General features: G+C 33.4%; 1 protein-coding gene and 1 pseudogene across 1 annotated transcript; one reads left to right on the top strand and one right to left on the bottom strand.

The window, feature by feature from the left end:
* The first annotated feature begins 85,041 nt into the window (after nt 1-85,041).
* Nucleotides 85,042-252,569, top strand: Chm (CHM Rab escort protein). Its single transcript, XM_077106285.1, has 15 exons — nt 85,042-85,106; nt 110,769-110,835; nt 146,161-146,233; nt 149,277-149,401; nt 164,469-164,841; nt 169,321-169,437; nt 169,958-170,078; nt 171,061-171,286; nt 203,558-203,635; nt 213,410-213,514; nt 213,905-213,968; nt 217,195-217,291; nt 238,613-238,711; nt 244,422-244,582; nt 249,289-252,569. Exons 1-15 carry the CDS (start codon nt 85,058-85,060, stop codon nt 249,478-249,480), a joined length of 1,947 nt encoding a protein of 648 aa, XP_076962400.1. The 5' UTR covers nt 85,042-85,057; the 3' UTR covers nt 249,481-252,569.
* LOC143639591 (U6atac minor spliceosomal RNA) lies at nt 121,114-121,220 on the bottom strand (annotated as a pseudogene).
* Nucleotides 252,570-288,358: the final 35,789 nt, after the last annotated feature.

Raw genomic sequence — 288,358 nt, 5'->3', positions numbered from 1 at the left:
CTTTAGAAAAGGTAAGAATTAAATTTTAATTACTACCAGAGATTAAGGTTCAAATTCTAGTAGAAATACTAGGGATTCAAATTGGCCAGTGATCACTGAAGTGTTAAAGTCTCTTAGAAGCTTTCAATACACAAAAGACCCATGGTTTCATTATTTGAATTCCTTTCCATTGCAGTCCCCTAGAAAGTAGACTTAGTAATTTTCTTAAGTGATACTTGTAATTTAAAGATTTAGTCATCTAGATCCAAGACTCCAGGTGTTGTCTCCTTAGGTTTTCTTGATCTTTTGATTACTCAGTTTTATTGCTGCTATTTCTATTATTATTATATATGCTTTGAGACTGAGACAAATTGCACACAGAGTGTTTGTTTCTATCCCTTTCTGACTTTAATGTCTTCGATATGCCAAATATATTTCTAAATAAGGCTAGATTTCTACAAGGCCAGAGGAAGCCTTGCATGTCAACACCCTGTAAGTTTGGAATTGTATGAAGCAATATAAAATCGTAAAGGCTGCAGTAAACAGGGTACCCTTGGGAGATGAGAGGCACTGCATTAAAACTAAGAAGATATTCAAGGTTTGTGAATTAACACCAGAGAGGAGCCAAACACCACAGAAATTATGAATAAAATTGGTACAAGCAGATACCATATCTCATCAGAACAAGAAGTTCTAGATGCCTCTAGATGCCTAATTCCAATGGAATGATTTGAGGCCTAAGAAGCTTATGTAGCTTCTCATACACTGAAATGCTATAAAATTCTTAGCCTTAATTAGAAATTTACATTTTTTCCTAATTTATGCTCAGTTTGGAGGGAAGTATGCTCATCTGTGAATTTAGGCCAAACATTCTACTTCATTTCACACTGTCAGTGAAATGAATATACCAATTTCATTAAATATATATTTAATTATATATATTTAAATACACACACACACACACACACACACACACACAAACTTATGCAGGACTGCAAAATATCCAAAATGTTTGCAGGGGATGGTTTTCAGAACAGGCATTCAAGCAAATCCCAAGGTCATAAATGGAATTATTTGAAACACTCAGCCATCTGAAGTTATGACCTCTACTATGGCCTTTAATCAGAACTTCCCAAGAGCCCTCTAAGCTTCATTTTTAGGCAAACAATAAAAGGAAATTGATTGGGCAAGGCAATAAATGTGAAACAAAAACATTCTTATAACTGAGGACTTAATTGGCTAAAACCTACATGTATCCTACTCATGTATCCTATATGTTTTCCTAGGAAACTGGCTTTGAAATGATCATCTGAAATGTGTTTTATTTATTTTACGTTTTTTGTGTTGCTGAGGATCAAACCCAGGGCCTCATGCATGCTAGGCAAACACACTATCACTGAGCCACAACCTCCAGCCCTACAATGTATCTTTCTCTCTTTCACTTGCAATGTTAAATTCAAGATGAGTTACATGGGAGGCAAAGGTTGAACAAGAGGAGAATTGGTCAAAACATGAGAAGTAAAACAAAATCAGATGCTTAAAGGAAAAAAAAAATGAACATTTTCTAGCTGAAATGAAAAAATAATAATTCTCAAAGTTCTCAGAAAGTCTAAGTACTTACCTACTTTTAACATAAGATACCCCATACTGCACTGTCCCAGGGGGAGGAGATAGGTCCTCTTTAAGTTCTGTGTCTCAACTTATTGTTCCCTTTCAAATCTTAGGCTATTCAAATTCAAGCTATTCTACTTCAGCTGGATTCCCACTGCTAGTAGGTAGCCTTTTATTCATTTTGTTGACTTCCTTTTGAATTCCCAGTAGCTGACATCCGGACTCTTTTCTACTTTTACCAAGCTACCCTCCCCTTAACTCTCATCAGCTGTTGCCTCCCACTTCTCAATGATTTTACCACAAAGTGATTCCATAGAAGTTCTCCCAACCTCCCTTCTTTCCTCATAAGAAGTCCTTTTTGTCTTCTCTCTTTTGCTCTCCTACTTTCCTCATCCCTCAGAAAATAAGAAGTTTCCTCCACTGCCTTTATTTACATAATTGATTCCTTTATCTCCTTTAGTTCATGACTCTTATTAGTTTTATTCTCACTCCTCTCTTTTGCATCTCCTTTCTCCCCATCTCTGCTTGCACTTTCCCTTTTAGACACATTATGTTCATATCCTTGAACATTATAGAAAATGTTCAAGGGTATGAATCAAAACAAATAAATAAAAGCTCTCCTCAATCATCACAAGTCATTCTCAAACTGTGGTCCCTGAACTACCCACAGTAACATATCTGAGTACTTGATAGACACAAAAACTCTTTGGCCCTACCCCAAGACCTACTGAATCAGGAATTCTGGGAGTGAGGTCCAGAAATCTGTGATTTAAAACAAGAACTGTAAAAATGATTCTGATACAGGTTTGAGATTGTTTTGCCCTGAACTTACTGTCTTTTCTTAAACTTTTATTTTTTTTAAAAAAAAAATCTAAAACTGTTTCCCTTCTTTATTACTGCTACTCTTCTGGGTCTTATTGGCAATTTGATTTCTGCTTAACACTTAGCTGAAAATGATCTACCAGAGGTGATCACTGACCTTCTAAATACCAATTCTGACATTGTTTTCTAAATCCTTATCCTTTGATATTCTGCAGCATTTTACACTATCAATATCCTTTTTGAGTCCCATCCCTTGGATTTCTGACTTTTCAACAATTCCAATATTCCCTTTCCCTACATTTTTTTCCCTTTTCATGCCCTTGCTCTTGACACTGGAATTTTACAGCTCTTAATGTCTACACCCTTACTTGTGGCAATTTTATGAGCTCTCTATAGCTTCAACAACCTTCAAATTACAGATTAATCTTATCCCTATCTTTCTTTAACTCTCCTATAGAATGCTTATTCTTATTAGCTTTGTCCACTATGGTTTTGTTAGTTCGTTTTGTTGTTTTGTTTTGGGGGGGTTGTGAAGGTTTGGGGAGGGGCTTTTTGGGGTCTGGAGATTGAACCCAGGGCCTTACAGATGGTTAAAAAAATAAAGAGCACTCTACTACTGAGGTATATCCCCAACCCTTTTTATTATTTGTTTTGAGACAGGTTCTCGTTCAGTGGCTAAGGCTGGTCTCAAACTTTTGATATACCTGCCTCAGCCTCTTGAGCAGCTGAGATATAGGTATGTGCCACCACTCCTGGCATAATACCTCTTAATGTCCCTACTTTAAGGTATTTCCTCTTCCAATCTAGTTAGTATATCAGGTTATTTCTTTCTAAAGTTTAATCTACTCTTTAGAAAATTCATTACTACCCCTCTAGGTACCAATTGAACTTCAGACTTTTTTAGACTGACATTTAACTCTTCTTTGATTTACCTTTTTATCCTGTCCTTCAATACTCCCTGACATGTTGCCAGTACACATATAAATGAATATTACTTTCTACTATTCATAACCTCATTTACCTTCCTACCCTGGTGTTAATTGCTCATGTTATTTTTTCTACATGGCATATGTTGCTGTACATCTCCTCATCTCCACTCACCCAAATCCAAAACACTTTTTAAAACTAATGTCCAATTCTCCTCTATGAAAAATTTCCTCATTTCTTTTCTTTCCAGCCAGAAATGGGCTTTACCTTTTCTGAACTCTCAAAGTACTTTGTGCCTCACTTAAGGCATTTAAAACATGCTTCTGATATACTTTGTACCTCAGTCTTAGGTCATCTCCTAGAATAAGGTTGTCAGATTAGGGAGCACTTGTACCTTAATGTGATATTTCAAGTGCAAACCATTGTGCCTGACTCATAGTGTTTATTAAATGAATGAATACATGGATGTGGTATCTTGTTATATTTTACTTTGACTTGCTGTGTGCTTTTTACAAATTGAAAGATTGTGGCAAGCCTGAATAGAGAAAGTCTATTAATACCATTTTTTCAACAGTATGTGCTTACTATGTCTTTTAATGAAATATTTTTATTAAGGTATGTACATTTTTAGATATAATGTTGATCACACACTTAAGAGACTACATTATTGTGTAAATCTAACTTTCCTATGTACTGGGAAACCAAAAAATTATGTGAGTCTTTATTCCAACATTTGCTTTAATGTGATGATCTGGCATCAAACCTGCAATATCTCCAAGGTAGGCCTATATACCTCGGATACCTTGTTAAGCTATATAAATGTTTGTTATTGCTCATTCTGAAGCAGAGACAAAAAGATTGGTGTGTTTTTTTCTTAAAAGAATGACAGATAGATCTTGGCAGATAGATCTTTTTCATGATGACTGGCTTCTCAGATTACTTAATATTTTAATTTTTATTTATCTAAGCATTAATTCACTCATATATGCTTATTTTAAGTGTAATATATTTATACAGTACTCCTGCCCTTATCCAATTTCATGTTCCACAGTTTCAGTTACCCAGAATCAAAATCCAAAAATGTTAAATGAAAAATTCCAGAAATAAACTATTCATAAGTTTTAAATTGCACTGAGAGGCATAAAGAAGTCTCATATTTTCCTGCTCCATCCTACCCCATCCTGCCCAGGAGGTTGAATCATCCCTTTGAGCCTATCCAAGTTATATTCTACACTATTTGCCCATTAGTCACTTAGTAATCATCTTGGTTTTGATATTGACTGTCCTGGAGGTATCACAGAACTTGAGTTCAAGTAACCCCTACTTTGCTTAATTACTGGCCCCAAAAGCTCAAGAGTAATGTTGGCAATTTGAATATGCCAAAGAGTAGTTGTACAGTGCTTTCTTTAAGTGTAATGTAAAAGTTCCTGGCTTAACAAATAAAAAAAGTGTATGTTGAAAGAGCTAAGATGTATAATATAATGTGATATTTTGAGAGAGACTCCCAATTTCCATAACTTTTATTATAGTATATTGTCATAATTATTCTGTATTTTATTATTGTTGTTAATCCCTTACTGAGCCTGATTTATAAATTCAATTTATGAAAACATAGCATATTATGATATTTGGCACTATCCAGGGTTTCACATATCCGTTGGGACTCTTAGAACAACATATCCTCCATGAATAAAGGGGGCCTACTAAATTGTGTTGTGTTTGTTTCTATGAAACCTAAAGAAATTACTTGTTATACATCTCTAATAAATGTATTAGAAAAATCACAAATAATTTTTTACTTTCTCCAAGTAAAATTATTTATTTGTTTTAATGGAAAATATATAAATCTCTATTTGAATCTTACTAATTTTTTATTTTACATGTTCTAAATAAGAGTATCTTGACTGAGGGAGTATGTCACTCATATAACTATTTCGAATCATTGCTGGAAGATGATAAAGTGGCACAAGGTTAAGGCATAAATTTATTGTTATTTGCAAAATAACCAGTTCTGACATGGAGCTATAAAGGAAATATTATTTCACTTCTTTATGAATAGGAGGGAAATAGGTAGTTTTCTCTGGGAAAATATAAACATGAGGGTATGTATATTCTCAGTAGCAGAGCACTATGAAATAATTGCCTTTTGTTTTTGTTGTATTTTCTTCTGCAAAAAAATGGGTAAAGAAAGCCAGTAAGGGTGTTTTACTGAAAATGTAGCTAAAGCCAGACTGCCTGCATCCAAAACCTACCTTTCAGTTTACTAGCTAAGTAATAGTTCTTCCCCACACTTTTAAATTTGTGCATTATGGTTGTACCTAATGATGGGATTTGTTGTTACATATTCATACATGTACACAATATAAGAATACAAATTGTCCAGTATTACTCCACAGTATTTACCCCATCCCTTCCCTCCTCCCACTTCTTGTACCCTTTCCTCTATTTGATCCCACTTTGATTTTCATAAGATTCCCTTCACCTTTATTTTCCCGTTTCCTCTCTAGTTTCCACATAGGAGAGAAAACATGCATCCCTTGACCTTCTCAGTTTGACTTAATTCGCTTTATAAGTGTTTTAAAGTTCCATCCATTTGCCTACATAATTTCCTTTTTTCTGTATGGCTGAATAAAATTACATTGTGTATATATGCCATGTTTTCTTCTTCCATTCATTCACTGATGGACACCTAGGCTGGTTCCATAGTTAAGTTATTGTGAATTGTGCTGCTATAAACATGGATATAATGTATCACTGTAGTAAGATTACTTTAATTCTTCAGGATAAATACCAAGAAGTGGTATTCTTATATTATGTGAATGTATGACTATGTAACAACAAATCCCATGAGTCATAAGATGGTTCCACTCCTAGTCTTTTGAGGATGCTCCATACTGATTTCTATAATGGTTGTACCAATGTACAAGCCCACCAAGATTGTAAAAGTGTTTCTTTTTCTCCACATCTTCATTGGCATTTATTATTGTTTGTACTCTTGATGACTGCCACTCTGACTGATATGAAATAGAATCGTATTACTTCATATATTTGTTGACTATTTGTATTTCTTCTTTTGAGAAATGTCTACTTGATTCATTTGCCCATTTATAAATTGGGCTATTTTATTTTGGGTGTACTTTTTAGTTCTTTATATATTCTAGATATTAATCCTCTGTCAGAAGTGTAGGTAGCAAAGATTTTCTCCCATTCTGTAGGCTCTGTCTTCCAATCCTGGTTGTTTCATTTGTCTATCTGGGTAATCTTGAGCAAAATACTTAATCACTCTTTGCCTTAATTTCCTGATGGATAAAATTGTAACAACAATAATAATAATAGTAATAATAATAATAGTAATAATAATCATCTTCATAGGGCTCTGTGAAATTGCAAAAGTTAACATGTACAACATGCCATTTATAAATTGCTTGGAATAATTCCTGTCACAGGATAAGTGCATTCACTATTAACTGCTTTCATATTTCTTTGATTTTTGTCAAAAGTTCAATTTCAATATATAAAAAATGTAACTCCTCTAGTTAGAAATAATTATAAAATTATAGGAAGGGGGATGCTGATAAGTGGTAATAGAAAAGGGAATTGAAGAGGAGACAAAGTCAAAATACACATTTGGATATTCAAGATGGAGGCAAGGATTCAAAAAGCAGAGGGAAAGTAACCCAAGCTTTTGATTGTTTTCAGGACTCTAGGAAGAAGGAAGGAGAAGAAATGAAGACAAGAGGATCTGACAGTATGTTTTAGAACTCAGCTAAACTGGGTTGCTTTTCAAAGATAGCACAATTTTTTTTTCATCTCTAACTTCCAGGGTTCTATGCTTCTCCGAGATTTTGGCTTAAGAAAATGACTCTTTGTCATAGCACCTGAAAGGCCTTGAGCATTTGAAGAGTACACTAGACACAGAGGAACACTGTTACCACCTACTGACATACAAATGACCATTATTAAAGTGAAACAAGATGATAAATTTCTCCTTGAAACCAAAAGAGGAGAGGGCAAGAAGACAGAAGTCCTGAGCAGTTTCTTATGAACAAAGTATGATAAATGAACACTGATCACACTGTCCTCAGTATCAGTCATTTGTCATGGGTGGAAAAAAGCTACAGTAAATCTGACTCTTGATATGCTAGAGTCATAAGAGCTTTGTAGGTGCACTTATGGGTTTGATCATTTTAAATTTGAGTGTCTAAATGTTCAAGTTCCTCAAACATGATTTCTCCTATTAGAGAGACTTTTAGGAACTGGCTTTATGATTGGAAAAGGACCCACTTACTTTACTTCTTACTTATTTCAACTGCCTATTAATGTTTTCCAGTGATGTAAGAAGATAAAATGGAAACATTTCAAATGGATTCAGAATAAAATACACATATTTGTTGAGTTTTAATTTTTGATAAAGAATTTTAAAAATCGTAAGTCACTAATAGCATATTCTATCAAAATGAGGGCTGGCCTAGATCCTTCATCTGAACACTTGAATATCAACTGGGTCTCATTTTGTCCATTTTTCATTCATCTACTTAGTGTTTTTCTTCTTTTCCTCCAGTTCTTGGGATGGAACCCAAGATAGCCCACATGCCAGGCAATTTGGAGAAGGGAAGTAGGAAAAGGAAATTAAAGCTCTGCCCCTGCCAGCACCCAGCTGGCCATTATAGCACCCAGGGAGTTCCTTCTTGAAGTCAGACAGCTCTCTATCAGTCTGGAGGAAAGGGATACAGCCCACGTTGGAAATTGGTGCAGACACACTAAGATGGTGGGAAACTGCATTAACTACCCAAATACATAATACAGGAGAAAGATGTTCCCAGGTCAAATATAAAAACTCTCCCTGGAGGAGACACCAGACCATTTCCTTTCTTGGAGGTGATCTGCTTCATGTAGAGGCATTAATAAACCCTTTATGTATTTTCTAACTGTGTCTCTTGACTGAAGTCTTTCTTTTCAGAGGACAAAAAACAAAGAAATTCTCCACCTGGTAATTCTACCACTGAGTAACATACTCAGCCCAACCATTTAGCTTCAATTGAACTTATATACAAAAATAAACAGGAAGCCTTGGCTGGTACTGTACTCTTTCATGCTGTCTGGATTCCAGAATAGTACAGATTGCATAAACATATCAAAAAAAAGTTCCACCTAAACATTAGTTTTCACCAGTTCCTATCCACTATTTCTTCTCACAGACATACTTAACCCAAGAGCTACTTGAGACCCCTCCAGATGCAGGCATCAGAGTTAGCAGACATATTTGTCAGAGACAGCTTTTATCTAAAATCCTGCCTCCGGTCATCTCCATCAAGTGTATAAATCCATTTGTAGAAATAAACAATCCATACATATGCCTGGTCCATAAAAGAACTCAATTCTCAGTTTATATCCAAGTTAAACATAGCACATGAAATATTGTTTAACATCTTAACTGACCAGGCACTGAAATAGAACTGTTAATATTGACAATGGACCAGAAAGCCAAAAGGAGTCTGCTATATATAAATTATATATTTTACTATAATTTTCTATAAATGCATATATAATCCATGTTTCTCTGGATTGTAAATTATAGTGGGTTATAAGAGACACAGAAAAACTAACAGAAAATATGCTTTCAGAAAGAATATTGTTTAAATAATAGAAACCTGATCACTACATCCTTAGAGTTAGGTGACAGTTATACCCACAAAAACAAATGCAGAAAAAGATAGCCAAGTGAGAGTTTAATTTTCCCCCCATTTACCAATTAGGATGTTGATTTCTTCTTTGCTTTCACTTACAGCCTATCCATTATCTGTTTCTAAAAGCAATTATGGGAATAATATCCTCTCAGAAGTAAAAAAAAAAAAAAAGAAAGAAAGAAACCATAGTTTGTGGTGTGATATTGGAAGCAGTTGAGATTTTAGCTCTAGTAATATTATTGAAATCAAGCCCAGGTTAATGGAAGCCTTCAGGACAGAAGAAACAGTCTTACATTGTAAGAAATAAATGAATTTTTTGCTGCATCTAGTGACCTACACTACATAGAATTGTTTTTTAGTTTATTGGTTCTTTTTAGTTACATATGACATTAGAATCCATTTTGATATAATTATACAAGTATGGAATATATCTTATTGTAGTTAGGACTCCATTCTTAAAAATTCATTCATATATACAATACATACTAAGTTTAACTATACTAAGTTGGGGCCCATAGGAAGGTAGGAAAAAGTTATTATCTAGTAGAGTGATGCTAATGGATTTTTTTCCTTTCTGGACTCCCTTCTTCTAGACATTCTTCTTATTCCAGTCTGTACCCCATCCAGGCTTCAATGAATCATTATATTTCTTTTCACCATTCTGCTACAAATTGCCTCCACTGCAGACAGTTAGTTATACATGATATTTTGGAAACCTACATTTCCAAATCACAGTGTATACTGTTCCTCTGCTTAGGGTACCCTTTTTCTAAAAATCTCTCTTAGAAAAAGTAACATTTTACACTGTTAGTGACATAGGAAATTAGTAAATCACTTATGGAAGTCAGTATGGAGGTTTCTCAAAAGACCAGGAATGGAACCATCATATGACCCAGCTATTCCACTCCTCAGTGTATGTCTAAAATAACTAAAATCAGCATATTATAGTGATTCGGGCATACCTATGTTTATGGCAGCACAATTCACAATAGCCAAATTATGCCACTTGCCTAGGTGTCCATCAGTAAATGAATGGAAAAAGAAACTGTGGTATATATACACAATGCATTTTATTTAGCAATAAAGAAAAATGAAATTATGTCATTTTACTGGTAAATGGATAGAACTTGAGAACACTATGTTAAGTGAAATAAAACAGATTCAAAAGATCAAGGATCATATTTTTCTCTTATATGTTAACAATAGAGAGAAAAAAGGGAAAAGAAAAGTGGAGGGAATTTATGAAAATCAAAGGGAGATCAGTAGAATAGAGGGGAAAGACCAGCAAGAGAAAAGAGGGAAGGGAAAGGGCAAATACTGAAGAATCATATTGATCAAATTACTATGTTATATTGTGTACATTTATAACTATGTAACAACAAACCCCTCCACTATGTACAATTAAAATTCACCAATAAAAATGTGGAAAATTCTCTTTGCTTATGAAAAGCTATCCTCCAAAATATTTAGTTTGCCTTAAAGTTTTGCTCACTACTACAGATAGAGGTGAAACTACGTTCTTCAGAAACCTAAAAAATACATTTGCATCATAAAATTGTCTTCTGTTTTCTTCAAGATCAACATTTGGCACATATTTGTTTCATTTGTACTATGAACAATATTTTCTTAGACATTGTGCAGGTTGTGCAATTAAGATCTAAAAGCTGCATAGTTCTAGAAAATAAAGAGTCACTGCCCATCTCAGAAATATATAATTAAATGGCATATTTAAATAAATAAATCTTGATCTAATGCTTTTATATCTTGGACAGTCTCTTAAAGGAGACTTCTAATCAGTTTAGTACTAATATATTCAAGCACATTCTATTTCAGTTTGGATCAACACTTATTACCCAAACTTAATTTTTCTGTTTTTAAATAAAACTGATGAATTCAAATGTCTGCATATTAACAGAAAAACGATCTCCTCTTCTGCATAATGAAGTGTATAGTATTAATGTGTGCATAATGTAAAATCAATAAATAATTAATTACCACTGATTGTAATTGAATGTTTTCATAATTTTATTGTCAGCCATGATAAATAATTAGTACATTTATACTGCACTAAATTAATTAGTGTGTCATTTCTATTACATACATCAGCAGTGAAGTAATGCAGTGTCATCTGTTTCTAATGTTTGAAAGACACAATATCACTTATTAAGTAAAAGCAGGAGTTACTATTGGTATTTTCAGTGATTAGCAATCATAGTGGTATCCTGAAGGAGACCTAATAAAAGCATTTATATTTCTCACAAAAACTAAATTTAATTCACTGGTAATGATAAGTAATGATATTCAGGCATAAATCCTTTCTTTCTCGGGAAATAATTTGAGGAATTCTTTTGTTACATTGCTGTATCATGCTGAATGCTTTTCAGTTAGCAATGATAGGCTATTCCTCTGCCACACTTACAAGATGAAGACAGTAAAGATGCAAACGTAGTGTTATCAGGCCATAAAAGAACAATGTAGAATTTTCTGTTGAAGTCCAATTTGTATTAATCTAACTACATGTTGTAATTAGTCATTTCATAAAAGCCATACTCATTTCTTTTTCTTTTGTTTTTTAATACTGAGGATTGAACCTAGAGTCTCTTTACCACTTAGATAAACCTCCAGCCCTTTTTATTTTTTATTTATTTATTTTTTTTTCAGACAGGGTCTTGCTAAGTTGCTTAGAGCCTCACTAAATTGCTGAGGCTTTCCTCAAACTTGTAATCGTCCTGTCTCAACCTCCACAGCTGCGAGGATTATAGGTGTACCACCCTGCCTGGCACCATACTCATTTCTCCAGTACACAGAACAAGCAAAGATGAAGACATTCTCCAATGGAATTATTCGATGTGTTCCGTAAAACATTGCATTTTGGAAGATACTTAAAAAGCTCTAAACTAAGATATTGTCAGGTTTAGCAAGTAAATATCCACAACCCAATATTTGGGACATAACTTACACACACAAAAAAAATTGTTCATTGCTGATCTGAAATTCTGATTTAACTGGACTTCTTGTATCTTTATTTGTTAATTCTGGTAACATTTGCATAGCAGGTATCAGGGACAATTTCTGAAGAGATATGACACTTGCTTGAGCCACCATGAAGGATCAGTTGAAATTAGCTAGTTGAAAGTCCGTGGAAGGTTGGCGCAAGGATGGCCTTTGACACTGAGGCATGAAGTAATAGTAAATGTGGCTGGTGGATAGTGTGAAAGAGTCATAAGAAATATAGGTGAGCCTTTCAGTTTTTCTAAATTATCTTCCTGATAGTAAGAACAGATAGAAGAGATGTGACTTTCCTTGAACTTCCAATCCTTCTAAATTCAGGGAGAAGTCTAGCAGGTGTAAAGAACAGCATGGGTTGTGCAAAACAGCTGCTTAAAAGGACACAAAGCTCCACTCTCTCCAAAATTCTCTTTTTTCAGAACCTTCGACAGGTTTCACCTTACTTAATGATAGCTGATAGGCCTTTGATTTTCTCCCCTATAAAATCTGATTACATCAATTTTCTTAGAACATGTTACATTCTTCATTATATGCAACTATTTCAACCCATCAGGATGTCAGATCTCAATGTAATTTTTGTTAGAGTGGGAAATCTAATATACCAAGAAATTTTTCACTGGTAACTGATGGATAATGAACAATGTAATGCTCTTTAATGTAATGTGGTCATGTGTTCATTGTTTGGATGCTGACTTGTGAAAAGTTTTGTTCTAATCATGAACTATTCATCATATTACTCACTAAAATTTCTCATTATGTGGCCTTTACTACAGCAACTCACACTTATCTCTATTGCCCTGGGTGGGTTTTCCATACAATATATAATTTCCACTGATATCTCTCATTATCATTAAAGATTCTCAAGCACCGTGGCACATGCCTGTAGTCCCAGTGGCCAAGAGGCTAAGACAGGAGGATCACAAGTTCAAAGCTAACCTCAGCAAAAGCAAGGTACTAAGCAACTCAGTGAGACCCTTTCTCTAAATAAAATTACAAAATAGGCCTGGGGATTGGGCTCAGTGGTGAGCATCCCTGAGTTCAATCCCTGGTACACCGCCTCCCCTCCCACAAAAAAAAAAAAAAAAAAAAAAAAAAAAAAAAAAAATCTCAAGAATTCATTTCAAACTCAATAAGAATATATTTCTTCAAAAACTTATCCAATTTCTTAAACTACAGAATCAAATGATACATTTTCTGTTCAAAATAGCTGAACAGAAAGAAAACAAGTGGAACTTGTGACCTGTTCTTATATTAAAATTATGTGTCTGGGTTCTCTATTAATAAGAGGTGCTATGACCATCATAAACAATGATTCTCAAATCATTCTTTTTTTTTTGAAATACAAATACCAAATGTCTCCAAATAAGGGCAATATGTGAAATGAAAATGTTCTTTGCTTGATCACATGGCAAATTTACCTTTTTCTACTTCTTAATTTGGGTTCTTAAGTTTATTTCAGTTCTCATATAAGCAATTGACCATGTCCTCAACACAAATTTACAAATTCATACACACACATATAGTCACACACGCATTCCTCCATCTTACCTTCCACCCCCATCCCCCAACACACTAATTATGCTACCATCACCACTAAAATCTCAATGGAGGTTACTACAATGTCTATCTTTGGTGCAAAACAATACCTCTGTAAGCATGTGGAAGGCACTGAATTCGATCCTCAGCACCACATAAAAAATATAAGATAAAAATAAAAAAACAAAGGTATTGTGTCCATCTACAGCTAAAAAAAAAAAAAGTATTAAAAAAAACAATACATAAAAAAATAGCCATTTTACTTCTTTTCTACATAAGACCCACCCTGGAATTACCGCCATCTAGTGACAGATAGGAGTACTCAATCCTTTTGGTTTTCAAACCTAAATTGCTTAAAATTAGGAAAATGAAAAATGTGCAAAGAATAGAAATATTAGAAGATTAAAGAACTGTCAGTTCACAATATATATTACATGCCATTGTTTGACTATAAGTGAAGGTAATTAATGTTTTCAAATAAATTGAACTCCTTCCAAAGTTCAGCAGGTTAATGTTTTACTTTGTAATGAAAATATAAACTATATAGATTATGTACTGCTTTGCATCTTAAACATATTGAAAATTCAATTCTGAATTAATATTTTTATTGACTTACCAATTGTTTTCAATAATAATAATTTGTTATTTTTATAGAATGTGCTTACATCTGCAGTTCTTATCTTGAGAAGTTTCTGTGTGTGCAGGTTCCTGAGATGTTCTCACAAATGATTTCCTTGCATTCATAACTACATAAATATTGCCTTGAAGGAAAAAATTTTAACGTTTGGTCAAAATATTTTAGAATTCTTTCAGGAATAAGTTATTAAATAAGTTATACAGAATATATCTGTATAAACCAGATCTTTCAAGGTCACACATACACAAACACACATAGTAACCTCAGTCTGGAAAGTGACCTTTTGTTTAAGCTAGGAAACACATAAATATTGCAGAATTTCAGTTGAGTTTTCTCAAGAATTGAATACAGTCTTGTTGACCACAAATAAGAAATTCCATGTCAATATGCAAATGTTACAAAGACTATTATTTAGTGTCAAATAGTGCATATTTAAAAATCATCTGTTCTTTTAAAAATAGAATGAGTTACATATAATATTTTCTTTAAAGATAGAGAGAGGAGAGATAGAGAATTTTTTAATATTTGTTTTTTAGTTTTTGGCAGACACAACATCTTTGTATGTGGTGCTGAGGATCGAACCCGGGCCGCACGCATGCCAGGGGAGCACGCTACCGCTTGAGCCACATGCCCAGCCCAATGTATAATATTTTGAATTCACTTTTCCCTTAGATGCAGGGTGAATATACCTACAATGGACACTAAACACTCCAAACAGGCAATTTAATCACTTCATTCAGTTGAAGAACTGTTTGGGTGCCTATGTCAATTCTTTTGTCTCTGCCAGTAAGGGAAACCCTTAAATACGGATGGGTAGATTCTGGGTCCCTAGGTTAGCTATCACTTTTCATTTCTCAGTCACTGAAACCAAATCTCATTAATCTGTGTCTTGCAAAATGTTATAGAGGTCACATTAAAATGTGTGCTATTCAACAGTTTCTCCATCTGGCCTGGAAAGGAAAACAAAAGTAACAGATAAATATTACTTAGATCTCTCATAATTTAAAATCAGAGTAGAATTCAAGAGGTGTCACAGTGATATTACTGAGCCATATTAATAAAAATGTAATAATTAAATTTAGCTGAATCCTTTCAAATAGATGTGTATTAATTGATTGAAATATTGGTCTGTGGCTGGAGTGTTTGAAATAGTTTCTAATTAAATACACATACTGTTGATTCAATTATGTTGTTATTGAAGATTTATAAAGGCAATCTATTTGTACTATGCAAGATATTCAAAGTAATTTAAATTAGTCTTTGTTCCTGATTGTATTTCTCTGTCCTCTTATTCATGATTTTACCATAGAAATAAAATGTCATTTGAAAACATAGTTCATGAGTGCTCACAGTGTACAGTGGATATGATACTAATTTAATGTATTCAAATGAAAAATGTGAAAGAAATTACATAACTGTCTCAATGTAAGAAATTGCAAAATTATGTTTAATTTGAAAATAAAAGGATCATTAAAAATTATTAATTCAAGCAAAGATACCTCAAACGTCAGAAGTACATTACCTCAGCTTGATTTCTTGTTTAACCCATTCCTTCATGTGCATTATGGAATATTACATGTAAAAAAACAGTATAATTTTTCACTGGGCTCAGTGATAGTGGTACCAGGCCTGCCTAGCATACATGAGGACTTAGCTTTGATCCCCAACACCACACACATGGGTACACACACACACACACACAGAGTAAAACTTACTAACCAAGGAAGATACAAGTATAACTAAAGTATTAATTAGAAGTAGTATTTTTTTTTGTTAAATTTCTTTTTGGGTGTTTAATAATCATCAATGAGAATTTTATACTAAAAATTTAAAGAATATTCATTAAATAAAAGATTTATTTCTCCAAATTCTCAGTTAGGATTTTCAATTCTTAGCTGGGTATTTAGCTTCTAATTTAAAATGCATGTTTTGGATTTATTCAGCATTTCTCATTTAAAATCAGCATGTAGGTCAGGGGTTAGGTTATGATAATCCATCAGAGGGAAATATCCCATGTGTAAATTTTGCAGTGGAAGATTTTGATGTGATGTCCTAAAGAAACAGTGAAACCATATATTATTCTGTCCTGTAGCATCATAAGGGAAGAATTAAACTGAGATGTAATTCTTAAATTTAAAGTAAAGAAGACATTTAAAAAAATCAAGCAAATTCTGAATGTCTAAGTAACTTAAGTTCAGGGAAAGTTTATGGACCCATGGACTGAGATCCTAAGAGGGAAACTATATTAAAACGTTTGGAAATTCTCAAGAATGGAATTCTCACTATACAACTAAAAACAATCTCTATGAAAAAGAAAAAAAAATGGATCTAAAGATAATGTGACTTTATAGGGAGTTCTCAGATGAGCTTAAATTATACAAGGAGGTACATGACAGATTGAAAATAAACACCTTAAGGACAGATGTTTTTTAAATGGCTGATATATAACTATACTAACAGGAAAATTGAGGCCAAGGGAGGGATAAAGACTGGGAAAGTAGAGGAAAAACTTAAAACCACTAAAAGTTCCTTTGAAAAGTTATACTTGCAGTAAGTATATAAAATGAGCTGTAGTAATATTAATCAAAGTTGAGGTGTTTATTTAAAATACAGATTGTAGGGGCTGGGATTGTGGCTCAGAGGTAGAGAGCTCATCTAGCACGTGCAGGGCCCTGGGTTCGATCCTCAGCACCACATAAAACTAAATGAACAGAATAAAGGTATTATGTCCAACTACAACTAAAAAAGTAAACATTTTTAAAAAGTAATAAAAAATAAAATACAGATTATAAAGTGAGCACAGTGTCATCTCCAGTGACTTGGGAGGCTCATACAGTAGGGTCACAAGTTCAAAGCCAGCCTCATCAACTTAGCAAGGCCTAAGCAACATAGTGAGACCCTGTCTCAATAAAAAAATAAAAAGGGTTGGGAATGTGGCTTAGTGATAAAGTGGCCTGGGTTAGACCCCCAGTACCTACATAAATAAATAAATATAAAATAAAATATAGATTCTTTCCCCCAAACAAAATAAACAGGAATTTTCTAGGATGTGGCCAGGACTATGAATTTTAAAACCTCAAATGAATTTGTTTGATTTCTGTTTAAGTGAATATAGTTTAAAAAGCAAAATTCTACAATACATACAGTAAATTATGATTCCCTTGGCCACTCCACTCCCAAACCAAAAACAAATATTGCTTAAAGTAAATGACTTTTAAATATTTTGGTTATGTCTGTGGGATTTATCTGCACATTGGCAAATAGTATGCTTACATTGTTTTTTGTTTGTTTGTTTTTTACCAGGAAGTGACCCCAGGGGCACTTAACCACTGAGCCACATCCTCAGCCCTTTTATTTTTTATTTTGAGACAGGGTCTTGCTAAGTTGTTTATGACCTTGCTAAGGTCCTGGGGCTGGCGTTGAGCTTGGATCTTATTACCTCAGCCTCCAAGGCTGTTGGGATTACAGGAGTGTGCCACCGTGCTCAGCCCATTGCTATTGCTCTTTTTCCTTTTAATTGCTTTTAATTTTAAATACATGGCAGTGGAATGCATCACAATTCTTATTACACATACAGAACACAATTTTTCATATCTCTGGTTGTATATAAAGTATGTTGACACCAGTTCATGTCTTCATACATTTACTTTGGATAATGATGTCCATTACATTCCACCATCCTTGTTAACCCCCTGCACCCTCCCTTTCCCTCCCACCCTTCTGCCCTATCTAGAGTTCATCTATTCCTCCCATGCTCCCCCTCCCTTCCCCACTATGAGTCAGTCACCTTATATCAGAGAAAACTTTAGCCATTTGTTTTGGGGGGATTGGCTAACTTCATTTAGCATTATCTTCTCCAACTCCATCCATTTACCTGCAAATGCCATGATTTTGTTCTCTTTTATTGCTGAGTAATGTTCCATTGTGTATATATGCCACATTTTTTAATCCATTTATCTACTGAAGGGAATCTAGGTTGGCTCCACAGTTTAGCTATTGTGAACTGTGCAGCTATAAATATTGATGTGGCTGTGTTCCTTTAGTATGATGTTTTTAAGACCTTTGAGTATAGAATGAAGAAAGGGAAAGCTGGGTCAAATGGTGGTTCCATTCTCAGTTTTCCAAGGAATCTCCATACTGCTTTCCATATTGGCTGCACCAATTTGCAGTTCCACCAGCAGTGTATGAGTGTGAGTTTTCCCCACTTTCTTGCCAACACTTGTTGTTGTTTGTCTTCATAATAGCTGCCATTCTGACTGGAGTGAGATGTTTATATCTTAGAGTAGTTCTGATTTGCATTTCTCTAATTGCTAGAGATGATGAACATTTTTCATATATTTATTGATTGATTGAATATCCTCTTCTGAGAAATGTCTGTTCATGACCTTGACCCATTTATTGATTGGGTTATTGTGTGTGTGTGTGTGTGTGTGTGTGTGTGTGTGTGTGTGTTTAGCTTTTTGAGTTCTTTATATACCCTAGAGATTAGTGCTCTATCTGATGTGTAAGGGGTAAAAAATTGCTCTCAAGATGTAGGCTCTCTGTTCACCTCACAGATTATTTCTTCTGCTGAGAAGAAACTTTTTAGTTTGAGTCCATCCCATTTATTGATCCTTGGTTTTAATTCTTGCACTACAGGAGTCTTATTAAGGAAGTTGGGGCCTAATCCCACATGAGGAAGATTAGGGCCTACTGTTTCTTCCATTAGAGAGTCTCTGCTTTAATTCCTACATCCTTGATCCACTTTCAGTTGAGTTTTGTGCTTGGTGAGAGATAGGGGTTTAACTTCATTTTGTTGCATACGGATTTCCAATTTTCCCAGCACCATTTGTTGAAGAGGCTATCTTTCCTCCAATGCATATTTTTGGTGCCTTTGTCTAATATAAGATAATTGTAATTTTGTGGGTTAGTGTCTGCATCCTCTATTCTGTACCATTGTTCTACCAGTCTGTTTTGGTGCCAATACCATGCTGTTTTTGTTACTATTGTTCTGTAGCATAGTTTAAGGTCTGGTATAGTGACACCACCTATTTCACTCTTCCTACTAAGGATTGCTTTAGCTATTCTGGGTCTCTTATTTTTCCAGATGAATTTCATGAGAGAACTCAAATTACCAGCATATGTGATGAAAAGGTAATATCACAACAGACATTACAGAAATACAGAGGATAATTAGAAATTATTTTGAAAATTTATACTCCAATAAAATAGAAAATATTGAAGGCATTGATGAATTTCTTAAGTCATACGAGTTGCCCAGATTGAATCAGGAAGATATACACAATTTAAATAGACCAATATCAAGTGATGAAATAGAAGATGCCATCAGAAGCCTACCAACAAAGAAAAGCCCAGGACCGGACGGTTACACAGCCAAGTTCTACAAGACCTTTAAAGAAGAACTAATACCAATACTCTTCAATTTATTTCAGGAAATAGAAAAAGAGGCAGCACTTCCAAACTCATTCTATGAGGCCAATATCACCCTGATTCCAAAACTAGGCAAAGACACAACAAAGAAAAAAAACTTTAGACCAATATCTCTACTGAACATAGATGCAAAAATTCTCAATAAAATTCTGACAAATCGAATACAAAACATATCAAAAAGATTGTGCACCACGGTCAAGTGGGATTCATCCCAGGGATGCAAGGTTGGTTCAACATAAGGAAATCAATAAACATAATTCATCACATCAATAGACTCAAAGATAAGAATCATATGATCATCTCAATAGATGCAGAAAAAGCATTTCACAAAATACAGCACCCTTTCATGCTCAAAACACTAGAAAAACTAGGGAAAATAGGAACATATCTCAACATCATACAGGCTATCTATGCTAAGCCCCAGGCTAACATCATTCTAAATGGAGAAAAATTGAAGGCATTCCCTCTAAAAACTGGAACAAGACAGGGATGTCCTCTTTCACCACTTCTATTCAACATAGTCCTTGAAACACTGGCCAGAGCAATTAGACAGATGAAAGAAATTAAAGGGTTACGTATAAGAAAAGAAGAACTTAAATTAGCACTATTTGCTGATGATATGATTCTATACCAAGAAGACCCAAAAAACTCCACCAGAACACTTCTAGAACTAGTAAATAAATTCAGCAAAGTAGCAGGTTATAAAATCAACACCCATAAATCAAAGGCATTTCTGTATACCAATAACAAATCCTCTGAGAGAGAAATGAGGAAAACTACCCCATTTACAATAGCCTCAAAACAAAAATAAAATACTTGGGAATCAACTTAGTAAAAGAGGTGAAAGATCTATACATGAAAACTACAGAACCTTAAAGAAAGAAATCAAAGAAGACCTTAGAAGATGGAAAGATCTACCTTGCTCTTGGATAGGCAGAATTAATATTATCAGAATGACCATTGATATTTCTTGATTAACAATTTTTAAATTTACCTTTTGACTTCCTATTGTGGTAGATGAGTATTTTGGTCTCTTTTACTTTCAGTCTCAACACATCCCATCCAACACATATTCTCAATATAGTTATATCATGAATTAGGAAAAAATCAGATTCACCTTATTCAAATAGTTGAGCCAATTAATATGCCATGATTACATTTTCTTTGTCTTACAGTTTCTTATTTTCCTACAAGTTAACAATTGCCTTATTTTTTTATATACTTATATTTTTATGTACCTATTTTCTAAATCTAGTTAGACACACACTCCATCATTGTCTTAATACTATTTGCTGCATAAACAAACACATACAATTCTTCAATTTCTATTTATCCTGAAGTCTTCCCTCCTGGAGTCCTTTACCTTCCTTGCTCTGCTTTCTGCTTACTTCTCTCCAGGCCTATTGTATGTTTACTGTTCAGGAAATTCCCTTTAGACCACCTTGTTTGGAATTCCTTGTACCTTTCTTTTTTTTTTTTTTCTTTTTTGTTTCTAGATATACATGACAGTAGAGTATATTTTGTTATATTTTACACACATGGGGTGTAACCCCCCATTCCAATTTTGATCTCATTCTTGTGGTTGAACATGATGCGGAATTACACTGGTCATGTATTCATATACGAACTTAGGAAAGTTGTCTAATTCATTCTACTATCTTTCCTGTTTCCATTCCCCCTTCCCTGTTTAATCCAGTGAACTCCTATACCCACCCTTGTTATGGGTCGCATTCACATATCAGAGAGAACTTTTGGTCTTTGGATTTTGGAGTCTGACCCATTTCACTTAGCATGATTTTCTCCAGTTCCATACATTTACTGGCAAATGCCACAAACTCATTCTTTATAGCTGAGTAATATTCCATCGTGAATATGTACCAGATTTTCTTTATTTATTCATCGGTTGAAGGGCACCTAGGTTGGTTTAATAGCTTATCTATTGTGAATTTAGCTGCTATATACATTAATGTGTCTGTGTGACTATGGTATGCTGATTTTATATCCTTTGGGTATACTCTGAGAAGTGGGATAACTGGATTAACTGGTGGTTCCATTCCAAGTTTTCTAATGAATCTCCACACTGCTTCCCAGAGGGGTGGCACCAGTTGGCCATCCCACCAGCAATTATGAGCAAAACTTTTCCCCCACATCATCACCAACATTTATTGTTACTTTTTTTCTTGATAATTGCCTTTCTGACTGGAGTGAGATAAAATCTCAATGGAGTTTTCATTTTTCTAATTGCTAGAAATGTTGAATATTCTTTCATATGTTTTTTGACAATTTGTAGTTCTTCTGTGAAGTGCCTGTTCAGTTCCTTTGTCCATTTGTTGATTTGGCATTTGTTTGTTTATTTATTGATGATGTAAAGGTGGGTTTTTTGTTGTTTTTTTTGTTTTGTTTTGTTTTAAGTTCTTTGTATATCCTGGAGATTAAGGCTCTATCTCATGTGCAGGTGGTAAAGATTTTCTCCCATTCTATAGACTCTCTGCTCATTTTCTCAATTGTTTCCTTTTCTTTGAAGAAGCTTTTTTATTTTAATGCTATCCCATTTATTGATTTTTTTTTAATTTTACTTCTTGTGCTTGAGAAGTTTTATTTTAGTGGTATTGGGGATTGAACCAAGGGCCCCACACATGATAGGCAAATGCTCTACCATGGAGCTATTTGTACAGCCATCCCCTGTTCCCTTAACCTTCCTTTTTCCTGATTCATTCCCTAGTTTTGGTATACCATATCATCCACTCACTTTCTGAGTGCATCATAGAAGGCACTTTATTTTATTAGTTTCTTTTAGTTTATACATGGTATTAAGGTTCTTTTAGACATAAAGAAGGTGATTTTTGAGTTCCAACAGGTCTGTAAAAAAATCTTTAAAGCTACAAATAAGTTTAGCAATGTCTCATTTAATTTTTTTTGTTTGATTGTTTGTTTGTTTAGTGAATGGAAAGACAAATATTAATATACATTTGAGGAAGGACCCTGATGTATAAAAAAGGCAGGTAAAAATAAATGGAAGACGTTGTGATGCATATCTGTAATCCTGGCTATTTGGGAGGCTGAGACAGGAAAGCCAGCCTCAGCAATTTAGCAAGGTGCTAAGCAACTCAGAAAGACCCTATCTCTAAATAAAATACAAAATAGGGCTGGGAATGTGGCTCAATGGTTACTTGCCCTGTATTCAATCCCTGGTGCCAAAAAAAAAGACACAGCTGAAAATAAAATTAATCTTTGAATATAAAAAATATGCTCAGACAAATAATAAATTTGCATCTGTGAAACAAGAACAAGATGCCATAAAAATAACCATGAGAACACAAGACAGATACAATAATTTTAAATATAACATAAAATAGAATCAGGACCATATCCTCCTATTGGTTAATATCAAATTGATGGACATAATCTCGTATTCTTAAGGTTCAATATATCTCATTACGTATTCTGGAAATTATAGGATGATGGAATATTCTCAGGCATTTATCTGTGCAGTTTATCCAATATCCATTAAAATAATAGTAAGGATAAATTTTAAAGCCTTCTTTATAACAGAGACCAAGATAAATGGAGAATGGGAAATATCCTTAGGGAGATAAGAGAAGATGGATGTGCATAGATTTGTGGCCAACTGACTTAGCTTATGGCAGAGAATGATGCACCATAGACTTACTTCTCACTGATGTACTCATGCATAGACATGTTCTCTCAATGTTCATTTATGTTATTATCAGTTCTTTCTGATCCCTGAGTAGAGAGTATGGACCCATAAACTTCAATGCTATTAGATTGAGCAATAAGGCAACCAGAGCTCCAAATGTTAGCATTTACAGTTCTAGAAAAAGAGACATCTCAAATTTGATGAAGTCTAATTTATTAACCTATTCTTTATGGTTAGTGTTTTTGTGTTTTCCATACAAACATCTTTGCCTATTCCAAGTGATTATAAAAGATATTTTCCCATGCTATATGCTATGAGGGTTTTTTTTTGTTTTATTTTCATGCACATTTAGATTTTCAATATACTAAGAATTGATGTGTTTTCAGCCACATCCATGTTTATAGCAGCACCATTCACAATAGCTAAACTGTGGAACCAACCTAGATGCCCTTCAGTGGATGAATAGATAAAAACAAATGTGGCATACACAATGGAATTTTACTCAGCAATAAAAGAGAATAAAATCATGGCATTATGCAGGTAAATGGATGGCACTAGAAAAAATAATGCTAAGTGAAGTTAGCCAATTCCCAAAAAAACAAATGGAGAATGTTTTCTCTAATATAAGGTGATTGACTCATAATGGAGTAGGGAGAGGGAGCATGGGAGGAATAGACAAACTCTAGATAGGGCAGAGGGGTGGGAGGGAAAGGGAGGGGGCAGGGGGTTAGCAATGATGGTGGAATGTGATGGACATTATTATCCAAAGTACATGTATGAAGACACGAATTGGTGTCAACATACTTTGTATACAACCAGAGATATAAAAAAATTGTGTAATAAGAATTGTAATGCATTCTGCTGTCATTTATTTTTTTAAAAAAATCAATAATAAATAGTTAAAAAGATAATTGATGTGTTTTTATGGCATGGGGTAAAGGTCTTTTTCAGATATATATCAAAATGGCCCATTTATTTAAGCAAAACATTTCTTTCCCATTATATTGCATTATGTCATAAATCATGTGACCATATATATATGGATTGGTTTCTGGATTCTCTATGCCAATTCACTACTCTATTTGTCTGTACATGCACCAAAAATAAAACATGTTATCCTATATATTATATATTAACGTTAGGCCTTGATGTCTGGCAGTTTAGTTTTTGTTTTTATTGGGGTTTTTTTTTGGGGGGGGGAGTTCAGTTGTGGAGGGATTGTACCTAAGGGTGTTTAACCACTCAGCCATATCCCCAGCCCTTTTTTATATTTTATTTTGAGACAGGGTCTCACTAAGTTGCTTAGGGCCTTGCTAAATTGCTGAAGCTGGCTTTTAACTCACTAACCCACAATCCTCCTGACTCAGCATCCCTGGCAGTTTAATTTTATTATTCATCCCTGAAATTTCTTTGGCTATATTTGGACTTTTGTATTTCCAATATAATTTTTTAGAACCAACTTATCAATCTGTACACAAAACCTGCTGGGGTTTTCACAGGGGTCAAAATATGTTAATTTGTAACTAATTAACACCTTTACAATGTTGACTCTTTTAATTCATGAATAAGGCATATCCCTCCATTTATTTAAGATTTTTTTCTCAGTAATGTTTTATAGTTTTCTGTTTAAGTTTCTCACATTTCATTTGTTATATTTTTAAGTATTTTATGCTAATATAAAAGGCATCCTTTTTTCAAATTCTAATATTGATTGATTTTGGTATATTAAACTTTTATCTAGCAAACACACTGAATACACTTATGATTTCTAATGTGGTGTTTTGGGATTGTCTCTACACATAATTACATATGCAGCTGTGATTTACATATGGTTTGTCCCAGAACAGTTTATATAATTGAGGCTTTGTCTCCAATGTATGATCACAAGAAATAGTACAACCCTTAAGAGGTGGGGCCTAGTACAAGGTAAATAGGTCATGGGTGGCATACTCTTAATAGGATTTAATGTATTTCTCACATGATCCTAGATTCTGAGAGTGAGTTGTCATCAAAAACTTTTCCTGCTTCTGTCTTATTTTCTGATATTTCCCTCTCACATGCAGTCTCGGCACAATACCATCCATCATGTTATGATAAAGTTAAGAGGCATCTCACCAGATGCTAAACAAATGAAGTTTCCTAGGCAATTTAGACTTTTAGTCACCAAAACTGTGAGCTAAATAAAAATATTTTATTTGTAAAACACCTAGCCTCAGGTATTTTGTTAGAGCAACAGAAAAAGATCAATACATATGCAAATAATAATGTCCTTATTTTCCCCTTCAAACCCTTTTACCTTATTTATATTTCACTGGTTAAGATCTCCAAAACAATGTAAAATATAATCAATAAATGTAAGCAATGTTAACATATATCTTTTTTTCCTGACATTCTCAAAGGAAAGTTTTCAATGTTTCATCATTAAATATGATGTTTGGTCTAAGATCTTATTTTATATACTATTATTCACAGCAAGAAGTATTCTTCTATTCCTGGTTCATTAAAAGTTTTTTAAAATTTTTAAACAGTCATAAAATTTTAATCTTAATTCTAATCCATCCATTAGATTATCCTAGGGTTTTTCTATTTTTTCCTCTTTTCACATTTCTCCTTCATTGAGTTTTGTTGCTTTAATTCATTGATTAAAAAACAAATTGATTTTTATTCACTGCCACAGTCCGGCTGCAGCAAAATAACTGGGGGGGGGGGGGGTGATGAACAACTTGTGTACATTGATACAGCAGGAGTGGGAGCCATTTATTGTAGGACAGGAGGGGTATATATACATTCCACACAGCTTATCTTAATTAACATAAACTAGATACAGCAGTCAACCAATAAGGAATCTCCACACTTAATGGCTTGATGGCGTTACTTCACAAACCACTCCCCCTGGCAAAATGCCAGGCGCCATCTTGACTTGTTTACAGACCCTAACAATTCACTAAAAGTTTTTTTTTTTTTCTTTGTTATACTTGTGTGCAGTAGCACACGCCTATAATCCCAGTAGTTCAGGAAGGTGAGGCAGGAGGAATAGGAGTTGAAATCCAGTCTCAGCAATTTAGTGAGGCCCTAAGAAACTTAAGGAGAACCTATCTCAAAATAAAATATAAAAGGGGCTCAGGATGTGGCTCAGTTGTTAAGTGCTCCTGAGTTCAATCCCCAGCACCCTCCAAAAAAGTTTTATTATTTATAATCAGCATAACATTCAATAACCTCATATTAAGGTATTTTGAAAAAAGTTAAATATACCAAAGGAAAAGAAAGTAATCTTAAAACTAGACCTATGGAAACTTTTGATATATTAAATTTTTAATATCATAGTATCTTTGCATTCTTAGAATAAACCCAATTTGTTCATAATAATCATTAATTTTATCACTGAAATAATTTGATAACATTTAAAATAATTTTATTTATGTTCATCAAAGGGATTGACCTTTAATTTCTCTTTCTTATAATGTTCTTGTGAGCTGGTTTCCCACAAAAAAAAATAATAATGTTCTTGTCAGATGTTGCTATTATTTTGACCACACAAACTGAGTTGGAAGACATTCCCTTGTTTTCTACCCTCTGGAAGATTTTGTGACATTTGTATTCTTTCTTCCTTAAACGTTTTGAAAAATATGGGGCTAGATTTTTGTTTGCAGAAGTTTTTAACCATAAATTCAATTTTTAATTAATGTTAAATTATTCTAATTTTGTATTTTTTCTGTCAATTTCAGTTGGTAATATTTTTCAAGTAAGTTTTCTATTTTATTCAACATTTTAATTTATTATCATAGGTTACAAACATTTTAATATATGTAGGAACTTCAGTAATATCCCTGTTTTCAGTGCAGATATTGGCAATGTGTGTTATCTATTTTTATTTTGATCAGTTTTTCCAGGAGCTAAACTATTTCATTAGTCTTGAAAAGAACTAACTTTGGGCATTTGATTTCACTCTATTATATATTTTCTTTCTATTAAGTTAATTTCTGCTTTTTTCTGTTATTTTCCATCTATTTTCTGTTCTTTTCCTAATTTCTTGAGATAGATACTTATATCATTAATATTATATCATTAGATCTTTCTTCATGCACTCTTCTGGCAGTGTCTTACAATACTGAAAACAGTCAGAAGTCAGCCAAGATATAAGCCTGCAAAACACAACACCACGAAGTTAGTCTCTGTGATTCAGAGCAGAACCAAAAAAAAGGGGGGGGGGGAGCAATTATTAACACAGCAGCCAAGTTACAATCTTCCAATATATGTTTAAAATCTTTTGAAAGGGACTGGGGCTAGAGCTCAGTGGCAGAGTGCTTGCCTAGCATGTATGAGGCACTGGGTTCAATCCTTAGGACCACATGAAAAATAAAATAAAATAAAGTCACACTGTCCATCTATAACCATTAAATTTTTTTTAAAAAAAATCCTGACAAAGTGCATAATGATGCTCTTTAACTTATTAAAGGATTCTCAGTTAAAAGAGGGAAGGTATCTGTTGTGTATAAATCCAGAGGTCAGTACTAGGACAAATGAAGGAGATTGTAGAAAAATACATTGTAGCTCAATGCAAGAAAAAACTTGTACTGATTGGAGCCAAACAGAAACAGAAGTGCTACAGTATAGGGATTCCTGCACTCTCATAAATATTTGGTTGGAAAATATTTTAACAAAATCTATGATAATTTAAAATATTCTTTACAATGGTTTTAATTCATTTTGTTGCCTCCAAAAGTCATGCAAAATTTGCTTGTCATTTTGGTGGTGTTAGGAGGTGTGACTAGGCAGATATTATTTGAATTTCCATGGACCAAATGAATTAGGAAACTTTCCCATTTCTTGTTACATTTTTTAAAAATATATATTTATTTTTTAGTTGTGGATGGACACAATACCTTTATTTTGTTTATTTTTTTTTATTGGTTATTCAAAACATTACAAAGATTGCAGAATCACATCGGTTACACATCCACATTTTTACATAATACCATGGTGCTGAGGATCAAACCCAGGGTCTTGCATGTGCTAAGCGAGCACTCTACCACCTTGCCACAACCCAGCCCTCTTGTTACATTTTTATTCATAAAATAAAGAAGTATTAGCTAGGAAATTGTATAAACACCAAATAGTTCAATATCAAGCAAAATCAAAGTCTCTGCATTTTTTAAAAAAATTTTTAGTGGTAGTTGGACACAATACTTTTATTTTATTTTATTTTATTATTTATATGTGGTGCTGAGGATCGAACCCACACTGCACATGTTAGGCAAGTGCTCTACCTCTGAGCCACAACCACAGCTCCCAATGTCTCTGCATTTTGCCAGAGTCCTCTCCACCCTTCTGTTCACCATTGTCACGAATAATTTGGATGACAACATACATTGTAAATTCAGCAATTTCCATCATATCAGAAAGCCCAATAAATAACAATATGTCACATTGTTGGTCAGTGTTCAGTTTTTTTTTAATCAAAGTTATCTATATTCCTCAAATTAGCACCTAGATGGAAAATGAGCAAAAAAAAAAAAAAAAAAAAAGAGGAACTGCTATTTGTATCAGTCCTTTTTCCCATTGCTACAACAAAAATTTTATGGCTCAGTACTCTATTAAAAAAAAGTTTATTTTTCTCACAGTTTTGGAGTCTCAAGGACAGGGCAGCCTCAACTCAGGTGTGATGAGGACCTCACAGTACATGGAAATACAATGGCAGAAGCAAGTATGAGATTGAGACAATAGCTAGAGTGTGGAAGAGCCTGACTCATTCTTGTATTCTGGCAGGAACTAACTTAGGAACCCATTAGAATTATCCCTACTTCTGGGCTGGGGTTGTGGCTCAGTAGTAGAGCACTCACCTAGCAAGACAAGGCACTGGGTTCAATTCTCAGTATGATATGAAAATAAAATTAAAATATTGTGTTCACCTATAATAAAAAAATATCTTTTTTTAAAAAAGAATTACATTTATTCCTTCAGAGATCAGCAAGCCAAAGACCTTAACCACTTAACCACTGATACACATTCCCAACCCTTCTTCTTCAACTAGGCTCTGCACCTCACCACACTGGGGCCCAAACTTTCAACAGAGGATCTATTAAGAGACAGACCATACAAAACTACAGAAATACCATTGTCTTCAATTTCATATACCATAATAAAAATTTGACTATTTCTATTTTCTTTATACTTGGTAAGAAGAATGAATTTGTTAAATTTCAACTTAAATTTGCAGTATTTTCTTTCAAACTTAATGAGAAAGCTTTTAAAATGTTTATTTTTTATTTTCCCCATTTTTCATTTTAATGTGCTTTTAAAACTTTAATTGACTCATAATAATTTATTGAATTATGACGTATAGTGCAACATTACAATACATATATACAATGTATAACAATCAGATCAAGGTAATTAGCTTATCCATTACCTCAAACAGTCATCATTTGTTGTGTTGGAAACATTCAAAATCCTTTTTGCTAGCTATGTTAAAATATACAACTAATTGTTGTCAACTAAATATTCTTTTTTCATATCTTATTAGCCTATGAGATAATTTTGGAGGTTTTACTTATTTTCACTACAAAAAGTTGAGAAATGAAATGAAAATATTCAAGACTTAGAACTATTGTTCCTTATTAAAGAACATAAATATCCTGAAACCAAAAATATGAAGAGATTCAGTTCACCAGAAAGCAATAAAGATATAAAAAGATAAAGATATGAAGATAAGAAAAACAGTGATTTGTTGCTTGGTTGTTTTTTTATAATTTTTTATTTTATTTATTCTTATGTGGTACTAAAGATTGAACCCAGTGCCTCGCGTATGCTAGGCAAGTGCTCTGCCATTGAGCTACAGCCCAGCCTTCTATTACTATTTATACTAAACAATCTTACAAATATTCACATAAGTCCCTGTTTAAAACCATAAGAAAAATCAGAGTGGGGTGAAGGAAAGTAGGAATAATATCCTCATTTTAAAACTAATGATGCTTTGAACAGCCTTATACATACTCACCATATAGTCATAGTAGAATCTTGCTAGTTGGCAGCCCCTTTTATATTTAACTCTTATAAATAATAGCTGCTCATCAATGCACACTCTTAGTATAGCAGAATCAATAGCCTACTTTCAAGAAAGGGCTATCTATTGTTCCCCTGTGGGAGCATCAAAAGCCATTCAAGTAGAAAATATTTGGAAAAGTAGATTTTGCACAAAATTATTTGTCTCAAAGGTATATCTACATTGAACATTATAGAATTATTTTATTTACATACTGTTTTACATGTCATTTCCCCCCCATCATATATTTTGTGTATATTCTCATAACAAACCTTTCATTTGTTCTATAACCAATAGCACAATATTTTCAATAATGATGTAGAAAAGCACTGAGTGGTGAAATGTCCAAAGTAGTTTCTGTGCCTGGTATAGATAGGGCTTGGCCTATTATCAGAAAAAAATTAAGATATGAAGTAAATTTATAAAATGAAAAGCAATCTCAAACAGAAAATATAATGTTTTAAAAAAATTTAGTAGCAGGGGTTGAACCCAGGGCACTTAACCACTGATACACTTCCCAGCCCTTCTTTTTTTTTTTTTTTTTTTTTTAATTTTGAGACAGGGTCTCACTAAGTTGCTTAGGGCCTTGCCAAGTTGCTGAGTCTGGCTTTGAACTTGCAATCCTCCTGCCTCAGCCTCCTGAGTCACTGGGATTACAGGTGTGCCCTTCGAAGTCCAGTTAATATTTTTTTTTAATAATGTGCCACCCTTTTTATGTATAGCTTGGGAAGCATGAAGATATGTTTGTACATCCCAGATAATATTGTTAAGAATAAATTTCAATAAATGTTTGCGAAGGGATTTGTAATTTTATAAATGGTTTAGCTGTGTAATACCTTATCATTCAGTTCTTTAATATTAATTAAAAGTTATCCTTTAAATTCTCCCAAAGATAAAATACTACCAGCACTGATAACTATGCCCCTGCTACCTAGTTCTAAAGAGAAAAGAGAGTTCTTAATTTGCTTAATATGTTTACTCAGCTCCCACTAACATGAACAGGCAATCCTGAGGGATAAGAAAAATAAATATATAGGTCTGCTATGTGAAACACCATCTCAATACGTTTAATTCTGCAAAGAGATGTGAAATTCCTCCTGCCATTACATGCACAGACTTTAGTAAAATAAATAAATGTTGAAAAGATTACTTGAAATAAAAGTCATCAAGCTTTGGTAATCTGGCTTGAAAAGTTTTGATACCATCATGTACCACAACTTAATCACAATACTAAAGGAAAATAAAAGATTTTATTAAATTTAAAAATTAAAATTATGATGCAATTAGCTAATTGCTAATTGAATCACTTGGTGGAACATTTGTAGAATAGGAAATAATTTTTAAACTCCCATTTTTCCTTACTGATATCAAGTTTTTAAAATAAAGAAAGCCTTCAGGGTGTATTTGAAATTAATTTTCCAAAACTCTAGAAGAGTTGATTTCCAAGATATTCTTTGGAAAGAAGGATTTAACTAGTTGGATAAAATTTCTTGGCAAGTCTGTCTTTACTCACAGAATGAAGGAGTAAATCTGCCTTAACGTGGTCCTGAAGTAGGATGCTGTGTTTTGTCTATGGAGAGGCTGAGGTAGGATATATTCTACTATCAGGCCTTAGAATAGCTACAAATAACTATAGTTGTACTTAACAACTCTGAAAGAGAAAAGAATGAATTTTTTTCCCATTCATGCAACAACTCCTTTCTTTTTCCACATCTGTACAAACTTGGTTTTTTTCCATAAGGAGAAAAAATAGATGTTAATTATACTATTCAGTGCCTATAATATAGGCACTTTTAAAATCTAATTCAAAAAGACAGAATATATGAACTCCTAAGGTTCATTCTCTTTTCACTAATCTCTTTTTCTCCTAAATCATCCAACATTCCCCAATTTCCAGTTCTGTCTAAAGCTTTCTTATTCCTCATAATAAAAATATTAATACTTACAATTTAAGAAATACCCATTTACCTCCTCTCACAGTATATTTTAAATGGAAAAACAATTGCAACATCAAAAGAAACTAAAACAAAATGAAAACACAGCATATGGAATAGGCAAAAATACTTGTAAATCATATATCTGACAAGGGATTAACATGCACAATATACAAGGAATTCACAACTCAATAGCAACAAAATGACAAAAAAACCAATGTGATTTAAAAATGGGTAAAGGACCTGAATAGAGAATTTTCCAAAGAAAATATACAAATAGATAATAGATACATGAAAATGAATTGAACATTATTAATTATAGGGAAATACAAATCAAAATTACAAATAAATATTACCTCACACCTGTTAATATAGCTATTATAAAAAAGATAAGAAAGTGTTGACAAAAGTATGAAGAGATAGGAATACTTGCACATTGTTTATGGGGCTGTTAATTGGTACAATCATTAAGGAAAACATTACAGGAATTCCCCAAAAAAGTTAAAAGTAGAACTACCATAGAACCCAGAATCCCCTCTTCTAGGTATATATCTAAAAAAAGAAAAATCAGTAGCTTAAAGAAATATCTGCATTTCCATATTCATCCCAGCATATTTTGAGTCTTATTCAAAATAGTCTTTCATAATTTTAGTGATGAGGAATGAAGTCATATAGAATTGTATTGCATCAACATTTTCTAATTTCTCATTTTGTGTACAAGTAACAAACCCATATGCTGTGGAATCAACTAATATCTCTCTATATTAGTTTTCTATCTATAAAAAAACTTTGATAAGTTTTTCTCCCAGCAAAAAAGGTTAAATGTATTTCAACACCAAATAACTTTTCTGCTTTTATACTATATTTGAATGGTGAATAATGCAGGCCTATAAACTGAAAAGGATAATAACACTTTTGAATAGTTCAGAGACTAAAGAAAGCAAATTTTAAAAGGGAGAGCATCACAGTAAAGAATTGAGGTGACCAAAAAAATTAAGATGACATGTGAAATAAACTAACACTCTATCCAAATCATTTAAGCCCACAAAAACAATAATAATGATTATTAAATTAATGATTGCATTCAATTAAAATACCAATTTTAAGTTATCTATTTTATTTTACAAAAAGTTATATTTCCTTCTTTTCCTAATGACCACTTCAAAAGTAGTTATTCTTGCCAGTGATGTTCCAATAACCTGCTTCAGAATTAGGAAGTGAACAGTCATTCTTTTAGTGTCAAAGTTTTCACTGGATGCTTTGACTTCTATGGAAGATTAGGAATATTAGCTGCATGACATATTGTCCTTGGAACCTCTGGAGATAGGCTTATGGTGCATTTGAATATATATAGCATGACAAAATTTTTCTTTATTAAGATTTAACCTATCATAAAAACTTTTTTTTTTGGACAGATGCAATTCACTATGGAAGAATAGAGTGGGAAAACAGATGGAATTTTGAATATCTGTTTCAGACAAAACTCTAGCATTTTGGGAAAACCTAACAATAAAATAAAGGCTGCTCCCTGTCTGATCATGGAATCAAAATTTAGTATATAAAATTAAAATAGTACAAATAAATAAAAACTGTAGTGAAATGCTAAATTATGTAATATTTAAAAAGACTGAGAATGTCTCCCTTATCAACTCAAATGATGAGAGTATAGACTTTATGATATACAAAGAAGTGCAAACCAAAATGTGTAGATGATAAAATGATTTTTGAGGAAAATTGCTGTGTCCTCTTAAAGAGTTAAATTTATAGGGCATTTATCCAAACCATGAAATAAAAATCTTGTTTTCATAGCTAAATTGGAAATATTGGGAGAGAGTCCAGAATAGTGAGCTTTGTCTTGCTGTTTATTATGGAAAGCAGACACACAAATGCCTGGCATGAAAGAAAAACTTGTTTCTGTCAAATATATTCTGTTCAGGAAGAGTGCATCCATGTGAAAATATGACCCCTACAATGCTGCCAAGTTTAGCAAAATCTAAGGTGATCTGTTGAGGAAGTGCTAAAAGCAGCTTTAACTTACACACCCAGTTTTTAAAAGCTTTCAAAAACAATCTCAAGGAGAACACTTGTGTTCTTTTAGTTATTCCCCTCTCTTTCTGACTTCCTTTGTCTCAATTTAGATACTAGATAAATATATTGTTCCTGAAAGAATTGGAAACACAATGTTTAATCTGTAACTTATGTACCCTTATCATTTAGCTTTGCATTTCCTGTGTATTAAAGTTGCATATTTGTTTATATCTCTTGTGAACTTAAAATAAGTGTCCTCTTCAACAAATCTGAGTTTGCAAGAGCTTGTTTCATGTGATATTTTTATGGCCTAAGGTTTATAGATTCTTTTTTTAAAATCCAAGTTAAAATGTTGCATATAAAAGATATCAATGGGGGCTGGAGCTGTAGCCCAGTGGTAAAGCATCTGCCTCAAATGTGTGAGGCACTGGGTTCAATCCTCAGCACCACATAAAAATAAATAAAGATATTGTGTGTCCATCTACAACTAAAAATATTTTTTTAAAAGATATCAATGCTTTAGCTGTATGAACCAACTTAAACTTTCAATTTTTATGATGAAACATATGGTAAAATTTCTGATGGAATTTTACCAGTTTCAAAATTTGGGAATGGTCAAGATATTTTGTCATGCATAATTTTATTTTTCAGGATATAGGAAATTACATTTAAGCAAATCTTCAAGAATTTTCTCATTTCTTAAAACAACACATGTAAGCTTCAAACTGCTGTTCAGCTATGCTCTGACAGAACAACAAAATTAGTTGTCTGTGGGTTAAGTAAATGTGAAATGACTACTGAAGGTTTGTTTAACACTAATAATCAGAGTTTGGGTATACTTGCTATGATGGGTTAAGTTATAACTCACATGCTTATAGAGGCCTGGCAGGTATTATAAATGAGTGAAGTTGTCTGGTATAAGAATAAATATCTTAAAACAAGAAATAATTCTGATCTTCCATTTTCTACTTTTGACTGAGATACAGGTTCAGGAAATATTTTTGTTGTTGTTTTCCTTTCAATTGTCAGTGGAAAATCAACCATGTGAGCAAAAACAAAAATAGCAACATGTGGATTCAAATGTGTTTATGTGCACGGCTTGGCTACGTGTTGTCAGTTTGTGACTTCTAGTTTAGAGTGAACTATAAAAATGGTTAGATTATCCAGACATTATAATATCAGGTACAAAGCACCATCTGAGAAAAACTCTTGCCAGGAAGTTGAACTTAAATGTAATTAAGTCTCTAGAATTTGTTTTCATTTACAGAAATATGAAGGATAATGCAACAAGTTAAATGATACTTCAGGAAAGGAATCAGACAAATCAGAATGTAAGCTATTCTATAGGAATAATTTTTTTAATTATTCTTTTTTTAAAATTGATGTGATGTTTCCAACAAGAAAGAAATAAGATACTGCTTTAGTGTGTGTGTGTGTGTGTGTGTGTGTGTGTGTGTGTGTGTGTCCTTTTGGTTCTGTTCCCCTAGAAAACACTGACTACTACATATTTTGTTACCAGGAGTGGTTCTAGAGAAACAGAACTGTAAGCATGAATTTCTTTAATTGGTTTTATGGGTTTTGGAGCTGGCTGTCTAAATGGGTTAGGCCTAAAGTTGCTAAGGTCTCTGCTACTGTTGCTATGGAAAGCACTGATAATCCATGGTGTGAACTGTTTAAAGAGATTCATAAACATATTTGATGCTCTCAATTCGTCACTTGTAAGAAACAAGGAGTTTAGTTATTCTATTCATGATACTTTTGAATCTTTCTGGAAAACTAACAAACATGATGATGTTGGTTTGTTGCTCCTGGCTTCACTAAATGAAGTAACAACGGGAAAGGATGAACTTAGAAATTCAGTTTCTCAACTCCAGATGTGCATAACCAACTAAAAGCTTCTCAGCTCTGAAGAACCTTCCTTCCAATAGTCATAGGACTAAAGTTGCTGAAAAGCAAAATAAGCCCTCATCCTAAAATTGGCTGAATTAAGAAGCAAGTTTAATTCTCAAGATTGAAAGCTGTCTGCAGTTAAAGTGAGGGCCCTGCTTAGAAAAGAATGGAATTCTGTAAATCAGGATGAAGACTTCTGTAAGGACCTTGGGGACACTGAACTCTTACATTCTAATGAGTTTATTTTGTGAGAAGTTGTTGAATCCTCACCCTTAGATGTGTCTGAGGCATCCCTATCCCCACCCTCTGTTGTATTAACTTCTCCACCTCCCCCAAAGGGAACTAATCCTAGTTTGCCTATGGAAACAGTAATGCTCTTTCATGATTCAATTGTTCAGCATGAAAATACTGATACTCCTCAGGACCTACCCTCACCACCCACTTTTGCCTCTAGGCCTATAACTAGATCCAGTTATAAGCAGACTGCTAGAGGTGAGATACATAGTGTGTGACCCACGAAGAGGTGTAACTACACTCCTGAAGAACTTCTAGTATTTTAATTCACACAAGCAGAGATTTGGGGAACATGTGTGGGAATGGATTTGAAGAGTGTGGGATAGCAGTTAAAGGAACATAAAATTAGACCAGGCTGAATTTATTGATATGGGCCCATTAAGCAGAGATTCTAGATTTAATGTAGCAGTCTGTAAAAGTGATCTGCTTTATGCTTTGAATATAGCCCTTGCTGCTTTGCCACTGTAACTTATTATTTAAATGGACATATTTCTTTCTCTTCGTTCTGGCTCCTTTCTAATCTTTCCTCCTCCTTAATCTCAAGAGGGAACAGGATTACATTTCTCCCCATTTTAGGCAGATGTGTCTGTTTTTGAGTACACACCCACCATAAGAATGAAATAATCCAGATTTTGGGGATGGTACCAGAAGATCTCAGAAATGACTATCTCCCAAATTAACAAGTGAATTACAACTCCAATAGAGAACATGTGGAATGTAGCCTTTGAATCATCTCTTTAAAAGCCCCCTGTTCTTGCTGATGGGAAGAATCACAGACTCTGGGACAGAAATCCCATGTTTCTCCTTTGCTAGCAAAGCAATAAACCTTCTTTTTCCTTTTCCTAAAAACTGTGTCATTGTTGTTGGATAGGCAATGAAGACAAAGACTGAGCTTTTGACCACAAATCTGGTGACCCAGATAGGTGCAGAGAGCAGCCCCCTCTCCAGATTTCTTGGGCAGGCCTGGCTATCCAAGGAACCCCCACTTCCATGCTGAGGATGCAAGGTTCAAGGGAGGGACTGATGGACCAACCCAACAGCTGCTAAAGCTCCTTCTGCTATGGGGAACTCTGTCTTCTCCTCCTGAATGCTACAAGTTTGTCCATCATGGTCCATTTTGAGAAAAAGGAAACTGAACTTGTAAAGTTGTGACACACTTAGTCATCTGGTAAGTCCCCCAGTATGTAGGCTGAGATGCTTGATTCCACACATCTGGTTTCACTTTGTGGGAACATCTGTCCCTCTTTGTCCCCACCATCTGTGGCACCACTGATGTAGGAGTGATGGTTAAACAAAACTCAAGAAACTAGGGATATTTCTGTTGTAGGTTGTCATCCGTTTGTTGGCCTGGGGTTTGGGAATTCCCTCTAGTTGTCTGTGTGTGTGTGTGTGTGTTTATTTGTATCTGTTACTGCCCCTTTTAAGATATGGCAAATACTGTATTGATCCTATAGGTAGTTTTATGGTTTAGTTGTGAGGAGTCCCCCCAAAAGTTCACATGTTAGATAATGCAAGAAGGTTCTGAGGAGAAATTATTGGGTTGTAAGAGTCTTAACCCAATCAGTGAGTTAATCCTATGTTAGGAATTAACTGAGTTGTAACTGAAGTGGTAGGGTGTAGCTGGAGGAGGTAGGAATTTGGGTGTGGCTTTGGAATATATATTTGTATCTGGCAAGTGGAGAACTCTCTCTGCTTCTTGATCAATATGATGTGACCTGCTTCTCTCTTCCATGATGTTTAGCCTCACCTCCAGCCCCAAGGAATGGAGCCATCCTTCTATGGACTAAGACCTCTGAAACGGTGAGCCATTTAATTCACTTTTCCTCCTCTACATTTGTTCTGTTCATTTCCTTTAAGGCACAGCAGGGAAAAAAGCTGACTAAAGCAGATAGTCTCTTGGGAAATATCTTGACTAACCAATTTAAAGATTCCTGTTTGCTGGCCATGGTTTTGGGCTCCTCTCTTGTTGTCTCTGTGTGTTTCTTTTTTTACAATCTTGCAATTGGAATTGGTGAGTTAGGAGTAAGTAAGTTGGGAAAAGGGCCACCTATGGCATAAGTTTGTAAAATATAATGTCTTACTGTAATGATCTGGCTTTTGAATATCTTTCTGGATTATTGTACCACCTTGTTGTTGGAGTTGGTTTGTCAAAGGTAAAGTGAGTGTAAGAAATTTGTATGTGCTAGTCTGTCTGTATTAAAAATTCCCTTCTATCAGCCCTAGTGTTGGTGATCCTCTCTTTTCTTCCTTGTTTTATTGTTTGTTTGTTTTTTGTATCTGTTACTGTGTTACTGGCCCTTTAAGACATGTACCATGCTGCATTGATCTTACCAGTCATCTCTTGAGCACAGATGAATGGGCTACTTATAAGTATAAGCCTGTCTATGAGAAAGGCAGTTTACTCTAACAAAGTCTGGCCTTTGGATGATTTTTCTGGATTATCTTAGAATCTCAAAGTTGAAGTTGATCCGACAGGGGTAAAGTATATGAAAGAGATTCTATGTGTACAGGCATTTATTTAGTTGCATGATAAGGAGTTTGAAGGGTCAGCTACTATGTTTAAAGTGCCAAAAAGCAATGTTCTGGTGTGCAAGGATAGCAGGACACCAGAAGAAAGGATTAAACAAGATGCAAATCTTTTAAACCCAGTGCTGGCACTCCTAGTAGTTTTTCAACCCTGGCCCAGGCAGCTGCAGATCATCTCACTGTGGTCAAGGATACTAGCACCAAACTGGAAAAAGAAAATCCCAGAAAAGCTTCTTGGGCTGTAGAAAAATGGCCAAAGAGAACCTGGCCTCTGCTGTACCTTCTAGCCCCTTTTGCACGTGGAAGGTGGAGACTGCTGGCCACAAAGGATGTAGCAGTATTTTCCAGTCCTGTTAGTTTAAAATCTGGGGACAGGAATAGTCTCCCCTTTTAATAGTCTCCCCTGACCATTTGGCCAGGGGATATTCATCACTGGGGCAAAGCAATTCTTGCTATAATAGTATCCCATCAAATTGAATACTTAGGGAGACTGGCAGAATAAATAAATGCACTCAGAAAAGAAAAAAAAAAAAAACAGAAACTAAGGCCAACTCATATTTTGTAGGCAGCCTCTGCAAAAGAATCTTCGAAGAATCCTAAAGAAAAGGATCAAAAGGGCCTCCTCCATTGCATATCAATATGCCTAATATGAGAAAAAGGCCCAAAAGGGTACAATTGACAGTAGGGAACTCACTTAAGGTTGACATCAGCATGATAATGATAAGGCACACAGGTCAGGCTCAAATATATCCTGGAATCCTGCCCTTGAATGCCACCTGGGAGAGAAAAAATTAAGCCACAGTTTCTGTATGTGCCAGGTTGTCCAGTTCCTCCCCTGGGAAGAAATTTATTGTGCAAATTACATGCACAGGTAACATTTATAAGGATTGTTTCAAATATAAATTTCAGAACAAGTCTGAAACAAAAAAAGATAAAATAAAGTTATAGGTATAGAGATATTTTAGTATGGAAAATTAGAAGGAAAAAGAAATGTTTCTGGGTAAGAAAGTGTTTTGTCTGGTGCTAAAGTTCTAGATGAAAGAGGATAAATCTAAGGATGTAAAGAAGATGTGAATGTTTAAGTAAGTTTCAGAAGGTTTGCAGAAGGTAAATCTCAAAATGTTTGTGTTTGTGATTAAATTGGCTATAATTAGCACAAAGTTATTTGAACTTTAAGGTAATGATATGAAGCAGAGTCTGAAACATTGATCTGCTCTTATCCCTCAAGATTTTCTTATGTTTGTTAGGTTTTATTACTTGGGGAACTAAATCTTAAAGGAATTAGGATTTGTACCTATTTGAAAGTCTTAAATGATTACTTTGTAATTGGTTAAACAAAAATTGTTATTTAGGTTATAACAATATAGTTGATGTCGTAAGTATATATATGCCTCTGAGAACTTTGTCTAAGCCTGTTTAAGTGTTATGTAAAAGTTTATAAAATGAAAGTTTATGTAAGTTTACAGGTAAGATAATCAATAAGTGCTCTCTTTTATACATTGTATCTGACATAGAAAGGCCATATTTATGTCTGTCTTATATCTGTTTGTTTTGACTAAGTCCATTTCTGATCATTTGTACTGTTTCCTAAATGTATAATAGATTTAAGGCTATCATTTGATTTTTGCTACTACTGTTAACCTATGCAGACTTGTGATTATTGCTACCAAACACTATGGATTCTAAATTGTACTTTAAAAGTTAAACTTAGTTAGATGTAAAGCTTAAGGGAGAGCACCTTACAAGTTGGTGTTCCACAAACTAAAATTATCTGTAGCAATAGTCTTGGATTTGTACAAAAATAACAAATTTGGTTAGTATATATTCATGCCATCTGATGCTTTAAAGCTGGATAAAGTAACCTGTTGTCACTGTTTTATATACAATTTGCATTACTTTTCACACTGGAATAGGAATTTAAATGTATTTTTGGAATTAATAGGAGAGCCTGATCTGTTTAAAGGTGACATTTTGCTACTTTTTCCACAAAAACAAAGTTAAAAGCTCTCTTGTCCTTTGTTTGATTCATGTTTATTTGTAATGTTGTATTGTGTTATTTGTCAAGAGCTCCACCTTACCTGAGATAAGGCTCTACCTCCGACCTTACTCCTTGTTAGAATGGCTCCAACATAAGCTTCACTTGAGCTCATTTAAAGTTGTATTAAAAAGATCAAATTTGGGTGAAAGATTACTCTGATCTCAAAATAAATGGGAGATATAACCTACCTAAGTAAAGGCTTAAGATTATAAAAATAATTTTACTTGGTTAATAGCTGTTACACAAATTGAACGTTTTTGCTCTGTTAATTTAATTTTGTATTTTCCTTGTAAATTTTGTAACTGTCACCTCTTATGTTTTGCAGCGGTACCACTTTTTTTTTTTTAAAGGAGAGACAGAGAAAGAGAGAGAGAGAGAGAGAGAGAGAGAGAGAGAGAGAGAGAGAAAATCTTTTTCTTTTTTTTTTTTTTGTTGATGGACACAACACAAGGCCTTTATTTTTTTTATGTGGTGCTGAGAATCGAACCTGGGTCCCACCCGTGCTAAGCAAGAGCTCTACTGCTGAGCCACAATCCCAGCCCAGAGAGGTACCGCTTTTAATAAGACAACCTGAGTTAACTGAGATAATAAGCCATCACCTATGGGACAGATAGGATGTAACGCTGACTTACAGTACTAATACTGACCCTAATTAAATGAAAGGGGTAACTATAAACTTATAGATATTGAAGTTATAACCTGTTACTCCCACTTTAAGACTGGCGAAACTGGCCTTTAGGATGTTTAAAACCAAAAACATGGAGACCAAATTCAAGGAAGTAAAAGGGCTAAGCAAAAAGCATCCAACATTTTGAACCTTGCCTTCGAGGGTCAGCCAGGACCCAGAGAACAATGGGTCTCCTCTGTGGGCCCTGCAACCCTGGTGAGTTACCCAATCTGCTGATCAGAGAGATCCAGAAGACCATAGAGAACAAGAAGCCAACCAGTGCACATTCTGCAAAGAGGAGAGGGTCCTCAGAGAGGGAAATGTCCCTGATGCTTCAAAGAGAAGCCACATATGTTCAACAGGTCACTGACACACCCTGGCAGATGGCCAGTGGTAGAAGAAAGCTAAAGGAGCCAAGAGGCTTTACACACATTCACAAGAGTGATCTCTAAGGAATCTCAGCTGACTCTTAACAGTAGATAGGAACAAGGTCAGTTTTGACCACCTTGGTCTTAAACACCTAGCAGGAAAGATTGCCTAAGCACAGTCTAACATGGACATTTAGAAGGAAAAACAAAGTTTTTTTTTTTTTTTAATGAAACTTAAAATGTACACTTGTGTCAGCCCTACCAAAAGTAAGTAAAGCTGGAGGCTATAAAGGAAGGGTTCTTGTGTGGAAATGCCTAATACTAATGATCTCAAAGGACTCTAGAGTTGTGAATTTGTCACAAGTTAACTTGAGCCTGATCTCATAGACTTATAAATATTCCTAATTTCCTACATTGATGAACTTGATCTAGTTTTCACTGATATGATTATGAATTACTATCTTCATGGTTTTCAGAGACTGACTTAATTACTAACTGATTTTGTACTCATTGTTTATAAAAATAATGCTTTGATGTCTTGTTTATTGTTGTCTTAGCATGATCCCTGCCCTATGTATGCCTTGTCCAGTTACTTGCCCTCTGCTGCCATGGACCTCTGGACTGCTTTGCTGTTGAACCCCCTTAACTGTCCATGCCCCACCTGATAGAGAACAAAGACTTTGGGTTACTTCCCCCAACTTCACCCTCTTTCAACAGGAAAAAGCTTGGAAATGTCATTGCCCATTTTTTCATAGAAATGGAAGGTAGAAATTGACAGTGGAGAAACGTAACAGTGGTTCACATTATACTTTGAATATAGCCCTTGCTGCTCTGACACTGCAACTTATGTTTTAAATGGACATTTTTCTTTCTCTTCCTCTCCCTCCTCTCCCTAATCTTAGGGGAAACAGAATTTCCTTCTGTCTTAGGCAGATTTATCTCTCCTTGAGTACACACCCACCATAGGAATGAGGTAATCCAGACTTTGGGGATGGTACCAGAAGATCTCAGAAATTACTATCTCCCAAATTAACAACTGAATTACTACTCTCACAGAGAATGTGTGCTATGTAGCCTTTGAATCACCTCTTTAAAAGCTGCTTATTCCTGCTGATGGGCAGAATCACAGCCTTTGGAACAGGAGTCCCATATGTTCAACAGGACCTTTGCTAGCGAAGCAATAAAATTTTTTTTATTATTTTTCCTTTTTCTCAAAACCATGTCCTCATTATTGGATTGGCATCAGGACAAGGACCAACTTTGGGCAACAAGCTCAGTGTTAAAAAAAAACAGCTACTAGTTATTTGGATGGTTGGCTGAAGTATGGGTCAAAAGATGGTCTACTCTGAGTGAGCTGGAAGTGCCTGACGTCCCTTGATTTACTGTTGACAAAGGAATTCAGAGGCTTAGAGAAATTGGAATTCTGGAGTGGATCTATCATGTATGACTTTTTGCTCCATAATGGGAGGGTCCAGAAGATGTGCCTTCACTTAAACTCTAAGGAACAAATTTGTGAAGGAAACACCAGCATCCTTGAAGAACTTGGCCGCTACTCTTCTCTGTATGCCAGACCTCACTGTGGGAGCTACAGTCAATCACTTGGAAGACTTAAATGCTACGGGAATAATTGGATCTTGAAGAGGAAGGGTCCAAGTGGCAGCACTCAAACACCAAAACAGGATGGTTGTAATTACCATAATGGACAGCACAAGAGAAAAAATGAACAGAATGTCCTGACTTGTGTAGATCTCTGGCATTGGCTAATCAATTATGTTGTTTCTAGAAGCCAAATATACAGGAAATCCACCAAATTCTTACTTGACTTATATAATCTGAAAACTTCCAGGATAAATGTATAAAAGTCTGCCTTTGTTATAAAAGCAAAGAATCATAGCCCCTCAATCAATTCCCAGATTTGAGTCAGTTTACAGACCTAGAACCCCTTGAATGAAGAGGAGGCCTGATCCCCTTGAGGAGGAACAGTACCAAAAAGTACCAAAAAGCTTTACTGTTAATCTTTCTCCCATGCTTCCATAATGGGACCTAAGGCCTTTTACCAGGGTAACTGTGTGGTGGGAAATAAACAATGAACAGACCTTTCTTGGACTACTAGTCACAGATTCTGATTTGGCATTGGTTCCTGGAAATCCAAAATGTCATTGTGGCCCTCCAATAAAAATAGGGACTTATGGAGGTCAGGTGATCAATGGAGTTTTGGCCAAGGTCCGACTCACAGTGGGCCCCTGAACTTATCATATGGTAATTTCCCTTGTCCCAGGATATATAATTGAGATACATATACTTAGCACTTCGCAAAACACACACAGGATAAGATATTTTTAGATAAAAGAAAATGAAGCTAATTCCATCACTAACAAGTTTGTATTATAAGAAATGCAAAAAGAAGTAATTCAAGTTGAAGGGAAGTAATAAAGAGAAACTCAGATCATTAGGAAGGACTAAAGAATATCTGAAATGGTGAATAGCTCTGTAAATGTAAGGACTATTTTTTAAAATTTGCTTTTTTCTTCTTAATTGCTTTATAAACCACATAAGTGCTTTTTAAATGTTTCTATTAGTACATTATAGTTATAAATAATGTTGGTTCATTTTGATATAATTACAGAAGCATAGAATATAATTTGCTCCGTTTAAGTCCCCAGTAATTCCTCTTTGCTGCCCTTTTACCATTCCCTTGTTCCCCTTCCTTTATTGAAATACTGAGTTTCCTTTATTTATTTATTTATTGCTTTTTAATTGGTGTTTTATAGATATAATAAAGGCTAATTTAAAATAATATCTTGTGATTATGAAATGTTTTTTTTTAAAGAGAGAGAGAGAATTTTAATATTTATTTTTTAGTTTTCCGCGGACCCAACATCTTTGTTTGTATGTGGGGCTGAGGATTGAACCCTGGCTGCACGCATGTCAGGGGAGCGCGCTACCGCTTGAGCCACATCCCCAGCCCCTATGAAATGTTTATGTACAATAACATGGCAAAAAAGACATTGTTAACTTTATATGGACTGTAGAAATTAGGGATTATTAAGGTAAACCTTAGGGAAACAATTAAAAATAAAATGTGAAGAATTATAGTAAAGCATTTATCAGAAAGTAATAAATAATTCTTAAAAATTCAAATAGATTGGGCTGAGGATGTGGCTCAAGCAGTAGCGCGCTTGCCTGGCATGCGTGCGGCCCGGGTTTGATCCTCAGTACCACATACAAAGATGTTATGTCCGCCGAGAACTAAAAAATAAAATATTAAAATTTCTCTCTCTCTCTCTCTCTCTCTCTCTCTCTCTCTCTCTCTCTCTCTCTCTTTAAAAAAAACATTCTTTAAAAAAATAAATAAATAAATATTAAAATTCTCTCTCTCTCTCTCTCTCTCTCTCCCCCTCTCTCTCTCCCTCTCACTCAGTCTTTAAAAAAAAATTCAAATAGATCCAAATTAAATGTCAAAATAGTCCCACAATCTTAGTTGGATGATTTAATAATCTTTACTAGTTACTTGTTGCTGCATGAGAAATTAGCTCAAAACATGTTGACTAAAGCAACAAGTATTTATTTCATATTTTCTGTGGTTTATGCATTTGGACACAATTTAGTTTTCTGCTCTGGCTGCACTGAAGGCTGCAAGTGAAGGTACTGTTGGGGCTGCAGCCATCTCAACACTTTGTTGGGGTAGAATTTACTTCTAAGTTTGTGCACATGGTTGATGGTTGTTGACAGGCTTCAGTCCATATACTTCCTAACTTCATTGATGTGTCTATTGGTAGGACTTAGGTCCTCACTGGTTATTGGCTTTTAGGAACATTAGTTCCTTTGCTGTGTGCACCTCTCACATTGTATTAACTTGTTTCCTGGAGACCAAGGTCAGATCAAGAGAGAGAGAGAGGTATTCAGCGAACACATCTCCACATATTGTTCTATAAATAAATTCTTTCCTTTGAAAGATTTCTGAATTTCCAAATTTCTTTTTATATTTAAAATTCCTCAATAGAAAAAGTCATGTATTTTCTTTATTACATCCCTCCCTTGTTGTAACTTTAGTATTAAATCCATGGTACTATAGTGTCACAAAATTTATAGCAGACTTAACATATTTAGTGGTGCTCATGGACCCATGGACATTATTCTGGCATATTCAAAGCCATCTAAATAGAAAACCAATGTGAAACAAAAGACTGTAAACTGCACCTATCTAACCTTTCTATAGTCAGTTCATGCATTTAAAGTTTGGATGATGACAACTTAAACATTCTAGGCTGTATTTCTAAGATTAATAAAGGAAGTAGTACTTGAATTAATGGCTCCAGGAATTTTGATCTCTTGTCTTTGTACATTTGTGTTATGGGACTGAACTAAGAACATCTAGCAAGAGAAAACTGGATAGTGAATTCTCATCCAGCTCTATTAACTACAAGTTACAGTAGAACAATTAAAAAAAACTGAGTTTCAGTTGCTAAGGAAAAATAGATATGCAATATCTGAAGCAAACTTACTCATTCCATTAATGGCTTCTCTATAACAGAGTTTCTTAACCTTGGACTGTTGATAATTGGGACTGGACAGTTTTTTGCTGGGAGGAGGGCATGAATTGTTTAGAGGTTTAACAGCACGCACAGTTTTTGTCCATTAGACAACCAGAAGTTCCCCCTCCCCCAACTGGAAGAACCAAAAATGTATCCAGACATTGCCAAATGTCTAGTGGAGGGTAAACTCACCTGTCTTTTAAGAAACACTTCCTCATACAGTACTCTACAGTGGGCTATACCCACTACTGGGTACTGGGTACTGATATCTATTTAATGGGTACTGAACAATATTTTTATTATTGAACTTACGATCCTCCTGTCTTATCTTACCAAGCCACTGGCATGCACCACCAAGCTCAGCAGAACAGTATATTTTTAATAAGATAAAATTGAATAGAAAATATGAGACCACTTAGACTATAATAAGAGTAAGATAGAAAAATAAATTTTAAAATATCTCATGAAAATAGAAGGGAGATCATTAGAATAGAAACAGAGGACCAAGGGGGTGAGAGAGTTGGGGAGGGAAAGAGGAAGAGCTGAGGAATGAAGTTGACCAAATTATGCTATATGCATGTATAAATATATCACAATACATTCCAATTGTATACATAAGTAAAACTAATTTAAAATAAATAAAAGAAAGAACAATGGAGTAGAGAAAGGGGATGGGGAAGGGAGAATGGGAAGGGAAGAGGAAGTATTAGGAATAAATTGAACAAGCTTTGTTATACCTTTATAAATATGTCAGAATTAACTCCATAATTATCAGTTAATTATAATACACAATAAAAAGAAAGTGGCAGGGCTGGAGTTGTGGCTCAGTTGTAGAGTGCTTTCCTCTCATGTGTGAGGCACTGGGTTCGATTCTCAGCACCATATATAAACAAATAAATAAATAAAGGTCCATCAATAACTAATAAAAATATTTTTAAAAAGTAAATGGCAGAATATGATGTGGAATACAGTATTCTGATGAACTCCCAAGTATTCATTGAAACATGCCCAAAAACTGCAAAAAAAAAAATATTACAAGTACATCTTATGAAATGTATACATAATACATCATGTGTGTGCTGTGTTACTATTTAAAATCTGTTTCTTACTGTGGGTTGCTGCCAAGAAAGTTTAAAAGCAACACTACCTTGAGCACAACTGAGAATATTCAACCTGAATGACTACTCTAAGGTCATAAACTTTATCCTAGCTAATGTAATAGTCTTTAGTTACCAGTAGGAATCTTTCTTCAAACTAGATCAGGCCCCACTATTCTCTCCATAACTATGCTCATGCTTTCCTGGCTTGATACCTTTTGTCCTGCAGTCCTTTATGAATTTGTATGCTTATCAATACCACCCAATTTTTACCACCCAAGAGACAACTTCTCAAGGACCCTCAGGTTCCCTATTATATAATATCTGACATTTCAGTACAAAATGATCCTTCCTTCATTGAACACCTTTTGTGCTTTTTGTCCATATTGTGGAAGCCCTCTTAAAACATATGATTAGGAATCAATGCTTGAGAGACTCCTTTTTATTTTTTTTCATTTGTCCTTTTTAGTCATACATGATAACAGAATGTATATTGACATATTATACATACATGGAATATAACTTCCCCTTCTTGTGGTTGTATATGATGTGGAGTTATACTGGTCATGTATTCATATATGAACATAGGAAAGTTATGTCCGATTCATTCTACTGTCTTTCCTATTCCCATCCCCCCTTCCCTTCAATCCCCTTTGTCTAATCTAATGAACTTCCATACTCTCCCTTGTTATCGGTTAGCATTAATATATCAGAGAGAACTTTTGGCCTTTGGATTTTGGTGACTGGCCCATTTCACTTAGAATGATATTCTCCAGTTCTATCCATTTACTGGAAAATGCCACAAACTCAGTTTTTTTTATAGCTGAGTAATATTCTGTGTATATGTACCAGATTTTTTAAATTCATTCATCTGTTGAAGGCACCTAAGTTGGTTTAATAGCTTAGCTATTGTGAACTGAACTGCTATAAACATTAATGTATCCGTGTGACTATAGTATGCTGATTTTAAGTCCTTTGGGTATATGCTGAGGAGTGGGATAGCTGGGTCAAATGGTGGTTCTATTCCAAGTTTTCTAAGGAATTTTCATACTGATTTCCAGAGTGGTTGCATCAATTTGCAGGCCCACCAGCAGTGTATGAGTATACCTTTTCCCCATATTGGGAGGTTACTTTTAAAAATGAATAAAAGAAGTGACATATCTTAAACATTCTATTGAATTGTAAATAATATAATTTGCATTAATTTGTCATTGTATTGGCATAGGTCAAGGACTTTTTTTCCAGTCATATCTGCCAATTGAATTTCTGTGCAGTTAATATTTCAAAGTGTTTCTTTAAAATAAAGAAACTCTGAAATAATTTGTAAATAAGCCTAAGTACAGAATTTTTTAAATTATGATTTTTTCCCATTCTGCAGCAGTTTTCCCCAAATTCAATGGATGTTTTTTTTAAACAACTCAGTTTTTCAGTTCTTCTGAAGTATTTGTGTTTTCACAGAAACAAGTACTTTTTACACTCATATTCCATCAGTATATAATATTTAATCAAAGTACAAAATCATAAAAACAAGAACAACTGGAAACAAATATAACTGATTCTAATGAAGCACAACTATGTTGGTGTCCCAAAGTATTTTAGCTGTGAATATTCAGTGTTCCATGGTCATCAATCAGTAGTGGATTGAATGAATGGTATGAGGAGAAGTATCTGTAAGAATTGTCATAGTCCTTTTTTTCCCTAGTCTTACCATTGCACTACTACCTCAAAATTGAAGCATGTATAGAAAGGGAACAGAGTGAATGAGCCATTAATGCTTGACACATGTCCTCCATTAGCAGCACCTTTTAAACACATTTAAAGATAATAATTGTGCATTATCCCAAAGATCCCTAGATCAGTGCTTCTCAAGTCATCTGATATGAAGCAACTTTTTATTATTATAATTAGTAACACATATCAGTTATACAAATTAATGGGTTTTACTGTGGCATTTCCATCCATGCATATATGGAGCTTTCATCACGTTCGATCTTGCTTCTTTTACCCACTTTCCCCACCTACTCCCACTTCTTCCATCGCAATCACTAGTAGTTCCATTTCTATTTTTAGATCTTTCTTTCTTTCCTTTTTTGATTCCACATATGAGAGAATGCATGATAGTCGTTTTTCTGTGTCTGACTTGTTTCATTTAACAGAATGTCTTTTGTTCCATCCATTTCCCTGAAAATGACAGGATTTCATTCTTCTTTATGACTGAACAATACTACATTATATATATGTAATTTTCTTTATTTATTCATCTGTTCATGAACATCTAGTTTGATTCTATTTCTTAGCTACTGTGCACATAGCTGTAATAAGCATAGGTGTGCAGGCATTTCTTGTATATGTTGAATTCATTTCCTTTGGATATATACCCAGGAGTAGAATAGCTTGATTCTTTTGTACTTCTATTTCTAGTTTTCTGTGAAATCTCCATACTGTTTTCCATAGTGGCTGTACTAATTTACATTGTCATCAACAGTATATAAAGTTTCCCTTTTATCCACAACCTTGCCAGCATTAGTTATTTCATTTTATTTTTTTAACTGGACACAATATCTTTATTTATTTTATTTATTTTATGTGGTGCTGAGGAATTTCATTTTATCAATTTTTTTTTTATAAATAGCCATTTGGATTTGGGAGAGTAGGAAACTCAGTACTGTTTTTACTTGTATTTTCCTGATAGCTGAGCATTTTTTATATATTTATTTTCTTGAGCATTTTTTATATATTTATTCTCCATTTGTATTTTTCTTTTGAAAAGTGTCCAGATTGCCCATTTTTATTGAATTACTTGTTCTTTATTTTTAGCTTATGTTGATTTCTTTGCATATTCTGTATAATTGATCCTCTGCCTGGTGAATAGCTGGCAAAGATTTTCTCCCATTTTGTAGGCTGTCTCTTCATTCTGTTAATTCTTTCCTTTGCTGTGCCAAAGTTTTTTGAAGAGACTGTCCTTTCTCCAGTGTATGTAAAATCAGTTGGCTGAATATGCACATATGTATTTCTTGGTACTCTATTCTGTTCCATTCATCTAAGGTCTGTTTTTATAGCAATACCATACAGTTTTTGTTACTATGGCTCTTTTGTACGTTTTGAAATCCAGTATTGTGATGCTTCTATTGCTATTGCTTAGATAAGTGGGGTCTTTCAAGTTTCCATATGAATTTTATGATTGTTTTTGTTTTATGATTTTTTTTCCTCACTTCTGTGAGGAATTTCAGTGGTTGCTTCCATGGGGATTACATTAAGTTTGTAGACAACTTTAGGTAGTATGGCCATTTTAACAATATTAGTTCTCCAAATTCTTGAACATGGAAGATATTTTCCCCTTTTCAATTTTTTTTGGGGAGTGCTAGGGGTCGAAACCAGGGACTAATGTGCACTAGGCAAGTAATTTACCAATGAGCTGAATCACCAGCCCTCTTTGAAAATTTATCATTATTATTTGGGTCCTTGGGGTTGAACCTATTGGTGTTTTACCACTAAGCTTTATTCCCAGTTCTTTTAATTTTTAATTAATTAATTAATTAAATTTGGTGCCAGGGTTTGAACCCAGCTTAACCACTGAGCCACATCCTCAGCCCTTTTTAATTTTTTATTTTCCCTAACTTGCTTAGGGCCTCACTAATTTGCTGAGGATGACTTTGAAGTTGCAATCCTCCTGCCTCAGCCTGCCAGGGTGCTGGGAATGCAGGTGTATACCACAGCATCTGGCAGTTTTTGCACTCTCTAATGTCTTCTTCATTTTCTTTCTTGGGTGTTTTGAATTGTAGTGGTCATTCAAACACTTTCATTTCATTAATTAAATTTATTCCAAAGTGTTTTTTCTGATGTATCTATAGAGAATGTGATTCTTTTCTGATTTCTTTCTCAGATAATTCATTATTGGTCTACCCAAAATCTACTAACTTTTGTGCGTTTGTCCATTGTAACCTGTTACTTTACTAAACTTATCAGTTTAAAATATCTCTTGGAGAAGCCAGGTATATTGGCACATCTCTGTAATCCCAGATAATCAATGGGTGAGGCAGGAGGATTGTGCAAGTTCGAGGCCAGCCTCGGCAACATAGTAAGAACCTGTCTCAAAAAAAAAAAAAAAAGAAAGAAAAGAAAAGAAAACAAACAAATAACAACAACAACACTAAAAAAGGACTGGGATTGTAAATTGGTGATAGAACACCCCTGGGTTTAATCCCCATTACTGAAAAACAAAACAACAGTATTTTGGTGGATTCTTTGGAATTTTCTATCTATAGAAATAGGTCATCTGCAAACATGAATAATTTGATTTTCTTTCTTATCTGTATGCCTTTAATTTCTTTTTCTTGCCTAATTGCTCTGGCTAAAATTTCTATTATAGTATTTGAATAAGAGTGGTGAGAGTGGGCACCATTGTCTCATTCCTGATTTTGGAGAAAATACTTTCATTTTTCCCCATTCAGTATGATATTATCTATGGGTTTATCATACATGGCTTTTATTATGTTGATGTTTGATACTTCTATACTTAATTCATTCAGGACCTTAATCATGAACAGATGTTGAATTTCATCAAAGGCCTTTTCTGCATCCATTGGGATGATAATTTGATTTTTATTCTTTATTTAAGTACTATGTTACATTTATTATTCTCCATATGTTGCATCATTCTTGCACCAGTACAATAAAACCAGTTTGATCGTAGCATATGATTTTTTTAGTTTACTGTTGAATTAAGATTGCTAATATATTCTTGAGGATTTTTGCATCTATGTTTATGAGGAATATACTTTTATTTGTTGTGTCCTTGTCAGGATTTGGTAGCAGGGTAATTCTGGTTTTGTAGAATGAGTTTGGAAGGATTCCTTCCCTTTTTATTTATTGAGTAGTTTGAGAAGCATTGGTATTTATTCTTTTAAAAAAATCAGCAGTAAAATTCAGCAGTACAAACATTAATTTCTGAGCTTTTCTTTTTTGGCAGAGATTTTTTTTTTTACTGCTTCAACTTCATTACCTATTATTGATTTGTTAATTTTTTTTCCATTTGGTTAAATTTTAGTAAGTTATATGTTCCCCAAAATACCCCCATTTCTTATGGATTTTTGAATTTATTGGCATATATATATATATATATATATTAATGGACATTTGAATGTCTGTGGTATCTATTGTAATGCATTCTTTTTCTCCTCAAATTTTATTTATTTGAAACGTCTCTCAATTTCAATTAGGCTAGCTAAAGTTTTGTACATTTTATTTATATTTTTAAAGAACCAACAGTTTCTTTGATCCATTGTTTTCTTTTCTTTTTTTTTTTTTGAGACAGGTTCTTACTATTTTTATTTTAGCCTCTATTTCATTTATTTCTACTTTGATCTTTATCATTTCTTTTCTTCTCTTAATTTTTTGTTTGTTTGATTTTGTTTTTCTAAGACCTTGATAAACAACATTATGTTATTTCTTTAAGATCCCCCTATTTTTGATGTAGATTCTCAGTCCACGTACTTTTAGAACTGCTTTCCCTGGCCTGGTGCAGTGGCACACACCTATAATCCCAGTAACTGGGGAGGCTGAAGCAGAAGGATTGCAAGTTTGAGGCCAGCCTCAGCAATTTAGTGACCCCTTCAGTAACATAGTAAGACCCTGTCTCAAAATCAAAAAATTTGAAAAAAAAAAAAAGGCTTTGAGATGTAACTCAGCAGTAAAGTATTCCTAGGATTGGGTTCAATCTTCAATCCAAAAACAAAAAAAAAAAAAAAGGAGAAGGAGTAAGAGGAGGAAGAAGGGAAGGAGAAGGAGGAGGGGAAGGGCAAGGAGGAGGAGGAGGGTGAGAAGGATGGTGAGGGGAGGGGGAGGGGAGGAGGAAAGAATGAAAGAAAAGAACTGCTCTTGCTGTGTCCCACAGGTTTGGGCTCATTGTGTTTCCATTCTTCTTAGATTTAAGTAGTTTTATTTATTTTTCCCTCTGACTTCTTTGGTGACTTCTTGGTCATTGAATAGTATGTTGATCATTTTCCATGTGTTTATATAAATATTCTTTTCTTTTGCTATCGATTTCTAGACAAGATGGAAGAAACTATTTCAATTTTTAAAAATTTGTTAAGGCTTGTTTTGTGGACTACTTGGGATAAGGTTCCATGTGCTCATGAAAATATATTTTGTAGCTATTAGATGGCATATTCTATAGATGTCTGTTAAGTCAATTTATTCTATAGTGTAATTTAATTCTGTGGGTCTGGGGTGTGGCAACTGTCTAGCCTCTTAGGGCATAAAGAGCAATTGAACCACTCAGTTCTGTGCTGGAGGGGAGGTTACAGGAACCCAGTGATCTGCTACCCTTCATCCTAGCATCTTTAGAGAGAACTCCTGAAAAAAAAAAGTACACATGATTATGTTCTTTCCAGGCACATAGGGAAGGTTCACTGAAAACACTGATTCAGAAGGCAATGTGCTCTGCACCCCATCACACCTGTGGTCCCTGCAGCATACACCTTTCAGCAGATTTGTGTCAGAAACACTCTCCCAAGCCAAAATGTCTCTTGTGGCTGCTACCTGCCAATTCAATGCAAATGTAGGCAAGGAGACCCTGAGATGTAATTATGCCAGAATTTTTGATACCCAGAACACTATATTCCCAGTCAATATGATCCTATTCAAAAAGGCTCTTAATCACAGTCCTCAGAGAGTTTGATGAGAGATACAGTGAAACTTCTTTGCTAAAGCTAGCTTATTCTGCAGAGTCCTGATCAATTATTTGTTTAAGCTTTTCTTTCCTTCAGGTTAAATCCTTCTACACCCTTATTTTTCACCTTTACCCCCTCAGAGGGAAGAGTTCCCTTCCCCTGACTGAGGTGCTCAGTGAAAGGCACTGGATATTTCGCTTCTTGTTCTTTGTTATTTGTCACTAGATTTTTATCAGGTTTTGTTTTTCATGCTGCCAATTTCAAGCAGTCACCCATGGCCACTCATCTTCTAAAGCAGTTACATACATATTAATTTGTTTCTTATCACATAGAGGAATAGAAGAAAAGATTAGTGCTGGATACTTCTATTGTGCCATATTTTTGTGAGGCAATTTTTTTTTTCCTGTACTGGGAATTGAACCCAGGGCCTCAGATATGCTAGGCAAGTACTCTACCTGTGAGCTACATCCTCAACTGTGAATTAAATATTTTAAAAATTGCAATCAGTTTGTAAAATACAATTAAGAATGACTGCTGGAAAATAAATTGAAAAAAAGACATAAAATTCAAGCTCCAGGATTTATTTCTATTTGTTTTATTAAGGCATAATTGACAAAGATCTTTGTCAATTATGTTTGTCAATTATGCCTTAATAAAACAAATACACATACACACACACACATTTAAGGTGTGTGACATGATATTTGGATATCTATATGCATTGTGAAATGATCACACAAATCAAGTTAATTAACATAGTCGTCACCTCACATATCAACCAATTTGAGTATTTTTTGTTTTGGTGAGAGCAGTTAGGATCTATTTTCTTAACAAATGTTAAGTATGCTATACAGTATGTTAACTGTAGTCAGCATGTTTTATATTAGATCTCCAGAATTTATTCATTTTGCATAACTGAACCTGGGAAATGAAATGATTATCTCAAAGAGATAATCTACATTCCTTATGTTCATTTCAACATTGTTCACTATAGGTAAAAGATAGAAACAATCTAAATTTCTGTTGGCAGACATATGAAAACAATGTGGCACACACACAGAAATATAGACATACAATAGGGTAGTTTTTGAGCTTAAAAAAGGAGATCCTATGATCTGCAACAACATGGATGAAACTGAAAGACATCATGCTACATGAAATAAATCTGGTACAAAAAGACAAATACTTATGATCTCATGTATGTGTAATATAAAATAGAAGAGCTCAGTGAAGCATAAAGTAGAATGGTGATTGCCAGGGTTTGTGGGTGGTGGTAAAGGAAATGGGGAGATTTGGGTTAAGCTCTGTTTTTTTATTATTATATTCATAATATATAAAATTATTCTGCTAAATTGCTATAAAAGTTTCTAAATGTGTACTATCAATTTCTATTATCTATCTGATTCCAGACAAGTAAAAATAGGGGACTAGTAATGCTCAAAGAACCTCAACTTGAGTAGACTTAGAATATAATGATAAGATCTTAAGAGGAAGTTGAAAAATTGGTAGTTAATATCCTGAGAAGGGTATAAAAATGTAAATTTTTTTTTCATGTCCTCATTCACCCACCAACTAAAAAGCACAGGTTCCGCAACCGTGCTGTAAGCTTGCAAATTCAGAGGGCTGGGGGGGTGGGGTGGGGGTGAACAGGAGGAAATGTAGACAGATTCCTTAGTTTTACCCAAGAGTCAACATTATTGTTTATGTCAAGTCTTCATTAAAATCCTACTCTTATCCTCATGTACATTTCCAGCTTTAGTAAGATTAAATAGTTGCTTCCTTAAAATTTGTTACTTTGACCAGGCATGGAGGTATATGCCTGTAATCCCAGCAATTTGGGAGGTTAAATAAGAAGGCTCTCAGTCGGAGGTCAACTTCAGCAACTTAATGAGACACTCAGCAATTAAGGAGAGCCTGACTCAAAATTAAGGGGGACAAAAAAAAAAAAAAAAACAGAGCAGGAAGTGGGTTGGGTAGGTTGAGCCTAGACTTGTAACTTAGTTGTAAAGTGCCCCAGGTTCAATTCCCAGTACAAAAAAAAAAAAGTTACTCTGAATAAAAGAAACCAGGCTATTGACTAAACTAACATGCAATGACTTGTTCTGAGAAAATGAAAATATTTTAACTATAGTATCTTTCCTTTAACTCTGTATTCTCCCAGAAGGCAAAAGTTTTTCTTCTTTAAAAAGATATATAGGACACACTCTAAATTTGAACACAATATGATATTGGAGAGAACCAGATTGACAATAATTATATCTATACTAAATATTTGTGGCTCAAATATTAACTATTTAGCAGATATCAACAGTCATAACTAATATTCATAATTACAGTATTCCACTGTATTAGGTCTTCTAAGATAATTATTAGAAATTTTCTTCATTATTTGAGTTTTAAAAACAGTTTATGCTTTTTACTGCTAATTCATTTACAGAATCATTAAGTTAAATCACTCACATTTCAGTTATTCATTTTTTTACAATTGTGTAATCTTCAAGAAGGTAAGGACTGTGTTTTTCTGGTTGATAGCTATATCCCCACCATTGGCCACAGTTTATGACACATGGAAAGTGCTCAATATGCTCAATGATTGTTGAATAAATAATACCAAATAATTTTATAGGATAATTAAAAACTGTATATGGAATATAAGTTCTTAAAAGATGGAGCATGCAGGTTTTAGCATATATAGAGCAGCTAACCTTATACATATATCATTATTCAATCTCATTTAGAGGCAGTAGTGTACTGGTGAATTTATGTGATGTAATTGTCTCACCAAGGCCACTTTCAAGCAGCCAACTTGAAGTCATTGAACTTGGAACTTAGAATAAATGTAAACATTGAGTCTTGGGAGCCAGTAGGAGAAGGTCTCAGTGCACTACTGTTCAGATTTCTGCCCTTTCTTACTCTGCCATATCAAACTTTAGATAATGAAACCTTCAAATGTAGATTTTGTATCTTCTCTCTGAAAACAATGATGAGCAGGTCTGGCATTTTTCCAGGAGCTCTATTTCCACTAGAAGATAGGAGTCTGTAATTAGTTGTGTTGCCATAATGTAGTAGCTCTCAAAGTAAAGACCCAAGGACAGAGCATCAGAATTACCTGGGAATTTGTTTTAAAAATCCAGGCAAATTCTCAATGCCTATGAAAAATTCACTAAATCAGGAACTGCAGAAATTCACAGAGGATTTTGAACAAATTTACAAGGTGATTGTGATGCTTAAACTTGAGAAACCTTTCCCTAAACCCAAAGTCATTAGACCCGTGGCAAACTCTACAGGTACCTGTATTTTTTTTTTTTTTTTTTTTTTTTTTTTTTTACCAACTAGTCTTTTCCTCTTACATCTACTTGTAATTTCAGTCAATTTGACTTAGATTCTTCTGCCTTTACTGAATCTTATTCCACTTCTCTGAAGGGACTAAGACCACAATTTTGAAAATTAGGTATAGATATAAGCTGAGATTGAACCAGTAAGCTATAATAAGGACAGCAATAGTAGTCTTCTTAGCCCAGTTGCTACTCTTTTCATGATGGCCCTCCAGTAGACTATCTTCCTAGACCCCAAACATTTTGGCTCTAGACTCAAAGACCTAAAAAACTTAAGTGAAAAGCATGATAGTATTTTCCCTAATGTCTGTCTTTTCTCTTGAGAACTACAAAACATGATTTATGTATGACTTTTGTTTGAGAGCCTCCAAAACAAAATTTATGCTTAAAATGTGTACCTTAAGGCAGTTGTAGAAAGGTTAAAATATAAGATGCCATATCTCCAATGATGATTTTTCTTACTTGTCATGTTTTCTAAGCACTAAATCCTGAATCTTCTTCCAGTGATAGACACTCCTCATGGTCTCCTTTCTTTATCCTGTACAAGTCTATCATAGTTATATAGGATATATATATATATATATATATATATATATATATATATATATATATATTAACAGAATGTATGAATATGAAGCATCAAGATAAAATGAAAGTAAAGCTTATATTTTAAATCATTAGAAACCCTCCAAATAATGTAAATTTGTAATTCTTAGATTCTGAGATGTGAAAAAAAGTTATTAGGGTCTTAAAGAAAATGGACTGTACCTAGTTTAAAATGTCAATAAAAGTTGAAAATGTAGCCCCCAATATTTTCCCACTCTAAAAATTCTGTAATAGACATCTATTATTTTTGTTATGAGAAATTACGCACCAATATGTTTATGACCAAAAGTACTATGATTTTTTCTCAGGTGAAAGCATTTCCTATTCTGTTCTCTGATTGTGTGTTTACGATGAAGTTGAATCTACTCGAAGCTCCAGGGAAATACACTGATGTCATTTAATCCATGCCATTCAGAACTTCACATTTCCATGACCATTGTGAGATGGATTCAGAGGTGGGTACGTAGACTAGCTGGTGCTAGAGAAATTTTTAATGGGTTGATTAGAAGAAAAGCAAGTGATCTTTCCTATTGAATGTTTGTTTACCTGAGAGAATCAAGAGTCTCAATCTGTTGCAACCATCCTGCTAGTAAAAGAGAAGAACCTAGCATCACTGGGGTCTACCACATTCTGCAAAAGAAGTGGACACAGCAGATATAAAGCTAAAAATGGAGTAAAATTGAAAAAAAATGGAGTAGAGTTTAGAATTCTAGACATTGTTTGGGTCATACTTTTTCATTTTCAGCTAAACCAGACAATAAATTCTCCTCTAGACTTCAAGGAGTTTGAGTTTGATTTTCTGTCTGATAGAAATGCATCATCATGAAAAGTCTGTGAGGAATAGTTAGTTGTGAGCTTACATTTTACTCTATTCATTGTAACGTGCTAAAGGAAAGTCCCAGAAAACTTCAAGGGCACTCAATAAAGTATGTAGAACAAAGTAAAATGCCTCAACAGAACAAGCTGAACAAATCAGCTGACAGATTAAGGAGCTGAAAGAAACTGGGGACAGGTGATGAATGACTCTTCTGAGGAAAATTGTTAGGGGGAGTATGTGGACAACCCGTTCTCTGCTTACTTGAAGACTTCTGAAAGCTAAGCCACTTGAGAATTTTTAAAGTGATTAATAAGTCCTATTGGTAAATAATGGAGATTCTTTTGTAGATTTTCAAAACCTTATATGGGAATCTTATTTTTACTTTTGGGAAACAAATTTTATACTTTTAATTTTCAAAATTAATAACAAAAAATTTGATAAAATAAAAATTTGATGATTAACTATTTTTATTCTGTTGAAGAGTAGATAGATATCTCAAAATAAGGTTATTAAATACGTGAGTATGTATGAATTAATGGATTTAAGAGGTGATCATAAACTTATACTACAGAGGTTAAATACAAAATATAAATTAATGAGAATTAGCTATTCTAGACAAAAGATCAGTGGGAACTGTGGTTAACTATAAACCAAATGTGAAACTCAATTTAGTTACCACATGGAAATATGGAGCCAGTGTTACCATATGATAGGAGATGCAAATAAAAACTCATAATAATTGTGTTATTTCACTTGGTGCTGCTAGAACAAAATATCTGAGACTGGGTACATTATAAAGAAAGTAATTTTGCTTAGCTTACAGTTCAGGAGATTCAAGAATGTGGTGTTGGCATCTGCTTGACTCTAGTGAAAGTCTCATGGTGGATGATATCGCAGTGGCAAGAGCATGTGAAAGAGTGGTGAGTGGAACATGCAGAAGAGAGAGTCAGGAGAGGTGCTAGGCTTACTTATAACAATTTGCTCTCAAGGGACTGTCTTAGAGTATGAGAGAATACTCCTGTGAGAAAAACATTAATCTTCCTTAAAGACCTAATCATTTCTCACTAGACCCACATCTTGAAGGCTCTGTTGCCTCTAAATATTGTCACTCTGAGGAGTGACCCAGTGTCCAACACATGAACCTTTGTGGAATACTCAGACCATACCAAACTATAGTAGTAATGCTTCTCATGTGTTTTTTTTTTTCAAAATAATTGACAAATTCAGAGAGATTCAATGGAATACATATGGAAATGTATGTTTCCAAACATATTTTTATTCCTCTTCTCTAGTAAATTAATATTAATTCATCTCATAACCCAATATTATTGTTATACTGTTGTATAAAAGGAACAATTTTATAAATTTTTTTCAGTCTTTTTCTAGAGAGGGTACATTCTGAATTAGGGACCTTTGTTAAGGTCCTGTGTATGTGTATGTCAAATAATATGAACTAATATTTACAACATTTCATGTTTACTGCTCCTCTTCCTTGAATGCATTATCCTTTCCCAATGATTTGATAACAGATTTTTCTATGTGACCTGTCATTTGTTACAGGATGATACTGTCTTCAAAGAAGTAAATCATGCTGCTGAATGGACTTTGAAACATGGAAGACATGATAATCTAAAATCCAAAGCATTTTGATTCAAAAGAACCAAGCGTGGAGCAGGGGTTGTAGCTCCGTGATAAAATGTTTGCCTAGCACATGTAAAACACTGGGTTTGATCTTTAGCACCACAAAAAAAAAAAATTTAAAAATAATAAATAAATATAAATAAAGATAAAGATATTGTGTCCTTCTACAACTAATAATATTCAAAAAATAAAAGGAACAAGTATGGTTGATAGAGAAAAAAATTCTTATAATTCTAATATATGTGCTTGTATGATAGAGAGAGAGAGAGAAAGAGAGAGAGAGAGAGAGAGAGAGAGAGAGAGAGAGAGAGAGAGAGAAAACCAAAGTTAAAAATATAAGTTTGGATCATTTAACATGAAATGCCTTTTCTAAGGGGGGAGTAGGGAAGGAAGGGTGAGAGAATATGAGACTATTATGTAGTTTTCTTAGTTGTACTGTTATGAAAACTCTCAGAGGGATGGACTCTGGTAGTAAATTAGCAATTGTGGTGGGAGTACTCAGGAAAGCCTACATAGCCCATATGTAGCGCAAACATGGTTACGAAAGCAGTTAAGTCTTGCAGAGCCCTCAAAAGGGGGTTGGGAAAATGCTGGTGGAACGAGCTTTAAAGATAAAAGGAAGATGTTATAAATTTGAATTATGCACTAAATACAATTAGAATTAAAGGAATCTTTCTAACTCCTATAATTCCCCCCTTCTCTCATGTGTGCACATGATGATTTTGCAACCAGAAAATCTTGGAAGGAAACATATATCCACTGGGGATTTTTCTCATTAAATGCTATGTATTGTGCAATGTGATCTTTCCTGTTTTTATAAATTATCAGTAAAACTCAAAACAAAAAGATAAATGAAAACAAATAACAACGATATGTCTCATATGATTGGAATTCTTGTGAAAGCCAGTCAAGGTATCAAATTATATGCTTAGTTTTATAGGAGACCAAAATATAGTCACACTGTACAAAGTTCTTCCCTGTCCTATGTAGCCAATAAGTGAAATTTTAAAAGATATATGTGAGAAAATTCAATATAGAAATTGTGCTTCAAATGTCGTTGTACTTCTCTGAATCCTTATCTGTAAAATGAGGGTGAAGATTTCTAACTGTATAGTTGCTTAAATGATTAGAGATAATATATTTAGCATAGCTAACATAATGTCTGGCACAGAAACCCTTTAAAAATAGTGACAAAGTGGGCCAGAGATGTAGCTCAATTGTAGAGCATGTCCTTAGCATGTGTGCAGCTTTGGGTTCTATCCCCAACACCATCACCAAAAAGAGGAGGAGGAGGAGGAGAGAAGTGTTGGCAATTACAATAATATTAATGTCTCATAGCCTTTAGTTTTGAAAATGATATATATTTGAAATTAGACATTGTTCTTCCATTTGAAAATTCGAACCTATATATTATAAAGGAACAAGTTTAAGTCTGCCTTTGTCAGTATCTTCTTTATTTATATGTAATTTTTTTTAAATTTTTATTGTTGGTTGTTCAAAACATTACATAGTTCTTGATATATCATATTTCACACTTTGATTCAAGTGGGATATGAACTCCCATTTTTACCCCATATACAGATTGCAGAATCACATCAGTTACACATCCATTGATTTACCTGTTGCCATACTAGTGTCTGTTGTATTCTGCTGCCTTTCCTATCCTCTACTATCCCCCCTCCCCCCCTCCCCTCCCCTCTTCTCTCTCTACCCCCTCTACTGTAATTCATTTCTCCCCCTTATATTTTTTTCCTTTCCCCTCACTTCCTCTTGTATGTAGTTTTGTATACCCCTGAGGGTCTCCTTCCATTTCCATGCAATTTCCCTTCTCTCTCCCTTTCCCTCCCACCTCTCATCCCTGTTTAACGTTAATCTTCTTCTCATGCTCTTCGTCCCTACTCTGTTCTTAGTTACTCTCCTTATATCAAAGAAGACATTTGGCATTTGTTTTTAAGGGATTGGCTAGCTTCACTTAGCATAATCTGCTCTAATGCCATCCATTTCCCTGCAAATTCTATGATTTTGTCATTTTTTAATGCAGAGTAATACTCCATTGTGTATAAATGCCACATTTTTTTTTATCCATTCGTCTATTGAAGGGCATCTAGGTTGGTTCCACAGTCTTGCTATTGTGAATTGTGCTGCTATGAACATGGATGTAGCAGTGTCCCTGTAGTATGCTCTTTTTAGGTCTTTAGGGAATAGACCGAGAAGGGGAATAGCTGGGTCAAATGGTGGTTCCATTCCCAGCTTTCCAAGAAATCTCCATAATGCTTTCCAAATTGGCCGCACCAATTTGCAGTCCCACCAGCAGTGTACAAGTGAACCCTTTCCCCCACATCCTCGCCAGCACTTGTTGTTGTTTGACTTCCTAATGGCTGCCAATCTTACTGGAGTGAGATGGTATCTTAGGGTGGTTTTGATTTGCATTTCTCTGACTGCTAGAGATGGTGAGCATTTTTTCATGTACTTGTTGATTGATTGTATGTCCTCCTCTGAGAAATGTCTGTTCAGGTCCTTGGCCCATTTGTTGATTGGGTTATTTGTTATCTTATTGTCTAATTTTTTGAGTTCTTTGTATATTCTGGATATTAGGGCTCTGTCTGAAGTGTGAGGAGTGAAGATTTGATCCCAGGATGTAGGCTCCCTATTTACCTCTCTTATTGTTTCTTTGGCTGAGAAAAAACTTTTTAGTTTGAGTAAGTCCCATTTGTTGATTCTAGTTATTAACTCTTGTGCTATGGGTGTCCTATTGAGGAATTTGGAGCCCGACCCCACAATATGTAGATCATAGCCAACTTTTTCTTCTATCAGACGCCGTGTCTCTGATTTGATATCAAGTTCCTTGATCCACTTTGAGTTAACTTTTGTGCATGGCGAGAGAAAGGGATTCAGTTTCATTTTGTTGCATATGGATTTCCAGTTTTCCCAGCACCATTTGTTGAAGATGCTATCCTTCCTCCATTGCATGCTTTTAGCCCCTTTATCAAATATAAGATAGTTGTAGTTTTGTGGATTGGTTTCTGTGTCCTCTATTCTGTACCATTGGTCTACCCGCCTGTTTTGGTACCAGTACCATGCTGTTTTTGTTACTATTGCTCTGTAGTATAGTTTGAAGTCTGGTATCGCTATACCGCCTGATTCACACTTCCTGCTTAGCATTGTTTTTGCTATTCTGGGTCTTTTATTTTTCCATATGAATTTCATGATTGCTTTCTCTATTTCTACAAGAAATGCCGTTGGGATTTTGATTGGCATTGCATTAAACCTATAGAGAACTTTTGGTAATATCGCCATTTTGATGATGTTAGTTCTACCTATCCATGAACAGGGTATATTTTTCCATCTTCTAAGATCTTCTTCTATTTATCTCTTTAGGGTTCTGTAGTTTTCATTGTATAAGTCTTTCACCTCTTTTGTTAGGTTGATTCCCAAGTATTTTATTTTTTTTGAGGATATTGTGAATGGAGTGGTTGTCCTCATTTCCATTTCAGAGGATTTGTCGCTGATATACAGGAATGCCTTTGATTTATGCGTGTTGATTTTATATCCTGCCACTTTGCTGAATTCATTTATTAGCTCTAATAGTTTCTTTGTAGACCCTTTTGGGTCTGCTAGGTATAGAATCATGTCATCTGAAAATAGTGATAATTTGAGTTCTTTTTTTCCTATTTTTATGCCTTTAATTTCTTTCGTCTGTCTAATTGCTCTGGCTATATGTAAATTTTTAATGAACCACATGCTAAGTCACATTATTAACTACATTGAGGAGGGCTAATTTTATCACCTAGCAATTATAAAGATACTCAGAATATATATTTTATTATATAAAATATCTTTTTTTAATTGATTTTATTTTTTTAAATACAAGACAGCGGAATGCATTACAATTCTTATTACACATATAGAGCACAATTTTTCATATATTTGTATATAAAGTATGTTCACACCAATTCATATCTTTCTACATGTACTTTGTTGTTGTTGTTGATGTTTGCATTACAATTCTTATTACACATATATACCACAATTTTTCATATATCTTTAATGAAGAAATCCATTCACACTTGTGTTTATTTAGATACAGCTGCAAACACCTCTTCCCTGTTCTTCAAACATACCCTGACTTTTCTGATTTAATCTCTTTAAAGATTTCTTCAAGCCTACTGAGCAGAAGGAAAAGTTCCTTCCTTTGCATGTTAATAACAATGCATTTATTCATTTTTAATGGCATTTATTATCTAATATCTGGCATTAAAAACATTTGTATAACTCTTCTTTCAAATAATATATCCATATCTTATGCATCTTTCTACAGTCTGGTAGTGTCTTGTACATGATGAATCTACTGGATATTTGTTTTAAATCTGATAAATTTCCATACATTTCTCACTTGCATATTCAAAGAAATAGTGCAAATGTACTTTAAATAAACTGACCTTAAGATTAAAGCAACAAGGCAGACTCTGTTGCCGCTGTCGCAGATGCCACTGCTGTGCCCAGAGGTGTCTTCTCTTGGCACAGTCTCAGGTACCTCGGATGCGAATTCCAACACTACCTCCGTGGTCGCTGCCACAGAACCAGAAGTCTCCTGTCAATCAACCGCCACCTGCATCACTACTGCCATTGCTGCCTCTAATTCTGTTGCTGCCAGCCTGAGATTGTGTCAAGGTCTTCTTTCTGGGTGCTGCTGCAAAAGAAACCACTGCCCTGGATGCAACTGAAGCTGGCACTGCTGCTGACCCCTGGAGATTGCCTTGTGACACTGCCCCCACAGCTGCAGTTGCAGCTACTGCTGCAGCCTTTGATACTGCTAACCTGATGGCTGCCTCCTGCCAACAACCACCGCCACTACCATTGCTACCACAGCATAGAGGACTGCTTGGGAGGAAACTCTAGGTTTGGTAGCACGTGGCTGCACCCATTTTGTGACACCAGCCAGGGCTTGGGGTCTGGGTGCCAGCAGGCTTAACACCACAAGAACCTCTGTCTGGGGACTTCATCTGGGACTGGCAGGTCCAGTGTGGAGGTGCCTTAAGTTTGTAGAAGCCTGGGGTCTTCCTGCTGAGAGTGCTGGTGGCCCTTATCTGCTGCTGCATCTCCGGGTTGCTCCTTTGCATAAGTATATCCCTGGTGGTCTCTCTGCAAGTAGGAGCAGTACTGAGATATTGGAACTGCAGCAAGGCCAAGCCTGAGATATATGAAGCCCAGACTGATGGGATAGAGACTGTGTTTGCGAGGGCTGATCTGGGTTTGGTGATCCTGAGAGATGTCAGAGACAGGACTGAGAAACTGTTGAACACTGACAGAGGTAGTTTGACTTCACAGCAAGATTTATTTTATTTTTTGATTCACTAATCTCTCTACCATATTTGGAACAGCATGTTTTTAATGCATCAGTGTGTGGAGGACAATGATATATGAATGGTGTTTTGCATTTTTGTTGTATTATGTCTTTAATTTTTTCTCTTTGTATCCTTTTATTTATTTATTTTTTTAGTTGTAGTTGGTACAATATCTTTATTTATTTTTATGTGGTGCTGAGGATCAAACCCAGTACCTCACACATGTAAGGCAAGTGCTCTACCACTGAGCTATAGCCCCAACCCCATTGTTTGTATTCTTCCTCTTTTCTATTGTCTTGGATTTTCTTTCTAACTTTTCTCCAGCAGCCAATCTCTGTAGGCTTCTCTTTCACTCTTCCTGTGAATTTTTACTTCTAGCTTCTCTCTTCCTCCCTCACAAATATTGCATATTATACTACCTCTATTGTCTCTTCCACCATTTGAAATTGTAAATCATTTTATCAAATATTCTATTTGTACTGTAGATAGGTATTGAACTCATCATTTTGGTTTAAGGAGAAAAGGCAGTAGACACCTTAGTAGGAACTATTAGGTTTAAGGCTATATATTGTGTACACTGGGTGCTGTTGATATTGGTCTCACCAGTAAAGGCAAAGTGCTGAAAATCTTTAGAGACACTATAGATCTATAGGGTAGAACTTATCCTGCCTTAGATCCATACTTTTAGATGGGAAAACACTCTAACAACATGAAAAAAAAAAAAAAAAAAACAAGGGAATAAAGTGTCCCAAACAAACCAAGATGCTTCAACACCAGAAACCACTGATAACACAATAAAAGAAATGTCAAAGAAGGAGTTCAGATTGTATATAGTTAAATTGATATGTGAAGTAAAGGATAGTATAAAGAGTGAAATCAAAGAAAAAATAAGCAGAAGTCTTTGAAATGACGGAATCATTAAACGAAATTATAAATTCAATAGAAAGCATCACCAACAGACTAGACCACTTGGAAAACAGAACTTCAGACAATGAAGACAAAATAAATAATCTTGAAAGTAGAAATTGACCATGTAGAGAAGATGGTAAAAAAACATGAACAGAGCATTGAAGAATTATGGGATAACATGAAAAGACCAAATTTAAGAGCTATTGGAATAGATGAAGGAGCAGAGAGATACAAACCAAAGGAATGCACAGTCTTGTCAATTATATAATAGCAGAAAATTTCCCAAAACTAAAGAATGGAATGGAAAATCAAATACAAGAGGCATACAGGACCCCAAATGTATAAAATTACAGCAGACCCAAACCAAGACACACCATACTGAGAATGACTAATACAGAGAATAAAGATAAAACCTTAAAGGCTGTGAGAGGCAAAAAAAAAATCAAATTACATATAGGGGGAAACCAATTCGGATCTCAACTAATTTCACAGCACAGACCCTCAAAGCTAGGAGTTTCTCGAATAATATATTTCAAGCTCCGAGAAAATGGATGTCAACCAAGAATTTTATATCCAGCAAAATTAAGTTTTAGATTTTAAGATGAAATTAAAACATTCCATGATAAACAAAAATAAAAAGAATTCACAACTAGAAAGACTATAGTACAGAGCATTCTCAACAAAATATTCCATGAGGATGAAGTGAAAAAAAGGGGGGGAGCAACAAGCAAAGGGAGGATCTACACTAAAAGGACATTCAATCAAATGAGAATCTAAGACAAATAAAAAAACAGAACTAAATCAAAATGATAGTGAATACAAATAATATCTCAATAATAACCTTGAATATTAATGGCCTAAATTCACCAATCAAAAGACATAGACTGGTGGATTGGATTAAAAAGCAAGGCTGAACAATATGCTGTCTTCAAGAGACTCATCTCATGGGCAAAAACATCTACAAGCTGAAGGTGAAAGGTTGGGAAAAAACTTATCACTCATGGATAAACTTGCATAAACAAGCAGGTGTTTCCATCCTCATCTCAGATATAGTAGACTTCAAACCAAAGTTAATCAGAAGAGACAAAGAAGAACATTTCTTACTTCTTAAGGCAACTATATATAAGCAGGACATAACAATTATAAATATTTATGCCCCAAAGAATGGAGCATCTACATACATCAAACAAACCCTTCTCAATTTCAAGAATCAAATAGACAACAGTTCAACAATACTGGGTGACTTTAACACACCTCTCTCACTACTGAACCAATCTTCCAAACAAAAACTAAATAAGGAAACTATAGAAATAAATAATACAATCAATAATTTAGACTTAATAGACATATATAGAATATTACTTTTTTAAAAATATATTTAGTTGTCAATGAGCCTTTATTTATTTATATGTGGTGCTGAGAATTGAACCCAGTGCCTCACACATGCCAGGCAAATGCTCTACCATTGAGCCACAACTCCAGCCCCATATATAGAACATTTCATCCATCAACAAGCAAAAGCTTCTTCTCAGCAGCATATGACTCCTTCTCTAAAATAGACCATATCTTATGCCACAAAGTAACTCTTAATAAATAAAAAAACAGATATAATACACTGCATTCTATGAGACTACGATGGAATGAAATTAGAATTCAATGATAAAATAAAAAATAGAAGCTACTGTAACAAATGGAGACTAAATAATACACAATTGAATGATGAATGGATAGTAGAAGAAATCAAGAATGAAATTAAAAAAATCTTAGAGATAAATGAGAACACTGACACAGCATGTCAAAATCTCTGGGACACTATGAAGGCAGTACTAAGAGGAAAGTTTATTGCAATGAGTGCATTCATTAAAAGAATAAAAAACCAACAAATAAATGACCTAACACTACATCTCAAAGCTAAAGAGAATGAAGAACAAAGCAACACCAAAAGCAGTAGAAGACAGAAAATAATTAAATCAGAGCTGAAATTAATGAAATAGAAACAAAAGAAACAATTGAAAAAAATTGACAAAACAAAGTTGGTTCTTTGAAAAAAAAATTAATAAAAAATAGATAAACCCCTGGCCATGCTAACGAAGAGAAAAAGAGAAAACTCAAATTACTAAAATACAAGATGAAGAAGGAGATATCACAACAGACACGTCTGAAATACAGAAGATAATTAGAAACAATTTTGAAAATTTATACTCTAATAAAATAGAAGATATTGAAGACATTGACAAATTTCTAGAGACATATGACCTACCCAAACTGAATGAGGAGGTCATAAATGCTTTAAACAGGTCAATTTTAAATAATGAAATAGAAAATGCCATCAAAAGCCTACCAACAAAGAAAAGCCTAGGACCAGATGGATTCTCAGTCGAGTTATACAAGACTTTAAAGAATTAACTCCTCAAAGTATTCCATAAAATAGAAAATGAGGGAACTCTTCCAAACTCATTCTGAGGCTAATATCACCTTGATTCCAAAATCAGACAAAGACACATCAAGAACAAAAAACATCAGACCAATATCCCTGATAAACATAGATGCAAAAATTCTCAATAAAATTCTGGCAAATTGCATACAAAAATATTAAAAAGATAGTGCACCACAATCAATTGTGGTTCATCCCACATCCCAGGGATATAGGGAAATCAATAAACATAATTCATCATATTAATAGACTTAAAAACATGAATCATGATCATCTTGATAGATACAGAAAAAAAAAAAACATTTGACAAAATGCAGCACACAATTATGTCTAAAACACTAGGGATAGTAGGAACATACCTCAACATTGTAAAAGCTATATATGCTAACTAAACTCAAGGCCAGCATCATTCTAAATGAAGAAAAATTGAAAGCATTCCCACTAAAAACTGGAACAAGACAAGGATGTCCTCTTTCACCACTCCTATTCAACATCATCCTTGAAACTCTATAGTCAGAGCAATGAGACAAAAGAAAGAAATTAAAGGGATACAAATAGTTAAAGAAGAACTCAAACTATCATTATTTGTGGATGACATGATTCTATATCTAGAAGATCCAAAAAATTCCACCACAAACTTCTAGAACTAATAAATGAATTCAGCAAATTAGCAGGATATAAAATCAACACCCATAAATCAAACACATTCCTATACATCAGTGATGAATCCACAGAAAGAGAAATTCGGAAAACTACTCCGATCACAATAGCCTCAAAAAAAAAAAAAAAAAAAAAAAAAAAAAACCTTGAGAATCAATGTAACAAAAGAGGTGAAAGACCTCTACAATGAATACTATAGAACACTATAAGAAAGAAATTGAAGAAAATCTCAGAAGATGAAAAGATCTCCCATGCTCCTGGATAAGCATAATTAATATTGTCAAAATGGCCATAGTACCAAAAGTATTATACAGATTATATACAATTCCTATTAAAATCCCAATGACATTCTTCATAGAAATAGAAAAATCAATCTTGAAATTTATTTGGAAAAATAAGAGACCAGAATAGCTAAAGCAATCCTTAGCAAGAAAAGTGAAGCAGGAGGCTTTACCAGAACTTAAATTATATTACAGAGCTACAGTAACAAATATGGCATGATATTGGCACCAAAATAGACTTGTAGATGAATGGTACAGAATAGAAGACACAGAGACAAACCCACATAAATACAGTTTTCTCATACTGGACAAGGGTGCCAAAAATATTCACTGGATAAAAGATAGCCTATTCAACAAATGGTGCTGGCAAAACTAGAAATCCATATGTAGCAAAATGAAATTAAATCTCTATCTCTCACCCTGCACAAAAGTCAACTCTAAATGGAGCAAATACTTAGGAACTAGAAAAGAGACCCTGTGACTAATAGAAGAAAAAATAGGCCCAAATCTTCACCACATCGGCCTAGGATCTGACTTCCTTAACAAGACTCCTAACGTGCAAGAACTAAAATCAAGAATCAATAAATGGGATGGATTCAAATTAAAAAGCTTCTTCTCAGCAAAGGAAACAATAACATAAGGAGAGATCCTACAGATTGGGAGAAAATCTTTACCACATGCACCTCTGATAAAGCATTAATCTCTAGGATATATAAAGAACTCAAAAAACTTAATAAATAACAAATAAATAATAAAGAACAAATAAATAACCCAATCAATAAATAGGCTAAGGAACTGAACAGATACTTCACAGATGAAGAAATACAATTGATCAACAAATATATACAAAAGTGTTCAATATCTCTAGGAATTAGAGAAATGCAAATCAAAACTATTTTAAGATTTCATTTCACTTCTGTCAGAATGGCAATCATCAAGAATACAGACAACAATAAATGTTGGCAAGAATGTGGTGAAAAAGGTACAGGCATACTTTGCTGGTGGAACTGCAAATTGGTGCAACAACTATGGAAAGCAGTATGGAGATTCCTCAGAAAATTGGGAATGGAACCATCATTTGACCCAGCTATCCCATTCCTTGGTTTATACCCAAAGGACTTAAAATCAACATACTATAACGACACAGCCACATCAATGTTTATAGCAGCTCAATTCACAATAGCTAGACTATGGAACCAACCTCAGTGTTCCTCAATAGATGATTGGATAAGTAAAATGTGGTGTATATACTGAATGGAATATTATTCAGCTTTAAAGAAGAGTAAAATTATGTCATTTGCCAGTAAATGGTTGGAGTTGGAGAATATCATGCTAAGTGAAATAAGCCAATCCCACAAAATCAAAGGCTGAATGCTTTCTCTAATATGTGGATGCTAATTCACGATAATGCGGGGCACTAAGGAAGAATAGTGTTACCTTAGATTAGGTAGAGGGAAGTGATGGGAGGGGAGGGCATGTGGGGATAGGAAAGATAATAGAATGAAACAGACATTATTACTTTATGTGTATATGTATGTCTACATGACCAATAGTGTTCTGCAACATGTGCACTCAGAAAAATGGGAAATTATATCCCATGTATGTATGATATATCTAAGTGCATAAATGCATTCTACTCTCATGTATAACTAATTACAACAAATTAAAAAATTAAAAAAAGATTAAAGCTACAGCAACAACAAAAATCCTCAAACATTTGTTTTATCCTAAACCTCAGGATATTAGTTTGAAAACCTGCTATTAACTTCAGACACTTAATCACTAGGGGAGTACAAACCAAAACCACAATGAGATACTGTTACATAGCAACCCTGATGGCTAGTATTAAACAGAAATGAACAAATCTGAACTGCCAGTGAGAATGTAAAACAAGGTGCATTTGCTTAGGAAAATATCCTGGCAGCTTCTCAAGCTGTTGAACATAGAGTTTAGTTGCCACATGACCATCAATTCTATTCCCTAATGGAAATAAAAACAAAATGACTACTCAAAATTTTGTACAACAATGTTTACAATGGCACTATTCATCAGAGCCAAAATATCGAAACAACTCAAATGCACACCAGCGGATAAGCAAGATAAGCAAACTGTGGTAAATCCACACAGTGAAATATTTTGCAGCCATAAAAATTATTGACACAGCCATGTATGGTGGCGCACACCATGTAATCCTAGGTGTTTGGGAAGCTGAGGCAGGAGGATTGCAAGTTCAAAACCAGCCTCAGCAAGTTAGTGAGGCCCTAAGCAACTCAGTGATATCTGTCTCTAAATAAAATACAGAAAAGGGCTGAGAATGTGGCTCAGTGGTTAAGTGTCCCCAAGTTCAATCCCCAGTACCAAATATATGTATATACACGCGCGCACACACACACACACACACATACACATTATATATTATTTTGCCAGTGGTAAAAGAGCACATATTGTATTATTCTATTTATATGAAATGTCCAGAATAGGGGAATCTATAGAGACAGAGAATAGACTAGTAGTTACCAGGGCTAGTGGCGGGCACTGAGAGGAGAAATGAGGTGATAGCAAAGGGAATGAAGCTTCCTTCTGGGGTGCAAACATTCTAAAACTGGGTTAATGGCTGCACAAGTTGGAATGTATTAAAAAACATGAATTGTACTCTTAAATAGGTAAATTATATCTCATTAAAGCTAGTAAAACAAACAAATTCTGCTTTATCCTAAACCCTAAGGACATTAGCTTGAAAGCCTGCTATTATTCCTAAACAACTATTGATTCTTATAATAATGCAAATTAAATAGTGTAATAAAGTAATGTGTAAGTAAAATTTAAGTATGCATCCCTAGTCACTTTGCTGAATTTGTTATCCCAATTTACTTGCTTACTTCTTGGTACCCCTTATTTAATTTATTTATTTATTTATTTGGTACTGGGAATTGAACTCAGGGGCACTTAACCACTGAGCCACATCCTCAGCCTGATTTTGTATTTTATTTAGAGACAGGGTCTCACTGAGTTGGCTTAGTGCCACACTAAGTTGCTGAGGCTGGCTTTAAACTCGTGATCCTCCTCCCTCAGCCTCCTGAGCCGCTGGGATTACAGATGTGCCCTACCATGCCCAGTTCCCTTATTTTTTCTATACTATATGGGTTTCTTGTCATCTCAAAACCTGTCACATTAAAATGTCTACTGGTCAGTAATAGGAAATTAGTACTTTATTATCACAGTAAGGAATCAGAAGCCAGGATCCTTGCTTTGTGTTGCATAGGTTGTGTAGCATATATACTGCACAACTCCAGGGGATAGCATTTGCATAGACTATGTGAATGGTGCATCCTACAGCAAGGCAATGTGGTAATCTTGATCACATCTGCTTTGTTGTTATTGCCATTTTCTAACTCTTAGGATCATTCACTGCTCACTTATTCTCCCATCCACCTCTGAATATATTGATTAGCTTGATAGTTGTATTGATGAGTCTCTTGTATTTATTCTCATTCCATTCCCACTCCCATTACAGTAGCTTATTCACTTCGCTTCATCACTTACTTTCCCCAAAAATTATTGTAGTAGCCTCCCAACTGATATTTCTTCCTGCCACATTTTTCTTCTAAAGGTATAATAATGTCTTTCCTGTATAAAACCTCTCAGTGCTTCCACTTGCTTATTCCCAAAATTCTTAGGTTATCATCCAAGACTCCTCATGATCTCCCAGCAACCTACTTGCAAAGCTCATCTTTGAGCAATTCTTTCCCCATGTTCTGTACTGCAACCACATTGTTCTTTCTCTGTTCCTCAAATCCATCAACATACTTTTATAAATCAGATCAAATTTCCCCTCTTGTTTATAATGCCCTTTCTATTAATTTCTGTTTAAATTCTACTCTTTCCTTTTATCCAAACCCAAATGTCTTCATCTCCTAGATGCCTTCTCCTTTATCTTAGCAGAGTGAGTAGATATTTATTCTATAGTATCATACTAATTTCTCTTTATTTTTCTTATCATACTCATTTTATGGATGGAATTATTAAACATCCCAGTGTAGGTGTCCATCTTTTCACCATCAGTTCTCATCTTTTATTCTTCTTCACATATAATGGGTTCTTGAAAATGTTCAGTGAATGATAGGAGAAAGAAATATAGCACATGAGATTGGGAAAAGATGAGGAGCAGAAGAAAAGAAAGAGCTGTATGAAAACACTACAAAATTTGTTTAAAACTATTGCAAAAGAAGCTGATGGTTTACTATAATTTAGACACTTTCTACCAGAAATAAGAAAAGCTATGAGTTTGTATCATAGGAAAAATATGATTGATAATTGAAGGATCACATTAAAATATATATAGTTTGTAGAAGCTGTTTGAAGTTTCTGTATTAGAGTTCTGCACGGAAACCAAACTGATAAGAGATTTCTTAGTTATTAATCTATTATAAGATGGTATTGGATTATACAATTAAGGAAAGTAACTCCCACTATCTGCTGTTTGTAAACTGGAGACCCAGGAAAGTCAGTGGTGTCATTCAAATGTTGTATACAGTAAATCCTAGAAAAAATATTTAATCAGATATCTAGGCATCACACAATCCAGTCAAGTTAACACCTAAGCTCAACCATCACAGTTTCTCAAACAGGAAAAAAGAAGGTTTACAACAAAAAATATAATAGAGGCATATATGCACGTGTGAATTGGGGATACATAAAGAATAATAACTGAAATTCTAAACTAAATATTGTTATTTTCTTTATCCTTTTAGTTGTGGCAAATGCAAAGTTAGGATCATTTTGTATCTGTGTTTGTACTTCTCTCAACTATAATATGTAAGATATTTATAATATTTCCTACATTATTCAGGTCTGAACTAACATAACATTATTTCTTATTCCTAAGTATAATGGAGCCAGGCAGTTTACAAAGGAAAAGTAAAAAACAATTTACAATCTTATTTACAATGGATGTTCTCCCTTGGTGATCTTAAATTATGTTCATTAGATTATATGCAAAATTCCATCAACATTACTTTTTAGCAAGTCAAACCATGCCACCAATCTAAAATCTGCGAAGATCTGTCATTTTATTGAAGTAAAGTTTGCTTCCAGTTTAATTAAATAAAAATATTATTTTAGTTAACTAACAAATACATTTCTACCAAAATCATGTTATATATAATATATATATATATATATATATATATATATATATATATATATGTTGTATATATTTAAGTATTTCAGATTCTTTTAGGAGAAATATTACTTGGTATGTAGGACATCTCATCTCTCTCAATTTCATCACTATTTAACATCAATGGCAAAACTCAAACCAATTATTTAGTAGGTCAGAATGCCTAGAAGCATCCAGGCATAAATATATGGAAAATCATCCGTGTATGTGTGAAAATGTGCTTTGTGGGGGCAGAATTTCCAGCTGAGAAAATCTGACAGATTATTAATCCTAACCTCATGTCATTCTAAAATAAGGGCATCTGTGCCTAAGATGTAAGTTATTGTAAAAGGAAAAACAAACACACAAACTCCCATTTCCAGGGATTTAAAAAAGTCATCTGTGAGCCAAACTGGAACATATGAAATGTCTCAAAATAAGATAAAAATAAGGATTTTACTTTATATATTCATTAACTGGTCTCAAAACCAAAAAAAAAAAAAAATATTTCAACTGAATGTTCATCAATTGTTTGAAAAATGTTATGTTCCTGGAATTGTGATAGATGCTGCAGTATAATTGGTGAGAAAAATATAAGTTATGTTCTCTAGGAGTTTTCAGTCTGGCAAGTGTTATAAGTGAAGTCAGAACCAACTATAATTTAAGCCTGAATTCAGTAAGTGTTCCCGAAAATGGTCTAAAAATGCATTGTGATATCAGGGAGCATATCCTTTTATGCAACATTACTTCTTTTGGGTAATACTTTATGCCAATTGATAGTTCTGAAGCTTCTGTTAATTATGTCATATCATCCCCACTTCAACCCTACCCCCAAGTGATCATGTGACCTGACTTAGCAAATCAGACTTTCCTGTCCTGTGCCACAGTGAGCATATTACCCTAGTAGAATGTCCTGGATATTTTACTTTGTCCTTCCAGATCTACCATGTACCCCTTTTGACTCTGCTCTGATCTCTGGGAGGCTGAACTTGGAGTACTGGGAATATAAACAGGGCCTTCAGAATGCCAGGCAAACCATCTGCCGCTGAGCTGCATCCCTAGACCCAGGAGGTGACATGAATATTTGCATGAGTTTCTTTTTCCTCTTTTTGTTAAATTCAGCAAATGGGGTGCTTTGGAGACAATAAAAGAAGGGAAACAAATAAGACCAGTGTATTTATTCCTCTGGATCTTTCCTTGTGAGTTTGTTGTGAACTACTTAATTCTGTCTACTTAAGTTGTAGACACTGTCAGGTGGCTTTCTCCATATTGTTACCTTCTCTGGGCTCAGATAACTGTAGCTCTTATCCTTTTTGGCCTAGGAATGATAACAACTCTTTTTGTTGTTATTGTTGTTGTTATGGCTTAATTAATCTTTGTTGGTTTCCCTAAATCTTGCCATGGTTGTGTGTCTCTTCAATTCTTTCGGGAACCCTGATGGAAAAAACAATCAGAGTCCTCCCTGGTGCATGGAACTGGAGAAAGAGAAACTTTCTAGTTTTTGAATAGCAACCTGTAAGGATGTCAATGTGCATTTCCAGGAGCTATTTTCCATGTAAATTAGATGGACATTCTAAGAATAAAGCCAATGTCTTCACAAGGAAGCAGGACCATGAGATGGAATAGAGACAGAGTGTAAAAGAGCACAATGATGACATTGTGCTTCATGACCCAGTCATGATTATGTCATCTGTATTCCTGCCTCTCTTAGATATGAGAAGTAATAAATTCCTTTTTTGCTTGAGATACTTTTAGTTTGGATTCTATCATTTGAAACTAGAATAGTCCTGACTAATACAGAATTTAAAAGAAAGAAGAGAAAACTTTCACTTTGGAAAATTAGTAAATATTGCATGAATCAAGCGTCAACTAAGGGGGATTTTGTATGAAGTTTGTGATTTTTACAGCTAAGATAGGAAAAAATACTTTTACTCAGAGGAAACAATTTGAGCAAAAACATGGAGAAAAATTCAAACATTCAGGGTAAAGTGAATAGACCAGTTTTGCTGGACCATATGGTACAAACAGGGGAGTGTGTGAAATTGGGCCTCAACTTGATTTAAAACACTTGGGATGGGTTGAGGCATATATTTCTTCGGTGTAACCATGTCTATTCTCTCCATGAGACAGTAAAATTGAAATGTCATCTTAAGATAGTGCTTTTTTTTGTTACAAATTATTTATTGCTAAATAAAGATATCACCCTAAAATTTAGTGTATTAAAATAATAAATATTTATTATCTCACGTTTCTGTGTGTTAAGAGTTCTGAAATAAATTAGAGTATTTCATGAGTTTCAAGTTTGTTTGAGGCCCTGGGTTCAATACATAGCACTAGAAAAAAACAAACAAAAAATTGTACCAAAGTAATATTGTACTGTACCTTCTAGCTATGTCATTTATTTAGAATTCCCTGGAAAAAAAAAACTTACAGGCAATAGTTACTTTTTAAAAACAGGCCAAAAGTTGAGGCATAAATTTTTAAAAACCATGCCTCTTGAGGTGGCTTCATTCTCTGTCCTCCAATTAGCTGTGGTTAGAAACTTACAGTCATGGGCAACTGAAAAAATGCCTGCTGTCTTTTGTTGGGTCTCTGGGTAGGGTATCTTCCAGGAGAAATTGATTTGGCAATAGTAGACATTGATATTATAAAGATAAAACTTGCTGTTTAATAGGTCTTTCGTTTCTCTTTAAACTCCTACTTTATACCTCTGTATAATATCAAACATGGTTTAAATTACCTCATTATATTCAGATTTATTAGTGTTACTCTGAATATGAAATGATAGCTTCTATTATTACTGGGTTAGGTCATACATAGACTTAATAAAACATTGTGGAGAACTAGAGTGTATATAAAGCTCCTCATCTTGTTTTATTTAGTCATTTCCTGATAACAACTAATTAAAATTTCCATTGAAAATTTCCATGAATGCATTCTAATAATAACTAATAGAATGAATAAAACACAAATAATAGAAGAGACTATACAAAAATAGTAGACTCTTATAAAATTTTAATCTGAATAGCATGTAAAACTGTTTTGAGGTTTTGTCAGCAAATTCTGGGGTGAATAGTTCACTTTTTTGAGATTAAAATACATTTTAAAATAAGAATGTATCTCATCAAAAATGAAAAATCAAATGCAATTAAATGTGAAACCACCTCATATTACAGATTTCATGTATTTGAACTTTTTACTTTGTGCAACCATACAGAAAATTTCCTTGGTTCAAACTTTGGGGATAATAAAAGAGAAGAAAACAAATTAATTTTTTTGAATGATGAAATGCAAATGAATAGTGTTTATACTTAATCTTTTCAATGTGTGTGCTTGAATATATTTAGGCAATTCTAATTAAATGGATGTTAGTTCGATAAAATATTGGGAAACTTTGCAATCAGGCCACTGAATATTCAGTTTAATTATGTTGGTGTGCACTTCTATTTGCTTCTAATGCCAAGGATCCATTGGTAAAATGAATGCCCATTTTGTGGTCTGTTATGCAGAAAATGTTTAATCCAGTGTTTGATTTACTCTGTTAAATCTTCCTTATTGAATGTGCTTATTCATCCATGTAGAATTGGGTATGCTGCTTTCTGTTACTATGACATTACAATTAAACAGCTAAAAGAAGAACAGCAAGACTTTCTGTAAAGGTTCATAAAATTCCCACAAAATTATTCATAGTTTTTTGCTTGTTTTCTTTTGCTTTGCAAGGCCTATGAAAAATGAAAATGTGTTCTGAATATTTCTGTATTGAACAAGCTGACAAATATAATAGTTAGTACAAATAATCATTTTGTTACTAAAACTAGCACTTAAAAAATTCAGCTATGGTGGAAATTATTACTGTCATGACATTGATTATCTTTTAAAGATGGCAATAAAAATGACCTGAAAGAACTGGAATTTCATAAACAGAAAATGGATAATGTCATAGTTTTTATACAAATTTGAAATGGAAAATTTTAAGTTGACTTCATCTGAGTATACTGTAAATTCCTCAAGGAGTTTGTACGCTCACCAAAGAACTACATCATGTAATTTGAGGATATTCTTCAGTAGACTGGATTTGTCCATTTTTAGATATGCTTTATTGCCCAGAGTATTTGTGCTCATGAATTTTTAGCATCACTGCAACCACAGACTTTGAGACAGAGAAACTTTAATTCAAAACAAGCTCAGATACTAGTTTTACATTTAAAAGAACAACTTTCTCTATAACTGGTACTTGTAATAAGGTGTTAATAAGCTACTTCCTGAACTGATATTGATCATATTTCATGGTGTTAAGGGATATGTATTCCTACAAATATAACTGTTTTCTAAGAAGCTTCCTTAAATTTTAAGAACTCAGGTTATCAATGACACATTTGATGCTCTAGCTTTTGTTTATACTGAAAAATCAGTGCTCATTTAATTTGGTTGGTTACAATATGGTGACAATGCTATTCTTTCAGAGCACATTCAATTTGTGTGTGTGTGTGTGTGTGTGTGTGTGTGTGTGTGTAAAATTATGTGAGTGCAGGATCCTAAGATGCAGTACCAACAGTGTTCATTGCAGCATCACTTGTATTTATGAGCATAAGATTTTCAAAATAAAATGGGATAAAAAAGGTATAAAGAAAATAATAATATTTATAGCATACTACCATTTGTGCTACACAAATGCTCTTTATTATTGTATTATCTTTAGCAGGTCATAAGAAACTGCTAATAAATAATGTTTATCTCTAGGGAGAAAATTAGGGGTCAGGCATGATATGGACACTTAGTAGTCTTAGTGGTATTGTCCTTTTTTTGCTGATTTGAATTTGTATTAACTACATATGTAATGAATTACAAACCAAAGACCAGAGGTTAAAATAAATGTTCGGGGCAACTGACTCATATTATTCCCATTATAATAGAATTAATTATTATAACATGTTTTTTCCTCAAGAATTCATATAATTAACATTCATCTATTCATTCAGCAGATATTTTGGAATGCCACTCTGTAACAGGCACTGGATTATGTCCTGGGAATATAGTGATGAACAATACAGGCACTGTCCTTGTCTATATGGAGCTTACCTTCTAGCAAGATGAAACAAATGATTATATGTGATTGGATATTTCCAACAATGATAAGTTCAACAAAGGAGGTGTATAAGGTAATAGGGATAATTAAACTAGAAAGGGGACTCAACAAAGACTCTCAGAGTTCATGACATTTCTAAGTAACAGTAAAGACTGAGTAGGATTAAACTAGGAGAAAGGGGTGTAGAAGGATAAAGGTACACTTCAGACACATGTAAGAGAATGTGAGAAAACCTTGAGCAGGAAGGAGCATAGGCTTTTAGAAGAAAGGAAGAAGAGCTAATGTGGCTGGAGGTTACAGAGTGAAGGGGAAGAGATATGAGACTGGACAGTTAAGCAGGGTCTTTTAGACCACATTTTGTAGACAAATCTGGCATGAGTTGCTGAGGTCTACTCTTGGGTTTTTGACTTGAGTAAATACAGTGTTACTATTTCTAAGGCAGAGAGGAGCCCTGGAGTAAAAGAAGGCTTCAGGATAGGATTGAAATATTCAGAAGTTCAGTATTGATCATGCATAGAAGAATTGTTGAGTGAGGGGTTAGATAGTTAGTTATGAAGCTCAATAGAAAGTCTGAAGGGAGAGAGACCATTTAAATTACTGCTTTGTAAAAAATAATTGTCATTTTACAGTTGAGTAAACTTCTAAATACAAAATACAAGGGCTGGGGATGTGGCTCAAGCAGTAGCGCGCTTGCCTGGAATGTGTGCGAACCCGTGTGGCCAGGGTTCGATCCTCAGCACCATATACAAATAGAGATGTTGTGTCCACTGAAAACTAAAAAATAAATATTAAGAAAATTCTCTCTCTCTCTTAAAAAACAAACAAACAAACAAAAAAACCCAAAATACATATTCGTGGAATGTTATTATTGCAACACAGGAAACCATTATATACAAAATTAGTGTCACAGTGATTTAGTAAGGTGGTCATTTCTTAGTTATCTATTATTCTATTGTACTGTGATTTATCCAAATAAAGTATTTCAGCTTTCAAAATTAGATGTTCTTAGAATGATAGAAAATAATTCAGTTCTTTTTTTTTTTATTCCTTTCTTACTGACACTATCAACTCTTGGTTTCATCTAAGAAAGTATATTTGAAAAAAAAAAGTATTTTGAACTTTTTCTCAATGCAGAGGGTTTAAGTTTTCTCAATGTAATAATTGTTTGTACACCCGGAGAGGATGTGAATGAGTCATATAACTCTGGAGTGAAGATATCTAAATTTGGGTTGGTCATATTATCTTTCTGAGGAGTGAGCTTTCTATCAGCAGGAAAAAAAAGGAGTTTTCAAATTTGAAGCCAGGTTGGAAAGTTAGCTCGACAGAGAAACTATTTATTTATTTTATTTTACTCCACTAGATGCAAATTTCCATTGCTATAGTCCCAACTTATAAACTAGTGGTTTGCACATAGTAGGTGCTTAAGGAATATTTGAGGGACAAATTAATGAGTTCTATCTTCATGGTATAATTGTTAGAGAAATTTATGTAAATTAGAAACTTAGATACCCATATTGAAAAGGTTATATATGATATGTAACACATATACATGCATGTATATAAATAAATCTCCAAAGTAATACTTTGATTTATTATGTTTTTAACCATCCATTTGTGGCATCTCACTTTTTTCCCCTGGCAGAGGGGATCTAACTCAGGGCCTCACTTATGCTAGGCAAGTGCTCTGCCATTGAGTTACAGCCCCAGTCATGGAGTCTCAGTTTTAGAGATTATTTTTGGAAGTTTCTTGTTTACTCTGGGAAATCTATTAATTTTCATCACCACTAGTATATCAAGAATCTCACAGATAAGATCTAGCTCATATCTGATAATACTCAAAACTTTCTTTTCATTCTAAGGCAAATGGCACAGTGATTTATTGAACAATACATTATACTTCTCTGGGGAACCTATTTTGCATGAAATATTCATCAGATGACCATATTGCACGAGAATTAGCACAACAGGATAATCTATAAAGGAAATTAATAAACTTCTATAATATTGCTAATGATTCTGGGAAAATGTGACAGAAATAAAGCCAAAGAAATCCACACCAAAAAAAAATACATTTTAAAGGGATTTCATAGAACATTTCAAAATTAACAAATGTTTGGAGCATCTTAAAAATACAAGACACATGATTGTGTTGAGCAGATATAAAGGAGACGATGACTAAGTCCATGTCCTCATCGGGTTTATAATTTGTTATGATAGTAAGTTCAGTTCAGAAAACATTGATTGAATTCCTAGTATGAAAACAGGGTTTTATACTTTATAGTGTCATATGTCTGTGTTTGTGTTTTTGTACTTTTGGGGATATGTGTAACTTATAGGAATGAAAATGCAAATAATTTCAGCTTAATATGGTAGGTTATGACAAGTAATAGCACCATGTAGGGAAACTTGGCCCAATATAGGGTGGAGACGAAAGGAGGAGGAGCCAGAAGTTGAACCAAAACTTATTTTTAAAAAAATCCCCCCAAATTTCGTTGTTCTCTAAAAAATCTTCTTTGCTTTTATTTATTTTATCATTTTAACCGACACATTAAAATTGAACATATTTATGTGGTATGATATGCTCTTTTGAGACATGTATAAATTGTGTAATGTTTAAATCAAGTTAAATATATCTCCTCCTTAATCTTAGGGATAGACATTTGCTAGATAATTCTATGCTACGGAAACAAGAGTTTGAGTGTGATCACAAAGACCTGCAAGGAAAGAATGGGCCTGGGGGACCACTGGCAGCTCAGAAAACAGGTGGTGTAGGGGAAGGTCCCACTCAAGCCAGAATTAGACAGGCAGTCAGTAGAGATAGGTAAATCAAGTCAGGTCCAATCAAGGAGGCCAATTTTGATTGAGTCTGGGAAGTTGGAGACTCTGCCCTGAGGGATTGAAATGTTAATTCCTTCAGAGCCCTTCCTCCACCCTTACCAAGAACCTGCCCCTTCTCCAACCTGTTGCCAAGGTAACCTGTCCCAGAAACTGCTGCTCCCTACAGGGAGTTATAAGGTTGCTAAAGTGTCCTTGGCTACTGTTTCTTGCCCTTCCCCCTTCAGCTCACCAGTTTCCCACCTTTGGGCCCTCCCACCAAGCATTCCTGAGCCTAGTAGTCACAGTGGCAGGAAGGAGAAAGATAAGGGGGAAAAGGCAGGAAAACAAAGGAAGCCTAGGACATATAAAAAGGACTGAACACCTCACTCTTGGAATACCAATATACCAGCTATGGCCCTCTTCTCTCTCCTGGGAGAAGTCTACGTTATTACTTTTTAAATAAACCCTGCTTTATATGCCTGCCTCTGTGTGCTTCTCTAATGTTCAAACTTCAACATGTGAGGAAGCAGAGCTGGGCACTGATAAATGGCAATATCACCACCACTGAAAAGTCTCCTGGGTTTATTTTGAAAGTAGTGTAAAAGAATCTCAGAAGTAATTTCTGAGATCACAACAGTATCCCCCTCACTTCAATGCACTTTTCCACTTTTTTTTTTTTTTTTTGCTTTGGGGAGTTTGTCAGGTAGAAAAACATTTTAAATAATGGTGAGTAGGAAGTTAAAAAAACTTGAGAATACTCAAGAAAACCATCTTAGCTGCTTGGTATAGAAAACCTAAAGCCCCCCATCAAATGAGTCTTTTAACAGTCATTTTACTTAAATAATTTTTTGCAGTAGCTTAATGGGAGAATCTTGCATGGACTTGTCTTATTTGAGCAGAAAATCAGATTCTGACTTAAACATTTAACATCTACTATGCTTTCACATCCCTTTCCTCCATTCTTGTATAGCAAGGCTAATTTTGCAAATATATATTGCTAGAACACCTGCTTGTATTAACTAGAACATTCGGGCACCATTAGAGTTTGTGGCTAAACTAGGGCAAGGGTTTTTTGTGGGTTTTCATTGGGGAGATATACTGACTACAAAGACACTGACTATATTATGAAAGTTATTGGTGCGAAAAACCATGCCTCAGGGGCCCGAATGAAAAGTACTGACCAGCTGGTTAAAGATTTTCGGGCTGGAATGTAAACCTCCTTTGTTAACAGAGCAAGACCCTTTCATGTTCACCCTGCCATCCAGGCCTCCTAACAATTCTTGCTGTATCTTTGTCGAGAGGTACCCCAAATTTCCCACACTCATCTTAGTCAGTTAGTAAAAATTCTACATTTCTAATTCAAACCTCCGTGTTAAACGAGCTACTGCACTCAGCTTGGAAAGTGAGTCTTAACATTTGCGTAAACACTTCAAATCAAACGCTGGAGTTGTCTACCTGGAGCTTCCATCCAAGAACTACAATACCCAGAAAGCACTATTTTCCCTTCCGCCTCCTACCCAGGGAATACATAACTTGATCTCATTTCCACAAGCAATAGTCACATGACACGTTGCCTCTCAAGATGGCGGATAATCTCCCTTCGGAGTTTGATGTGATCGTAATAGGGACGGGTATGTGTGGCCCTGGTACTTCCCAGACAAAGTGTACGAAGTCTGTCTTGTTTCTACCCTCTCTGTCAGTGGCAAAGGTTGGCGAGGAGTGCCGGGGGTCGCGCATGAGAGGGAGGACGAAAAGGAAGTGAGGTAGTCTGGAATCAGCGCGGGACTTGGCAGCTTCAGGGAGGGGCTTGGACCCGCGGTGTTTAACGCCATTTGAGTAGGGGTCGATCTGGTCGATGCCGTTTGCTGAGGTTGGTTGCTGTGGTGATTCCTGTTCATTTCCTTAGAGAGAGGTGGGTTTGCAGTGTCATGAGAACAGACGGTCGGGATTTTATCAATGGAGACGCCTTTGGCATGACACGGTTTCCTCCTTGTAGATTTCATGGTGATAGTCCCCATCATTTTGTCTCGCCATTTCATAGGATGTTTTCATATATTTGTGTGATCCTATGGTACAGTGCACCTGAAATAGAGCTTAATCTGCAGTTTTACAAGAATGATAATCAGTTGTGACCCGTGTGCATATTTGCTAAGGGAAAGGAAACAGATTCTTTCCTATTTTGTTACGAAACCTAGAGAATTGTATTTTGTTGAAGTAGCCATTATTCGTGCTTTATGATGCTGGAAGAAATCATCTTGCTTTCTCCCGCCCACCTATCCACCCACAACTAAAATGTGCTGAGAACGAGCTCCAGAGTTCTGTGACCTTCTTTTCCCATCGTTTGTTCTCCATGTTTTGGGTGGAGCCATTACCCACCCCCACCACTACAATTTCTAGTTGACAAATTAAACGTACAACATGTAGCAGAAAACGTTTGTCACGATTAGTATTTTTTTCTTAACAGCGTAAAGGGTAAGGGATAAATTTTGGATGGGATGAAATCCGTTGTTGGATGGGGTGGGAGAGATTTTCTCCTGTCAGTATAATGTGGTAGGCCTGAATATGGAGTTTCTCTGAAGGAAACCTCTCCATTGTGTTAGTAAATTCAGTTTGTTGTCCTCCAAAACAGTAAGAGTAGCCATGTTTCCAGGATCAGAGTAAAAGTAATAGCCACCTGACTTCAAATGCTTAATATTTCCTAATTAGTGGGCTAAGCACTTAGCAAGACAGGTGTGATCCTCACAACAATCTGATTAGAATAAGTATTCTCTACATTTTACAGAATGGAAAAAAGGGGCTTGGAAATCCAACTTGACCAAGATCACACAGCTGATAAATTTTCAAAGGCCCTTTTTTATTTTATTTTATTTTTTAGTTAGTTGGTGCTGAGGATCAAACCCAGTGCCTCATATGTGCAAGGCGGGTGCTCTACCACTGAGCTATAGCCCCAGCCCTCAAAGACCCTTTAAATCCCAGAAAGTTAAAAGGTTGTTCTGACTCTCTGAGTTGACCTGTATTAGTAGAAATAATTGGGAACACTTGGTTCAGATCTTGCTTGTCCATTAGTTATGTGAATTGGATAAGCCAGACAATTTCTCAGAGCCTTGGTTTCCTCCTTTTGAATGTAGGGAAGACACATTAGGTAGCATTTAAGGTGTTGTTAACCAAAAATTCTCTTAGTTCCTGAGTAACTGTTCTCAGAACAGCAAGGATATGTTTATTCCCAGCCTGAAAATAACTACATGGCTCCAGAGAGCCTGGCTATAGCTGCTATAAAGAAATGCTGGGTGAGGGCTGGAAAAAGCCAATAGGTATTCTTTTTTTTTCTGTCTAGTCTGCCTTAAAACTGAAAACATCTATCCTACAGTAGTTATTTTATATTGTACTGGAAGTCTATATTCTTGCTTTTCTTTTTTGTTACCTAGGAACATGGGTTTTTTTTTTTTTTTTTAATTTCAAATCAAGAGAATTTTTCTTACTGGCTTCAAATTTTAATTTATGAATGTTAATTTATATTGTTAAGTGCTCTTTATTCTTCTAATAAATGTTTTACTTTCTGGTATAGTTAAAAATATGGAATATGCCTATCTTTTTGTAGTCTGTTCTGAGACTACAGAGGAAGATACTATAAGTGACCCAGGAAACTGCATTAGGAGGCTTCTTTTGTATTTGGAAAAAAGGTTTATTTTAGACCATTCTATGGACTATAATATTAATTCTCAGTGTATGAGAACAACTTATGGGAAACTAATCTTAAAAGTTAAGTTTTTCATATTGCTCAGTAGTGCCTCATAACTATTTTTTCCCCAAGCACATTGCTTAAATTTATGATGGGAGGCCAGCATGGTAGTGTACACCTGAAATCCCAGGAGCTCTTGAGGCTGAGGCAAGAGGATCAAAAGTTAAAAGTCAGCCCCGGCAACTTAGCGAGGCCAAGCAACTTAGGGAGACCCTGCCTCAAAATTAAAAAAAAAAAAAGGGGGGCCAGGGATGTGGCTCAGTGATAAAGTGCCCCTGGGTTCAGTCCCTGACCACCCCCCCCACACACAAAAAAAGGAAACCCTATGGTATGAATTGTTTTTAGGTACATGGAACTCGAAATACTAGATGAAAGTCATTTCCCAAGTAAAACAATTTCAATATCCCTATCATTGCCTTTAATGGGAATTATTTGTAATGCATTTGATTGTTTCTTTTCTAAAATAGAAAAGTAGCCTTGTTGCTTTTTGTTTAATTTATTAAATGAACTATTAGTGTAAATCATAGGAAAAATAGTGTATTGTTATTTTAGTTTTATTAACAAAGGAAAATTTACCATACACATATCAGAAACATGAAGAAATAGGCTATGAGATGTAATTTTTTCTTTTTACAGTTTTAGTTAAAATTCTGCCAAGAGAAAATTGCTTCAAGTAGAATCATCTGAGAATATTTTAAAAATCCCTTTAATCTTGACTAATTTGTATTCTTGTTTTCTTTAAGACAAGGTGTAAGTTTTCCTTAAGATCACATTTTCAAGAGATCATGGGAAAAATATTCTATGTACTTTCTTAGTTAAGCCCATTTCCTTCTACTAAGAAAATACAGAAAGTATCTCTTGAGTAACCAAAGGCAGAAGAATAATATAAAGTACCTGAACTGTGGAAAAATAGAAAGAAACAGAATAAAGGACATTAAAAATAATCCTTATAAGCAGGGTGCGGTTGCCCATGCTTGTAATCCCATTTGACTGCTTGGGAGGCTGAGGCAGGAGGATCTCAGGTTCAAAGCCAGCGTCAGCAAAAAACGAGGCACTAAGCATCTCAGACCCTGCTTCTAAATAAAATACAAAATAGGGCTGGGGGGCTAGGGCTGTTGCTTAGCGGTAGAGCACTGACCTAGCACTCGTGCGGCACTGGGTTTGATCCTCAGCACCACATGAAAATAAAATAAAAGGTATTGTGTCCACCTACAAGTAAAAAAAAAAAAATTGAAAAAAAAAAATAGGGGGCTGCGCATGGCGCTGGGTTCGATCCTTAGCACCACATACAAATAAAGATGTTTTATCCGCTGAAAATTAAAAAAAAATAAATAATAAATTCTCTCTCTCTCTCTCTCTCTCTTTAAAAAAAATAGGGCTGGGGATGTGGCTCAGTAGTTTAGTGCCCCTGGTACACCCCTCCCCCCTCAATATAATGTAACCTCTCATTGGAGGTGACTTATCTGTATACTCTAGCAGAAAGCAGAACTGAACAGAAGAGTAGTCAAGAAAAGAGCTTTGTGATAATATTGACATGCTTCATATATAGGGAAATACTTCAGGTCTTAGAACTTATTCTTATTTTAGAAATACTTCTAGCATGCTCAGCATATTAGAATTATCCCCTTTGAAGATATAGAGAGTGTTACCAATTTCTGCAAAAACTGTGTTGGGGATATTATTAGATATATAAGTGACAGTTTATATCTGTATAGAAAAGGGAAGATGCAACCCTACATGAAGTAGTACAATGGTTTGACCCCATATATTGTAGCAACAAGCACCCATACTTATTGATACCTTGTCCTCTTGAAGTTTATGTATTGATTTTTCTTAAGGAACTTTTTCAACTTCTTGACAGTCACATCCCCAAAGCTATTCTTAAGACAGCATGGGTTTTTCATTTTATCCTTGCTTTCGAAGACCATACAGAGGTTAAATCTGCTTCACTTTCTTTTTTAAAAGTATACCACATTATCTTACAGAGTTCTTTCTCTAAGATGGGCCATGGAGTAAGCTGGCTTATCATTTTCTTGCAGAAGATAAAAATATAGGTACATTTAAAGAACTTTATTGCTAAAGGTTATGGAAAAATAGAAGGGATAAGAAAAATAACAAATATAAGGGGTTCTGTACCCCTGAATCCTTATTTTCTTGCAAGATAGTATTCAACATAGTACAATAATAGATGTGGTAGCCTGGCATGTGGTAATCACATGACCTTCCTATTGTATGATTTCCTACTGTATGACTTTGGGGGAATTGCATAACCTCTTTGTGTATCTGTTTGCTCATCTATAAAGTGAGAGATTTGAGTTAGGTTATATTTAAGATAGGGGTCTACCAGCTCTACAGTTACCATTATATGTGCTTAATCATAACCCTGTGTCCTCGAGAAAAGATAAATTTTGTTCTGTATAGTCCATTTAAGAAGTCAAGTCAGTGGTTAATGTACTTCAGATTCTAATTTTCCACCAAAAGCCATTTTCTTGATATGAGAAGCTATTTTCTCAGGGCAGTTCATGTATAGAGTACAGTTCTATTCCTTGATTTTTTTTTTTAAAAAATATTTTTGGTTTTAGTTGGACACAATACCTTTGTTTTTTTAAAATTTTTATGTAGTGCTGAGGATCAAACCCAGCATACCGCCAGTGCTAGCGCTCACCTAGTGCTGTGCTAGGTGAGCACTCTGCCACTGAGCCACAACCCGGCCCCTCCTTGATGTTTTTGAATTGAAATGTTAAAATAGTTAACCTTGACTGGCAGCTCATTCATTGACCATTCTTATGGTTTAGATATTAGGTGTCCCCCAAAAGCTCATGTGTGAGAGCTTAGAGGTGAGGTGCTTGGGTTATGAGAACCTTAGCCTAATAAATGAATTAATCCACTGATTGGGATTCACTGATTGGTTTCTGAAAGCAGATAGGGTGTTGCTGAAGGAGGTAGACATTGGGGGAGTGCCTTTGGAATACATATTTTGTGTCTGGCAAGATGAGTCTGTCTCTCTCCGCTTCTTGATATGATGTCTTAAGCCAATTCACTCTGCTACACTCTTCCATGATGATGTTGTTTCACTCAAGCCCTGAGGAATGGAGCCTGCTGTCTATGGCCTGAGACCTCTGAAACTGTGAGCTTCCAGATAAACTTCTCCTTCTCTAAATTATTTTTTGTCAGAGCAGTGAAAAAGCTGACTAAAACAACCATAATGGTTATGATGGTATTTGATAGCTTCATTTCTCTAAACCTTGGGGAATGGTAATGTTGCACTAAGTGTTTTGAAAAATGATATTTGCCAAATATCCATTTGTGCCAGTCTTAATATAAGTGATTTCCCATATTTGTATCTCATTTAATCCTCTCGCAGGATGCCTTCATGTGGTTCTAACAGCCCATGATGTATGTGCTCCTTCGCATATATTTCTAAATATCCATATCCTTATTGTCTAGAGTACGTTTTTTTTAAAGATTTATTATTTATTTATTTTTGGTTAGACACAATACCTTTATATTATTTTTTTTAAATTATTTTTTAATATTTATTTATTTTTAGGTGTTAGATGGACATAACACAATGCCTTTATTTTTATGTGGTGCTGAGAATCGAACTTGGGTCCCGCTCGTGCTAGGCGAGCGCTCTACCGCTGAGCCACAATCCCAGCCTATATATATATATATATATATAAATTTATTTTTATGTGGTGCTGAGGATCGAACCCAGGGCCTCGCGCATGCTAGGTGAGCACTCTACCACTGAGCCACAACCCCAGCCTACTTTTTTTTTGAAATTTATTTTTTAGGAGTAGATGGACACAACACAATGCCTTTATTTTTATGTGGTTCTGAGAATTGAACTCCCGTCTCGCCCATGCTAGAGGAGCACTCTACTGCTGAGCCACAATCCCAGCCCGGGTTTTGTTTTTTAAATTGCAAGATGCCACCTATTTGTTGGTTATGAAATGGATTACAGCTTTTAAAAAGGCATGCTATATCAGAATGTAAGTAATAAGGATGATTTTTAATTTATATATATAGTTTTTTTTTGTAGGGCAAAGGGCAAAAACTTCAAAATCTATGGAATATTGGAATAACAGATGGTGCGAGGGAAATAGTATATTATAAGTCATTTAGTTCTACAAATGTTATACCATATATTTTACTTACTTTGGTATGCATATTATCTCATGAGCTGTATAATGTAGCAACTGACAGTGTGGCTCTGGAATCAGACAAACTAAGTTTGAATTCCAGCTATGCCTCTTAGACTATTTTACGTATATACCTTAATTTCTTTTAAGCTTTATCTTTTTTATTTCTCAATACAATAAATTTTACAGAGTGGTGTTAAGGATTGAATGAAATAATTCATATAAAATGCTTAGTGCTCAGAAAATGTAGTTGATTTTTATGGCCCCTAAAGCCATACGGTGGCTTTTAGTTTCATTACTATTGCCTGAATACTTTTCAGGAATGATTCATAATTTCCATGGACAGTAATGAAAGGATTCAAGTGTCTGATTCATCTTCTTGTCTTTCCATTGGCTTCTTGGTGGGAAAGAACTTTGTGTATCTATTGTCACTATTTCAATAAGATTTCTTACCTGTTTTTAAAAATATTTATTTATTTATTTATTTAGTTTTAGGTGGACATGTTATCTTTATTTTATTTTTATGTAGTGCTAGGATTGAACCCAGCACCTCATGCATGCTAGGCAAGCACTCTACCACTCTAGCCACAACCCCAGCCCCTTACCTGGTGTTTTGTAGATTTTCATCTTTTTTGTTCACCACATTGCATTAGTTATTATTTTTTTTCTTTAATTTCTTTTTTACTTATCACTTGTTTTGAACAGATTTAGTGTTCATTTTACTTGGGGTGTTGTATGATGTATTTCCTTTTTGGTATAAGAAATATTGAAGGAGCTAAAGAAAGCCTACAGATTTTGCTGTCCTGAAAAATGCTTAGCATTTCTGCAGGCATCAATAGATGGAAAAGTACACCTTTTCTGCTTTCAATACCTAGAAACGTAAAGGGAGTTATCTAACTCTGGAGAAGACTCTCCGAGTACTGCTTACACTTCTCTGTGAATCATAAATTTGAGGCAGGTCTTTAGAGAGAGCCACATCTGTTACCAGTTCCCTCAGCAGCATCATTTTCATCTCCCATGCCTCTTGTCATTTTCTCATTTTCTCCAGTGTTCTCATGGTGTTTTGGATAACTCAGGCTGCAGCAATTAAAATCAAATGTGGCTGCTCACCTCAGATTCTCATGTTTAACATAAAATCCCAATGCACAGAAACAATTATAATTCCATATAATTGACCTGTTACTCATGCTAAATCATCTGTTATTGCATTTTAGTGTAAAGACTTTTAACTGAAAAGTTAGCCTGTGCCTGTTATATATGTAAATGGATTTAATTGTAAAATAGACTAAATATTACATAGTGCCCAGTTTATGATATTCAGTGTAGAGAGATTGGAGATAATTTGGGAACATTTATTTGTGGCCAACAAGATAGAGATACTTATTGAAGGGTTGATTTTTTGCTTTTCTAATAATTTTATTAAAGGGCAGTGTAAAAAAAGACAATAACTCATCACATATTGATTAATCAGAGCATGATTATGTGGGCTAGCATTTTACCATACAGAGGCTGTCAAAAAAAAAAACTTTATAAATATAAGTGACCAAGGTATCTTGACCAGTGTGTAATGCTTAATGTGTATTGTCCTGTATTGTATGTTACCAAGAGCTTTAAGTTGGAAATATTGAACTACTTGGCCAATTTGGTTTTTATCACATTTAGAAAGGTACTAATGAACTTTTTTCTTAATAGTGTTGTCGCAAACATATTAATATTAACCACCAATAGGATTAATATTAACCACCAATAGGATTACTGAATCTTACAGTAATCCTATTGGTGGTTAATATTATGTCATTTCCTTTTTACAAATATGGAGTCTGAGCCTTAATTAAATGAAGGTTTGGCCTGTATCAGAAAGTTAAGACTAAGTTGCTTCAACCAAAGCTGAAATATTACACTGAGCTTGTTGGATTCTTCCAACTGAAAAAAAAAAAAAAATCAAGATTAGAATCGTTTCCTCTAGGTTTGTGGTTGATAGTTTTATTTTCGAGTGTTATCATTGTTGTCATTAAAATTTGTGACACATTAGTCTCATGTCACCCCTTTTTTGACAGCATTGTAACATCTTTATCAGTTTACAAACCTTTTGATAAAAATGAACAGAATACCCAGGCTGTATTTAACCCTTAAAACTGGAAAAAAAAAAAAAGAATTGCAGCTATTAAATCAAGACAAGACATGGGATCAGAGACTACAGTCATATTTTAAGATATAATTTGTTTCAGTAAGAATTCTTTATTGATTCCAGGGTATGTAATTTCCCACTAAAATACTCCCCCTGCACATGCTAGGATTTGCCATTTTTGTTTTGGTGTTCTGCACTGGCAAATTCAGTTTTCAAGGTCAAGGATTCATTTTTCAGTTTCTAAAGTATTATCTTTTGTTTTTCTTTTTCTTTGTGCTGGGAATTGTTGCCTGGGCCATTTTACCCCTGAACTTCCTCCTTCGCCCTTTTTGTTTTGTTTTGTTTTGAGACAGGGTTTCACTAAGTTGGTTGAAGTCTTTTAAAGTTGCTGAGGCTACCTCCAACCTGCAATCCCCCTGCTTTAGCTAGTTGAGTTGCTGGGATTACAGGCATGTGCCTGCACACCCTGCTGAAACTTTTTTCTCTTTTCTTTGTTAAATTTGATCTGCTTGGGATCAAATCCAGCCCTCGCACATGCTATGCAAGCACTCTACCACAGAGCTAGACCCCAGCCCTGGCTTTTTAAAAAATTGTTCTTTGGTTCTTACCTTTTTCAATAGCTGTTAGCATTTACAATAGGAACATATGTCTTAATTGACAGCCTGTATATGATAATATATTTTTTCTTCCAGGGTCCCTCTCATTAAAAAAGTAAAAGTGTAATGACTGACACTTTCATGCATCAATTTCCAGACCTTTGTTTTGTGTTTGTGTTCTTCTATTTATAAAAAAAAAAATACCTTATTTTGGATTCTATTTTGAAACCTGTTTTTTTTTTTCTTATTCACAATATGTCACGAACATCATTCCAAGTCAACCACATGATCTCTCTCAGTGCTGATTTAAAATAACTTCTCATTTGGAGCCAGGCATGGTGGTGCCTGGCTTGTAAATCCAGTGACTTGGGAGGATCACAAGTTCAAAGCCAGCCTCAGCAATTTAGTGAGACCCTGTCTCTAAATAAATATGTAAGAAGGTCTGGACATGTGGCTCAGTGGTTGAGTGCCTTTGGTTCAATCCTTGATACCCACAATAACAACAAATAAAAACCTTTTCATTTGGAAATAGTGGTAAACTCACATACATTTGTAATAATATAGGAAGACCCTATATAATGATTTTCCCCAATGGTAAGATCTTACATAATTGTATCACAACCAGGAAATTCTTACACAATGATCTTGTTAATAAAATAATATTATTTTCTTGTTTTAATTTTAATTTTAATGTAATAAATGAGGTTGAATGTTTAATATGCATCTTGGTCACCTATAATTCCTTTATACATTATTTTGACCCATTTCCATTGGATCATTATTTTTTTCCTATCAATATGTAATACTTTGTTATATACTAAAAATATCAGTTCCTTCTTGTATATAGTTTCTTTTGTTGATGTTTTGTTTTTTTAAAGATCTTTTAACTCCTTGGTTAAATTTATTGTGAGGATTTGTTGTTGTTATAAATGGGATTGTTTTCCTAACTTGTTTTACAGATAATTTACTATTAGCATATAGGAATACTCTGTTTTTGTGTCTTGGTTTTGTAGCCTGTAATTTTGCTGAATTCTTTTACTCTTTCCAAAAGTGTTTATATATAAAATCATGTGATCTTCAAACAAGGGAAGTTTGGCTTCTTCCTTTCCAATTTGGATGACTTCTATTTATTTTTTCCCTTGCCCAGTTGCTCTGGCTGGCACTTCCCATAATATTCTGAATAATAGTGTTGAAAGTGGACATATTTATCCTTTTCCAAATGTTAGTGGAACAGCTTTCCATTTTTCCCTATTCAATATGATACTACCTGTGGTTTTGTCACATATCACTTTTATTGTTTTGAGGTACATTCCTTCTCTACCTAATTTGTTGAGAGTTTTTATCATGAAGAGATGTTATTTTATCAAGTGCTTTTTATGCATCTATTGAAATGATCATATGATTTTTGTGCTTTATTCTGTTAGTGTGGCATATTGCATTTATTGATTTTTGTATATTGAATCATTCTTGTTATCACTGAAATAAATCCTACTTGATTGTGGTGAATGATCTTTTAAATATGCTGTTGAATTTGGTTTCCTAGCATTTTTTTGAGGACTTTGAATATATGTACATCAAGGATATTTACTTGTAGTTTTCCTTTTTTGTTCTGTCCTTATTGTCATATATATTAGCAAAGTTTGCCTTCTATTCCTATAATACTTTCTAGTATGAAAATTTATAATTTTTATGTTATTAAATACATCGAAGATTTTAAAATGGTTTCTGCATTTGGAGATATTCATGGAAAGCCTTTCCCTCATAGATTGAGGTTAAATATATATTATAACTTATTTTCTTTTTTCAATATTTCTTTTCTTGTTTTCTCCCCCTGCTGTATTGGGAATCATATCCAGGGCCTTACACATGCTCAGTATTTCAACATTTGATTTAAACATTGATTCATCTGATTCTTTTTTTTTTTCATTTTGTTTTAGAGTATGAGTTTTTTCCCCCTTAAATCATTAGTCAGCTATTCCAGCATCATTAAGCTGATAATCTATTCTTATGCCACCAAATTGAAATAGCTACCTTATTTTGTCCTGTATGATCCATTTTTCGACTTTATCTTCTGCCACTAGTCTAGATGTCTCTTTCAGTGTAGTGTGTGTTAAAGTTGAAGAGTAAAGTGGGTTATCAGATCTGTTGGGAAATAGTAACTTGCCCTCTTTGAAGCCATAGAAATCACTCATAAAGGAAAACATCTGAATGTGTGAAACATTATAGCATCTGCTATGAAAAATAGCAAACTAAAATAAAATAAAGCCAGCATGGAATTATTTGACACTTATAAATACATAAAGCCTAATAACACATAAAGAGTTCTTTCAAATTTCTTTGAAAATATTTAGATCTGTAGATAAATGGGTAAATTTAAATAAACTAAGATGAGAAAACAATCAAAATATTGAATAAAATGCTGGTAAAATACCTTAGAGTCAATTGCAAAGTAGCCTAATCATTAAAAATTATACTGAAAATAATAACTAATTGTTTGATGAAGTTGTATTCAGTTGGTATACTGATATTATCATATATTAGGACACTGCAAAGTAATGTAACAGTCAATATGTTCATTGCCTTAGAGTCACTAACTCCAGATCTGAGAGTTTATTCTAAAGAAATTGTTCAGTAGAGATGATGTAAGGATGATGACATCCATTTAAAGCTACTTATTTTACTTAGAGTAAAATTTGAAAATAATAAAATGTTTTATATATTAAAGAATCCATATATTTCTTTCTTTCTTTTTTTTTTGAACCCATATATTTCTAAGGAGGATGAGTGGCTGTGTACCTAGTGGAATATTCAGTCTTAGAGTGAGGCCCAGGATCTGGTCCACAGCTTTCTTGTTTGATTCTGAGTATTGTCCCTTTCAATTAATGCTTAATGCTTATGTGTGTAGGATACAGTCAAAGAAAAACACTATAAGAATTTTACTAACACTTCAAAAGCCCCCTGCTTTTGCTCTATCATTATTTTGTCCCGTCTTCCATTCCTGAAGTTGTAACCATTATGGTAAATTTTGTCAATTTCTAATATCGTAGTTTGTAAAGTGGGTTTATTATATGTTCAAATATCTCTAAACAATATATTCATAGTTTTACTTGTTTGTAACTCCTGCCTGACTTTCAGAATTCTACTGTATGTATTCTTTGCATGACTTGCTTTTGGTGATTTGGTATTATGTTTGTGAGATCCATCCATATAATGCACATGTCTATCATACATATTCTAGGCTATCATACATTCACACTGCTATCATACATATTCTAGGCTTGCAAATCTTCAACCTCACTAGGTTATGCTGGTTTACCAAAGTTTATGTGTTTTCCTGTTGGTTCTCAGTTTGTTTTTTTTTTTTTTTTCATTTTCTAGTTGTTGGTGGACCTTTATTTATTTATTAATTTATATGTGGTGCTGAGAATCGATCCCAGTGCCTCACACATGCTAGGCAAGCACTTTACTGCTGAGCCACAACCTCAGCCTGGGTTCTCAGTTTTTTTAAACCTCTCAGGAAATATATATTGCTAGAAACATACACACTTATGCTAAAATAAGAAAATACTGCGCGTACCCTGTGCAGTGTTTTCAGTTAATAATCCTCATCTTGTGATCCATTCCTACATTTTTTTCTCATCTAGCATACAGATCATATTTAATTTTCTCCAATACCATCCCCATACTATTTTTAGCTGGTATGTATAATGGAGTTAAGTTCAGCATTGTGCATTGGTTCTTTTTTTTTTTTTCTGGGAGGGGGTACTGGGGATTGAACCCAGAGGCACTCAACCACTGAGCTACATCCCCAGCCCTGTTTTGTAATTTATTTAGAGACAGGGTCTCACTGAGATGCTTAGCACCTCACTTTTGCTGAGGCTAGCTTTGAATTTATGATCCTCCTGTCTCAGCCTCCCAAGCCTCTGGGATTACAGGCATGCACCACCGTGACTGGCTGTGCATTGCTTCTAAATTGTTGTCCTGTAAAATGTTTTATTCTAGTGTTGTCCATCTTTTCTTTTAAAAATTATAAATGTTGAAGATAGCAGGTCAGTGGTCCTACAGAATGTCCTGTGTTTGGGATTTGGATGCTGTCTTACTTATAGTATCATTTAACTTATTTCTGGATCCCGTGTTTTCCCTGTAAGCTGGAAGTTAAAGGCTTGATGGACTCAAGGTTAATATTTTTGTTTAGAATATATCTTAGGTCATGTGAATGTCATGTTGGAGCATACCAGAAGAAATGTAATATCTTGTTGATCAACTATGTATGTTGTTAAGATTGACCCTGGAATGGAATGGTGACAGTCTGATACCTCTATGATATGGATATCTTTCTCCCTTTGTATTGAAAATAATCTGTATACTGTAAATTTGTTACTGTACAAATGTTAAAGTTGATGCCAGCCATTCATATAATTGTTTTAGCATTAATTACCAACCCTTATATGAATAAGTATTTTAATTTGGGCCTACAAAATGATTTTTCTAATAATTTAATTCCTTCTACATGTATTAGCTGCCTTTGAATGGTTTCTTACATTTCCAAAGGAAAATGTATCTTTGTAGTATTATTGTTATCCTCCAGACAGAGTATGTACTTCCTAGAATCAGGTTGTTTAGGAAACTGAAATAGTCATAAAATTACTTGAGGGGACAAACAGAGATATAATACTGAAGCGATATAATGCTACAAACTCTTTAAGTTCTGATCTCATAATTGCCATTTACTGAGTATGTGACTTTGGGCAAATTATTTACCGTCTCTGTTTCGGTTTCCTCATCCTCTCCTGCTATGTACATACATGTGGAAAAAACTGGACAATCATGGGAAAATGAAAATATAGGGACCAGGTTATGGGTGATTCACATGTTTTCTTTAGCAATACACCATATTTACAATGTAAGAGAGGAAATGAAAAAAAAAATTAACTGTTGTGCTTCTGTTTAAATATTTCTAATGTACAATTTAAAGTGCAAACTCACCAAAAGTGATTTATGAGTCTTATACATTGATTTTGATTTATCCTTCTTGAAATAGTTCATAAGAAATTCTTAATGCAATAAACTAACTTTAATTAGACAAAATTTTATCATTTTCCTATTTTAAAAAAAACTCAGTTTAATCACTCTTTATCCTTTTAATGTGCAGGATAGAATAATTATCTTCAGTGTTTTCTCAGTGATGTATAGCTGATTTCTTTTAAACACACAATGGAATTGCACTTAATATTCAATTTGAAATGTTTGTACCTTAAGGAATGTGATGTAGTTAAAAAGAACAAATTCATAGGTAGAAGTTGAGTATCCTTAATTCAAAAATTTTAAATCCTAAATGATCCAAATTCCTAAATATTTTGAGAGCCAACACAATATCATAAGTGAAAAATTCCACACCTGGGTTAATGTGATGTGTCAGTCAAAGTGCAGGCTCAGTAAAAATATTGTATAGAATTACCTTTAGTCTATGTGTTTGAAGTGTATACAGAACAAGTGAAATTATTGTTTACACTTGGCTCTCATCCTCAACATATCTCATGTATATGCAGATACTGCACGACTGAAAGCATCAGAAGTCTGAAAGTCTTCTAGAGGGTTCCAAGCATTTTGAATAAGGGATACTAAGTTTGTAAGTTTTTGTCTCTACATTTTAGAAAATGTGTTTCTTGAAAAGATTTTATATTAGGGTGAAGAATGTGTTTTGTGTGATTTTATAACATTATTGGAATGAACACTTGGTCTATTTCATTTATTTTAGACTCATAGTTTTATAAATAATTAAACATCATGTTTCTTCTGTGGAACATAAGTAAAGTGTGTTCTGTACAAAAAAACATTATTTTCCTCATCACAACTTAAATATTGTGTTCAGTTTTAAGAGAGCTGATCTGGGGTACTTTTTGCTTTGAGAAGATAATTTTGATCACATAAATTGATACAACAGAAATATTAGCATTATGAAAACTAAGTAAAATTAATTATAATAGAAACTACTTATTTCATTTACTGTCATGGGTGAAGTCTTAGGAACTATTTACATTGCTTAATATAACTTTTCAGGGAATTTGAGTTGATAGAGTTTGCTCAATTTAGATAAAAACTTGAACACTAAATCTGTTTTTTTCAGAGAATTTCTATTTTGTAGCCCCAATATTTCATTGGCTCTCTAAAATTTAAAAAATAAAATACATTTTATTATTTATTTTCTAAGCCTTGTTTATTTTGTTGATTCTTTTTAGTATACATGATGGTAGAATCCATTTTGACATAATTATACAAGCATGGAATATATCTTATTCTAATCCAGTCCCCAGGACCTCTCCTTCCTACCCCCACCCCTGTTTCCTTCCCTCTGCTGATCTTTCTGCGCTTTACCTGTAGTTATATTTAAAATTAATTTCTTGTGGATATTCATGATGTTGATGTATTTATACTTGCACATATGAAAGTTGTGTCAGATTCATTATACTCTCTTATTACTATTCCCTTCCCTTCAATCCCCTTTGTCTATTCCAATGAACTTGTACCTCACCCTTTTCTTGTGGGTTAGCTTCCACATGTCAGAGAAAACATTCAACCTTTTGTTTTGTTGTGATTGGCTAATTTCAGTTAGCAGGATAATCTCCTGTTCCTTCCATTTACTGGCAAATGCCATAAAGTCATTCTTCTTTAAGAATGAGTAATACTCCATTGTGTATATATACCACATTTTATTCATCCATTCATGTGTTGAAGGGCACCTAGGTTGGTTCCATAGCTAAGCTATTGTGAATTATGTTGCTATAAACATTGATACGGATGTGTCACTATAGTATGCTGATTTTAAATCCTTTGGATATGTATACTGAGGAGTTGGATAACTGTGGCAAATGGTTGTTCCATTTCTAGTTTTTTTTAAATATATTTTTTTAGTTGTAGATGGACACAATACCTTTATTTATTTTCATGTGATGCTGAGGGTCAAACCCATTGCTCCATACATGCTAGGCAAGTGCTCTACCACTGAGCTACAACCCTAGCCCCCATTTCTAGTTTTTGAGGACTCTCCATACTACTTTCTGGAGTGGTTCTTATTATGGAAAATATCAGCCTTTAAAAAATGGAGTAAGATAATCTCTCATGTACCAATCTTGTATTTTCAACAGGTATCAGTTTATAGCTACTCTTCTGTATATTCTTTACCTTCTCCCTCATTTCACCATCCAACCCTGGATTAGTTTGAAGGAAATCCCAGTTATCTTTCTATGTGTAAATATTATGAAATATCTAGAAGACAGAGCATTCTCTGTTTTAAACATAATCACAGTACCTCCATCACCTGTGCTTCGTTCATGCCCAGTGTTTTCATTATGTTTCTTTGCTCTTGTACAGTTTGTAGCTTAGTTTTCATTACTGAATTGATTTAAAAAAGCAATTTCTTAACTTATTTCACTCTTTCAAATGGCTGTTCTCTAATCATCTCACTTTGAGCTTTTCTAATTGTGATTTATGATGTTCTCTCAGTGCTGCTGCCATTTTCTTAATTTTCTTTAGCTCATATTACCACAATTATGTTAAAATGTTTTCATCCAATTCATGAGGATGTCTTTCTGACATGCTTTCAATGTCTGTGGAATGTTATCTTGCTCTTTATTCCCTTTTTTCTGAAAGTACCTTGAATGGAGTTTCAGCAAGATCTTTTTTGTGTTCCTCATTTTTAAGTGAAATGAGCTTTCCCTATGTATTTAATAATGAATATGGGCCAGGGTAGCTTTTCTAACTTCACTGATGTTGATCTTTCTCTTCTGTCTTCACAAAGTAATGAAAACATGTTACCTGGTATCTGAGATCTGTTGGCTGTTAAGCTCTGCAAATTTTGTCTGAGCTTTCTCTTTCCTTTGCCCCCATTTCCCCTGTTCTGTGAGGTTCCCAGTTACTCTATGTATGACTTTGTCTAGGAGTCTCTGGTTTGTCAGTTTTTTGAGTCATCTTGCCCCATCCCTTCTCCCCTCTCCAATCTAGCACTGGTAGAGATTCCTGTTTATTCATCTACAGTTGAAGCCTGCAAAGTTTCCCACTTTTTCGTACTTTTTTTTTGTACTGGGGATTGGACCCTAGGGCACTGGACCACTTAGCCACATCCCCATCCTTTTTTTTTTTTTTTTTTGTATTTGGGGACAGGGTTTCACTGAATTGCTTAGTGCCCCAAATTGCTGAGGCTGGCTTTGAACTAGCAATACTCCTGTCTCAGCCTCCTGAGCCGCTGGGATAACAGGTGTGTGCCACTGCACCTGGTTCATATAGTCTTTTAATGTTCCAGTGAGTACCGGATAACAGTTTTGGGGATTTTCTGGCTCTGAGGGCTATCACAAATTTCTTTATCTTCCCTTCATTTCCTTTTGCACGCTTTCTGATACAATGTGGGCAAAGTTGTTGGTGGTTTATAATAACCGTTTTGTATTTTGGGGTTTATGATATTTTATCACCTAGTTTTGTTGTAGATGTTGTCCTTAGGTGTGTGGATTTGGTATTCTGGTTGTACTCTCTGCTTTTAAAAGTGTTTTTCATGTGTTTCCACAAGACACTGATGAAAAAATAATAAAAGTACATAGCAGAAAGATCAGTAGAGTAGAGGGATGGTAACTGGGGGAGGGAGAAAAGGAAGGGGGAAGTACTGGGGACTGAATTAGAACAAACTTTTATAATGCTTTTATAATTGTGTCAGAATAAACCTATAACATCATATATAATAATGAATAAAAAAGAGTGTAAAAATGTTTTTATTAGTGCCTTATAGTTATAGCTTTTCTAATTTCACTACTGTTGATCTTTCTCTTCTGTCTTCACAAAGTAATGAAACATGTTACCTGGTGGAGTCTGGGTAATAATAGTGGAGTCCATATTGACATATTCATAAATACATATAATGTAGTTTTCTCCATTTTAATCCCCAGCACTTTTCCTTTCCCTCCTCCTTTTTCACTCTGATCCCCTTCTTCTACTCTATTTATTTCTTTTAATTTTTTTCTTTATATTTTGGTTGTTGATGGATCTTTATTTATATGTGGTGCTGAGACTTGAACCCAGTGCCTCACACATGCTAGGAAAGTACTCTGCCACTGAGCTACTACCCCACCCCCATCTATTTATTTTTAATTGATTCGTTACAGTTATATGTAATAGTAGAATGCATTGTGTTATATTCATATGTGTATATAGCATAATTTGGTTAACTTCATCCCCCAATTCTTTTCCTTCTCCCCCACTACTCCTCTTCTTCCTCCCCCCCCCCCTCCTCCTCCTCCTCCTCCTCCTCCTCCTCCCTGGGCCTCCTGCCTCTACTCTACTGATCTCCCTTCTGTTTTCCAAGTTCTTCTTTATTAATTCCTTTTTTTTTCTCTCTACCTTCCACATAGGAGAGAATGAGGGATCTTGGGGGAGATTCAGCCACTCTGTTCCTGGAATCTTGATTGTGTTTTTCAGTTCATATCATTTGCCCAAAAATAGAGTTCAAGATGTTGTTGATCTAATATTAATATTCACCTTTCAGAACCTATAACAAATTTTTGGGCCACTTATTCCAACCCCTTCATTTTATCTAATAAGTGTGTGTGTGTGTATGTGTATGTGTGTATGTATGTATGTATGTATTCATGCTGAATTCCAGAGAGGATAAGTATTATGATTTGGATATGAGGCATCCCCCCAAAGCTCCTATGTTAATTCAGGAATATCTGGAGTTAAAATGATTAGGTTGTGAGAGTTGGAACTTAATCAGACCATCCTAATTGAATGGACTCAGTGGTAACTGCAGTCAGGTGGGATGTGGCTGGAGAAGATGGGTCACTGGGGGCATGCCCTGGAAGAGTTCATCTTGCCTGTGGTCCCTTCCACCTATCCCCTTCTGTTTCCTGGCTGCCATGTATGGAGCAGCACTCCTCCACCACACAGTTCCACCATGTTGTTCTACCTTACTTTGGGACCAAGTAAATGGACCTGGCCAGCTGACTGTTGACTGAACCTCTAGAATCACGAGCCACAATAAATTTTCCCTCCTCTTAGTTGTTCCTGTCATGTATTTTGATCGGAGCAGCACAAAGCTGACTAACACAGTGACTTTTCTGATGTCACAGCTATTTAGTATAAACCTGAAAATGAGAAGCCAATCATCCTCTTAGTTCAGTAGTTGGAATACTAAAACAATGTTCTTCTTGTTCCTAAAAGCTTATGTTATATTGAATTTTTTAAAAGTAACAAATTCTACATAATAGTAATATTTTAATGTTAGTACTTTTTTCTAAAACTATAAAAAATCCACAGATTTAAACATTACTACATTTATTAATGTGCTTGATATTTTGTGAGGCATCAAAGTGAATTGAATTGATTGTTAATTTAAAAATGATGCTTTTTATCTATTTTTAGTGTTTCCCAAGGCTACTTCCCTGGCAGTTTTTTTTTTTCCTTTTTTAATAATGTAGCTACTAAAGTGTAGACTTAATATAAACATTGAATTTAAAATTCAAGTTTGGGGGGCTAGGGTTGTGGCTCAGTGGTAGAGTGCTCGCCTAGCATGCATGAGGCACTGGGTTCAATCCTTAGCACCACATAATTATAAAAGTATTGTGTCCACCTAAAACCTAAAAATAAATATTAAAAAAATTCAAGTTGGGAATCAGCAACACTACTTGAATCTGACTTAAAACTCATTTTTTTTTGCTTCATTTTGTGATGTCATCTTTTTTCAGTGACCTTCAGCATGAGTTAAGTGTGCAGTTTTACATTTGCAATTGCTTTCTAGTCATTTCTGTATCTAATGTTGTTTATGCTTTGTTTACAATAGTGCAGAAGATCTCTATCTAGGGTTCAGTAGTAAAATAAAGGATGTGGTTCACTAAAAGTTTTTTGCATTCACAAGTTTTTCCTTACTGGTAATTCTTTTTTTTTCCCTAAAAAAAAGAAGTTATTCTTTATAAAAGCAGTCACAGTAAATTTTCTAGTTCTATGTAATTTTCTTTCCATTCTGGTCTTCACTAGTTATAAATAACACATGAAATGACTTTCAAGGTAGAAAGCAAGAATCCATTTTGAAATGTTCTATAAAATAAAGAGTGATTTATGGTTTTATATGATTTGGGCTGAAAGCACTCGGGCTTTGCCAGGTCATCAGAGTCCTGTCAGGGCAATCTATTATTTATTGTTCTATATGATGGGAGTGGTGTAAGTACTTTATTTTATGTTTATCTTATGTAATATAGTGTTAGGAAAAATCAATTCCAAATACTAATACAATTTTAAGACTATATCATGGAAAATTAATCTGAATGTTATAGTTGTAAATGATGAGGTTCAACATTAAGAATGTGGATTAAGGGGGAATTTTAAAAAATGAATGAACAATATGCTCATTCCTAGAAAATATTTTAGGTAAGATTCTTGACAGTGTTAATTCCATTTTTTTTTTAAAGAAAGAGTGAGAGAGAGGGAGAGAGAGAGAGAGAGAATCTTTTCAATATCTATTTTTTAGTATTTGGCGGACACATCTTTGTTTGTACGTGGTGCTGAGGATCGAACCCAGGCCGTACGCATGCCAGGCAAGCGCACTACCACTTGGGCCACATCCCCAGCCCCTAATTCCATTTTTTTGACCTTGATTTTAGCCTAGTTCTTTATTTGGTAGTGAAATATCTTTATTTTATCTAGATAGGTTTTAGAAAATGGTAGAAAATTAAGACCAGACTTGATGGTATATGGTCATGCAACATTCCATAAACATCAAATATGTATTTTTTTGCTAGCTGCCAACTTTAAAGCAGAACCTTTACTGAGAAGGATGTGATGAAGCTAATCTCAATTTCCTTCATTATAATTTTTATGAAACGCTAATTTCATATCTTATGTTTACCTATGTTTAATAAAATGATTTATCCACGTTATTGATATTATATCAGAATTACGCAAGTTTTCTGTGATCCTATTGCAAGACCAAGTTCTTTGGTACAGTTTTACTAATGAATTTAATAATATTAAATGTTTAAATGATAACAAATGTTTGATTTTGAACTGTGTACATATATAAAAGGAATTTTTAAAAGAATAATTTTAAGTTAAAGTTTTGAAGATAAATAAATGATAAGCAAGTGATAACCTTTTTTTTTTTTCTTCCTCAAATAACTAATCTTTCTGAAGGATTAGGAGGAAGAGGGAAGAGACTCAACACTTACCAAATTTTAGCAACATGCCAAGAGGCACCGTATAAGGTGTTTCATATCATATTGGACCTTTTTCTCCCATTTTACAGATGAAAACATTGCATTTGTATATTTGTTTTGTGGAGTGTTTCCAGTGAAATGCTGTGATTTCATTCTGATCTGAGATGTTTATAACTCATATTTGACTTTTTTTTGTGGGAGGGATTGTATAATTCATTATAAGCCTATGTATGTTCTATATAAATGCCTCATTAGGACTTTGTGTGAATTTGAGTAGTTATTCAGACATTGTTTACTTTGTAAGCATTAAAAATGATTTTATTTTTAAATTAATTGGGTTTAAATGCTACTAAATTGAAGTTTACAGATATTAATTTAAACAAATCATGCAGACATTTTGCTTATTTCACCAAATTACTAACAAGACAAAAGGTTTAATTGTGTTCTGTTTTCCTAAATAAGAATTTATTTTTAAACTTAAAGCTCCAATTATATGCAGGTTTATTCTCCATACAGTGAGTAGAGTTTCTTTTTCCCTGATACATTGATTTGACCATTCTATTCTGGTTAAAATCCTTTTCAAGATTGCCATGGCTTAGAGGATCAAGTACATAACTACTATTTGGCTTCAGCCACCTTAAAAAACTGTTTTAGTGTAGTAAGAGCATTTAACATGAGATCTACCCTCTGAAATTTTTAAGTGTATAGTACACTGTTAACTATAAGTACAATGTTGTTCAACAGATCTTTTGAACCTATACCTCTTGGGTAATTGTTACTTTTTATATCAATTTATTAACAACTCCCCATTTCCCTCTCCCCAAACCTCTGGCAACCACCATTCTATTCTTTGATTATATAAATTTGCCATTTTGGATATTCCAGGTAGGTAGAACCATGCATTATTTGTCTTCTTTCAATCAGTCTGTTTTCTGCAGTAATGTTCACAATAACTAAGAAGTGAGAATGATATAAATTTTCAACAGTGGAAGAATTGATAAAGTGAATGTGATATAGCCATATATACTCATTAATTAAAAATACTGAAGCTGCAACATAGAGACCCTTGAAAACATTATGCTAAGTGAAATAAGCCTGCCCAACCACATTTTTTTTTAAAGCATTACCTTTGGTTTTTTTCTTCCTTTACTTTTTGCCAAGAATTCTCCTTTGCACTTTCCTTTTTACTTTTATACCCTTCAATTTAGGTGGTTAGACCCTGAAAGATCCAGCTAGTGTCTCTTCTTTGGCGCTTTCCATCTCTCCCTTTTATACTGGGAATGTTTCTTTCCATTGTGTTCCTGTAACAGTCCGAAATAGACTCATTATTTTAATCTCTTTAAATTATTTCTTTAGACTCAGAGCTTTTTCAGGTTAGGAATTATCTTAATGATTTTTCCCCTACCACCTGGGAGTCTGCTCTAGACTTCCTGCCTTCTCCTTTTCTCCCATTTTCTTTTTTCTCCTTTTCTTAAGCAAGTAGTTGAAGATAATCTCCTGCATGCCTTCTTCCTGTGTTCAAGTAACTTCTTCTTTTTTTTGAATAGGTTGGAAGAAATAAAAGAATATGCCTAGAAAGACATTGCTATCTGTATTCTTCACTGTAATTTTAATTATTTTAAGAATGGAGATAATATGCCATTTAACATTGGAACAGCCTATTGATTTGACAAGCTTGTGGGGATGTCTAAATGAAAGAATTAAGGAACAACACAAATGATAGTCATTTTGGTTTTATATAATCTGAACTCAAATCATATTCAGAATTGAAATCCATTTTGGCATTGCTTTATCAGTAGAGACTTGACTTCTGACAGTGTTGATTATAGGCATGAATATAACCACATACATATCTGCCTACCCAAAGTCATAGGTATTTTGAGCCAAATGAAGAAGAGTAATATTATTGTCTGCCACTAGAGCTAGAATCTAAAATATTTTCTGAAGGATAAGAGTAGATAGGCCAGCTGCAGTGGCACATGCTTGTAATTCCAGCTGTTCAGGAGGCAGAGGCAGGAAGATTTTGAGTTCAAAGCTCGCCTCAGCAAGAGAGGTGCCAAGCATCTCAGTGAGCCCCTGTCTCTAAGTAAAATACACAAAAGGGCTGGGGATTTGGCTCAGTGGTTCAGTGCCCCTGGGATTGAGTTCAATCCCAGGTACCAAAAAAAAAAAATGTAGATGGCATTCATTTGGTAACTACCCTTGCTAACAACTGAACAGTACTATAAGGTAGATGGCAATACTCACATTGATGAAGAAACAAAGACAAGTCAATGACTTGTCTGAGGTTGCATAGTAATCTTAAGATTCAAAGCAAGGTCTGTCAGATTGAGACCATGCCCATTTTATTGTGTTGCCAGTACTGCCCTTAAGTAGTTAGTCTCAAACTTCTGTCCACGTCTGAGATAGTGAATTCCCATGGTTTTTAAATTGGCAATATTGTATAAGTTGGTATTTGGCAACACACTCAAACTCATTTCCTCACATGGTCATTACTTCCTGCCTCACATGATTATAATGAGAAATACATGACATGATGTACACTAAAATATGGTGTGAAGTGTAAAACCCTATAATATAAGTGGGTTTGGTAATACTATTATTACATGTAAAAGCATTGATCTTTAACTTGCTAATTCTTTTTCGTAAGTAATTTTTTGCTGTTACCCTTTGAACTAAGCTGTGTATTGGCTTTTAAAGGTTCATAGTGATTAATTTAATTAAAAGAAAATTATTTCTTTAAGCAGAACAAAAATTTCAGATAGTCTTAACACGAAAAATTTCTTTCTACTCAAAATTCTTGTTTTGTAAAAAAATTATATCCAAAGTTAATGTTGGAACTTTATGATGGCTTCTTTCTGATAACTGATGTTTAATGGTTATATTCAGTACATTTGGTCAGAACTTCTTTTTTTGAGCGAAATATTATATGCCCTCAAAGTATTCAACCCTGAAAAACTAGTTCCTAAAGGTAGATTGACCTGTGTTTAATGTGGTTTTAAGTACAGATTGTGACAATTCCTTCCATGTACCTATTACTTTTTACATAAAGAAGAAAACCCCTTTTCCTAAAATCCTTGACACTCAGTATGTAGTTCATACTCTTGCCAAAAAATGGTGGTATCTTTTCTACCATAAAGTAAAAATACAGGAGAGTCAAGATATCTCACGGTAGTGGTAGCTCTATAGAGTTGCACTAAACTTTAAAAACATGATTTATTTGTATGACTGATATAAAAGGTTTTAATAGCCTCCATTTAAATGGCAGATCTTGTGATAAAAGGTTATGGAAGCGTCTTACAGCATAGAATATTTAATGATCTAATATAGCACAAAACCTGAATTTATTTTTATTAGAAAAGCATTATCTTTGGTAGTTTAATTTTTATTCATACTGATAGTCATAATATATATTTCATTATATGATAATCAGCTTTATGGCATTTGACTCCAGAACAGTAATGTTTTCTTTTCATACTGCTGTACTGAACGAAAAGGAAAATAATACATATTTTAAGTGGCTTCATATTTCTTTAATTTTTTGGGGGGGTGGTACCAGGGATTAAACTTTAATTTAAATTTAATTTTACATTTTCTGTTAGATATTAATTGCAATATGTCCCAGAATTCCAGAAAACAAAGCCCTTTTTCTCTTTTTAATTTTGACCACTGAGCCACATCCCTAGCCCTATTTTGTATGTTATTAGAGATAAGGTCTTACAGAGTTGCTTAGCACCTCACTACATTCCTGAAGCTGGCTTTGAACTTGCCATCCTCCTGCTTCCTCCTCCTGAGCCGCTGGGATTATAGGCGTCCGCTACTGCACCTGGCCAAAAAACTAACATATTTCTGTAACTAAAAAATGTGAGCTATTCTGCATTAGAAGCATTGTGGCTTTGGATTTAAATTTGAGTTCAGATTTCAACTCTATAATCTTATTTTTAAGCAGTGCAACAAAGTTAACATATTTGAACCCCGGGTTCTTTTTCCTTTCTAGACTGTATCAGATTCTTATCTCTCAGTGCAGTTGTATCAGATTAACTAGTGTGTTAACATGGTTCCTAATAATAAAACTCTATATGAACATTATGCCTTTAGTTGCTCATTATGATAATTTTCAGCTAAAAATAATCTAAGTTCTTGTTTTTATAGACTATTTCTACCACATAATAAAAATTTCATTGTTAGTATGTTTAAGAAATGTCTAGGGCTGAGGTCATGGCTTAGTTGGTAGCATGCTAGCCTAGCATGTGTAAGGCACTGGGTTCAATTCTTAGCACCACATATAAGTAAATAAATTAAGGTCAGCCAACAACTAAAAAATTAAAAAGGGGAAATATCTAAAAGTGAAATTAATACAGATTTTGCAATTTCAAATACAAGGTTGGGTCTCTTGGTAAACTATTCTATACTGTGATAGCATGAATTGAACATTTTATGTAAAATAAATATATATTTCTACATTCTAAATGATATAGGTGTGTGTTTTTATAGGTTTGCCTGAATCCATCATTGCGGCTGCATGTTCAAGGAGTGGCCAGAGGGTTCTGCATGTTGATTCGTAAGTTTTATCAATGGTAGCATTTAATACTTCCTAAAATTCTCTATACAAAATTGAAATTCAGTAACACACACCTATATGCCTCTAGATTTGTGTATGTGTATATTTATATATTATCTAAACTTCTTAAGATAGAAAATGAGTCAGAGTTAGTTAATTTTTACCAATAACATGTGAAATATATAGCACTTATTTTATAGTAATTATAATATATTAATATATATTAAGAATATATTGTCTGTAACTTTTAATATAAATCTAATGTGAATTTTAGTATAATTATAAGCTTTAAAATAGGTATCCATTTTTTTGAGAGGAAGCCAAATGCATCATTTTATTTTCTTTACAGTGATTTTTTTTGTAAATAATAAATAATTCTCCAAGAGGCTTATAAATCTCACATGTCTTACATATATGAGTGCATGGGTGTATACAACCCATATATGTATTCTTTTTTGTTTTGTTTTGTTTTTTCCTAGTACCAGGGATTGAACCCAGAGTGTTTAACCACTGAAATACATTCCTAGCCCTTTTTCTCTTTTTAATTTTGAGACAGGGTCTTCAGTTTTGCAACAGGGTCTTGCTAAGTTGCTTAGGGCCTTACTAAGTTGATGAGGTTGGCTTTAATATTTTAATCAGGTTAAACGTATCTCTTTTGAACCTCAGCCTCCTATCTGCTGGGATTACGGACATGCAACACCACACTTGGCTGTGTATTGTGTTTGAAGCTTCATATTTGCTTGTAAAATTTGGCCAAGAGATTTGAGTATGTGGTTTTGTACATCAGAATTTAAACTTAGAGAAATTTTAACTAGGAAAAAATGTTTAAGCTGAGTGCCATGGCACATAATTCTGAAGTCCCAATATTTCAGAAAGCTAAGGCAGGATGATTGCAAATTTGAGGCCAGTCTCAGCAATGTAGCATGGCCATAAGCAACTTAGCAAGACCCTGTCTCAAAATTTAAAGAGGCTGGTGATATAATTCAGTGGTTCAATGCCCCTGGCTTCAGTCCTCAGTTAATAAAAAAGCGAAAAATAAAAAAAAAGTCTGGAATTATGTTTTACTTTAAATGTGATGATAAAAAGGATGTTAATGAAAAACTCAGGTTTACGATAAAGCATTTTTAAAATTTCTGTATTCAAACATTCCCCTAAAGTAAACCCCTAATCTTCCATTTGTCTATATGATGTTTTGACTATTATATCTTGACACTTCAATTATTCATCGAATAGGAATAGAATAGCAAGAAATTTAATTTTACATTTTCTGTTAGATATTAATTGCACTATGTTCCAGAATTCCAGAAAACAAAATATCAAAAATTTGTATACTGACTTCCCATATATTATCTCATTGTTAAATATGTAGAAATCTAAAATTAGCATTAGTTAATTTACATTTAACCCTTTCTAAATTTATTTTGAAAGCATGTTAACATCTTGGTTATTATCCAATGGTTAATCTAAATTGGATTTACTTTTCTTCAATTACTACTACTACTATTACTATTACTTCTTTTTATTCAGTTTTCATATGAAGCCTGCCTTTAGAATTCTCTTCTCATTATTGTATGCAGAACTGCTTGTGTTAATATCTCAATTAAGTCTTTTTAAAATTATTATGGATTTACATGCCAAAATATCTTCCACTTTAAAAGCTCAGGTATAGGACCTGTATGAATTGTTTATTGCACACATACACATACAGACAGATTTATTTATGATAGCCTTAGTTAATTTGAAATTAAAATGGTTCCTGTTAATTTCTTGAAGATAGGAGAGTTAGTAAAAGTTATTAATTGATGAGCTCACATTATATGCTCATTACCATATTAGTTTCTTTACATATGTAATTTAATTCCCATCAAAGCCAAGGGAAGGTAGATGGTATCAACCAAATTAAACAAGTGGGGAATGCGAGGCAAGGATAAGTTATTTTGTTGAATTTTGCCAAGCTAGTATATGTTTAACTTTAGATTTAAATTTATTTTCTTTTCTTTTTTCACAAACCTGGAGTCTTCTCTGGATGAAGAATATTTTAGAAAACACATAGGGTTTACTGATATTATAAAAAATAGAGTTTTATTAATAGTATAAGAAGCTAGATCTTACTATAAGAAACAGTGACTCAATTTAAAAAGCTCCATACTGTGGTTGGCTTAAGACCTTAGAACTTAATAAAGATAAAATTTCAAAGTGTCAGAACCTTTTTTTTCTTATCTTGTAAATCTTCAAGCTTGTTGATTTTTAAGAGTTTAGATACATGTAAATACTAGATTCTCCCAGATCTTTTATTTGACATTTAAAAATTTATTTAAATTTATTTTTTAACTGATATGGAAAACATAAAAATTATACACATTTGTGAGATACCATGTGATCGTGAGAGTTGGGGTGCAAGGGATGGAACCCAGGGCCTCATCCATGCAAGGAATGTGATCTTTCACTGAACTCTACATCTAGTCTTCCATCTGAAGTTTTGATACATGTGTACATTGATTAATATATTTTTTTTGAATTTTAATATTTTATTTTTTAGTTTTCGGCGGATACAACATCTTTGTATGTGGTGCTGAGGATCAAACCCGGGCCGCACGCATTCCAGGCGAGCGTGCTACCGCTTGAGCCACATCCCCAGCCCCTTGATTAATATTTTAATCAGGTTAAACATATCTCCTTTATTTTGTTATGTTGAGAACACAAAATCCTTTCTTCTAGCTTTTTGAATTATATCATACTTTGTAACTATCTTTTACCACATCAGAATTTCTTAGCTGCTATTTGACAAAGTATCCTGTGATCAACTTCTCTTCCCTCCTTTTACTGTCTGTGGCCTTAGAGATAACATTTTATTCTCAACTTCAATTTTTTTAATTTCACATGAAGGATATCATGCAGTAGTTTTCTTTCTGTGCCTGGCTTATTTCACTTAACATAATTGATCTTCAGTTCCATCCATGTTGTTGCAAATGAGAGGATTTCATTTTCCTTTTTTGTCAAAAAATTCTTAATTGTTGCTGTATATCACAGTTTCTTCATCCATTCATCAGTTGACCACACTTAGGTTGTTTTCATTTCTTGGCTGCACTGAACACGGAAGTGCAGATATCCCTATGACATCCTGATTGCTAGATTGCATGGTAGTTCTATTTTCAAAATTTTGAGGATTCTCCATACTGTTTTCCATTATTGCTTTACCAGTTTACATTCCCACTACTAGTGTGCATGGATTCCCTTTTTTTACATCCCCTTGTCAGCATTCATTTATCTTTAATCTTTTTGAAAATAGCCATTCTTACTGGAGTGAAGTAATACCTCATATGGTATCAATTTTTATTTTTCCTGAGCATTAATGATATTAAACATTTTTTTTCATATACCTTGTAGCCATTTGTGTCATCCTTTGAGAAATGTCTATTTAGGTCAATTGCCCATTTTTAATCAGTTTATTTTTGTTTATTTTTTGCTGGTAAGCTTTTGGAGTTCCATATACATTCTGGATATTAACCCTTTTCATATGTATTTTTTGAAATTATTTTCTCCCATTCTGTAGTTGCTTTGTACTGTATTGATTGTTCTCTTTGCGGTACAGAAACTTCATTTGATGTAATCCATTTTGTCTGTATTTACTTTTATTTCCTGTACTTTTTGTGTCTTACCCAGAAAATTATTGCATGTTCCAATGTCTTAAGGGATTTCCCCTATGTTTTCTTCTGGTAGTTTTATAGTTTTAAGTATTACATGTAACTCATTAAACCATTTGAGTTGCTTTTTGTAACTAGTAGGAAATAAGGGTCTATGATTCTCCTAGAACAAAGTTTAGATTGAGTGGCCCAAATAGGCACCACTATTTGAGGGTAATGGTTGCTCTCTCTGTTATTCATGTCTCCTAATCTGAGTTTGTCCTCAGCTCCTGGTCCATATATCCTGCGGTTTAACATCTTCATCGAGCTATTCCACAGTAGTACCTTAAACTTAGCATGGTTAATGCTGTATCATCTTCCTTGTCCTTGTCTCAAAATGCATAATATCCCCTCAAAGAGCTTTATGTTCCTATTCTTTTTGAATGGAAACATTATCTATCAGACACTTGGAAACTTCTGCTGATTTTTCTCTTCTTTTTTTTTATTTATATATGACAGTGGAATGCATTACAATTCTTATCTCACATATAGAGCACAAATTTTCATATCTCTGTATACAAAGTATATTCACACCAACTCATTTCTTCATACCTATACTTTGGATAGTAATGATCATCACGTTCCACCATCACTTCTAACCCCATGTCCCCTCCCTTCCCCTCCAACCCCTCTGTTTTATCTAGAGTTCGTCTATTCCTCCCATGCTCCCTCTCCCTATCCCCCTATGAATCAGCTTCCTTATATCAAAGAAAACATTCAGCATTTGATTATTTGGGGTTGGCTACCTTCATATAGCATTATCTTCTCTAACTCCATCCATTTACCTGCAAATGCCATGATTTTATTCTCCTTTATTGTTGAGTCTCTTCTTTACCTTCCACATTTGTTCAATTACCAGGTTCTATAGATGATAATGATGATAATTAACATGTATTGAGTTATCCCAGGCACTGTGCTGTGTAGTTTGAAAACAAAATTTCACTGATCTCCCTTAAATTTAATATCTTTCTGTCATATCCACTTCTTCTCATCTCACTGTCACTTCCTTAGTTTAGTCCCTTGTCATTTCTCTGCTAGCTAAGCTTAAAACCTCTTGATTAATGATATCCAACCCTCCAATGCCATGTAGCATGTTGTAGCCAGTCACATCATTCTGCTGTATGAAATCTATCAGTGTCTTTCTGCTGCCTATTTTTATTGATTTTTTCCAACTTAAAAGTCTTCTATGGAAATATAAGTAACTTAAATAGATGAAACAGAGCTGATGTGGTTGAGGTGAGTTTGTCTGCATCAGTTTAGACAAAGCTGTCTTATAGAAGAAAGTCTAAATTTTCTATATGTCATACAGTACCCTCTATGATCTGGACTTAATCATACCTTCAGCCTCTTGCCATTTGTACCTTCAACTGTACACACCAGTGATTCTGAGATTTGCAATAACTAAGCATGTCTTAGTCTTTTACATCTTCCTGCTTTCTGAGGTTCGAGGAAGCATCCCTCTGCCTGGAGGCTTCTCTACTACTTAGGCCGACTAACATCTGTTTTTTTTAAACTTTCAGCTAACATGCCACCTCCTCAGGGAAGTCCTCCTTCCTTAAACGGCCCTTGGTATGTGTCACAGATATGACTGGATTTTCATAATACTATATGAGTATGACAGCATTTATCACATTCTTAATCATTTACTTCCCTTTCTTTGGAGTCTATATGCTTCTAAATCACAGGATTTACTTATTTTTGTATTGCTAGTACTTAGTTTTGTTGCTGATATACAATTAAATACTTGATGAATGGATGGATAAATATTAATTATTATATGTAATTATATGTGTTTTTTCCTGGTAATGATTATTTTGGCCATGAATAACTTTTACCAATGATATACAAATTTTGGACAAATGGCTGTTGTTAGAGATATAATTCATGGCTAAAATTTAGACGATGAAGTTATAATAATCTTGGCTTTTATTCTCATCTGGCTTTTATATTGTCACTACTCATTTGTTTTCATTGAGTATTTTTGCAAGGAATTGTGCTAAGTGTTAAGGATACAGAGATGAATTCGAGGATACCGACTCACAATCTAGTAAGGGGAATGAACAATTATACAGATAATTATATATGCTGTGTAAATTATATATGGGTATGTATGTGTGTATATGTATGTATGTGAATATGTGTATGTGTATAGGTATATAATATAGCTATGGGGGACACCTGGCTCATGGAGAGTGTTTCCCATAGAAATTGGCACCTTAGCTAACTTTAGACAGACAAGTTACATAAGATGAAATAGTTTGGATTGGAGCTGGGAAGGATATTGCACACAAATGGACCAACATATGCAAAAATTTGGATAAAAGAGAACATATGTTTGGAAGACTATAGTTAATTGAGTATGGCTGGTGTTTGGTGGGCTGGGAGTGAAATACAAAGATGAGGCTGCAAGTAGTGTTTAGTTCAAGGAATTACTTAATGTTATAGACATTAGGGAACTATTGAATGGCTTTAAGCAAATAAATGAAATGATCAGATGTATGTTTTAGGACTATACAGTGGAGAGTGGTTTGAATAAGTTGAGGTAGAGAGCAGCTAGGTGGCTGTTTGCAGGGATATAGTTGAGAGAGAATTACCTGTACCAAGATGGATAAAAGGTAAAAATACTTGAGGTTATCTCAAGAATTTTGGAGGTCAAATCACATATAGTAGGTGAGGGAATGAGAATAATTATGATTCTGTTTTGAACATTTTGATGGATGGTGATGTCATCAAATTGCCAGTTCATTTACCAATGTTAGGAATTTAGGCTTAAGGATTGATGTTTGGGGCAGATAAGGTAAATGTGTCCAAAATTGGAAGTGTTGAGTTTGAAGTGCCAATACCATTACTAAGTGAAGAGAATCAGGTATGTTAGGAACCTGAGTCAGAGATGTAGACCTGGAGATTTGGGCACTATCTGTAAACAGATAGTAGTTAGAACCAAAGAAGTAAATATAATTGCCCTGAATATGTGTATAATGGGATAGGGATAGAAACCTGGCAAGTGCAATTTTAATTCGTGGGCAAATGAAGAGATTTAACAAAGAAGATTGAGAAGAAACAGTCAGACATTCAGGAGGAAAGCAGAAGGGTGGGTAATTTCATAAATCTGGTAAATTTATTCCTGGAAAGCCTTAATATCTATACATAATGTGGAAGAGGAGGTCTGAAGGAAGAGAACAATTATGGAATGTTTTTCTGTTGTGGGTCAGGATTAGCTCTTTTCTCATTTAATATTTATTATAGCATTTAAGATATTTCATAGTTGGTTCAATCTACTTTGTTTGCTTTATCTTGCATTTCTGTATTACACATAAAAGAGTACCACGTGTCTCTGTTTGGTAGACCTATCTTCCCATGCTTTTTTGGAAATATTTTTAAAATTATGGTTAACATGAAACATAAAATTTGCTATATTAACCACTGTAAATATAAAGTTTGGTAGTTTTATATGTACTCACATTGTTATGCAGCAGAACTCTAATACTATTTTGGTCTTATAAAACTGAAATTCTGTACCTATTAAACTATAACTCCCCTTTCATCAGTCCCAAGGCTCCTTTGTACATTCTTGCACCATGAATTTCACTACTCTAGATACCTCTTGTAAGTGTATCAGATTATTAAATTTTTTGTGATGAGCTTGTTTCACTTAGCTCAATGTCCTCATGGTTCATCTGTGTTGTCATATATTGGAGGATTTCCTTCCTTTTTAATACTGAACAGTATCCCACTCTATGTATCACATTTTGTTTATCCATTTTTCTGTTGATAGGTACTTGGACTGCTTGCACTTTTTGACTGTCGTGAATAATTCTGCTATGAATGTGTGAGAGCAAATGTATCTTCAAATCGCTATTTCAGTTCTTTTGGCTAAACACTCAGACAGAAGTATAGGATAGCTAAATTATATCTACTGCCATTTTAAATATTTTGAGGAACTGCTTTACTATTTTCCATGTTGAATTCACATTTCTGCCATCTTCCAATGTTTTGACTTCAGAGGGTAGTGGAGTGTGGGCTTTTAAGTGAGAATGCCTATGTTCATGTCTTAGCTCATTAGATATGTATTTTTAACAAGTTATTTGATCCATACTTCAGTCTTTTTTTTTTTTACCAAAAAAGGGAAAATATTAGCACTTAAAGTATAAGATTGTTGATAAGTTTGAAACAAATAATGTATATAATGGAGTTTTGACATTTCCTCTTTTGTGGACCATTATAGATATTAGGATCTGTTACTCTTAACGGTGATGATGGTGCTGTTGCTGCTATTTCTGCTGCTGCTGCTGCTGCTATTGCTGCTAGTAAATATGAGCACTAAGAAGTCAGAGAAAGAAATGATTTTACCAGTGGGAGTTGTGAAAAGTCTCACAGAGGTGACATTTGAGCTGTGTATTGAATGATGACAAGGGGTTCAATTTAGTGTGGCTAGAAGTCCTGATAGACTAAATGAATTAGATTAATGAAAGTTTGAGGTGTCACTGGAAGAGGACCAAGGAGTTCCTAGAGGGGAGAACCTCAACTCGAAGACTTAGTGAGATTCTTGAGAAACATCATAGAAATGAATTTAAGGACATTCCAATTAAAGTTTCAAATTTATTGAGGAAAGCAAGGAGTACATATTTAAGGGAGAATGTAGGCCATCTTGAGAGAGGGAAAGATGTTTTTGGGGTTCTCAGGCTCTTTTAAAGGAGACTTGGTGAGGGGTGGGAAGATATGTGATGATGACATCAATCTGGTGATCACAAGATGTTTTATTGTGGTCTGGTTGTTTTCAGGGTCTTTAGGTTGATATGGTGTCTATTATCTATCAATAGATATTGCTGGAAAGTTTCTAAATTATAGAAACATCATATCTTTCTTTGCTTAATCTATTAATTGCCTTGACTAATTAATAGTGTACAAGATAATTTTCATAAGAGAATGAGTTTTTGGTAATTCTAAGATTTACAGATTTCTCATAAATTTTGGAATGACAGGCTTGTTAGAAGAACTAACCTGGGGTGTGACAGGCCTGGAAAGGTATTCCAGATTAAAATTATGTTTCCTTGCCCTTCTTTTCATCTCCTTTCTACCTATGTTTTATTTCTTCTACATCAAAAATAGAATTAGACTGGAGCTGTATGGTGCAGACTTTATTTACTGAGGTAGGAAGTATGGATATTTATTATTAGTTTTTGCAGTGTTGGGGATTGAACCCAGGATCTCATGCATTCTGTGCCAAGTACTTTCTTAAGAATTATCTTTAATGTCTTTGTCTTTCCCTCAAACCCATGTTTAGTCCTTCAGCATATCCTGTCAGCTCTACTTTTTTTTTTTTTTTCTGTTAATCAAAATCTATTCCCAAACTGAACAACAGATGGACTTCAAAATGATTGTACTTCTTGCTCCTCTCCAATACATACACTATTATTGTCTGGCATTTAAGTTGCATCTTGGATTGTTTTTGTTCTTAATCTCAAATTAGATGCAATTAATTATTTTTCAGACAGTGTTTGTTTGCATATACCCAAATGTTTATAATTTCTTTGCATCATAGACTTTACTTCTGGGATTTTCCCTATTTTTTCTGTAATTAAATCCTTTAGAAATATCTTTTATGAAGATCTATTTAAAATTCATTTAATTTTTTTTATGTTTCTATGTAATAATGTCTTGTCTTTACTTTAGTCTTATTCTTTAAAGACAGTTTTGTGGGCAATATAGACCTATCAATTTCTTTTTTTTTTAAATAAAATGTGAACTTTAAAAAAATTTGTTCTAATTAGTTATACATGATGGCAGGATGCATTTCTATTCATTATACACAAATGGAGCACAACTTCTCATTTCTCTGGTTGTACATGATGTAGTATCACTCCATATATGCAGTCATACGTGTGTCTAGGGTAATGATGTCCATCATTCCACTATCTTTCCTGCCCCCATTCCTCATCCCCACCTTTTCCTCCCCTTTGCCCAATCAAAATTCCTTCATATTTCTGATGCCTTTCCATTATGGATTAACATCTACTTATCAGAGAGAATATTTGGCCTTTGGTTTTTGGGGACTGGCTTACTTTGCTTAGCATGATATTCCCAACTCCATCTGTTTACCTGCAAATGCCATAATTTTATTCTCTTTTGATGCTAATAATATTCCATTGTGTATATAAACCAGTTTCTTTATTCATCTATTGAAGGGTATCTAGGTTGCTTCCACAGTTTAGCTATTGTGAGTTGAGCTGCTATAAACATTAACGTGGTCATATTATTATAATATGCTGATTTTAAGTCTTTTGGGTATAAACCGAGGAGTGGGATAGCTGGGTGAAATAGTGGTTCTATTCCAAGTTTTCTAAGGAATCTCCACACTGCTTTCCAGAGTGGTTGCACCAATTTGCAGTGCCACCAGTAATGTATGAATGGACCTTTTCCTCCACATCCTCATCAATACTTATTATTGCATATATTCTCGATAATTGCCATTCTGACTGGAGATGAAATCTTAGAGTAGTTTTGATTTGCATTTGTCTAATTCCTAGAGATATTGAACACTTTTTAATATATTTGTTGATTGATTGTATATCTTAAAAAAATGATGGGTAGGAAAAAAAAAACGTAGGTGGCAATGCCTTAATTGTATGCATGTTGTCAGGCGTGAGGGCCTCTTCCATCCTTGTCAAGGGGAGTGCTAACCTTTCTCCTTTCATACAACACTGTCAGCTCTACTTCTAAGACAACCCAAATCTAACTAGTTTTCTCCTTCTTTACTCTTTCTAGTTCATTCCACATTCATTTACCATTGGACTACTCAAATAACCTCCTTATTGTCCTTTTTTCCACTATGGCCCCAGTAATTGGCCTTTCCCTTCTGCCTAAGTTTATCATATATAACTGTCTTCCTTCTTCACTGTACTGTACTATAGCTATCATTATGCACTGTTTTTTTTCATTATTTATAATATTGTTTGTGCCTTTTGTCTTTTTGTCCTTTATTGCCAGGGACTTATCATTTTATTAGTCTTATCAGAGAACTAGCTTTTGCTTTGTTGACTCCTTCAGTATTGTCTTTGTTTTCTATCTAATTTATCCTTATCATTTCCTTCCTTATACTTTCTTCAGCTTAGAATCACTCTTGTTCCTTTTCTAATTTCTTGAATTAAATTCTTAACACTTGATTTTTAAGCTTTTTTTTTTTTTTTTTTTTACTTTTTGTAATCATTTACAGCCATTTGAATCTCTCTCAGGACCACAATAACCATCTTCCGTGAATGTTCAGTATTTTCCAATAGCCACTAGACTTTTAATTTTTGCTATAGGTTATTTACAAGTGTGTTTTTAAGTTCCTAAAATTTTGTTCAAATCTTGATCGAAATTTTAATTCCATTAAACATGACAAAATGTACAAATAATACAAAATATAGAAAGTAAATAGTTTTAATATGCCTCCTTTCTTCCAACCTGTACCCTACCCTCTTTACCTCTAGCCCCACCTTAGAGAAACATTAATTATACCATTTATATATCCCATAATATGCAGTTCAGATATCTAAGTAAGTTGCAGAAAAATGTGTAAGTATTTATAATGTGTATATTAGATTCAGTGTAGGACAATTTATAAGATATGGAACAGTTTAACTTAAGGATCCCTTATTTTGCCTTTTTATAACCATATCTGCCTCCTTTGTAGTGCCCACACTGTTATTTCTGATTCTGGTAACCAGGAATCTGTTTATCATTGCTTTAATTTTGTCATTTCAAGTATGGAACTGTACATTATATAAACTTTGGAATTTTTTTTTACACTGTGATTCCTGGAGATTCATCCAGGTTCTTGCATATATCGTGTGTGTGTGTGTGTGTGTGTGTGTGTGTGTGTGTGTGTATGTGTGTGTTTGTTTTACTGCTGAATAATACTCCATATTACTTACATAGCAAACTTTGTTTAAACATTCACTGTTGAAGAGTATCTAAGCTGCTGATTTCCATTTTTGACTATTACAAATAAAATTGTGTGTGTGTGTGTGTGTGTGTGTGTGTGTATGTATAAGTTTTTATTTGAGATAAATTCTCAGGAGAGCAATCACTGAGTCAAACAGTAATTAATGTGTTTAGCTTTTTAGGAAATTGCCAAATTATTTCCCACTGTGCCTGTAACATTTTATAATCGTACTAGCAATATATGAGTGATCTAGTTCCTCTACATCTTTGATAGAATTTAGTGTTGCCGATATTTTTTCTGATAATTCTTTACAGGTGTGCACTGATCTCACAGTTTAGTTTTAATTCACATTTTGTTAGTGACCAATGATGTTGATCATTTTTCATGTGCTTATTTGCCATCTGTATATCCTCTTCCATAAAACATTCATATCCTTTGCCCACTTTCAATTGGATTGTTTAGTTTACTGTTGAATTTTTAGAATTCTTTATATGTTCTTTATCTTTGTGGTAAATAGTTTCCAGTTTAGTTACATTATTGTCACAGAATGAGCACTGCAGGTTATTAATTGTTTGGTATTTTTTGGAATTGCTTAATGGTTTGGAGCCATATGTTTCCCTGTGGCTTAATAAGAATGTTTTTTTTTCCCTCTAATTCTTGGATATGGCATTCTGTATGTTTAGTTGATCAATCTTGTAATTTTATTATATAAAACTATTATTATTCCTATCCTGATTATTGAATTCTTATTTTCCTTGCAATTATGATATTGTTTGTTTCATATATTCTAAGTGTTTATTAATAAGGGCATGTAAGTTTGGAATTGTAATATTCTTGTATGGTTACACTTATTATTTTCCCCAAATAATGCTTTTTATGCTTTAAAGATTAGTGCAATGACATAAGGTTTCCTTGTTTTCTTCCAGAAAAGTTTTCTACCCTTTTAGAACATTATTTTCCTCCCTTTTCCCCCCATGGTGCTAAGGATCAAACCCAAGACCTTGTGAATGCTAAACAAGTACTCTACCACTGAGCTATATATCAAAACCTGATTTTTTAAAAAAATTTAATTCTGTCTGGCAATTGTTTTTAACTGAATTTAGTTGTTTGTATTTCTTTTTCTTCACTAATATTTGGATATATTTCATCCCTCTTATTTTCTACTTTTTCTTTAGCTTCTTTGCTTTTATTCCCTCTCCTTTTGGTCTCTCTTTTTTTCAAATATATAGAAGTATGCTTTCTTCCTGTACATAGATTTGAAATTCATATATGAAATTTATATTCTAGATTAGAAAAACCTTAACATTTTCACTTATATTTTCAAACTTTACGCTACTTAAACTATTCTCTCTTTACAAGCAATACAAAGATTACCCCTCTATCATGCTTACTGTTGTCTGATATTTTGTTGACACTTTGATTTTATACTTCTTTGGTCATTGTTGTTTTTTTTTTTTTATCAGTTAATGCTTATTTAGATCTGCCTTCATGTTAAACAGTTTCTTTGCTTGCTCTTCATTTTGTAGCCATCATTTCTTTCTTGAAATTCTTTCTACCTGAGCTCAGTGGTGATAAACTTTGTTAATGCTTTTATTTTAATCTCAGTCTTGACTTATAATTTAGTAGGTTCTGTTATTACACATTAATAGTGTTTTTCCCCCTCACAGTATTGTTCTTTGGCTTCTTTTGTGGCTTTTGAGAAGTTTCTATTAATCTAGTGCTATTCTATTATAGGGAGATTATCTTTTCTTTCTGATTGTTTTATCATTTTTCTGTTTGCATTTGTAGTTATTCAGACTCATTCTTGTCTAAATGTTGACTTTGTTTCCATTTTTCTTGCTCTGAAATTGTTTGACTTCTTGAAACTACATACTTATACCTATAGTTGTCAGGAAAATTTCCAGATATTTCTTCAAAAATTACCTCTCTCTTATTCTTATTTTTGGAACTTCTTTTACAGAAGTATGAGATTTTCTTCTTCCTCCTCCTCTTTTCCTTTTGCTGGCTACTTGGAGTATATTTTTGCTGGCAAATAATTGTGTGTGTTAGGAACTTTATTTGATGCTTAGGTAGTATATAATGAGCTCTCTTGACTTCTTTGTTTGGTATTTGCTGTTTTGATATGAAAAATAATTCTCTGTGTTTGCTGGAGTCTGCCTAGTTTATAGGGTTGGATGCAGAGGACCTAGTCAAGATGGGGGCCTGGCTTTCTCTGTAGTGGGCTGGCAGTCCGGTCACCCGTTGGTGTGATCTTGTTTCTGGAGGCCTAGGGTCCGGGTTTTCATGTGCTTTGGGGATTTGAACACTGGGGATATGAAGGAAAGGTGGATTTCCCAAGAGAGAAATTTTCCTACCAGTATTCCTGGTGGGCCTTTTGGAGACCCAGCTGGTGGAGGATGGCTTAACCATAGGACTTTTCATTTCTGTAGGAGTTGCTGGAAGTAAACTCAGGTGGACTTATAGTACTTGTGTGTCCATGGTTGAGCTCCTGGAGGGGTAAGTGCCATGATCTTGCCTGCAGGCTTGTGGAAACCTTTGTGACAACTGGGGATAGGGTGCAACAAGCCCGTTTGCAGAGGAGACCACAAGTTTGGGCCACTCTGACCTAGGTATGTGTGCAGACTCATTCTATCTTTATTCCTCTTAATATCTCTTTGTCATTCCTCATCTTTTTTCCTTTTGGTACTTCATTATATGTAATGTCTTAAGCTTTATTTTCTAGTTTTTTAATATATTTTAAAAATTTTTAGTTATAGATGAACACAATATATTTTGTGTACTTGTTTTTATGTGGTGCTGAGAATCTAATCCAGTGCCTCCCATGTGCAAAGCAAGTGCTCTGCCACTGAGCCACAATTCCAGCCCTATCTTCTAGTTTTATAGTTGAAAACTTTAGTCTACAGATTAGCCACTTGTTTTTGTAAATTAAGTCTTATTGGACCACAGCCATGCTTGTGTGACATATACACAAAACACATATTTACATACTCACCACGGCTGCTTTTATACTACTAAAGCCAAGTTAAGTAGCTGCAACAGTACTGTGTAGTGTGCAAAGGCTAAAATATTAACTAGCCTTTGAGAAAAAAGTTTGCAGACCTCTTTTCTAGTTCATTAATTCTCTCTTCAGAGGTGTTTGATTTTCTATTTATTCTAGCGTTTGTTTTTACTTCAGTGACTTTCACTTCAAGAAGTTGTTTGTTCTGTTTTTAAAAGCTGTCATGTTCATTCCCTTTGCTTCATTAATTTTTAAAAGCTAACTTTAGTTATATGAAGTCATTGAAGGGTTTAATACTGTTTGGTATTATCTTTCTTGTTTCAGGGTCAGTATTCTTCTTTTTTTTTTCCACCAGAAATGTTTAACTTTGAATTTTATAAAGTGGGACATTATCTGTAGGGATCCTTTATTTCTGCTGAATGTTTTTGCATTTTGCCATGTCACCCAGTGCTATTACTGGTGGTATTTGTTTCCTTTTGCTGACATAACCAAGTATTGCAAATGTAGACTTTTAAAACAGACTTATTATTCCACTGTTCTTATAGATTATAAATCTGAAATGAATCCTATGGGGCTGAAATTAAAATGAAGGTAATTCTACATTCCTTTTGGAGGTTCCTGGAGAAAATCTGTTTCCTTGTCCCTCCACTGCCAGCTTCTAGAGGTCATTGGTATCCCCTCCCTCCATCTTCAAAATAATCTTGAAAGCAGTATGGAGAGTCCTTCGAAAACTTGGAATGGAACCACCATTTGACCCAGCTATCCCACTCCTTGGTTTATACCCAAAGGACTTAAAATCAAACTACAGGGACACAGCCATATCAATGTTTATAGCAGCACAATTCACAATAGCTTAATTATGGAACCAACCTGGATGCCCTTCAGTAGATGAATGGATAGGGAAACTTTGGTATATATGCACAATGGAACATTATTCAGCATTAAAAGAGAATAAAATCATGGTATTTGCACTCCGTAAATGGATGATGTTGGAGAACATAATGCTAAGTGAAGCAAGCCAATCCCAAAAAACCAAAGGCTGAATGTTTTCTTTGATATGAGGATGCTGACTCCTAATGGCGATGTGGGGGGAGCATGGGAGGAATGGAAGTACTTTAGATAGGGCAAAGGGGAGGAAGGGGAAAGGAGGGGGTACTGGGGTAGGGATGATGGTGGAATGAGTTAGGCATCATTACCCTGAGTACATGTATGAAGACATGAATGGTGTGAAAATACTTTGTGTACAATCAGTGACTTGAAAAATTGTGCTCTATATGTGTAATATGAAATGAATTGCATTCTGCTAGCATGTATAACAAATTAGAATAAATAAAAATATTAAAAAATACATCACGGCAACCTCTGTTTCAGTCATCCCATCTCCACCTTCTGCTTTTGTCTTGCCTTCTTTTAGAAGGAATTTTGTGATTACACTGTGGTGGGTGTGGATGATGTAAGATAATCTTTACACCTCAAGATTCTTAATCACATTAGCAAAATCCCTTTGCCACATAAAATAACACATTACAGCTTCTGGGATTAGAACATGGACATCTTTGGGGACCTATTATTCTGTGAACCACATGGGCCAAAGCAGTTTTTATGTTAATTTCTAGGCTTGGGGTTTCCTGGTTTATGAGGGTAGTATAAATTAGAGCACTGTACTCACCTGTGGTATAAAGTTGCCATTTTAAATTCTCAGAAAAAAATTCTCTTTTCATGTACAGTCATGCTTAAGCAGTATCTCCATTATGCATTCTCTTTGGACATAGAATAGTCCCTTATGTCTTTATGCCTTTTTTTCCATCCTGATCTCCATTTTTGTGTGAACAATTTTTAGTATTTCTGGACCTACTGCTTCCTAGTGAAGCCTTCCTTGATAATCCAAGTAATATCAGTTTTTCTATTTATAATTTCAAGTATTATGTACAGTTTGCAATATAACATTTTTCACATTGTATTATTGTTTGTAGATCTGCACAGGCCATGATTCATTAATCTATATATCACCATTGCCAAACAGTACCTGGAATATAACAGTTCCTCAATAAAAATTTGATTATTTATTAAATAAAGTTTAATAATATTTATATGTGTCAAGCTACTATATTCTTGATGGGAATTTACAGTCGCCTAATATGCTTAATGAAGCCTTAATCCCATATTGATAATCTGTGAATTTATAAATTCATGGTAGCTTAGAAGAGAGTTGTCTGTTGATCAGAAAGTTGATGTGTGCAGGGTCAAGCAAGCAAATAATGATAGGATTGGGGCCAACACCAAGGTCTTAATTCTATGCAAGCATTCTTTGAAATAAACTGTACTAACTTTTCTGTTGACAATGATTTGCTTGCTGTAACTAATTCTAATTTCAGACATAGTATAAAATTATTACCTTGTATTTTTGGCTATTCCTCAATAAATTTCTGCAGTTAAATGGGTTAGATCCATTGTTCTCAAGTTGTATTGGTGTTCTGACACTTGGTGGGTGGTAATGGTTGATTTTGAAGCTATAGGATAAACACTGGGATATATTAACAATAGAGTATAAATTTTATCAAGTTAAAAACATTAAGACTCTTTGAACTAATTTTAGACTCCCAGAAAAGTTGCAAAATCAATATTTATATATACTTGATTGAGCATCCCTGAATGTTAGTATCTTAAGTATTTATTATAGTTCGAATTGGAAGCGTTCCCCAACATCTCATTTGCTAAGGTTTGTTCACCAGCCTGTAGTGCTGTTGGGAGGTGGTGCAACATTAGGGGGTGAGGTCTAGTGGGGCATGCCCTTGAAGGGCAGATTGGGAACTCATTCCCTTCTTTCCTCTCTTTGCTTTCTGGCTAACACAAGGTGAGTAGCTTTGCTGTACCTTGTGCTCCCCATTATAATGTTTTGCTTCACCATAGGCTCCCCACTATAATGTTTTTCTTCACCATAGGCCCAAATACAAGAAAGCCAAGTGACTGTGGACATCTGAATCTCCGAGCCATGATAAATGTTTTCTCCTTTAAAGTTATTCATCTCAGATATTTTGTGAAAGTGAGGGAAAGCTGACTAATTATTCCATAGAATAATTATTAAAACTCAGAAATGTATTTGAGTGGAATACTATTTTTTTTTGAGAGAGAGAGAGAGAGAGAGAGAGAGAGAGAGAGAGAGAGAGAGAGAATTTCTTTTTTAATATTTATTTTTTAGTTTTTGGTGGACCCAACATCTTTGTTTTTTTGTATGTGGTGCTGAGGATCGAACCTGGGCCGCACGCATGCCAGGCGAGCGTGCTACCGCTTGAGCCACATCCCCAGCCCAAGTGGAATACTATTAGCTAAACTGCAGAACTTATGCTAATTCTACTAGTTTCCCCAAAAGTGTTATATTTTGTTCCAGGGTGTGGTCCAGGATTCCATATTCCCTTTTGGTGTTAACAGCCTCAAATTATATCCCTTAAGATACATTGTGGTGTTTGTCTACTGTTGAGTTTTCTTTTTCTTTACCTATCTTCATGTATTTGTTGTAATTCTTCTGTAAAGAAGAGCTGTCTCTTCCCTCCTATTTATTTATTTATTTATTTATTTACATCAGTATGGGCTCCTGGATATTTATATTGTTCTCTGGGTTATAATCCAGTATTAGCATCGATTATTTGGTTGCTCATATTGTCCATCTTTGGCCACTATGAGTTCCTGCCAATTGGGTCCAATGTGCTTTTGAAATGTTTCATTTTTGTTTGAGTACTTTATTTCTGGCCCCGCAAGCACTGCAGGCTCATCTATATTTTTCCTCCTTTAACCCTAGAGTCAACAGCTTATCAAAGAGTTCTACGTCTATACATTTAGAAAACAAGATCTGAGTGCTACATGTGCTCATTTCAACTGGGGTGTTATTATTGCTTCTATGCTCTCAGTGGACAGGGCTGATTAGTATAGAATGTATTTAGATCTGTTGACATATATACATCCATATTTCTGTATTTGTGTATGTGTGTTTTAAAAACCATAGATCCATGGTGTTACTTTAAATAGCATATATTTAGAATATTATTTAAAAATGAATATATGATCAAATAAGTTTCAAAATTTACCAATTTTTAAGATGACTCTTGAAAAGTCAACTATATTTTGTGTTTATGTAGGACTACTGTAAATTATTTCCTGGTTTTCCTAGTCTCTTAAGCCTTGAGAGCAGCTTCAAAGGAAATGTTGAGAAATCTTATATCAGTATATACTTTGTTTGCTCTGAGGTGCTTGGCATATAGTAGGTGCTCAGTAAATACTTTTTGAATATATGAATCAGTTATGAAAGTATAGAAATGTGGAGGGGCCCGGAATTTACACTGATTGATTTATGATCATCGTCAGAATTTGTGACTTCAGCTAGCTTGCCAGATGTATATCACTGACCATGTAGGACATTAGATAAAGTAAATTGATGGTGGTAATTCATCACGAAAGCAAAAAGAACAACAAAACATATCCTAGCAGCACCTTGACATTTGAAAGGCCTTCTTTGGCTTTATTTGTTGTTAGAGCACCAGCTGTGCATAGGTACTCATAAATGCCATTTGGTGACCGTGTAGGGTTTAAAGCTTACTTTTAGTTTCTTGAAAGTTTAGGATGATAAATTCTCTAGAAAACATTTGGTTTGTTTCTCAGTTTTCAGAGTTTTAATATTTTTTAGATTTTTCCAGTCGTGGAGAATGAACACTACTGTTATCTTTAATGTCTTAAAAGTCTAAATAAACTTTTTAACATGTGACAGTTAAGATGATATTCTAGGTTGGCAAAATATGGTCCATGGGCCAGATGCCTATTTTGTGAGTACATTGGAACACATATATGCCTGTTCGTTTTTTTTATCATCTGTGTCTGTTTTGGGTATATAATGGCATCATTGTGTTGTTGCATGAGAGACTCTGCTACCTACAAAACCTAAAATATTACTAGCTGATGCTTATTAGAAATGTTTGCTAATCCCTGCTCTGGAGAATAATTTATATATAAATATATGTATACGTATATGTATATGTATATATATATGTGTGTGTCTGTCTGCGTGTATGTACATCTTTAACTATCTGTACAATAGCTGTCTTGTATGAGAAGATATCAAAGGAAGATCAGAGAATTAAATAATGATTTATATTTAAAATGCATTAAAATCATGATGTTTAATTTTTCTTTATTGCTAAGTAATGTATACCAAATCATGAAAGTAAAAATAAAAAAGCATACTGCTATCAATTTTTATAAATATCCAGAAGTCATGAACATTAATTCTGGCATTTTTCTTTTCTTTTTTTTTTAATATTTATTTTTTAGTATTTGGCAGACACAACATCTTTGTATGTGGTGCTGAGGATCGAACCCGGGCCGCATGCATGCCAGGCGAGCGCGCTACTGCTTGAGCCACATCCCCAGCCCCAATTATGGCATTTTTCTATGCCATAAAATATTAGGGTAAAAGAATGAGGGGCTGTAATAAAAGGATCCAAAACACAGTGTCTTGAAGAACAGTTACTAAATATATTTTGTGACTTAAACAAGCTCAAAGGCTTTAGGGCTAAACAAGGAATAGCTCTGTTCCTTAAGTGCTCAAATTCCTTCCATTTTGGTTCTGTACCATTCCCTAGGGGTTTCTTTGCACAGTATAAACTGGGTCACAGGTTAGCCTAGGTTCCAGCTTACAAGAATGAGATAAGAGTGTGGATATTCCTTTGTTCTTTTAAGGCCTTGTCCCAGAATGAAATGTATCATCTCTGCTTGTATACCATAGATGAAAATTTATTTATCCACATAAAATTGTATGGAGGGATAAAACAAATGACTAGCTTGTAGTCTTCCTATGGGAGGAGGTGAGGGGGGAGATTTTGATAGACGGTAGTAGTCTCTGCATTCTCTTAAGTTCATACCATTTTTTGCAAAAGATATGTTTTTTTAAACAGCATTTTACCATGTCAAAATAGGATTTTTCTACTACTTATAATGGGCTTTATAGTATTTTTATGTTACAAATACTATGATTCATTTAACATGCTCTTAATTGTGCATTAAGATATTTTCAATTTTTCTATTATAAACAAAATGTGAACATCTGTGTACATATGATTTCTACTTATAAATTTGTAATACTTTGAAAGAAGGCATTGTTCAAATTTTAATCATTTGTAAAATAGTTATATGATCTTTTTTTTCTTTTTCTCTATAAACAAGTGTCATAAAGTCAGTTTGACATTGGGCTTGTACAAAAAACTCTAGTACCTCAGTAAAACTGAATATGCTGGTTATGAATTAAGTGAAATTCGCCTTTTTTACAGGAAGATTTATTTAGGAAGCCAGTAGAATAGTAGCCTGAATTGATAAAATGTAATTTCATTCTGGTGAACTGCTGAGTAGTGTTGTTTTTCTTAATTTGATTAAAGTCTTTCTATTTATTTATTTAACTATTCATTCTCTCTCTCTCTCTCTCTCTCTCTCTCTCTCTCTCTCTCTCTCTCTCTCTCTCTCTCTGTACTGGGAATTTAACCGAGCCACTCTACACTGAGCAAGACCCCCAGCTCTTTATTAATTATTTATTTTTAATTTTGAGACAGGTTCTCATTAAATTGCAGAAATAGCCTTGAATTTGCCATTCTCTTGCCTCTGCCTCCTGAGTTGCTGGGCCACTGTGCCCAGTTTGATAGCCTTTCTTATTTTGAAAACAATTGAATATTAAGTGAAACAAAAGCTATAATTCAAAGCAAAAATACAGTGTAACTTTTATGTGTGTACATGTATTACATTTATAATTTTCTGAAAATTAACTTAGTATTTTTAATCTTCTGCTGTGGTTGGCATTTTATTTCATTAAAGTGATGGTTCTGAAGTGGCCTATTATAACATACTAGTTACAGCTTCTATTGATTTATAAACTCTGTTGTAGGGTCATTATCAATAATAGCTAATCTTATTCAAAATAGTCACTTAATTGTTATATTGCCATAAATTTCTGCAGATTTTAAACTAGACTTCTGCGAAATTGAAGTTGAAAGAGCTCTAATTTTATGTGTGAACTCTAAAAAATGTAAAATATGGTTCTTTTGGGGGAGCTACATTTACTGTAGGTATTAATGAGCTGTTGACATGTGAAAGTTCAAGAATAGATGTTGAGATTTAGGAGAGCAATTTGCAATTCAAAATATAGAGATTGGCATTTACTTTAAATTTGAAGTTGCTAAAGGGAGATGCAAGAAGATGAGAAGTTTATACTTGACTAAAATATACCTCTACCGATTATTGTATGTCTACATTGCCTGGCCATTTTTTTTCCTGATTATATATATATTATTGGTCAGTTTTATTTTGTTTTCTGTTCTTCTTCACTTTTTACTTTGTAAATCAGTTGTAAACTATGATGCTATCTCACTGAATTCATTTAAATTCGGTTTTTCTTAGAGTTTAAGAGTATACTCAATATTTGGAGTCATTTTTTATTTTGTTTGTACTGGGGATTGAACCCATGGTTGCTTTTCTGCTAAACAACATTCCCAGCCCTTTTAATTTAATTTAATTTTTTAAGAAAACTCCCGAGACAGGGTCTTGTTCAGTTGCTGAGGCTGGTCTCCGACTTGAGATCTTCCTCCCTCAATCTTCCTGGGATTACAGGCATGTGTCACCCCACCTGACAATGTTTGGCATGTTTAAATTTCATTATATTGCTTATTTGGTGGTTTTATAACTGGTTCCAAATAATTGGCTGTTGCCAAGTACATTGGTGCATACCTGTAATCCCATCAACTTGAGAGGCTGAGGCAGGAGGATTGAAGTTTGAGGCAGGCCTTGGTAATTTAGCAAGGCTCTAAGTAAATTGAGAAGACCCTGTCTCCAAACAAACAAACAAATAAATAAATAAATAGTTCTAGCATGTTTCTCAGTGGTAAAGGAGCACTGGATTCAACTAAAAAAATATGTAGTTGTTGAATTTTACCCTTATACTGCTAAACATTTTTTGTTAAATGTTGAAAACATATTATGTTTAATAATTGGACCAAAGGATTATATTCAGTTAACTAGTATTATCTGACATGGTTAAGAAATATGACGTCACTGGGTGTGGTATCACAGGCTGGAATCCCAGCAACAGCCACTTAAGAGGCTGAGACAGGAGGTTCATGAGTTCAGTGCCAGCCTTAGCAACTTAGGGAGCCCTAAGCAACTTAGTGAGAGAGACCCTGTCTCAAAATAAAACATAAAAAGGGATGGGGATGTGGCTCAGCAGTTATGTGTTCCTGGCTGTAATCCCTGGTACCAAAAAAAAAAAAAACAAAAACAAAAACAAAAAACAAGATGATGTCACTATTACATGTCTATAAGTTTTTAGGCTAGGTGTCTCTTTGTTCTAGCCTATGAAAAACTTTTTTTCTAGTTAGCAGTTGTGTTCAGTTAGGAATTATGTTGGAATTGTGTTTAAGAGAAATGATCAGTTATCTTTTTTTTAAGATTCATAAAACTTTTTTTTTGAGATTGTCAAGTCACAATTAAATTTTTATAATGGGTAACATTTATTATTATAATGTGAAATATTTCTGCTTTCACAGTTGTAATCTGTTAAAGGATCAGTTATCTTTGTGAAATCTAATTCCTCTTTGAAAGAAATTTTTTTCATTTAATCACAAAAATGATATGCTTATCATAAGAATTTAAGGAACATATCTGTCAATGTATCACATGTATACGCACATACATATATTGAAAATATACATGTCAGTCTTCTCATATACCATTCTTAAGAGTCTGCTACTAGTTTCGTGTATTCTGTCCAGAGAACTTATGGGATAAAGTTTCAAGATAGAAGAATGAATGTGTGAATGAACAGATAAAATAAATTGAATAGATGAAAATAAGACATTATAGTATCCCACCATCAACACTATGTATTTGCCTTTTCTTTTTACATCTAATAATATCATTTAGTAATATGTTACAACATTAATAGTGAAAGAACAATTTTATAAACCTATTTTTTATAAATAAATATGTGACCAAAACTAGATGACTAAATGAAATCATATGGGAATATATAAGGAAAATTCATCTTAGTTGATTTCTTGAGTTGTAGAGCTATGGCTAACAGTCATTTCAATGTGTAGCTTGAATCCCCATTGTGCCAGTAAAGATTGTCAAGATTTCTGATAACTTTTCCACATTTAAGAGAAAGTGAGAATGTCTTCCTACAGGACTTTCTTTAAGGTACAATAAAACTGGTAGTAGTTGTAGGAGGGAGAGCTTTTGTGCTCCCCGTTTCTCCACCATGGACTTGACATTATATTTTTCTTCACGATGGACTTGACATTATATTAATTCCCATTTCTTCTATCTCATTATTTATTATATTCTGGCACTAAGACAAGAGACCTTAAAATTTGTCTGGAATTGTCACTTTTCAAGAAATTCATTCATTGTGATTAGAAACCAGTTGTAACATTACATGATGTGCTTTGCTTGTTCCTGGATATCATAGATTACAACCAGACTGACTCTGACCTCTGTTTTCATGGTGGAACTTGGACCCTAATCCTGGTTATAGACATTAAATATGCTTAAGTTTTATATTATAAATTGTATTATGAAGAAAAAGGGAGTATAATAAAAGAATAAAAGAAATATTATTTAGAGTTGGTGGTAGAAGTGTGGGGTGAGCGGAATTGGTCATGATAATTCCTATTTACTTCTCACTTTGGATATAAGAGTCTGTAACACTCTTTGAGAGTCTGCATCATTTCCGGCCTTAATCCTTTTATAGAAAGTTAATTGATTTCTTGGTACAGGCAGATTTTTGTGACTTAATAAACCTTCAACTCATTGAGCTGCCTTAGAAATTACATATGCACTTGTCTGTCAAATCAATGTTAAAGTATTTTCTGCCTTGTAAGTTAACTGTACATATATAGAATTAAGTGATAAATTTATTTCTGATGTTTTGATTCTGTAACCAAAGGACAGAAATACTCTATTCAATAATTATTAGCTCTTACCCAAAGAAAGCACTATTGATTCAACAGTTATTCCCACTATGAAGTTTGTTTTTAGTGGCTTTTAGTGGAAATTGAGGTTTTCTTGTTTGTTTTTTATAAGGCAAAAATGAAGGAACAATCTTTTTCTATCAAAATGTTCACATCTGTATGTAAATAAGATAACTCAAGGATAAGTTTTAAGCATTTTAAAGTTTAAGACTACCATATATGGATTGGGAGATAAAATCTCATGTAAAAGAAAATTTATCTTGTATGGAAAAGAAACAGTGCTCTTCTCTAAGGGTGAGAAAGATGTGTAAGTATCAGAGAATCAGTTGTTACACTGTTTTCTCCTTATTTTCCCATTTGAAGCTGGATTTCATAATATCACTATTTTCTGAGTGAGAGTGATTTTCATTAGAGTATGCTAATCTAGTGTTCAAGATGTTATATGTAATTAGAGACAATTCGATGTAATAATGGCTACCGTTAGCTATTTTCTTGGTTCTTTATGAATGGTAAGCTATTTAAATTCTACACTTTTCTAAAAAAGTATAATTTCCTACATTCTGCAGATAAGGAAACAAACTTAGATAATTAAGGTAACTTGTCCAATGTCATAACTATTAAGGGAAAGAAATAGGGTTTAAACCTAGATTCTTTTTTTTTTCCTACAAAGCCTCTGCTCTTATCACTAAGGTAATCTGTCGTGTTGGGAAAAAGACAAATACTCGGTTTGATGATCAAGAAACTATATCAAGAACTATGTAATGTTTTGAACAACCAACAATAAAAATTAATTAAAAAAAAAAAAAGAAACTTGGTCCAAGTTAGGACTCTGTTACTAATTACTTAAAGTGACTAATGTTGTTTTCCTTGACTGTAAAATGAACCTAGCACACAACCTACTAAGTACCTGTCACCTGTGAGGGGCCAGTAAGGTCTTAGAACAAAATGTGGAAGGTTCATCAAAAACTTTTTTTTAATGAAATAATGAGGAACAGGTTCAGCTTCTGATTTGGAGAACAGAGCAAGGAAAAATACATGAAAGCAATTTATGAATTTGTATGGTTTTCAAAGAGAAATGCCATTTTATCTTTTGGACATGAAAATTTGTAGGATAGGGTCTTCATTTGCCAATGACATTTCTTGCACAAGCAGGATTTTTCCCCTATAGAGGTCACACAGGAGCTTGATTGAGATAACTCTTTGCAGAAATTGTGAAACACCTTTTCTCTAGATATTACTAACTTAAAATTTTTTTTTTGGTACTGGGCATTTGCCTCAGCCCGGCTTGGCTGGGCAAAATAACCAGGGGGGTGACGAACAACTTGTGTAGATTGATACAGCAGGAATGGAAGCCCTTTATTGTAGGACCGGAGCAATATTTATACATTCCACACAGCTTATCTTAATTAGAATAAACTAGATACAGCAGTCAACCAATAAGGAATCTCCACACTTAATGGCTTGCTTTTGTTACTTCACAAACCACTCCCTCTGGCATTTTGCCAGGCGCCATCCAGACTTGTTTACAGACTCTAACAGGCATTGATCCCAGGGGTTCTCTACCACTGAACTGCATTCCTAGCTCTTTTAAAAAATGTATTAGTACATTAGAGTTACATATAATTTTGTGATTCATTTTAACATAATCATACATGTTCAGAATATAATTTGCTCCAGTTCAGTGCCCACTACTTTCTCTTTCCCTCCCCTTTGACCCTCCCATTACCCCTCTTGTACTCTACTGGTCATCCTTCTATTTATGCTCTTTAAAATTGGCACTTTATAGATACACATAAGGGTGAAATTCATTGTGATATTTTGTGTATAGCATAATTTGGTCAATTTCATTTCTGCAGTTCCTTCCTTTTCCCAGCCCTTTTTTAAATTTTTTATTTTGAAGCAGGGTCTTGCTAAGTTGCCCAAGTTTGTTTTGAATATGTGATTTTACTGTTGAAGCCTCCTCAATTGCTGACATTTCAGGCCTCAGTCACTTGGCCTGGCTAGATGTTATTAATTTTGAATTCTTTTATTCAATGGTTTTGAATCAAGGTAGCTTTCACATAAATAGGAAACTGCAAGTAAAGATAATTGAATGTACATATGCATTTTTCCTTCTATCTTCTCCATCTTCTTCCCCTTGAATTTTTTAAAAGGATCAAAGAAAGGGAATATTTTTCTCTTATATTTTTTTCTTCCTTATTTTTGTTTTGTTGATTTTCTTTTGCTTTGTGATGGTGAATATCTCTACCAGCTTCTTGGGAGTTTGAGGAATATTAATAAGCTTCATAGCTAAAAGGAGAGTGATCTACAGCAGTAAAGCTTTAAACTTTTTGTTGTTGATCTAATTTCTCTTTTTCCCCCATAAATAAAAATGACTTTAATTTGCCTTTCCATGACAAGGAAGGGTTAAATTGGAGGAGCTGTGAGACTCTGAAGTAGATAATCAGGAAGAAGAAATCCCGAGTACTCAATCCTTTGATCCGTGAGCTCTGTGCTTTGAGCTATGTCCCTGTTCCTGTCTATTTCTCTTTCTTCCTAGGATTGTTGGTGAACTTAACAATGCATGGCTGGCACTGGACTGTATTAATTGTCAGCAAAAGGGCGTTGGAGACTCCTGTGGAGTATGTTATCCTGTGCCTACACTTTGGAAGGAGAAAAAGTTAGTGATGATGTTGCTGATAACTTACCATGTGCTTTAAGTGCTTTTGTATTTTACAGATGTGGAAATTGAGCTTTTAAAGAGTAACATCTGTAAGGTGGTTGACTGAAGTCATGCAGCTTATAAGAGGCACAGCAGGGATTTGAACCCAGTTCTGTCAGGTTCTGAAGCCTTGATTAATAGCAATGTATTAGTGGAAATACTTCCTTCAGTTAACATTTATTAGTTAATATTTATTAAGTTTTCAAAGATGACCAAGTTACTGTCCATACCCTTAAGCTCTCTTGATTTAGTCAGAGGAAGCACTCATGCAATCCAATGACTAGATATTCTGTCAGAACTCCTAAAGAAGTATGTGCAAAACTATGGAATCACAGTTCTTTTGGTTACACCTGGGAGAACTGATGGCTTCAGAGAAGAGATTATGTTGGACTTAAGGATTCTGAATAGTTTAAATCGTTTATTCGTTGGTTTTGTGATGGAATAACATTTAGAATAGGCAGTATCACTAATAAAAACCGATATGCAGGCACTTGTTTCACTCAGATATTGTGGAATATATGGTTGTGACTGCATGGTAGAGAAGATCAGTATCTAGAATAAGGCAGAAGGGTTGTGTTGGCACTAAATTTTGCAGGGTGTGTGTGTATGTGTGTGTATGTACATACACACACACACACACTGGAAATTGAACACAGTGACACTAAAGTGAGCAACATTGCCAGCCCTTTTTATTTTTATTTTTTTCATAGGTAAGAACCTATATCAAAGTTGCTAAGTTGCTGAAGCTGGCCTTAAACTTGCAATCATTCTGCCTCAGCCTCCTGAATCACTGGGATTATAGGCATGTGCCCCAGTATGTGGCTGATTCTAGAAGTATTAATGGGCAATTAAATATCTTTAAGCCAGGGAATTGTTTTGAGTTAGTGTTGGATTGAAGGGGTAAAACTTAATGGCAGGAAAGCCTTTGATTAGACTAATGTAGCAGACAAAATACTAGGTAGTGAGAATGAAATATGGTAACATTAGTAGGGATCACAAGGATAGGAGAAGTTTGAGAATTTCAGTAGAATTATACTTGAAGAAATACTGAGGGAGTTCATTTTTTTTTCTTAGTATAGGTAGCTATAAGCGTAGTGTTGCCATTAGGAGAACAAGAGGAAGACCAGGTTGGGGCTTTTGGACAGATAATAATATTGTCCTTTGGACATGTCAAAACTGAATTGCTTCTGGGACATTTAGTGAAGGGAAATGTCTAATAAACTGATGAATCATTATCTGCAGTTTTAGTCAACCAGATATTGATCTGAATCTGTAGCTAACTGGATGAGCCCAGATCCGAGATATCAATTAATGCGTCATCCGCAGAGAAGTGATAATTAAACCAGCAGAAATAGATGAGATCATAAAAATAAACAAGAATAAAGGGCAACTTTTTTATATTACTACTTACCTGCCTGACTTGGTTGTCTTAAATGGATTTGAATGGGTGGATTTGTGTGGGATAACTGACAACTCTAAACATAGGAACATCTCTCTCTAGGTCTAATGACTGGAAATATAGCTTGGTATTTCTTGACAATAGACTGGTCTGATTGCCAAAGCAAATTCCTATAGCTTCATGGAACTCTTTTAAAGCCAGGTAACATTTTAAAAACACATGTTATACATGATAAATATGTACAATTTTTATTTGCTAATAAAAATGTCCACTAAGGTCCTGGTCATTGTCTTTGACATAAGAATAACATCTGCATTCTCTATCATGGGGACTCCCCTTATTTTGGAGTGAGAGGTGGTAAAAGGAGTTTAGTTTTCTTTGTATCAGGTATGTGGAACTTTTACTAAATGAAAATTTATGTAGAGGCTAAGTCTGAATTTTGTAACCTGTTCTATTATTTTTCACCAGCAAGTCCTGTCATGACTCATGGTATTCCAACAAAATTAAAATGGAATAAAGCCTTTATAAATGTGCACCGTTTATAGTACTGAATAACAGCCAGCAAACCAATACTAGTAGGCATGCTTGACTTCTATTTTCTCATTCTACCATATACATAAAGATATTTTAACATATTGAATATGAGACATGCAATAATATTGATTGCATTCTAGGGCCTGGAAATGAATATTCCTTGCAGCTCTGACATTGGAGTAGACATAGTCATAAAAGTATAATCCCGTTTTCATTATACAAATAAATTGGGTCAGCAAAAAAAAAAAAAAAAAAAAAAAAACCAAAAAACTTAGACTTTAGACTTTATTCCATGTAATGTTTGTAAACATTGATTTTTTTTCTTATGTGATTTAGATAGAAAGGTTTGTATGTGTTTATAATTTAAGATTCTAATCAAATGGGTTATAGTATATAATGTTATATTGTGGAAAGAGTATAGGCTTTGGAGACTGATATTCCCTGAGCTTTTTGTTATTTCCTATCTGAGTGAATTAGATATCAACTTCACAGTTTTTTTTTTCCCTATTGTGTAATGGAGATAAATATAGCGCCAGTTTTTGATTCATATGAAGTCTAAGCAAAATAGTGAATGTAAAATGCCAAGCTTGTATATATAGATTTTTCTATTTTTTCCTTCCCCTTTAAGTGAATTAAGCCAACATTTCACAAAATATGTTCTGTTAAAACCTAATACTTCAAAATGCTTTTTCAAAAAATGGTTTTCATTGGTCAACTGAATTTGTGAAATGGTACATACTGCTGTATTCCCTCTTGAAGAACTACAAAAAACGTGACCATATTTAGGGGTGCTGAGAAGAAGCCATGCCACAAATAAACCATTTTTTGTTGTTGTTGTTTAACTTTTTAAAACTCAGGGTTTTCCAAATCTATTTTGGCATGGTGCTTTATTTATTTTTATTTTTTGGACACATTAACAGTCCATGTTATTGATAGGGAATGCATTTTGGAAATGGTGAATTTAGTTTATCAGGGCCAGGTGCTATTCAACATTTAAGGGTTTGGCTTCATTGAACCACAGCTACTATTATCCTGTGTCTATGTGTGCAAGTCTCAGTGTCCTCACTTATAAAATTGCATCTTTCCTATCTACCTCACCTAATTTCTGGAAAAGCCCATGATAAAATATTTGTACAAACAACTTCAAAGATTAAAAATGTCATTATTGGAAGGTGGTCTTTTCTTCTATTCTACAAAAAGGAATTGTAGGAGCAGTGAATGTAAAATAGGACCATCTAGAGGTTGAGCTGGGCTGCTTCCCTTTCTCAATGACTGAGCTTAGTCCCCATTGACTGTCTGCCTGAAAACATTTTCAACTCTTGAGTTTCTTAATAATTAAAATGATTCCCAGATGAATGTGCCTGAATGTCAATAACTCCATCTTTTGTTAATGTTCATGGACTTGCTTACAGAAACCATTTTATAACACAAGATGTAGTTTAGAATCATTTAACTATGTCTGCTGCTGAATATTTAGTAAGGAAATAATGTATAATGGTATTAGGATTTAATTAATGGGCTATAGTTAATGGATTTAATGCTCAGCCTTCTCATATAGTTCAAAATTTGGGTCTACCTGTGGTATATTTCTTATTTAGTAGGAAATATTAAGCACAGTGATGTTTCTTTAAGATCAGACACTATGAAAAGGGTGAGACTTGAAATACTGTTTGAATACTGTATTTTCTGTTGTTTTATTGATTGATGTTAATGGAGACAGTTGTTTAATACATTTCCTTATTGTGCCCAGAAAAACTTAGTGGCACTATGGGTAGGCTATGGGAAAACTTAGAAAGATTAAAACTATGTTTTCTACAGTTATAAGGTCAACATTTCACATAATGGAGAACTGTATTTTGTTGTTATAATTATGAAACCTTTCTTATATTTAAAATATAAATGCCATATTTGTGATTTTTACTATTTTAGCTGAAAATTGTAGGTCACTTTCCCATCCTAAAACATTAAAGGGCTTTATATGTTAGTTTCATGTGTGCTATTTAAATACTGTGAATTCTTATTTTCCGGTTCTACAAAGAGACAATAATTTTAAGGAAGTCTTTTTCATCCTTCATCAAAAAGTACTTATTCCGTTACTTGATATACAGATGCAGTTGTGACATAAAATTGGCAGAAAACATGCCCAGTCTTTTTTCTTATTTTTTTCTCATTCAGGAAGTTCTCACTTTGTCCTTAAAATAAATCTCATCTTTGAGGTTTGAAAAACAAAACCAACAACCTAGCTTTACTTCTCTCTACAGATGCAGTTTTAAAAACAGTAGAAATAATATTTTATGAATTGAATTTAAATGTCACAGTTCAAAAGCCATATGTTTATAGATAAAATTGAGAAAAATATTTTGTGGGCTTTAATTTTTATTATTTCTATTAAAGTATTGCTCCAGAGAGCATATTAAAATGTCATATTGATTTTTCCTTTTTCTTTTCATCATATTGATTTTGATACGTCAAGTCTTTGTCTTAAAGGGATGTTTTAAACTATATTTAGAACTATACAAATATCAAAGACAGTGCTGGCTTTATAGCAAGTTTACTAATAATTGTGTTACCATTTTTGTCAGAAAGACCACAGTAATGAAAACCATGCTTTACCTTTTATATATATAATTGGATGAGATCACCAGATGCTGATGTTAAGAGCACATCAACAGGAAAAGTTGAAAATGGGAGCTGCATGGAAAAATACCAAAACCAATTAGCTTTGTCAAAAACCATATGACCAAGCATAGGAGAGAAAAATAGATTTTGACCATGAGCTGACCTCAGGTAACTTAATCATGGAAAGAAACAGCAAGATGGCCCTTCTTAGAGTTTTCTTAGGCATTTGATAATAGACAAAAATACCTTGGAAATTGATACATCATATTCAGTGCTTCAAAACTCAATGTCAGCTTACTTTTATTTTTCTAATATTTTATAATGTTAATTTTGAAACAGAAAAGTTGAAAAATTATATTGTGAACACCTGTGTATGCACAACCTAGATTCTACAGTTAACATTTTGGTGTATTTGCTTTACTACATAACTATGTATTCATTCTATTATCCATCCATACTCCATCTTATTATTTTAAGCATTTCAAAGTAAGTTGTACACACCAATAATTTCAGTTCTGAATACTTCAGCAACATATCAACAATAGTTCAACATTTGTTTGTGGTTCTTTTTTGAGATAATATTTAGATACAGTGTACCACTAATCAGTCTGACAAATGCATATATTTAAAAACCTTATTAATTGGGCTGGGGTTTTGGCTCAAGAGGTAGAGTGCTCGCCTAGCATGTGTGAGGCACTGGGTTCAATCCTCAGCACCTCATAAAATAAAATAAGATATTGTGTTCACCTATAATTAAAAAATAAATATTAAAAACACCTTATTAATTAAGTAAATTAAATTAAAATTGTAACAAGGTAAAGAATATTACTGTCAATCCACAAAGTTTCTTTGTTACTCTTCATAGTCTAGTCCTGTCCTCATTTCCACACTTAGAAATTACTGTTCTCATGATATTTTCATCATAGATTAATTAATTTAGCTTGTTCTAGAACTTAACATAAATGAAAACATACAGTTTTGTTTTTTTGGTTAAAGCTTTCTCTTAACAGTTTTGGTATGCATCTATATATTGTCTATATAAGTAGTTTATTTATACTGGTGAATAGTAGCCATCCTATGAATATATGCTGCAACTTATTTATCCATTCTATTGATGGATACTTGAATTATTATTACCATGGGCTATTAAAGAATAGACTGTTGTGAAAAGACTTGTGTAAATATTTTTGTGGGCATATATTTTTCTTTTGTATAATCCTAGGATTACAATTACGGGATCATAGGATAGATGTATGTTTAGTTTTGTAAGAAACTGCCAGATGTTTTCTGAAAGTGTTTATACCATTTTATATTTCCACCAAAAAAAAGTCCCAAGAAACCATCCTGAGCATCCTACCAATGCCCAATATTATGAACCTTTTTAAACTATTATGCTCATTTTTTAATGCTCATTTTAATAGGAACTTACTTAAAGATACTTAGTAATCACTTTGTAAAATGTTTTTTCAATCTCTTTGCCCATTTTTAAGTTGATATATCCATTCAAATAAATTTACATAAATCTTGAAACTTGTGCCCATTAGATAAAAAGTGAAACACACATATGACCTTATAAGTTGTTCAAAGGAAGTCTAAAAATATTTCGACAAGTTAAAATGAAAGTGTACCTAGGATCACTTTTTATTTTGTTGAATGTTGCATTTGGATGGTAGAAAGAGGTAGCAGGAGTGTATTCTCAGGTAAGGGAGTAAATGGTATACATTGGTATGGGAAAACCACCATTGCTAACGTTATTTTTTTTTTCTTTCCCTTATCCATGCTTCCATATCTCAGCTTCTTCCACATGCTCTCTGATTTAGGGTTAGCTTATAGGTTTCCTGACCCCATCATTTTAGCAAGGTTTGGTCATCTAGAATTGGTTGTATACCTGAAATTCTATCTAAATTTTAAAGCCTGTTAGAGATTCTGAATAATGTATGAATTTACATTATCCCTGAGAGAATCATAAGATATGACAAAAAGGATGATCTATATTAATAGACCTTCTTTCACAAATGTTTGATTTAACCCTTTGTTAAAGCAAAGGAGTGATTATTGGTTAAAATATTCTTCAGGCCATGTTAACAGTTGATCAAGTAGAAAATATATCAAAATTTTGAGATAACATTCAGTAGCATTATGGAAGAATAATTTTGTATGTAATATTAATGGTTTAATTTTCAATAGAGCTTTTATATATTCTTATTATTCTTTTATATATTCTTATTTTATTAGAGAAAGATATAGAGGAACAAAGGCAAGAATCCCTCCCACTCAGAACTGAAATGGCTATTGTAGGTTGGATTTAGTGTACTCTGTAGTTTATCATTACAGAGTGACTAAATGTGAATAGCTTTGCAAGGACTAGGAAGAACATTATTCAGTGCAGATTAGAGAGGTGTGTTTGCCAAAAATCTCCACTTGTGTTCATTGTGTACAAAATTTAATTGATCTTAGGAGACTTATGTCTTCTCTAAAACAGTGCTCTTCATATGAGTGTGGCATGAGAAGAATAACTCTTGGAGCTGGAATTGTAGCTTAGTGGTAGAGTGCTTGCCTTGCATGCATGACACACTGGGTTTAATCCTCAGCACCACATAAAAATAAATAAATAAATAAAATAAAGACATTGTGTCCATCTACATCTAAAAAAGAATATTAGAAAAAAAAAAAAGAATAACTCACCAGGTCTCTGTGGAACTTTTGTTTCTGTTTAATTTATCACACATCTTTGTGTGAATAACTGTACCTCAGGATCTACTAAAGTAACCACTTCAGCCTGGAGTGATGGTGCTTGCCTGTAATCCCAGCAATTCTGGAGGCTGAGGCAGAAGGATCAAAAGTTTGAGGCGAGTCTCAGCAACTTAATGAGATGCTGTCTCAAAATTAAAAAAGGGCTAGGGATGTAGCTTATTGGTAAAATGCCCGTGTGTTCAATCCTCAGTACCTGCCCCCCCCACCACAAAGAAGAAAATAATAAAACAGATGAAGTGGTTACTTTATCTAGAGTAGCCAATTTCTCTCTCTCTCTCTGTATGTATGTATGTATGTGTTTGGTATGAGAATTAATCTGGGAGTCTCATACATATATATCTTACCTGCTTAGTGATCAGGGAAGAAAACTCTATGGAGGCCAAATATATTTTTTTAATTTCTTATAAGAAAAATTTCCTTTGACATCTGAGAGCTCTGAATTTATTTCAGCCTATTATGTCTTCTTATGTCAAAATCCTGATAAGTATACTTTTGATTTCTTTCATTTTTTTCCAGGGCTGAGGACTAAACTCAGGGCCTTGCGCTTGCTAGACAAGCGCTCTGCCACTAAGCTAAATCCTCAACCCCTGCTTTTGATTTCTTGAGGCAGCAGTATTAAAAAATGAAGTGAGTTTACGGATCATGAATTTTGGTTGGTGAAGATCACAGACTTGATTTTTTACCCCATCCTTTACTTTTCTTATTGTTACAGAAGAAACTACTATGGAGGAAACTGGGCCAGTTTTAGCTTTTCAGGACTGTTGTCCTGGCTAAAGGAATATCAGGTAAAGTTCTTTTATTTGATTTTTTTTTTATTTGCAAGACTGTTTTGTGCCACATAATAATCCACCATTGAAGAAAACTCTAGATGTCATCTAGGTAATATATAATTGATTCTTTATTTTTATTCAGTTATTTGTCAAAAAACATGTTACTTGAAGAGTAAATCATATACTGTTGGTACTATTTCCTATTTACTCTCTATGCCCAAATATAAAGCAAGATATTTACTTCCAAAATTATCTTTCACAAAAATATCCCAGTTCTTATATAACATTTTACATATTAGTAGTTGCTTTCTTTAGTTAATATATTTAAAACAGAAAACAAATAGTGGGCTGGGGTTGTGGTTCACAGGTAGAGCACTTGCCTAGTATATGTGAGGCACTGGGTTTGATCCTCAGCACCACATAAAAATAAAATAAAGGTATTGTGTCTACCTGAAACTAAGAAATAAATGTTAAAAAATAATAACAGCTAGTTAGGGAACATACATTGACTTGAAATGCTCTCTGTCAGTGGTAGTTTTGTATTTTCATATAAGTCATCTGACAGTGATAAAAAAAAGAGGAAAATGATTTAATATAAATAAATTAATTTTTAAGGGTAGGATTTTATTACTATACCTGTTGAATGAGTGCCATTATAAAGAAATTTTTAGAGATCTCAACGTAAAATATGGAATTTTTAATGTTGGAGAATTTACCAATTTATATGATAGGCTTTTAAAAAAACTCCTGAAATTTCTGCTGAGAACATCTAACATGGAATCATTAACTGCTACGTATCGAAAGAGTTTAGGTTGTTGGGAAAGGAGAATGATATATTCCAGAAAATGGCAGTTAGCTAAGAATAACTATTAAAACTTATTGATCACCGTACTAAGCACTGTAGTTGTGTTGATTGATTTAATGGTGTACATGACTCAAAGAATATCTCATGATAACAGAGACTTTAATGTTAAAGATGCAAGATACAGTATGAATATCATTTCATGAAATAAGTAGAGAAACAAATGATTGTAAAACAGTATTTCATATAATAATTCAACCTATCTATAAGTCAAGATAGTAAATGTTAGAAGTATATATTTATCTATTTTATCTATGTGCCTAAAATATTCATATATTTAAATTGATCGGAAATCCAGTTTTGAACCTTACCTTTGGAACATGTATATGAAGCACCTTATATTAGGTGTATTTAGTATTTCCTTGAGAAGAGTTAGTTTTTGTTCTCAGAAAAACAACAAAATACCCCAGTTGTCTGGAAGTTTTTTCTTGAGTGTGTTAGTTAGGTTTTTGACACTGTGACCAAAATACCTACAAGAACAACTTCTAGGAGGAAAAGTTTATGTGGACTCACGGTTTCAGAGGTTCAGTCTATGGTCAGCTGACTCCATTGCCTTGGGCCTGAGGTGAAGCAGAACATCATGGGGTAAGGGCATGGAGCAGGAAAGCTAAAAGAGAGAGGGAGAAAAGGAGAAGCCAGTAAAACAAGATATAATTCCCAAGGGTACATCCCTAGCGAACTACTTCTTCTTGTTATGCCCTACCTGATTACAGTTACTGCCCAGCTATTTCAGGGTAGAATGAACAGATTAGGTTATAACTCTCATTGTCTAATTATTTCACTATGAATATTCCTGCATTAACAGGAGCTTTTGGGGGAACACCTCATATCCAAACCATAACATTGGGAAAAGTGATTTTTGAAAGCAAATTTTAAAATCAGTTAGATTTAGTCAAATAGAAATAGTTTTGTAGAAGTACCTTTTTACTTTCAGGCTTGTTTTACTTCAGGATCTTTACTATGTCACCATGTCCTTTACCCCTTCACTCTTTCTTCTTAGTTCACTATTCTTTTCTTAGGTTGGAATCTCATGTCAACCAGCTAACATTCTTCTGTTTCACCTCCTCTTATACTTCTGTCAGGATTTTTAATACCATTTAATATTATTCTTGATAATAAAGCCTAAATGCTATTATTTTTCTTTAATTTTAATATATGAAATTCAAGACAGTGAAACCTTTGAAAAAGAATTATTGCCCTACTTTATAGAATTTTAAGGTTAGAAATTTTCTGAGAATTTACTTAACACAAATGATAATATTGTATTTTGAATATATATAATGCATTTACAAAGTTTTCTCAGTGAAAGATATGTATCTAGTAGTTTAAAAATTTAAACTTGGGGCTGGGATTATGTCTCAGCAGTAGAGCGCTTACCTAGCAGGTGCAAGGCCCTGGGTTTGATCCCCAGCACCACATAAAATAAAATAAATGTATAAAAAATTAATAATTGAACCTTTATATTTGGAAAAAGTATATGCTGATATCTTTGCAAGTACCCTGTATGTAAATATTGGGAAAAATTAAATTTCACGAAATTTTCTTCACTCAATATAATTAGTAATTGCTGAAAATTTTGAAGGACTACTTTCAACCCTTAGTAGTTTACATTCTTTAAATATATTCTGAATATAAAATATTCAGGGAATGGGTATTGTAAAATTTTTAGTTATACAGTTCTGAGTGTCTTTCAGAAACACTTTATATGCTATCAAAATAGAAAGTAGTGGTGAGCAGTCTTCAGAGATCCGAAAGTAAATAGAGTAAGGAAGTCATTTTGACCCTGGTGTTTTGATAGCTAAATATAAAACAACAGACAAAAAGCCGTTACTATTAACAAGCAATTTATGTAGTAGATGTTTGATTCTCAGCAGATAGGTTACTTTTGCTAATTCTTAAGCAGCATCAAAATAGCCATTTCCAGAAGACTATATCAAATGTCATATGCCCTGATAGAAATTTTATGTACCAAAGCTAGGTTTTGGTAGCATAACTTTTACACTGTGTTTTCTTCTCCTTCCTTTGAATTTGGCACCCTCTTTTGGAGTCATTTCAATGATGCTGAAGTGATGATATCCTTGGAATTTCAATGTGATGAAAGGAAAAGTATGAATTTAGAAAAGGTACACATTTTCTCAGAAAATTACAGGTTCCAATTGCTCAATTTAATTAAAACTTCTCATGTGTTTTGCTTAGGAAACCAATGACATTGTGATTGATAGTTCACTGTGGCAAGAACAAATTCTTGAAAATGAAGAAGCCATTGCTCTTAGCAGGAAGGACAAAACTATTCAACACGTGGAAGTATTTTGTTATGCCAGGTATGGAAAATAATTATTTAGATAACTAACAATAACGACTTCTTTTTCAAACTTCTTCATATGAAGCCAATAATAAAGTTTTAAATGACATTGGTTGCTCCAAGTCAAGTTGATATGTTGTTTTTGCTTGTTCTTAAGTCTGTTAGTTTTTTTCTATTTAGGAACTTGTAATGCCATCTTTCTTTATTGGATTACAATTTATCAAACTCTTTTAAATATATTATCTCCTATAATCTTTACAGAAGTCTTGCAATAGAATAGTTTCATTTTTTAAGAAAATCTGCAAAGGAACTCAGAGATTAAGTAATTTACCAAAAGTCATATGGTGTGGCAAATGGCAAGGCCACAAACCTAAACTAGAGAGTGACAGAGCCTGAGATTAAACTTCAGGGTTCTTTACTCCTGCTCCAATGTTTGTCCAGCTAGATCATTCTTCTAGTATAACATTCTGTGTAGCAAAATTGCAAGATTATAATTTTGATTTAGTTAAGTTCAGTGGTTGTAGCATTTGGATACGTATTTTTATAAATTACAGTAAAATAGTGGGAATTATAAATGTTCAAAGTATTCCCTCAAAGTGAAAGATTCATTGTTTTACAACAATTGGAATAGATTCTTTTTCTTTTTTGGTATTGGGGCTTGAACCCAGGGAGGGTTTACCACTGATTTATATTCCCAGTCCTTTTTATTTTTTTTATTTTAAGACAGGATCTCAGTAAGTTGCTTAGGGCCTTGCTGAGTTGCTGAGGCTGGTCTCAAACTTGTGATCCTCCTGCCTCAGCCTCCTGAATCCTTGGGCTTACAGGTATGCACCACCTGACTTTTTTTTTTTTTTTCAAATGATATGTGGTCAACAAGTTGAAAGGTTTAGTGCATCAGCTGTTAGGCACTTTAAAAGTAATTAGGTCTTATAATCCATTTCACCAGAGACTTTTCAGGATATGCTTTGTCATGTTACTTATTCTTGTTATGCCGAAGTGAGCCTGTGAAATGTTTGGTAACTGGTGCTTGATTTTTTTAACCTATTTTCATGTCTTTCAGGTAATTGGAAATTTCCTCATAAATACACAGTTAATGTTCTATGATTTTCTGTAAAAGATCTGCCTTTGAAGCATGAGATAAAGATTATAATTACATAATCCTAAATGTCATTTAGTATTAAAAGGTACAGCTTACTGACATTGCTCAAATCCAGTATAGAAAGATTTATGAGGAAGGTGATTACAACTGAAAAGTTATATTCTTATAAGAAGTAGGAGTAAATATTTGGTAATTTTATTGTGTGATATTTTGTGCCCATGAGTATTACTTGACTATTTCATAGAATCATACTGTAGCCCCCTTAAAGGTACTTTTTGATACTTCAAGGCTTTTGATTTCTCTGACAGTTAAGGTTAATAGTTTCTGATTACTGACTAGATAATGTTTTGAGTTCAAAGGAAATCATCTCATTTTCTGTTGCTCATATGTTCAATTTCATTTTTAGAACTTCTCAAAGTGAGAAATAGAAAATTAGATTATGAAGTTTGCCTTAAAATAGCCAAATAGGACTCTGTTTTGTGCTCTTCTGATTGCCAATTAAAATATGGAACAAGAGGTAAACACAAATAATGTTCCATGTCTTCATTCACTGGAGCAGGAAGAGCCTTGAGAACAGCTGGAAGTGGAGGGCTATACAGAAATTCCAGTTATATGTAGTTAGTGCTTAATGACATGAGCAAACAGGAATTAAGTGCCTCACTCAGTCCCATATTGCCAGGTAAAAAGGGGCTAGGGGCCAAATCAACTGTCAGATTTACTTTATATGAGAAGTTATCACTCAGAAACCATTGACTTAAATGTAAATCTTTATTTATATTTCTAACAACCTTGTTTCCTTTTTTTCCCCTACTGTAGTAGTTTAAATCTAAAAATATAAAAAAGGCTATTTGCTAGAGACAAACATACTGAGACCAGGGGTATAGTCCTGCCTTTCCCATTCAACTTACTATGTGGTACTCAGCAAGAGATGCTTTCATTTTGGGTCTAAAATATGAAGGGTTTGGACTAAGTAATCTCAAAAATATTTTTCAAATCTAAGTGCTACTGTTTCAGGTGCTAAGTAATAGACTAACATAAGTGAAGACAGTATCATCAATCTGAGAGCAAACTGTGGGCCATTTTGTGTAGGAATAAAAGGATTTTCATACCAGAAGATCCCTTTAAGCCCATCACCATATTATAACACAGTATAACAATTGATGATCATAATTCTATCCCAGTGTCTTCAGGCAAGTTAAAATAATATTGTCATTCCTACACTTGAAAAACTATGGAAATTTGAAGTATGTTTTAGAAAGAGTACTAAAATGGTTAAAAAAAATCATTTTAAGGGACAAGCTATATTTATTTATTTATTTTTTGGTGTCATTTCTTTCTTTTTTATTGGTTGTTCAAAACATTACAAAGCTCATGATATATCATCTTTCATACATTTGACTCAATTGGGTTATGAACTCCCATTTTTACCCCAAATACAAATTGCAGAATCACATCAGTTACACACTCACATTTTTACATAATGGCATATTAGTGACTGTTGTATTGTGCTACCTTTCCTATCCCCTACTATCCTCCCTCCCCTCCCCTCCCATCTTCCCTCTCTACCTCATCTGCTGTTGTTCAATTCTCTCCCTTGTTCCCCTCCCCCCTTTCCCCTCACAACCTCTTCTATGTATTTTTGTGTAACATTGATGGTCTCCTATCACTTCCATATGCTTTCCATTCTCTCTCCCTTTCTCTCCCCCCACTCGTCTTTGTTTAATGTTAATCTTTTCCTCATGCTCTTCCTCCCTGTTCTGTTCTTAGTTGCTCTCTTTATATCAAAGAAGACATTTGGCATTTGTTTTTTAAGGATTGGCTAGCTTCGCTTAGCATAATCTGCTCTAATGCCATCCATTTCCCTGCAAAATCCATGATTTTGTCATTTTTTAGTGCTGTGTAGTACTCCATTGTGTATAGATGCCACATTTTTTTTTATCCATTCATCTGTTGAAGGGCATCTAGGTTGGTTCCACAGTCTAGCTATTGTGAATTGTGCCGCTATGATCATTGATGTGGCAGTATCCCTATAGTACGCTCTTTTAAGATCCTCAGGGAATAGTCCAAGGAGGGCGATAGCTGGGTCAAATGGTGGATCCATTCCCAGCTTTCCCAGGTATCTCCACACTGCTTTCCAAATTGGCCTTACCAATTTGCAGTCCCACCAGCAGTGTACAAGTGTACCCTTTTCCCCACATCCTCGCCAACACTTATTGTTGTTTGACTTCCTAATAGCTGCCAATCTTACTGGAGTGAGATGGTATCTTAGGGTGGTTTTGATTTGCATTTCTCTGACTGCTAGAGATGGTGAGCATTTTTTCATGTACTTGTTGATTGATTGTATGTCCTCCTCTGTGAAGTGTCTGTTCAGGTCCTTGGCCCATTTGTTGATTGGGTTGTTTGTTATCTTATTGTTTAATTTTTTGAGTTCTTTGTATATTCTGGATATTAGGGCTCTATCTGAAGTGTGAGGGGTAAAAATTTGTTCCCAGGATGTAGGCTCTCTATTTACCTCTCTTATTGTTTCTCTTGCTGAGAAAAAACTTTTTAGTTTAAGTAAGTCCCATTTATTTATTCTTGTTATTAACTCTTGGGCTATGGGCGTCCTATTAAGGAATTTGGAGCCCCACCCCACAGTATGTAGATCGTAGCCAACTTTTTCTTCTATCAGACGCAGTGTCTCTGATTTGTTATCTAGACAAGCTATATTTATCTAGAAAATTTTCTTATTTTCCCTAAATAGTAGATTTTTGGCATTTTTGAGGGACACATCATAAAAATCTTCATGAATACTGTTTTGTAAACTGTGAAAAGTATTACACAAGTTCCTGACAGTTTTTGTTGGTCTTTTACATATTTGTTATTGATGTTATATCCTGTGCACGTAGAGTTTGTGTGTTTTTAGTTCTACAGTATTTTATCACATGCATTCATGTATCCACCACCATAGCCACTACAGAACAGAATGGTTCCATTACCACAAGGATTCTTCCTATTGCTTTTTTGTCATCAAACCTTATTTTTCCCTCTTTGCTGCCTCCACCAAATCCCTAACCCATGGCATCCACTAATCTGTTTCCTAATCTTGCCATTTTGAGAATGCTATATAAATGTAACAACATTATATATAGCCTTTGTCCTTGGCTTTTTTTTTTATTCAGCATAATTCTCTAGTAATTCATCCATATTATTGTGTACATTGATCATTTGCTCGGTTTTTCTTGTGGAGTAGTATTCCATGGTTTGGAGTTATGAATGTAAGTTGTTTAATGATTTACCCATTAAAAAATCTGGGGTGTTTCCAGGTTTTGACTGATTAAAAAAAGAGCTGCAATGCAATTTCACATAAAAGAATTTTGTGAACATCTGAGATAAATGTTTTCCTTGAGTTAAAAGTTTTCCTTTCTCTCTTATAAACATCCAAGTGTACAATTGCTGGGTCATATGATAATTGCACATTTAGTTTTAAAAAAATGCTAACAAACTGTTTTCCAGAAGAATTATACCATTTTACATTCCCATGAAAATATGAATAATTCAGTTTCTCCACATTTTTACCTGAATTTATTGTTTTTACTTATTTTAGCCATTTTGATAGGTGTTCAGTGATACCGGTTTGTGGTTTTAATATACATTTCTCTAATATGATTAATTTTAACTAGCTTTTCATATGCCTGTTTGCCATCGTTTATCTTTTTTGTGAAATGTCTATTCAGGTATCTTGCTTTTTAAAAATTAAACTCTCATTTTTTGCTTTTGTTTTCAAAGTTCTCTATTCTAGATATGTATCCTTTGTCAGATATTGGTTTGATAATTTACCCCCCAGTCTGTATCTTATCTTTTTATGCTCTTCAAATAGTATAGGTTGCAGAGAATATTTTTAATTTTGAATAAGTCCAACTTATCGTTTTTTTTCTTTTGTGGATTATGGTTTTTGTGTATAGTCTGAGAATTCTGAACTGTAAATCTAGAAGATTTTTCCTATTTAAAAATGTTATGGATTTATATTGTACACTTAAGTCTATGATTCACTTCATGTTAATTTTGTATAAGGTGTAAATTTTAGGTTGATGTGTTTTTTCCCTTCCCAACCTAAGGACACTCAATTGCTTCATCAACATTTGTTGAATGGCTGTTCTTTCACCATTGAATTACTTATTTTACCTGTCAAAAATTAGATAGATTGTACTTGGATGCATGTACTCTTCCATTGATCTATATGTCTTCCCCCACCAATACTACACTGTCATAATTACTGAAGCTATATAATAGGTCTTAATACCAGGTAGAATGATTCCTCCCAATTTATTTTTCTTTGACAAGATTGTTTTAACTAGAGTTTATGCATTTCCATATTAATGCTTTAATAAGTTTGCCCATGTATTAAAAAGCATTGCTAGAAATTTGATAGAAATTGCATTAAATATGCAGATCAGATCAGGGAGAATTGATATCTTTATTACTCTGAGTCTTCTATTCTTTGAACAGTATATGTATCTTCATTTCTGGTATTCATTTTAAATTTTTTTTATTTAGTTGTTGGTGGACACAATACATTTATTTATTTTTATATGGTGTTGGTCAAACCCAGTGCCTCACATGTGCTAGGCACATACTCTATTACTGAGAAACAACCCCAGTCCCTGGTGGTCATTTTTTTCCTCCAAAAAATCATTTTAATTTTTAGCATACCAGTCTTGGACATGTTTTGATAACTACATCCTTAAGTATTTGATTTTCTTTGGAAGAATTGTAAATAGTATTAACATTTTAATTTTTTTTTTCTGGATCATTGTTGTTAGTACTTAGAAATGCAGTAGATATTAATATGTTGATCTGGAATGTACCCTAAAATTTTGCTGAATGTACTTATTAGATATTTTTTCCCCAGAATCTATTTTCTGTTGAAAGTCATGTACTTTCTACCTAGAGCCACATACCACAGGTTAATTATGTTTTCTACTTAATACTTAAGCTCACTTAATGAGCTTCTTTTTCCCCCAGAAGGATATTATTTTCACTTCCTGAGGACTTTGTAATTATTCACTAATGTTGGCCAATCTTTAAGGTCTCTCACTTACTAACTATATTTTTCCTATGTTCTTTCATAGGAAAAACCCCAAATCAGAAAGACTTATTTTCTCAAGCATTTCAGATAAGTGATATTCAACTTTTAAAGAGAAGTCAAACTTAAATTCTTTATATAAATGAATTTAAATATGGGATATTATTTAAATATGGGATATTATTTTAAATGATTTTGAAAACTTCCAAAATGTAAAGACAATTTGTAATGATAAGAACGTTGAAATACTATAACTTTTCTTCCCAGTTTAGACCAGATGATTTAGCTTCTTTATAGAATTGGTGTTTATTAGAAGAAAATCTATGGTTTCATTCACAGATAGGGCATTTAATTTTTTAATACCTAGAAAGAATAAAGTATATATATCTTGGCCATAAATTATATTATAGTCATACTCGTAGCCCCTTTATTTTTATATTTGATTGCATTGGGGACAAGGCAAGAATGCAAATGGACCAGTGCAAACCCATTCTTACTCTTTTTGGAAAATATCTCAAAGTACAACTCAATAAAATTGTATACTCCTGTACATATATTAGATATAATTTTTAATTGATTTTGGCTTATTTTTAAAAAATATTTTGAAGTCTTTAAGTTGATAGTTTTAGTGATAATTTGAACAATAAATTCAATGGTTTGGGTTATTGCAAAATTTGTCTATACACTAAATTGTAAATTGTGATTGGTTATTATCATAGGTTAAGTTGAGTTATCATAAATCCTGATGATCCAGATTGTGTTTTCAGAGTTGTGTTATCCTGAGTGCTTCTTCAAATAAGTAAACTTAATTTCTAGTTTGGACCTGTAAATATTTTTCCTATATAAAGATTGTTTCTCATTGAAACAATCTTTATATAGGTCTCAAACTTGTCAGCTCAAGTGGTCTTCCTACCTCAGCCTCCCTCCCACCTTAGCCTTCTGAGCCTTTTGGGGGGCAGTACTCAGGATTGAACCCAGTGGTACTTTACCACCGAGATACCACCAAATCCCTTTTCATTTTTTGAGACAGAGTCCTGATTAGGTGCTGAGGCTAGGCTAGAACTTGCAATCCTCCTGTGATGGACCCCTGAGTGGTTGGGAATACAGGTGGGCTCTGCTGTGACTAACTGAAATGATCTTTTGTGATTACATGGTTGACTTATGAAAGGGAAGTGAGAAAGTGAGAAAAATTATATATATTATTTGTATAACAACTGATATAACCTAGTGCTTTACATATTTTATTACATTTAATTTCATTCTGTGCAATAGTCACGTACATGAATTATAGGTATATCATACTGGTAAATAAACTGAAGCTCTGGGATAGCCAGCAGTAGCAGAACTAGGATGTAAACCCATTTTATCTAACTCAAGGCTGTACTGTTTCCACTGGGCCATGTTATTATTGATTTATTTTTTGGGCATTGAACTCAGGTTTCTCTACCACTGAGTTATATGCCCAGCTCTTGTTATTTTGAGACAGGGTCTTATTACATTGCCCAGGCTGGCCTGGCCTTGAATTTGGCCATCCTCCTGCCTCAACCTCAAGAGTAGCTGGGATTAAAGGCTGGTACCAACATATCCAGATATAGACCTAGGCTGGTCTTAAACTTGTCAGCTCAAGTGGTCTTCCTACCTCAGCCTCCCTCCCACCTCAGCCTTCTGAGCAACTGGGATTATTGCCATTGACCACCATGGGCCTGCTGAAAATAACATGTTGTATTTTAGTCAGCAGATGAACACATTAATGCATAAGGAGCCATCCCACAAAGTGAATAAAGTTGTTTCCTTTTTGAAGACAATCTCCTAAAAAAGTGCATTTACTTCTTTAATTTGTTAGAATGCTGTGTGGTATTATAAAGCCATCATAGATGTAATGGGGGAAAAAAAAAGCCTAACTCCTGGTGTTAGGAAGATAGGATGAATCCAGTTTCCTTCAGTTGTTGTGATGGTGGTTTATATTGTAAGAAATATTTTTTGTAATTTATATGGGGGAACAAAACCAACTATTATTTCTACTTGTAAATCTTTGACAGACTGAAAATGCACAAACAGTTCACACTCAATCACACAATTGCTCTTAATAAAAGATTTGTACTTGTTAATTACATAATGTCATATTGTTTCTTAAGTGGGAAGAGAGTTATTTCTTTCTAAAATATTGACATTGATTTGTACTTTTCCTGTCCTATTTTTGCTTATTTTTGAACATTCTTTCTCTTTTTCTGGTATAATGTTAAAGCAAAATGAAAGCTTATTTCTTAGATTCAAATGAACTAACTCTCTAGTGGATTGATATAGATACAAATAATAAAGGCTTTATTACAGCAAGAATATAAAATTGTGTTAACTCATATTAACTCCAAAAACAGAGAAAATTTATAAGCAGTAAGCTTCTTGAGAAATAAAACCAATGCAATGATATCAGTAAGAATAAAGAAATAAAAATAAGTGTAAACTGACCTGCAGTTCTTGCATTTTAGGGGAAAGTATTCATTATTGTGTACAATAAGTTTGTTTTAGCCTGTGGTACAAAGCCCAACTATAAGTTGTAACAAATGGCTAGATAAGTAGTTGGGTGGGTAAGTAAGTAAGGTTGTTTGAAAAGAGAAGATTTATTAATTGTGTACCTTAAACACATCAGAAAACTGGGACAGATGCTCTGCATTTCTGTTAGCTTTCCATCCAGGATTACAAAATGCTTGCCACAATTCCAGTTTTTCATACAACAAAAATCTTAACCATAGAAGAATTTTTATTTATTTATTTATTTATACAAGTAAATGTATGCTTCATTTTATTATTCTAAAAAATCTTTACCAAGAGCTCCCAGCAGACTCATAACTCATGGGCTAAAACTGGATTAGGCTTACTCCCAAATCATATCCCATGTGAAGGCTTGTAAAGTTCTAATGACTGGTTTTCATTCCACATGATTCATCTCCTAGTACTGTGTACCTCTGACTTCTATTGGAGCAATATTGGGGCTCTCATAGCAAGGGGGTAAAAGTTATTGAGTAGGCAACAGTTGTACCTGCTGTATACCACCCAATGACATTTTGTTCTTGGAGAAATGTATCTAGAGATTGATATTTCAACTATATTCTTTTTTTAAAGTATTTTTAATTATAGATGGACATAATACATGTATTTTATTTATTTATTTTTATGTGGTGCTGAGGATCAAACCCAGTGCCTCACATATGCTGGGCAAGCACTTTATTATTGAGCTACAACTCCAGCCCCTCAATTATATTCTTAATATTTTATTTTTGGGAACACATAGGGAATTATGTATATCAATATATGATATTGCAGTAATTTAAGATGAATTAATGTTTCTTTGTATTATGGTTTTCTAGAACAACATTTTTTGGATAGTCTGATCTTGTACTTCTTTTTTGTTGTTTTTGGGTACCAGGGGTTGAACTCAAGGTCACTCGACCTCTGAGCTACATCCCCAGCCCTATTTTATTTATTTTTATTTTTTTTATTGGTTGTTCAAAACATTACAAAGCTCTTGACATATCATATTTCATACATTTGATTCAAGTGGGTTATGAACTCCCGTTTTTACCCCGTATACAGATTGCAGAATCACATCAGTTACACATGCACGTTTTTACATATTGCCATATTCTAGTGACTGTTGTATTCTGCTACCTTTCCTATCCTCTACTATCCCCCCTCCCCTCCCCTCCCATCTTCTCTCTCTACCCCATCTACTGTAATTTATTTCTCTCCCTTGTTTTTTTTTCCCTTTCCCCTCACATCCTCTTATATGTAATTTTGTATATCGATGAGGGTCTCCTTCTATTTCCATGCAATTTCCCTTCTCTCTCCCTTTTCCCTCCCACCTCTCGTCCCTGTTTAATGTTAATCTTTTTCTCGTGCTCTTCCTCCCTGCTCTGTTCTTAGTTGCTCTCCTTATATCAAAGAAGACATTTGGCATTTGTTTTTTAGGGATTGGCTAGCTTCACTTAGCATAATCTGCTCTAGTGCCATCCATTTCCCTGCAAATTCCATGATTTTGTCATTTTTTAGTGCAGAGTAATACTCCATTGTGTATAAATGCCACATTTTTTTAATCCATTCATCTATTGAAGGGCATCTAGGTTGGTTCCACAGTCTAGCTATTGTGAATTGTGCTGCTATGAACATCGTTTGTAGCAGTATCCCTATGGTACGCTCTTTTAAGGGCTTTAGGGAATAGTCCAAGAAGGGGAATAGCTGGATCAAATGTTGGTTCCATTCCCAGCTTTCCAAGGAATCTCCATACTGCTTTCCAAATTGGCTGCACCAATTTGCAGCCCCACCAGCAGTGTACAAGTGTACCCTTTTCCCCACATCCTCGCCAGCACTTGTTGTTTGACTTCATAATGGCTGCCAGTCTTACTGACTGCTAGAGATGGTGAGCATTTTTTCATGTACTTGTTGATTGATTGTATGTCCTCCTCTGAGAAGTTTCTGTTCAGGTCCTTGGCCCATTTGTTGATTGGGTTATTTGTTATCTTATTGTTTAATTTTTTTAGTTCTTCGTATACTCTGGATATTAGGGCTCTATCTGAAGTATGAGGAGTGAAGAGTTGTTCCCAGGATGTAGGCTCCCTATTTACCTCTCTTATTGTTTCTCTTGCTGAGAAAAAACTTTTTAGTTTGAGTAAGTCCCATTTGTTGATTCTAATTATTAACTCTTGTGCTATGGGTGTCCTATTAAGGAATTTGGAGCCCGACCCCACAATATGTAGATCGGAGCCAACTTTTTCTTCTATCAGACACAGAGTCTCTGATTTGATATCAAGCTCCTTGATTCATTTTGAGTTAACTTTTGTGCATGGCGAGAGAAAGGGATTCAGTTTCATTTTGTTGCATATGGATTTCCAGTTTTCCCAGCTCCATTGTTGAAGATGCTATCCTTCATCCATTGCATGTTTTTAGCCCCTTTATCAAATATAAGATAGTTGTAACTTTGTGGATTAGTCTCTGTGTCCTCTATTCTGTACCATTGGTCCACCCGGCTGTTTTGGTACCAGTACCGTTTCGCAGCCCTATTTTGTATTTTATTTAGAGACAGGGTCTCACTGAGTTGCTTAGTACCTTGCTTTTGCTGAGGCTTTCTTTGAACTTGTGGTCCTCCTCAGCCTTCTGAGCCACTGGGATTACAGACATGGGCCTGATTTTGTAATTCTTATGAGTAACCATTAACCCTTTAATTTTAGCAATCAACAGCTGGGTCACAGTACAACATATACTGTGCTAATAAAAAATGAATGGCCTTAGAACAAAGTGCATACATCAAAGAGAAGAGTATAATTTTTGTAACAAGCTACATTGGGGGGAAATGTTGCAAATTGCTGGGAAAATAAATAGTAAACACCTGTGCTGAATAAATTAACCAGCTTGTTGTCAGTTCTTCATTTGACTCATCTAAAAGGGTGATTGTTTCAAAGCATTAATAAGACATTCACTTGGAGATGTTCCTTTGTTAGCAACCTAAATAAGCAGTACTAGATAATATGTGATTTTTTTTTATATCCCCAAATTCACAGGGTTATGTATAGATTTGGGTATTTGTTAAAAACAATGCATTGACACAAGTGATATTCAGCAATTGTAGTTAGGAAAAATTATCTCAATATTATTGTACTGCATTGTGAATGGCTGCTGGAATTCATATTAGCATTAAAATGACATTAGATTTGTGAAATCTATTTTGCTAGTGAAAAATTTTATAAGACCTAATGATAACAGATTGTTTTCTTTATCTTTTGAGATATTAGAATATTCTAGAACTAAAGGGTTCTTTTGAAGGCTTTCAGTTCACTAATGTCATTTCATAATTGGCAAATGTGTTTTTATGGTTTTAAAATATATTTAAATTAATAAAATTTAGCTGTTTTATTTTGAAGATATCTTTGAATTTAAAGTTTCCTTTTTGATAAAATGTTTTATACTATAATATTTAGGCTTTAAATTTAGAAGACATTCCTTTTGATGAACAGAATTTTGCTTACTGAAGAATTAAGTATGATTTTTTAAAGAGTTTTTGGTGTTTTTATAACTTTGTTAGACATTAACCTCAATCTTGTCAGAACTCCAAAAATACTGTTGTTTTTAATGGAAAGTGAGTACAATATTGTGTTTCTAATGATTTTATTTTCCATAGTGCTAGGAATTTTACCAAATTATAATGTTGAGATGAGTAAAAGTTGAAGAATATAAAACAAATTCTAAAAGAATATTTTTTCTTTACCTTACACCCTAAATTAAGTATTTTGACTTCCATCTTTCAGATTGTTTAGCACTGGTTAATGAATTTTATTTACTCTGTAAAATACCCTTTCATGTAATGTAACAGAGCCACTGACTAGATCAGTTTCCATGGTTTCATCATCATGGTCTATAATAAGGGAACTTGCCACAGTCTGCCTTATCTTTAAAGTGTAATTAATTATCCTGTCATTCCTTATTTTAATCTTTAAAGTTGGAACTTTTGCTGAAAGTTGTCACCTTAGATTCCTCATGGAACCACTTAAGTTTTATTGGTTTTCAAAATAATGAAAGTGAATACAAAGTATAAACAATTTTGTAGAAAATATACAAATCACATTTTATATAATCACTCTTAATTTTTAAAGTTGTTAATGGAAGTTTATTTGGCCAAAATGATTTCATAATGTGACCATAGAAAAGCAAAGTACATGTGTTTTGTGTTACCCATTCACCTGAGGGCAGTTTAACAATATCCTAAATTTTATTAATATCTTATACTGGACTAACCATTCAGAGTATATAAAATACTTCACATGTGAGTTGGCTAATTTATCTTCCAGCTCTCATGAAAGCTAAGGAAAATGGACCCATTTTATTGGTGGGTGACTCTGAGAGTTGACTTGTCTATTATCTTCTAAGTAATGCATCTAAGACTAGAACTTGGGTTCTTTCCCAGTATAGATTTGTGTAGATTTGGAAAGTATTGCTGTAACACTAGTGCTGTTAATTAATTTTTCATTAGATTTTATTAAACTTATTAGATTGTGTCAATAAATACATTTTATTTCTTGACATTTCAGTGTTATTTTATTCTTTCATTGTTCCCTTTTTGGATACTGTTTATTGTGTTAGTTTTAATAGGACACTTCAATTTTAAATGTACCCAGACTTTTGAATTTATAATAGTTTTATATTGGTCTAATTTTTGTGCTTTCTACAAATAACTTTGCTTCACATTTATAGCTATGTAGTCTGCATGCATAACCTAGTTTTTCATCAAGCCTTTATTAGATATAATGTCTGTAGAGCAGTAGGTGTTTTGAGGAGCACCCAGGAAAAGTTGTCATTAGTATCCTCACTGAAGGGAATTAAAGTCTAGTTCAGAAGAGAAAGCATGTACAAATTTGGTATCCTTTATCTGAGATGCTTGGTCCCGAAGTGTTTCAGATTTTTTTTTTTTAATTTTTAAGTATTTGTGTAGACTTTATAGAATATTCTTATTCTGCACATCTGAAATCCAATATGCTCCAAAATTCAGAGCCTTCTGAGCACTGACATGATAACTCAGAAAGTTTTGTATTTTGGAACATTTCAGATTTTGTATTTTCAAATTAGAGGTGTTCAACCTGTGCTGGACACCAAAGGACTAGTAAACAGGAATTGAGAAATAAATGCAAAAACTGCATGTATATATTTTAGGTACATAGAGTAATAGATTGATTGAATGTGGTTATATTAAGGAAGACTTCTTAAATGTGAGATTTAAACTCTAAGAAAAGATAAATTGTTAAAAGTATGTTTGGCAATGGGGGAATTGTGATATTATGGGGAGTAGGAATAATAGACCAGAAGATTGGAGTTAACAAATTGGGTATTAGAGATGCCAAATTAGAAAATAGGTAGAGATGAAAACAGAAGAATAGTAAAGAAGGGAATTTGGTTGGGAGACAGAAAGAAGTTGTTTGGGAGGTGGGGTTTAGATTTGGTAGAAGGAATGGCTACAGTTTGTTTTTGAACAATGAATTAGCAGGTGTATACTTGCCAGGACCCATCAAATATAAGGCATTGAGTTAAATAATTGAGTAATAAGGCAGCTCAATGAAAATAGTGGTGTCTGTGGAGGAGTTTATGGTGCAATTGGACTTGATTGGGAGCCTGTTGTAGCCATCAAGACACTGAAGGACTGAGAATGTTAACTTTGTTAATTTTGGAAATGGGAATTTGAATAATTTAATAGACATTACTACTGAAAGAGTATATGTCAGAAAATAATATAGAAAGTGCCTTTTAGATTTTGCATTGAGATAGGCCAGCCTAAAATTTTTGTGACAGATTTTTTCCCAATTTAACCTCCATCATTTCACCAGATCAAGAATTTCTCAGTAATGATCATATTTGATAATTATCACTGTTAATCATTTACTATATCCCAGGCACTGTTATAGGTTCTTTGCATATTAAATTATTTAATCTTCAGAACAACCTTGAAGATATTTGGTATCATCCTTGTGGTATCAATGAATAGTTTAGAGATAATAAATAATTTTTCTAAGTACACAGCCATAACTTTTTGTTGCACCAGGGTTCAACGTCAAGTTAATTCTGAAGGCTGTGCTGTGTTGATTAACTTTTAAAATACAATTCCTTTATCTGCCTTAAATTTTCAAAAATTTTACATGTGTTATTTCCTCCTTCAACCTGAAATTTTTATCTCTATTTTAAAATTCTTAATTATGCTTCATATTGTGTTGAAAATTTAACTAATGAATGTATAATGTCTGGGTCACTTAGCAAAATACACACTGAACTTTATAGGAAAATGATAAAAGAATAAAAGATACCATGAAAAGTTTAAGTGTCATAATAATGAGGCTGGTTAGAATTATCAAAAATATGATACTAATTATTTTAATAATTTCTTATTAGTCAGGATTTGCATGAATATGTTGAAGAAGCTGGTGCACTGAAGAAAAATCATGCTTGTGTGACACCTGTGAACTTCTCAAAAGCTGCAGATTCTGCCTGTCTGCCTACAGAAGATGAGTCATTAAGCACTGAGAGCTGTGAAGTGCCTGCAGAACAAACTCCAAGCAGTGATCCAGGGAGTACCCTAGAAGTAAATGATGCTGAAGCAACAGGGGAGAAAGAAAACCATAGTGATGATAAAACTTCAGAAGAAAAAACAAATGAAAATGTGCCTACAGCAAAGGACACTGCAGAGCAACCAAAGAAAAATCGGATTACTTACTCACAGATTGTTAAAGAAGGCAGGAGATTTAATATTGATTTAGTATCAAAGGTAAGTACTAATTTTACCCACTTTCTTATAGAACAACACATTGATTAAAAATAGCACCTGCACCCATAAATCCAGTTTGCTTAATTTTAGTCTTTGACGTGTACAACATTTGTTTTATAAAAAGACTAGTCAAAATTTTATAACTCAGTTAAGCTATTCTTTAACTATAGGTTATAAATATACTAAATGCTTACATAAAGTTACTTTATGTGTTTTTAATTTGCTCTTAAATAGTACTTTCATACTTGAAGAATGGTTTTGTGCTAGAACACACAGTTCATCCTGATATTCTCCTAATGCATGAACAATATGAATCTATGAAGAATTCTAATGAAACTGTTTACAAACCTATGTTCTTACAGTTTGCATCAACTTTTTTTTAGCTTTTATATATAGTCTAGCTATTCTAATATCTGTGTAATAGTGAATATTCTTAGTAAATCAATGCATTTTTGAAAGTCATATGTTCAGGATCAAGGAATTTAGAGGATAATTTTATAGTAATGGGAACAGGGAGGCTGGGAAGAATGCTTTTGTCTTTGGTTATGTTTCCAACCTTAACTTTTTATTTTCAGTTTATTTTTCATTCGATATAATTTATTGGCTTTGTTTTTTTTAGTGCATTATACTTATACATAATAGTGGGGTACATTTTGACATATTCATAAATGCATATAACAATAGTTTTTTCCATTTCAATCTCCAGTTTTTCCTCTTTACAGTTTAACTCTTAGTTCAGTGTGATTTCAGAAAAGGTAGGGTTCAGTTTTCTATTGGGTTCGTAGGAAACAAGGCTATTTTAGTGTAAAATAATAGAAAACCAGTAGGAAAAAGGATTATGTCCTTAAAACATTTGGTGAAAGTAGAGAAAAAACGGCAATCAAATCCTGTAAGTTGAGGGTACACAGTGAAACATTGGAAAGAAGTAGGAAAGGGGTAGTAAATTACATCAAATTACCTCAAAACTAGACTTTTTTTTTCAATTTAATGTACTTTATTTGGGTTCCGAGTGATAGGGGAGGGTGAGGGACCAACACATGCCCCTCATATTTTGCTGATACAATCACATATTTTCATACTCTTGTTACCTTTAAAATTGGTGCTTGGAAATGTGTACATAATTTTATTATTTTTCATTCTATCATAAAGCACTGTGTCTGAGTCTGTCATGGTCTGTGTTGGCTACTTCCTACTTCATATTTCTGTATCATCTATTCCACTTTCTCCATCAACTTTGACCCTGCCATGCACAGAAAACTAGCAATTTTTTTCCTTTTACTTTGGCTGTTCATCTCTGGATGGAAGCTTAATTCCAGTTCACTAACAACCTTCCTGTTCTTATGAAGAGTATTCTTGAAATCAGTTTAAAAAAAGTAAACAAAAAACAAGGCAGTCTAAGAAAAAATTGGCCTTGTTCTGAAAATTACACTTTGAATTGCTTACTTGACATTTTGATTGTCTTACTAAAGAAACAATGATATGAATGTGGTTAAGAATCAAGACTAAAGTCAGGTGCTGTGATATATGCCTGCAGTTCAAGCTACTCAGGAAACTGAGGCAGGAAGATCTCTTGAGCCCAGTAATTGAAAATCATCCTGGGCCACATAGCAAGATCCTGTCTCAAAATGAAAAATGATTCTATATTCTTCTAAGTTAGCTAAAATACAGTATGTATCTTCCTAAAGAAAATGGGAGAAGATTGTGTTGTTGCAAATGTAGGAATTATTTTAGAAAAAAATTTAACGAAAAATGAATGTTAATTATAGGAATGAAGTTTACGTAGAAGCTGAGAAAATTGAGGAGATCCTGAAGGAGATTTTTGGGTGCTTTCACTGGCTTGAGTGGTTAGTAATACTATTTCTCTGGATAAATAAAAGACACATATGTCCAGAGGCATTAGACTAAGCAGTTGTACTTTGTCTTCCATAGTTTTCATGGGTTTTTACATCTAAACATAATCAGCAATCATTTCTTGTACTTATTCTACAAAAGTATCTACAGAACATGTAATCATAACATAAAGGAAGTTTATAGATATTTTTAAAATGATAATCATTCTACAAGCATTTATTTAGTGCCAACTGAATTGAAAATCATATAGTCCATGTTGTTGGGACAAAGAGTCACTCCATGGAAATTTTATCTGTTCTAATAATTACAGTTGTTACCTCTAAGTTTAGGATAGCTGCCTTATATCTACCTTTAGCCCTATCTCTTTCCTAAAGTCATTCAATGTGTGCAAACTGCTTGATGTTTCTATGCATATTCCATCTCAAAGTCATCATATCAAGAAATAACAGTGGGCTTTATAGTTTATAAAACATGCCTATATAATATATAATCATTTAAAAGTAATCTCAGGGAAGGTTAATTAATTTAAATACATACAGTTGTATAGTGTTCAAACTATTAAAGAAATCAAAGATAAAATTCTTAAAATTTATTTCTGAATAAGTCCATAATATGAATTATAGAGCCAACATTCCAAGTACAGCAAAGAATATTATTAAAGCTATTTCCCATTATTTTCATCAAATTCAATTTTCTGAAATTGCTGTGGTAGACTACTTACTAAGTGGTAAAAAAGAGATTAAGTTAAAATAATGTACACATTTATTGATGCTGAGTTTTAGAAACAATATTATAATTTTAGTTAAAATTGATTTACACTCTTCAGTGGTATCTTAAATGACTTAGTTTTAAAGGTGGTGTTAAATATTAAGCTTTAGCCACATTCGGTGGCTTGTAATACTTGTAATCCCAGCAACTCAGGAGGTTAAGGTAGGAGGGTCACAAGTTCACAGGTAGCCTCAGCAAGGTAGAGAAGCCCTAAGGAAGTTAGACCTTGTCTCAAAATAAAAAAATATATAAAGGGCTGGAGATGTGACTCAGTGATTAAGTGTCCCGGGTTCAATCCCTGGTACAACAAGAAAAAAAAATCTTTATTAGATCTTATAAGTACATGTCTGTATTTTATATATTAACATTTGTGAATGATATATTATAGCTGTTAAGGAATCTTTGAATCTCCAATTTTTTTTAACAAATAAGGTTTTTTAAATATCTTTTATTATTATACAATTATTACATCTAAAAATAACCAATAATAACTTATTGTGCTCATTTTACAAAAGTAGAAGTATCTAAAGAATGGGTCTACTATTATGTATAATTATAATGAACCGGTAAAAAATTTTAAAAATAGTTTTATAAACACAGGCTTTATCTTAGTTGTGAGGTATGTTAGGAAGAAGATAATGAAATAACATGTCATACTTAGCATAATGAGGTTAGTGTTTTAAATGCAGTGACAATTTTGTACTATGTAATGCTGAAGTATTATAATAGTTTATAAAATTAGATGCTCAGACTTTAGGTTGATTTTTGAGATTCCCTTCTCCTTTGTATGGTAAAGCAAATTTTATTTTTCTTACTATTTATAGATGCAACATTTACATTTGTCATATTTATTGAGTTGTAGACATTATTTAAAGGTAGCGTGATTAGAGGAAGTAGGCAGATTTCTTGCATTTAACCATATGGCTAAATCTAAAATATGCTGGATAATAATGTTTTTGTCTCTTTGATATTAGTTATAAAACATGTTGAAAGATTGAAATATTAAGTCAGTCCATCACATACATGTTGGCAATAACAATCCTCACTTCTTGAGGAACATGTATTTCATCTAGACTGCTGGAATTACAAAGGGACTTTATAATTTGACACTTTCAGAATGCGGAATGCATCACAAATCTTTTTCTTTCTTTTCTTTTTAGGGAGTAACACCTAGCTCATATCTTCGTGTAACCACATGGCATTATATAGGTAGTCTAGTCTAGTCCTTTATCCAAAACCCTTGTTTTCTGGTATTTTCTGTAATTCAGATTTATACAGACACACATATTCACAGGGAATATATAATTATATATTATATGTAAAATATATATAAGCATATATATTAGGGCTGGGGCTTCGGCTCAGTAGTAGAGCTCTTGCCTGACCAGTGCGAGGCACTGGATTTGATTCTCAGCACTGCATATAAAATAAAGGTCCATGAACAACGAAAAAATATTAAAACAACATATATTTTAGAAAGCAATACAATGCATATGCTGATATGCTGTGTATTATGTAACATTCTTAGATATAAAATACTCTAACTAAACACATTAACATTTCTACACTGATATGTATACATATTAAAATATATTGTGACAGAGACAGAAGAGCCTTATATCAATTTGGGTCAGGTTTTACTGCCAGATGAATTATGAAAATACTTTTGGATTGTACAGGGTTTTTTTGGGGGGTGGATTTCAGATAATGAATTTTGAAACAGTAGTACATTGTGTTATGTTATAATTGATATTTATAGACTTGCTGTAAATCTAAAAACTAATACAATTATGTATATTTAGTGTTTATTATGTTTTCATCATTTTGCCTTTTATACTATAAAATATTTTCTTTGTACAGCTCCTGTATTCTCGGGGAATGCTAATTGATCTTCTAATCAAATCTAATGTTAGTCGATATGCAGAGTTTAAAAATATCACCAGGATTCTTGCTTTTCGAGAAGGAAGAGTGGAACAGGTACTATGACGATCAAGTATTGTATCTGAATTTGTGCTTAAGTTATTATCGTTCATTTTGGAAGGATAAGCAAGTAAGATTGCCATCTTTCCTGGTAAGGGAGTAAATTCCTCTTGCATCAGGGTTTACAAATGTAAATGGCAAAATTTGTTTAATTAAATTTTCTTGGGTTAGTTTTTTTTTCTAGTGTTAGTTTTTGATGAGTTATTCTGCAGCTTGATTTTGGTGTTGAGAAAGTATTCGTTTTAGGCAGTACTGGTAGATTTGAACTGTCATTTGTTCCCCATTAAGGGTGATTTGCCATTGGACTTCAGTGGCATAAAGAGTGGGTTTGCAGAATTAAGTAAGAAAGGTCACAAGTTAAATAGCTCTGAAGTTAACAGAGATGCTGTTAGAATTGATGTAAGGTAACATGAAACAGCTATAGTTAAATGGAAATAATCATCATGTTATACTTAAAGAGGAAGAAGTGTAATTTGGAATATTTTTATCATTAGCTTAAAAATCATAATTTTTTCAGGTCCCTTGTTCCAGAGCTGATGTCTTTAATAGCAAACAACTTACTATGGTAGAAAAGCGAATGCTAATGAAATTTCTTACCTTTTGTATGGAATATGAGGAACATCCTGATGAATATAAAGGTATTATTTTTTCATTCAATCATGTTTTTCACTTTAAGCTTTTTAATATACTAGGTGAACATCTTATTATTGTTACTTATTACTGCTACTTATTACTGTACTTATTGTTTTAAAATGCATTTCATTTATGCAGTATCAAATAAGTGGGCCATTATTTACATTATCTATTTAAAATTAGATAAAATTTAAAATTCAGTTCCATAGTATCACTAGCCATTTCAAATTGCTAGTAAACATATGTACAGATATTTTGAACATTTCAGAAATGTCCACTCAGTACAGCCAGATTTTTCTCCTCGGTGGTTATGTAAAATTACATCCTTTCAGTACATTTTTATATTTTTTATTTATTTAAATTATTTCCATAAAGAGTTTGTCTTTGGTCATGGGATTGCATTTGCTACCATTAATTGTCCAATTACAATGTTTTCTGCTCTTAATTTAAAGAAGTATTTTTTAGGCATTCCTTATGTTTGTATACATGATTGTATGAAAGTATAACTGATTATAGGTAGCCACATGGAAATTAGTTCTGTTGCTTTTTTGTCATAGTTCATTATTTAACAAAAGTTTCATATTACTCTGTTATTTTGATCAATAGATTTACATTTTGTCATATTCAATATTTTCAACTGTATTTATTGGCATTGTTGTGCAGTTGAAGTGTTAATAAGGCAAGAATATTGCCAATAATGGCAACCCATTGTGTTACTTACTGATTTTCTGATTTTTTTAAATCCATAAAACACTAAACAGAGATTTTACTTTCAGTCCAATTAGGACAGTAAGAGTGTTCCTTTTTTTTCTTCAGATCAACAGTCACAGTCCAAAATGTTGTTTTGTTTCTGAATTCAAGTGTGTTTTAAAGACTTCAGAAACAATACAACATTTTGAACACACTTGATCACATTTGTGTGGGATGATTTTAAATAGAAATTTAGTTCTGATTTCAATTGATAAATTTTTATCTTTCTTTTCATAGCTTATGAAGACATTACATTTTCTGAGTATTTAAAAACTCAAAAATTAACCCCAAACCTCCAATATTTTGTCCTGCATTCAATTGCAATGACATCAGAGACAACTAGCAGTACCATTGATGGTCTCAAAGCTACCAAAAACTTTCTTCACTGCCTTGGGCGGTATGGCAACACTCCATTTTTGTTTCCTTTATATGGCCAAGGAGAACTTCCTCAGTGTTTCTGCAGGTAAGTTTGCCATTGATTTTCTGGTCTCTTCTAAAAGTGATGCATGAATGACATAAAAATTACAACAAAATGAGATTTATTCAAGATTTATAAGATGCAAACACATACATTGTTCTGCTTTTTTGTAATCTATTTACTTGCTTACCTATCCATCTCAATAATAACAGGCCATTTGGACTATTTTTTTATTTTTATTTTTTTAGTTGTAGATGGACACAATATCTTTATTTTATATTTTTATGTGGTGCCGAGGATCGAACCCAGTGCCTCATGCATGCCAGGCAAGTGCTCAACCACTGAGCTACAACCCCAGCCTTGGACTATTTTGTGTTTTTTGAGCTTTAAAAATTCTGAATATTTTTGTACCTAGTGTTATATTTCAAAGCTTCATACTTTTCTATAATCATGTTTTTTTAATTGTGCTCTTATATTTCATTGTGAATGTACCTTCATCTGTTTGCATTTTTCTGTCAGTGGACACAGGATGTTTTCATTTTTTGTTGTTAGCTTCCTTATATATTGATTCAGGATATGTGTGTTCAAGAGTTTCTCTAGGATACATATGTAGGAGAAGAATTCCTGAGTTATGGAATATGTGAATGCTTAGCATTTTACAACATTGACCCCAGTTGTTTTTCTAGAGAGTTATGCCTGTTACATTCTACTAGTAGTATATAAGAACTTCTATAACTCTACATGTTTGTAGTATTTTCATTAAATTTTATTCTAAGTGATTTTTTTTTTGTTGTTGTTGTTCTCAGGATTGAACCTAGGGACATTTTACCACTGAGCCACATCCCCATCCCTTTTTATTTTTTATTTTGAGACAGGGTCTTGCTTAGTTGCTGAGGCTGGTCTCCAACTTGTGACCCTCCTACCTCAGCCTCCCAAGTTCCTGTGCCTGGCTATTCCAAGAGTTTTTATTTCTGTTATAATTTCTTCATTGATCCATGAGTTATTAAGAATAATTTGGTTAATTCTTCTGCCGTTAGCATTGAATTTAATTACATTATGGCATTTATGCTACTTAATCCTGGAGCTTTGTTGGCATTTATTTTATGGCTTACAATATCATTAATTTTTACAATTTTTTTCATATGTTCTTAAGAATATTTTTATTTAGTTGTTGGTAGGTACATGATTCTCTAATTATTGGTATCAGGGGCTAAATCAAGCTTCAAGTTGTAATTTTCAAACTTTATTTTAATTGAATATTTTCTTTGCTTTATCATTTGTAGAGAAATATGTTTTAAATATTTCACATTTCTCATTATGATCCTAGATTTGTCTATTTCTCCCTATAATTCTGTCAATATGTAGTTTATCTTTATTTTGGGGTTATTTATTAATATTAGTAGAAATTTATATTTTTTAACATTCCAGATGAATTTAATATTTACATAATCAATGTCCTTCTCCCCCCAACCCCTATAATGCTTTTTTTCCCCTTTAAATCCACTTTGTTGGATATTCATATGATTATTCCAACTTTTCATATTTGACGCTTATAACTTTCTCCATCCTTTTAATTTCCAAGTTTTTGGAATCTATATTTAGGGCTCTTGTTGGCATAGTCTTGATTTTTATTCCTATACTGCCTATCTGACAGTCTCTCTCTTTTACTGAGCAGGATGAATGCTGCTAACAAGAGTCTGTTTCTTCTTTCTGAAATGTAGAATTTTAAAAGCTCCTTTAGTTTACATCTGTTTGTAGTAAATTCTTTAGTTTTATATATATGAAAATAACTTCAAAATGTTTTTATTAGTACATTAATTAAAAATAATAGTGGGGTTCATTTTGACGTAGTCATACATGTCTTATAATGTAATTTGTTCCATTTCAATCCCCAATACTTTCACTTTCCCTCCCCTCCTCCTTCCCCGATTCCTCTTCCTCTACTCACTGCTCTTCCATCTATGCTATTTACAGATATGACTTTATCACAGTAAATTTCACTTTCATGTGTATATATAAAGCACCAATTAACCAATAACTGGCTAGAGTTATTGGCCAAATTATATTGTGTGCATGTGCAAATATGTAACAAATCCCATCATTATGTATAACTAATGCACCAATAAAAAGTGGAGAAAAAGAACTATAAGTAGAAAATCTCTTCATTTTGTCTTGAGTGAAATTTTACTAGGTAAACAGGTCTAAGATGGCAGATCTTTTCAATATTTTAAAGATTTTATTCCATTGATTTTTTTTCTGTTGAAAAAATTGGAAGTCAGCCTGATTTGTCATTTCTTTATAAGTGATATCTCTTTTCCTTTTGGGCTGTTTTTAAGATAGTTTATCTTTGGTCTTCTGCATTTTTACTACACTGAGTCTTAGATGTTGGTTTCTTCTTATTTATCTAGCTTAATACAGGTGTAACCATTTTAAGTTAACAATATTCAACCATTTTTGACATAAGCTCCATATGGGTCAACTAAATCAATTGTATTTCCTCTATCTGTGAATTTATGGAAAATTCCATTGTGGAAAATTGTCAACAAATATATTTACAAGTATTTTTTGCATTGTCTTCCCTCTCACCTTTTGGAATCCAAATAAATGTTTAAAATTTAGCATTCTCTTTTCCAAATCTTCTACTCTTTCATATTTCCTATCTCCTTGTCTTCTGGTTGCATTCTTGGTTCTTTATTAAGATCTGAGTTCCAGTTTATTAATTATTTTCACCTGTGATTAATCTGCACTTTGATCCATTCATGCTTTGATTTCCTATTTTTGTCTTTCATTTTAGGAATTCTGCTCCTCAATTTTCCTTTCCTTTCTTTCTCTCTCTCTCTTTTTTTTTTTTTGCAGTGCTTGGGATTTAACCCAGGGCCCTGTGCATGCTATCCAAATGCCCTACTACTGAGCTATACTCCCAGCTCTTCTGTATAATTTTTGATAGTTCCTTTTATATGTTCATTTTTTGAATCTTTCTGCTTTAAATCATTCATATTATAAATATTTTACATTCTTTCTGTTAATTCTAATAAATATTAATAATGGTCTGATACTGCCATTTTTTATTACTACTGATTCACCTTAGTGTTTTGTTTCCTTCCGCATTGCTTGAGAATTTATATCTGATTCACTTTAATTGAATCTCAAATTAAGAATGCTTTTCTTCTGGAATTGTTTGTGTCTGCTCATTCCCAAAGCCCTATAAACATGGGAGCATTTTGTTCTTTTCAGGGGGTTCTCCTTTAATAATACAGATGGCATCTAGTTATCCTGGCCCAAGGGTTTTTTTTTTTTTATTTAATTTTTATTGTAGTCTTTTATTGCTCAAAACTTTGATTTCAGTTTATTGTTTGTATAACACATGTATGGATATATTTGGTGATGGGGTGTTTACCATGGTGTCTCTTTTCCTTCGTTCTCATCGGTGCAATGAAAATTATGTTCATGCATTACCTAGTTTTTTTGGTATTAACAGGAGGTCCCATCACAGTAGCCATTCTATCATACCCCTGGAAGTAGGTGTTCTCAAATTTATGTTTCCTAAATATGTCATCTTACGAATGGAAGTGAGTGTTGTGTAAATTGCACAGTAACGAATTTCAGACTGTGTTCTGTGTATTTCCAAACAAACTTGTCCTCCTCCTATTTCAGGTCAAAGTAGGGATGAGGAGAGTGTGTCATGTCCCCCAGGACCAGAGGTCCTTCTATCAGTTGAAACTAAGAAGAAAGTTCTGTGGTTTTCTTAATCACTCTGTCCCTCTTCCTGTGTCATTGCCTGACTCAAAGAAACTACACTGTTTTCTCTCATGTTGCCATGTGCTACTCTTACAGAACTTACTGGTAAGGAACAGGGACAGAATTAAAAGATCACTGGGAATTCACCTGAAGCTCAGTAGCTTTCTTAGTAGTACTTTATGAAAATAGATACAGGTTAAGCATCCTTAATCTAAAATTTTGAAATCATAAATGTGCCAGAATCTGAAACTTTTTGAGCATCTTCATGATGCCACAAGTGGAAAGTTCCACACCTGAATTCATTTAGCAAATTGCAAAATACAGATGCATTAAAAATATTGTATAAAATTATATTTGGGCTGTGTATATAGGCTCATGGAGTTTTGTGTTTAAATTTGGGTCTCATCCCTAAGATATTATATTTTGCAAATATTTAATAATAGGAAAAAAATCTAAAATCTGAAAAACTTATATTCCCAAGCATTTGAGAAAAGGTATACTTAAACTGTATTTAATCTCATTCCTCTTTTTTCATTAAATCCCTGTATTTCTTTCCTATTCAAACAGTTTATAAATATGTATTTGGGATTTGTTTATGTAAGAGAAAAGACATTTAAATGTTTCATTTATCGTATGCTGTTATAAAATTTCAGAATGAGATGCTAGACAAAGACCATTTTTCCCCAAAGATGGTTTTAGCATTCCTAAGACTGCTATTTTATCAGAACTCCCATCTTTTAATGCTTTGTAGCACCTGGGTCAGTATTGTACATGTGGTTCAGAATTAAAGGTTGTTATAAAAATTAGACTTCATCTTATCCATTTTAAGTATACTTTTAAGGAACAATGTAATTAAATGTGTATATAGTGGGGGAAAAAAGACTTTTTCTGTTAGGTTTGAAGTATTATGTTAAACTTTTAAGTATTTCTTATTTAACTAAGGAAACACTGATTTCTTTCTACATATTATACATATAAGACTATATGTGAATTATGTGCATTTATTTGGCCTAAGGATATTAACTTTTAATTTTATATTGGGTTCTCTACATAATGCTTTATAATTCCATATAAATATTGCTGTTTATATCCTGAAGTGGTAACACTACCATTATCTATACATCATAGGCTACACTTTTTATCACCAGGTTATCAGAATAAGTGTCACCTGTTTTATGATTTCTAACCATCATTCTGTATTCTGTTTTAATATAAGCTTCTTAAGCATTTCTCACAGCCAGTTACAGTGTGTTCTCATCAAGGCTACTGTTATAAATGGGATGCATGCATATTTATGTGAAGGATTCAAAGACATTTGTAAGTCATATCCTTGCATTCTAAATGAATTCTGCTTAAGCAGTATAACATTTTAACTACTAGCGATAACTTTCATGAATAAACACCTTTTGAGGCTTTTATTATTTTAAATAGGTATTTTTTTTTTAAGCAAAGAAAATGAAGCTTATTTATTGCATTACCTAGTACCCATTATTATGTCAGCATATATAAATAGGACCATACTGGAAGAAAAGTCATCAAAATCTGTATATTTTTCTAGTCTAGCAATCCTTAGAACTTCCCTTAGTATACATTAGCTAGTTAATATTTTTTCTGGCCTACTGGACAGGATATGTATGTAATATATAGGATTTTAAATTCTCTTCCAAATAGAAGTCCTTTTTGAGCCCTGACCTGATTAATTTATTTCTGTTATCTCTGTGGTTGACAACATAGTGCCCTTTAGAGCTAACTTAGTTCAGAATACATTTTATATATTGTGTTGTGTTTTTATAATGTGAAAAATGGAGTAGTAGTAGTGGAAGCAAATAAACTTTACATGTTTTGTTTGTTTGTTTTGTTTTTAATAAGTAGACCTAGACTGCTCAGAGGTTGTTACTTTTGTTAAAAAAAAAAAAAGCTCACTCCACTATTAACAGTGAAATTCAATCTTTCATTCTTTCATGGCCTAGATTTGATCTGTTATTTTTCTTAATGTGGTAAGATTATTAAAAAATGAAAGATGAGAATTTTAGCATGTAGCATAAATTTTATATCCACATGCACACACAAGTAATCACCACCAAATACCTTTTACCAAGTGGTTGGGCTTAAACTACGTTTCACTGTTTAATATATATGGAAAAGTAAATAGTTTCCAAATAGTACCTAAAGAAAATTTCCCAATATCTCAGGAAGTTGTGGAACACAAGCTAATCTCTAATTCAAGCTTCTCAAAAGAGAAAAAAGAAATATTAAAAGTCCAAAATACATAAATGGATTTATGTGTCTTTAATATAGCTTATTCAAGATTATAAGAACAGCATGGAAGGAATAAGCAAGGAATCTTCCATTTGATGTATTTCATCAGTGATGACAGAAGGAGCTATGCCCAAACGGGGATACATAGATGCTACTATGATTTAGTTATAATGATGGGATTTGTGTTTTTTTAAATATAGATTAAGATATTTTATATCGTGTCCTTTTCCTCTGCTTTTTAAAACCACCTTCTTCAGTCCAAAGCCCAGTATCAGAAAACCAATATATTTTACTGAATGTTTGGCAGTCTCTTTTGGAGAAAACAGTATAGAAAACATCTTTGGACCAAAGTAATCTGATTATTTTATGATATCCAGTATTTTTTGTCCTTCAGGGAATTTTCAGAAACCTAAGAGACTTTCATTAACCTGAATCAACCTATTAGAAAATCAAGGGAGGTTTATTACCTTGTTGAAAAAAGTTAAAGTTTATGTGTTTAATTGTATGTGGAGTTGGAAAGAAAAATTGATGGGTTCTTGGTATCTATCCCAATGTCTTTGTCCATCTACATCAACAAGTTGGAGTTAGATTTCTTTTTTTCCCCCCCAGAAGCATTCTCCTTAATCTCTTTTCTTGCAAAAATCAACCTACTATTCTGGTAGTAATACAAATAAAATAAGTTGGAAGAACCCCTTTGTGTTTTTTTCACTGGTTGTCTAACTTTACAAATGAAGAAGTCAAAAAAAAAAATAAAGGAGACTGAGGATAGAAATCAAATTTCTTGATACACATATTTTATAACTCACCTATTAATGTTTTTAAAACTTTTTTTCTGAAAAAATTAATGGAGATAATTGACAAAATATTATTAATCTGTATTTTGTTTTATTTATGATATGCCAGGTTTTAAGAATTTAATTTGCTATGATTTCTTAACAGTGATACATATTTACTCTTTAGAAAAATTGGAAAGAATAAGGCCTATTCCTACCATGTTTGATCAACGTGTTCAAATTCTGTGCTTGATAGGAAATACCAGTTTAGATGAATAATGAAATTCCTTTAACTGTCCACATTTTATATAGTTAATAAGAGTGAAAAGAAAAACAGACCATGAACATATCAGTCTTCCTACCACTATACCTTGAATTTTTTAATTTAATAAGCATCAATAAGCCCATGAGCAGTTAGATTTTATAGACTATGAAGATTAATGTATATTGATCTGTTTCTTGACTTTGATTCCATTGGTTTCCTCCCACAGTGTCATAGAACCACATGATATAACTGAAAGTAGATGTAGAAACTGAACCTTATCTAATTGGTAGATTCAGATAGTCCAAACATGAGTGTTGTTAAAGCTTGATTATTGAATCTCAGCACTGTTGTTTTGTATCACTGCAGCTGAGAGTTCCATTGAAATATGCCAAAGTCTTTTAATATAGGGTCCACTGGTCCCTGGAATTTCTATGTAAAATGTTATATATGACTTTATAAAAGGAGTCCATATTTTCACAGGCATCCATGACTTAAAAACATCAATTGAGAGTTATTATTTGAATTTTCATTATTTAAGAAAAATCTACTCCTTAAGAGGTTATAAAAAGGAGAGCTCTGAAGTAATGAATACAAGAGTGGTTTTGGGGTCGAAGTCCTAGGATGAGTGTAGAATATAGGCCAAACTTGGGAACTGTTGCTATTGAAACTATAATTTGTAGGCACCTCTTCAAATAGTATGCAAGTAGATATCTATATGCCCTAGTCATGGGGAGGAAAAGTAATAAATATACTCTAATGAATAAGAATATACTTTAGAGCCAGACCAATAGGGTCAAATTATGGATCTCTTGTTTATTGGCTATGTATCCTTGGGCAAGTTATTTAACCTCTCTGTGCTTCCCATTTTTCACGAGGATAAGTATAATACCTGTCTCATTGGTTGTGAGGATTAAAATGAATTTATATTTCAAAAGAGTCTGCAATAGTGCTTGTCTTCTAACACTAAGTGTTAGCTGTTATTAGTATTATTTGTGTTACTGTATTTATTTCAATTGTCACTGTTACTGCTTTTATAGAATGTCACCAGAGCAATATGAGACTGAGTTAAAGACAGCTAGATTATCTAATTTAGGGGTCAAGATTTTTTTTTCCATAAAGTGTCAGATAGTAAGTAGTTTAGGCTTTATAGGCTGTGTATTCACCCTTGAAACTCTTTGTATCCAAAGATAATATGTGACTTTATTCCAGAATACTCTGTTTAAAAACCTAACTGGCAAATTTTATGGCCCTGGTTTCATCAGTTGAATGTTTTTTTTTCTTTTTTGCATGAAAATATAATCAAAAAAACAATAATAGGATATTATACAGGAATGTCTCAGTGCAATATGTAGTATAAATTAATCATATACTAAGTATTTAGTGGGTAAATCCATGAGTAGCATGTTGATTATGTGTAACTAAAAATTTCATGGTAAAGAAATAGTAGAGCAGTATGTCTCAAACATTCATGGGTGTCAGAAATTAACACATATATTACTGAGCTCTCTCCCCAGAATTCTGCACTTGTAAATCTGGAGTGAGGCATAAAAATTTGCATTTCTAACAAGTGCCCAGGTGTTTCTGATCTAAGGAACACTGCTATAGAGAAAGCAACCAGGGGAATTGTTCTAAGTCCAATCCTAATTAACAAGAAAAAACAAACAAACCAGATTTGATTAAATTAAAATGACCAAAAACTTACACAGAAGTATCTGTGTCATTTGTTGTCAATGTGATTTTTTTTTTCATTTCTTTGCATTTAATTCAACAGATAATTTTAAAGGCATCTATTTTATGCCTAAATTGTTTCTAAGTTTTGTGTGTGTGTGTGTGTGTGTGTGTGTGTGTTTGTGTGTGTGTGTGTGAAAAGAATATGTCAGAGTTTGACGTCATTGTCATGAAGTGTTAAATTTAGTTGAGGAAAGAAACATGGAGAGAATAAGAATACTTTATCAGGTTCAAAACCATGTAACAATGGTATGAATGTCACCAGTATTTCAGCAATGATTTTTAAGCCCCCAAGGAGATAACATGAAGTTAATTCAATCTAAGTGGATAGCTACACCTTGGTGAAGCTATAGGAATACCATTTTGCTGGTAACCCATCCATTTTTCAGAAAAGAACCAACAGTTCGGGCTCTACTCTGAGCCAATAGCCACCAGTGATTTGTCTCTACCTGTCATTTAGCATAGTGTATTTATGTGAGGTACACAGTTGTTTTAGAGGTTGTTTTCTTTTGTGTTTGTGTGTGTTTATGTGTGTGTCTGGTTTTTGTTTTTGGAAATACTATCAAGGGTTAAGCACACAGAACTACATCCCCAGTCCTATTATTATCATCATCATCATCATCATCATTAATTGTTTTGAGACAGGTTCTCACTAAGTTTTCCAGGCTTTCCTTGAACTTGCGGTCTTTCTGCCTTAGCCTCCCTAGTCACAAGGATTACAGGCTTGCACCACCACCTTGGTTTATGCTAGAGATTCCTAATCTTGTTATTGACAGTTTTGGCAGGATTCTTTTTTGTGTTTGGAGAAGGGCTGTCTTGTGCTTTAAGAATGTTTAGTATCATTGGCCTTTACTCACCACATGCCACTACCTTCACCCACCTACTTGTGACAAAGATATCTCCAGACACTGCTAGATGTCCTGTTGAGGCAAAACCATTCCTGCTTAAGAAATATTGGTTTAGTCCAACTTGCTATATCAGATCCTTGTAGTTTCCATAATAGTATAACAAACATGGGTCATTTTTCTCCTTAACAAAAGCTCCTGAACAAGTTAAATGTTGAAAGTCGGAGAGAATAAAAGTTTCTTGCAGTCCTTTTTTATGATATTTTACTCAATTTTTGATTCTGTAATCTGGAGCAATCTAAAAATTATTTACGGGTCTGAGCAGTCTAAAATACCTTAGCATTTGAGTCAGTGGAATAATTCATGAAGGTCATTTAGCAAAGTCCTTGGTATGTAGCAGATGCTAAGTAGTCACTAAAAAGCACATTACTGAGTAACATTATGTTAGTACTTCAGGTTAAAAATAAAATACCAAGAAAAAAATACTCCCCACCAGTTTTATATTGAAATACAAGCCTCATTCCCCAAACTTGAATTTTACTTCTAGTGTTAATTGTTGTTAAGTTGCTTTGTCATATCTTCCCACCTTTTCATATATATGACATCTATGAATACATGTGTGTACTTAAACATACTTTAAAACTATAAATGGCCAAACAATCTAGCATATAGACATATATATACTTGTATATACCATAATTTAACCGTTTTCTTCTATTGGTTCAACATTTATAATTAAAATTGCCTTTATTATGAAAGACATAATTTCACATGCAGCACTTTTATTTATGCAGCACTTTTAGAAAATAATTTGTTATTATAAGAATTAACTTAAATTCCATTACTTATTAACAATACCAGGTTGAACATTTTAGTATATTTTCTTCTACTTTTTTCAACACAAATCTTATGTGTACACATGTATATGCACATAATTATAATCCTCTTTTTTAAATATTTGACCACCATCAAATATAACATAAGGAGATCTATGAACAAATTTTTGAGGTACTGGGTATTGAACCCAGGGACACGCTCTCACTGAGCTCAATCCCTAGCCCTTTTTGTTTTCTTATTTTGAGACAGGGTCTCACTATGTTGTCCAGGATTTTCTTGAATTTAGGATCTTCCTGACTCAGCCTCCCAAATTGCTGGGATTATAGAAGTCTGACACCAGTTCCACCTTATAGCCGTCATTTAACAAATACATCTTAGCTTAAAATAAAACAGCAGTAGAAAGCTCGGTATAGTAAGAAGAGTTCTTCAAATTCACGGTTCTTAACTTGTTATCCAGTGTCTATAATCAGTCACTAGGATTTCAGGAATTTGGAGGTAAATGCCTTGAAATTGCATGCCAAATGTTGTGTTACATTTTTATGGGGTTCATAACTTCAGTAGCTCTAGAGCTCTATGACCCCCACTACCCACACTCCCAGAACAGAAAAAAAAAAATGGGAAGCATTAAGATATAATATCTCAATTGAAAACTGTACTTATTAAATTAGAAGAGCAATGTGAATTTGATTAATGAAAAACTTGTGTTCCTAAAGCTCTGAGGGCTGTTATTTGAATACAATTTGTATGAACTGTAGAATTCTGGAATGTAAAGTAAGGACAGCAGCATACCTCATTTTTTGAATCATTTGTATATGATTTTAAAGGCAGACTTCTCTCTAGTTAATAGTTTATATTGGCATAGAGATGATACATAAAATATAGAGGGTAAGCATGATTATGTTTGTATGATCATTTGTTTGTTTTCCCTTGAGGAGAGAGTGTTGCGTGGGATAAACAGCAGGGTGGTGAGACAATCCATCATTTTGAAACCTGTTCTGTGGTGATGGATGGATAGATTGGTAAAGTAACTCAATAATCTTCAATTTTTTCCAGGTTATTCACAGATCAGTGAGCATTGTCGTTAATAAAGCAGTGGAATGCTTTTGTGTCCTTGCCTGCATTATTATTCAGGTTTTGACAGGAAAAGACTTTTAATTTGGGAATAACCTCTTATTAAAACTTACATTTAAGTGTATGGTGTTGAGGATTTATTGTGACTCTTAGAAGTATATGAGAATTACACTGGCTGCACAAATTATAGAGTTGCAGTTTTAAATTTAGCAGCAGCCCTCTTCATTGCTAATTCAGATACTGGGATATTTTAATAGGTAGGTAAACTCCCCTACTCCAGTTTTCCTACCATATTATGTATGTATACAACTCCAGATCTTAAAATAGTTATAAAATTTTTTGTCAGAATGGAAGGTAGCTGGCTCCTTATGGAGCAAGGCTGATAATTGAAATAATGCCAGTGTTTGGGGGCTGAAATTTAAGTTTAATTAACCTGAAAGGTTATATTATACTATTGCACAGATTAACATTTTATAGATCATTCAAAACAATTTTTGCCAAGTATCTTTGGAACCAATATATTTTTGTGCAGTTGTGATAGAAATAATATTTGGAATGTGTTTATTTTTAAGCTAAATTGAATATTGTCATTAAAAATCACAAAGAAAAAACAAATTTTTATTTAAATAAATAAATAAAGACGGCAGATACAAAGATTCCATGCTTTACTTGCCAGCAGTTTGTGTGTGTGTTAGAGAGCTGGATTTCCATGTGTTCTTTACTGTTCCCCTATTTAAATTTGTTTTTATTCTCAATTCATATAATTTTAACAAAGCTATTTATTTGTAATTCCTCCTCAGTTTGCTTTCTGTTTTAGAAAGGAAAGACAACTAAGTCTTCATAAAATTAGAAGGTGTTTTTGTGTTCAAAAAGTAGCAGTCTCAGAATTACACTCTAATTCTGGCTTTTATGTTATTATTTGCATGGACTTGAATATGTTACTTAAATTATTACAGTCTCAGTGGTCTTATCTTTATTATGGAAAGGGTAATCATTTAATCTTACTCCCACCCTGGGATACTTTAGGACTCAAATGTAGTGAAGTAAGGAAAGTGTCCAACACCAGGGTCGAGTATTATTATATAAAAGTTACATGATTTCACAGTCATGGTATTTAGAATGAGTGTTTTGGTGATTTATGAAAGATTAACATATATATTATAGGCTATTCATTCAGTTTGTATTAACTTGATCTTGCATTAAAATCTAATTATGTAATTAATTTGCATGGTAATTTGTCCATCGATGCATACGCTTGCTATATAAAATGTAGTCACCTTGTCTCTCCTGTTACTCCTAATACATAACTGTCTACAAAATGGGCACCTCATAAGTTTTTCTTACTATTAAATTCCATATAGTTTACTCATACACAGCTAATAACTTAGAACATTGGCTATCAAATACTGTATGCTTAATGAAATTATTTAAATTGAATTAGAAATAGTCATGGGGTAAGAGTAAATACCATAAGAGAGAAATTGTAGTATTATTTTATATAATACGGAATAAATTATTAAAGGGAATTCTGTCAGGACTAAACTAATTCATGTAGCTTTTAACCATTCCTTTTCCCTAGTTATCTACTCTTTCATGCCATGTCCTCTCCCTTCTCTATAAATTAGGCAGTAGACTTGCATTTGTCTAATATAATGAAATAGGATTAAAGTTTTACCAAGTAGCATCCTTCTACGATAAAAATTCAATTTTAATCTCACTAATTTGGAATTCCTCACTGTTTAAATGCTTTGACTTTGTACTCTGTATCTAATCAGCTTACTAAACAAATGAACAACATGAGCAGGAAAGCACATTATCTTTTTATACCAACTCAAGAAACCAAACTAATTTCAACTATTTTTTTAAAGTGACCCCTGTAATCTTTAGTTAATGAATGTATGTGTGGCAATACTTGAACATTATAAACATGTATTTTATGATATGTACTTAGACTGATTCCTTTTGGTTATTTCATATAAATTATATTTTACCACACATGTGCACATATCTTTGTAAATAGCCCTATCTTTCAAACTTGTTGCATTCCCAGCTGGATTTTTTTAAAAAAAATTTAACTCTTAGTGCAGCTGTTTTTTTCTTTCTTTCTTTCTTTCTTTTTTTTTTTTTTTTTTAATTATCTCTTGGCACTACTAAAATCTGAAAATATTCTTCTCTAAATCCTTAGTTTTAAATTGTGGTCCCTTACACATAGACCCACAATTTTTTGGTGCATTTAAGAGGAAATTAACTCTCAAATAACCTCTTTTGAATAGTAGAGTTATCACATTTATTTAGTGAATTATTGATGTTGATCCTAACTTTATGTTTTAACTACTCAGTTCATAGGGTTGTTATGGAGATTAAGGGAATTAATATTTGCGAAGTTCTTAGAACATTACCTGGCACTGAGTACACACTGTATGAATCATTGTTAATTAAAATCATTTGGTAACTGTGTGAACTTGTAAATGTGTGAATTCAGATTCTTAGGTATGATAGAATTAACTAAATGAATTGAGGGCCAAACTTCTTATTAGAGTGTGGCTACCTTCTGTGATGTTTTCAAAACCAACACTTAACCTGTCAGGCTATAGTGGTCCTATGACAGAGGTAGATATACAAAGATCAGAACCGCTGCTCTCAAATCTATAGTAACACCTACTACATGGCTGGAATTAACTTTCTTGCCTATTCTTTTTTGTGAGGTTAGTCTTCACTATTTTTCCTTCATTGTAGTAGTGTGAGGATATACTTTGTTCCCAAACAGATACAAATGAAAACAAGTATTAGTTTTCTTTGTACTCTGGAAGTAGCAATAAAACCACTACTTAATGTCTATTTGAACATTAATGCTTTAATGCTTGAAATAAAACCAGCAAACTAAGGCAGTCCTTTAGTTACAGATAAATGAAGTGTAAAAAATCAGAAACATTTGATAGTGACTTCCTTATTTTAAATATTTTGGCCAAAGTGCGAATGAATGCATTACTTATCTCTAATGCATATCTTCTTTAAAATAAAGATCTTAAGATATCAAAACATATAGAACAGAAATATTTATGTCTGAATAATTACTGGGATAGAAAATAATTTTTCTCAGACATGTATACTTTGGAACTGTATTTTTGAGGCTTCAGTAGATGCACTAATGCTTATTGATATTTACAGCCAATTAAACAAACCCAGTGTTTCTGATATTCAACTTAGTCTTTCTTTATGGAGATGGTCTTAAATATTTGTACTAATAAAATGTGCTAATAAAATTGGCCTGACCATTGCATTCAGAAAATATTTCAAAATACCCATAACCAGTGAGATAAACAGATATTAATCTGTCAGTTTATATATTAAATTTGAGCTTTTATGCAGTTTGTTCCCCCTGGAAGTTATCAAAGGAACCATGGGTACTCTAAGTAGGGATATATTCTCTAGTGGTACAAAACTAAGTTGCAAATTTACATGAGTTTTATTATGTAATGCCAGTTTGGAACAGATAGTGTTTGTTCAAATGGCAAGTAAAAATCATCTTATGGGGCTGAGGTTGTGGCTCAGTGGCAGAGTGCTTGCCTAGCATGTGTGAGTCCCTGGGTTTCATTCTCAGCACCACATATAAATAAATAAAACAAAGGTTCATTGACAACTAAAAAAAAAAAAAATTGTAAAGCATCTTACAGGGCTGGGGTTGTGGCTCAGAAGTAGAGCTCTCATCTAGCATGTGTGTGGCACTGGGTTTGATCCTCAGCACCACGTAAAGTAAAATAAAGACATTGTGTCCACCTATAACTAAAAAATAAATATTTTTTAAAAAGCATTTTACATTTCAGAAGTCAAGCTAGCAAAAAGGAGGAAATATAGACAGAAAAGCTTTATAGCCTAATGAGGTTCTCTGTGTGGCAGAATATCATTTTTTGATATAAATTGAATATTTGAACAAGTAGTTCTCTATCTTTTTTATCCCAATACATGTGTTGGATGTATTTACATAATTGACTCATTCCTACAGAAATACCAAGGGTTTTTACAGGCTTTTGCATAGATAGAGAGGCTGTGGGCTCTACATATGTTCTATTGAAATGCCACTGTTTTTCTCTTCAGTAAGCTTGAGGTACACTGTCTCTTAGACCATCAAGGTTGAGAACTACTATATTATTAAGTTAAGCATGAATTTTATAATTGATCTGTAAGTCATCTGGGATGATGGCTTTTATTGATCTTACTAGATAGAAGTTGGTTTATTAATAGCCAGTATATATGTTTTCTTGTATTGTAAGGAAAGAGAAAACATAATTTCAGATATTTTGTGGAAGAAAAATATACTACAATATATAAACTATAGCCCTGTGGTTTTGGATTTTTACTTAGTTTTAATTCCCAAAAGGAAATAAAAAAGATATGGTTTTTGGCAATGAGTATTTTAGGTGAGAATAATATTCGGGTTACTCTTTTTGCTATTTCTTTTTTTTAAGATGGACACAATATCTTTATTTATTTTTATGTGGTGCTGAGGATCAAACCCAGTGCCTCACATGTGTGAGGCAAGTGCTCTACTGCTGAGCAATAACCCCAGCCTCTTTTGCTATTTTCTTTCCTAACTTTGCTGCTGCAGTTTTTCTCATTTGTGCCTTGAAGCAAGTTAATTTTTACTTTCCTATCAAATAGGCATTTTATTTATAAAAATAATATAGGCTTTTGATAAGAATGTTTTATAGTACAACAGATATGAAAAACCATAAGATTTATAATTATTTTTTTCAGAATTGCCTTGATTCATTTTGTTTTTAAAGTGGCTTGCATAAGGTTCATCATCTTTACTTTGACCTCTCATCTTTATATCATCATTACTATTCCAGCCTTATTTATACATAGTATCAACGCCAATCTAATACTTGAAAATGACATCAATTCTTTTTTTTTTTAAATATTTATTTATTTATTTTTAATTTTTGGTGGACACAATTTCTTTGTTTGTATGTGGTGCTGAGGATCGAACCCAGGCCGCACGCATGCCAGGCGAGCGCACTAACACTTGAGCCACATCCCCAGCCCCAAAAAATGACATCAATTCTATAAGAATGCCAATATGGTAGTACTATTTTGTAATCAACTTTGTTGGTATATAAGATTGAAAATTCTAAAGCTTTTTTCCCTCTACAGTGGCTTCTAGTGGTGTAAGTACATTTTGCCTTTTCAGTATTTACAAACGTATAGAAACTGATCCTTCTACAGGAAACTTCATAAAATGTTCAATTTTGTGTAAGAGGAAGACTTCAAGAGGTAATTAACTAGAGGCCATTTATGGGGGAATTTTAATTATGGAAAAGTATGGTTATACACTGTCCCTTTCTTACCTTCTCCCACCTAGGTTCCATTGAGGATTGGGGTATAGCAAAGTAGATTTCAAAGATCACACCATCAAAATTGAAGCATTTCCCTATAATGTAGTAATAGAAAACTGATGTATATGTTTAAATGCTGCTTTTTACAAGGTAAAGAATATTATTGATTGTGACTATTCAATGAGAAACTAGACATTTCAACAAAATCGATCTTTTCTACATTAGATTTTTTTTTTTTAATCTGTAAAAGAAATACAAAAAGGAACTTACAGTTCATGACTAGTATTGGTTCAGATCTTACTTTCTTCTACACATTGATTATGTCCCTTTTGAATTATGTCTCTTCCATGGTCATAGATTAAGCCCCTAAACTTGTGCTATTGCAAATATGTAGTATTGTCAAGAAGAGAACCTAGTAAGAGTGAGGATAGTTCATTTTGGGTTATAACCAATAATATTATTTGGAACTTGCTGACATCTGTAGTATTTATATGAGTTTTGTTTATGCAAGCACACTCTCTCTTGAGGCATGCTAGGTAGGGATAACGGTTATAGAGCCTTGCCCCCCCTCCCCAAAGACCTACAATTGGTATTTTTTAAAGATTTTTTTTTTAGTTGTAGTTGGATACAATTCCTTTATTTGTTTGTTTGTTTATTTTTATGTGGTGCTGAGGTTCCTACCCAGTGCCTCACACTTGCTAGGCAAGTGCTCTACCATTGAGCTACAATCCCAGCCCCTACAATTGGTGTTTTATTACACAAAAAAGGAGAGCATCTGACTATAAACTCAGGCTTTTCATTTTGTCATATACAAATTCAGAAGAAAATTAGAATTCAATAATAAGTACATATTTAATCTTTCCTAGCTTTTTTTGTAGATGTTAGGGATACACTGTTGAACAGAGGGAAAGTCTCTTGTTAGGGAAGATGTTAAAGGCTCTTGGACAGAGAGAAATATGACAAAAACAATTTAAGAGTTAATGTTCTATGAAGAAAATAGGATGATAGTGCAGGGAGTTATTTTGGCAGGGATAGGGGGATTCTTTTTTAAAGGGAGTAATGGGCAAATAAACACTCAGGAGGGTGGCATTTGAGTGTACAGGGCCAGAATATGATGGCCAGGCAGGAACTTTCAAAGATTTAAGGGAAGGACTTTCTAGGCAGCAGGAACTAGAGTGTCAAAACTCTTAAGATAGGATCTTTTTGTGTATAGAATGGTTAAGGTGACCCAGAGCAGCCTGAAGGAGTTAATCAGGAGTGCAATTTGTGACAATGCTCCAACTAAGGTTATTGGTAGTATAGAAATTATTACCACCTGCTGATTTGTAGCATTTTCGTGCATCTGCAATTTCTTATATTCAAACATTTTTGTCTTTTGAAATATGATTTCCTGAGTTTGAGGATTTCTTTTTATTTCTATGTGAAAATATGCATCATATTTAATCTACTTTATTGGTTTTATGTAGTTGTATGATTCATCAGCTTTGATGATAGGACCTCAAGCTGAAGGGCTTGGGAACTTTAAAATAATAATAAAACAAAGCATTAGTCCAGGACACAAAATGTTCTGTGTGTAAAAATAAATTAAATGAGAATAATATATTAATGTGACCACTTGTCATTTTTCCTCTGATCTCCCTCCAATCTGTTAGGGCCTTGTGCCCAGTATTTATCTTATGGGGCAGAGATGGTCTCTTGCCACCTTTAGGGAAAAACTCTGGCTAAGGCAAAGACCTAGGGTTTCTTTTTCATATAAACAATTCCACATATATAATTTTTGAAATGAAAAAATTGATTTTACATTTTATGTTCATGCATTTGGAGAATATTTTCAGTTATGCTTTCCTTTATGTTTTTAATTTTAATTTCTAAACCATTAATATCATCCAACTCTTATCTTGTAAAGTTGGTATAAATGAATATGTATAAAATAGTTATTCTAATTTGAAATTGAAAAAGTATTTGATGAAGACACACTTTTTGTTGAGTTGAATCCACACAGTATCCTTCTCTTGTATCAACAGATGCTGTAACCCTGAAGCCTATCTTCTTTCTTGTTACATTAGTTTTTAATTAAAGAAAACAACTACTTGGAGGCAGTTACTTTCTGTGAAATGTAATGAAGATTTATTTTGGAAGTGACCTTCACTTTATTAGCTGAAACAGTAATCAGCAGAATTAATAGAATAATCAAATTATATACAAACTCATAAATCATCTTGAATACTGCTGTCAAAAGTTCAGCTCTTAATGGGTCCTATTGTTTTGTAGCTATATTAAAAATACAACTACTGATTCCTACCTTGATAGCAACTGAAATTGGTTATTTTAAAGTCTGTGTAGGATGAGGGATACCAGCCAAAATTTTTCACAATTGTTAAATTTATCTGTATTAGAATTTGATGTCACTAGGGCAAAGTTGAAATTCAGTACAGTGTTGGTATGCACTCTTTCAGTAAAATCTGTCTCATTGTTGGAAGCAGTACTCAATTAATTAGAGTAATATGGGTTTAAATGTCTGTTGTTTGGAGTTAATAACATCAAAAAGTTAGGTTATACTGCATATATACTCAACTAATTGACTAATATATTGTGCAGATGTTATATTGCTTCTGTGAATTTTCCTTGAGATTATTATAAACAAATATTTGAAGCGGCAGTTTAATAAGTGAAACAAACAGAAAAATATGCCTCATTAGACCCAGTACTAAATATTTCTCAGAAACTATTTACATGGATTCCCATGTTTTTTTTTTAACTTTAATTAAAATGTGACAAATGGGAAATTCCTTGTTGCTGAGCCTTGTATTTTTTTCTTAACAACTGTTAAGTATTGGCCATTCCTATTATACAGTTGACGGTACTTAAAAAGGAGTTCTAGCCACAGCTTTGTGCAGTCAAGCATTACATTCTGTCAGAGTGTATTAAAGTGAATTTAGTCTTGAAAAAAGTCCAAGATTTTGTAATGTTAGAAAAGAAGTTTTCATTTTTAAAATTAATGTGCAGTATAATTATTTTATTGTGTATGCTTGAAAGTTATATTTTTATTTTTCAATTCTAATTTTGACAAAAGAAAGACATGCTTGCGAATGAATAAAATTATCTAAATTCTCAGTCAGATCTAGATATTAATGTCAAATAACCATTGTTTTTCTTAATCAAATTTGTATTTCCTTCATCTTATTTCCAGAATTCTCCAAAACTTCAAAAATATAAGGATTATCTTTGTATTAAATGTTGTATAATTGAACTGTAAAATGTGTGGCCATTTCTAATTAAGATGAAGCAGAAATACAACATTCCATATATTCTCTGACAATGGAATTACTTCTATATTAGCAGAAAGTCTAGTCTCCCCTCCCTGCCCACCCTCCCCCTCTCTATATATGAAATGTGTTTTTTTTTCTCTCCCTCTATAACCTTACTGATAAGAAATGATTGTCAAGGTTGGCAAGGGAGGGGAAAGTAGTGTTTTAAGTTGATAATAGAAGCTCTAGAAAGTTATTGGTAATAGAATAATAGACTCTCAAGTCGATGACTAAAATTGTAATGGTAAAGCATAGTATTCTTCACTTAGTAGATGGTCAATTAAATATTGGATGGATAAATGAACAGTATAAATAAAGAGTATTCTCTTTAAAATCTGTATAGTCATCCACTGTCATATATAACTAAACTGCAAAGACTTGGAAGTTAATAGCAAATCTCAATAAAGCTGACTAAACACACACACACACACACACACACACACACACACACACAAATTCAGAATGTGGTTTAAACTTTCATTTATGTTTGAGTTTTATCTCTTAAGCAGATTTTTTAATCTAAAAAGAAGCTGAGATGTTTAAATTCACAGACTTTCCCAACATACCTTTATTACTTATTATAGTAGATTAGAAATGGAAACACCCTACTGATTTTCAGAAAAAATAATCTTTGGCCATCTCAGAGCGTCAAACACATTTTTCTCTTTCCTTATCTTCTAAAACCAGTATATGTGAATGGACATTCTCAGAATTCTATCAACTCTGCTAATGTTTTCATTTTGCAGTCTTTGACTAATATCTTCTTTTAGAAGAGCCATATTTTAAATTTTAAACCACAACATTCTAAATATTATCCTATATGGAATTTTCATGACAAGGTAAATAAAAATAACAAAACTTAATGAACATAGGAGGCATACAGATCATAATCACAAATAGGTACAGAAGCAAGGTGGGTCATATAAAGGAAGTTGGCTTAAGCTGGAAGAGGATCATAGGTAGTGGAGAATACCACAGTGAATTTAGAGCACTTGGCCTATCAAAGGGATCAGCCACTCTGCAATCACAGGTCTTAACTATAGTTCCACTTCTAGGGTTCTCAGATCTAGATTTTCCTATTCTTAAAAAAAAAGCCATAGATTCAGCTTTTTTATGCAAATATAGATTTGTTTTTATTTTTTATAATCTGTGAGGTGAAATAATACTTAGGTATGGGCTAGATTTGTCCTCCCGAATGTCAGTTGGCAATTCCTTGTTATAGGTAAATATCATTTTTTATTTGCATAGTTGGGAGGATGGTATCTTTCGCCAGACTGAGGTTTTTTTTTTTTTTGTTTTGTTTTTGGTTTTTTTTTGGTCCTGGGTATTGAACACAGAGGTGCTTTACCACTGAGCCACAACCCTAGTCCTGTTTATTTTTTGAGACAGGGTCCCACTAAGTTGCTTAGGGCCTTGTTAAGTTGCAGAGTCTGGTCTCAGACTTGCAGTCCTCCTGCCTCAGCCTTCCTAGTCACTGGGATTCCTGGCATGCACCACCACACCTGGCCAAACTGAGTTTTAAAAAGAAATTTATTGTGATTATTCTAAAATACACATTTATTATGTCAAACTCATAGTTAGCAACTAGGTACTAAATTTATACCATAGACAGTCTCCTTTTGGATTTTGACTTGCTGTGTAAAATGAGTATTCCTTAAGGAAGCCACAGACATTCCAGTAGTATTTTTCTTCTTCTGATTGATAGCATGCAATCTACAGGTTTAACCTTATCTCTTTCCTAATTATTGTGTCATTTCTTCTTAGTGTCTTCATATTAGACTTTCTCCTAAGTTTCCACTCTTCATTGTTTGGGACTTATTACTTCCTGAATTCCTTCTTTAAACCTCAGCTGCTGTCCTGCTTCCTTCCTCTTCCCTAACAAGGGAACAAATTCTTCTATCTACTTTTTAACCTATCTTTCCATAATTATTTCATCATTTAACTACTTCCTGTTCTTCACCACTTTGTATATCCATTCATTTATTTAGATATCCCTGCAAATTCACAACTTTCTGTGCTTTCTCATACTTCTTTGCTTTATAAAACCTATCCCCACTCTATATCTATAACAATCTGCTACTCCTCTTCAAGTCTTGATATAGTACAGTTATGAGATCTGCTTCCTCTTTCCACTAGAAGTGGTGTATTTTTAGGCCAATAGTTTAACATTTCTGATATATTATAAGATTATTTTAAAGTGTTTCCTTCAGTTCTGAAATTCTCCAATGCACACTGAATCTTTAGTCTCTGAATTCTACTATTGTACTTATACTCCTTAGTTTAGTCTTTAATTTTTCTCTTTGTTACACTTATGTCATTTGTCTCATGTTTAACAGAGGGATAAATTCATAACTTACATGTTTCTACCTACTGTAAAACTAATGCAGTGGAGGACTCTTAATAAATGAATATTTGGTTGATTTGATTTTAGTCTTACATACAACCCTAGCTGAATAAAAGCAGACAGCTGTACCTTCAGTCCTGAACTAGTACCATTAACCTTTGAACTAAGAAGACTTGCAGGCCTTTCCTGGAATTTGCTAACACAACTGAATATCCTGTTTTTATTTGATTTATGTAACCCAACAAAGGGAAAAAATTAAAAGTACCATATCCTCTCTGTGATTATAGAAACCTGGACCACTTTTGCATATAAACCATCTCAGTTTAAAATATAACAGTCTTAAAAAAGGGTTCAGTTACGTAAGGGTCAGTCAAAGGAAATGAGTTGATCTGGGGAGTTGAAAAGGTATCCATGCTATACAGTTTCACCATACAACCCAGAGACCACAGAGCAATATGGCTAACTATTACTTTAAAAAGACACTCAATTTTGTAATAAATAGCTAACAGGTGAAATTCTTGAATGTAGAACCCACAGGAAGAAACAGCATGGTTTTTGTGAGATAATTATACCTTAGCCATCTAACAGAGTTCTTTGAGAGGGATAAATAAGTGTGAAAAGGGGGGAACCAGTGAACATTTGGATTTTCAAAAAGCCTTTGATAAATTTTTGTACTGAAGACTGCTTTAAAAAAAATAAATGGTCTCTCACCATGGGGTTGGGGATAATGTTTAGTCATGCATAGAGATCTAGTTTAAACACAGGAAGGAAGGAAGGGGGTGGTTTAAATGAGCTCTTACTTGCATGAGGAGATTTTTACAGTAGACTCCCAAGGATCAATGTGTAGGTTTTAGTGGGTGTATTTGTTTGTTTACATATTTATAAATGATTACTGAATCAGCATAGTAACTTCCCATCCTATCAGTAACCTTTTTTCCAGTTTATGGTTGACACTGAGAGCTTATATAGATTGAAAATTTTTAAGCTGAAGAGTATGAGCAGATGGACTGTTTCACAAGGGCCATGTGAAAAAAGTAGGAAAATGACATGAGTGGCTGTGTCTCTAAGATCATGGTCTTTGTATATATTTTTCAACCAGTAAAGAGTTATAGGAGTCATTATATCGGGCTTTTAAGTAATGTTATTTTTGGTTATTTTTGTTTCTAAATTGAAAAATACCCGCATAATACTAGACATAGCCATGAAGGGCATTAGAAATGAAAAAGAGGAGCATATTATCTAGATTCAAACTTGGTACCTCTTGAATATTATTTATGCAATTTGGGTTTTCAAGAGTACATATCAGAATAGAACAGGGATTTAAATAAGGATTATTCAAACCAGGATTAATTATATCATGGAAAGATTCAGACCTGAAAAGAGGCTGAGTAAGGAGATTGATTTAAGGAAATCTCAAGAGATTAAATAGGTTTACTATAGACTTGTTTTCTATATCCCAAAAGTTTGAACAAAGGGCTTCCCTTTGAATTTGAGCGAGCTACTTTTAAATGAATTTACTTAGGTAGATAAGTCATAAATACTAAAGATGGGTCTGTTAGCTTGAATGTTCAGACTCAAAGGTTCAGCATTAAGAGCTTAGCTGGAGTTAAAATGTTTAAAGAATAACAGGAAATACCAGTTAATGTTTTCCATCAAAAGTCCTCTCAATGTCATTGTGATAAGCTATATTGAGATATTTATTGAGTTTGTGTGGTGTTTGTCACCCATGTACAAACCAGGCATCCATTGTACATGTGAATCTAGATATGGAGCCTAGGTTGTGACCCAGGCATATAAATTGACCCCCCAATATTTTGAAAGGCCTTATTTTTAAAAGACTGAATGATGACTTGTATTCAATAATTTATGTTAATTTATTCTGGACCCCTGGTGTAGTTATTAATATAGATCTGTTTCTGTCATCCAATACATAAGTTTTAGTGTGACTTTCCTATAGAAGGTTAAATTTAAGGACAGCTGGAAAAGCTGGGGACAAAAATGAATATATCATCTACAGAATGTCACCAAGAACAGAGGAAGCTAGATATATGACTAAGATCTGTAAAATAGAGGCAGTTTCTGGGAGTAAGTTTTCTGAAGGCTATGTATTGCTTTTTGACAGCTTTTTCTAAGTTAAGCATGATGATTATGCCTTCTAAGAGTGACAGCAGTGCCTAAAGGACAATCCATCTGCCCACAACCTTTTCTTTGAGTGTGAAATCTGCATCCTACTTGCACCAAATAATCTATTGAATTATCAGCAGTGCTGTTGTTCCACATTCATGGTAGCTCCTTGAAGGCACAGAAACTAATCTGCTCACTGTGTCCTCCTGTGTACAAATTAGTACCCAGAATATTAAGTATTAATCTTGATTAAAGTTCAAGAGATAGTGGATATTGAGGTTGGTATCAATTAGTTGTCTATAATTACCTCCCAAGAGGAACATGAATGCTTCTAGAGTAACCCATCAAAGCAATACCTGTACAGGAACATTATCAGTCTTGAGAAGTTGCATTTGATTGTTACACATTACAAGGGGGAGAATCTGCCTCTGATTATGGAAATTACCTTAACTTTTTTTTCAGGAGGATATCTCCCTCCTACATTCTGTCCATCAGTGATATTTATCAGCTTTATGTCTTAATGTGTACCCAATCTCTTTACTTTGTTGTCTGTATTGTCACTACCTTGCTTCAGGTTGCCATCATCTTTGATTTGGTCTATGGCAGAATCTTCCATTCTAACCCACTTAACAATTCTGCACAGAACAGCCAGACCCATCTTTTAAAAAATACGAATCTTATCATATCACTGCTGTTCTCAAAACCTTCTGGTGGTTTCTTATTATATTTGGAATAAAATTCCAGTTCCTCATCATGGCCTTCAAAGCCTTGTCTGGTCAAGCCCCTGACTTATTTTTTGTGATGTAATTTTGTACTGTATTTCTTCCTGATCCTGTGTTCAACTCTCTTCCTCAAACATACTAAGCTAGTTTGTACTTCAAGTTTGGAAATTTACTGGTTAATCTGTTTGAAATGTTGCTCCTTCAAATCTTCATGTGGTTACTTTCTTTGGTTTCTCTGGTGTCAGCTCAAATCTTAGTTTCTGAAAATGGATATCTCTAATTAACTTGCATAACATTCCACCCTCTATGTTACCATCATATTATCTTGTTTTCTTTTGTTTGGTTTTCAGAAAACTTACCACTATCTACAGTTATCTTATTTCTTTATTGTTTCTCTCACACTAGATAAGTTATATGGCAATAAAGACACATTTGTGTTGTTTACTTTTTTTGTCTCCAGTGTCCAGAACTATGTCTGGTTCATAGTAGCCTTGATTTCATATATGTTTAGGAAGGAAGAAGTAAACCTCATTGTTTGTTGCTATCAGTACGAACAGTCCTCTTAGAACTGTCACAGATCTCTCTGTGGAAGGTCTTTGAATTGACCCTGTGCTTAAGTTACTTAAAGTCTATTGGAAGAAGCTGCAGAGATCTTGAACATCTGGAGGCAGATTCTTGCACAGAGCAATGTAGACTATAGACCCTACATGGATTGTTGTATATTCTGTAAACCTTGTCTTGTTTGCTTTTGGAGGTGATAGTTAACATAAGCTGCAATGATTATTAATGATGTGCCGGATACACAGTAAGGACTTCATATTCATTAACTCAATCCATGGGCAACCCTATGTAGTTATTATTATTTCCATTTTATGGTCTTGAGAACTGAAACAAAAGTCATACAGCTAGTAAGTGGGATAATCAAGAAAGGAATCTGATTCTAGATTTGGGAAATCCATGTTGATATCACAACCATCTTTGAAAACTGATTTCTGCAATTCACATATCATAACTGAGAGTGTGTGTTTGGCTTCTGATGGCCTGGGAATTTTGATTTGGTTGATCACTGCTTACCAGACAAGCGCCCCTCAGTTTGTGTCACCAAGACTGGTATAAGATGTGGCCAGCTGTTTTGACTGTTCTTATTCACTGTGAATGAGTGATTGTGGTAGTGGAGCACTCAGTGGAGGAATCTATGTCTGTCTGTCTATCTATCTACCTACCTACCTACCTACCTATCATCCTGCTGAAGAGAGTAAAGCTTCATCTCTACTGGATGATAAATTCCAGGAGCTTATAGCAGGGTATGAGGGCTAACATGGGATTGTTGTGATCACAACACAGTTTACTGCAGCTGCGAGAGTTATGGCCTATTACTTACCTCTTGCGAATGTGTTTAGTACTGAGCCAATAGGAAATCTAAGCTGAGTTTAATAATAGCTTATGTTTTAGTATGGATCTTGGGGAGAGATGCTCTTGTGACTTAGGTGCTGCCCAATTTTGCCTTCCCAGGAGGCAAAAATTTACATTACAGCAAAAATTTAGCATTTACTTCTGACACCTAACATGTAAATACTCTTCTTCCCTCTACTTACTTCTCAAAGAAAGATACCAAATACCAAGAAGTAGAATTAAGGATGGAAGTATAATTGAACCTTCTGCTAAGTAATATAAACATGTAAGCAGTACATAATATATTTATATAAACATATTGTATATGTATATAACCCATAAGCATGCCATGTGACATATGGTAAGACTGCATTCATGATGTGTGTATGTGTTAACAGCATTAATACTTTCCCCCCTCCACGTCTGTGTGCATTTAAGTATATAAAATAAACATTCACAAATATGTAGGTCTCCCTACACATGTTTTTCAGAGCAGCAGGCACTGAGTAAACATGATAGAAAACTCAATGTGTTGTTTTAATATAGTGCTATGATAAATATATATGCATGAATGTAGCAACACAGTTGAACTTTGTATAGATAGTTGGAACAACTGAGGCCTTATTGTATCTCAAGGCACTTAGACATATCTTACAGTTGAATGGAACTGCTGATGTATTGGTTTACAGTATACACTGGGATGTCACTAAAGCACAGTGATGATGACCAGTGGTCAGTTTTTTTTTTTCCCTTCTGTAATAGACCCTTTTTTGTTTGTTTTGTTTTTAATAGCATTTGACAAAGTGTTCAAATGTATTTTTGTAGTGATCTTCAGAGGAAAAGTACTACTTACTCTATTTAGAACACTTGTAAATTTCTTTTTGTACAATAAGTCCCATAATACTTACTTAATTGCCTCTAGGTCTCATACTACCCTAGAAAAGGTAGGTGTACAAAACAACCTTGCAAAGCATTCTGTCAGGTCCCAGGATGGCTGCTATAAACTGAACCAAAATGGACGCCTGACCATCTCTAAGGTGTTTGCTCTTTTGGATAGCTTAATTTTCCATTGGTAAAGCCTGTTAATCCTTGGGTTGCTAGGCTGCCATTTAAGGCACTGAAAAGCAAGCATTTATCTAGTGGAGCCTTATTACTTTCTTGTGTTTCTTCCATGCAGTGCATGCCAACTGTTAATAGATCATATTGTTGAAAAGCAGGTAATTTTTGATAGATTCTAAAAATAAAAGTTACAGATATTGCTTATATTTTATATTTAAATATAGTTTTAGAGGCCTCATTTAGCTCAAAAAACAAAGTTTCAGGATACTTCATGAAATAACTATACTAACAATATGTTCTGTAAACAATGTAATACATAATGAAAGGCAGTCTTTATAGACATTACATTAATTTCAGTTAAATGTATCACTCAGTCTTTTGATAATATAATTATAGTCTGTGTCATGATATTTTATAATTTTAACCTTATATTCAGAACCAAATTCCAGTTGGTTCCGAACTTGATTCTTTTGTTTCCTCTTGGAATCTAGGATGACATTTAAAAATAGCTTTTCTTCAATGGGGGATTGACACAACAAGGTTAAGTCTTCTCTAATGCTCTGTGTATATGTGCATGTATATATAAACATGAACCAAATTGACTAAAATGAAAAACTCAGTGGATGCATTTGTAACAGCTCATCTGTAACAGTGCTTGCAAGCATGGTGCTCCCTCATATGACATAAAGATATCCCTGGGCAAATGAAAACATTGGTCTGGTCCATAGTTATAAGTTGTTCATTATAGGGCCTTAACCTAATTCAGCCTATTTATGTGGAATTGGCCAGTAATAGTTCATTTTCATATGGACTCTTTCAGTATAAACAGGAAATTGAGTTTGAAAACAGGGCCAATTGTCTTGATCACATCAGCTTTCTCTGCACCAGTATCCCCCCCTATCAACAACAGAAGGCAGTATATCACCTTGTAAAATAGTTCACCAAAACATTTATTTTTTTCTAAATCTCTTCAGACTCTTGATAGTGTCTAATGTCTCAATACCAGATGTACCAACATGATTGATAAATATTGTTATATAAGTTTATATGTGATTGCTGAACAGGACTTAATAAAAAAGGAGAGCATCTTACAGCTGGTGTCCTAGGTAAAATATATAGTGTTCACAAGTCTCAAGCATAGGGATTTTTACCTGCTGACTCTAATATGCCTTTGTTGTACTTTTTAAACTTCTTTTTTGGAAAATAATTTATTTATATCATTGAGGATTTATATCAGAATAAATTATTACCTAACCTTGAACCTACCATAGCCAGCTTTGTCATGTACACTAAAGTGATTATATTTAGAAAGACAGTAGAAACATTCCCCCATACTTAGAGAATGTCATTTATTTCTACCATTTATACTTAAAATCTTTGTAGATTATAAAATATTTTCAGAATGCCTCAGATAGTACACAGAATAACAAAGAAAAACCATGTACTCCTGGTTTTTTAAGATCTTAAAATTTGACCATATTTGAAGAATTTGAGCAATTGAAATCTTCAGTATAACTTTTATTCACTCCCTTCAAAGAAGTACTATGCTGAATTTGGTATTTATAATTCTGTTGAATTTTTACATACTTCATATCTCTATCTATCCTCCCACCCACCCTCCTACCCACCCACCTTCCTACCTATCTGTATACTCTTAATTGAGATATAACATTATTTTGCATATAAATTGTTAAAATTTTTGTAAATGATATCTCTGAAAGTATTCTTCCCTAACTTGCTATTATCAATCAGTATTAATGTTTTGAAATGTGTCCATATTTGTAGATGGGGCTGGAGTTAATTCATTTTAATTTTAAGGTATTAGACTGTACAGTTAGAGGATGTAGTCTCCAAAAGACCACTCACAATTATAATACCAGCTGCTAGATTGTGGGTTCTACAGAATTACCCTCAGGTTTGATTATTTACTACATGGACTTGGCAGAGTTCCTTAAAAGCTGTTTTTGTTTTAGTTTATTCGAGTGAATACATATAGATTGAAGTTAGTCAAGTAAAGAGGTGTGTAGGACAGAGCCCAGAAGGGTTCCCAATGTGGAGTTTCCAGTTGTCCTTTGACTACTTACAAGTATTGAGGTGAAATTCTTTACTACAACATATGAAAATATATTTTCTTTTATTTATTCTTCTCTTGATGGATATTTGGGTTGTCTGTGATTCATATAAAATAATATCTCTTAATGAACACATATATTTCTGTATGGCGTGTACTAACTTCTTTACAAATATTAATTCCTTTCTTGCCCAAAAGGACACTTATTATATGAATCAGTGATATTATTCTATACCTGAGAAAAATAGTATACAGGTAGGCTAAGTATCTCATTCAAGATCACAGAGCTAGTAGATGGAATAGTTGGTAAATGAACTTAGGTCGTCAGAATTCTTCCTCTTAACCTTATGCTGTGCACATATATCTGTATATGTATGAGGCTTGGTAAAAGCCCTATATCTGATAATAGAATTGATGCTCTGTGGATACATGAATCTTGAACTTGACTAGATTTGCCAAAATGTTATACAAACTTTTTAAGCAATTAGTTTAAACAATTAGTAATATAAAATATATATCTTTGCCAGTCTGTGGTTTGTCTTTACTTTTTTTGTTCAGATATTTAAATGTTTAAAGTGTTCCATTTCTAGTCTTTTTCCTTTATGATTTTAGCATCATATTGAACTAATCTTTTCCTCAGTTAAAAAACATGTTCTTCTATATTTTCTTGTAAAATTATTACTTTTTACATGTATGTCTTTCAACTACCTGGAATTGGTTTTGAATATGGCATAAAGCAAAGATGTAATTATTTTCCTTATATAGACAGACTATTGTCTCCAAGCCATTTTTAATAGTCCATTCTTTCTCTAGTTGTTTACAGTGCTACTTCTGTCATATAATAATTTCTGAATATGCATAGTTCTTATCTATTAATTTCCTATTGCCACCATAAAAAACTTAATAATTTAAAACAACACAAATTTATTATCTTACATCCTGGAGGTCAGAAGTCTAAAAACTGGTTAGCAGGGCTGCATTCCTTCTTGGGGCACTAGGGAAGACTCTGTTCCTTGCCTTTTTATCAGTTTAAAGAGGCCTCCTCTGCATTTCTTGGCTTGAGTCCACCTTCCAGCAGTGGAGACACTCTGATCTCTGCTCCCATCTTCACATCTTCTTTGACTTTTTTATAATTTCTTCTGAGGAACCTTGTAAGTATATTGTACCCACCATGATAATATTCCCATCCTAAGATCTTTAATATAATCACACCTAGAAAGTCCTTCTTTCCATGTAAGATTACTTATTCACATTCCAAGGGACTGAGATGTGAATATCTTGGCAAAGATGTGGTCGGGGTGGGGGGGTTGGCATTTTCAGCATACTGCAGCCTTCCTTGTGGACATTTCATTAATCTTTTCTCATATTTTTGATTCATATGTTTGAGTCACACTGATAATCTGATAGTTATATCTGAATAAAATTTTGAGAAGTTTAGTTCTGCTCTTTGTGTGCTGATTCTCCTTTAGGGTTTGACACATTTCTTAATATGTTATTTTGGACTATAAATTCATCATTAGGGGTATCTTATTTTTGACAGTTGCACATGGCCTTGATTGAAGTCATATCTTGGTAGGAAGCTTTAGCAATTGCTTCCTCCAGGTTTCTGAGTTATCACTAACTTCTCATGATATTTCATTTGGTTACACTGATTGTCTCCCTAGCTTATGTGAGAGTAGACCACTTGCTGTAAACACAGAGTTAAAATCTTCCTCTACCCAGACTTAAGACAAAACAATGATTCATTTTCTCTCTCTGTTAGTAAGTGGATTTCTTTCTGAGATCACCTTTTAATTGAGATGCAGCCCCATAAACGTCCAGATGTTATGAGAGATTAGTTATTTTTCTGCTCCCTGGCTTGTTTAGATCTTAAGGCATCTCCTATGTGGACATTAAAACCCAAAAACTTAGATTGCTGAGTTAGGAAAGCTTCTTAGAGCTTCTGCTGCATTAACTTATACACTTGCTGTTCTAGTTTTCAATTCCCAGTTAAATTTTGGCTCTTGGTCATTTCGCTTACTTTTGTGGTAAGTAAAGTTTCCAGGGGTCTCCCAAAGTTTTCCCTTCCTGGTCCCTCCTTAACACTTTTTATATGGTGATTTTGATTTGGTGTCTTACATATCACCTTGTAAAGATATTTGTGGTTTATGCATCTTAAGTATGCAGGAGCAGATTTTAGGGGATAATCATCACCTGCTTGGGAACCCTTCTGGCTTGGTCACAATTGCATGTGTTAACATTGTATTATTAGCAGTAACAGCTCTGCTGCATCAAGATATTGCTAATCTTACTTCTGATAGACTCTTAATACCATGATGGAGAAAATTATAAATGATCATATATTTTTCTGTAATATTAGTTATTAAATGTAAGATACTTAAAATACTCTTACCTTAATTTTCAACTCAATTATCCTAATTCTTATTTTTCTATTTTCTTTCTAGGATGTGTGCTGTGTTTGGTGGAATCTATTGTCTTCGCCATTCTGTACAGTGCCTTGTAGTGGACAAAGAATCCAGAAAGTAAGGATGATATAAGTAACCTTCATATATTTATACCCCAAACACAGGTGAAAAATGCTGAAGTCAATTTAAAAAATAAAGATTCTTGAAAGATTCTCCTTGATATTAATAACATATCAACCTTGATTAAAAGTAATTTGTGTTTAGGTCCTCCAGAACAAGGAAAGTGAGTTCAGAATATAGAAACTAAATTAATTTCCCTGCAATATGACTATAGCCCCTGATCATCCAAGCTTGGAAGACAAATCATTTCAGCTGCCGGGGGTGGGTGATGAGTGATGTTAGTTTTCCTTGTGGCCTTACCTCCTCTAATTGATTTTCATCAGATGACAACAAAGCCCTCTGTTATTGCATTTTTAAAAATGGAGCTCACCTAAAGACTCATCAGATTAATCTCTGCTGATAATGCATGTCACTCCAAGAGAAAAGATTTTAATGAGGTTTTAGGTAGATTGTTGTCATAAACTATGCTGCCCTGTTATCTGAGGATAAATTCTTTTACAACAATAGCAGCCCTACAGGCTGGCTTAGGATTGAAATAAGAATTTATCTGCATTTTTTTTTTAAAGCTGAGCACTACCTATTCACCTATGTATATTTGAATTGTTTCCTAGGATTTATTATTAGTTACTAAGATATGCAGTTGTCTAAATTATATTAAATAAAATACAAATCTGTATTTTCTGTGTTTCACATTGAATCTAAAATAGGTCAACTGGGTCAAGTTTTTGAAGCTGTTGAGATTGATGTGCACTTTTCTTATTTGTGATATGTTCTTAAGCATCTAGTAACCTATGCTTTTTGGATGACTGTTTTTAGTACTCTATAGTTTTGGTGGCATTTATTGTATTTATTTATAGAAATAATATTGTTATTGTCATAAATGTCATATTGTGATCTGGAATCTTACAAGTTTTAAGCTATTTCTTTCATTTTTCAATAATTTCGTGTAGTCTAGGTGGCATTAAATGGCTACAAACGTTTCATAGACTAGATATAGTACAATAACTAGTACTTTAAGGTATAGCAAATAAAAAACAAAACTCCAAGTCCAATGCTTAGTGAATTTGCAATTTGTAATGTAAGATAAAATTGACACATGGTTTAAAAGGCTTCTAAATCACCTTTAGCATTTTAAGAGAAAGGTATTACATAAATTGAAAATGATAATCTAAAGTTAAAAAAAAATCCACCAAAGCCCAGGGTATTCATATTTTGGCTCCTGACGAGCTCTGTAGAAGTTCATGAATGAATGGTTTTCTGTATGACTTCCATAGACATTTCTCCTTCTAAGTTCATTTTGAAGCAAGAGTGTATTCCCATGACAGAAAATCAGATAATGAATTGCTTGTTCGGTGCTTATTTGCTTAGCCCCATACCAGTCCCACATGTTATTCTCAGTGACATGAAGTATCTGCATGGCTCATTTTGCCAGGGCACTGGTACAGTAATAACACTTGTTGAACTAAGGGATACATTTACCTTACCTTTGACTTAGTTTTTATGATGTACAGTGAACAAAAGAACTCTTTTTATGTTCTGCAGAGATGACAGTTGAAACAGGTAACTTAGATCTAAAGATCTAGAGACCAAAAAAAAAAAAAAACCTGCCAGATTGGTAGTTTTCAAAGTATAATGTGTCTTTAAGAATTGTCAGGCATGCTTCTAAAAAAAGGAAGGATTTCTTGTGTTTCACCCTCAGGGAATGAAATTTGGTGATATGCTTATGGTAGAACCAGGGAATTTCCAGTTTTATGGAATATCCCAGTTGAATACAATGTACTAATCCTTAGATGACACTGAGAAACAATTATTTGTATAAGGTAAAGCTGAAGATTTAGCCAATCATACTGTGATCTGTGATGGACTGGGAGCTCTAGGTCTTAATTTGTTTTAAGACATTTTCAAGGGAACTTGCCAGATATACTGGCAATCAAATGTGAACTTTAGATAGTAAGTACAATGCGTTTTGTATCGTTATAGAAAAATCTGAAATATAACTTTTGTTGTTTAATAATTCCTGAGACATGCGTAAAGATCTCTTAGCCCTGGCATGACAGAAGACTTGGAATTCTATTGCTGTTGTGAATGACTGTGGGCAATACTTTTCTCTGGGCCAGTTCGTTTTATTATAACTTAGAAACTGAGATTATTTTCATGTCTCCTTCCAGATCTGACATGCTTTAGTTGTCATTTAAAGTTCATAGAACTTAGTTTTCCTTAACATTTAGAAATAATGACCTTAAAATATTTTATATGCCCAAATGTAAGCCATTTTTAACATGCCCCAGTGAGAACACAAAAAGAAAAAAAATATGAACAACTTATGTGTTAACTTTTATGCATATAAATGAAATACTGCAACTTCTACTTTGTGTTGTTTATCGTATCATTGATTGCTATAATCATAGTTTACAGTGAACATAATTTTCTTCTCTGTCTTGCTTTTTAAGATATAAAGATTTTGGATACTACATCTGACTCTTTTACTAGTATGTTTACTTCATGCCATAACTATTTATTTCTATAGTAATGGGAGAGGTTTTAAATTTGGCTTGCACTTATAAAATTCTTGATATCTACCATATTCTCAAGATATGAATTGCTTAAGTAATCGAAGTTTTGCTAAGAAACAATACTTGAGAGGCTAGGGCTGCTTAGCGGTAGCGCAGTTGCCTGCCATATATATGTGAGGCACTGGGTTTGATTCTCAGCACCAAATTTAAATAAATGAAATAAAGGTCTGTCAACAACCAAAAAAAATTAAAAAAAGAAACAATACTTGAAAATTATAGATTTGTACCTTTAGTAACAATTACCAATTTATATTAATTTTTGTTTCTTTAAAAAAAATCTATCAAGTCAAAAATAGTCTCTATAAATACCTAAAGTTAGCATTGATTCAGGTTGGTTCAGGCTAATATATCTTTCTCAAACACTACTTCCTCATACAAAATCAAATATTTGAGAGAAATACCCATAATAGGAGATATTTTGTGAGAACTTAAATATAATGTGAAGGATCAGTAGTTAAGGAAAAACCCTAATCTTGTAGTTAGGTGTATCCAGCACATGTTTGTTTTTAAGAAATCTTGGTATAATCTATAATTAGAATATTAAGTAAGGGATTTACTAAGATTTACATTTGTCTCCTTATAAATTTAGTTTGCTGCTCTTTGCTTTTTTTTTTTTTTTTTTTTTTAATTTGGTAGGGGTGGGGGTGGGAGGATTGAACAGGAGTACTTTACCATTGAGCTACATTCCCAGCCCATCTTCTTTTTATTTTGAGACAAGTTGCTGAGGGTCCTGCTATACTGCTGATACTGGTGTTGAACTTGTGATTCTTTTATCTCATCCCCCACCCCTACACCCTGGGATTATAGGTGTGCACCACCACACCTGGATCTTTCCCTGTTTTTCTATGTGGAATGCTTGATATTTCCCTTACACTTTAATGTATAAGAGCTTCACATTACGTATTTAATGTGTAAGATGCGTCAGGTCAAATTTCTAAGTTCATTTTCTGATCTCACAGACTAGTTCAGAACCTTGTTACCTACCAGTCAGGTACCTTTATACGATTATTTGGTAAGTTATCTGTAGGAAAAGGCAGGATCTTACTATTGTATCCCTCAAATTTAGGCAGGTTCTTAGTACTTTGAATTAAATGAGTGAATGAAGATTAAAGACTGATTATAGCCTTTTTGGTACTTTTCACCTTCCATTTATGAAAGCTGATAGAAACATAAATGATCGTAGTATTGAGTTTAATGAGGTAATTACATATCAAAGTACTATACAAACTTTGAGAGATAAAATACATTAAGGACACCCAGGAAATAATAGTATATGGAATATATAAACAAATGCATATTTATTTTTAAATAGATCTGAGTTTTGATTTTTGTTTGATTTTTCTGAGATGCACATTGCCTGTGTTATTCTCACTATATTATCCATTAATGCTACTCTCTTAATTTGAAAGACTGTAGGTATGTATTAGTTCTTTTCTAAATTTTAATACTGTACCCTCTGCTGGCTGTTTTTGGAATCAATGAATGTTCTTGTTGGAATAGCTTTATTTTCTTTTTTTCCTTTCCAGCTAACCTTACTGGGTAAAACTCATGTAAATTAAACTTTGCCATTTAGGAGTACAATATTTGACATTTGGGTAGGGTAGGTAAGACCTTGGACCAGATATATCTATAATCAGTGGTCCTCATCTTAGGACTTCCAATTAGTGTTCCATGTGTACTTTAACTTTCTCACTTAACTGGATTTTCTGCCATGACTTTTTTTTTTTTTTTTAAGATAACGTTTTTCTGATGTCAGGAACAACTTTACCTAACCTGGATGCTTGGGAGTTAGTAATAATAGTATGTTAGCATAACATGGATGACTCAGTACCATTTATCATCTCTGAAGCTGTGATTTCAGTGTATCCCATTGGCAAAGGGGTAATGATTGTATTCTAGATAGTTAACCTTTAATGAACCCCATGGTAGTTGCTACAGGGATAAACAAGTAAGCAAAAGATAGACCCTGCCCTTTTATATAGAAACTGCAGTTAAGAGTGTAGGCTTTAAAGTCAGATAGACTAGAATTTGATCCTGACTTTGCTACTTTCTATATGTGTGAACTTCAACAAGTTGTTTAACTTCTTTTTATCCCAGTTTCATTACTTGGAAAGAGGAGTAATTGGCAATACCCTGCCCCATAGGATTATTATGAATATTAAATGAATAAAGCTTGTAAAAACCATTTGTTACACATAGAGTTCAGTGTATATTAGTAGCAATTGTTAATATTAATGGACACCTTGGCATCTTACACAGGAAGACCTATTGTGAGGATCCTTCTATGCTAAGGAGTTTGGAGTATAATCTTTTGTATTTTTAAGCAAGACTCAGTTTGCTTCTGTTAAGTTAGTAATGATGGCAGTGATTTAGAAGAAGCACTGAGATGGAAAGAGATTCTTTACCTCCTATATCTGAGATTCTGTATCAGCCCTTTCTGTCTATACTGTTCACATGCATAGAATACTTCCATCACCCATCCATTCACCATCTATAAGTATTGGTTGTTTTCTATGTTTCAGGCACTGTGGACTTAGTAAACAATAAGGCAATTAGGGCCTTTTGTCCTCATGGAGCTTACTGGGGGACATTGCAAAATGAATAAATGAAGAAGGTATTTGCACACTAGGATCTGTTCAGTCTGAAGATCTGATTTTCCTTCCCTATTTAAAGAGGCTTGGTAGTTTTATATTACTTCAAAGTAAAGTCTAACAGCTTTTTACACAACATATAAGACAGATCTGGCCCCTGCCTGCTTCTCTAGGCTCATCTCTCTATCTTTCTTGCTTCCCATTTTATTGTCAAATAATAATGAACCAGTGGTATGTCTTTGTACTTGTTCTTGTGTTACTTGACTCTATACCCCTGCTGAGGTATTCTTGTCCTTATTTGTTTGCTTAACTATACAGAGTATTCTCTAATACTCTATCCCTGCATTCTAAGCTGAGTTAGATAACTCCCCTTAGCACTCTCTGATGCCCTGTCCTCATCTTATCACTGGACCTTGCTGTTATGTTAAAATACCCTTTGTCTAAATCTTCATTATATCGAGAGCTCCTTCAGGGCAAGACTTTTTTTTCTTACTTTTTGGAATGGTGCTTGGTACATGGCTGTTATATTATACATTTATGTTGAACTAATGAGGCACCAACTTGCTAGTAGTCCATTGCCTTATTATACATAATAAGAATCTGAGGCAGTATCAGTAGGGATGGAGAAAAAGAGACTAATTGCAAAAAACATAAAGTATAATCAAAATTTAGTAGCAGATTAGATGTAAGAAAGATTTAAGGTAAGGAAACTTGTAATTTCTGGTTGTGCCATTATCTAATAGAGGGACTCCAAGGGAGGGCAGTAGGTGAGGTACCATGATAAACTCAGTTTAGGGTGTGCTAGTTTTAAAAAAGACATGGTTAGGGCTGGGAATATCTCAGTTAGTGCTTGCCCTGCTTGCACAAAGCCCTGGGTTCAATCCCAGCACCATACACAAAAACAGATATTGTTAATAATACTACATTTTTATGTGAAACCTCACAGAAGTTAACTGTGGGTGGTGATTGGATGTATTAGTTAATTTGACTGTGTTAATTATTACACAGTCTATACCTATAACATGCCATCACATTGTATTCCTGGAAAAAAATATAAAATTTTTGTTTGACAATTAGATGTTTTTAAAGGAGGGTTAAAGTCTAGGAAGGAAGTAATGAAGGAAAGGAAGGGAAAGAAGAAAGGAAAGAAAGGAAGGAAGAAAAGATAAAATATGAATACAGAGCTTGTGAGAAGTCAAAACAGAAAACCATAGTTTGGGAGTTATCTACCTGTTAATGGTTTGAAACTGTTGCAATAAATATTCCCTCAAGAAAAACGAGTATGAAGCCTAGAAGATGGTTTCATGAATGAGATGGCCTTTTAACTAAAGCATTTCAGAAGGCTCTTAAAGGACTGTTGAGTAGGGAGAATTATATTTTCCCTTCAGTGCTTGGGAAACTCTGAATTTCCCTAGTATTTAATTATTTCACAGGTGATTTCTGCTTTCTTTATATAATTAGTTGGTATATTAAATCATAGGGTTTGGATACCTATTTTAATATTTTTTCTTCTGGACCAGATTCCAGATATTGAATTTTTATCGTAGTGTTTTCTTCCTTATCATCATTTTGCTATTTATGTCCTGGTATCATTGATGAACCAAGAACTGAATAACTACTGTGTTTTGTTGATTTAGAAAGATTATCCCTAGAAATGTTCTGTCTGGCTCAGTGATTCTTATGATCAGCTTGGTCATTGTGTCCCTGTAACTGGGAACTCCTATCATGTTCCTCCTCAATATACTATTTATGAGGCTCAGCAAGCCTTCATCTAAATCCTAAATGTTGTTAATCTTTAATGGCTTCCTCGGGTTTGTATGGGAGGATTGGGCAGGAGGGTATTTTAATGTGTCTGGCAGTACTGTTAATTTTGCTGTTTCCCATTACTTGAATGTCATCAAATTTTGTATTAATCTTTATAACATAAACATTAAAAATAGGCCCCAAATCAATATATGACAGTAAGTGAAGTATCTGAGGTGAAAACAAATCTTACCACTTAAACATGTCTTGGTTTGAACAGCTTTGCTTAGGCCTAGAGCCTTAGTCCTTCAGAGTAAGAAATGAAACTAACAGGTGAGTCATGTTATTATCATCTACCAGACTGAGACTGGCTTATATGAACATCACTTCAATTTCTACAGAAATAGACGTTTTCTCTGTACCAGTAGCTGTTTACTTTTTTTTTCCACCTAGTGCATTATAAAGATGTAACAGTAACAGTGGCATGCTTGGCTGTGATTCTTTCCTGGGATTTGGGAGCTTATCAGAATCTCCAGGGGTACTTATAATTCGAAAAAGTCCCCCAGGTGTGATTCTGATTTGCTTCCTTCTCCTTCTCCTCCTCCTTTGAGAGTCACTGTTTCATTAGAAGTTTCAGCATTAATTGGCATATTTATTACTGTCTTCTTGCAAAGTTAGGCTTACTAATTCCCACATTTCCCCTTTGAGTGGTCCCCTTAATTCTTTTGAATATCATAGCTTCTGAAACCAATGTCTGCCTGTGACCAGAAGTGTAACTATTACCAGAGCAGCCCTATTAGTGTTTGGAAACCTACAAAATAAGGAGGTTTACACAAGTTTGAGGTTGAAGTTTAGTTTACTTACATAGAAACCCTTTGCAAAAGTCTTACACTCAAACCTAGATTTATATTAACATCACTCTCTTCTCAGTTTTATTTCAGCTTTTGATGATGAATTTAAAATGAAGGCTGGGATAGCTAACACCAAGTTTCTATAATTAACATTTTGAAATACTTGCTCATTCATATAACTCCTCATATACTCTTCCCTTTACCCATCTATTAATTCATTTTTTATGCATTTCACAGTAAGTTGTAGGTATCACTAAAATTTTCCCTTAAGACTTCATTATATTTATCATACACTAGTATTTTTCAGTGTTTTTCTTTTGATTATAAAATCTACAGTGGTGTCCAAATATTAAGTGTTCATTACCTGAGTTTAAACAAATGTTAAATCTGTATAACCCAAATCCCTATTAAAAATGTACATTTTAGACCCCCCTTTTTTCTTCTCATATTTTGTCCTTTTGATTTCTATGGTCTCTGAGTGAAAGGTAAGAAAAGTTTTGTCAGTGCTTATAGGACAAATAGAGATCACTATGTGTAATGACTTATCACATTTTTCTTCTCCATTGCCTGAAGTACTTTGTTTTTCAAATTGCTTATGAATGTTTCAAAACAGGAGACTAAATGAGAAACTTAACTTTTCAGTTTTTAAACAATTTATTTTGGAAAATATCTAAGTGTAGTATCTTTCATCTATTTAGTTAAATATTTTATAATACTAATTAATGGAATAGTTTAGAACAAATGTTATATTAATATGTGCTTGTTTAAAACATATATTATGCACATAAAGCATCTCTAGACATCATAGCCTATCCTGACAAAAGTGTTTTGCCATTTATTTAAAAATATCAATGAAATATAATCTGCCTTTAGGAAATACAAACAAAATTTCTCTCACTATTAGTCTTAAATGTTCATCATTTAAAGCCTTGATACCAGGTAGACAGCACTTATTTTGCCAATTTTAGAGCAGGTGAACATATTTTAATATTCACCAGTATATTTTAAACATGGTATGATTTTGAGATTATTTTCTTGGATTTTACAAGGATCATCATGTATTTCAAATAAAATAATTCTGGTCCCAAAAGTAAATTGATATTTCCATAACAAAAAGATATAGCAAACACATAGTCGTTTGCATATAGTTCCTGAAATATTGCATACTGGCTTTGTCAGTACTGGGAAGTCCATTTCAAGGATGTCGCCCTTAGTCCATTAGTTTGGATAATGAGCCCTATAAAGTACATTTATAACTTGTGGCACTGCAAGGAGATGGATTCTAATTTTCATCCTTTTATCTAGACACATTGAAAGAAGGTCAATGGAGGGTTCTATATGATTCATTGTCCCAACACATATCAGATGACAGAGACCTGATAATGTCCATGCATAAGTGTTTTCCTTATTTGGAATCAGCACTTGAAAGAAATCTTTCTATGATCATCCTTTGAAGTAAAGTGGAAACAGATATTAAAAGAAGCTCTATCCCCCATTTTTTTCTGTTTTAAAACATTATCAAACGCATGAGCAGATAGCTATTCTTGAACAAAAGAGAAAGCAATACTTAACAGAAAAATAAAAAGCCTTCAGTGGCTTGTACAGATGGTGAATAATATAACAAGATATTTAATCAACTTTTCTTTCCTTTTTTTCTTAGAACTGCTAAGGGGGGGGAAAGGCCCATTTTCTAAACAAAGAAAAAACTTCCTAACATATGGAAAGCTTATAATTACATGCTAATACTTTTTATAACTTGTTTACTAATTGTAAATAAATAAGTATTTAAGTTGTATTCCATGTTCATTTTATAGATTAAAAGATGTCAAAATAGCAACAAGGATACATATTCTGTAATTAATTGTCAATTTTGTATTAGAAAATATAGAATTGTAGAAAATTTTGTAATATTCACAAGGTTTTATATTCAAACCCAGTAGCTGATTATTTTCATTTTCTTAATAATTTAATCATTAATGTACAATATTTTTGCTATGCTTATCTTCTTTATAGATGTAAAGCAATTATAGATCAGTTTGGTCAGAGAATAATCTCTAAGCATTTCCTTGTGGAGGACAGTTACTTTTCTGAGAACACATGCTCACGTGTGCAATACAGGTAAGGCGCCCCTCCACCCACAAGACAAGGGAAGGTGAAACTTAATGCTCTATGATTGTATTGACACTTCTCTAGCATTCTGTCCTTCAAGTAACATGTAAAGTATAGCAAAGTTAAGTTATATTCAGTATCTTACCTTTCTTATAGAGTCTTTTTTGGGGGATCTTAGCCTACTTTCAACTCTTTGTTTCAGCTGGGGTTTGTCTGTAGGTCATATACTCTTGTTTCATGAGCCAAGAAAAGATTAAAGCAGAACTTGACTTGGTTTGGGGAGGCAACACTTTTATCCTGACTTGAATCTTTGAAACAAACCTTCTGGTGGTTATATAACTATAAATGTTGCTTTTTCATGAAATCTGAATCACTGCTTTACTCTTTTGTGTATTACAGGCAGATCTCCAGGGCAGTTCTGATTACAGACAGATCTGTACTAAAATCAGATTCAGATCAACAGGTAAATTCAGTTCTAGAAAAATAAAATTCAGTTCTAAAAGTAAAAGTTGTGTATGTTAAGATGGAAAACATACTGTTTTGATATACATGGTGAATTTTTGTTGTAGTCAAGCTAATGAACATCTATCTCTTCACAGTTTCCTTTTTTTTTTTGTAGTGAGAACACTTAAGATCTACTCTTAGCAAATTTTATGTATACAATGTAGTAGTATCCTCCATCCTGTGCATTAGATCTCTCAAACTTCTTCCTGCTTGATAGAAAGTCTTCTCTCCTTCAACCAATTCTCCCGTTTTGTTCACCCCCAACCTCTAGCAACTACCATTCTACTTGGGCTTTTATGAATTTGACTTTTTTACATTGCACATATGAGATGATATAGCATCTGTGCCTGGTTTATTTAACTTATCTTAATGTCCTGAAGATTCATCCATGTTGTAGTATACGATAGGATTTCCTTTTTTAAGAGAGAATAATATTCATATATCCCACATACATGTATATGAGATATATGAATATTATATACATAATATCTATACTTACACATACTCTATTTATTCATTGACATACATGTATATGGAATATTGAATATTATATGAATATTATGTGTATATATATATATATATATATACACACACACTCACATACACACACTGTATTTTATTTATTCATTGATATATACTTAGGTTTTTTTCATATATTGGCTGCAAGGAATAATGCTGGAATGAACATGGGAGTGCAGATATCTCCTTAAGATGCTGATTTCATTTCTTTACATATATACCCAGAAGCGGAATTGCTGGTTCATACAATAGTTCTGTTCTATAATTTTTTGCAGAACCTCTATACTGTTTTCCATAATGGCTATATTAATTTACATTTTGACTAATAGTGTAAAAGCATTCCCTCACCAATACTTGATTATCTCTTGTCTCTTCCACATAGCCTTTCTAACAAATTTGAGGTATTATCTCACAGTCTAGTACTTTTTATAGCATTGTTAACTAAATCTACATGAAAATATGTACAAATCAATATTGGTAAAAGTATATCAACCCATATGTACTAATATTTTAATACATTTTAAAAATAGATAAAGCAAATTATGTAATAGCCTTGATATCTTAATTTATTCTATTGGAATAAATAATTGCATCTGTGTAACAGAGATATTCTGGGAAAATTCAACATGTTCTTCATTTTTGCAACTTTCTGTGAAATTGAAAATATATTGTTAACAGAAAAAAAAAAGAAAATCATTGGAGAATACATTTAAAAACCTTAGAGAAAAAAATCTTATGGTAGACAACCCAATGGTAATAATGGAAAGCCCATCATTAGGCCTCATATGACTTAATTTCAGCATGCATTCTCATTTATGATATTTCCTTACCTCCATTGTTCATTTCAGTACCTTTTTACTTTTCCTTATCCTTGACTCTGTAGAAATGTCTCTCTGCCTATCATTTTTTGTCAGTCTGCATACTTAAATTCAAGGGGTATATTCCCTTTTTCTTCTAACCATATTGTACAATGACATAAAATCAGTTTATTCTGTAGGTGTGACTCTCAGATCTAATGCTACTGCTAAAAATAGCCTCCTAAAATTCCTTAAGTTAGAAGGTTCCTATTATATAAAACAGTATTTGAGTGGAGAAGTTAATTAATGGTCCCAATTGTTATTGCTAATAAAATGAACATTATATGAACAAACATCAAGTATATCTGTTATACATATAAGCATAAATACTACTTTTATTTAATTATTCAGCAAACAACAAGTGCCTTTTACCTGTCAGCCAGTGTGCTGGGTTCTGAGGAGATAGTGGTCACCTGATAGCATCTCTCCCCTCAAATAGCATACAGTTTGGCGGATACAGATTCAGACAAGTAAGTAGCAAGTACAGTTTGGTGTGACAAGTGTGAGCAAGAGTATATATAAAGAATGGTATCAGTAGCTATTATATCACTTATCACAGTGGCCTTTCACTGCTGGTTGGCTTGATTATATCTCCCATTAAGCAATGAGACATCAAACACTGTGGAATAACTAAATGATTATGACTAAAAACATGACCATAATTGGAAAAATGTCTTAAGGACCCCACCAAGATGTAATAACGACTTTTGGTTCCTGTAATTATCATATTTTTTTTCTGAGATACAATCAATAACCTTACCTGAACTCTGAGAACTTAACTCTCTCAAATGTCATACAGATTATAAAAGCCATTTAAAGAGAACTCCTTCAACCTTCTAATATCACTTCCAGAAAATTTATGTTGACTCCAGTCTGTTCTTTCTATCATGGATAGTAGCAAAGAGAGTGAAGAGGAACATAGATATATCTTGAGCTCCAAAATATACATCAAGTAACATGGTTATGATTATTGAAATAATTTATAGTTTTAGAATTTGCTGTAGTTGTTTTCTCAGTGGGTTATCAATATGACATTCCTAGTTATACCATGAGCATAAAACTTATAGGGAAAAGTACAAATGGGGCTTTCCCCTTTGGTAAGCATTTCCTACATGGGAGGATATAATTTCCTGAGACTAAGGATTAACATTGAAATTTCAGCTTTACAGAGAAACAGTGATCCAATAGTCATTTGGAATCTTTTAAATATAAAGCTATATAACATATTCCTAGTGCCTAGGCAGCATACTGTATATCAGAAACCAATTCTTAATAATAATTTCATGTTTTACTTCTAATTCTGAATTTCTGGTTTTATTAATGAAGTCCTATAATGTGAAACCATTCATTTTGAAGCATTTCTTATAAATTTACTTTCCATATTTCATTGTCCTTGGAATTGGTAATGTATTTAATTCTTAATGCTCTGTAACTCCTATTTGAAGCCATTATGAGTAATCAAAAGTCAATTGACATGGTCTGATTTCAAACAACAAAGTGCATATATTTCAAAAGTAAAAGTTACAGTTGCATCCTTGAAAATAATAGTTGATAAATTTAATAAATATTAAACACTTGAACAATTATTAAATTATATGAACACAATATATGATAAAGTACAAATAATGCAGAAATTAAATATCAAGACAAATAATACATGTTTCAAACTCTGTTTTAAAATTAAATCCTATAAGCAATTTTTTTAAAATATCAAGGGATATTTAGAAGTTTGGAAGTTAGCACTCTAATGATAGAAGAATACAAATGAGATCTAAGAGCTGTGTCTGATATTTTGTTTCTGCTTTTTAGATTTCCATTTTAATAGTACCAGCAGAGGAGCCAGGAAGTTTTTCTGTTCGAGTCATTGAGTTATGTTCTTCAACGATGACATGCATGAAAGGCACCTGTAAGCATATTAGTTGGGTTATTTGTGTTTTTTGTTTGCTCAAGGAGTAAGGGAGGGGGGGGCACTGTTGCAGTTGCCAGATTGTATTTCTGGAGATTTTTTCCCTTTATTATTCATAGTACTTATGCATATAATGTAAAGTCATACAGTAACTCATTTCATACCTTACCCTTGCCTGAAAACATTTGTATGGCTAAATCTTCACAGCCATAATTATCCAGTTCTCCAGTGAAGTGGTTTCTGTGACTTTCCCATTCTTTCTATAATTTTTCTTTCTAGGCTGCTTGGTTTCTTCTTTACTTCCTGCTTTAGCTGTTCAGGCTTCTGTACCTTACATAGGATAATTTATAAGCAACAAAAATTTTATTTTTCACAGTTCTGGAGACTGGGAAGTTTAAGATCTTGGTGCCAGCAACAGTGTGCTTGGTAAGGGCCTGTTTCTCATAGATGGCACCTTCTTTGTGTCCTCAAATGTTAGAAGGGGCCAATAGGATCCTTTGGACGCCTTTTAAGAAGTTAATTAATATGTCAAATTTATTTTAAATGATACATAAAAACAAATATTTTATGTACCCATGAAATATACACTGTGTGATGTTTAAGTCAAGTTAATATCTACTTCGTGAAACACCATTTCTTTGTGGTGAAAACTTTCAAAATAATTTCTTCTAGGATTTTAAAACATATAATACGGTATTGTTATCTATCATCCTACTGTATATTTGCACACAAGAGTTCTTGCTTCTAATTATAACATGGTAGTCATTAATCAACCTTTCTCTAGGCCTTCCTCCCTGCTATTCTTCCAGTCTATAGTAACCACCATTCTCAACTTCTATGAGATCAACTTTTTTAGAGTTGATCATCTCACTCATCTACATGAGATGATATAGTATATGACTTTCTGTGCATGGCTTATTTCACTTAACATAGTGATCTCTGGTTCTTTCTATGTTGTTACAGATAGCAGGATTTCATTCTTTTTATGGCTGAAAAGTATTCCAGTGTATAATTGTACTGCTTTTTTTTTTATCTATTTGTCAATTGATGTACACTTAGGTTGTTTCCATTTCTTAGCTATTGTGAATAGTGCTGCAATCAATATAGGAGTGCCAGCATCGTTTCACCTAATTTCATTTCCTTTGGATATGTACCTAGTAGTGAGATTGCTGGATCATATGGCAATTTTCTTTATAATTTTTTTCAGTAATCTTCATACTATTTTTCACAGTGGTTGTACTCCTTTGCACCAACAGTTTGTAAGAGTTACCCATTCTCTACATTATTGCCAGTGTTTCCTAGGGTTTTTTTTTTTTTAATTCTTCTTTGATAATAGTCATTTTGAGTGGAGTGAGTTGATATCTCATTGTGTTTTGACTGGCATTTCCATTATGGCTAGTGGTTTTCTTTCATGTACTTGTTATCCCTTTGTATTCTCTTGAAAAAATTTTATTCAGGTTATTTGCCCATTATTTAATCTGTGTTTTTTGTTTGTTTTGAAATTGAAATTTTGGAATTCTTGACATATTCTGGATCTCAACCCCTTGTTAGACATATAATTTGCAAAGATTTTTCTCATTTTCTCCAGATTGTGTCTTCATTTTGTTGATTGTTTCTTTTGCTGTGTAAAACTTTTAGTTTGGCATAATCTCATTTATCTCATTTTATTTTTGTTGCCTGTGCATTTGTGTCTTATCCAAAAAATCATGGTGAATTCCAGTGTTTGGAAGTATATCTCATATGTTTTATTCCAGTAATAATGTGTTTTGGGTATTTACATTAAAATTTTTAATCCATTTTGAGTTGTCGGCTACATATCAGCTATTGACATGTAGCATCACTATTGATTTTTACATGTTTTACTACTAAGAGTTTCAGTTACATTCCTCTAGATTTTTTTTTTTTTTTTGTACTTCAGATTGAACTTAAGGGTGTTTAACTACACATCCCTAGCCCCGCACCCCATTTTTTATTTTTTTATTTTGAGACAGGGTCTCCTAAATTGCTTAGGCTGGCCTTGATTTTGTGGTCTTCCTGTCTCAGCCTCCCAAGCTGCTGGGATTACAAGCATGTCCCACTGTAACTCCCTGTTCTGCATCTTTATGTTCAATTTTCCCAGCACGAGTTATTGAAAAGACTGCCTTCTCCATTGTGTTCTTAGCACTGTTGTCTAAAATCAGTTGACCATAGATATTTCAGTTTATTTCTGGGATATTTATTATGTTCCATTAGTCTATGTGCTTGTTTTTGTGCCAATACCACACTATGTTGGTGACTACAGCTTTGTAGTCTCTTTTGAAGTCAGGTAAGATAAAATTGTGTTCCTGATTTGTTTGTTGTTGTCTGTTTGTTTTTTGGCTCAAGATGGCTTTGTCTATTTGGAATTTTTCATTGTTCCATATTAATTTTTAGGTCTTGGGGCTGGGGTTTGGCTCAGTGGTAGAGTGCTTGTGTAGCATGTGTGAGGCACTGGGTTTGATTCTGAGCACCACAAATAAATAAATGAAATAAAAGTCTATTGGCAACTAAATAATATTTAAAAAAATTTTTTTAGGTCTCTGAAGAATGGCATTGGTAATTTGATAGAGACTGCCTTGAATCTGTAGATTGCTTTGTGTAGTATGGGCATTTTAACAATATTCTTTCTTTCATCAGGGTTTTATAATTTTTATTATACAGATATTTCAACTCTTTGTTAAATTCATCCCTATATATTTTATTCTTTTTAGCTGTTGCAAATTTGATTGCTTTCTTTATTTCTGTGCCAGATAATCGGCTATAGACATGTAGCATCACTACTGATTTTTACATGTTGATTTTGTATTCTGCAACTCTCATGAATTCAGTTATTACTTCTAATAATTTGTTGATGGAGTTTGGGGGGATATATATATATATATATATATATATATATATATATATATAGACACACACACATATATATATATGATTGTGTCATCTGTAAAAAGTGATAATTCAATGACTTTTTTTCTAATTCGGGTATCTATCTTTTACTTCTTTCTCTGCCTGATTTCTCTGGCTAGACCTTCCAGAAATGTGTTGAATGAAAGTAGCAAAAGTTTATATCCTTGACTTGTTTCATATCTTAGGGAGGAAGCTTTCAGCTTTTCCCCTTTTAATATAATGACATCCATTGGCTTAGTACGAATATCCTTTGTTATGTTGAGGTGTGTTCCTTTTATACTTCATTTGTGCTGTGTATTTATCAGGAAGGGACGTTAAAATTTGTCAGATGTCTTTTATACATTTATTGAGGTGGTTTTTGCCCTTCATTGTTAATGTGTATGTAAAACATCTGTGTCCCTGGAGTCAATCCCGCTTGATCATGGTGTATGATAATCATTTTAATGTACTACTGGATTCAGTTTGCTAGAATTTTTCTTCTATGTTCATCAAACATATTGGCCTGCAGTTTTCTTTCTTTTTTTTGTCGACCTTAGCTGGTTTTGTTATCATGGTAATGCTGCCCTAAATTAATGCATTTGGAAGAATGCCTTCATGGGCAAAAATTTTTAACTAATTTAGTATCATGAGGGATTAATATGTTTGCTTTTATATATGTGTGTAAACGTGTGTGTGTGTGTGTGTGCGCGCGCGCACGTGCGCGCACATACACACACACAAATATGTGCTTTTACTGGACATCATTTTATAGGAAATGAGTTCCAAAGAGATTATACCAGAGTAATAGTAGCAGTAGTCATATCCAAATAGTTGCAAGCAACCAAATTGTAGGTTTTTCCTTTTGTTTCCCTTGATTTTCTGATTTCTCTACAATAAGAATTTTCCACACCTTATTTAACTGGAGCATTATAATTGCACATAATATGGGATTTGATGTTACATATTGGTTCATGCACAAAATAAAACAATATAATTTGACCAATATCCTTCCCTATGACTTTCCTGCTCCTTTCCATCTTCCCACCCCTTGGTTTCTTTCCTCTATTCTTTTCATCTCCCTTTGCTTTTCATGTGATCACCCCTACCTTTATTTTCCTTTTTCCTCTCTAGATTCCACATATAAGAGAAAATATATGACCCTTGACCTTGTAAGTTTTGCTTATTTCACTTAACATAACGGTCTCAAGTTCCATCCATTTTTCTGCAAAAACATAATTTTGTTTTTCTTTATGGCTGAATAAAACTCCTATAATAGAAATTTGAATCAGAAATTTATGCTAGGAGTATAAGGAATCATCAGCAACATTTGTCATTGTGTGATCAAAATTTGATGTACCCTAAATTCCTTAGTATTTTCATGTTGATTATGTATAATGGAATCCACCATTTTGTTTGCTTATTTCCTGGCTGCTACAATATATAAATATCTCAAGTGGTCATTAAATTTAAACATCTTTTGTTTTTTCTTCATTTCTATTAAATTTTCCTACCTTATTAAATACTTCCTAAAATTTAAAAAGCTTTTAACATTAGTCAGCCCTTCCTTGATCCCTTACTCATTTGTCACTCGTATTCTGTTCCTGCTTAATTTATTTACTTATGTGTATCTATATATTCTCCCATCCCCAAACATTTTCTTCCAGTCAGTGAAATTAGAAAATATTTAGAAAAATCTTGCTACTGGTTGAGAAGGACAAAACATACCTCTTGTATTCTAAAGTCATATGGAACATGAAGTGTTACTGTTACCTTCACATTTTCTAGGCATTATTATAATATTTTAAACATCCCTTGGAAATTGTTTAATTTTCAATATGGTCTCTAATTTGACATTTATGTAGTTATCTTAGTGGCTTTCTAATGTGAGTTATATTTATTCATGGTATCAGTATAAAGAGATCAAAGAACTTCCATAATAATTAAATTCTTCAGAGTGCAATTTGTGGCAAGAAATGGTGGAAGAATATCTCTGCCCCATCCAAATATAGGAGATCACCAGTTTGAAATGTATTCGTTGGCTGCATCTGTTAAAGCAATTTGTGATGAGACAAAAAAGTCATTCATCTGGGTAACTACTATATAGTTCATCTTTAGGCCTGCTACAAATAAAACTAAACCAAAGAGATAGCAAGATCCTTTACTGAAGGTCATAGGGTGATATGTATCATTGAAATATTATATAATAATAGCTATTACATAGAATTTTCTGGTGGCCATTCATTATTTTATATTGTTCTTAATTCTATGAAATAGGTATTATTAGTTCCATATTACAGATTATCAAGCTAAAGCTTAGAGAGTTTAATTAGATTGTCTAAGTTCACGCACCTTAGTAAGTGATTATCTGAGATTCAAATAATTACTTGATTCAGGGCCCACACAGACCACCACTATGGTGGTGCTGAAATTTTAAAAATAATGATATTCCCAACCTTTAAATTTTCTTTTCTTTTTTCTTTTTTTTTTTTTTAGTTATAAATCATAAACTTTGTGGAACTGGGGTTGTGGCTCAGCTGTAGAGCACTTACCTCGCATGTGCGAGACCCTGAGTTCTATTCTCAGCGCCACATAAAAATAAATAAGTGAAATAAAGGTATTGTGTCCAACTACAACTAAAAAATAAATATTTAAGAAAAAGTCATAAACTTTGTGCCAACCCTAGAATTATAGGATTCTTTTTGTCTAACAATAAAGAAAATATTCTAATATTCTGTGATGATAGTCATGCAGTAAACATTTTTTTGAGCTCCCACTAAATGTTGTGCCAGTGGTTATAAATGAATTAGGACTATTGCAGAAATTCAGTGTTTATAAAGCAATTTACAATGTGTGGCAAAGAGTAAGGACATAATAAATGGCAGCTTCTGTTTATAACATGATGGATAATATGAATGCATTACTAATATACTGTATTACAGATATTACTTACAGCAAAATATTATTCATTTTAATATTAACATGCTTTCCCTTGCCTTTGGGCCTTTGCACATATTGTTCCTTTACCCAGGTGTGACCTTGCAAACCAGTTAAATTCTTCTTTATCTTTTCAGATCCTGATTCAAATATTATCACCTTTCCAAGCATTCCCTGACTCATTCATGTAGTTAGATTCTTGTTCCTTTTTCAAATGGAACCCTGCCTGTACTTTCTTCTAGGTTAACATTTATTCCATCTTAATAATAATGATATGTATCAAACATTAAGTACTTACACTATGCATGCACATGGTCAATTCAATTTATTCTTCACAGGTGTGAGATAGGTCCATTTTCTTTTCTATTATTCAAATTAGGAAACTGAGGCACAGAGAAGGTAAATCATTTCTCCAATGGATGAGAGAAGCAGAATTTGAATGCAGGCAGTCAGGTTCTAAAGCTCACACTTTTTGCTACTCTACTGCTTCTCAGAGCAATCACAGCATCATTATCTTTGCATTTCTAGTCCAGAAATTAGTATTTGGAACATGGCTTATAATTTCTATTCCTAGAACAAGTACTTTTTGCTTAGCACCAATGAATAAAAGAAAATAAACCACATGCAAAGTCTTGCTGCTGCTGCTTTTTTGTTTGTTTGTTTGTTCATGAGGATGAGGCTTTACTTTTTTTTTAAAATTTTGTGGTTGTAGATGGACAGAATGCCTTTATTTTATTTTTTAATGTGGTGCTAAGGATCAAACCCAGTGCCTCACATGTGCAAGGCAAGCTCTCTTCCACTGACCTATAGCCCTAGCACTACTTAATGTTTTTTGTTTTTCGTTTTTTTGTTTTGTACTGGGGATTGAACTCAGGGGCACTCAACCACTGAGCCACATCCCCAGCCCTATTTTGTATTTTATTTAGAGACAGGGTCTCTCTGAGTTACTTAGAGCCTTGCTCTTGCTGAGACTGGTTTTGAACCCTCAATCCTCCTGCCTCAGCCTCCTGAGCCACTAGGATTACAGTAGTGTACCACTGTGCCCAGCTATGCTTATTTTTAATTGGCAAATAATAGTTTTATTTACAGGATATAGTGATATTTTCATTTCTGTTTACTCAAAAATGTTACAAGAGTAGATTTCAAAAGTTTTACCAAAGAAACAGTGATAAGTGTCTGAGGATTTGTTAATTAGCTTGATTTAATCATTCCCACTCTAAACTTACATCTTGTTTTTAAAGTGACATTTTCTAACTTTAATGATAGAGACTAAAGTTTCTGGGAAATCTATCGACTAGCAAATGCAAAACAAAGAAATTTAAAACACGCTATCTTTATATGTCATGAAATTGAAAAGAAAATTTTTTAAAATTCATATACCGAATTTTGTGGGAATCAATTTCTAGCTTGATTTTATAGTAAATTAAATGAGACTATGGGATGCTGGGGCTGTATAGCTTAGTGGCAGAGCACTTGTCTATCATATGTGAGATACTGGGTTTGATCCTTAGCATTGCAAATAAATAAATAAATAAATAAACTATTTTAAAACATGAGACTATGACTATTCTATATAGAATATTGTCAAAAGAGTCTACAAAATTGCCTCATTTAGTATTTAACTTTTGAAAAGTTTTTAATTTATTGTGTATTGATTCTTTATTAGAAATTATTAATTCTTCATTAGAAATTATCCAAAATTGTTTTGAAAGATCCCATAATAACTGAAAACCCCCAGTAGTCCATATTTTGCATGTGTGGAGAAAGCCACCAGTCTTGCATACATGTTTGGTAATGTATGACAGTATTGTAAGCAAAATAGCCAAGATACTTTTTTTTTAAAAGCTCTCTTCAGCTACAACTTTCTCACTTGCCTCTTCTATGATTAAATTGTTTCTGTGATTTTTATTGTAGCTTAACCAATATATTAATACACAACCAGAGTATAGACAAATAGACTGGCTTCGTTTTTTTTTTTTTTTTCTTTTTTCGTATTTTTTCTTAATTTCACTGAGCTTGTACCAAGAAGATTGATTGAAGGAGATAAATTTGAATTTATTAGTTATGTTTTCCTTGTTCCAGAAAAAAGAGAAGTTCATGATCATTTTAAAATCTTTTATACATTCATTCTATAATAATGTGTTATTTTAAACTAATCAGTAGTTATTATTATAAGAGTGTTTGATGTGATATATAGCAAGATTTAAGAAAGATACTGAGATAGAAACTGACATTTTTATCATTCATTTGCTTTTATTACTTAATTAATTTTTGGCTTGTTTTCATTCTCCTTTTCTTATTCTCTGGGCCTGTTCACAGACATTCAGAAGCAATTTGTAACTTGGACATCAAAGGTCTTTAATGGTTTATTTTCCTGCACATGCCCTAATTGAGCATCATTGATGTCACAACTAGTTGCAAGTTGTTCTTGGTCTGTCTTTTAAAACAAAGCTAGGCTGATAATATCACAGAAGGCTTTAAACTATCCTTTACCTTTCTCTTGATTTTTTTTTTGTTTTGAGTCAGAAATAAGAAAAAGAAGTGAATATACCTACTATGTGATTATTTTATATATCTAAACCTTTTCCTAGATCATTTATTTTCCTCTTTTGAAACTTCCTGATTACAGACAAATTAGTTACTTTAGAATGTTATATTCTTTTTTCATACTACATGTAAATTACTTTTAAGAGTTTTGTCTTTTCTCCCAAGTCTTTATGAATAAAGCACATTCTGAACTTAATAGAGCATGTTTTAAAATTTACATAATTGTTACTTTACAGTAATTTAGAAACACATTTTCATTACCTTCAAGATCACCAAAAGTTGAAAATTCTGAATATGAACATCTGTGGCATAAGATCCCACCTTTTGGATCCCACCTTATGAATTTCTCATATTTATATTAATTATGATGTTGAACTGTGAATGATCATCTATTTCCTCATGGTTATTAAAAATCAAAAAATAAAATGGTATTTGGGGAAGAATATATTCTAAATGTTGTACAAGTTTTATGTTTTTAGATTAGTAACTAAACGGGTTTTGTTGTGGTTTATTTTGTCTGTGAATAATTACTTAAGAGTAGTAGACAAATATATTTAGACTTTGGTCCCATTGTACAAGTGATAGGGATATAATCAGTTTGTTTAGTTAAGTGGAACCAAGCATGTTCACTTGTCCTAAAAATTGAGGCTGTAATGATGAAATTATGAGCTAAGCTCATCATTCTTCCTGTTGGAAGAATCACTTGACAAATGTTGGCAACCACTGTAAATAATGCAAGTATACCTGAATAAATCAAACATAATCAGTATATATACCAGTGAGACTGTGTGACTTGTCCCATTTCATACAAGTAATAAAATGAAATTTACAGAAAGTAAATAATGTGAGCTTTAGTCATTTAAAGTTCAGTTATTTAAAAAAATGTATTTTAAAGATTATTCATGGCCATATTAGCTTGTTTGTGTAAGATGTACTTTTTACAAAGATATTTAAAGAACAGATTGGAATCCTTGTGTAAAAATTTATGTCTTTTTGTACATTTTTTGGTAATCTTAACGTTATCATTTTTTAAATTGGCAAATAATACCCATTTTTACTTTTGGGGTACAATGTGATGTTCTGACCTAAGTATACATTGTAGAAAGATTCAATCAAGTGAATTTAATTAGCATTTTCATCACCTTATCATTTTTTTGTAGTAAGAACATTAAAAATCTATTCTTTTAGGAATATATGTTATCATTAACTGTGGCCACCCTGTAGGGCTATTAAAATGTATTCCTTGGATTGGGGCTGTAGCTCAGTGGCAGAGCACTTGCCCAGCAGGTGTTGGGTGCTGAGTTCGATCCTTAGCACTGCCTAAAAATAAACAAATAAAATAAAGGCATACTGTCCATCTACAACTACAAAATATTATTTTAAAAAGTATCTCTTCTGTCTGAGATGTTTTACTTTTTGATTAATAAATCCTTTTTCTTGATCTCTCTACCTTCCCAGTTTTACCTTCTACCTTCCTAGCCTTACCTTCTGCCTCTAGTAATGGATTTTCTACTGTTCCTACAATATTATTATTTTTTAATTTTTAAAATGTTGTATACCTTTATTTTATTTACTTATTTATATGTGGTACTGAGGATCAAACTCAGTGCCTCACACATGCTAGGCCAGTGCTCTACCACTGAGCTACAACCGTAGCCCAGGTTAAATGTTTTATATTCCACATATAATCAGATTATTCAGTATTTGTCTTTTTGTACCTGGACCATTTCATTTAGCCTGTTATGTTCAAATTCCATCCATTCTGTTTTGAATGACAAGATGTCCTTCTTTTTAAGGCTATTTTTATATTTGTGTGTGTGTGTGTGTGTGTGTGTGTCTGTATACCATATTTTCACCTAAACCACCTATCTTTGTTGTTGTTTTTGTAGTGTTGGGAAATGATCCCAGGACCTCAAGCATCCTAAGTAATTGTTCTCTCCCAATGAACTATGCCCAAACTCAACCATATTTTCTTTATCCATTCCTCCATTGATAGACACATTGCTTTCATGTTTTGGCTATTGTGAATAGTGCCACATTAACAGGGTTATAGATGTCCCTTCCAATGGAGTTATTTCAATTCTTTTGGATACATATCCAGAAGTTGGATTGTTGGATCATACTGGATTTCATTCATGTCTGATTTAGCATAGTTCATTTTTTTAACCATACCAAACTATAGGTAAAGATGTATTTTCCTTTTAAAATGTTACTGATTTTAAAGTTATTTTCCCACTTAAATAAATATGAGAAAAGGAGAGCATTTAACTTTGTTATAGTTCTTCTGCTCTTAGCTAGTGAGAGTTTTACATGTTATTCTTTCTGAGCACATACTAAGAACTCAGATATTGACTAATTCTGACACTCAGTTTGTCTTTGTCTCTGTTCATTACATGTTTCTCAAATTAGCACATTCTTAAATCAGCATCTATTTTGTCTTCTCATTGAAAACAGGGTAGAAATTTAAGACAGTTTAGTGTATAATTCAGGGTTCACCTGTACTGTGGTACTTGTTATTCACTGTGTCACATTTAATAAAGTATAATACACAAAATTTATTTCATAGTCTTTGTGAAAGAGGATCTTATATGTTAGGCATCATGCAATAAGATGCAATGTGTAATTCTCTTGGAGTTTCCTACCTTTCAATAATTGTAATTTTTTCTTTTTAAAAATCACACTTTATATACTTTTAGCGGGGTATCAGGGATTGAACCCAAGGGTGCTTAACCACTGAGTCACATCCCCAGCACTTTTTGTGTTTTATTTTGAGATAGGGTCTCGATAATTTGCTTAGGCCCTCAATAAGTTGCTGCAGCTAGCTTTGAATTTGCAATCCTCCTGCCTCAGCCTTTGAGTCACTAGGACTTTGTAGACTTTTTATTCTTTATCCCATGCTGTGCAAATGCTTCTACATAGTCTTAAGTGTGTGACCAATAATATACTTAAGACATTAAAGTACCTTGATTGTTTATAGTCACTTTGACTGTTTAGTCTCTAACAACTTTTCACTGATGTTGCATTGCTTTAAATTTAGGTTGATTTGGAATTTGTAAAACTCTTAGGAAATCCTACCCTCATACCATAGGGAATTGTGTATATGAAAAGAACTTGCAAGGCAAATAAATAGTTCAGTTAACAGAGGAGATATGTATTAATATGCTATTTTATAGTGGTAAACAGGCCTGTTTAAAATTCCAGCTTTTACTTACTACTTGACTGATCTTATGCAGGTTACTTAATCCTTCAGCATCCTCCTCAGCATCCCTATGTATATAATAAGGATTATGATAGTATTTACCTCAGGATTGTTATCAGGATCAAATTAATATGAGCAGGTCATGGCACTTACAAGTACTTATTAAATGTTAGTTCTTACTTTAAAACTAAATGCAGAGTAGGAACTGGAAGAGTCATAGGAGTATGTTGTAGCAAATGAACGGAAGCCCCTAGAGACATATTAGTGGGCTGAGCCAAAGATTGCCCTTCATTATTTTTTAAAAAAATTATTCTAAAAGCAGACATTCAGCTCTTGTAACAGATGTCTGCAGCAGAAATTAATATCCAGAATATATAAGGAATTAAAAACCCACTAACAAAAAAACAATTCAATTTCCAAATGGGCAATTGATATGAGTAGGTACTTCTCAAAAGAAGAAATTCAGATATTGGGTTGCTTTTGTTTTTGTTTGTAATGCTAGAGATTAAACCCAGAGCCTCAGGAATGCTATGCTAACACTTCACCACTGAGCTACCCTCTTAGTTCCCAAAAATTTTATGAAAAATTTTCAACATAATTAGCTATCAAGGAAATGCAAATCAAAGCCACAGTAACATACCATCTCATCCCAGTTTGAATGGCTTTTATCAAAAAGACAAGAAGTACCAAATGCTTTTGTGCATGTGGAAAAAAGGGAACTTTTATTCAGCATTGGAACTGTATATTGTACAGTCATTATGGAGAACAATATGGAGGCTCCTCAAAAAACAAACGGTAGATCTATATGATTCAACTATCCTATTTCTAGATATATAAGGAAATGAAATTAGTAAATCAAAGATATAACCTATACAACTTCATTTATTGCTGTACTGTTCACAGTATCTAAAACATGAAATCAACCTAGACATCCATTAGTGGATGAATGAGTAAAAACAATATACTACACACACATAAGGAAATATTTTCAGCCATAAAATAATAATATCCTATAATTTGCTGAAAATGGATGGAACTTGAAGACATTATGTTAAGTGTGATAAGTCAGACACAGAAAGACACTGCATAAGTGTCATAAGTGGATGCTAAAAAAAAGTTGATCTGAATCTATAATAATGATTGCTAGAGGTTGGGAAGGGTTGAAGGAGGGGAGAAATAGAGGGAGTTTGGATAGTGTGTATCAAAATACAGGTATTAAAAGTATTTTGTTCTAGTATTCTATTACACTGTGGGATGACTGTAGTCCACAAAAGCCTATTATATATTTTATAAATGACTAGAAGACAGGAGCTCAAAAACTCCAAACACAAGCCCGGCACAATGGTGTACACCTATAAGCTCAGGCACTTGGGAGGCTGAGATAGAAGGATCACAAGTTTGAGGACAGCCTGGGAAATTTAATGAGACCTGGTGTCAAAATAAAATAGAATGGTTCAGAGATTTACCTAAGTGATAGAATGCACCTGGGTTTAATTCCAAATACTACAAAAAGGAAAAAAAGAACACTAACATAAAGTAAGCATAAAGAAATTGAAACCCTAATCTGGACATTACATGTATTAAAATATCACACTACACTCCATAATATGTTAATCAAATATTTAATAATATGTAAATGCTAAATATCCCAATTTGATCATTACGCATTGTATGCATGTATCAAATTATCACATTTAGCCCATAAATATTTACAATTTGAATTATTTTTAAAAAATAATTCTCCAGCAGAGATACCTCCAAAGGAAACTAGAGTTACCTTTTATTGAAAATAAAAATGCCTTGGTTAACTTGTTAAATCAATTTTCATTACACTGGAAATGAAGTAAGGAATGGTTAGAAGACTATTTAGAATCTCTTATTTGGGGGCTGGGGTTGTGGCTCAGTGGTAGAGTGCTCACCTATCATGTGTGAGGCCCTGGGCTCCTCAGCACCACATGAAAATTAATAATTTTTTAACATGACTTATTTGGTGTAAAAACTGTTCAATAGCACATCAGATATTTAGCACACTCTAATGTGCTGTAATCCCACTTATTCATTTTATTTTCTTTTATTTTTTGTGCTTTAGAAGTCTTGTTAAGGAAATTGTTTCCTGTGCTGACATGATGGAGTGTTGGGCCTACATTTTCTTCTAACAGTTGCAGGGTTTCTAGTCTAATTTGTAGGCCTTTGATCCACTTTGAGTTGACTTCTATGCAGGGTAAGATAGAGTGGTTAAATTCCATTCTGCTATATGTGGCTTTCTAGTCTTCCCGGCACCATTTGCTAAAAAGGCTATCTCTCATTTCTCCAAAATGTTTTTGTCATTTTGACTAGAATAAGATAACTGTATTTATCTGATTTTGTCTCTTTGTCTTCTATTCTATTCCATTGGTCTTCATGCCTGTTACAGTGATAATACTATGTTGGTTTAAGTTGTATAAGTTGGAGTCCAGTATTATTATGGCTCCTGTTTCACTTTTCTGGCTAAGGATTGCTTTGGCTATTTGGGGTCTCCTATTTTTTTTTCTAAATGAACTTTATATCTGCTTTATCTAGTTCTGATAAGAATGTTATTGGCATTTTGATGGGAATTGCATTGAATCTATACAGTGCTTTTTGGTAGAATACCCATTTTGACAATATTAATTATGCCTATCCAAGAACATGGGGGGGGGGTTTCTGTCTTCTAAGGTCTTCCTCAATTTTATTGTTTAGTGTTCTATGGGTGGTTTACCTCTTTTGTTAGATTGGTTCCCAAGTATTTTTGAGGCTATTGTGAAAAATGAGCTAGTTTTCCTAATTTCGTTTTCAGCAGATTCACCATTGTAGTATAGGAACACAATTGATTTATGGGTGGTGATTTTGTATCCTGCTACTTTGCTGAATTTATTTATGAGCTCTAAAAATCTTCTGGTGGAAATTTTTGGGTCTTCTAAATGGAGGATCGTGTCATCAGCAAAGAGATAATTTTAGCTCTTCTTTTCGTGTTTGTACCCCTTTAATTTCCTTCTCTTGCCTGATGCTCTGTCTAGAAGTACTGTGGTGAATAGGAGTGGTGAAGATGGGCATTCTTGTCTTGCTCCTGTTTTTAGAGAAAATGCTTTTAATTTTTTTCCCCCATTCAGGATAATATTGGCCTTGGGTTTGTCATATATAGCCTTTACAATGTTGAGGTAAATTCCTTCTATCTCTATTTTTTTTATTGTTTTAATCATGAATGGGTGCTGGACTTTGTCAAATGCTTTTTCCTGCATCTATTGAGATAAGCATGTTATTCTTATACTTAAGTCTATTTTTTTTTGAACCAGGGATTGAACCAGTGGAACCAGTGGTCCTTAATCACTGAGCCACATCCCCAGCCATTTTTTAATATTTTATTTAAAGACAGGGTCTTGCTGAGTTGATTAGGGCCTCACTAAGTTGCTGAGGCCAGCTTTAAATGTGATCCTACTGCCTTAGCCTCTGGAGCCACTGAGATTACAGGCTTGCACCACTGTACCAAGCACATTTATTGATTTCCATATGTTGAACCAACCTTTCATCCTTTGGATGAAACCCACTCTACCACGGCATACTATCTTTTTAAAGTATTTAAGTATGTAATTTGCAGATATTTTATTAATAATTTTTGCATCTGTGTTCATCAGGGGTATTGGTCTGAACTTTTCTTGATGCATTTTTGTCTTATTTTGCTGTCAGTGCAATACTGGCTTTATAGAATGAGTTTGGCAGAGTTCCTTCCTTTTCTGTTTCATGGATTAATTTGAGGAGGATTGGTATTCTTCTTTAAAGGTCTGGTAGAACTCAAATGAGAATACATGCAGTCCTGAGCTTTTCTTTGTTGGAAGACTGTTGATAGCTGCTTCAGTATCATTATGTCATTATGTGATAGTGATTTGTTTAAGTTTTCTGTATCTTAGTTCAATTTGGGGAAGTCATATGTCTCTAGGAATTTCTCCTTTTTTGGGGAGGGGGGATGTCAGGGATTTAACCCAGGGGCACTTTACCACTGAGCCATATCCCTAGACCTTTTTTTATATATTTTTTTTCTTAGAGACAGGGTCTCATTGAGTTACTTAGGGCCTCACTAAGTTGCTGATGCTGGCTCTGAACTTGCAAATCTCCTGCCTCAGCCTCCCAAGCTGTTGGGATTACAGGTGTGTGCCACCATGCCCGGTAAATACTTCCATATCTTGAAGATTTTATAGCTTATTGTATTATAAATTTTCAAAATAGTTTCTGATGATTCTCTGGATTGTAGTAGTGTCTCTGGTGATATATCCTTTTTCATCTCAAAGTTAGTTAATTTGAGTTCTTTTCCCTTTTTTCTTTTGGATAGTTTGCCTAAGGGTTGTTTTCCTTTAAAATCATTTGCACATAAACAAAACATCTCTGTAGCCCTTGTACTTGACATTCAAGTTCATGTACTTTATACTTCATATTCCAAACACTTTGGAATATTTAAGTACATACTAATCAGTAAGTAACAGCTATTTTAATCTATTTCAATCTGATATGAGAGGAAGTTATTTATGATATGATTATATATTTTAATATATAATATGAATATTATGTATATAAAATAATGAATATTATAGAATCCTTTTTGGAACTGATATACATACTCTTTTCTGCTTTTACTACTATAAAATTGAGTTTAGATAATGATTTAAAGCAATTTACTGTGCCTTTTTTCTATAAGTTGTCTAATTTTTCCTCATGATCTTAAGTTGGTATTCTAGAGATTTTTTTTCCTTAAATTCTGCTGTTAAAGTACAGTTTAACTCCGTAATTTTTTCCATGGTTGGGTTAGAAAAACAAATTGTGTGTCATATACCATTTAGTTCCTCAGTTGGTACCTTAAGGAAAATGGGCTTTCTAACCTTTTTTATCTTATTGACTCTATTATATTCTTACTTGTACTTTATGACATGACTTATATTTCACCTTTATGCATATATAAAAGATAACTTATGAGCCATAAAATATACATAAATTATGTTTTCTAGTTAGGTTGTACAACAAAACACAATTGTTAACTACCTTTACATCAAGTTTCTTTCAAAGCATTTGGAACAATTTTGCCTATTGTATAGAGTGAATGACTGCTGTTTGTGATTACCTCAGAAGCTTGAAGAATGGAATTATTTTCTTTCTCAGTGATCATTTACTTAGGTTTTATAGCCATTTGTTAACACCATTAGTTTTTGGTTTAGAATCTGTCATCACTGAAAAAATCATGGTCATAATAAGAAGTTGGCTTCATAAAATTTTAGAGTATTAGAGGCCTTTTGATAACTAATTTTGTACCTTCTGTTTAGTCATGAAGACACTGAGGTCAGAGAGAGAAACTCACTTAACCAAGTGTTTCTGGAGAGCAGAAGTAAAACCAGACCCACATATTCATCCTATACTATGTAGCTTTGCTACTGTACATTAGGCTTGTTACTTTTAAATATACTCATATAATTGGATTAAACAAAAGGGAACGTAGGAAAGGGAGGGGATGTGAATAGAAAAGATAGTAGAATGAAGAGGATGTAACTTTCCTATGTTCATATTTGAATACATGACCAGTGAAACTCCACATCATGTCCACCTGCAAGAACAGGATCCTATTTAGAATAAGTTATGCTCCATGTATGTATAATATGTCAAAATATACTCTACTGTCATGTATACCTAAAAAGAACAAATTTTTAAAAATATGCACATTTTTCTAATTCTGAGTAGACATCTCATTTATCATATGTTTCAAAACAATAACCTGTGGTATAGATCAGTATTCCAAACCAGGTTTTGGAGATCTGAAAATATGTTATTATTTCTAGCTTTGTGTCAAGTGATTTCTGACTTCTCCCTTTCAGATCCTTTTTTTTTCTTATGATGCTGATTGTAACTGACATTCCATTCATCAAAGTTTTTCAAGGATTACTCTTACATTTAGGAAATAAGCTTATTTTGAACTAATGTTTCTTAAATGCCTGTACAAAATCTAAGTGTATTACCAATATAGGAATTTTGATAGAGAATATATTGTGTTATATTTCTTTAGCCCAGTAGGCCTTTAAGTGCTTTCTAAACGAAGTAAAAGGAGCATGGTTTATAAAAGGTAGAGTTAAGATTTAATTTTTGTGTCAGTTATAAGATCGCATGGCACCTGTGGGAAATGTTTCGTCTTCTGCTGCATATGCCACAATCTCAGTAATAATTGTCAGTTGGTGTTAATGAAATGTAACACTTTTAGGAATGTGTTTGCCCATCTGATCTAATTTGTGCTTGTTGTTTGCCTTTGAGCAAATTAAGCCTGTGGAGATGACACAGGATGCAAAGAAGTATTTCACATAGAGAGTTAATATTATTCAAAACATGACAATATATTCTCCAGGTTTAGTCACTGGTCATGGGCTCAAGGTGTTCAGACTTTTTGCTCATGTACCCCTTGAATATTTTTAAGTCCACATATATAATTTTTCTTCAGAAGGCTCAAATAACTGTAGAGTATAATCGCAGAGTATAAATTTATAAATAAATTCTAACATTATAAATATTTATTTGTAGTAATAAAACTATAATAATGTTCTTTTAAATGTATTCATGGAATCTGAGTAGCAAGGTTATTTGATACCCACAATAATCAATTTTAAAAAAATAAAAGGAGTTTTGGAAACTTTTTGGTGTAGTAAGTTTTTAAATATTAAAAATTTTGGATCATATAATAATTATTTGCAAAAATAATCAGTGTCATAATGTATTACATTTTTATAAATATTCAACACCAAAAGTAAAATTTGTTGATGTATTATTTCTTAATGAAGTGAAAAGAGGTGAAGTTCAACATCTGGAAAATGATTCCCTTGTAGTTATTATACCTTGCCAAAAGTCCTTGTGTATTCTCAGCAGTTTGAAGACTGCTGACTTAAATGACTGGCTCTGCCTTCTGTAGGCCATTATGACAATCACAAATGTCTTTTAATGTCCAAGGACAGGCACTCTGCAGACTGACCACCTGGGCTTGAATTCCAGCTCTTAGTCCCAGCTCGTTCTTTTATTAATTTCATGACTTTGGGAAATCTCCTGCACTCCGTTGTCCATCTGTTTTCTCACCTATAGAACTATGATAAATGCTGTTGCACAAATGAAATGAAATCCCACTTATAACATGCTTAAATAGTGTAGAATAGTTACACATGTCTGTTAGCGATATGGTCAATTCTTCAAATTCTTTTGAGCATTTTACAGGTACATCTTATTTATCTATGAACATTTCTCAGGCATATTTGATTTGAGATTGATCTCTTGGTAATTTCCTTGTGTCTATCCTGGTAGATAATATTCTACATTTCTTGTAAGAAAGTAGTCGGATCTTCCTCACGCTTGTGTATGTATAGATGATTTATGGGTGCATGCTCGTCTGTTCAAGCATGTGAGTATGTAATGCTTTTCCATAACAAGGATCCAAATTATCATTAGCACCAAACACTTACTGAACACCCACTGTAAATAAAAGTTCTATTTGGCAGAACAAGAAAATTGGTCCTTAGAGCTTGCTGCTGAAAAGGATTTACAAAGATTAATATTCCAATTTTCAAAATAATCTTAAAGATAACACAGTCCACAATCTGTGATTTGAAAATAATGAAAATGGGTTCAGAGCAACCTGTAAAAGGATGTGACAGGTAATGGGAAAATGAGAAAGTGTATTGAGGAAAATATAGTTGTTTATGCCTAAAATGTTATAGATCAACTGATAATGTAGCATCTAAGTGGAGTCAAAGTACAGACATTAAAATTCAGGTTATGAATGTCTTTGTCTTTTAAAGAATTGCTATGAAATTAATTAAGTACAAGATGTTAATATGACTTGAATACTAGAAATTTTTGCAAGCATTACTTGAACCGAACTGTTACATTGTTGGGAAACAAGAATATACTTAACATTATTTTACTTCTTTAAAATACATATCTTGTTTAATGGAGCCAATAATTTAGCCACTAAGTTACTTTTCAAAATATACTATCTTGTTTGCATTCATCTGCATCTGCTTTTTCCCTAGTTAATGTTAATTAAATACATAAGAACTGGAAAATTGAGAACTTTGGCATGAGCACTATGAGACTGTGTGATGAGAGGGACAGAATAGTCATTCTCACATATATTATCAGGAATTTCTGACCTTTGTAATTGCATACCCTGTTAGTTTCATGATTATCTATGAAATTTAAACCCCCTACCCACCAACATGAAACAGGATTCAAAAATTTAATTAATAAGAATATTGTTGTGAAGTTTATTTTACTTTTGAAATAATATACATCTTAAAATAGTCCAGAACTTGGGTGGGGATTGTGGTTCAGTGGCAGAGCTCTTGCCTAGAATGTGTGAGACAATGGGTTTGATTCTCAGCACCATGTATCAATAAATAAAATAAAGGTCCATTGACAACTAAAATTTTTTTTTAAAAATCCCAGAGTCTATGTGAATCATTGTTAAATTCATGTAAAAATAATCCTTAATTAAGGTAAATGTTTTATTAAACCATAAATAATTCAGCAACTATCCATGAATATCACATTGCTTGATGAGCTGGGTGGAAGGGGGACTATAAAATTCAATTTTAGCTCATATAGTTATTAAAAATCCCTCTGTTTATTATTAGATATTATAGATAAGTTAAATATGAAATGAATTTTGATAATAAGACTCCTATTCTGATATTGGCTTCCATGATAAAATTTGAACCATCTTTACCAGTAATAAAAATTTCCTATACTCTTGGAGAAAAGGTAGGTATACCTTTCTATTGGTGGAATAGGAATTTCTTAGCATTCTGTCTTCTAGAATATATTCTTTCTGCCATTATTTTATCCTACCCCAAGCAAACCCTTTCCAAAAGAGATCTCATTTAGAGATCTCTTTAATCAGTCCTTTCTTCCAGTATATAGAAATCTTATCCAACTTTGTGCATATACCTTTAGATGTTCTAACTGAATTTAGCTACAGTTTTTTGTTTCTATGAAGGGTCTTTTTTTTATTCTCTAACCTGATCATTCTTCAAAGTCCAGGTTCCATGAATTTATAAATGCAAAAGAAAAGTGATTTGGGATTCCTAAAAATATATGTGCTGTTTTCATCTATGCCATTTCATATGTGTATGAAAATATATGTGTGTATGACAAGTATATGTGTGAATGTGTAATGTATTGGCAAAGTAAGCCAATAATGTTCTCCCTAAAATTTTTTGAAAACACTATAATAAATATATGATTTGTTTTTAATTATCAGTAAACTCTGTATAAATGGATTCTTTTGTCTTAAGGATAGAAAGTGTGTTTTCTTAGATAAATTAATATTTTATTTTTGGTCTTTTTGTTCCAATTATTTTGTTTCTTTATCCATCATTTTTATGAATTTTATAAGGATAATTTAGGCACTTTTCTGCGAATGTTATTTCCTAAACTTTTCTACTGTTTACAAAATTAACCTCAACTTCTACTTCTCCTTAAATCTTAGTGTGATTTTTCAATCTATTTCTTAATACATATTTTATTAATATATGTAGCATAATATCATGCATTTTATGTCTCCTTATCACTAGATTATCAACTTATTGCAGGTAGGAACCTTAACTTTTATTCAGCTCCCTGTTGTCCATGATACCAGCATGTGGCCTTGAATATGAATGCAATGGAGTATGATAAACAGTAAGTCAAAATATTATTTTTCTTTACAGATTTAGTTCATTTGACTTGTACATCTTCTAAAACAGCAAAAGAAGATTTAGAAGCAGTTGTGGAGAAATTGTTTACTCCATATACAGAAACAGGGATAGGTAAGAAAAATAAACCATGATTCATGATAGATAAAGTAACTATAATACTCCTCTTAGATATCTCATGAAGCTTTTTTTTTAATAAATATTTTTTAGTTGTAGTTGACACAATACCTTTATTTTATTTATTTATTTTATGTGATGCTGAGGTCGAACCCAGGGCCTCGTACTCTACCGCTGAGCCACAACCCCAGCTCCTCTCATGAAGGCTTTTACAACCTGAACTGAAATATGATGTATTCAGCAACAACTCTCACATGTTTTACTAAGAGATTTGAATACATTGTCTTCTTAAACATGGGGAAATAGTCTCTAGTGTTATTGGGAAAATGTACATTACAAACATACGCAAAAATATATATAATTAAATGCCAGTGTATACTTTACATGCATACATTCTCTCATGCATGAAAAAGACTATCAGGAAATTTCTCAAGTAATTTTGGTAGAATTATGGGCAATTTTTTATAATTTTCTTTATATTAGTTTTTTTTAAAGAGCATATATTCCTTTATCAGGAAAAGTTACCTTCTTTGATGTTGATTCAAATGACAGAAGATTCAAATATTAATTGGCAAACATAGACCTCCATACTAATTAATAATTTTCTTTTACTGCATAGCATGCTACTGATGTGATGAATATTTAGTCCTTAAATGTGTACATCTTTTTTTTCTAAATTTTTAAAATTTTTTTGAGTTATAGTTGGACACAATATCTTTATTTTTATGTGGTGCTGAGGATCGAACCCAGGGACTCGCATGTGCTAGGCGAGTGCTTTACTGCTGAGCCACAACCCCAGCCCACATACTTCTTATTTATTGTGAAAAAATGTTTTTCCACCATGATTTTTAAAACTTCTTTCTCCCCATAATAGAGTAACTCTTGTAGTGTGAATGGAGGAAATGTTGCATATTTTGTGTGTAAGTGATCAAAAAGTAGCCTGATGGATGTTCTTCATTTATATGAAAGAAAGGCGATTTTCATTATAGTGTTTGTATTCCCACCTGGGTCTTGCTTACTTTCTTCAATTAATTCATATATCATTTTATTTGAATGTTACATTTGTACACACAAACATTTTTTACTCCTATATGTTCTTTTTTGTTTTAGCTTATCTCCTGTGTATGTTGCTTTTCTTAATGCAGACATGGAATCTTAACTTTTATTCAGCTCCCTGTTTATTCAGCAAGGAATGTTTATATTTACATAAGAAAACAAACTGTTCCATTTTCAGGAACTTGTACTAATATAATTAAATTCTTTGTGTGCTTCTTGAATAATGTCCTCCAATCTAAAAACTTTAGAATTTAATTTATTTCTTATTTTCTTCATCTGAAAATTTCATATAAATATTTGGTTCATTGTTAAAAGTTTGATTTTAGAGTTATGATACATGGTAATATTCCTAAACATAATATGGAGTTAAAATTTATCTTTTGATTCTAACTACATCTGCCCCTTAATTACAAAAACCCTTTCTTTGTCATTTCTAAAATTTTTCATGTTTCTGTTTTACTTTCATTCTATGATAGTGTCAAATAGAACAGTAAATTTGAATCTTGTATCATTTCTCTTCTTAAATGCATTTAATTTTTTGTTTTAAAAATCAAGCTGGGGAACATTATTTGTTCTTTACATAGCATCCTCTGGCCATTTTAGATTTTTGAACATTAATCTTAATGGTTAAAGTGATCCCATTTTGAAATGATGTATTGTTTAGAAGCTGAGTGAAATTCTTTTGTAAGAACTATGTGCTCAGAGAGGTCCTCAGGTGCACTGAGGCACTGAAAAGCTAGTTTTCACTGACACATAGGCCTTTTTATCATCAGGATGAGGTAGTGGTCATATTTTAATTAAAATGTCAGAACAAATACTGTTGGAGTTATTGAAAATGAATCACCAGATAAAGTGAGCACTGGGCCATGGCAGGTCAAAGAGGCAAAGTCACCTGCAGAAGAGAACTCAATTCATTTTCCTGCCTAAATGAGGAAGAATGAACTTTATGAGCAATATGAACTTTTAATGCATTAAAGCACATTCTTCCCTGTAGCAAAATCCCATATTTTCACAGATTGATAGCTTTTATTATGTTTTGATTATTTGACAATCATGTGAAACCTTATGCTTTAGAGCATTGTAAATATTTTATGTTAAAATATAGACGAAAGGAATAACATTATTTGGCCTTATTTCATTTTATTTTTCTCTGAGTTCTACATTCTGTATGGTGCTGTGCATTGTAATCCTTTGTGAAAGTCAGTTTGGTCACCTTGCAGGGAAGCTCATTTCTTGGAAAAGATAATATTCTCTTTTCAAATACAGTACTTCTTTGTCAATGTTTCTGAAAAATTCCAGTAGAGTTCTGTAGGTATTCCCTCTCTTTCTTGCCTTTTCACTTTATACCTGTCAGCCAAGGCCCTTGAGATAAACTCTGGCTCAAAATACTTTCAAGAGCCCTATTTGCTAACCTTCTGTAACATCATCAGGAATCTTGAAACCCTTCTCTGCTTTTTATTTTCTTTTTCCATATTTTTATTGGTTAATTATATTTGTATGAAATAATGGGGTATGTTGTTGCATAGTTCTGTATGCACTCACCCTTCTCTAATTCTTAGTCCCCAAAAGTATACCAAATGCTTTTTGCTTAATTAACCTGATTCTGCAGGTGAGAAAATGGGATGATTGTTCACCATTCATTGTACATTAATTCTTCCAGACTATAGAATATCATTCAAAGCACTGAAAGAGAATTAGAAAGTGAACAGTATATACTTACCAGTCTCACTGGTAAAACTATTCTGAGAGTTTTCTTCTTTTACCAGGAAAATTGATATTTTCAATACACATTAAAGCAAGACTTTCTTTCAGTAGTGTATTTTGAAATGTCTAAAATGTAGTGTCATCACTGCACCATCTTCTTTCTCTTTTCCCTCCACTGTACATGGCTTGTTGAGTTACCACATTCCATTTCATTCATTTTTATCTCAAAGAGTAGCACGTTCTGTGAATTCCCCTTATAGGTGTAATTTGAAGTTGGTGACTGATAAGGGGATTTAAGTACTTGTTGGGTTGTGAAAACAAATGTCTTAATTGCATTTTTATATGTATTCCATTCAGACTCAATCAAGGGCTATTCTGCCAGTGGTTGAAAACAACTTACCTAAAATGGTTGTCTTACTCCTTACACATGGTGTGCAACTGTACATCGTTTCTTGTTTTTATTCAATTTACCAAAGTTATTTTTGTTCTTGCTTTTATTCAGGATTCACTTGATTTTAATTTGTTCAAGATCTATTCTAACTTTCTGATTACTTTAGTCTTTACACTATCTAAATGAATGAAGTGAGCTATTGGAGAAAAACATTTCTGCTACTGGCAACCTGGGAAGCATTTCCCAACCAAAGCTCAGCTGCTTTAATATTTTCTGACAATTGTATACTTCACAACTGCATGTTATTTTTCCAGCTATCTCTCTGCCTTTCAGCTGACTTCAAAGAAAGATGAAGAAATTATATGTATCTTCGAAGGTTTTAAGGTCAAATCTTGATAGCTCCCTTGTTTCTAGAGCATTTTTCTTCAGCCTGTGTCAACTTTTCCCTCTCTACATGGTTTATTTTCAAAGCCTTAACCTGTGAGATTTCTTTTACGTAATCTATTGGATTATTCATTTCCCCCAACTATTCAATAAATACCCTGACCTGAGCTGGAATTTTCATGAAATACAAGATATTCTCTCCTAGCATATGCTTAGAAATGGGCTGGGCAATATAAGAGTTTCCATTCCTTAGCCCATTCCTCTGCAATGCTCCCCAAGTCTGGTTTCATGAATTCAGTATGTATAGGTATCTTCTCATACGATTTAATGAAACTAAACTCACCAATTTATAAAAAGCTCTGTTTTTAGCTTTGAAATACCAGTCCTATATGTTTTTTTTTTTTTTTTTGGTTTTGTCAAAAAATAGGTTTTGACATCTAATGTGTGCCTACATAAAGTTAAACTAATAGATATTTGCATTTCAGTGATACCTAAAAAGATCACTTCTACTCGGTTTATTTATCTTGTCACACTCATAATTGTGGATTATTTAGGATGAACTAGAAAAATAAAAATAACATTTAATGTTCTTACAGTGCAGATATTTTAAATTAAATATAATCAAATCCTACTTATCTTGAATTCGGGAATAGGGCATTCTTGTTAATTGAATACTGCAGTTAGCTCAAAATTTCTCTACATTGATTAACAATTTAACATTGACAATAATTATACTTTTAGCACTTTCTTTATGATTCTTAAAGTGCCTCATAGACTTGAGTTATCTTTATAAACATCCATTATTATCATTGTACAGAATTTGAATTTTTATTCAGACTCGGGCTAGAGAAAACTCTATAGTCAATAGGTATATTAACAACAATACATTTTCTCCAACCCTGGAAAATTTAATTATAACATTTTTAAAGAATAAAGGCAGAGAAAATGATCATTAAGATAGTAACAAATGAGCTTTAGAAATTGAGGTTAACCAGGTTGGGCTTTTAATAAGCACATTGTACTTTAATTATACTTGAAAACGGGGTCAAAATCAATCCAACTCATTTATTGTCTGTTGTGTGCTAGGCTCTGTGTTAGGGAAAATTAAAAAGGAGGAGGGTAAGGACTAATTCTCACTCATCTGTGTATACCCAGCTCCTATGTCAATGCCTAACATGCAAAATAGATACTCTGTATTAACAATGAGAGGCTGTGTGCTCAAAATACTATTCCATTTCATGACCTCATTTTTGTTACTTTTTTGTTGTTGTTAATTTTATGTTCCAATATAGCAAAGTATTAGAATGTGAGTTCTATCAAAATTTTAATCCTGTGCATACCATTGTTAATAATAAATTTATTGTGATATGTGCCATATTATTTACCTATTTAAAGAGTAAAATTCAAGTTTTAAAAATATATTTATAGGGGCTGTGGTAGAGCACTTGCCTCAAGCTTGATAGCAGTAGAACACTTGCCTAGTTCTTGCAGGGCCCTGGGTTCGATCCTCAGCAACACATAAAAATAAATAAAGGTATTGTGTCCAACTACAATTAAAAAATAAATATTTTTTAAAAATTTACAGAATTGTCCAAACATCAACATACAATTTTAGAATGTCTGTTCCCTCCCCCCCAAGAAACTCCGTACCTATCAGCATTTGCTCTCCATTTACCTCCGCATCCTTCAGCCCTAAATAACCTCTGATTCCTATTTCTGTGGATTTATTTATTCTGGAGATACTATTAAGTTACTATATAATTTAATTTATAGTTAGATTATATACTTAGATTTATATAAGTTAGATTGTCTATTGAAAACGCAAGTCCATTTTTATATCTTTTCACTTCATAGGGATACTTTAAGGAGGAATATGAGCATAAACACTAATGCTAATGAGAAGATATAAGTCCAAAGGAGCATGGCACTATATCAAATTAACTTACTAATCAAAATAATTTTTAAAAATGTAACTTGTCTTAGGTTGAAAAGTCATCATTGCTTGAAATATGCATTTATATAAGAGTTTGTACATTTACTAATTGTTTATATACAAAAGTCTGATTTAATACCATGTCTAGTCATGGCCTTCTTGGTAATTGGCTGCATAGTGTAGTAATCAACAGGTGAAATGTGTTTTATAATATAAATAAAATTCATTTTTACATTTAGAAAATGAAGAAGTTGAAAAGCCAAGAATTCTGTGGGCTCTCTATTTCAATATGAGAGATTCTTCCGACATCAACAGGAACTGTTATAATGATTTACCATCCAATGTTTATGTCTGCTCTGGACCAGATGGTGGTTTAGGAAATGATAATGCAGTCAAACAGGTAAGGATATTGGTATTTCTCAGTTTTGTATTAAGTGAGTTCCCCGCCCCCAAGAAAATAGACTTGAAATTTAATACCATCAAATTTGGTACCATCATTTACTACTATCTGTGCATTCGAGCCTGAATTTTTTTTGAGATATTTTCTTGCTAAGAGTCTTGAGAGTCGTGCTAAATTACTCAGGCTGGCCTCAAACTTGTGATCCTCCTTCCTCAGCCTATCATGTTGCTGAGATTATAGGGCTGCATCCCATGGCCAGCTAAACATTTTTCTATGAACTGCAAAGCAACTTTAAATATAATTTATCAAGTATTTTCACTACATTGAGTATACTAATGAATTATGAGAGGTGATTTATGAGTTCCACCATGGCAATATGGATAGAAGATGTTTAAAATACATGTTCATAAAAATGAATGCATAGGGGCTGGGGCTGTAGCTCAGTGGTAGAGTGCTTGCCTCGCATAAGTGAGGCACTGGGTTTGATCCTCAACACCCCATAAAAATAAATAAATAAAGATATTGTGGTCCATTTACAACTAAAAATATTTAAAAAATGAATTTATAATCTCAGTATTTAAAAAAAATTGCTTCTAATTTAAATAGTTGGTCCATCAGTCTGTTATTTTGAAATACGTAAGCATTTTTTCCTGTGTTTTCAAGAAAGATTTAGCTAGTAAAAGCAAACGACATGTAATTTTACAATGGTCTTAATGCAGTTTTTTTTTTTAATCTTGGAAAAGAATGATAACATGGCTTCTTACCGTTACCATGATTCTATTACTATATTGACACAAGCTATTGTCTCGAGACCTACTATTATAGCTGCTGAGGAGTATGGTAAGTACCAGTGGAAGTTAATCATAGTGCTCCTGGGCAAGGCTATGAAGAGGTACAGGCTGAGACAAGCTGCCAAAAGTGAACTGTAGAAAATTCATTTGCCTAAACCAATACACTTTTCTGCCTTTGACAGGAAAGAAAAAATAAACAAATATTTTTTCAGGCACAAGTCTAAACTTTTCTCAGAAATATTTGGCACATCTTTCTATTAATAAATGGATAATTTAACATTGTTTTGAGACCAGATATGGCAGGGATCTAATTTCATTCCCACCAGTAGCAGGAATATTTAGTAGCCAGTGGCCTCATTGAGCATGTAGTCTAATTTTTAGTCATAGCAGCAAGGCTATGAAAAATGACCACAATTCAGACATTTATAGTTTTTTGCAAGAAAAAAATATTTGTGCCTCACCTTTAGAGTCTAATGGTGATGTTGGAAAATCATATTTAACCAGTAATGTCAAACAAAAGCAGGAAGTCACAACTCTCTTCTTTGTATTTTATTACAATAATAGGAATTTAAGATGGCTCAATATCTACATTTGTGGTATAAACTGATCAAGTAGTTTTTACTTTGGTGGTCCAATTTATTGCAAGCAGAAATTGCCAATAAGTTTTTAACCAGGTTACTTAGGTTGTTTTTACCCTTGAATAAACTTTAATTTTGGAGGGTGGTGATACTAATGATAGAACTTAGGATATTCTACCACCAATTATATCTCTATAGTCTTTTTCATCTTTTAACACAGGGTCTCCCTAAGTTGCTCCAGCTAGACTCAAACCTATGATCCTCCTGCCTCAGCCTCCCAAGTTGCTGGGATACCAGGCATATGTTATTGTACCCAGCTATAAGCTTTAATTTTTTAAGCCAAATATAAGACATTTTAAGTAAGAGCTTGTAAGACAAGTGCTAATGTGATCTGAATTACTACATGCTATAATATTATAGTTAAGGGATAGTTTTATTGTGAGATAAATTGCTTTCCAGGAAGATAATATTCAGGGGTAAATATTATCAAATTAGAGAACACTATAATGCCAGTTTGGGTACTAATCATTATATGCTATTAAATGTAAGTAGTTTTACATTTGTTACATAGCATTTGCACTCAAATATCCATTTGGGGAGAAATATAATAATGCCTACTTTAAAGAGCATCGATAATATTTATAAACAGTTTATTCAGATAAACTACATTCTGATTCCAGTACATCTCCCATGAGCCTATCTCAGTCACTAATTGTGATTTCTATTTTCTAAATGAAGAATGTTATTTCTAAAAGTTTTCAGAACATCACCTAGGTTTTACCCATTTAAAAACAAACCCCTGTGCTGTGGCTGGGGCTCCGCAGTAGAGTGCTCGTCTCTCGTGTGAGGCCCTGGGTTTGATCCTCAGCACCACATAAATAAAATAAAAGGTATTGTGTCCACCTACAACTAAAAAATATTTTTAAAAATTAAAAAAATAAACCCCTGCAGATTTTTTTTCCTTTTTTCCCTTTTTCTTTCTAATAAAATGCTTCATTTAGCAGTTGAAAAGTTTGTAAATTTATACGTTCAATATGTAGACCTGACTCCCTTGTCTTCCTATTTACCAGCTTATGACTTAAAAATACACTGATGTTATAAAATGAACTGTATTTAACATCCACAAGTTAAAAGTGTGTATAGGATGGCTGTGCATGCAATTCAGTGGTAGAGTACTAACTTGTGAGGCCCTGGGTTCAATCGGTAGTACTACCAAAAGGGGACGGGTACAGGAGTAATGATAACCTTACAGAGAGGGATTTAATAGATGTGTAGCAATTCTCCATCACTATCAAAGACAACAGAATTGAAATAGTCTGGGTGAAAAGAGTAGCATCTGCACCAGCCCAGGATATAAACATCGTGGTATGTTTGAGGAAGTACTGGTAAAGGTATAAGTAAAGCCAAACATCTGAGAGGTAGAGGTTGTAAGAAATGGGAGATTAAGACCAGAAAGTAGGCCTGAAGAGTTTATATGCCATACTAGGGATCTTATAACTTACCATTAGTAATGGGGAGTCATTGAAGAGAAAACATAGAAAAACAGAATTTTATCTCCCATAGACCCTTCTGAGAGTGTCATAGAGGTGGAATACACGGGAAAACTCTAGAGGCAAGGAGACTAGCTCAGTTCAGAAACTGCTGGAATTGTACTTGCTGTGCAAGATGGTGCATACCTAAACTATGTCATTGGATAGAGCAAATAGAATCAAGAAATAGAAAATGAAATTGCCCAGATTTGACAGTTGTTTGCATGTAGGGAGTAAAGGGAATAGAGAATATCTACAGACAGACAATATAGGAATATGAGATAAAAAGAACATTTTAGGAGAACTGAAATGTGAAGGAGGAATGTGATCTAGGTCTTCCTTCTGCAGAAGGGGCTAAATATCTCCAGCAGAGGCATAGGGTGAGTTCCTAGGGTGGAGAACAAAGCAGACATCTCTAAAATTTAATTTCAGTATGTCCACAGTAAACAATACAGTATTACTAATTAAAAATCACCATACTAGACATTAGATACTCGATCTCACTCATTTTGTAACTGAAAATTTGTATCCTGTGACCAAAATCTCCCCATTTCCCCTACCCTCAGTCCCTGAAAATAGCCCTTTTACGCTGTTTCTATGAATGTGATTTTCTTCAATTTCATTTGTGAGACCATGCAGTATTTCAGGTGCCTAACTTATATCACTTAGCATAATATTTCTATAGTTTTATCAATGTTGTCTCAAGTGACAGGATAGTTTATTTGAAATTTAACAAGAGAGCAGATGTATAGTGATCTATATACTATGGTAGCTACATTCATTAATTTGATTATGAAAATCATGCAGTGTATATCATTACATTGAATAACTTGAATACATACAATTATGTCAAGTAAATATTTAAAATATCTAGTAAATAGCCTATCCAGAAACATAGCCTTGAAGTATATCCAAGAGGGAAAGATAATTTTCCTATCTTTGTCCCTTCTTTCAGGTCCACTTCAAAACTCAAAAGCTTTTGTTTATTATCCTTTTACGCATCCCTAAAAAAATCATCTGATGCAGGAGTCCAGATGTTAATTAAGTTAGGTTTTGCAGCCCATAAGTCTCTATTGTACTTTCTCAACTCTGCCATTATTAGTGCAAAAGCAGCCATAGACAATAGGTAAATGAATGAATGTGACTGCGTTCCAATAAAACTTTACATATGAAACCAAGCAGCAGTCTGGATTTGATTTGTGGGCAATAGTTTGTCAGCTCTTGGTCTAACCATTCACCTTGTGTGTACATCAAGAAGAAAAATGAAATCCAGAAAAACCTTAAAGTTTTTTTTTAAATCAGCATATGTTTTAAGACCTTTAATGACTCTCTTTTACCAATACAATAGATTGCAAGCTCCTGAGCATGACAGGGATCCTGATCTGATAGTGGGGCAGTGGATTGTATTTCCATTGGTATATACTAATGAATATTATTATATTCTCAACAGTCTGAATGCCTAATAATGAACTTGGTCAAATGATTCCATCTTTGGAGGGTAGACCTGAATTGATATATAGAAATGGAGAAGGGCTGGGGGGTGTACCTTGGTGATAAGAGTGTATGCCTACCATGCATGAAGCTCGGGGTCAATCCCCAGCAATGCAAAAAAAGAAAGAGAAAAGCCATAGAATTGTGAAAAAGCCACTTTTTAGAAGATCATGCATATATATACTGGTCAAGTATTATAACTACATGAGAAAAAATTTTAAGAGTACCACTTAATTTTTTTAGATAGTTCCTGAAATGAACATATATTTAAAACTGATGTCTAATCTAAATTATTTTGTTCCTTCATTCTTGGCCAGGCTGAAACAATTTTCCAGAGTATATGCCCCAATGAAGACTTCTGTCCACCCCCACCAAATCCTGAAGATATTGTCCTTGATGGAGACAGTTCACAACCAGAATCTTCAGAATCCAGTGCCATTCTAGAAGCCAACTCAGAGACTCCCGCAGAAAGCACAACCCTGGGAAACCCAGAGGAGACCTCTGAATAAAGGCTATATACCAAACTCAATACTCCACTTTGGAAATTCCCATGGGCTCCACAATCTTCTTGATGTTAAAAAACTTTTAGAAGTCAGCAGCCAGTTGACATGCAGAATTATAAGAAACAACAGGTCAAAGAAATCCATAAGGGAATTTTCCTTAAAAGAGGACATTCCAGTAACACAAAGCACTTATAAAGCACATTGACTTACTTGCCTATTTTAAATACAAAAACTTATGAAATTAACCAGATAAAAATTATAAATGAACTGATTCCTGGGAATATTACTATGGATTTAAAAGTAATCCTATGCATTGTTAATAATTTTGTGGTGTTAGGACAACTTCTTTTTGCCACTTTGGATCTTTTTTAAAAGCTACACCTTCAGAATCAGCTCACATATCTCCTTTGATTATTTATTAAAATTACAGATATGAGCATATGACAAAACATAAAAGCATATGTAAATTCAGTGGAGAAAAACTGAAGCATCAAGATCCAGGCCGAAATATATGTTTGAAATAAAAGTTTGTTTTCTGTGTTGACAACAATATAAAATGCCAATATTAAGATATTTAGGCACATTTACAGACAAACTTTAAGTCCATTACTCAGTAATGTTTTAAAATATTAGTAATAATATTTATATGTGAATCTTCTACACACTGGAAAAAGCTCAATCATGAAGTATTGAAAGAATGAAAGAAAAGGTTTAGATAGGATCCCTGATATTTGGAAATTCTATGGCATCAAGTAACTGGAACACAATCCTAATTGTCTACAGACCTAATTTAGTCAGAGCTGTGCTACTGATATTAGGCAAATTGTTTTATCTTCTGAAACTGTTTCTCAATATGTAAAGAAGAAACAATAATCTGCCTACTGTGTGACAGTGATTATGAAGATGAAAGCAATGGCATCCTTAGACTGTTTTTTTCTGGAAAATTTGTTTCAGAATTTTCTCAATGACTTGGGACTGAATATCAAAAAACCTTGTGCAGAAAATAATTGCTTGTCATAAAAATAGATCATGTTTTTGTATTAAGCTTTTTAAATGAATATTTGTGTCTGAAATTAGTATTTAGTAGTCTTTATAGACCAGTAAACATAGTAACACATGGATTTCTAATTTTGAAATATAAGTAAGGCAAACACTCTGTAAATTCTTCATATTCCTTTTCTGATAGGTAGGCCTGAAACCATAAAGGTCTCTGAATAGAGTGTAACATTTGGTAAACCCTAATACACACTCCAAATAAATATGAGAGTGTATACATAGGCAGCAAATCTACATACAGCAACAGTGCCTGCATTTAAATTTTCCTAATTCCAAGCTCTGATGGTTTACTTCTTTTGAGCAATAGTTTTAACTTAGAACTGCTTGTAAATAAATAAACAGACTTGAAGCCTCTTGTCACATAGTTTGGCTTTTATTGCCTCTCAGGGAGCTATGGCTCCAGTGGAAAGCACATAGTTCTTACACACTTCAGCTGCAAATGGTCCCTGACCTCCTCTTGTTCTGGAAAAGGTCTTGAAGCTAGTTGTGACAGTAATCGATTCGTGGGAAATGGAAAGAAACAAGGAATGTAGCTCTTGCTTCACCTTTCCAACCCCCACATATAGAGCTGAATCCAGAGGAAAGGAAAACTTTCTAGCCTCTCAGGCTGTTCCTGTCCCCTCCTCTCTTTGTACAGCACCTCCCCTGTCTTACTTGCCCTCTCTTTCTCTCTTTTCTCCTTTTATAATGTCACACACAAATCAGGGACAGTAGAATCACATTATAACATAATTTGTTATAAGGATTCAGATCTTTTTTGAACTCAAATCATGTTTTTTGAAGCCTAATTAGGACAATGCACTGAATGCTTAGTACATACCCATAAGTATACCAGGAATTGGTCCTGCCCTTCAATACCAGCAATATAAAAGCTTCTACTATATGAGAGTATTAAATATGAATATAATTGCAGTAAGTTGTACCAATCAAGATATTACACTTTTTTGTAATCTTAGAGTTAAGGCTCTCCTGAATGCAGATGCACATTTATGTAAACAGACAATCAGGGTAGGCCTAATATAACTAAAAAAAAAGATAGCCTTAATGCAGCTGTCTATATGTAGAACAAGAAGCTAATTTGTACTCTCATGGCCCAGCCCACATTGTACCATATTTCATTGTTGAACAATATCAGAGTCTCTCTTCCATGCCATTTACTAAATAATATAGAAATGTTTAAAAGCTCCTGAGTATGATTTGTGATGAACACAATACTACACAACTGCTAAGAACCTTATTACAGAATTCTAGCTATTTCTGGTTGCCTCAGAATGTAATAGATATTATTTAAGAGCTTTCTCTTCAGTTATCTTAATACTTAAAGTACTTGTTTCTGTAGATATTAAATCGAAGTAAAAAATGGATTTTTTTGCAAAACTTTAAACATGAAGGCATAAGAATAAAATTTATGTACATAATTAGAAAAAATTTCAGTAGCTAATTTAAAAATTTGAAAAATTTTATTAAAGACTTGAATATTTAAATATTTACTTGTGCATGCTTATTAACCAAAAATGATATCTTCAGTTTAATGATTCATAAGAGCATTAATAACTAATTCTTTAATGCTTCTGTATTTTATTTCTAGTTGGTGTGCCTGCCCAAGAAAACATAATTATAATGGTCAATTTATATATTTTTCTATAGTGAAATGGCCAGTTAATGGGTAACTTCTAGAATAGTGGTAGTTTCTCAGATTGGCAGTCATTTGTCCAAAATAATAGCCTTGATTATTTAATTTTATTATTGATGATAATGATTTATTCTGTCAAGGCCAAACTTCCCTGGATTGGCTGCCCTTGAACTAAACTCCTGAAAAATTCCAAAACAATTGTTTAGAATTGATAAATAGTAGTGATCATTAAAACTTAAATTGTAATTCTGCAAATCAGTTGTTTACTGCTACCGGTATTGAATAATTTGTCTTATTCTCAGTAAATTTTGTCAAATTCCAAAAAGCATGAATCTATATATATGGTCATTTATAATTTGTATACTGTAACAATTTTCAGAGGAAATAAAGACTTCAATGCCTTTCAGGTGTGATGTCCATTTTTTTTTCATATGATTTTTTATATATACCAATAAAGGTTGTCTTTTTATAATTAGCCAATTATTTAAATATTAAATTAATTGTCAGATGTATTTTTGGTTTTGTTTCCAGGCATCTGCCAACATTGTTGTTTTAGTCAGCTTTTTTGCTTTCATAACCAAAAGACCTGACCAGAACCATTAGAGAAGGAAAAGTTTCTTTGGGGGCTGACAGTTTCAGAGGTCTTAGAAAATAGATAGTGAGCTCCATTTCTCATGGCCTGAGGTGAGGCAGAACATCATGGCAGAAGTGCATGGCAGAGGAAAGCAGCTCAGGATATGGCAGTAGGAAGCAGAGAGACTCCACTTGCCAAGGACAAAATATATACTCCATAGGCATTCCCCAAACAACCCATCTCTTCCAGTAACATCCTACCTGTCTACAGTCACCACCCAGTTAATCCCTATTAGGGGAGTAGTACACTGATTAGGTTAGGAGTCTCATAATCCAATCTTTTCACCTCTAAACTTTCTTTCATTGTCTCACAAGCTTTGGGGGATACCTCATATTTAAGACATAACAAGTTCCTGATAAAGGCTATCAGATGATACATGGATTTGATTCACTTAATCAACTGTTCTAGCTGTTAACATTAATTTCTTTATAAGGCAAAGGTAGATGAAACTTGAATCTGTTTGAAATCAGTGCTGTAAAGGTTATGAGATGTTTCCTATGACTTTAGAGTACATAGATTGTCTACAAACTGTTTTCATATTTCTGAGGAAGAGAATCTGAAATGTTTTTTTCATATTTATTTGATGATAAGAACCGGAAATATTTTTCTCTGAAGTGGTTGAGTCTCTAACAGCTTACTTGCAATATTCAAGAGATTGCTGATGATCTTTTAAAGCAGAAATCATTCATTGATGATTTGTTTTTCAATCAAATAATTAAGCAGACATTCTCTGTCAATTCTACAAAGTGTATAATGCTCTTTAGCTAGAATGGTTTCTAAAGATAACAGGACTCTTTCAAAACTGGCAATTTATCTGAGATATTAATAAATCAAGTTTGTGAAAGATAAGGTTAATTGAATTTTTAAACAAGTAGCTATATTATCCTTCAAGCACCTTGGAGCTCATACAGTATTCACACTTTTTTAAAAAAAGTACTTTGATATGTTTGAATTCTCCTTTAATGATAGCTTTTTTTAAAACACAATTAAGTAGTTTAACTCTTAGCATCCCAAGTCACATTTTGAAGGCCACTTTTCTGTCCATTAATGTACAATTTTAGCTAAGGGGCTGCAATTGTGATGCCCTTGCCATATAAGTCACTACGTCTGCCCTTTCTGGTGATGATGACTCTTAGGACCATTTGACAGGTAATCATTAGAACTTGGATCCTAGTACACTGTAGGGCCTTTTTGCCTATCACTGCAGGAGGATTTATGCTGGTAACTCCTATTAATGTTAATAGGACTTGCATGCGAAAAACCTCCTGCTATCAATGAGATAGTTGACCCCTAAAAGAAATATTAATTAGAGATGGATGTTGTCGCTGATATAGAAGCATCAGTGAATTGTCCTATTTGGGACTTTCAGGTGGGTAAAAAAATAGAGTGTACCAATTCTGAGAATTTGTAGAGTTTGAAATAATAAAAAACTAGATCTTAATGATCTATCCCCATTTCTAATATATATTAGAAATTACTGAACATTTAAATGTTATCAACATTTCCCTCTTATTTTTAGAGTAATTTTGTCTAGAATTCATTGAAATAACATTTTTGTACATGTACACAATGTAAGATTCCACACTATAGCATAGTTTGTTGTAAATTTTGAAAAGTTTATTAAAAGGAGACTGACTTCAATTGTTAATAAATGTATTTAATAGTAAAGAACACTATGCAGCTGCTAGTATGATATGCATATAGATCTATCTATCTATCTATATATATATATGTGGGTGTGTCTCCAACATATATTTAAAAAGCGAGTAACAGAATATATTAATTTATATAAAAATCCAAGTACTTCCTACACTGCACATACATACGCACATCATAGGAAATGTTTGCGAAGTACACATACCATACTGATAACTAGTTATGTTGGGGAAAGATGAGGATCAATAGGGCAAGAATAAAAGAGTACTTAGAATTTTACATCTTTTTTTATTTTAGGAATTTGCATACCAAATATTCTTGTACTTTTTAAAATTTAATTTGTTTCATAATCCAACGCCAAATCCCTAGGTAGTATGTGGGACCTCAAGAAATAGTGAATTTACTTTGGATTATATGAATATTTTTATAAAGTACAATACACTTATGACAAAATAATTAGCAGTTATGATGGAATACTGTGCAGCTGCAAAATGGAATTAGTAAACTGCTATAGTGTGATCTCCAGGACATTATTTTACACAAGAATTCGGTATACAAATATATATATATAATATTTATGCTTGAGGTAAGAAGGTGAAGTGTACCAAAATTTTTTTAAATGGTTACCCCTTAGAAAAGGAAAGAAGCAGGTCACAACAATGGAAGTTAGATCTACTTTGTTTTGACTTTGAAACCAAAATAATTCCTAAAATGCTAAACTGAAATTACTGAGCATAGCCATTATGTGGGATTATTGGCTTAACTACATGGAAAAGAATTAAGGATTTTAAAGGGCCCATAAAATATGTAGCCTAGGGCATAGGGATGGAGTACAGAACACAAATATCAGTGTGCTTGGTGATAATAATATAATGTGATAGATACAATAATAGTTTATGTTGCTATGTTTATTGAGCAATATTTATAAGAAAAGAATAAGTAAAGAATCTGTGATCTTAGGGGCTGAGGTGGTGGCTCAGTGGTAGAGCGCTTGCCTACCATGTGTGAGGCACTGGCTTTGATTCTCAGCACTGCATATAAATAAATAAAATAAAGTTCCATTGACAACTAAAAAATATATTTTTAAAAAAACTATGATCTTTAATTTGAATTAGAAGTATCAATGTATGCATATATTCAAGCTCATCAAATTGTGCACAATAGATGTGTACAGTGATTGTATATCAGTTATACCTCACTAAAGCTGTTTTTTAAAAGGTGCAACCCTATCAGTCAATATAAATTCAATGTGCTTTTTTCTCATTTCAATAAATTAATATATCTAGCTAAGAAAATGGCAAAGGCTGCATGGTGTCATGTCAAAAGGGCAAAGGAATCAACCAGAAGGGGTTCCCATTGGTGATAGACAAGACTATTTAAGTATCAAAATACATCATGATAGCTCATACTTGCAAATGAACCTCACCAAACAGCCATAAACATTGCTAATGCAGCAACCCTTTATTCTAGAAATGGAAGCAATTATTCTCTCTTTCCTGTTAAGACTATTTCAGAATATCCAAATAGTTTTTGAAGGAAAGTTCCAAAAGAATAGCTACAATTAAAAGTTGCACAAGAAAGGATAAACTTAGAAATATCACAATTTTGTTAACCTAGTAGAGTCTAGTGGTGGACCTGGTTATCATGGGCTACTTAAACTTTTAGTTGAAAATTGATAGGCATCACCTGAACCTACTAATCCATGTTGAAATTACTGCAAGTAGAAAATCAGATGTTATAGACCTCTTCGTGTGTTGAAATAGGAGAAACATAAAACTACCTGGGAAGAATTCTTGGGGTTGGGGCAGGGGTGTATGTGAGGATTATATAAACTCTAGATAGGCCAAAGGGGAGGGAGGGGCAGGGAGGGGCATGGGAGTAGAAAAGATAGTGTAATGAGATAGACATCATTACCCTAAGTACATATATGAAGACACAAATGGTGTGACTCTACTTTATGTACAACCAGAGATAGGAAAAATTGTGCTCTATATGTGTAATATGAATTGTAATGCATTCTGCTGTCATATATTACAAATTCGAATAAAAAATAAAAATGTAAACTGAGCCAGAAACTAATCAAGCCTACAATCTAACTCTGCACTTATAGGCTTTATGGTGCTAAGAGAGCATGAAGATAAAATGTATAAAATTATACAGAACAAATGCCCCATTTTTATCAACAATGAACTGGCACAGAAAAAAAAATGAAGGGAGCGCATTTCCATATGAAAGGGGACCTCTCTAAGAGGTCAAACAATTGCAATATGCTGACTTCATTGGACCCTCGTTATTCAACAAAGGAAATTTTTTATAAAAGCAAAGAACAAACCCTTTTGAGATACTCAGAAGGAACTGAATATTGATGAATATATCCATGTGTTCATATAATTAATTTTTTTTTGTGTATGTGTGTTTAGTAAGAACAATTTTCTTTTAGCAAGTTTCATGTATATAATACAGTATTGTCAACTATAGTCACCAGGCTGTATATTAGATCATTTCACAATGTAGACCTATATCAAAACATCACATCAGAAGAATGAGAAGTTATATTCCATTTATATATGATGTGTCAAAATGCATTCTAGTGGCATGTATAACTAATTAGAACAAATTAAAAAATGATATCAGTAACCATAGATATATACATTTTGTAATTGTCAAATATACCTGTTTAATAAAATTAATATTTCCCAGTTTTTGTCCAATAAATGTATATTGTTTGCTACCAGCATTTTAAAATGAAACTTATTTTAACTGATATAAAAACACAAAATTTCTCACTATTTGGGTAACATGAAGTTTTGATAAATGTGTACATTGTGTGATCAGGTTAAACATAGTTGTCTTCTCAAACACTTATCATTTCTTTATGCTGAAAAAATACATTCAAAATTCCTTCATCTAACTTTTTGGGTTATAGTGTACACAATTGCTATCTATAATTACCCTACTGTAAAATAGCATAGCAGAGCATATAAGTACCCATTCCCCATACCTTTCCCACCGTTCTACTCTCAACTTCTATGAGGTTAACTTTTTAGATACCAAATATGAGTGAAATTATGTAATAGTTGTCTTTCTGTGCCTGGCGTATTTCAAGTAACAATGATCTTCAGTTGCATCCATGCTGTGGCAAATGACAGGATTTAACTATTTTCAGGGCTGAACGGACATATATATTACACATATATATCTCAATTTTTTATCCATTCATCAGAAGATTTCTTGGCTTATTATGTATCTTGTTGAATAAACGTGGAAATGAAGATGTCTCTTCAATGCACGGATTTAATTACCAGATTATACCCAATAATGGGATTGCTGGATCATATGGTTGTTTTATTTATAATATTTTGAGGAAAATCCATACAATTTTCCATAATGGTTGTACTGGAATAAGACTCTCAAAATGTTTGCATTTAGATTCAAATGTGATTTAAGGTTTTGAAGAAATATACCTAATGTGTGGAAACCATTAGCATAACATGATAATATTTAAACTAGTTTTACAGATAGGTAAGTGTATTAAGCAGAAAATATATCTAAGTTCTATACCTTAAAGAACTTAGAATTCTTAATTCAGCAATGGGCAATGTACCAGAAAGTGGTTTCCTTTGGTTAAGCTTATGCAACAGAAAAACCATATTTCTGCAGAAATTAAAACAGCTCTCTATTAATCTTCATTACAACTAGAGAAATTGCCTACAGGAAGTGTCATTCATTTTCTAAATCTGAACTTGAAAATTGTAGGGACAGTCAGCTGACCTTTGAAAAACATATATCTTTCAAGATCTTTTGAATATGATTTTGCCTATTATACTTCAGATGCTAACACATTTCTAGTATGACCTAATCTTAAGAGAACACACTCTCTAAGTGGATCTAGATTTATAAAGTACAGTAGTGGGGAAGATGACTGTGCCCATTAAAAAGTGGTTCTCTTCTTTACCAAGGATTTCAGAGTTTTTCAAAGAGAAATTCCTAGGAGTTCCCAAATGGTACATGTTAGCACTTCACACTATTAACTTCTAGACACAGGGAGGTAGGTGTGATACAATCCAAACACTGTCAAATGAAGATCAAATTGAAATGAAAGCCATTCCGATATAATTAATGAAGTGAAGGGGAATCTGTGAATTGCCAAGTCCGATTTGAACACAACTTTGCAGCAATACATTTTTGAAATAAAATGTGTTTTACTTAAAGTGAAGAATATCTGGGGACTGCAGATCCTTCCTTGTAGTAGATCTCATGTATTTATCAGATTTCTCCAACAATGCTATGTGAAATTTCCATTCAAATATATCTCTGTACACTTGATTCATATGTTCCATTAATACTATATGGTCAAAATCTTCTTGACCAAAAGATTATATAGTGGACAGTTGTTTTTGTTTCTCCTTTTTTCTTGGGTATATAAAACTAAGTTTTAAAACTAGGGATTTAAGATGTGATGTAAACCTTATAAATTAAAAAAAATGTAGATCTTTAATAATACCTGGGAAAGTTGCCCACCTAAGGACAAAGTCAGAAAGAAAAAAGGGAATAATATCTTCTGGAAATGTGAAATAATCCTGAGTATTCAATACGTACTTGAGGAAGCTAAGTAGAGCCAGGCATGGGATTGAAAAGCTATGGTTCTTCGTATAGGATCCTGGATAACCTCTCCCGATGGGATATTGGAGTGATTTTTATGGCCCCTACAGCATCCCTACCTTCACCTCTTTCACTTTCTGGATAGTCAGTAGTATGGAAATGTAGCATCAGGAGCACCTTGGCAGGCTATAGTAGAGTCAAGATGGACAACTGTATAGCCTACACATAACCCTATTTTAGCTCCATGCAGTTTGTCACACTAAGGGAATTTACACTCTTTCTATTATATATTTATATAGAAAAAAAACATGTCACATGGAACAGTTGCAAACATATTCAAAAAACATGATCTCTGAGTATCCCTACCATACAAAGATGAAGACATGGGATGAAGCCTATTATTTGAAAATAAGAAAAACAGAGAAAATTAAAGAGCTGGAGGAAATTTTAAAAGTCCATTTACTTTGAGTCCAATATCTTGATTTTGCATATGGGGAAACTGAAACTGAAGCTAAAAGTGGTGAAATTTTTTCTCAAATATACTACATTGTGGCATTTTAAAACGTGGAGTTACAGAGAACTAGAATCAGATACACATCTCTTCACTTGTTAGCTATAATTTTGGCAAGTTGCTTCAGCCACCCTACTTCTCAGTTTCTTTGTTTACTTGATGGGAATAAAGAGGGCATCTGCTCCATTGGATTTTTGTGCAAGTGAATATGAGAAAATCCCCAATGGAGCACTCAGCAAAGTTCTGGACACAGGAAAGCACTCTATAAAAGTTAGCATTAAGCCCGGTGCGGTGGTGCACACCTGTATTCCTATCAGCTCAGGAGCTGAGACAGGAGGATCTCAAGTTCAAAGCTAGCCTCAGCAACGGTGAGTTGCTAAGCAACTCAGTGAGACCCTGTCTCTAAATAAAATACAAAATGAAGATGGCATGTGGCTCAGTGACCAAGTGCACCTGAGTTCAATCCCCAGCACCCCCCAAAAAAGTTATTATTCATGTTCCATGAATGATAGAGCCAGAATTAGGACCCAAATTTCTTAATTTTCGGACCACTGTTCTCTTAACAAAGGCTGTTATAGCAGATGTGCTAGAGAATCTTTAATAAACTAGAACCTGTGATTTTCAGTTTAATCAGACCTCAGCCATTCTCATTACCTAGTGATTTGGTTATTTTAACCTACAGGTTGAAAAATGGCATCTATAAAGTTCCATTAAAAGAGGCAATTAAACTTAAATATTCAGGTTCAATCCCAAAGAAGTAGAACTGCATAATCACTAAGTTACACTTTATCAAAGAGACTGTTTCAATATATGTAAAATTTGGTCATGAAACACAGGAAATTCAGGAGACATATCAAATTCAAGTTCTTATTATAAAAAGTGGCTGTTATGCATCCCATCGCTGTGTTTATTTGAAGAATTTTGTGCTTATTCTAATAGTGATTGGTGCTATTCAGACATAAATGGAAACTTCATGGAAATACTATAAATTTCCGTGATAACTGGAACTTAAGACTTGACAAAGAAGATTCCATCAGATGGTAGTGGCTTCCTGCATGAGAGGTCTTTCTGAACTTGAATGGAAAGTGCTGATGGGGGACAGACAGATGTAAATGGTGGGAACACAATGTTAAAGGAATAATTCTATAAAATTGGTTCACTGTGCGGATCCCCACATGCTTTCTGTTCCAAGAAGCAATTTACCTGCAGCCCTTTCTGGCTTACAAGGACAGGATATGTTATATTCCCTAACAAACTATCTGTTAGCTGTAGGAGAAATGTAGGCATGAATTAATGTTGATGAAAGGAACCAAAGTTACCCTGAAGTGGGAGACTTTTGTGTCCCTTCTCATAGACCAGATTCCAGGATTCAAGGAGACAAGGATAAATCTTCATAACCATAAAATCTGTAAGAATTTGTGTTTGAGAATCCAATTATAACTGGTCAGCATGGGCCAAGGTGACATAGAGCCACACCCTTCCACCATGATGCACTGCTTCATCTTGGGCACAGACTTAATGGAATCAGCAATCTATGGACAGAGAAATCTTAAACTATGAGCTGAAGTCTACTTTCCCTCCTTTAAGTTGTTCTTTTGGGGTATTTTGGTCTCAGAGATAAAAAGGCCGATCCCATTTTATATAAAAAAGGGAGATATAGACGTCTCTGCATATGTACATGAATGTGGATACAGAAGTGTAAATATAACTACTCAGAAATTATGGGATTTTATAAATAATATTTTCCTTTTATACTATTTTGATATTCTTTTCTTTCACCATCAACCACTTATAACATCACTCCTCCCAGGATGTGAAACTGTTGCTTGGTGTGTCCTTTCAGATATTTTTCTACATGCACACATACATGTGTGTATATATACACATACACTCACATGCTTAGTATAAGCATAAAGAAACTTTTAAAAATTGTATTTTAAACATAATTTGGATCAATGTTTAAAGCAACTCAATTCACAATAGCTAAGCTGTGGAACCTAGGCACCCTTCAACAGATGAATGGATAAAGAAAATGTGGTATATATACAAAATGAAATATTACTTGGCAAGAAGAAAATGAAATTATGGCATGTGCCATGAAAGGATGGATCTGGAGACTATCATGCTAAGTGAAAAAGCCAATCCCATAAAACAAAATACTGAATGTTTCCTATGATGTGTGGATGCTAACACAAAATGGAGAGGGTAATTATAGAAGTTCATTGGATTAGACCAGGGAAGGGAGAAGGATGGGGCTAGGAAAGACAGTAGAATGAATTAGACATGACTTTCTTATGTTCACATATGAACACATGACCAGTGAAATACCACATAAGGTACAACTGCAAGAATGGGATCCTAATTAGAATAAGTTATATTCCATGTTTGTAAATACATCAAAATGCACTCCACTGTCATGTAATGTATAAAAAACAAATAAAAAATGAAATAAAAAACCATAAATTGGCTCATATCACAGTTCTATAGATGACTTATTTTGTGTAAATTAGATATCATAAAATATCATTCATAAAATTTGCTTCCCTCATTTTAGTTGCTGTATAATATTCCATGGTAGGATATCCATTTAACTGATCATTATTAAGGAATATTTAGGTTATTTCCAGTTTGTTATTGCAGACAATGATTCAATAAACTTTTCATATTTATATCTCTGTATATATATACATATATACATATTCATATATATAACAGATTCTTAGAGGATTAATTTCTAGGTTAAACAGTATGTATACTTTAAATTTGGATTGACTGCCAAATAGCACTTTAAAAAGTCTTTTTTAACTCTTATTAATACTAGGTATTATTATTCTTTTATTGTTCACCTATGATTGGGCAAAAAAAAAATGTTTTCATGTCATATTTTCATTTTTTGATACCTGTGCAGAGGAACATATGTTTATTAAAATTTTGAATTACCTCTTCAGTAGTTTCTTATTTCATACCCCTTGCAACTATTATGATTTGTAAGTGTTCTTTTTTTATATTCTGAATATTAATAATTTGTTAAATGTGTTATAAATATTTGTTCCCTCACTGGCTATTAACCTCACTTATAGCATGATTTGTTATTCAGAAATTTAAAATTTTAATATAGTAATTCACTCAATATTTTCTCTATAGCTTCTGGAATTTGCATCTTGTTTAGAAAACTCTTCCCCAATTCAATAGTATGAAAATAATGTCCTATGTATTGTTCCAATATATGCATTTGATATATATATATATATATATATATATATATATATATATATATATATATATATTACCTTACCTCTTTAATTTACCTTAAATTTATTTGTGGGAATTATGTGAGAGGGAAATCTATTATAACTTTATGCATATGAACATTAAATTTTCTCTTTTTTTTTTTTTTTTTGGTACCAGGCATTGAATCCAGAGGCTTTTGAGCACTGGGCCACATCCCCAGCCCTTTTTTATATTTTATTTAGAGACTGGGTCTCACTGAATTGCTTAGCACCTCACTTTTGCTGAGGCTGCCTTTGAAGTTTCAATCCTCCTGCCTCAGCCTCTTGAGTCTCTGTGATTACAGGCATGTGCCACTGTACCCTGCCCAATTTTCTTGATGTTATTTATTGACTGGTTCATCCTTTCCACACTAATCTGAAGTAATACTATTATTAAGTATTTAATTTAATACTATTGTTAAGTATTTAAATGCAAAACTCTATTTCTGGGTTCTTTATTCAATGTCATTGATACTTTTACCTATTCCAATATAAATATCATATTATTTTAAGTTTTACAACTTTTGCAGCATGTTTTGATATCTGCTAGAGTCAGCTTCTTCATCTCATTTTTTCCCTTTGTCTTAGCTATTCTCGGCCCTATGATCTTTCATATTACATTTAGAATCAATTTACCCAATTCCATACTCACATATGCACACAATTCCCACTTTCCTATCCACGAATTCCTTTTATTTATATTTTATTGTGTTTTTCAACAATATATTTTTTTCTCAGAGACTGATATTGTCCACGCAATATCCATGTTCAGTTCTATGTTGACTATGTCCCTTGAAGATAAGGTAAGGTGGATGCAAAGTTACGAACCAGTTTGCCTCCTTTATTCTTCTCACTCCCTTCCATAACCACCTAATAAATAGAACGCATATTCCAGAAGGCCATGCCAAACGCCAGAAATTTCCAGGAATTCTGAGTTATATCTTGAAGGAAGGCTGTGCCAGACAGCCACCTTATACACATTAACTGGAGCAAAAAATAATTCTATATTATGTTATGATATGGAGATGTAAGGGTTAATGTGTTACCATAGCAAAACCTAGAATAATAATGAGTAATTTAAAGGCCTTGTCCAAATGTTATTTATTCCAGGGTATCTTAAATATTTATTTCATATTAACTTGCTGCTGTTGTATAGAAACAAAATTAGTTTTATATATTTATATATTGATCATGCAGTTAACAACCTTAATAAACTTTTAAAAAATGTATCCATGAATTCTTGTTTTCTATGTAGATAATTATATGATCCATGAGTGATGAAATCTGCATTTCTTCCTTTTCGAATCTGTACCTTTTATTTCTTCTTGTGTCTTACTAACTACCAATTTCCAATAGGGCTGAACACAAGTATTTTTCCTGGTGGTAAAAAAGAAAAGAGGAAAACATTTCACCAATGTGTTTGATTTTTATTGCTTTTATAGACATCCTTTATTAGGGTAGGGATGTTGATTTCTGGTTCTAGTTGTCTAAAAGGGCTCATCATGAATATGTATGAATCTTGACTAATGCCTTTTCTGCATTTATTTATTTATCACCTATTATAGACTAGGCACTAATCATTTCTCATTCCATCCATCTATTGATATGGTGAACCATGTTAACATTTTTAAATGTTAAAATATCCTTACATCTCTCCTGCTGATATAGATGCTCCCACCTCTGGGTTCATTGAAAGCCAAATGTATTGCCAGCGCCTAGTATACATACTAGCACAATATGTTTACAATAAGAATTTGCTGATTGAATGTATAATAATAAGCAATGCTTGACTTATATTCCTTATTTTTTTGCAGTGAATGGTATATTTATTCCCATATTTGTAAAGTTTCTTAGAGAATCATATAAAGTATGCATCTGAAATAAATTTAAGAATAATGCAAATATGCTCAACCAATCTCCCAAATCATAATTTTTTATAATCACTACATAATTTTTCTTAGCTCTTTTTTGATAGAGATATACATCAGTATCAAATGTGAGTTTCTTACCTCCTAATGTTATTTTAAATGGGACTATATATAGTATTAGTATATTGTTCACAGATAGCACAATATAATGGGAATAGTAGAGATTTTAAAGTGAGACAGTCTTAGTAGGCTTGAATTCTGCCTCTGAATTCCTAAGCTATGTGTTTTTGAGCAAATTCACCTCCTCGAATTTCAGTTTCCTTATCTGTAAAACAGGGATAATAATACTTGCTTTACTATTAAACTGGGAAGGGAAGTACCATTCTATTCTATTCTCCTATGGCTTCAACATTTTTAGAACCTATGATCCCAAAGGTGGTTTTCCTTTGCATTTTGGGTGGGCTGACCCCTATGATATCCCCAGATTTAGGAAATCTCAACTGCATAATTTGTGGTAGTGGTATAAAAAAATACTTTCTTTATAATGTTGCTATGATTTCATAAATATTGAAAAAAGAATATACAATATCTGGCACATTGTAAACACTAAATAAGTGCTAGTTCAAAGAATGAGTATGAATAAATGAACATGCCTGTCATTCTAAGAAAAATTTAATGTATCAAGAATTCTAAAAATATAAAGTCTATGGATAAAATGCTCCCAGCTTTATTCAGCTGTAAAGAAACTAGGTTTCTTTGCCGGTGATTCCTATCAGTTGTTGATAGATTGTTCACAAATAGAAATATATTATTGCCACCCAAAGCAGTAATTTATATTATTAATATATGTATTCACACCTTCAGAACTATTGTTAATTTCACATATGTGCCTTGGTTCTATTTTAAAACATTTATATAACAAAATTTTGATATATATTGTTTAGGATTTGATTACTCTGCATTTTCCCCCCAAAGAGACCTGTTCAGGTGTTCTCTCTCTCTCTCTCTCTCTCTCTCTCTCTCTGTCTGTCTTTCTCTCTCTCTCTCTCTCTCTCTCTCTCTCTCTCTCACACACACACACACTCCCTCTTGCTTATTTTTAAGTAATAGCATTATGTTGTGGGAGAAAACTCGATAATTTCAATTTTTTTTTGTAATTATAAAGTTCTAAAAATCATCAGTTTGAGTCTCACAAGCTTTTTTTTTTTTTTTTTGAGAAGAAGTCACTAGAAACCAGGTCTTCATAAACATGAAAGATAAAGAGGAGGCTGAGGAGGAGGGATAGAAAAAGAAAAAAGGAGGAGAGCAAGATTTTAATTAAGTCACCCAAGTCCAATGTGTGTCCCTCTCAGTTTCCTGTCTCCTTTCAAATCTATCATTGAAGTTTAAATAAATTTAATAAATTTTAAAATCTGTTCCTGAAATATTTTAGTACCCAGACTATTTTCACTAGGTTAGGAGATCCATTATGTCTATATCACTTGGAAAATTTTGACACTCCTAAATCAATAGAATTAGTAAAATTCCTAGCACAGTTTCTGTCAATTGGTAGGGACTGAATCTATGTTGACTTTAATTGACTGAAATAGACTGTATTAAATCTTGTAATTCTACATATCATACTCACCACAGGCAAATTTCATGGGTCTCTATCTCTAAATAATTTTCAAAATGAACCAAATTTAAATGGTCACTGAAAGGTAACTGATTCTGTAAATAAGAGAAATTTTAACTGAAAATTCTTCCAAGTGAAAAAACCCCAAGACTTTAAAAAGCATAATTTAGAAACACTGACATAATTAAGAAACAATCTCTGTTCTCAAAGAGCTCATGAGACTATTGCACAGAAAAAACATGTTAGGTTTCTAGTGTATAAGTAAAGATGATAATGTGATTGTCTAGGATTTTAAAACATTTCTCAGACTTTTTTTTTCAGTGAAAGCCTAATTTGACAAATACTAAAATTTTGCTACTCAGGAGACATTCGCAACACCCTGCCTGCTTCCTTCCCTTCTCCTACTACGGAAGCTATCTCACATACAAGTAAGAGTGGCCGTGTGACATGTAAGTAGTCAGCACTAGTACTCTTTGCAACCAATTACAACTTCCTTTGCTGACAAGTGTTTTAGATGCAGTTTAATATATTAGTAAAAAACTTTAATTTATTAGTAAAAAACTTGTTTTTCCCTGGAAATGGTTTACGGTCCATAAGTGTTATTTTCCATAATACTTCATAATTGGAAACAGGCCAAAAGAAGCCAATTGAAATATATCAATGGATATATTTTAGTGTTAAATGGAAAAAAATCATAATCAAAATATACCTCCAATTTCATACTGAAACACATAGGCAAAGAAAAAAAGACTTGAAGAAAATGAGGCTTATAGGACATATGTTTAATTAGTGATCCCTTGGTGGTGATTTGGAGTGATTTTTTTTTTGTTAATACTTTTGTTTTGGGTACTGGAGATTAAATTTAGGGTTTTGTACATGGTAAGCACACTACAACTGAGCTATAGCTCCAAAATTATTTTGTTAACACTTTAGAGATTTTATTGATGAACAATAATTATATATGTATATATACATATGATACAAATTAATCTTTTAGAACATGTGTACATTACGCAATGCTTAAATCAAGCTAACAACTATATTATCACCTCACATACTTATTATTTTGTGGTGGAATCATTTAAAATCTACTGTCTTATCAATTTGAAATATTATTTACATTATTAATAACTATAATTGCCATGCTGTGCAATAGATCTCAAAAATGTATTCCTTCTGTGTAACTGTAACTTTGTACTCTGTCACCAACAGATGCACATTTCCCCTGCTACTTCCTAGCCCCTGGTCACCACCATTCTATTCTATTCTCCTATGGCTTCAACATTTTTAGAACCACACATTAATAAAATCACATAGTATTTGTCTTTCTGTACCTGCCTTATTTTATTTAGCATAATGTTCTCCAGGTACATACATGTGGTTGCAAATGATGTGGTTTCCTTTGTTATTAAGGTATTTGCCAGTTAATAGACATATTTTGTTAACATTTTAAATATTTAACATATATGAGCCTTATTTATCATCATAACTATATATATATTATTTTTTCATTATAATGGGTCAATACGTGTGTTAAATTTATATTTTATTTGGACTGAAATGTGGAGAATTACCTCTTTAAGACTTCAAAAACCATTGTCTATTAATATAAAGTAGAAAACTAGGTTGTGAATGTCTTCTGAAATCCCCACATGAGCAGTCATTGTGTAAGTTAAAGTCCTACCCCAAAACAAGTGTTTGAAAAGTCACACTTTAAAAAAATATTAAGAGAGACTTTGAAACTATAAAATAAATACCTCAGCCCTCTCTACAATAAAAGGAGGTCCTGGCGAGATGACAATGACACATTCTTTCCCAGGCACTCCTTTCAATCTGCATACTTTCCCAGGTAATTTCATCACCTCCTGTGACTTCAATTGTCTTTTCTTTGCTGCAAACTCACATCCTCATATCACTCATATGTATATGTGTGTGTATGTGTGTCCATACCACCATCTATTTAACATCTCCATTTAAATACCAGCATCAGTACCTCTCACACTCAACTCTTCCAAAATTGAAAACATTATCTCACATATTTCTAGTGCTAAATTTTCTCTTCTTCCTGTTACTCTTGAGGAATGACAATTGTTGACCAAAACCAGGAACCTAGAAATCATTCTATCTTTCTTTGTCTCCTTCACTATTCCTTACCATTTCCTGTTACAAAAGCCTTTTAATTCTTGAGAATCTTTGAGAACAAACCCCAATTAACATCTCTATAAATGGCCCTGTGACAAAGTAAAGATGCTGCTTAAGGACAATAAATTATTATTGCTAAAAAAGTTCTTGAGAGAGTCTAAGTTTGTCTTTCTTCTTTGCCCAAAGCCTGTCAAAAGTCTTCATTATTTTCTCTTAATTACAAAACACATTTGATAGTAAGTTAAATATATTTCACATTCTGAATTCAGTTCAAAATTGAGTAATTATATAATAAGGGTTAGGGTTAAAGATGTTCTGTTAAATAAAATGATAACAATGTAAATAGAATGTTTATTTAGGCCATCTAGGACTGGGTTTGAAACAGCTTCTAGCATAGTATAGCATTATTTGAATAGATCATCACAGAATTACATGGCTAATTAAAAAATCACCTTTTCAGCTCAGGAACTATTTCAGCATTGGTTCAATTATGATTGTTATACAAAATTGTGATTTATGAAAATACAGGATTCTATACATTTTCCAGCTAGGAAATAACTCCTTTTTCTGCTTCCTGTATCTGACATATAGTTTAGACTGATAGGCTTTTAGGAAAAGATAACCTCTTAAAATTGATCATTAGCAAAAGTGCTTCCAAATTCCAACTGAAGCTTTCAGCATGAACCTAAGTTAAATTGGGTTAATGGGTCAAGGGGAGTATGTTACAAATGCTACTCTCATTCTGCTTTAGCATGTTTAACAGAAGATAAGTTATGCCTGCTGAAATGAGAGTTTTGATTTCTGCACAATCTCAATCTGAGAGCAGGTAGGGGTCAGAGTAAATGTCTAACAATTACTAATTAAATAAGTAAAGTCAATAGGAAAAGCACAGCAGGCAAAGTAACATCTTTAGAATGGAAAGTGTGTGTGTGTGTGTGTGTGTGTGTGTGTGTGTGTGTGTGTGTGTGTGTTTTGTTTAAAAACACATTAATTAGACTTCATAACTTAATAATAATTACTTAATAGTTAACAGAGCATATATACTTTAGCAGGCATTGTTTTAGGTGCTTTATATACTTAATTAAACCAAAGATGCAGGCACTATTATTGTCTCCAAACTTAAGAGATGAAGAATCTGAGGCACAGAGAGGTTAAACAGCTTTTCCAATATCAGAAATTAAGTGGCAAAGCCTAAAAATGGGTTTTAGTTATTTAGAATTTGTAAAAGCAATTTAAAATTCTAAATGCATAGTAAATAACAGCTCTGTGCCCTTTTTTCCAACCAGCCTTGAGTTGCCTCCTTTATTTGGTGTAGTGTAGGAGCTTAAATTAAAAAGAGAACAGCAGTCAAATGCTTGATTTTGATGTGAATTTCTCTGTTATTTAATGTGCAACATACTAGAGAATTTTAAAGCTCAATTTCTGTATAATTTTTTACCCAATAACTTTAGAGTAGAAATGCCAGTATAAACTGTCTATAATGATAGTGTGGCAGAGTTTTCTTATTTGACTTCCATTAAGAGAAAGTAATATATTTCATATTTAGAAGCTTCCAGTCTAATAATGCAGGCTGCTGAAAATAAAGGTTTATAGGCATAGTTTTCATGAGCACAGAGAACTGAGGAGTATAACACTATCAGATAAAAAAAATGCCTAGTGTAATATTTCAAGAAAATTAAATGAGTCCCATCTTAAGTAGGCCATCTTGCCCATCAAAACTGGGCCTTAACCAGGGAACTAATCAATCAGGCCCTAGTTGTTTCCTAAGGAGATTGGATTATATCCAGGAAGTGAGAGCCAGATGACTTTCTTCTTCACCTAATGCAAGAGATATGACACTTAAATTCTTGAGAGATACAAAGAAGTGAGCAAAATAATAAAATTTCAGCTAAGTGGCCCTATTCAAGCTTAATTGATGGTATCAAAACAAGTTTATGAAGAGTATATTTTCCAAATGGCTCTAAATTTTGATTGGATATAATGTGTCAATAGAATCCAAATGATGTATGCTTGAAAGTGTATAATCTCAGCACATAACTCAAATTATTTATTCTGCATAATTTAATCATTCAGACTGGTATATAACACTCAATGCAAACGGTTCATTCTAATGTCTTCTGAGGAGAATACCTGAGTCCAGGTATCTAAATGCTGTCAGAAAAGTGATAAATGGCTAAATCACCTTCTTCTGACACGTATAACAGCACTGATTCAATAGTGTGAAATGTTGTTTAGCTGAGGAAACAGTGAGTGTTAATGATATGCTGTAAATATGTGCTGGGAAAAAATGCTAAGGACAGGTGTGAACAATTTTCGGTGTGGAAAATCAAATATAGCTGTAATGGTATGTGATAGAACAACAGATGTTTCCCAGACCAAGTACCACTTCCATCACTAATGTTTTCCTTATTTTTAAGTCACTTTCACTGACCCACAGAAAGATTGCTTTGTTTGAGGTTTAATAAAAAATGAAGGTAATTAAAGTATAGCACAAAATGACATTTTATTTAAATATTTTACTTCTGCACAAGATTTGCTAGCAGAGTAAAAACTGCTTCATTGCTTAATTTGGTTCAAAAGCTAATGTCATTGCATTCTTGCTTGATAGGGTTGTAAGATTTCCTGTTTATGAACAGCTGATTCTTATTAAAATTGTTGTACAAAGTATACATTTTATGTCTTTCTAAAATATTCTTCTATGCACCTTTAAAATTAAGCAAAATTATTATAGGAATAAATACTATTGAATCTCATATATTTTTCTGTTAAATGGAAACTTGCAAAAGATCTAAGTTCACAGACATAAATCTTCTATAGATCATTGTATCTATAAGGGGAGTAGAAGAATTAAGGAAAATGAAGGGAAAGATTTATTATGTAAAAGTTGAACTGCAAAGAAGCAAGTTACAAAAAGAGGGGGTTCTATGGATGGAAGAAAAAATACTTTCTAGATCACTTGTAATAGGGACATTCAGGTGGAATCTTATGTTTTAAAATTGGAAGTAATACAGAGGAAAAATTATAATTTGGTTCCTTCTCTTCCATAGTCAGGGCATTCTGAGCAGGGTAATATGGAATAATATATTGTGTGACTATAGATTAGGGTGTGCTAGAATACAGGAATAAATTTTCAGGTTTTTAAATGGTTGAGAGAGAGAAAAACTACTAAAGCTATAAGAAAAATAAGAGTATTTGGAGCACTAGTAACAGCACAGGTTAGTCAGGAAGCTAAAACAAATTTCTTCCTTAACTTTTTGGTTACTAATGGTGAAATAGTGAGCATAAAAACAATTAGGGTTTGGGCTAATGTGAGGAATTTTGATCTTTGATACATCATCATCATCTACACTTTACTTTTCTTAGCTTATTTTTGTGAAATTTATATTTTTGTAAATTTTTATTAAGTGCTGAGTGATTGAGATTCATATGTATTTTAGTGTAGAAACTACTATGCCCAGAACTGCTGAAAGAGGCGTGTGTGTGTGTGTGTGTGTGTGTGTGTGTGTGTTGTATTTGTATGTGCCTGTAGGAGCAGGGTACAAGTGAGGTGAGTGGAGCAGAGGGAGATGCTAGTTCAAAGTCAAGATAGTTTATGAGAGCCAGGCGTGGTGGTGCACGCCTGTAATCCCAGCAGCTTGGGAGGCTGAAGCAGGAGGATGATGATTTCAAAGCCAGTCTCAGCAATAGCAAGGCACTAAGCAACTCAGTGAGACCGTGTCTCTAAATAAAATACAAAATAGGACTGGGGATGTGGCTCAGTGGTAGAGTACCCCTGAGTTCAATTCCCGGTAACTGCCCTCCCAAAACAAAGATACTTTATGACAATTTCAGTTTAAAGTGAAAGATAATCCAACTCCAACTAGTTTTAGTAAGAGATATTTTTTTTGTGTGTGTGTAATTGGAAAGTTCAGAGATTGAAACAGAGTTGGTTCAACATCTTCAAACAAGGACTTTCTCTCCTTGACTGATTTCATCTATGTATGCTTTAATCCCTGGAAAATCTCCTATTATGGCAGAAGCAGATCTAGGCTTACATTGTCTTTACATTGCTCAGTTGCAGATATACAAAATTTTCTTCTAGAGTTCCAACAAGAGTCCTGGGAATTTCCCTTGTTAACTGGCTATCTCACTTGCTCATTCCTGAGCTAACCATTTTGGCCAAATATATCCAAGGGATACATTTCTTGGAGAGGTCAAAGTCATCTTACTACTTTTGTGACAAAAAAAGGCGTCAAGTTCACAATAAAGTTTCAATTAGCAGAGGAAGGAAGCCTGTTGAACAGACAAAACTATGACTAGCACAATAGAATATTAGCAAATATTCCAAATGGATGATGTCAGAAAGGTACTTATGAGTGTAAAAAAAAAGCAAACAACTTCTATCCCAATGATATGGATGTTTAATATAAAAATATAATTGGGCTTTTTTCAGATAATAGCCTTCATTAGTATCTACAGTACAGTTTTTGAACCAATGCATCTAAATTATTTAAGGATGTTTGTTTAAAAATGTAGTTTTCAGGGTTCTGCACTTAAACTTTTGAATTTAGAATCTGAAGTATTGGCTAGGAATCCATATTTTATTAGGTGCCTTGGGTGATTCTCAGTCACATTAAAGTTCCAGAACTCTGGTCATTTGTTACTTAAACACATTGAATTTGATGCTGGGAGAAGTGATTGTGTTCGTGTTTGTAATTAGGGTTGTAGGCCCAGTGAAGCCTATAGTTGGTGCTCAAAAATATTTGATGTATTGAATAATAATGCTTTACAAGTTACCTTGAAGCTTTTAAAAATGCTTTTAAGAATAACGAGGCAAGAGTCCCAGGAAAATTTGAAAATTCAAAGTTACAAGTCATTTTAAAAATCAAACGTGGGGCCAGGCACAGTAGTTCATTCCTGTAATCCCAGCTACTCAGGAGGCTGAGACAATAGGATCACAAGTTCGAGGCTAGCCAAGGCATCTTAGTGAGAATAAAAATTTAAAAATTGGGGCAGGAGTGTAGCTTAGTAGAACAGCAGTTGCCTAGCATGCAGGATGACTTGAGTTCAATCCCCAGTACTGCCAAAAAAATAAAAAGAAGAAATGTGTGGACTTCTAGCTATGGTATGGTGAAGAGGATAGCAAAAATCCTCTGCCCCAAATAACCATAAAATGGCACAATTTTTTTTTAAAAAAAACCCATCATCACCATTTTAGGGCTTAGCTAACATATTTCCTACTCCACCCCCACCAAAGTATCAGCTATTTCTTCAGGCAGATCTTATTCTTGTTATGAAGAAAGGTATTAAAAACACACTTCTGTGCATTAAATGTGCTCCTTGTTGCTGAAGTGTCATTACTTCTAGGTCCTCTCAACTTTTAGAGTATGGATATCTATGTGTATATACTATTATACATAAGTATCTACAAATACACAAATATTAAGCTAAATCTCAGTTCATAGTGAGATCTCATACTCTAATATAGTACCCCGTGGATCATTCTAGTCTTCCACACATCCTTGTTTGACTCTCACCATTCATCATCCATTTAGTTACATGCTCAATTACATTATGCATGTACTACAGTTTCAGAATTGTTATGTTTTACATTTTACTATTTCTGTTTTTCATTTTCTACTTATCAGTGGGACTAAATCCACAAATTCCAAGGTACAATGAATTATATTCACTTATAAATAATTATTTTTAAAGTCTTAAATTTTATATGACATAGATTTAAGATCAAAGATCAGTGATTTTAATAGAAAAAGAAGATAAGTAATTCTATTAATTAATTCATTTTCCTTTTCCATAAACTTGGTTCTTGCATTTTTTAAAGCTGTGGTAAATTATGCACATCATAAAATTTACCTTTTAAACTATTTTAGGTATCTATACAATTTAGTGGCATTAAGTATACTCATGATACTGTGAAATAATCACTTTCTCCATTCCCAGTATTTTCATAATCCCTAACTGAAACTCTATGCCCATTGAACAATTAGTCTCCATTTTTCCAGCCCCTCTATCTCCTGGTAACCTCTATTTTACTTTCTATCTCTATGCATTTGCCTATGCTAAGTACCTCCTATAAGTAGGATCATACAATACTTGTCCTTTTATATTTGGCTTATTTCCCTTAGCACACTGTCTTCAAGGTTCATCCATGTTGAGGAATGTACCAGAATTGCATTCCATTTAGAGGTCAAAAAGTATTCAAATAAATGGATGTAAAACATTTTGTTATCCATTCCTTTGTTGATTGACATTTGGTTGTTACTGCCTTTTATGTATTATGAATGATAAACATGTGTGTAATAGTATCTGTATAAATCCTTACTGTCAATTTTTTGGGTATACACCTAGGTGAGTAATTGGTGTGCCATATGTAATTTTCAGGAATTACCAAACTGTTTTTTACAGTGACCATTCAATTTTACATTCTCAACAGCAATGCACAAGGGGTCCAATTTCCCCACACTCTCATGAAAATTTGTTATGTTCTTTTCATACTAAACTTTCAGTTTACAGTAACAGCTAGCAGCTACGAGCAGCTTGGAGTGCTTGAAGAATCTACACTTGTTCCTGATAGGAACAGAATGGGATGCTCTGCTCTAGCAAGCCGTTAGTGATACCGTATTCTTAGCACTTGTGGTTAGCATTGCCAACCTGCTAAGCCAGGAAACTGATAGCCAGGAGCTTCAGGAATGGAACTTCTAACTTAGAAATCCCCTCCCCTAGGGACAAAGACCCTTCCTGATGATAGCAATATTTAGAACATCCTCATAGTGTGGTTACATTAGGCATAAGATGATTGGTTTATGAATGCTAGGGCACGCCCCACTTGAACCCTATAACAGTTGTGTGCATTCCAAAAATAAACTGAGCTACTGGACGACGTCCTGAGGTGGGTCTCCAGTCAGTTCTCTCACCAGTTCCCAGAGTCTATGTGTTGATTCCATGTCTCTACCGCCCCCCACAAAGTAGCCGAGCAACTAGTTGACCAGAACCACAGCAACTAACTATCCTAATAGATTTTAAGTATTATTTCCTTATGGTTTTTATTTCTATTTCCCTAAGTTTACTCATGTTGAACACATTTCCATGCGCTTTTTGGCCATATACATATCTTTTATGGAAATATGTCAATTTAAATCCTTTGTCTATTTCAGAATTGAATTGATTTTGTTGTTATTGTTGTGTTGTAACTGTTTCTTATATATGCTGGATATTAACCCTTTATCAGATGTATAATTTGCAAACATTTTTTTCCATTCTGTGGTTATCTTTTCACACTCTTTGTAGTATATGTTGATGAAAATTTTTTATTAGTTCATTACAGTTATAAATAATATTCAGGTTCATTTTGACATAATTATAAAATAATGGAATGTAAATTTCGCCAATTTAGTCCTCAGTACTTCCCTTTTTCTTCCCCTCCTCCATCATTCTGTTCCATTTTCTCTAGTTTGGTTGATTTTTCATATATATATATATATATATATATATATATATATATATATATATATTTAAATTGGTGTCTTGTGGATATACAGGATGTTGAGATTCAGTGTTATATTCATATATAACATAGGAAAATTTGTTCAGATTCATTCCACTGTTCTTCCCTTTTCCCATCCTTCCTTCATCCTCCTCAATTCCCTTCCTCTATTCTACTAATCTCTCTTCCATTTTCATAAAATTTCCCATCTCCTGCCATTTTAATTTTTGCCCTTATTTTGATATACCTTCCACATATGAAAGAAAATATTCCACCCTTGACTTTCTGGGTCTCTTATTTCACTTAGCATGATAATGAACAATTTAAAACATTTTTGATAAAGTCCAAATTATCTATGTATTCGTTTGGTCCCCATGCCTTTGGTTTCATGTCCAAGAAATAATTGTCAAATCCAACATCAAAGAGATTTTCCCCTATGTTTTCTTTTACGAACTTTGGTTTTAGGCCTTATATTTAGGTCATTTCCCTTTTATATTAAAATAAAGGAAAGTATGTAAAGATGTAGATAACCTATATTTTAAAAAATAATCTTTAGGAATTGTTCAATTGCATTACCCTTTATTTATATATTGGTTTACTTATTATATGCTTACTTATTTACTAAATATTTCCATTATTTGAGAAATATATTGCCTATTTCCAAGAGTGACTTTATTACTACATTTTTTTCTTTAGCAATTATCAAACAAAGCAATATTTGTCCTGTATGTACTCAATTCCATTAGATACCAGAGATTTTGGGGGGCCATACTGAAGATTTAAGGTGGGGCAGTTTACCACTGATCTATAACCCCAGCCCTCTCACTAAGTTGCTTAGGGCCTCATTAAGTTGCTGAGGGCCTCACCAATTTGCTGAAACTGGCCTTGAACTTGTGATCCTCCTGCCTCAGCTTCTCAAGCCACTGAAATTATAGGCATACTCCACCAAACCTGTCCCCAGATAATTATTTTAATGGAGTATTGCCTTTCTTGGCACATACCATTTCCACCTCTTATAATTCCTGGGAATGATTCTAATATGTCAGACATACCTCACACTTTTGGTATTACATTTATACAAGTTTACCAGAAAAAAAGTAGAATTATATAAAAGTACATAATTAGTACATTATTAGTAAATAGTACCTCAAAGCTGAAATTTTTAAGCTATTGTTTGAAGATTCCTCATCTCAAATCAGCCATGTATGAAGTAGCCTATCTACCTTTGACTTTGAAAACATTTAATTTTTAAATAAATAAATAACACAATCACATAATTAAATAAAAAAACAGTATAGGAAATGCTGTAATGAAAATAAAAATCTTCTATGTAAGCTCCTTCCAACCTTAACTCTTGTTCCCTAGGTTCCAATGCTTTTATCCATTTTTGGTATTAGTTCTTTAGTAGCTACCTTTATACTATGTTTATACTTCTATTTCATGTTTTGTTTATTGAATTTCTTTTACTCTAAATGAAGTTACAGCTCACCTGTACCATTCCAACATCTAACTCTCCAATACAATTATATTACTATTGTTAATTTAAATTAATTTGATGAGATGGGGGTCTTATTACATTTCCCAGGCTAGCTTTGATCTCATGATTCTCCTTCCCCAAAGTCCTGAGCAGCTAGAATTACAGGTGTGCACCTCGACAACCAGTTATTATTAATTTTTTGAGAGATAATAATCTTGAAATCCTTTGTTTAGTTAAAGATTTCAAAAAAGTTATGGAGTCTTTAGTCTTGAATGTATGAGAAAAAGAAAATTGTAATTATCATTTTTCTGTTTTGACAAAATCTTATAAATATTTATTACCTGTTGGGAATGTTGAGATCATAGTTTAAATACTTTTGTTGTGGTTAAAATATAAAGAAATGTATTGAACATTTTCCTAGAAAAGTTTACTTGTTGGTAGCTTTCTGTTTGTTTTTAGCCTAGCTTAGTTCTGCTAATGTTTTTTAATGTTGTTTTGTTAGTTTGTTTGTTTTTTGGTACCGGGATTGAACTCAGGAACACTCACGTTTGCTGAGGCTGGCTGGCTTTGAACTCTTGATCCTCCTGCCTCACACTCCCAAGTCACTGGGATTACACGAGCTTGCCATCATGCCCCGCTAACTTTTTTTTTTTTTAACTAGATTTCAAAAACTTTCTTAATGTATTTGAATTTTGCTAAAAACAAGATTCAAATTTCTAAATTCCAAGTAATAATGCCTTTTCATTTTAAAAGCCATGTTGCTAAAGAATGGGATGTAAGTGAAATTGATTTCACTATTTATATAGTATCGTCATCCATAGTACATTAGTGTATATATTAAGTACTGGGAACCAGAGAGTCAGATCTATTTTAAAATCCTGGATCAAACACTGGCTAGCAAGTTATATAACTGACCTGTACCTCAGTTTCCTCAACTGGAAAAGGAGGCTTAGAGAATCTATATCATAATGTTGTCATGGTGCTTAAAAGAATTAGTTAACCCGATTCTTAACCCATAAAAACAATTTATTATCACTGTATAATAACACACCAAAATAATTAGGATGTGTAATTTCTATCCACTATGTTGCTGTAATCTCAACAGAGTGATAATGTTCTTCCACTTATTATATTGACAAAAGAAAACTACTCAAACACCAAAATATATTTAACTCAAAGCCAATTTTATCCTTTATGGCAGTGAGATATAGTTACTGACAAACAAGAACTGGCTCTCTTAAACAGATGTCATAAAACCTACAGAGGCTAGGCAGGTGGCATAATGAAAAAAGAGTCTGGTATAAACTTAGACTGGAGAATACAGGCCTTTTCTAAACTAAGCAGCTATTACTCTATTGCTACTTGAGGCAATATAGTTTTTACCATAAAAAAAATTCAGGTTCACAGTTACTAGATCCTCTGGCTTTGCAAAAACTACTAGATATCCACATTTTAAAATACACAAAACACCATCTGGACCAAACAAAACACACCTATGTTCAGAATGCAGTTTATGGGATTCCACTTTGCCACCTCAATAAAAGAAAAATTCCTATATATCACAGAATACAATTAGCTTCAATTTACAAAATTTACAAAAGCACGAATCTTAAATCAACTGACTAAACAGTAAAAAAAAAAAATCAGTATCCCACTTCAGCTAAAAATATGATAACTTTTGTTTTCCATCTTAGATTGAACTTGCTTCTTATCTGACTATTATATATTTTTATGCAGCTATATTTTTAGAAGCAATTTTGTTGAATTTTTATCATAAATATTTTAAAGAAGACATTCTATGTTAATTTCTGGTTCGTCCTCTGGCAAATACAATAATGATCTTATAATGTAATAATATTTAATCCTAAAATGTATTGTAAATTCCAGTGTATCAGTCGGCTTATTTATGAGTGTGCATTAAAAATATGAATGTCTATTTTCTATTAATTTTTCAAATAAATTTGAATTTTGAAGACAATATAAGTCATAATTTTAGTATATATTTTACATATAATTTTTAGAAATAGTACTTTAAACATTTTATATTGTCTAGATAAGCATTGAATAATTTGGTTTTCCTGAAAAATAGAGGTTTTCTCTTTTCTAACCAGAAAATTATCCCAAATGTCATAATTCAGAATATTATTCATGCCAAGAAACTTAGAAATTTAATCATCAACATATTTTAACAATGTCCATGTCCATGTTTGATACATCACTATCTAAGTGTCATACCTTCTTTTTTATAATTATTATGTTGATTTCCCCATATTGTTTTCTAAAATAGAGTACAGACTTGTTTGTCCTCTAGTTTTATCACAGGAAAATTACTTGGATTTTTGATAGAGTTGAAAATTACTACATTGTAAACATATATTTGTTCTTATCTTAAAATGCATTTTAAATTGGTATTTTCTTTTTTATAAATAATAATATTAAGTCAGGCATGGTGGCACATGAAAGGCTGTGCCAGAAGGATTGTCAAATCAAGGATAGCCAAGGCAACGGGGGCATTCCAACTCAAAAGGAAAAGTAAACTAAATAATTATGTTTATTAGTTTTAATCACAGATCTTAGCATTAGTCTGCCATTCAGCAATGTTGGAGAAGCAGGGAGGTGGTCATCACTCAAAGATTTTTTTCACATGATATATGGTTTATGCTGCATGAGAGATCATTGAAATGATAGTATTTTTATTACAATCCCTCTTTACATGTTCTTAGTTATGTGACCATGGTCCTGTATTAATGAGCCAAAGTTGTGTCTTTGTCATTTGTAAGCAAGTCAAGTATCTTTTGAAAGCACACACGAGTATTTTCAGCCCAGACTCCACTTTTAAGGATGGGCATTTCAGACAGTTCATTTCAGTGCATGTGTCATGATCTTAACTCCAGAGTTTGTCATTGAACTTCAACCCTTAATATCTGAAAGTACACCATGTCTATTAGGTTGATAGATTTTTCAAGATGCACAAGTATTTCAATGTTTCTTTGAGCTCTCTTCACAACCAGTTTTAGACGTTCAAGGCTACTCACCTAGCAGGGGAATGAGCATCAATTTCTTACTCTCTTCCCTTTGTGATTTTTCACTTTGTAATATTGATTCTACAAGCTGAACTCTTTTAACTTTTCTTTTAGAATTCCCTTTTCAATAAAGGCATTTTTTCTTCATTGACCACTTCTTTATCTTCTAAAGTTATATATCTTGAATATTTAGGAAAAAGGAGTTTTTCTGTTTCATGAAGTTTCCTACTGCTGGACAACTGTCTTTGCTTTTTGACATTTGAGATGAGGTTTTTAAACAAAGGACAATTTTCATTCCTAGTACTGCTTTGGGATTATTTGACATACAAACAACAGATACACATCTGCATTAATGAACCAAGGATGTGAATATGGAAATTTACATCTTTCTTTGTTTGTTCCAAATAAATAAGCCAATATAAAGGTTGCACTCTCGTTCCTAACCATCCAACAGCTGCTCCAGCAGTAGTTGGCACCGACTGGCATCCTTGCTGACATTTTTAGAGGCATAGCCAAAGGGTAAACGAACTACAATTTAGCCTAGACTATTTTCATGACAGGTGTGCCTACAAAAGAAGTTCAGGATCATTTTAAAGGATTTGTGTAGGAAACACACACAGCTGCTGAGACCCATTAGTCCTGTGCAAGGCTCTTCTCTTTCCAAAACAGTCAATTTGATCATTCTTGAATCATAATGTTCATTGAATGAACAATAGGTTTATTTTTTTCTAAGAGAATGCAAAATATAAAATAAAATAAAACAAGGCTGGTATTGCTACTAAAAAATGGAAAAATCTTTCTTTGTAGCAAGGTGAAATTACCATGCTTTACCTGTACCAGGCATATGAATGGAGCAATTCATGTATAAAGATAGCTTTAAAACATGAGACTTTCTTGTGAAAGAAAGTTCAGTTGTAAAGTATAAGCAGGAAGGATTTTTCAATGATGAGTCTTTTTCTCAGAGTAATGTTGCATACAAACTGAAGATTGCCTCTTCTATTGAATTGTATAATGAAAAATCAATCAGTTTAATGGTTGACAAACTTTGACATTCAAATAAAAATGTTGCTGGTATTTTCATAAAGACCTGTAGGCAAAAACGAGATTCCATGACTTTAATTTATGCAACAATAAATGTCTGCCAAAACATTGTACAAATGACTGTATAATGAGGCAAAAATAACTGAAGAAATCAAGGGAAAGGAAACAGAGGCCAATTTTCCTCACTTTTTGCAGACTACTGAAATGTGTTGAAAACTGAGCAAGGTTTTTAATAAAGTTTCTGTGCTCTCACGTTACATCAGTAGATTTTGTTTGGGGACAAATTCTTTTAAATTATTTGCCGTTGCATTGACTCTTTACCCCATTTCCCTCTTCCCCAAGAAAGAGAATTTAAGACTTCCTCTCTTATTTTTTCATTTATTATTTCTATTCTATATCTTACATGAGTTCATATGTGATTTTTTAAATTCTTTTTTTTCCTTTTTTCATCATTTACTTATTTCTTTTTTTAACAAAATGCCTTTGTGTGTGTGTGTGTGTGTGTGTGTGTGTGTATTTTATACAGTGATAAAGATTGAACCCATTGCCTCACATGTGCTAGGCAAGCACTCTACCACTGAACTACAGCCCTAGCCCCATATGTGATCTTTATAAACCAAAACTTAAGACAACAAAAGAAAACATAAATGGTCTTAATTTATAAGACTGACAATGTTAGTCTTATATAAAACCAGTTGCTTTGATACTAACAGTATAAGAAAACTCAGAATATGCTTTATGCAATACTAGGTTACATAAAACTTTTCCTATTGTATCCCAGTGCCACATATAAGTTGAGAATACTTGTAAGGGAGAGAATATAGAGATGTCAATGAATCTAAGTCAGTTTAGTAAGAATGAGTAGACATGGGGAGTGATGGAGAGTGAATAAATGATAAGGCACATAGCTAGAAGCCTTAATTATTTTGAAGAATTAATGGTATAGGAATACTTATGTAATTAAACAGAAATAGAGGAATTAGGATGTAGAATAGGATGCTTGAATCCAAGATTTGTGAGGCAATATAATGAACGTTGATGGGTAAATATAACCATGAGAGTGAGTGGCAGAAGTGGAAGAGAGAAGGAAATCTTCAAGGGAAGAACACACTAATACTGAAGAGCAAGGGTCTTGTATATATTATCTAAATGGATGTTGGATTCATGTTTATAGTATTTATGATAGAAGACAATGAGCCATGTGCTAAAGACTAAAATGAATGAGGAGAATCAAAAAGTATTTTGTAACTATCAAGAACAGGGAAGTGTGGCACATGGCATGGCTTTAGCATGAACTACATAAGATTGTCAAAGTAATCTTTTGAAGCCACAATGCGGAGAAATAATGATATCTGTTTTGTCCTCAGCGTCTTGTTTACATGGATCTGAAAGTGGAAATAATCACCCACTTGAGAGGACCGCAGAAAAAATACTAGCCTCATTGGATATCTAGTTTTCAGCTAAAGTAAGAAGTTGAAAGAAATAGTAAAAATTTTAAAACTTTGGGAAGAGTAATGTCAGAAAAATGGCAGATCAGGAAATTATAGGCCATTGTTTCCCACCAGAAACATAAAAAAAAAAACTGGCTAAAATAAACTTTTAGGAGTTTTGGAAAATAAAGAGCTACAGCAAACAAGTGAGTGGCCAATAAAGAAAAACACACATGGCAAGATATTTTGTGCCATATTCACACAAATTTGACCACCTTATCCCTGGCATGGCATAATTTTGGTTTAGAGGAAAAGGCAGTTCAATTCTAAATTTCATCCCTTAACTGAAGAGGAACATGTATTTCCTATAGCATCTAAAAGATAAATGCATAATAAATGCATAATAATAGATATAAACTTTTTATAAAGGGTACACAATATATTAAGTTATAATTTGTGACATCAATAACAAAATGTGTGGGAGCAGACCTTTACTGGTTTGTAGATTTTCATATGAATGAGATGGAGTTGATATTACTTCAAAATAAAAATGTTATAATTTTGAATATTATGTATAACTTCTATGGTAATTAAAAATAACTATAGAACATACATAATAATGAATTAGAAAGAAACAAAAGCATATTACTATAGAAAATGAACTAAATATAAATAAAAGTAATAATGGAGGAAAAAAAGGATAAAAAAGAGGCATATAGAAAGAAAATAGAATGGCAGAAGAAAGTTCTTCTTATTAATTACTTTAAGTATTAGTATATTAACAATCCAATCAAATAATAGATTGTCTGGATTGATTAAGGAAACATGTTTCATAACAACTGTCTACAGGAGACACACTGTAGATTCAAAGAAACAAATAGATTGAATGATAAATGAGAGTGAAAGACATTCCAATCAAACAATAACAAAAAGAAAGCTAGGGTGGCTACACCAAGATCGGGCAAATTAGACTTTGAGCGAAAACCTGTTATATATGGGAAAGAATGCCATTATATGTTGATGAAAAGGTCAATTCATAAAGAAGATATAAAAATTATAAACATATGTACTGATCATGAGAACTTCTGAATATATGAGGCAAAAATTGACATGATTGAAAGAAGAAACAGACAATTCTATAGTAATAGTACCCCACTTTCAATAACAGATAGAACAGATATAGACAATTTTACAGTAATAATACCCCACTTTCAATAATGGATAGAAGAACCAAAAAAATGATCAATAGTTGGAGGACTTGAACCAATTAAGGGGCATTCCATTTAAACCAGCAGAATACATGTTTTTTCTTAAGTGCACACAGTACTCTCTACATGATAGAACTTGTGTTAGGCCAAAAAAAAAAAAAGTAGTAATAAATCTGAAAGCATTGAACTCATACAAAGTGAATTTTCTGATCAGTATGAAATGAAATGAGATAGTGATATTAGAAAGAAATATGGGAAAATAACAAATATATGGAAATTGGATAACACTATTAGACAACCCGTAGGGGGAATAAAAAAATCACAAAGGAAATTAGAAATCACCTTGAGATAAATGAAAGTGACAGCACAATGTACCAAAATTATGGAAGACAGGAAAACAGTACTAGGAGGGAAATTTTATATCTATAAACACATTAAAAAAGAAGGATCTCAAATTAAAAATCTAATTTTACAAAATAAATATAATAGAAAATTAAACTAAACCTAAAGCTAACAGAAGGAAGGAAATAACAAAGATTAAAGAATAAATAAGTAAAATTGAGAAGAAAAAATCAATACCTAAAATCAGGAAAATTAAAAATTGTTTATTCAAAAACATCATTAAACTTCCCTATACCCTTATATAAATATACCACCAGTGAAACTCCATATCATGTACAACCACAAGAATGGGATCCTAACTAGAATAAGTCATACTCTATGTATGCATAATATGTCAAAATAGATTCTGCTATTATATATATATATATATATATATATATAGAGAGAGAGAGAGAGAGAGAGAGAGAGAGAGAGCAGAGAGAGAGAGCACAAATACAAATTATCACAAAATAAAAAAATTAAAATTTGACAAAGCTTTGGATAGAGTAAGAAAAAAGAAAGACTCGGAGCTGGGGTTGTGGCTCTGTGGTAGAGTGCTTGCCTAGCACGTATGAGGCCCTGGGTTTGACCATCAGCACCACATTAAAAAAATAAATAAAATAAAAGTATTTAAAAAACCCAACAAGAGTGCATATGAAAAACAGCTAACATCATGTACAATCACCATGATCAAAAACTGAGAACTTCTCTAAGATTATGAACAAGACAAGGTTGCATATTTTCTCCATTTATATTTGACTTACTATTAGAAGTTTTAGCCAGAGCTTTAGGCAAGATAAAGAAATAAAAAGCATCCACATTGGGAAGGTATATTGATCTCTAGAAGCCATGATCTTAAATAGAGCAAGCTCTAAAGATATAACACACACACATAATTAGTAATGTGCAAATACAAAATCAGAAAATACAAATACAAAATCAACACACCCAAATCAGAGATGTTGATCAAAGGATACCAAATTTCAATTATATATGAGAAGTAAGTTCAAGAGATATTTTCCATGATGATTATAGATAATAACAATGTATTGTAGTCTCTCTCTCTATATATATGTATATATAATATTTATTACATGTGTATATATTATATATGTATTGCAGTCTCAGTATATATATATTATATACTGTATAGATATATACAGTATATATATTATGTATGTTATATATGTATTATCAGCAATATATATATATATATATATATATATATATATATATATATATATACCAAATATTTGGTATTTGGTACTGGGGGTTAAACTCATAGGTGCTTAATCACTGAGCAACATCCCCAGCACTTTTTTATTTTTTATTTTTTGACACAGAGTCTTGCCAAGTTGCTATGCTTTCACTAAATTTCTGATACTGGCTTAAACTTGTAATTCTCCTGCTTCAACTTCCCAAGTTGCTGGATTACAGGCATATGCCACCATTCCTGGCTTAAGAAAATAAAATTATTTCATCAAAAAAGAAAAAGAATCAGTTATATGACCATATGCTAACCATGAATAATCTGAACTTAGAAAATAATTCTATTTACATTAGTATAAAAAGGAGTAAAAAATTTTGGAATAAACTTTACCAAGGAGGAGTGTGATGGCTAATTTTATATATCAACCTAAAGTTTGTTTTTTGAGAGGTTAACATTTAAATTGGTAAATTTTGAGTCAGCAGATTGCCTTCCATAATATTGGTGGGTTTAGTCAGTTAAAGGTAGTAGATAAAAAATACCAGCCTTTCCAACAGGATGGAATTCTCTAGCAGACTGCTTTCAGAATTCTTGTGCACCATAAGGTCTCTTGAGTCCCCATTTGTTGACCTTCAAATTGGAACTGCACCTTGAGAACTCCTGGGTCTCTAGTGTACATTTTTGAACTCATTAGTCTCCATAATCACCCAATTCAGTTCTTTATAATTCTATAATTTCTTCCTGTGTCTTGTGCTCTCTTTTTCTCCCCTCCTACACACACACACACACACACAGAGGCACATATCCTTTGGCCTATTGGTTTTCCATTTGAGAACCCCCCCCTCAAAAAAAAAAGAATTATAGAAGGAAAATTCAGAAACATTACTGAAAAAAATTAAAAAAAATAAAGAGTCCATAAACAAAAAGATATCATGTGCTCATTAGTAAATACTGTTAATGATGATAATAGTACACCAGGGAATATCCAGATTTGACCCAATCCCTAACAAAATTTCACATGATGTGGAGATTCACTGTGGTGTATTCATATATGTACATAGGAAAGTTATGTGTGATTCATTATACTGTCTTTTTTTATTATTTCCATCTTCCCTTCCTTCCCTTCATTCCCCTTTGTCTAATCCAATGAACTTCTATTCTTCCCACGCCCTGCCCCCCTATTGTGTGTTAGCATGTGCCTGTCAGAGAACATTGGGCCTTTGGTTTTTTTAGGATTGCCTTATTTTACTTAGCTTGATAGTCTTAGTTCCATCCATTTACGGGCAAATGCCATAATCTCATTCTTTTTTATGGCTGAGTAATATTCCATTATATATATACCACATTTTTTTTATCCATTCATCTATTGAAGGGCAACTAGTTTGGTTCCATACCTTAGCTATTGTGAGTTGAGTTGCTATAAACATTGATGTAGCTGTGTCACTATAGTACGCTGATTTTAAGTCCTTTGGGTATAGACTGAGGAGTGGGATAGTTGGGTAAAATGTTGGTTCCATTTCAAGTTGCTAAAATAATCTTGAAAAAGAAAAAAAAACAAGGTTGGAAGACTTACACATTTTTTAACTTGAAAAGTTATTCTAAATCTACAGTAATCAAAACAACATGGAATTAGAATAAATGAAAGAATATAAACTGATTGAATGAACCTAAAAATAAATCTTCACATACATATATGTTCAAATGATTTTTAATAAGGATTCCAAGATCACCTAATGGGGGAAAAGGTAGTGTATAAAATACTTGCTGGGAAACTGGATATCTATACACAAGAGAATGAACTTGGATGCTTACATTATATCCCATGCAAATATTAACTCAAAATTGTTAGAAAACCTGAACACAATAGTTAAATTATAAAACTCTTAGAAGAAAACAAAAGGGGGAATTACATTTGGTAATGATTTATTGTATATGACACCAAAGGCACAGACAACAAAATTTAAAAATAATTAAATCAGACTTTATCAAAGTTAAAAATCTTTGAGCAGCTAAGGAAAATATCAAGAGAGTAAAAAGACAATCCCAAAATGAGTCACAATAATAGATTTCCAGAGACTTAAAAAATCATTTATATAATAAGAAATTAATATACAGAATATATAAATATCACCTAAAACTCAACAACAATACAAAATAATTCAATTACAAATGGATAAATAATTTGAATAGACTTAAAAAAAGACACTATAAAGGGCTAATAGCATATATAAAGTATTGAGCATCACTAATCAAAAGGGAAAAAAAATCAAACGAAAAGGGAATGAGCAGAGGGGAGTAAAGGGAATTATTGTGTGATGGATAACAAAAATCCAGTTAAGGATGGTGAAAAGTCCTGGGAATGGGGAGCAGTGATGATTACCAGACATTAGAAACATATACAAAGCCACTAAACTGTCTATCTAATAAATGGTTGAAAAGGGGCAGGCATGGTGGTGCCTGAGTATAATTCTAGCAACTTGGGAGGCAGAGGCAGGAGGATAAAAATTTCAGTCCATCCTAGGCTACTAAACTAGATCCTCTCTCTCAAAACAACAACAACAAAGACAAAAAAGGGCTGAGGACGTAGCTCAGTTGAAAGCACACCTGGGCTTGGGGAAAAAAAGAAAAGAAGAGAAAGGTTAAAATGG

This window comes from Callospermophilus lateralis, chromosome X (genome assembly GCF_048772815.1).
Source record: "Callospermophilus lateralis isolate mCalLat2 chromosome X, mCalLat2.hap1, whole genome shotgun sequence".
In the NCBI taxonomy this organism is placed as follows: Eukaryota; Metazoa; Chordata; class Mammalia; order Rodentia; family Sciuridae; genus Callospermophilus; species Callospermophilus lateralis.
The sequence above is the reverse complement of the archived record's forward strand: the minus strand, read 5'-3'. Positions and strand labels throughout refer to the sequence as shown.

Bases quoted from the DNA above. Each gene is read 5' to 3' on its own strand.
- Chm (XM_077106285.1), top strand. From the start codon at position 85,058: ATGGCGGATAATCTCCCTTCGGAGTTTGATGTGATCGTAATAGGGACG. The intron at 213,515-213,904 runs GTAAGGCGCCCC...TGTGTATTACAG, and splicing joins TGCTCACGTGTGCAATACAG to GCAGATCTCCAGGGCAGTTC. The intron at 238,712-244,421 runs GTAAGAAAAATA...TTTTACATTTAG, and splicing joins ATATACAGAAACAGGGATAG to AAAATGAAGAAGTTGAAAAG.